Raw genomic sequence first — 288,358 nt, forward strand, 5'->3', positions numbered from 1 at the left:
CACTCATTTATTTGAGTTCAAGCTATTTCAGCTTTATGCTAAAACATTGAAGGTCATATGTTTTATCACCTTGATACTTAAATTTGAAGAGAATATTGAATGAAATATTATAAATAACTGGATAATTGAACTGCAGATGAAGTCTGACTTTTGCATTTACTACTCGCCTCACATCCTTGCAGTAAGGGTTCCCCCTTTGTAGGGTGAAGCTCTCTTTAGAGGAGAGCTTTAGCTCTGGAGGCAACCACATACATTCATGTGACTGTGACCCCTTTCAGCAACAAGCATCCAGAGCAGGTTACCTACTTGCAGTACCTACTGCAGCACCCTGAAAAGACTGTACAACACTCCTCAACCGCTCTTTGAGAAGTTGTTTGCATTCCTTAGGCTTAATTGAGTAGATCACACTAGAGCTAGGTCTTATCACCCTTCCACAAAGGAGTTAGCAGAATCTGTCATACAAATAAGTAAAAGACATTTAAAAATTAAAGCAGAATTTTGCAAAATTGTGTTAACGCTTGGACTAGATCCATGTTCAAACACAGAAGAAATGCCAGGGATAGTCCTAAAATGTTGCCAGCACACTAGGTTTTATTCAGGTACAGAAGGATTTTAAAAAAAATAAACTGAAAGACAAAGAAAAGCATTAGGACCAATGATTTAAACAGTAACAGTAAAGAAATAATATATGCTGAGCAGCTATTACAATAGTTTCAGAAAAAGAAAAGGAAAATGACTGGAAAGCAAAGTAATTAGGCCTATTGAGAAAGCTGAAAGTGAAAACATTGCTCTAAAATTACAAACGAAGAACCAACGGAAAGCAGGGGCCAAATACTTTTTCTGGTAGACACCACTGATCACAACATACAGCATTTATAACATGAATAGCTCCAGATGTTTTCTTGCATCTTTTATTTTCAGAATTAGTATTTTGTGTGTGTATCTGAGAGGAGAGTCTGTTCTCTATTCATTTCTCCTTTGAATGCAGATGTATTCCTTGTGTGAGTTGTTGCTGCAACCATGACTGCCATTTCAGATTTCAGTTTAATTGCATAAATATTAGAGGAAAAACAGTGATATTTCCTGTTTGAACAGTGTAAAATGAGTTCTCTGTTTGCTATTTTCTCAAATCCAGAAGTAAAAGTTATTGTAGATGAAAAATGGCTCTATTCTTTGGGTATAATTCTGTTTTGTACAGGTATCTGGTCCAAGACCTTGGAGAAACTTTGGTGTTATTTAAGTAGTACCTGAAACTTGTGCTAGTTCTCAACAGACTGAGAAGACAGAGATTTCTGCTGAGGAAGAGCAACATTCTCTGTCTTGCAGAAATACAAACAGTAGATTTCTCACGTGAAAGACAAGTATTTAAGACCGTGAAAGAGAGATTTGATCTGCCCTGTTTTAAAGATCCAAGTCCTGCAAGAAGCTGACTCGCCTAACTTTTGATAATGTTCAACAACAGTAAAAAAATACCATCATCAAAATGAGAATCAGGATTCTGTGCGAGTCTGTCCATATGTTTCTGAAAGCTCTTGTGCAAACACACAATTGTTTATACACACACTGTGGCACATTAATATTTTAGCTTGATTTGTATTGTTTATCATCTATAGTCAAGTATCAGTGATCTTATACTGGATACAGCAGACAAACTTTGCTTTTGAAACAAATCACACTAAGAGAGAAATCCAGGAATATGATGTCATCAACAGGGGGATGAGTCTCTTCTCTTCAGGGAGTGGCAGAAAACCAGGAGTTACACTCACTCATACAACAGAAACGGCTTGGCTGTTCACTAGGAAGTATTGCCCTTCGCTCATTTGTACCTGCTCAGTGGTGTATTTGCTGTCAAGGTATGTGTTTCTGCATCTCTTTAATATGAAAAGTTGTCATTATTTAATCAAGTACAACTTGCTGCTTTTAGGAAAAAAGTTCTTGAATTCTTAATATGTTCCTTATTCAATTACAAAAGAGCCCATGTTACTAATGTTCCAGGAATAAGAAGAAATAGAATAATTGCTGCTAATGTAGTTTTGTAACTTGGCAGATTTTACAGAGGTGCAGCATCTTCAGAAAAATGCTTTAATTGAAGGTATCCAATATGCCAAAGACACAAGGCTTTTCACCTGCTGCAATGACTATTCAGTGTAGGGGCTATGAAGGGCAATGATTTGTTCTGTCAGGAAGCCATTTAATGTCTTCAATCACATCCTGGGCATACTTTGCTTTATCTCACAAAAGAACTGAAAGCGCAAACAGCTAACTTCATTTTCAGTTCAGAAATTACCTATCAAGTAGTAGAGAAAAAACAGAGGCAATTCTTTCCTGTACTTCTGAGTAGGTCTCATTTTCCTTGTGTTTATTATTTTGATTGTAAACTTTGTGAGGCAGGAAGTGTATTTATATGTATACCTTACACTGCTAACCTGTCTTGTCTATACTGAGTGAATGACAAAGACAAAGCCTTTAAAGTTATGTCTTATGTAGCAAAGAAAAGTTTAGGATGATGACCTTTCAACATAACCAGTTCCCTTCTAACATCCGTATCCAAATGAAAAAGTACAGTAGGAACATGATTTATAAGATGCTTATAAAAATAAATAAGAGCTGAGAACTGGAACTGTAATTAGGATGATATAACTGAAAGGCTGACCAAAGACTGAAATATATGCTGTACAATTTTAGCCTCCCATTTTCCGTTACTCAGTATACCAAGCAGCACTCTTACCATAATAATAAAAAGTTATATAGCAGCATGACATGAAAAGTATTCAAATAGTTGGTCGTTAGAATCCTTGTTTTTAATATACAGACACCACCTCTTAAGATTATATTTTTATCTTGAACAGTAGGCACATATTCTCTTAAAGAAGCTAGAAGACAGCTGGCTAGAAAGATATCTGTTTCTAGAGCAGAATCTCTAAGATGGAAATATCCGGATGTTGAGTAATGTCAGTCATATGATTTTTATTTTTTCTGATGTTCTCTGAAAGTGTGCACGAGTTGCAAATGTTCAAGAGTAGAGAGAGAGGAATTTGAAGAGAACCATTTTTAAACCTAAGAATCATTCATAGACTTCCAAATATATTTTTCTTCATAGTTGTTAGGTGTGAATAGCACAAACACAAAGAGAAGAGATGAATGTACCTAACCATGTCTTTGAAATATTCAAAACAGAGGCACCTCCACAAGATCTTTGTCAGGTTTTCCACTGCGCCCTGTACGTGCCAGAACAGGACTGAGGGAGTTAGTCAGAGTTACCTGAACATTTTGTACCGACAAGCCAACTAATAAACTGCCTTTCTTACTGAGTTAGAGTTTCCTGAATTAAGGATCTCATCATTCCACTGAGACACAGCTTTAAAAAATTCTCAGAGCTATGTAATACTTGAAGTCTTTTTTCAGGCAAAAGACAGGAGGAATTTAGGAAAAGTTTTAGGACACTGACTATGAGGAGTCTAAATTTCACTGTTTAAGAACAGTCAGTCTCTGATGGTCTCTTTTAAATGGAAAGAGGGGGGCAAAAAGCATTTGGAAACCCAAATCCCACTGCTTTCAAAGTCACAGAAGGAATACAGATCTTACTGCAAGTCTAGTAAAATTGGTCAAAGAATAGAATTTTGCTTTTAAAACAAATGCCCTCCAAGTAACCAACTCAGCAACAAAAGTACACCCAAATCCATTAGTAACATGAATCAACATAAAGTTTTTTAAAAAAAGAAAATAAATATTTTCTATCAAAGTATCATTTAGCTAAAAACTCAGTTTCTCATTAAAAATTACATATAAGCCAGCCTTGTTCCACTGTCACTCATGTTTTTTTTAAAGCATTGTCTCAACCCTCCAAACGTTTGAAAGTTTTCCTCAGTTTTCTAAAGGCCGATCTTTCTTCCTCCTTGCATTTAGCATACTTCAAACTTTACATACGTAAGAGATGAAAAGTTTTATCTGTTCCTAGCTGATACATAACTGTAAACAAATACAGCACTAAACCTTTTCCTAGCCAAATTTTTATAACCGGAATAACTCTAGGTTAACAGAAAGTTACTGAAGAATCAAATCCTACTGTAAAGTCTTTGGGTGCTGACTTACAAACACAGCTAATTCCAATTAGATGGCTGAATCTGCTTTTGCCCTCAGCAAGGTGCCCCTATCTCAGAATTTGCGGATCCCCCCTTATAGCCTGGTATACTCAGTTAAACCACATCTGATTTTAGAGTACCTTGATATACAAGAGAAGCAAAGAAGACTGCTGGGAGATAGTAACCGTTTCAGCCATTCCCGGTTAGACGTCCGCACGATGATTTCCCAGTGCAAAGTCTTTGGTGACAATAGGAATTTTTAATATTATTGCTCTTTCTCTGCTTCCCGCTTCTCCCTCTGCTCACTTGCTGACATTGCTTGTGCCACAGTGATCTGCACTGCTTTGCAGATCAGGAAAAGGTTAAATGTAATGTGGAAAGAAACTTTGCTTAAAGTGGACCTATTTCTTGAGTTCATGAATAGGGTGGCCATACAAATAGGTGCTGTGGCACCAGGAAAGGAGTAGCTACGGTACAAAAATAGTAACACAAGGCAGCGGCAGACTGAGCAGACATGAGACAGTAACACTTTAAACTGGTGTTGCCACATATGACTTCACCTTGTGAGGCCAAAAGACACATAGCACAGCTATGAGAACATCCATCGCTTGGTGAACCTTGCACAGAGAAGTGACATAGTTTGTCCATGGGGGTAGAGCAAAGCAGGAGACCAGCTTATGATCTCAGCTGCACTCAGCTCCCAAGGAGCCATGCTGCTCTATGCAGATGTAGGTACGCTGTTCCTCCTTTCCCTAGGTGAAGAATTTTTAATAAGATAGCACCACAAAGCTGCAGGTGGGCCAGCAGAGCGCTTAAGAGTGTGTGCAGCTGCTTGGTTAATTGAGCTGCACAGGCTGCCTGCACTTAGTCTGTCAGTGCAGACTAAGCAAAGGAGAGAGGAACATTTAACAACTAACTGCCCTTGGGTTGTTCAGAAGGGAGCAAGACATCTTGCTTAGACTGTTGTGGAACCACACTAACACTGGCTACTCTCTGTCTCTTACCGGCTCTGCCGTTTTTCAGGTCTAAGCCTGAAATCACACCAACCTGGCAAAAAAGTGAATACCATGCAGCATAAGGGTACACTTTCTCACCAAATTCTGGCCAATCTAAGCCTAAGTGCTTCCCAAGTGAACCATCCCACACCTCACCAATCCTTGACTGCATGTTTCCTTCTCCCTCACTGACTTTGACACTTGTGCAAGATCCAGTTCAGAAACCTAAACTGCCTGGTCCAGCTTTCTGTGAGGTCAGATGAGAACCCATATAAAGGAAAACACAAAAACTGATGGCCAGGGATGGAGGGAAAAGAGAGCAACCCTGTACTGTGACAGCCCTCAGATAGGTAGGCATAACTGCAATGGGAAAACAAGGAGGACGAGAGCAACCCAGAAAGAATACTGTAAACTCAGCCTCTACCTGCTGCTGTCTTCACATAGATGAAGATAAAATTTCCTTACACCCATAGTGACCATCACAGTGGTAATACATCATTTGCTTAGCAGTAATAGTAGTACACTGGGGCTGAGGAACCCAAGCCATGGTTGAATACTCCACTCTAAGCCCCAAACAACTGAGAAGTTAAAGACTGGAGAACAGATACCACCACTAGGATACAGACCAGACAAACACAGGGGCAATGTTGCCTGCTGAAAGCACACTATCTTCAGTCTGATGATAAGCAAACTCCAAAGCATTCAGACATTGGGGCAGAGTTGCTACATCAGAAACAGCTAAAACGCGTTAGGTCTCTCAGCAGAGGTGTTTCCTAAAAGCATGCATTCCCCCAGAGTGATAGATTTGACTTACTTCCCCTGCTGTGCTACTTACTCCCTTACCCGCCATGTGTTAACTCCTCAGCTGGATTCTACAGGGTTGGGCTTGTTTTTGTGATCTCTCCAAACAAATCTGATCATTGAGGTTTGCAGACCCACCAGTGATGAGCTTTGCACAGTAAAGCATGGCAATATGGTGAGAGTGTTACAAATAAAGGTAGGCTTCAGGTTATGGTTAATTCTAGAGAATGGAGCTGTTAAAGCACAGAAAACAGCTTTTCCTAGTCATGTTATCAGAGACTACAGGTAAACTCTGCAAAAGAGAGAGCAAGCTATGGTTAGACATCAAGGTCCCTCTGATATTAACACAATTGTGCCTGTGTTTGCAGAGGCAGAACTAGCCATAGGTGTTTTTCCTCCTGCAGTTTTTCTGCTTTGGCAGAAGGGAGTACACTGGGGACGTGTTCTTTGGGACCTGCTATCTCCGGAGGTGCTCTGTTTCTTTGCTGTGGCTGTGTGATTTCCTATTAGCTAACTGACTCACTGAAAGGCTGCTGCTCTGAAGTGCCATGGGGCACAAAACAAGGGCAGCAGGTTCCTCTCTAGAAGGCTGATTTAAGCCCTTTTCCCACACACTTGCAGTCCAAGTGGCAAAGCAACAGCCCAAGCCACTTCCAGATGCAAACGGTAAACTACCCATAGATAAGGGGCAGGCCAGTAAACTGGAAGTGTTTCATTAGGTCTTATGAGCATTTTTATGAAAAAGCAGCTGTGAAGTCTTCACAGTTCAAAGGTAGGACCTGATCCTTAAATAAGAAGTGGGAAGACAGAAATATAGCTGTACGTTATTGTTTTAGATCAGCTCCATAAGCACCTCTCATCTCCTTCTCCGGTAGTCTTTCCCTATCTCAGGCTATAGTCTACATTTCCTGTATTATACTTGGCTTCTCCTTAGATTATAAGCTCCCTGAGGCAAAGGCTTTCTTTATGCTTCCACAACTCTCGCACATTGAGCCTCACTGAAGCCTCTCGTCATCAGTGTAAACTCAGACAGTACAGTAATACTTGCAGAGCTCTAACCCAGTTCCTAGCTGGTAGACTGGGACAAAGAGCAAGAAAACAGCTAGCTGAAGGGAAGTAAAAAGTGATAACAATAACCACACAGGCTAGTTTCTCAGCTGAAGTGAATGGTCCGATGCCATCAACATCAGCAGAGTAATAACTTATAGCAGATGAGGTCTTACAGATGTCTTAGTAGAGATGAATGATTTGATTACCGGTAACCCGCTTACTGATCATGACAGGGTAGCCACATCTTTTTTCTAGCTTGAATCCTGGTCCAGGAACCAGAAGGTGTGAACCAGAACCTGTGAAATGCTTGTTTTCCTAGCTGGGAAATCAGGATACAGAGTGCTATACCACTGAAACACTTTTTTTCACTCTGTTCCTAGCCAGAAGGTCAGAAATCTATGCAGTGGGTGTGCCCTTAACTATCATAACAGGTAAACTTTGCTATGGGGTACACAATATTAGCCATGACAGATTTAAATTCTATAACCGTACAGCTTGAGCTTGATGCTGAATTTCATCCAGTAATTCTTACAACCAGTACAACAAATGTCATCACGCTATTTATTATAATGGTCTGATCTCCTTAAAAATCTGTGATAGCTGAGCCCAAGGATAAAAGCTTATTCCTTTAGATTGAGGCATATAAATCAAAGATAGACACCATATTTGTACTCTGGAGAGGCCTGCCGTATGTTCCTTGTGCAGTATCATGCTTTACCCTGCTCCAGTTAGCTCACAGATGGCTGTTCTCCTTGGCATCACTCAGAAAGTTGTGCTGCACAGTGCTGCCTGCTGCTTCCAGGGCTGGGCACTGGAAACACACAAACCACTTTCCCCCAAAGTAAACAGTAAAATGGCAGGCACACAGTTTGTGGCACTAAAAGTGACCAGGAAATGTTGGCTTTGTAGAAATTCTCTCTTCTCTCTCTCAATATACCCATATACAGATATACGCAAAGATACAAATTTATTAGCATCTTGTCAGAGAAGTAAACTACATGTTCATCTGCATAATCATGCTATATGTGCAGCCCTGTCCTACCCATCATCATATCATCCCCTGAGATGGGACGATCCAATAAGAGCCCTGCACTTTCTCCACTACCTACCACTTACTTCCTGGTCCTCACATTTTTACTTGTATAAAGAGATCAAAAATAATTTTCATCAGACATTTTTGATGTCTCCATCTATTAGGATCAAGGCTGCTTTGTTTGCTTATTTCTTCTCCTTTGCTCAGGCAAAGAAGGAATTTTATTTATTTTTTTATTCTAGTCAATGCTGAAATTTCCAAGCCATGAGGATCTGGGGCACGAGGACATAAGGATTTGCCTCATGGGCACATAAACAAGCAAAAGCAGTTATCTTCTCACAAGCCTTCATTCCTCGTAGAGATTTATAGTAAGTAACAGAGTCAAGTAATTAAGCCAGACTAGCAGTGGTTTAAAACTTAAGCGCTTTCCAAACAGCTCTATTCCTGGTTTGTCTGAGTGAGCTGCAAGTTAATTTTCAAAGTGATACTACTCCAACCTGGTTAAAACAGTCATAATGAATCAGACATAAGGGTGGTTCCTGAACGGCTAGCATATTGTTCTCAGAAGATTTTAATTTATAACATATGCACTAAAAAGAATTGAGCCTATCCAGGCATGTTGCATAAGACAATTGTGTGTTCTTACTTCTACTTACTTCATTGCTTTGGGGAGACTTTTTTTTCATTAAAAGAGTCACCTTTTAGGCAAGAAATCCCAGCCAACTGGCTTAGCAAAAGAAACATTTCCCAGAAGTAAAAGGAAGGAAAAGTAACAAAGCGGAGCCAGACTTCTGTAGGTGTTTCCTGTAACGTTTTAGAAATATTAGTCTTTTTCGGAAAGACAAGAAGACAGCAATCCACAACAGTCCAGAACAGACTTAGTCTGTAAACTGCCATTTGAACCATGAGCTCATAACAGTACAGTTAAAGACATTTGAGATTTCATTGTGTTATATTTGCATCATGTTTCCACCACGTGTTTCTACCTGTTTTAAAAAAGAATTAAACATATTCATAAGTTTTGGGTTAGGATGAATGAATTCTGGTTAGATAACTAAAAAAATTAAAGAAAGGCTTGACTTTAAATACCAGATTCAAACATTTAAAATTTTGGACTGCTTTGAAGCTAAGTAAAATAAAGATCAAAACTGTGTTACTGATCTAGTTTTTATAACAGTTTGAATGAAAATCCCAGATAAAATTCTCATAACTTTGGTGTATTCCTGACTCACACTGACATCCTTATTTATTCTTTGTTTTGTATCCTTTTTGAGAAATTAAAACCTTCTTCATTCCTTCTTTCCTTCCTTCCTTTCTCCCCTCCTTCCTTTATTCCTTCCTAGTAGCAGCATTTATCTTCTATTTGTTTTCCTTAGCAGCGCTGTGTTCTGTTCCAGAACTCTCATCTGTTCATCTTCTCCTCACTTGTTACTGTCCTGACACTCTGCCACAGGTCTTTCTGCCTCCTACAGAAAACTGTCGCATGCAATACCATACAGTGCTTTATGTTCTGCCATCATTATAAAAGCCATGGTACACAAGTTCAAAGGTGACATGATTAACTTATATCGGAACATTTTTCAAAATTATTAAGGCTGGTCAAAAGACAGTGTTTCTGTTTCACAGAAAATTTGGAAGGGCAGAAGGAAGCAGTGAAATGTATAATTTAATTCCTATCTGGAATTAAAGAATCTTGAAAACTTTTATGAAAACAAGAAACCAAAACATAGAACACGTGCACAAAAGAAATCTGTCTGGGAACGGGTATCACAGAATAGGGACTTTGAACCAGGCATCTTCCTCCTTAAGCAAGTGAATCCTTAAGCGAGTGATTGAGGGATAAGCTGCAGAGAGTTGGTGTCTTTCATTCTCTCCTTTTTGGAGCTGCTCCACTTTGTAAAGATAGTTATTATTTAGTTGGCCGGACGGAGTAAGAATGAATCAAGGACTTGAATCTGTGTTTCATGCTAAGCTGAAGGCTCTATGTCTCCTCCTTTGTTCAGGATCAGAAATTACATCTTTAAAATCTTTCCTATTAAATTGCTCAAATCTTTTTTGAAAAATCTTTCCTGTTAAAAAGATGTTTTCCAGAAAGTTTCTGTTTCAACAGTCATTTTAATAGGGAAAGAAAATTCCCCCTCCTCCACCATTTACTAAAAAAGTTTCCTACATGGCTACAATAATACTTGGATGCGAAAATGTGATCCATTAACTGTTATCACTGTACAGTAAACAGGCAGCAAAGCCACCCAGCAGCAAATCAACACTATTCAGTGACTGCTCAGTCTTTGAAGTGTCCTTGGTTTTTGTTAGCTTTGGGTACAATCGTTCTTGGAAGGAGCTGTGGCATATACTGAGCGAGTCTATCTCTTCAACTAAATTGTCACCTTGCTTTTGTGTTGGCATGTTGGCACTGAGATTCTGGAAAGAGCAAACTGCTATACATTACTAGTGACCACCAATGCTCAAAACCCATGGATACAGAGTGAAAAACAAATTGTCTGCAGAACACACTCCAGATTCCAGCAAGGCTCTGACATCTGTTGCCAGCAAAGGGCTGGTCATAAATTAACACAGAGTTTAATTTCAGAACATTGGCAAAGCATGAATGGGGAAAAATAAAATCATAATCCAATCACTGAAGGTTGTAAATCAAATTCCTTTCATCACACCACTCCCCAGCTGGAGAGGTATCCTGAATCTTCCAGACCATTCAGTGTTGAATCCACATGAATATTTGCACAATTTAGTTAATCACCAAATCCCCACCAGCATAAATTCAAATTCTTTACTCAATTCTGCCAATAGAAATACCATTAAATTGCACTTAAAAGCCATTGTCCTTGGTGTTGTCCTAGGTTTTCACAGGAAAAAACGTCTACATTTGGATAAATATCCATTACCTGCTGTGGCTATCAAGGTAATTGCAATACAGTATGACGTTTACTATAATTACTCATACACACATGATTTCAAATACATATGTATATCTGTTTTTTGACAGTAAAAAGCCTTCCTCTCTGATGTACAGACTGTAGTAATTTTTAATCCTGATTTCTGAAAACCGACCTCCTTCCCATTGCAAATGCTTACTATGTTGGCAAAGTCAGGAGTAAAGACATGAAAATCATTAATATGAAATGACTGTCCCAGCTGCTCAAGGAACAGTGCAACAGGCTGTTATGGTTATTAGCCTAAGTTATTAACCTAGGAAAGGCAAGGAAAATGGTTTTCTGAAGTTTATCATTGAAGAAGTCAAATAAGTTCCAGACTAGGCTTCTTCCTGAGAAGGGAGTTCACCAGTGGTTGCACTGCTATACCCTGCATTTAGGAATACTCAAGAGGGTATGAAACTGAAAAATAAAAACATCAACTTTCTTAGTAAAGAACACTTGCTATTTAGGCAACAAGTATCTTATGCTTCTGTTGCCTTCCATGACACAAATCAGTGATGCTGGGGATCATTCAGTGGGGTATTCCACAAGAAAAATTAGGCTTTTCAGGAGGCTGAAATACGACTGAGTGTATAGGTTGAGGTAGATTTTGGGATGGGTATACAGCTGTTGTCTAAGACTCTCTTAAGAAGCCCATGTGGTAGAGATGCTAACCCAAATATCTTGGATAAATTCTAATGCCTCTAAATTCTACCTGCATGAAATGAATGCTGCAATTTGAATTGAACATTATATAATTAATCCTAATTTCTAGCTTATTCTGCTGTCAGAGCCCAATAATGTATTATTTGTGCCCAGTAATGCACAATTACTCAGTGAAGTTGTCCGTATACCCCTTTGGTGAAAGGCATTAAGGGAATGCAAGGCATTATTACTATTTTATAGAGAGGACCCACGCCTGTGATGCCCTCAGAAGCCTGCCTGCGCTAAGGAATCCTCTGCTTGCGCAGAGCCATCAGCGTTGGCTGAGTAATAGAAAAAGCAGCTGTGCCTGAAACATTTCCAGATGCTGATGGGGATGATTATTTGTAGCTGGGAACAAAGTATTACAGTTTAGAACATCCTTTATGTTGCTGTAATGCGCAACAAAGCCTGAATCAATTCCAGTGTGCAATAATCAGTTGCCTGTATGGTAAGAACTGATGAAAACAGTGGCTATCAAGGAAACAGCTACTAGCGTTTAGTCACAGCAACCAGCCAGTCGTACATACTATAGGCTTCCGATTTTTGCTGTCAGGGACAGTCAGGCTTTTGTCATAAAGCCACAGCTGTGAAAGCCACTAGTGAAAATGTGAAGTAAATGCTGTGTTATTTTAGCTGCTCTTGATAGCAGTATAAGCATGACAGTGGTTGGAGGCAACGGAGATGGCAAATCCCTACCCTTCCTCTAAATGGCTGCTACAATGTTCCCAAGGTGCTAGAAGCAAAGTGCTTTCAGGGCACAGAGCCAGTTCATCCGAGAGGCAAATCTCTCCATGCAGTATTTAAAACACAAAGAGAGCAACACTGGCAAATGCTATTCGGCCATTAGACCTTTACATTCTGTTTAGTCGTGAGAACTGTAAAGCTGCTACTGAGGGAAAAGGGCTGTATTTCAATAGCTAAGAGAAGGGAGTGCCTAAACTGAACTGAACAGGTCTAGAGTACTTAAGGAATAACGTGACAGACAGGAAGGCCGAAGAGGACTTCCATGTCCCTATCAGCGAGTGACTTTAAGTGAAGTTTTTTATACTGCTGAACAACTCTACTGTGCTTCCACTACAGCAAGGCAAATAAAGCAACATCAGTTGCTTCGTCTTCTTGGGGAACATAATTGCTTCAAAACTTACATTTTTTCTTCCTATTATGCTACATCTGTTGCTCTAATTATTAATATTTTCTAATGCTTTCTGCAGGCTATTCCTATTCTTCTCTGTAACGAAGATGTCAAGCTATTCATGTCACTGGCATGCTTCATCAATGCTCTCCTATTCTTCATACTGAAATCAGCTATGTAAACATTTAATTAGATGAACCCCAAGACCAGTTCTGAGAAAATCCCCTAGTAACTGTTCCTCCAGCCCAACTCTCAAGAACTGCCTTTAGTCAATTGAAAATTCATATATTTCTTTTCCAGCTTAGGTGTTTTCAACATGGCACTTGAAATAGTTCTGATCTATCTGGTTTTCAGGAAAGGCTTTTTTCTAAAGCAAGAAATGCTTACTTTAATAAAGAAATATACTCTAGCTGCACAAGCTACACTTGATAAAATCACTGGCATTTTATTTCTTTATCTCATTCATTTTATTTCTTATCACTGGGCTTAAGGTATTGTCTTGCCATTGTCTACATTGATAGATGTATTGCACTGTTCCTTATCATCAGGTCTGCCATTTCAAATGACAGCAAATTTCTGCAAAGGATATTACCCTTTCTCACAACATTAGGTGCATTAAGGTCTCACAACATTAGTGCATTAAGCTTTTTGAATTTTGCAGCTCTGATAGGCTACAGCAAGTCCATTGACATACCACAGAGCATTCCTGCAGGTGCTGTAGTGCTTAGGGAAGGGGCTGCAGCCTCCTTTGTCTCTATTTTAACCTGCTAAATCTACATGTTACTTCACAAAAATCAGAATTTTATATTCTGTCATTTGTCTTCCTAGTTCAATTAAACTGTGCAAGTTTTGGTCATTCCACTCAAGCTTATTTTCAGTTCTCAAACCTACAATATCCGCATCATGTCCTGAAGATAAAATAATACCATCCTTTGTTTTCTCTCTGATGCTTTCACAAAAAATTAGTTGCCTGTGCTTTCTGGGACTATCTGGGTGTTTCTTCATACACCCCTGAGCATATTGCATATACATATAGCAAATATCTAAGAAATATCTCACACAGCAGTACAATTCCTAGCAGTATTTATCCATCTAATTACATAAGTGATCTCTTTCTCAGCCAGTCTAGCAGAACGGTTTTCATTGACAGTCTTCCTAAACACAAGGTGAATTCTTTTTATTTTCACATTCCTCCTTAGTTCATATCTGATGATAAAAAGACAAATGTTTGGCTTGTCTCTATTTTCTAAGCAATATACACCATTTAATGTGTTTCACTCCTTACTACAACCTGGTGTTATGCCTGTAGTATGTGACAATCTCCCATCCATCACCAGAAACGTTACTTCCTCCATTTTGTTAGGCTTGTGCAGTTGTATAAAACATTTGTTTCTTTCCAAGAATTAGACTCCAGGTAGATGGCAATTTGATTCTGCTTTAGTAATATGTTTCCCAGGAATGCTCTGTGGATGGACACTGTGCTGAAGCAGGGATAAGGAAGATGAAAGATTTCAGCCTTGGGATGAGACTTAGACTTTCCCAGCAGCCACTGTCACATGAAAGGGAGCCCTGTGTTGTTCCTGGTGGCAAAGCACATTGGTCTCACTCCAAGTAATGTTTCTGTTTCTTCTCTCCCTGTACAAAGGGACAGTTGCATCACTATTTCCAAGACAATGCAACAGGGGAGATAGCAGATTAAGGAGCAAAAGCTAGCTAGGTTTAGGAATAAATTATGTTAAAAATCCACTTGAACATAAGAAAACAATTCTTTACTGTGATGGTGGTTGAACACTGGAACAGACTGCCCAGAGAGGCTGCGGAGTCTCCATCCTTGGAGATATTCAAAACCCAACTGGATGTGATCCTGGGCAACCTGCTCTAGGTGACCCTGCTTGAGCAGGGGGCTTAGACCAGATCATCTCCAGAGGTCCCTTCCAACCCCAACTATTCTTTGCTTCTGTGACTTGAGTATTGCAACAAGTAATTAAGTATGCACTAGGAAAAGGGAAGAAGAAGCTAAAAGATTGACATTGTAAGCCTAGCAACCCTTGATATTTTCACAAGATGGAAGAATCAGATTCATGCTCCTGCTTCAACAATTATTTAAGTATTTACACTCATCTGAAGAACCTTTATCAAGACAAGTAGTCTTGATCCACATTATTCTATGACCTTCTGGTTCTTAAAATCCCGGCACATGAATCACCTGAGTTCCAGACCTTGCTCTAAGTTAGACAGAACACAGACTTAGAAAGAGGTCTCTCACCTGCCCAGTGACTACAAAGAGATGAACAAATCTGGCTCGTGCCTGATTAACACTTAGAGTTAAGAGCTTCATATACTTCATTCCTTCATAAGCATATACCATGTTGAAAAAGCTGTGGACGGAGAAAAAGCAACTCAGTAAGACAGAACAGCATAAACCATTTCAAAAGGCATTTGAACTTGGCTGCAGCAGATCTTGAAATGTGTGATGGGAGAGGAAGGATGGAATTGATCGTTTCTGTTCTCAGACTAGTTTGGTAGTTCTTGAATTTATCTTCCTTCTGTGGTCACAAAATACAATGTAAATGTTGCTGAAGAAGTATAGAATGTTTTTCTACTGTGTTTGCTAATCCATCACATACGAAAGAAAAGTGAAAAGCTGCATAGCATTAACAAAAAGGAAATCTCCAGGAAAACAAAACATAAGAACAGTTATTTACATCTAAATTTAAATACAGAGAAATGTTGCTGTAAACACATCACGACATACACGATATCTATGTATATTTTTAGTTCTTGATGGCTCCACAGTTGCAGACCTCATGTAGTTTTGTTGCCAAACACTTTTAGATTTTAGCAGCAGGTTTATTGTGGAAAAAAAAAAAAAGATGGATTTATTTTAATATTTCATTCCTTTGTCCAAACTGCATCTTGCCATGACGTGCCTCAAAACAGCCCTAAAAGTGCATTCAAAGGATTCTTGACTATTAACTTGCTTATCCTCTCCCTTGTGGTTTAGGTCCCTTTTTATTTTAATGAAACCCTGATGCAGCCTCTCACTGCAAGAGGAATGTTCTCCCATTGCACCAATTGCAGTGCTTTTTTGGAATACTTTCTGAGACCCAGGATTCCCATACAAGAAGGGTTACACTGCTCCAAAGAACAATTCTGTTGTATATGTTAGCTTATAGGATCATGACTAAAACTTTACAGTACCTTGCTAGTCATCGGCATGCCCCAGCTTTACATCTAGCTCTTGTGCTCATCACCAACTGGGAATAAATCATGCAGACTCATGACAGCTCATGTGAGAAATTTTCACAGGAACAAGAGACCACTCGCATTTGTAAATTACTCCCAGTGAAATTACTGCTAGTGAACAATACTATAATGCATCACATTTATAAATATTACAGTAGGAATGATAGCTCATCAGAGCTGTGTGGCAGTACATTTCTAACTAAATATATATTTTCTCTCCTCCATACTTCAGAGAAGTGGAGGAAAAATGAGAAAAAAGATTATTTCAACGAGGAAAGATTAATTTTAAAAGTTATTTCTCACTGAACATTTCCAGCTTACATTGCTTTTGAGATAGTTGTGAAAGGCTAAAATAAAGATGGGCTTTGAGTCAACCCTGAGGAACAGAGCGTTCTCTGGAAAGAGAAGGAAGGTACTATGAACATGCAGATTTTTAAAAGGAGAGAAAGTCAGCAAAAATGAGTGTATAGAGGCAGCAATTTTTTCCTGTTATTTTGCCTATAGGTAATACCTTTTGTCAGAAGAATCACAAAACAGGAAAACCAAAAACCTTTGCCTTTAGCTCACCTGCTTTAGCTGTTGCCAAGATACCAGAGCTTTACAAAGCATTCCCATCCTCTCAAGAGGCAAGAAAGGAATTTTCCTTAAAAACAGCACTAAGCCTACTAGGCTCCAAAATATTGAGAACTGCATCAGTTAATTTCAAATACTGACCCAAACCTTTTCTATTTTTCAAACACTTAAAAAGCAGAAGCTTTTTCCTCTGAAACAAAGCAGTAGCTTCTCTTTTTAAGCTCTTAAAACCTGGACTGTTTTAATAGTCTGTCATTCACAGGAGAATCTTTTACATATCTTCTTTTGCTATAATTCTGCATTGCATTTTACAGCTATAATACTCTCTTTTATAGCCCCCATTATGCTCTATTAAACCCAAAGATTTGCTAGTTTCATAGCAGAGTTATGCCGTCTACCTTCCAGTCTTAATTCCCTCTATTCTCCAATCTTAATGCTAACATCAAGGGACAGAGGTGCCCCAGCAGTGTCTGGGGGTGTTTCAGACACTTCAGAGTCTCTTGCTTGACTCCAGAAGATGGCACCTCTCAGAGGTCCTGCATCATATACTAGCCCCATGCAGATATCTCGGATACCCTGCAGTTTCCAGAATGCCCATATTCAAGCCTCCCAAACTCCTGGCTGTTGCTCTCTTTCAAAATCATGGATTTTTTCTCTTCTTTTTATATATGCACTAAATATCAGTCTGTCAGGATTTCTAGTGAGAAGAGAGGTGAAACTCCCCATTGCTACACCTGACCAAGTTGTCAATTAACCTCTTAGATTTCTAATTAATATTCTGTATGTCCCTCCTGCTTCACTGAATTAATCTCTGTGCTTAAGCCTTTCAGAGCATTCTCTCTCTGGGCTTTGTTTTCTTTTCTAGCTGCTTAACAGATAACTGAAGTAAAGGTTGGAAAGGTAAATGGAACAGCACGTTCCATTTATTGGATACATGCATGTTCAATGCATGTATCCAATAAATCCTGAACTAACTTCATCCAGGAAAAAAAGGGAAATCAGATGTAACCTATAAAAACACAAAGATGATTGTAACTGTAGTGGTTTCAGTATAATGACTCTAGAGGCCTTAGTGAGGTGCTGGCAGCAAAACCCTCTCCTGGCATGTCTGCATTTTAAACAGTCAGAAGGAACAAATTGATGAGTCAGTCTCAACCTCTTTTTATGTTTAATAAAGTTCTCCTGCAGACATGTCTCTTCCATTACCTACCTCAAAGCTAAGAAGCAGAAATTTATGTACAAGATCATTTAGATGTTGTTTCATTAAGCAAACAAAGCTAGAATAGTAGTAATAATATTTATATCTCAGCTTTTTCCATTAAAATATTGTTCTCTACTACTTAGGTCGATGCAGCTAAACAAAACCTAGAACAACTAAGAGCTCCCAAACTCAACTTGCTGCTGAACAAAACAGTCTTTGAGCTGGGCGTCAAGGTTTCTGATGACAGGAAAGCTTATTTTATTTTCTTGGGGCAGGGGAGGGGTCAACATTTTTCTCGAATAAAATGGAAATAAATCTTTCTTCATCCTGCCAAAAGTTTTCTGGTGGATGAGAAGAATGCTTGCACTGCTCAGAAAAGTATGCATTTCTAAAGATGCAGAACATACAAGTCTGTGATAGAGCAGGATAGTGGTTCCCTGCACTAGCTCCAAGGACAAAGCATGACACTGGCTAGTTAACCCTGCCAGAAGAAAATGTGTATAAATGTACATAACTCTTAACTATACCCAAGACACGTGTTTTTCTCTGCACAGTGCTGCTATACATGATCACACTAAGTGGATGCCCAGAGGTCCTTGCACTGCACTCTATGTTTCTGTGGGGGCAGACACAATTTTGAATTCCTCTGAGCAGCTTCAGCAGCACTCCCATGCTCTGGGGAGAGATCTGGCAACAGATTGCACCAGCTGCTGAACTCTGGAGACCCAGCATGCAGGAAGAGGTGTTAAGGACCACAGGCTGAATTACCTCCACTTTCTGTAAATGTGTTAGGGTTTTGTTACAATGGATGGGTTTTTTCCTAATTCAGCTTTCCTAGTCAGAAAGATATGAACATGTACCCAGTAGCACTTACATGGTAACTAACATAATAGGTACATGGTAGCTTGAACTTGTGTACAAACCAGTACACCGAGACCTGTAAAACATGGGCTCACTACATCAGATGCACACCAGCCACATCACACACTCTGCATAGGTGCTGGAGTAAGAAGATGAATGGTTGCCTGGACTTCCACAGTCCAGAGAAATCCTGAGGGAATATTCAAATTCTTCCCAAATAGAACTTTAGGTCTAAAAATAGAGAAACACAAACATGGAGGCCTCAGATCTGTCGGCTTAACTGCGTAGGGATAGGGGGACACTTACAAAAGACTCGCTGCTGGATTGTGATCCCAAAAAGTAAAGGAAACTGTGAAGTGTTTATGACTGTATGAAATGCTGATTAACTAGGCAGGCTCATGAAACTAGCAGCAGCTGGCAAGCGCTCACACGCAGGACACATGACAGAATGGTAACTGCATGGCTCCTCTGCCTGTCATGTAGATTTGAGCTGTGTCTACCCCAGCTGATGGCATAAGAAGGGCTATTTATTGCAGGAGAGGGTAATTTAGACCCGGAGTCATGGAGGCCTGCAGTGACTCACTTCAGCCCTAAGATCCCAGCTGATATCATCAGCGGTAATTCAACCACGCATATCAGGATGTGGCTATAATTTACAAAGTAGGAGAGAATGTAACTAGTAAACTCTGAAATACTACATCATGCTTGTAATTCTGGTACTTTTGCAGTCTGAAGCACTGTTGCAGGCATAGTCTTGGCTCAGGGCATTTTTATGCAATTTATTGCCAACTAACACACACTTCTGATCACTGATTTGGGTACAGAGAAAAGAAATAGCATAAACAATCAAACAGTTAAGTAAACACTTTTTCCCCTTTCCCCAGGCTTAGTTTAAGCCAAACACCTCTCCTTTCCCCTTTCTAATCTCAAATACCCTTGTTTTTGCCACAGCTAACACAGACTATCCTGATTCTTTGGTGAGATGACAGGTTCAGCAGGAGGCTGGGGTCATGTGATAATGATTTCTGTGCATATTGGTTTCTTTCTGCCACTTGATGCTTCCGACCGGTTGTCCTCTGCCTGTCTGGGCTTCTTGGTGTCCCTGTTCTGGCATGGGTCCCCCACAAGCCACAATCCCCTCACAGTTTACGTGCTCCAGCGTGGGTCCTTCACAGGTGGCACTCCCTACAGGTGTGTGCTTGCCCCAGTGTGAGTCATCCACAGGCCACAGTGCCTTCAGGGGTGTCCCTCCCTTGGCACAGAGAGCTTCCTTCCAAAAGCATGTCTCCAGCTGTTTTTCCAATGGTGTGCCTTCAGCAGTGCATTTCCATGAGCATCTCCAGTCCCTCACGGCTGCTGCTCTTTCTTAAATCTGCCTGCGCCAAGGCACCACGCACCCACCAGGCTGCAGTGTTGGTGGGTGATGGGCTGCTCGCACCGATCAGAGCCAGCCGGAAATGGTTGTGACTGGTTCCCTCAAAGGTCTCCACTGCATCTCCCTGCTACTTAAACCCTGCAATTTATGCCCAGCATATTCCACCCCTCACCACAGCGATATACATATTTCAGAACTGTTTGACTATAAATCTATTATAAACTCTACTTTCAACACCTTCACAGTCTTAATGTACGTTCATTATAAACTCTATCTGTAATTCCTGAAGACCAGACTTTAGGGGTTAACGTCATAACAATGTCTGCCTACAATTACTAAAATTCTACTCTTTGACCCTGCAAACCACATCACAGGTGTTAACATAGTAATAATTTGAACATACAGCTATTACAGCCTCCTTGCCCTGCCCCAAGGACTAAATTATCAGGGTTAATATTACAGTATTCTCAGCATATACTTTTACAAACTTCACACCTTGTTCCTGCAAAACACATAGCCAAGAAACACGCAACAGATTGAATATATTCACTACAAACCCCATCTTTTGCACCACAGACTAGATTATCAGAGTTAATGTCATAGTAATCTAAATACTTATTACATAGTTCAGGCCTTGTCCCTGCAAAATACATAACCAAGACCATTATAACAGCTTACATTATTCACTATACCTTAGCATATGAGCAAAAGATTAGCACAGGACAAGCAAAGGCCACTATTGGAGGTCCCAATAAGTTCATGAGTCCAGTAGCTGCTGGGCTTCAGCCATACTCAAAATGGGTTGTGAACAACGGTCACTCGATGCAGCCTGGGCATTTCCCCAGGGCATTTGGGGAGTAAAACAAGGTACCAAAAGAATTAGCTTTCCTTGAGCTTGCTCTATATCCTGCTAACTATTCCCTGACATTTCCTTTGTGCTTGCATTCCTTAACTCACAACCCTAGATCTCTTTTGGGCTTTCTGTCCCACTTTCTCACATCCTCCCCCTTTTCCTTCAAGAACATCCGGAAGTCCCAGCGTGTAAGGCTATAGCATGGAGACTTTTCATCTCTTCTGACGCTTCCTGAAGTGGCATTTTTCTTGGCCACACTGCTAACCTCATGCCTGTCTTTCAGCATGCTCTATGCTCAGTATGATGCATAGAGGTCACTCCTGGATCAACAGGACATCCCACCAGCTTATCAGGAGATACCAGCAGGGTGTGAGCAACTGTGCCTAGCCATCAGAGCTTTCGGGACAAGGCATCAGTGATCATCACCTTGTTAGGGGCCCTCTCCCTGCACTTACAAACCCAATCCATCAGTCCAAACAACTGCAGTCAATTATCCCCTTCTTCCCAGTCCCTCCAAGGGGTATCTTTTTTGCTGCCTTGGCAAGATCAGGCCATTGCTCCACATATCCCTCCATCAGCCGACCCCAAAGACCTCCTCCGTTGCGTAGGGCAGTGTTTATAAGTGGCATGGGCCCCGAACTCCCCAGAGCTTGGCTCTCCCAAGCCACAGACGTGAACTCGCTTGCTCTGGCCTCTCAGCACTTCCAAAGCCACTGCAGGGCCATCTCCCGGGGGCAGCAGCTCTAAGTGTCCCACGTTTCTATAATTTGCTCTAAGCAAAAGCCTGCTGAGTAGTCACACTGAGGAGCGGCAGGTCTGCTTAGCCACTGTCACCGGGGCTGCCTGAAAGGACTATTTTATTTCACCATCAGAGCCCTGAGTTTCCGGTCCCCCAGGTGCCAGGGAACTCCTCCAAGGCGGCCAACCTTGGCTCCCTGGCTGTCCCCACAGCAGCCCCAGCGGCTCAGCACGCTACTTGCAATTTGACCACTTCAGTGCTACTAGCTGCTGACCTGGAGCCTCCCTTTTACCCTGAGCACTTGTGCACACCTCTTTTAGCAGGCCGTTGCTCTGACACAGACCATCAGCCCAACTCCCCAGCTGCCTGAGCAGTCCACCTCTCTGCACCCGCCTAGCGAAGCAGCTCGTTTTTCTCCAGCCGCCGCCCCGCTCGGCGTGCTTTCAGCGTCTCCAGCCCCTTGTGGCTGCCCCTTTTTCTTAACTCTGCCTGCCTGGGGGGCCACAGGCTCCCTGCAAGGCTGCAGCGCTGGCCGGCGACGGGCTGCTCGCACTGCTCGGAGCTGGCTGGAACCGGCTGCGACTGGCGCAGCACAGGTCATGGCGGCCTCCCACAGAGGGCAGCGGGCAGCCCCTGCCGCCCAAAGTCTGCCGTTTACGCCCAATATTAGTACCTAGAAAATATTTTGGAACAATGGAAAAAACAATGACTGCCAAAGTTGTCGTGCCCTAGTGAAGGAGGCGGTAACTAGTAGCAGGGGAGGTGAATGCCTGCGGGAGCAATTCGGTCTGCGATGGGAGTCGCCTCTCCTTCTTCGCGTTCAGTAATGATGGATTGCTTCAGCTGCGCAGTATCTAAATCCAAAATGTCACACAGACTCTTTTTAAGAGCCTGGTTTTACATGTTAGGCCTGCCTTGCATTGCACAGAAAGTATTTATAGAGCATGTGTAAACAGGTCACATTTAGTTTCACTGAATTTTGATGATAAGCTACCGGCAGTGAGACATCACTCCCTTTTCTATATCACGTCTGTGTAAACCGTAATTTATTCTGTAAGCATATGGCTTAAATGAGCATCCTGTGCCACTGAGAGGAGCACCAAACACCGCATTTAATATATTGTGTAAATTGATCAGGAAATACCCCTTAGCGCATTTTACCTTATTCACTGCCACACTTCTGTCAACGCTTTACAGAAGAGCTTGAGCTAAGGAGCAAGGAGGCAGGTCACGGGGACACCACCGCACGGGGCTGGCTCACATCCTGACTGCATCCCTGCGTGCTGCTCTTACAACATAGTAATGTAATAGAAAAAAAAATTAAAGCATTGTCTTTCTAGGGCTTTCCGTTCTAAAACAATAATCTAAAATAGATGACTTGTAGGAAAAATATCATAAATCACTGGCCATTTTCTGAGCTATTTTCGGTAAAATTAATGTCTGGCTATTGTTTTTCTATTAGTCATTATTATGAGGGGAAGGCATAGAAATTGTCAACTATGTCATAACCTTTATGACTACTCTTTGAATTACTAATGAATGACTTGTTAAATAGGTACGTATGTCCAACCCCAAAGCATAAAGTAAAGTCATAATTAAGTCTTGCTGCTAGTTCACAGCCTGCTATGAACAGAAGAATCACCTTCTGTTAATTGCATCTCCCTACAGAACTTTTATTTTCAAATGTCCTTTTTTGATTATCCATCAGTATTTTGCTTCCTCTGTGTATTTACAGCACAAAGGGCCACCAGACACAGAAAGAGAGAATTTATACTGCTGTTTGCAATTTGATCCACATCTGGAGGATAATAAAGGATAACAAATTGATAAAGAACTGCCAACATGAGCTCATCAAGAATAAAATTGTGTCAACTTAATACAATCTGACCTAATGGATAAAGCAGAAGCAATAGATCAGGCATATCTGGGTACCAATGAAGCTTTTGATATTGTTCTATATTGCAATATGCTGAAATACGAACAAAAAAAATCACAGAAAAATGCACTAGCTGTAGCTGCTATTCCTGAAAGAGTACAAAGATAAGATCTCTATCCAAGGCACTGACAACCTACAGTAGATACTCACAACGGGAAGATGAAAAGAGGATGTACATTAGATTATTGCCAGTGTTAAACTGCACACGCTGAAGGTGGTGTTTTCTTCCCACATTGACCAAATAAATCCATGTGCACTAGACCTAAAAGCCTCAGATATCAGTGTCACCAAAATCATAGATCACTGGAGGAGTATCTACAGTGCATAATGCTGCTTAATACATAGGCTCTACCAATCCCTTCTCCAGATGCTTGTTGAAAGCTTTCAAAGATCAAAGGACACCAGTGTCTCAAAACTGAGGTGGTTCTAACAGTGATGAGATTAACAAAGAGGCAGGAAAGATGCTAGAGGATGGAGATCATTCCTGCTGTTAGAAATGGGTTTGAAAAGCTCTATTTTTGAAAGGATGAACTTGGAAAATGAGAACATTTTGGTTGCTGCCCAGCTTTTGCAAATCCTATCCTTTGGCTGCTCAAGTTATGAAGAACTAGAAATGCACATTGCTGACATTTTGTTTTGTGCTAATTAAATAAGTTGGCCTATCTTTCAAGATTTTCAGTGCCACTTGTCCATTTTATTGAGTTGACCTGTCCTACCTGACAAATAGGTTATGAATTCTGTGGAACAAAGAGATTCCCTTTTGTTATTGCCTTTACTGTACCTAGTGCAAAGTGGCCTTTGGTTCCCAAGCACTACAATGCTTAATGAATAATAAATACACCAAATATGAATCATCATTTTTCAGTAATTCTGTATCCAACAACTGAACATCTATGTACGCATCCAGCATTGACATGTCTCAAACAGCAAATGCAGCAACCAGAATACAAATGAAAACTGCATCCTTCCAAGAATAACAAATGTATCCTCTTTTACTGCCAATTTACCAGCTGGATCAGAAAAATGTCTTAATTAAAAATATATCTGAAAGGCTTCCAATCAAGCCGTATTGAAGCCACATTCCAGTCAAGTAATATTTTAAAGACTGAAAAAAGACAAACTGTCACTTACTCCAGACAGCTGTATACACAGATCTGGTAAGACAGGCTTGTACTCGAATAATGTCTCAGCATGCATCACCTCAGAAGTACAGCAACAACAACCTCAGTTAACATTTTAAAGACAATACCCTGAAGGTGGACCCTCAGCTTCTGTTTCATCTTAATAACGTTTAAGCACATATCTTAACATTTATGCCCAGCTATTCCTAACCTGTTCCGACTCATACAGTTATTTACAGCGTAGTGCAAGGTTTTCAGTTTGTGCTCTCGCAGCCAAATTAGCCCACAGCAACCTGACTGCAATACAGGTCCTTGCTTACATGATGGCCACCATCTTTACTAACCCACCCACTGTCGAGCTTATTAAAACTGAGTGTCCTTACCAAGGTTGTACCATTCATCTCCTCTGTGACTTGCCTGCAGAAAGAGATTGTAATACAGATGCACAAATACACAAGTGATTTCAATGAGAAGATGAGAAAGCCACACTGCTTGCAAATACAGGTTCTTGCTTCCGCAGCTTTCTCAGTACAAACTAGAGCTGTAAACTAAACGGCTGCTTTGATAGTTATAAATTTTGGAAAAAAAAAAAAAAAGTAGTGTTGTGCAAGGAGGAAGCAGCACTGAATTACACAGAATTCTTGCTTTACAAGACAGCGTGTGAAATGTTGAGTGACATGCCACAAACCTATCACCTTACAACTAGCAACAGAGAGATTCAAAAGATATAGCGGTCCTTTAGGAGACTATGACTGTTGATACATAAAGATAAGAAAAAACCCATCAGCCTCTTCAAAAAAAATCCTTGCTATAGTTTGGTTCTAGGGAATAAAGGCCTGTAAATGTTCTCTTCCAGTTTCAGTTCTGTTTAATACAGACAGCGTCTGCTGTTACTTCAACCCTCTGTTTCACTCCCTTGAAACAGTCTATACCAGTTCACTCTGTTAAACCCTCTGCAATCTTTCTGGTGTTTACAAGAGTGCAAACCATGGAATTGTAAACCTGTTCAAAGTCATGTTTTTTGGTGCAGCTTTTCTTATTGTATCTTCTGCAGCAATAAGCTAGATGCAGCAATCTCATTCAACCTTTTTTTTCTCTGCACAGAAATGGCTTCCATCGCAACAGAAAATGTTACTCAACTTTACAACATTATGAGCATCCAGGAGCTCAGAATCAATCCAGCAGATTTCCACAATACTTCAGGAGTGCATCAACTGAATAGATATAAATGCATTGATTCAGATGCATGGAACTGGCTATACACTTTTCAGCCTGGATTCCTCTGGCTTATATTTATTCTGGGAGCAATAGAAAATGGCTTTGTCCTCAGTGTCCTGTGTTTCCACAAGAGTCGCTGCACAGTGGCTGAAATTTACTTAGCAAATATGGCATTTGCTGACCTTATGTTAGTCTGTGTTTTGCCTTTCTGGGCCATTAATATTTCTAATAAATTTGGATGGCCTTTTGGCCTATTCCTCTGTAAAGCCATCAACACAATTAGTTACATGAACTTTTATTCTAGCATTTATTTTCTAACACTAGTAAGCATCGACCGCTATCTGGCCATGGTGAAAACCATGTCTCTTGGACGGATGCGACGAACCACCTGCGCCAAATGGAATAGCTTCATAGTTTGGATGTGTGCCTTGCTTATATGTTCACCTACAGTAATGTTCCGAAATTTACGATATTTCAAAGAATACAACATCACAGCCTGTTCTCTCGAGTATCCAGCCACCTACTGGCAGCCTGCAAACAACTGCTTGCTTAATATTGTGGGCTTTGTGATCCCACTCTGTGTAATTACCTATTGCACGATTCAAATAATCAAAGCCTTACGAAGCAGCGAGTTACAAAAACTCAAGTTAATCCAGACAGAGAGGAGAGCCACTATGCTGGTCCTTGCTGTGCTTTTGCTGTTTATCATTTGCTGGCTTCCGTTCCAGATCAGCACACTCATCGACACAGTCTCTTACCTAGCAGATACTTTCCAATGCCTTGAAGACATCAATGAGATAGTGACCCAGGTAGCAACATACTGTGCCTTTAGCAACAGCTGCTTGAACCCCGTCCTGTATGTTATTGTAGGAAAACACTTCCAGAGGAAAGCTGCGGAATTCTATAAGGACTTGCTCCCAAAGAGATGCAGAAAATCACAGTCTGTGCGGATGGAAAACTCCCTGGACACTTTAAGAACTTCCATTTCTAGTGAATGCCCAAGGAAAAAGTCTATTTTCCCATTACCACGATAGCACAGTTCGTTCGTTACAGAAAAAAACTTCTAACATTTGGGTCTCCGCTAATATGCATCTGCTATGGGTCCTCAGCATAAATGTGAGGTAGCATTCATCACGTGTGGGGAACCAATGGTTTGATCTTAATGCAAACTCCATGTAGACCCCTGCTTCTACCGCTGTTGGATGTTTGTCATGGTCACATCATACATGATGGCACATTTACATTTTCACAACCGACTTATATTAGCTGGCTTCATTGTTTGAAATGTGTGTATTTATGATGAACATAAGTGCCTGAATGCACATACAGTTCTCTGAATAGAGTCCCAGGATAGGAGCTATTGTCAGGATTATGTGACTACTTATGGTACCCATAGTTTGTTAGACTACATTTTTGATAGGACGGACTCATATTTAAGTAAGTTTCTGATAACTGAGAATCCTACAAGAATATTATTCAAACTGATTTTTAGGAGTTGCCATCTTCCATGCTGTTTCCTTTCTCTACTCAGTCATCCAGAACAAATTTATTTGATTGACAGACTGGGCCTTATTGCAACTGCTCTGCCTCTGCTAAACTGAGGTTCATATTAGCTTTTACTTATGGAATGTAACTTAATAAAGGTAGTGGAAGGAAGGCTGCAGCCAGCTTCATGAAACTAGCTGAGTTTTCTTTGTAGCAGGAGAGTGCTTACCCCTTCTGCAAAAGGTGCAGTTGCTGCATTTACTATGAAGAGCTCCCTTTGGGTGAGTGAATGTTGCTTACATTCATGCATACACTTCAGCTCAGAGACTTGTTTTTTTACAAAAAACATAATTCATGTTTGTAATCTTATTTAATGGAAGCATAAATGCTCAGCACAACTGGTATAATTTCACAAGAAGAAACTGAGATTATGAAGGAAAGCATCTTCTCTCTGCGTTAGAAATCTAATTGAAGCTAATAGGAGTATGTAAGCATAGCCTCTTCAGACTCTCGCATTGGCTGTTTTCTCTGTTGAATTAATTTGAGTGATATTACTATAAAATACCTCTTCCCAAATTAGACTGGATGTATAATCTAAATTAATCATATATGGAAGATAAATGAATAGTGTACCAAATTGTCAATATGCATTTTTACCTCTAGGAACCTTATTCTAAACCTGACTTGGAGATGATCTAACAACTACTGAAATTAACAGAGCCTTTCCTTTCTTTTCAAGGCACTGAAGGCTAGTGGCTTAAAATTCCCAAAAGAAATAGAGTCTGGTGACATAATTAAACGATGACTGCTACTATGAGTGGTCTTTATCAGTAAATCTGTGAGTAAATTATGTTAAATCTTAAAAAATTTAAACCAAGAAAATACTCTACTAGTGTGGGAATTTGTGTGAGAATCTGCTATGAAAACCATGGGATTTAGATGATCGTAGATGATTTAAAGACAATTTCTGTAGGTTTTCTTTAATCATCCAATATAATTGTGTCAAAAATACTTCTTTGTTCATTCTATGTATTGTCCAAGACACTTATAATAAAATACATCAAGACTTTCTGTTATCTCCAGTGTTATCAGTATTGTCTTGTATATGAGCATACTGTTTGCTCAACCGTTAAATGAAAGGAACTCCATACAGTAGGTATTCAGCCAAGAGAAGAGAATTTTGAGTGCTTGGTACTCAGAAATAAAATATTTAAGTGTTATGACATATCAAGACTATGACCTTAATTTAAAGTATGTAAATATATATAGACACATTATTTTGCTATATGGTAAGTATTTACAATAGAAAATAAACAACTTAAACAAATGAAATCTGTTACCATTTTTTTCTTTAGCCTATATCCTTTTACTCTGGAATGACTAAGCGGAAGCGTGACTGATGTGGATAACTTTCATTTCCTGTTGTACTATAGGAAAGTGAGCTGAAGCAACACAATTCTAACTATTTTTAAAGCTTTTGGTCAGCTTTCTTTCCAAGACCATTTCTGTGAGGTGCTAAGCAGCCTCAGTTCCTTTGGAAATTTAAATCTGAATTAAGGCAGCTGAGGAAACCGAAATCTTTTCAGTTGGTTTTCTTTGTACTTCAGTAGATACCCTCCCTGCTGTTTGCAAGAGGGACCATCTGCCTAAATCCTTTGCTCCAACCTCAAAGCAGGCAGATACTGACACCAGTACAAAATCCCTACATCAGCCCTCCACAGACTGCAATGTCAGCTTCTAGAGAGTGTAATTCACATTCTTTCTCACTTGGAGACATCACACGCTGTGCATTATTGGCACATACCATTTATGCAAGTAACAAAAACCAAGAAGTAAGGTGTAATGTCCAAGCTACATCTTACTTACTGCTAGTTTCTGGTCACATTCAGACACTTGGTGTAATCCTGCTCACATGAAAACTAGGACAGTATTTGAGTTGAGTTGCCTGGGGAAAATGAGGGTAAACTTTGTCCTGAAGATCTCACAGCTGGAGATATTAAATTGTAATCAATTTACCTTTTTACTCTTCTTTTTCCTGCCTCCTTCCCACAGCTGTTCCTACCTTCCCTCTTACCTGAGACTGCCACCTCTTTATTTAAACTTTGGCCACTGAAACAGCTGACTCCACATTCAGTTTGATGGAGGTGGCTGGGGTTTGGGAACAGGGACCCTTTACCAGAGGAATAGAAACAAACAGTGGTTGATACTTCTGGCCTGCAGTAGGTATAGGCAGGAATGATTCTTATCTTTTTACAGTCTATTTTTTCAAGCTGAATAACAGTTTTGGTCAAAATGCAAAATTAACAGTCTTAAAACCTGTTAGCACAAAGAGCTGGTGTTTGTTTTGGACAAGAGAATGTTGCTTTTTTTTTTTAATCAGGAGGTCTGCGGAAAAGTCAGAAACTCAGTTCAAGTCTTCCAAATCCCCAAGGAGTACTATAGCTGTTGGATCATTCTTTCTCTCCATTCTTTCTTCCATCAGCACATTGTGGGTTTCTGGGCTATTCTGGCACCTTCCATATTTTTCTGTTTCTGCCTCCATAACATGTACTTAATATGGCTTGATTATTGCTGTACTGTGATGCTACCGGGATCAGTTCACTAGGAATTGTAAATCACTTCACTAGAGTTTAAGCTCTCCTTAGCAAACTCTGTCTACAGCAGATATAAAGAAATCTAGCCAAGCTAAACAAAGAATTTTATAACCCAAGGTTGCATCAAAAAACTTTTTTTCAAGCTTCTAGAACAAATGATCGGTCATAGCAAATAAGTGGGTTGATTTGGAGACCATCTCAATAAAGAAAATCAGTCTGTTAAATTCATGCTGTCCCAAAAAGATAATTTGTTCAGCTCACTAAAGGTTCCAATTTATGCTAAGAGGAATAGGATTTTTAATGGTTGGACTGTCAGACTGAGAACCAGAACTCCTGTGATATTTTTGATTTCTGCAATTTGCCTACTATGTAATGTATTACCTCTGCCTTGATCAATCTGTTTGGTTAATCTTTCTTATCAGAGAGCCCAGTTAACATTTGTAAATCCCTATGACCCCTTGGAGAATGTGTATTTTTTTTACCAGAAAGTCAACACAGACAGGAAGACTGAAGATCATATAAGCTTAAAACATAAACTCATGTGCTGTGAGTATCCCAGGTGGAAGGCAGGAATAAAAAGATGCATTTTAACCACATATAGACAGGAAAACCCTTTTAACTATTGACTGTAATACAGATACTTTTAAACCTGATCCTTCACTTTCCTTTCATCTGTGCAAAGAGTGAAACATTACCAAATCATTCTATGCTTTTCACAGTTTTAAATGAAGAGCTGAGTTGATAGAAGCAAAGAATAGTTGGGGTTGGAAGGGACTTCTGGAGATGATCTGGTCCAACCCCCCGCTCAAGCAGGGTCACCTAGAGCACGTTGCCCAGGATCACGTCCATTTGGGTTTTGAATATCTCCAAGGATGGACCCTCCACGACCTCTCTGAGCAAGCTGTTCCAGTCTTCAGCAACTGTCACAGTGAAGAAGCGTTCTTGTGTTCAAGTGGAGTTTCCTTTATCTCAGTTTGCACCTACTGCCTCTTGTCCTGCTACTGGGCACCACTGAGAACAGTCTGACCCCATCCTTTTTACACCCTCTGATCAGATATTTATAAAAATTGATAAGTTGTAAAGAAATAGTAAATTAAACTCACTCTTTTATGAAGTTAGACCTCATTATATGGATTTGTTCTAAGATCTTTATGAGTCAGGAGCTATAACTGAACCTATTCATTTCATGGTTTCCTCCAAATGAATAGATTCCCCATTTTGAATATCTCTTCTCCTCTGAAAAAAGTTCCAAAGAGGAGAATAAAAAAATGGAAAAGGAGAGATTATATTTACAGAGAGGAGGAGGGAAGGGATTTACAGACCAACACTTTAATCCCATTTTGGAAGGATGAGCTTCATAAGACTATTTTTCATCAGTTAGATTTCAGACACGGCTGCAGTCTGCAGTTCAGAAAATGTGAGTGAATGTGGATGTTGGCTGCTCTTAGAGATTCATGTCTAAGCAAGGCTGAATTCCAGACGTCTTGTTATTGCTCAAATGTCCTTCTTTATGAAAAAACAACTTAAACACAGAAAGGCACTAGCGTAAGCAAAGAGGAAGTTAGGGAAAGTCTGTGACGAAGATCTGTTGCACTGCATTTACCTTAGTGAGTCAAAGTGTGGGCTATGATGTTTAGAGATTGATCCTGTCTGGGATGTTAGGATCCCTCAGGTCACATGTGATTCAAAAAACACAGTGTTTCAGGTCATCTCCACAAAAAATAGTTTTGTAACATTTTTCAGAAATCAGGAGGTCAAAAATACTCATTTGTAACTGCATTTGAGAGATATTTTCAACAGTGATCTGGTTATTTAATAAATGAATAAATGTTGAAATAAGGTGTCATTTAAATTTTAAAAAAGCATATATGCATTTTAAATCTTCAACTTGTTTGGGTTTTTTAGAGTTTTTCCAAAACTGATGGTGTTCAGTCATAACAGTTTTGTGTCAATTTTGCCAGTATTTGCATTGACCTAACTTAGAATCTTTTCAAACTAAAAATAAGGCTTGGATAAAAGCATTTATCATGGTGAAAATGAGGTTCATGATAAGATATCACAGTGAAGCCATGCATGGTCTTTCATTTCAACTCACTTGCCAAACAAGAATGGATACTGTGAAATGAGAATTGGGAGAGAGAGTGCATTCTTTGGCTAAGTAGCTAATGGGAAGAAAGCTTTAATACAAGTAAATTACATTCCAATCCCTTGATAATTTCCTATTATTCTTTAATAAGCAGCTGAAAAATCCTATAGTTTACACATATGTACTTAAGAGAGATTTGGATTTCAAAAACTGAGAGACGTGAGACATGTTATTTTTTGTATATATTGCTCTAATCAGAGGACAGTCAGAATGGACAAAGATAAAACTAAGTTTGGAAACAACTAGTCTCAAACTATAAGGTCCAAGAAGGTAATCAGACAAAACCAGGATCAATTATGGCTCCAGGCCTGAGAAAATGCAGCAGTTATTGTGCACTACCGAGGAGTAATGTACACAGAGATTCATACACAGGATAGCAACAGCAGAGTGCAAAGGACATCAGTTTTCAATGCTGGTGGGTCCAAGTTTCAGCAACCCTTTCCAAATATCTGTTTTGAGATTGCAGGACTACTATTTCTGTAATAAATAAGTACAGATATCCATTTTGCTCTGGTGAGCCTCCAGCACAAGCTTTGACAAGAGCACTACTCCTTGCACATCCCTGACTTCTCCCAGAGCTGCCTCATGTGCTCTCTTCTTGCTGTGGTAGCTGAAGTGATCTATATAGTCTTCTTTAACCCCAGTTCCTCAGCACGGGACACCAGGTACACACCCACCTTCCCTTCAAAACTGTGACTGGCCCAGACTGGTAGAGAGAAGAGCTTCCACCACCACAGAAAGCTAGGATAAAGTTTGACTTTGCGTGCATTGGCGCTGAGAGGGTGATTCAGAGCTGTATGAAGCTGTCATTGTTGCAGATAACCGCACAAAGGAACTTAGAATTGCTAAGGACCTGTACTGGAAACCTTTAATTAATAGCTGTGTGAAGGGAAATGTTTATGGCATATGGTTTATGTAACTTCACTACAAAAAAGAAATATTTCATATGCGGAAATTACTACAGCTGACGTTTGGAAAAGTAAGGAAAAAAAAAAAACCCACTGTTCTGGGGCTTTCTTCCAAAATATAACATCATACATGACCAAGAAAACACTCAGACAGCACTCAGAAAGTTGTGCCTCAGGATGCGTCTTTGAATGCCATTACTAACCACTGTCTTGCTATTTACTAACTGTTTCTGAATTTGAAGTTTCGCCTGAACTACCAGGAAGGACAAGGAATAGGTATGTCTGTCTGTTTTTAATATCTTACCTTTAATAAAAGTATTTCACATACTTTTTATATTAAAAAAATCTTTTGTGTTCTCAGCTCTCATATGCACAGTTTTGCAGAGTTTCTCTTTCTCTTTCACTGCGCAACTGACTGAAGTTCGGGATTAATTTTCTTAGTATGCAAAAATATCACTGTATTATATCACCATATTGTGGTTCATTTTATGAAATTTCTGTATAGTTGAACATGCTGGTCTAATTACAAAATTTTCTCTTTGAAAGTAATCTTTGCTTTAAAGATTGTTCCCAAAGCTCAGACTCTATTTACTTAGTGTTTCCAAAACACGTGATCCTAACAGGGAGCTATGCATTAATAGTAATAATCGTAATAGACTCGTTGTACATGCAAATTTATTAGAACTGAGTTCAAAGTAGGTAAAAGAAGCATTATTATTTGCTAAGTACATCAGCTGAAAACCATTCAAGCAGCTAATTGTCCATTAGCATGAAATACTTAAAAATACTTACAGAAGAAAATGGCCTTTGAAGAAGAAAGGAACTAAGCTACTGAATATGCATTGCATTCTCTGTCAACAAGGCATCTGGAGCACTAAGTTTAAAAAAGTGTTGTGGCTTGTGGTAGTGCCAGGACATTGGCCAATACACTTCGGAAAGGATTTCCTGATAAAACATGCTCTACAGAAACTGCATGCACCTTACAACGACTAATTGAGTGGGAAATCAGAATTACCATTGGTTAAAATCGAAATTGTACTGGAAAGGAAATGTTCCTGAAGGTTTTAGATTAGCCCATGGTCAACGAAATTGTGGCTCCAGCCCACAGACCACATAATGTGCACAAAACGACTGGCGCAAAATGATACCAAGAAGTGATCTGAAAATGGGCAAGCAAGGACAATAAGCACTTCTTTTTCCTCTATATTTAATAAAATAAAAATTTTGTTTACAGAAAGAAATGTTTCACTGGTACCTTTCTTCTATGTTATTTCTAACATGTAATATTGTTAGAAATTTTCTTACACTACTGTCACACCTTAACTGGCCTCCTGCTGTATGACAAGGGTTAGATTCCTGCCATCTCATAAATAGCCTCTCTGATGCTAATCAGTCATTTACTTTTTCTCATCTGTCTGCTCTGCAGTTTTAGATCCTCCAAAGTTATCTTAGGTTGCATGAGACCATCTGTAAAGTAGGTAACATTCAGACTGTTGACAGGTAAAAGCCACAGAGCTGTGTTAACTTGAACTGTAGCCCAGTTCCTGACAAGGCAGGCAGCCTGAGTTTATGAGCTCAGTTAAAACTTTTCTGCTCACTTCATTCTACAATGATGAAAAATGTTCTGTGATTAGGTACCAAATTGCATGAAGTGGAGTATTCCTACTTCTCTAATTCCTAGATGCCCTCACAAAGATAAGTACATTAGGGATTGCAAGCTGCTCAGACACGGATATCACTGAGGTAGTACATCTATGTTAAAGAGGGGGAGAACAGCCCTAAAAGCTCTCTTCAGAAACTCTGTCCTTAGCTATCTCCATAGTGCAAAAATACAGAAGCTGACAGAGCAGATTTAAATAGCTGCAGCAGAAAGTTTACATCCAGGTTGACTGATTGCAACATACAAGTTGTTTTAAGTGTGTTCTTTTATTTGATCAACATTCTCCGCTTGCATATGAAACACTGAAATGCTAAATGTCGTTACAGGATCAGTAATATCTTGCCTACCATAACAGGTCCAAGACTAGATGCCTGTAAGACCCAGGTACTATGGTTGTGCATGACAGCCCCAGGAGATTAAAGTCACAGTAGAAGGCAACTCTCTGGTAACTGAATGGAGTTTCATGGTGGAATAACATTTTACCAATGCTTTCACTACTGCACAAGCTCACACTTAGCTATCAGATAGAAATAAAGGTATTACCACTGCTATGAAGGTCTAAATGCTGCAGAGCCTGGGGCTGCCTCTCTCCAGCTGAACTCAGATGAAGTTTTTGAATGGGAGCTCCCTCCGTACAAACAGGAATTCTGTGAATTTAGAGCTTCAGAGGCCTTTCTTCCAGGCTCAGTTTTGTGCTGAATTTTAGGAGGAGTCACAGGCAAAAGAGGATGTTTTATTACTGCAGCAACTGACATCTGAGGGCAATGAGCTGCCTAATCTAACAGTAATTTTGAACCTAAAGTTTGGCAAGGAGAGGAACTGACAGAGAACAATGAAATGTGAAGTTAACCAAACAAATGATGCATACAAAAAATGAGCAGCATTCCCATCCCTAGGGAAGCTGGCATCACACTGCTAAAGTTATACTCAGTCCAGAAATAAGAGTAAAAGAAAGGGCAGGGAAGGGCACAGAGCTGGCTTCGTGTGATCAGCATCACTCCCACTATTCTCAGGGAGCTGGAATTCTGCTCTATTTATTTCTGTTGTTAGTCTGGGAGAGAAGTACAGACCAACTTACATTAAACTGGCGCTTACCTTCCTCTGTGCCACTTTAAACAATGTCATCAAAGAGAGGAAATTTCATAGGGTGTAGAGGAGGTTTCCTTTTTGTCAATATAGGGAATAGTTCTGACCTTTGTATGCATGCATCATGCATACAGCCAGCCTATAAAAATCAGCGAGCACTAAAATAGAATTTCCAGCAGTTAAATGTTTGCAGCACTGATAGGAGACAGTTTTTAGAATTTTATGCCTCTTTTGTGCAGTCCCTTTTTCTTGTTTCAAAAAGGTCTTATGTTCATTTCAGAATAAAGAAAATGGCTGAAAGTCCTTTACTGAACGTTCCCTCCTCAAACTGGAGTGAAAATGAGAGCAACTCGACTATTTGCCCAGAATTAGATGACTGGTGGAAAATCATTTACTCTATACTACCCACGTACATAGACACCATCTGTGTTATTGGTATGCTTGGAAATGTACTTGTTCTCTTCATTTATTCATTATACAAGGGCTCCCTAAAGATAGCTGAAATCTACCTTATTAACTTAGCTGCTGCTGACCTTATCTTCCTCATGTGCCTCCCTTTCTGGGCAGAGAACATCAGGAATGAATTTAACTGGCCATACGGCAATTTCCTTTGTCGTAGCACCAGCGCAGCCACCAGCCTAAACATGTACACCAGCATCTACTTGCTTGTGGCAGTCAGCTTGGATCGCTATTTGACTTTTGTTCATACCTTGAGCAACAGAGGGATACGAAACAAAACTCTGGCCAAAGGGATCTGCTTGCTCATCTGGGTCTTTGGAATCCTTGTCAGCATCCCAACCTTTACATTTCGGACTGTGAAACATCTTCCTCGGTGGAATATCTCAGCATGCACTTTAGACTTCCCCACCCCATCATGGGCAACAGCCGAGCGTCTGGTCTTCAACATAGTGGGTTTTGCACTGCCGTCTACCGCAATGGTCTTCCTTAATTTTTGTATCATTCACTCCCTGCGAGAAAACATAAGAGAACAAAGAACGCTCAGGACAAAGAGTTGCAAGGACCACAGAGACACTAAGGCTACCAGACTGATCTTCATAGTGGTGCTGATGTTTCTTTTGTGCTGGACTCCTTACCATCTTTTTACATTCCTTGATGTATTACTCCAGATGGAAGTGGTCAAAGGCTGTTTCTGGGAAGAACTGCTCAACTTTGGTCAGCAAATTACTTCTACCCTGGCTATCACCAATAGTTGCATTAACCCTGTGATTTATGTCTTTGTTGGCAAATATTTCAGGCAAAAGGTTTTGCAGGTTTTTTCACAGTTAATTCCTTGTGGGTTTTCTCTGAGCTCGGTATCATTAAAAGAAAAGTCATCATATTTCAACTTGTTCCCAGTCAGGAGTAGCTTAACCTAATGATACTCTGTTCCATCTTAATTTTGATATTACAGCTTACTTTAAATGACATCAAAATTATGAATATGAATTGCACTGATATGGCATTCAGACTAATTATTTATTAAAATATATCACTTGACAGTTTATTTGCCCTCTGATTTACTTTACTTTTTCTGTGCTACCCATCCTAATGTGTAACGTGATATCAGAATTTCCTAGCAAATGATCTAACCTGTCTCATCAATTATCAGTGACTTGAAAGAAAAGCTCTTCGACAAGGTATCAGAAGTGCGATTTATTTACAGAAAGCTGTAAAGCAATTAAACATTCTACTGCATCATGTCTATGATGACAACTACTGTAACACGGATAACACTATACATAAAAGTCTAATGTGTGTATTTTAGGGCATATATGAGATTAATCACCACATTTGAGCAATTGTAGAACAGCTCCAGCTCCAGTTACTTTTAACAGTATTTTTGTATTATTACAACTGTAATTGTTTTAACTGTAATTTTGTATTATTACTGTAGCATATGGAATATTTGAAGAATTATTTCTGCATTTTAAATATATTTGGAGCAAAAATATTGTACAAGATAATGTAATACAAAGAAAGTGTGCACAGCCTGTAAAAAAAGCAAAATAACCCAATATCCTCCTCAAAATCTGACTAGAAAAATGTTACTCAACATCTCGTCTCCACATCTCACCAAGTAGGAAAGGACTCATTTTCTATACATGAAAACACCAGTGATAGCCATTGATACAGCCTTATTTTGGTATATTCTTCATTTGAGGCAAATCGCACATTTATACACATTTATATTCTTAAGAATCAAAATGAATAAACTGCATAACATTTCATTTTACCATAGACTTGTTCTTTTTTCATGCATTGACTCTGCTGTCTTTTTCACTTTGGTTTTCTGTTCCTTTGGGCAAGAGCCCACATCTTCTAAACATATAGTTCTGTGATTAGAAACCCTTACTGCTTCCAGAATATAAACTCTGTTATTATTACTGGTAATAATAATGGAGATACAATAATAATATACTAGACAGGAGATGAAGAAAAAGAAAACTTCTTTTCCATCACAGTCATAGAATAGACTTAAGATAACTGAAATATCTCTTTCTATAACTGTAAAAGTATGTGCATGTAAACGCAATAAAAGATTAAAAAGGGATGTATTCATAGTATCAATTCAAAAGAAAAAAGGTCTATTTGCCCAGAAAGATACTGGCTGCACATCATTTTTATGACAATTTATTTAATTAGTTATTATAAAGCCCATTCAGTCTTGTACACTGTATGTAAGTGTACTGTGACACTGTACACTGTACTATAATCACTGTAACAGTGCTGCATTTTCAGTGATTCTTTTTATTACCATGTTCATTATGGAATTAATCTTTATTTAATTACAAATATTTAATTACAAATATTACAATTCCCATTTCAATAAGCTTGGTGTTCATCTTTAATGATTCCCGTGACATTTTTGAATCTAAACAATGGAAACCTTTTGAAGAGTTAAAAGTCTATCTTCCTACTGTGCCGGGTTAAAAAAGAAGGATAGGTTAAGGGATTAGGGAGGAAGATTCACTCATAAGTTTATTATTTTTCTCCTTCTGTGAGACGCTTTTTTCAAAGAAATGTCAGAGTGTTAGCAATCACAACGGTATGTGAAGTCTAGTGAGTCATCTGAGATCAAGAACTTGATTCCAGCCTATTTTAGTTAGCATGTTGCGCACTGCACTTATTCAATACATCCCCAACTAAAACCATAATTCAAAAAACTCTCAAACATAGATATTTTCTGAAAAGTAGCAAAAGCTGAAATCATGAAAAAGAATTATATGGATAGAACTGCCATTTTCTCACCATGCATGGGGACCTTAAAAGGGAAAAGCATCTTGTCTTCTCTAACTCTTGTCCATATTAACTGAACGGAGAAACGCTTCTTGAATGCTGTGATGTATTTAGGCCATAAGCTAATAGCCAATAAAATCAATAGAAAGCCTCCCATTTACCTCAGTGGGAAAGTGACACAGGCTTTCATGAAAGTGTTATTTATATTTCATAAATATGCAACCATCAGAAAAAGTGTTTGTAGTTTCAGCATTTAGAATTCGCTGAAATATATAACAAGAAATTATAGCCTGGACCTGTATTCAGAGTATCAAAACTTTTTGATAAGTTGCTTCAACTTCATCAAACTTTAACTGTAGAGGTAGCTATCATACAACATTCTGCCTCAAAAAAAAAAATTAAAAAAAAAAAAGACAAAGCCAGCTGATCCATTAAGAAAGCTATAGCCATATGGGCTCACAGCTTGCCAGGAGTCATCTTCATGGGAGGAGAGTTGTCACCCCTTTGAAAAACATACCAAATCAAGTCCAGCTGGAAACTCTTCGTTGGAAGAAAACAGCCGGCACTCAGTACAGACCTGCTGGAGCTTTCAGCAGCCTTTTGGTCCCAACCTCACACAGTTGCTCAAACCCCTCACAGTTGCCTGGGACAGGGCTGCACAAGCAACCTGGTCACAGAGCAGCAGGATGTGCTTTGCTGCCCATGGGTGGCTTTGGGCTGAGGGCAGTGAATGTCAGTGAACCTACTTGGTCATGGTCTTAGGGGACTTATTGGTGCCACACTGGCAGCAGGAAAAGGACACAGCTTTATCTGAACGGAGCAAGAGACAGAAGCTGTGAGGACCTCAGGACAAGAAATAGACCGGGGAAAGGAGCTGTGGCTGGAATTTAACAGTGAAGAGAAAAACACCAGTGTGGTGACTGGGAGTCAAAAAACAGAGCAAGAGCAGGACCTGGAGGGAAAGGAGAAAGTAGCTGCCAGTGTTTCTGCTCAGCCAGTTCCCAATGCAGGAGTAGGTGGAGGTGATCAAAAGAAAGAGCTGAGGGAGGACAGGAGGCAGGGACTGACTCTACCTGGAGACAGAGTAGGAACCAGTGTGCATAACAGGGGAAAACGGCTTTAACAAGGAACGGGGGAACAGCTGGGACCTCCTGGGTGAGGAGGCCAGAGCAGATTGTGAAAGAGTGAAAAAGAGACAGATGTCTCAGGATGGGACTTGGGAGTATTTTACTCTCTTTAAAAAAAAAAAAAAGCTCACACAGAAATCAGACACTGACTTCATTAAAAGGATCTTGATGTTGCCAAATTAAGCATTCAAGCCAAAAAATATTTGACCTAAGGCTGTCACTGCAATCTCAGTGTGGCCTCCTCCAGTATATGAGTTATAATACAGCTTTAGATGACTAAGCTTTGAATTTCCAACATTGCAGCTTAATCACTTTTGAGGTAGCTTTGTGTGACTCTGTCTCATGCAGAAGAGAGACTCACTTACATAAACCAAATAGTACCCTCAAGAAACTAAATCATTTTGTCTTGTATATTATTAAATGCAAACAATAGTATTGATAAGAGCAGAGCCATATATCACGTCACGAATTCTTCAGAAAGAAATCTTTGAAACAATATATAATTAAACTGAAGAACTTCCTGCAGTGAGATGGCATGGAGACAAATGAGTCTAATAAGAAGAGCATGCCAGCTTAGCTTATTTACTCTGCTGTTTTAGCTGGTCTGTTCTTGTGTTTTTCAGTAGCTGCTGCTCATTGCTGAGCCTGTTACTTCACATATGCCTGGGAGTCAAATCCTGAGTACAGTTCCCAGCCTACTGGGCTTGATGAGGTACTTCCCTCCTCTTTCTGTAGCCCCAGTACAAAAGAGAGCTCTTACAACTAGCATGTTTACGCATGGTGGAGAATGGTCATGTATCCACGTAGTCACAGGGTGACATGCCCTACTTTATTTGCCTCCAGAACATACTGCATTGCAAATACACCTTCATACTGAGCAAGAGAAAATGTTGGCAAAGTTCTGCTCCAGGGCAGGAGTGACCATCTCCCCTTCCCTTCCCATCCCTTTCTTTCCCTTCCCTGTCCTGTCCTGTCCTGTCCTGTCCTGTAAAAAAGGGACGTAGTCATGCTGGATGAGTTCACTCCGTAGCTGCTCCAAAAAAGGCAGGATTTAACCCTTCCATGACTTTCACGTTGGTTACTAAGCATGTCTGGAGCTGTTGTCACCAATACAAAAACTGCCTTGTGCCATCATGTGGTGTTAAATGATAATAATTAAACTCCGTAAAAAGGAATTGGTGAATTCAAAATTCCCTGCTTTTAAAGCATATAAGTGGCTGGTTGCAGTGAATGCTACAGGCAGAACATCCTATTAAACCATAGCTAAAGAAAGCCCTCTTCTATCATCTTGATCTCATGCGTTGTAAGTTTGCTCCAACAAAATCTTCACTGTCTTTTAGCTATATTTTCTTCCTGAAACTGAGGTTTATTCTCAGTTTTCACCCTAATTTACTGCTATAGCTGGCAGAGAAGTTCTCTTCTAGGAAGCAATTGAGACATGGAAAGGTTCACGTTTGGTTTCATGCCTTGCTATTTAGCTCTTTATCTCTTTCAACTCTCGCATAGCAAACCCAGCAAACCAGCCATCATACTTTCCCTCAGGAGGAGATGGGACCAGTTTCACATCCATCCTGAAAGAACGCTTCCAATCGTCACAGTGCCATTTTGATGTACCGACAAATGGACATGTCAAATGACTATGTAGTGACAAGAGCTCATCATTCAGCACTTACAGAAGGATAAGCAGAAGCATTTAATCCATACCTCTAAGCACTCATCTGAGTGGCAGATTTTTTCTGTGAATAAGAAGTTAGAGGCCAAAATCTCAGCTAATATAAATCAAAGTACATTGAAGTTAGTGGAGCTATACCTATTTGTACCAGCCAAAGGATCAGCCCTGGGCAGAGACAGCAACTTTGAGTCACTGTATCATCACCTCTTTTTAAAGCTGCTACAATTCTTCCAAAGTCAAAGAAGCTACTTTAGTGTAAAGGCAATGTAATAGAGGTGAGACCTCTGTCTCTGTAATTTTTTTTCTGCTATGCTTCTTTTAGTTATACAGATTCTGATAAAAATCCCTTTCATGTTGCAAAACTGCTGGTGCACACTGTAGAAGTTATGGGGAGCAGTGGGGATTTGCCTTCTTGAGGGACGAATCATGAAGAGACAGAACCTAGGATCAATCTCTGATGGTAAACGCAGAAGCTCATTAATCTCTTTGGAGAAAGGGAGGTGACTTGCAATAAGAAGCCAAGATTTGATATTAAATTTTAAAAATAGAATATCATCTGAGACTTTCTTATTAAAAAAAAAAAGTATGAACATTTTAAAGATCAGGCTATCTAGTCTACCAAACGTTAGTCAGTCCTCCAAGAAGCACAAGAAGCACTGAGCCTCTGAGTAAGGCCTGTTGCCAACTTTGCTTAACTCTTATCTGCTGGCTGGATGCCAGCTTCCAGGCATGGATGCCAGTAATTCATAATGCAAATCGCACACAGCAAGAACATAAAATCTCTCTGACATCGTAAATGCTAGTCAGACAATGCATTTGATGGGAATTAACACTCTACAAATATTCTCATGTTTTAGGCACTGCTGCAGAAAAACAGAAATGCACTGGAAGAGCCAAAATTGTTTGTGAGATGAAGTTATGAGGTTCAACACAGTTTTGTCTCCTTCCTTCTTGCCTCAGACATTTGGATGTAAAGGGCTGCAAAGGATTGACGCTGGGCTGGCTAAATACAGAGATCTGTGACTGTAAGAAAACTGTTTTGTGTGTCATCATCTAATATATACCCAGGCAAACTTTCTTCTTCACAGGGATATGGGAGAAAAGGAATACACTGTTTTATTTGGCAGCTATTTCCAAGCTGTTAACAGCTGGGACAGTGCCTGACCCAGCACTGTCAGGCAACCACCTATAATGGCAGAGGCTGCCTTTGCCACATTAGCGGAAGATAAAGTTAACAATGGCAGAAAATTATTAACATGACAAACTGAATAAAAATTGTACATAAACATATGTAGGGTGCCATTTCCCAATGGTAGCAAAATTGCTACAGCCAGTCCTGGGGATCCTCCTCATAACTTGACAATAAAGGAGTGAGAGAAGTAAATTCGAGCAAATGAGAAAATACCTAACTAGAAGCAAGCTTCAGCAAATAAGAGGTCACTCTTTTTATTAAGGGACTTCTAGCTGTGTGTCCTACAACTGAAGTTTTCAGCTTCTAAACTTCAGGACAATTCTGTGCTGAATTGGCACTGCAGGTCAAGAGCAACATTACAGGTGCTCAGTGATGCAACAGAGATATGCACTTTCTTTGCACACCAAGGCTTAGAATCTTTTCTTAGGCCTCTGCAGTACATTCACTTCAGTAGCCCAAGGAGACACATTAGTGGCCTAACTACCAATCGTGCAAACAGTATCTCAGCTTCCCAGAACCACAGAGCAGCAGCTCAGATCCCAGTTGTACCGACATAGCCCTTTGGCCTTCAGCAGCAGCTATATTACTTCCATCCAGCTCACAATGAAGGCTTCCTTTCAGTGATATGGTCAAAGGTATTCAGGCGACTAGGGCACAGATGTGGCATTTTTTGAGAGACAGTTTCAGTTCTCACTTCTGCTACAGACTTTGTTTAATCTTGGAGAAACCCTTAGTTTCCACAATTATTTCTAAAATAGCCTTGCTAAACTGGGCATCTGAGTACTCTGATTTCTGGGGGCCTCTCAGGAACTGGCACTTCTCAGGTGCCAATAATTCCTGTAACCTGCTCAAGGCACACTGCATTCAGGTTACTTAGCAAACGCATTTGCCCTGGGAATCAGCAGTGTCAGAAAGACTCCAAGGAGCCTGAAAGAAATAATATCAAGCAGAAAAGGGGGCCACGCCCTCACTATAAGGACAGATGGGGTGGATGGAAACCTAGGATCTAAGTGCAGATGTGTGCCTTGCACACTGCTGTAAGCTCTGAGTACAGCCTCAGTTAGCCCCTAAGGGTATAAGCAAGGTGACCCCAGAGGTGACTCCTAAACCAGTCAGTATAGCCAGAAAGGTACTTTGGTTTTGAGGCTGAGGTGAGCAGCACCATACACAACAGTGTCAATGCAGCTAGTTTCTTTCAGCTCACCATCAAAAAAATGAGGCTTACAAACTTCACAGGCATCTTGTGACACCTAAAAATAAAATAGACGTATGATATTCAGATACGACAACAACAGAGTTATCAAATACTTCATAAAAACCACAAAAGCCAAGATCCTACCTATTGTGTATGGGCATATAGGACTTACTTTTACTGTGGAGTCCTTGGCCAAGGCTTCCGCACAACACACATTTTGCTGGTTTGCTGATGCCTCTTCAGAGGTGGCTGTCTTTCTGTTGTTTTCCTTCCCCTGCACTGGATGTAAAGCATTTATAGGTTTGCATTTATTAGTAAAATATTAACCAAATAATAGAAGCATTCATAGATTTTATTGTGAAAACAATTATTTACTTAGAGCAGCAGGTCACAAAACTAGTTACTTTAAAATCTTATCTCTAACCTTCCTGTCTTTCACTCTATAGCAAAAATCAAATATCCTTCAAGTATGCTGCACATTATCGAAATAATAACAAGTATGCTGAAGAGCACGTGATTTCCCTGAAAAACAATACAGAAGTATCACTAATCACTTCTAAAAGGGTAATCCACATAGCAAGCATGTAAACTAAAGGCCTGGGGCCTGGTATCAGTAGAATAAAATTAGATGTGTGATTTTGGATCTGCACTGTTCTTCTCGCCTTGCTCTGCTTCCTCCCACCTCTATTTCACTTCCAGGCATTCTACACAGCGCATCCTGTTTATTCTAATGAGGCGTGAAGGGTCTGGAAGAGTTATTTTCAGATACTGTCCCAGGCTTTTGGGATATTGATGTGAAATGTAGCTCCTTCATGCATTGGGTTCTTTGTCTATTCTTTTTCCAATTTTAACTATTCAGTTTCATATCAGTAGACTGACCGTGTCCCCTCATTTTAGTGAATCACTTCCTTTTCCAGTTCAATATATTCTGCTCTCATGCAGGGGACAACACTTGCATCAGGTCATGTTGTGGAAGACTTACCTGGTCACAGGTGGAGGCAGCTGGCAGTGGTAGATGATGGCAGGGCTCCATGTCTTTCAGCAGGGCTCCTTGATCAAGCTCCATAACCTTTCTTCTAGCCCTTAACTGGGAGCATCATGCACAGTTAGCTGTGTTTGGCACATGACGGCCCAGAGCAGGAGAGACCCTGCAGCTTTGCAGTAAGGTGCCAGTCTAATGGCAGAGAGCTGGGAGCCAAGAGCCACCTGTACAACACAACTGTCACAGACTAAACAAGCCATCTTCCTTTTAGAAAACATGAGAAGTATCTCTCAGGACATCCAAAATGTCCTCTTTTTGTCACAAAAGTCAACTGGGAAATATCTTTGTTTGCCCAAGGCTATTGGTATGTGAAGTGATATTTTCTGTACATCTATCAGGAACAAACAATGCTATTAGTACCACTTACAGTAAGGTTAATAACATTTTCTAAACGTTAGTGACAAACTTACTCCAGAACAGCAGGTTACTGTCATCTGTGTCACGAAACAGGAATATGTGTTGTTAGAAGCTGCCAGCAAAAACAACAGTTCATCTCAGAAAAAGAGCAACAGAAGTATTCAGTAGTTAGAATGTCTTAGTCACTCTAACTGCAGTAATTTTTGTACTTTCATGAAAGGTTTTGGTGTAACAATTTGTAAATATAGACACATCTTCCAAGTGCTTTAGAAATTCTCATTTCAAGGAAAATCAGATTGCATATAGGAAAAACTGAACAATAAACAGCTATTCTAATTAATATTCAGACACTTCTGGGTCCACCACATAGGTATGTGTGGCATGACTATAAACATAAATAAGGTAATAGATCCTCCTCCTTGGTCCGGAAAGCAGAATCATCATTTGTTAACTGTTTTATTTTAACCTATTACTCAGTTGCATGCTATACCTTAATAATGCATGCTATGAAGAGCCACATAATTGCTTTCCTTTTCCTTGACTAATATCTTATTTGTACAATTTTAAATACTATTAATGTGAAAGGTTGTTTTTGAGAGATACTTTTCATATTCAGCTCATCCAAATAAATTATTCAGTTGTACACTTCTTTAGGAGATAGAACAAGTTATGGCATAAGGAAAACTCCTCTGGCACAGCAAGGAAATCAGATGATCAGCTATATCCACAAATAAAGCAGTGATAAAGACATAGAATTAATGAAAATAGATAAAGACGAAGAATTAATGAAATTCTTCGTCATATACTCCTAATTTTATTTACATATGTAATCCAAAAGTTGCGTATGCTGTAAGCAATGCCTAGTTATTGCTGGCAACAAAGGTGACAGAGACCAAAATTATGCAGCTTAGTGTTTGAGAAACTATGTGTATATCATGGAAAGGGAGGCTGTGCCAACTAATGACTCTTAGTTTGGTTGTTTGTGATGGGAAAATCACTCATGTCAACATGGGCTGCTCCATCTAACACTAGGCCGATGACTGTGTCTTCTTCATGAAAGAAGCTAAGAAAATAAATGACAAGAGTTAGAAAACTAGAGATGTCTTCTCTTTTCAATCTAGGCACTGAGGGAGAAGGAAGGAAAAAGACTATGTGGCTGTATTTATATACTGTTATGTAATTGAAAGTGACCATCACATCACAAACACATTAAGGGAGGTGAACAAAGGTTGCGCAGACAATGCAGGTTGTTGCACTTGCTTACTTTCCACCATCCAATTTTGCAATGTTAATTGCATTTTTTTACTGTATATAGTTTCTGTAAGTATGTATATATAAACATGGAGCCAAAAATGTGATACCTTTTAGTGAGTCTTTAATCATCCATTTCTTCTTCTAAAAGAATATGGAGCAAAACTGTAGTGCTATTTTAAGATACATTTTGTAATTCATGAGATTTTAAATATATCAAATTACTGTCTGTAGTCATCTAGCACATTAATTCTTCCTCTCTCCGCATATACGTTACAATAAAGATTAAATTTCTCTACTAGCAGATTTGTTTGCAGTAATTTCTAGCATTACTGACTGCAATTACTGGCTGATACTGAATTGTACAAAGATTTATTGGTTTGATTAGTGTTGTATGAACTGTTTCTAGAGAGGCATTTTATTTGAAAAAAGCAGCTGCTTTTTTACGCATCAAGTAGCTGACTGATGTGTCAATGATGACACGTTAAGTCCTCTGTATGCAAAGTACATCAAAGCTTCTGTGCACATGCAGCTCAGTGGCATACCACATATTTTTGTGGAGGGGATTGAGAGCTGAAATATAAAAGCCAGAATTTTTTGGATTCTCAGTATGGCAGGTAGATCAGTGAGATCAAAGTGCATGTACTGTGCATCACAGCCAAGATCCTCTTCTCACTTGTTGGGAATATACAGTTGTCACTCCTTGGGAAAGGGTTAATTCTGAATCACACAGTGCTGATCCAGGGTGAGTAAATTGTGCTAGCATTTATCAGAAAATGTGTGACTACCTTTTCTTATGCAATTCTGGAAAGGTGATGGTGTTTCACGTCCATTTCTGGCAGTCAATGTGGCAGTCGATGTGATATTGCTCTGTGGCAGCAAGGTGTTGCTCGACGTTGTGCTGAAATTCAAGCAACTGGTGCAAGATGACTTGAATGAACTCCAAATGACTAGGGATATTATTGCCTTCCCAAGGGTGAAGTGAGAATGTTGTCAACTCCTTGGAAAAGGAGGAATACACATCATTCATCAGCAACATTTGAGCTGCTTTAGGGATAAATAACATCAGTGTATCACAAATGAATCTCAGTGGAAAGCCTATATTATATATATAATATAGGAAAGCCTATATTATATATATGAGATGAGCATCTGAGGCCTCAAGAGATGGGACAGAGAGAAGCAGAAAAAGTGAATGCATGAGCGTACATGAGAGAGGAGCCAAGAGGATTGAAAACTACTAAGGATATACATAAGCTCGCAAGGTAACACAAAAGGATCATTGTCCTTCCTGCAGATACACATGCAGAAACGCTATTGCCAAGAGAGAGAGAAGTAAGGTCTATCAACAGCTAAACAGGCTCCTAAGGATATGCAGAATTCTACGGTAACCTGAACTGTTTAGTATGACTATTGCAAAGTGCATATTTTGTATAAGGCAAACGCTTCAAATTGTTCAGTTTAAACATTTCAAAGCATTTCCTCCCTGTTCATAGCTAAAAGATGAAGGAAATAAATACACTTCAAAATACAGTGTTAGTAATCTGAGATTTCAGCATCCCGTTTTATAGCAGCTCTGTAGCTGCATGGAGATTGCTTCCAAACAGGGTGCACCTATAGGTAAAGTCTGTATTTAACCAATTCTTATATATGCAGCAGGTCACAAACAGAGAGGAAAAAGTTAAAAATTAACTACAAATGGGCATGCATATGAGGAGAGTTTTGAAGCCAACACTCCTTAGAGTTTTTAGTTATACAAAAAAGAACAATTTCAATTGACAAAAGCTGAGAAAGGCACACTGCCAAAATAGAGTATAGGTATTTTGTTAGTGTACTGCCCTAGGACATGGAGAACTATGTTTCTGCTCTGTCTCAGGTGGAGGAAGAGAGATGTGAATGTCTGCCACATCCTAGGCTTCTATTCTAACCAGTGAGCTAGCTCTTTCCCTGGGCTCTCTCTTCTTGCTTTCTCCGGGTCTTTCTTATGAGCGACACTTTGTGATCCAGCTACACAAGTAAGATAGGTGGGGGACACCTGGCCTGTGATTCCCAGTAGAATTTAAGATTGATCTCTCCACCCAAAAATTTGGCTCTGCCAAGGGTTGAGTGATTCTGTCAGTCCAGTGACAGAGCTGCAATGTCTGTGCGATTTTAAAAACAGAGGTTTAAGGACCTGTAAAATTGGATAGTAAAGCAATGACAATAAATGACAATGGTGCGTAAATGTTGCTGTTAGGAACCCAACTGCTTAACTGACAATTTATTCTTGTTGTTAATCTGTTCTCTAGCCAATACAATTACTTTAATTTCGCTCACGTCAATAGTAGGTAACACGTACTCCATTCAAGACAATTGGACCAGATCCTCAGATGGTGGCAAACAGCTTTGCTCAAGTCTCTTATCTGGAATGTGTTTTGCACCATTTCAGGAGCTTTTGCTCTGTTACAGGATGAGCCTGGGGCTGAACGTCAAATCATTTTTAAAACATTCTTGGCAGAAGCACAAATTCACCAAAAAGCAAGGTAACAGCACAATAACATTTCTTCACAAGCACTATTTTCCATTAAATGCCTTCTCCAGGGACAGCCTCCCATAGACTCATCTCTAACTACAGACACTGTAAGATGTGAGCATAGGTGACTACTAGGCTACAGAGGCAGTCTTCAACATTATGAATTCCTATCTGCAATGAGGCTATTCTAGATTTACACTTGTATGAGTGAGGAAAAGATGAAGCACATCATAGCTTGGATATTGAAGAATTCTTGCTGCCTTCTCCTTTTGTGTATTACATTTTTAATGTGTATCACCTTTATTGCTTGGTTACTCTCAAACCTTCCAGCGCAATTTTTAAAAACACATTTATTGCCTTGTCTGCGGAGTCTCTACACAAAAAAATCAGTCAAAGAACCAGTGCTAGGCAATGCAGAGCTGGATGATGGCTGTTTCAAGCACCAGGCGGAACTCACTGACCTGCTCATCACTCCCCAAGCTCTTAGCTACCCTGTCTCCTGGGTAAGAACAACAGACAGGCTTGCAACAAACCTGACTCCCTTCTATCTAAAACCACCTCAGAATGATTTCAGACTGTGTTTGATGATGAAAGATCAGCTGTGCCTTCAACATTGTTTATGTTTACATGAACAAATAAATAAAATAATGAGCGGGAGCTCTGGGATTAAACATCATGAATGGGTGACAACACAGTGCTAAGGGGTGGACTTTCTCTTCCATTTCCACTGTAAGCTGCGGACAAGCCCTCCAAAAGGTATTTTAGAAGTGGGTATGCAAGCATATGCAAATTATTTCAACATCATAACCTCTTCAAAGCTCAAAGGTGCAAGGTTGATGCAAAAAATTGATTTATTTATTGTGAAACTGCTTTTGATAAGCATTTTTACTCTCTGCTGGATATAGGATGGTAGTAGTAATCTGATTAACTTCCATGTGAATCAAGTGTGCACAGGAGATGCTCCTGCATGGGAGTGCCAGCATGGCTACTTTTTATATCCACATGGCACTGTGTGGATTGCAAGCCCTGATCTAAACACTGACCGAGTACTCTTGGATGGCCAGAAGTCAAGCACTGACCTCACGTTTAAAAGAGCTGGAAGTTTTTATATGCGGTGTCAAGGTTAAGGTGCCTTTTGAAATTGGAGAGGTAAGCTGTTGTGTAGACAAAGCCTTTATGTCACCTCAGTAGCTGAAGGGAACTAGGAGAGTTCTCTTTGGCAGGTGCAGAATCTCATCCTTAAAATACTTACAAAACATGGGCTCATAAGCAAAAGGATTGATTTACCATCTGAAATATTGGAGAATAAAAAATGAAAGCTTGAGGCTTCTGTACTGTATGCTTAGTCTTGGCTGAAGTGGGAGTGATCAAGGAGAGCAATAAAAAGATTTATAAATAAAGAGCAATTTGGCCAGAAAAGGTCCATGATGTAGAACAAAAAAAAAAAAAAAAAGAAAAAAGGAGCATAAAAGGATGGATGCTACATCATTTTTCTGTTAAGTCAAAGAGTGACACACATTGTATGCCATATAATTTTGAATCTAGCCAGGACCACATTCCAGGGGGCACAAGTAGAAGGATTTTTTTTTTTTTAAACTAGTGTGTTGTTCTACTTTGCACTCATTAAAGATAGTGAATGAACAGAACTGTCTCCGTTATTACTTACGGCATGTGGACAGCCAGGACTCCTCTACCTTATACGCTTTGTCAGTGTAAATCAAAATCATCTCCTTTCAGAAGTGCATTCAAAAGGTTAATAGTTCGGGCAGCCAAAACTCACTCATGCTGGGTGTGGAAGAACAGCAACCGCTAAACCAACACATATTCAGAGCCTGGGGTTATTACTGTTATTTTTTTCTAATGTTTAGCATCTCTGACACAGGCAAGCAGGATTCAACTCCTTGCTCAGTCACAAGTGTTGTCCGTGGCCTTGGCAAGACAGTTATCCTCAGAAATGGCTGGCATTCTCTCTTCCGGATTCAGCCTGCTTGGCAGAAGGTGTCTCCTCTACTGGGCTCCAGAGCCTGGGCCCTGACCCTCTCCATGAGGTCCTGTCTCTGTTACATGATGAAGGGCCTCCCTCAGAGGGAGCCAATGGGCCCCAGCACAGAGCCACAGGCCTGAGGATCGTCCAGGGACACAGCAGAGGTGACTGCCTCAGGTAACTGAAGAGTTATTTGTGTTGTGGGGTATAACTGCACCAAGGTAAGGTACAAAGAACAAGAGAGCCCTGCTCTGAACTACAAGTTAAGATATATGTCATCAAGTGACATGTGCTTGTTCAGCAAGTGCCAAAAATCACTACTGATATTCAACCCCTCCTCCCTTGCTCCTCCACCCTCGCCCAGACCATAAGAAGAGACTAGACCCCCACAGCCTGCCCCAAGAACAGCTTTCCTAGTCTCCTTTAGTCCCCCAGAAGCTGTGTTTCCTGGCCTATTGACCAGACACCTCAAAGAGAGCCATATCTGGCTGCCTGGACCATAAGACAAAGAGTACCTAGAAGACCTCATTCAAGACAATTATACCTGCACAGCAAAAATATTCTGCTCTAGAAACCGGCTAGAAAACCTTTGTCAAAGAAGGAGGAGTGCTCCAAAGGGTCACTCTCCTTCTGTCCCCACGAACACGTCTCAGTTAACACAGCAGGTGTAGGCAGGAAATTGGGCTAGAGGAGTCATGGCAGGAGAGTATACACAGAGTTTTTGTGCCCTAGACTGACTGACTTGTTTCTTTTTAAGGGATGATGAACCACTTCTGGTTCTGTAGCCTTGCAGTGGAGGTCATGTAAGACATGTAAAGTCCCAGGTGGAGTCAGGCACTCCTTACACCTGTCATTTGTCCTGTTTGGAGCAAAGTAGTAAGGACTGTTTCAAGGAATTCCAGTCTAGAACAAGTAGTACAGAAAAGAGGAAGAAAAAGGGGATTAGGGCATCAATCTGCAACTGGAGAGAGTAGGTAAATATATTGTACAAATTTCTATCATGATCTTGGCCAAACTGTTTAAAAACAGCTATAAAACTCCAGTTCAAGCATTGCCTGAAGAGAGTATTTGTTTAGGAATTTTTGTCTGTAGAAACATAGCTAAATATCTCTCTGTTTTCAGGTGCACCAAGAATTGCCTACAATCTGAACAGGTTGACAACTGGTTCACATCTGTTTCTACCATTTCCTACCATTTTCCCACCAGCCTCAGTGCAGATCATTACCTGGCATATGTCTGAATACATAGACCACAGAACATGCCTAAAGAGGCCTTCTTAGGCCTCTTCTTAGGCCTCTTCTTCAGTGCTCAGGGTAGCCACATTCTCTTGTCATCCCAAAATGGTAAGGCACTCATTACAGCAAGAGCAGCCATAGTGGTATGTGAGGAGTTTTATTACTGCCTTTTTTAACTTAAGGGAAGCTGAGGCAAAGAGAGGTGAAGAACTAAATCCTCAAAGCTTCTCAGGCCCACTACCACTAAGTGAAATACTCTGCCCCACAACCTGAGGTGTTTCAGAACCTCATAAAACACTTGGAGAGAGAGGGCACGCGCTCACGCACACAGACACACATGGAGATGCGCAAGAGGAAGAAACCTCTCAAACAAGCTGTCTGAACTTAAGGAGGTACATGTGAACATCGGTTTTGGTAGTGCTGAAGCCAAGCTAAATTTTATTGCTAGAAGGTAACTCCACAGAAGCAGCAAGGCTTTTGATATGGCTGTATGGCCAAGAAACAGTTGCTGAGCAGCCTCTCCTGGTAGAAGTGAATTACTGCTTTTCTGGAAGAACTAGAGTTCAAAGTGTTTAACTCCTGCTAAGATCACTGCAACAAAGTTTTGCGCTCTATCACCTTACCTTGCTGCCTGCGATAGTCTTAATAAATTTACAAACACACTGTTAACAACTCATCTATTCAGTAGATTGACAGATAAGATCTAAGAGTGTCTTTTCATAAAATCATGTCTGTAAGAAGATGCATCATCCCCTTGCTTTAAGCAGTCTATGACCTAGAACGTGTCATTAGCTGTCACACATACTTCTGTGAATTTTATCCGTTTGCATAGAATTTGAAGACCCTTTTCAATCAAGTACTCAAGCACTTAAGCATATTCTGCCTCATTAGGAAAAACACTTAAACATGCATTTCACTTCAGCTTCTGTTCAGTTGTTCTGCTGAGCCTAACCATCACGCAAGATTGCTCACAATCAAGCCTTGTGGACATTTAAAAGCTTGAAATTTTAACTATGTAGAAGTAATTATAGCATACTAAATGCACCTGCTGAGTTAAATCTGGTTTAGTAAAGCAAATTAAGGCCAGCTCAGCATATATTTTAATGATCCTGTATCTTTGCACGCATCCTCACCAACCTTTGAGCTACTAGTAAAATCTGAAATTTAGGCCGATTAACAACTGACATTAAAAACTGCACCAATACCATCTCACCAAAACAGTACAGTATTACTTCTCCCAGCACAAATGCAGACACAGCCAGAATAGAAAGCATTGTTTCAAGATGCTGAGCATCAAGGGCTTTTTTCTATTAGATTAGCTAATTTAACGTTACAAAGGAAAATAAGAAAATAGATCAGATCTTTTAATATTTTTTGTTAAAGCCAATTCACATACTGTATTACTGCATAGTACTTCTGCTATGCATTTCAGTCATAACTTAGGCAACAGTGCAGTTAGGGACTGGCAAGATAATCAGACCTCTTCCAGTGCTTAAAAGCAGAAGAAGAAGGAAAAGAAAAGTTAAGAGATTTCTTTCTTGTATTTCGGTTAGCAGAAATCACACCTTTGAGAGTGAGCTTGATATGGAAATATCATGCTGTATTTCCAAAAGGAGCAATAAGCCATGGAGACAGATGACATCATTCATATAGGTGCTCAGAAGCATTCGACTTAAGGGCAGACAAACTCTCAATCATTTGAGGTCTTTAGAGCAAGAGCGGAGTTTTTCTAAAGTCAAATATAGGCTCTGTGAATTACCACTTGAGTAGCAGGATGAAATGTAACAGCTACGATACATCTAAGACAAATTAGTTGATCTAGTGGACCTACCTGAATTCCAACTCTTAAAATGCATGAACATTTTTTTTCCAAGTCTTCAATGTTAATCTGGCAAACCTATGTCTCCTTTTTCCCATTTGTATGGCAAACTTAAATCCAAGCAACTGCCCCTGTGATAGCTGCATTGATACAGACAGAAGAGTAGTCATTTATCAGCAAAGCTCAGGGGTGGCAGAAATAAAAATACGGCTCATCTTTATTTATCATACTTACTGGCCTTTTCCGCATATTCCTAAGTATCTGTTAAAAATTATTCTTAAGGCTTCACACTTAATAGGAAGCAGCATTAGTAAGAATTCGGGCTGAGGACAGCAAACAAAGATGGTTATGATGAAAATGGCATTTGAAAACCTTCTCTCTTAACGTCAGTGTGGATCTTTGCATTAAGTGATACAAAAGGCTTAAGGCAATCATGCAGAGGCATTAACGGTTAATGTAGTGGGACGTGCTCCTTTGTAATTGACTTCTGTCATTTCTGCAGCGTTTGTGGGGTATTTCAAAGAGACAGGGCCCAGTTTATACTTCCATGTCAACGGATCTTCTCAAACTTAGAGGTTATTTTTTTGGAGAGAATTGTCAAACTATATTGGATTAATACAGAATTTACTTGGAGGGGCATCACGTCTGGTCTGAAAAAGAAAAAAGGAGCTACATGGTATTAAGTTACAGCTCTTAGGAAAGAGGAACAGTAAAAACACAAAGCAGTGCTCTGACACAATACGCCTGGCTGGTGTGAGTGAAATTCAGCTACCAAGTAAGAGGGTTTGTCTTCAATGAAAGCAGTATAATTGCCCTCTCCCATTTACATCCATTGAATTTGGCCTGTTGACTATTCTAACAGAGAAAAAAAGTACTCAGGGGCAGAAGCGACAGGAGGAGTCAACAGCATTACGAGGTACTAAACAGTTTTGAAAGGCCAGCAGAGAATTGAACTCAAGAGCATCATTGAAGGCCTTAACCTTAAAATAAATACTTTTAGCACTCCACGTTATTCTGGAACTGACTACACAGGGACATGCCGTAATAACGGCAAAGCACTTTATTTTATTGAATAATGCTAGGAAACATTCTAGATCTGTTAAACATTACTAAAGAGATAAATGATAGCAGGAACTGTATTTCCTAATAACTTAAATCTGTTTAAAGAATCTGTTTATACAGCTGAGCACTACTTTTCCCATCCTCTCACACTGCTGTTCTGCATTTCCGTTATCTTTCTATCCATAGCACTGAGTGTTTGCACACACATACCCCCACATATCAATCACTGTCAGTTCCACACTCCATCTGACTTTCCATCAGCTGAAACAGAGCCAGATCTGTAAAACACTGGTCATATCAAAACATAAACCTAGCGATAGACTTGCCTAGGCCATCTGTTTATAAACATTCTCATAGGATGCCCTGCAATGTGTCTCCTTTTATTGCTCAGCATCCTCTGTAGCACAGCATGCCTGCACCTTCCCAAGGCTCTGGTGGTCAGGCAGTAAGGTTGAGTGATGGAGCTGGCCAGGGACTGGACTGAAGTTTACAGTCCTACCTCAATTTACCCAACCATGCAATAAGGATAATGATACTGATGTCCAGAGGAAGACACTCTGAGATCAAGAATGTATCTGAAAGACGCATTTTTTAAACACCTATGAAGATTTGAACCTAAGTCACTTTTGAAAAACAAATTTCTGAAACTGCAAGCAGTTTTCCTGATACATTTAGGAAGTATATCTCCTAGAGTGCAGAACCAACCATACCATAGCATACTCCACACCTTCTCAGTGGTGCTTAGTTTCTAAAGGTGCTGTACAGAAACCACAGGTCAGCTCTTTGGGAAATCTTAGGAAAGCTTCTGAACTCACTATGTTCTGTTAGATAAGAGAGCATAGTGCGTTTTAAGAAGTTAATATAACTGCATGTTAATGGTAGTTTAGTGTGCAGCTGGTAATGCCTCAGTGCCTTCAGCAAACTAAACGGCCACTTGAAGCCCTGCATTTCTGCTATTTGTAGCAAAAGCTAATGAATTCAAGTGCAGCCCTATAGAAGGCACTGAAAATCACAGGGGTGGCTAGTGTGCCACCACAGAACATATTTGGCTTTTATTTCTCTGAAACAGACTGAACTACACATTATCTTCTCAGTTCATAGTAACTGCACCTTCCTATAGGATAAATAAAGAAAGACTAAGTTCTTCTAACTTCACCCCCGCACCTCCCTCCCTCCCCCCCCCCCCAAAAAAAAAAAAACAGAAAGCAAATAACTTTCGGCTAATTGTATAGTCCCTTGGTGCTTTCTTCTGCCTTCCAGTTTCTTTCTTTTCCTGTTTCTTTTACTTCATAGAAGCCTACTGCTTGGTTTTTTTAAATCCTTTATTGCTGGTGGAGCCCAATTTGATCTGCCATTTGGCCAAGGACTTCAAGCATTTGAATGAAGGGCATGGTACTAGTACTGGTACTGCCAAACTTCCTCAAAGTCACACCTCCTTTCGCTTACCAGTAGCTATAAACTTCTCTCAGACTGTGTCTTTGTACAAATAGTAGGAAGCATTTTCAATCTAAACAGAGAGAAGACATGAAAGGTAAGAAAGGAAGGAGATGCCGAGAGATGAATTGACCTGTGGCAAATTTTTAGTATCAAACAACTGCCAAGTGTGGAAGTCTAAAGGTTAAAGTAAAAATTAAAGCTTTCTTAGTCAGAGCGCTGAGAGCTGCTTTGTATTGTTACTTATTTTACCTTTGTGCCCGTAAGTTATAATAGATTAAGTCCTCTTATTTACTGCGTTCTGTGCAGGACAAAAGCCAGTTCCATATACCCAGAATAGAAGTAACATTTCCCCTTGCTTATATAGGTACACACATGTTTTCCTCTCTGAAGGCTTCAGCTCTTGGCCTGTAAGGGCCAAATCTGACATTCAAGCTCCTAGCAAAGAATGAAATCAACACCAGAGGAAATAATTTGATACATAAATAAAAATCTAAGAACAGAGTTACATTACATATAACTATCTCAGAAATACAGATTTAAGGAACTCAAACTATTTCCTGCCCCGTGGGGCAGCAAGTACTTCACTGTTGCCCTTCAGGAAATTCTGCTTTCATCTAATCACTCTGCTACAGAAAAAAATGGCTTTGAAATCTCAGTGCATCTGCCACTGAGGGCAGCATTTATGCACCTGCTTATAATCTATGACAATACTAGATTATTTAAAACACTTCTAGAAGTGTGAATTGGCAGTTAAACATCAGTTAATATCAAATTTGAAAAGCTATTGAAAAAAAGTAACAGGAAAGCAAGCACTAGAGGGAAGCATTAGAGGGAAAAGAAAGTAACACTTCAGCCAGGGTCATGCAGGAACGCAGCTCAGGGAACCAGCTAATGTTGCTCCCAGTTAGTATGTCATACTGGTGGCCTCGCATAAACCCTCAGTCACAGCGTCATCGGCTATGAAGTCTTAGTCTACTCTCCTCTTGGGACTAACCTGGAGGCATCAGGAACCTGCCTTGGTATCATGAAGGGAAATAGATCTCCTTTGATATTTACTCGGGTTGCAATTTCAGCTAGTATTGTCCTGTATGATCGCTCTAGAGCTTATTTGAGCAAAATGAGGCCTGGTGTTCAGACCATGTGGTAGAACTTGGGATAAGACATAAGCCTGAATTAGGGTAGACTATAAACAAATAAGTAAAAAAACGTCAGACACATTTACCAGTAGTTTTTACAGAATCAATTTCTTAAAATTGACAGATGAGACCTCAAAGCCTGTGAAATAGGCTGCAAAATCAGAGGAGCTTGTAAGTTCACTTTTAATCTGTGAAAGAAATAAACTTTTTCTAATTTTTCATACTTTCTTGTGATGATCAATGACTGATTCCTAGTTGTTCCCTATTTCTCCTCTGGTGTCCATATTTTACCCTCAATATTTGTTAAAATATTCTTGATCGCTTTTATGACTAACATTTAGAAAAGCTGAGAATGATCTTGTTTACCTCGCTGAAAACAAAACAAAACAAAACCTGCTGTCTTATTCTGCTAATAAAAATTTTCCTTAAACTAAGATAAATTTAGGAGTTTTCAAACCCAAACAATGAAATTGGAAGTTAATTCACATGAGGTCTTACTAAAAGAGGTCTTTCTCCAAAAAAAGCTACAGGGAAAGTCACCTTCCATCTTAAATAAAGGGCTGCTATTTGTCAGAATAGCTTTCTAAGCTTTATATAGCTTGTTTTATATAAGGGCAGGTTATTTTAAATAGTCGTACCTCATTTTTCAGAAGTAAAACACAATAGAAAATTATTTGCATCTGTCCTGCCTCTTTCATCATTTGGGGATCCGGCGCGGTCATCAGTATTTAACACCACCCAGTCTGGCTTTTTAAGATCTCTTTTCAGATTCTTGTAACTAAACACCTGTGTAGTGGGAACCATAAAAGTATCCTGACGGGAATTAACCATCCTGTATTCTCCACAGGGTTTAGAAGTTAATAAAGCTTTAAAGTCTCCACTGAATGTGAAGATAAAAAATAAATACTGAGTAACTAATTGTTTGCTAAAGGTGGCAAGGGCCGTAGGGGAGAACAGTATGCGACCATATGGCTAAAAGAGCATTTTGATAATGCACAATGGAAACAGATTAAAGTTATTAAGCAAAATTAATTTATTTCCTGGCTTGTGACCTCTGTACATCTTCAAAAATCTTTGGTTTGTTTGTTTCTGTTTCTTTTAACTATAAACCTTCTGTTTTAGTTTTGATGTTCGGCTGTATAGGCAGTCGGGCAACAAGCTTTAACAGCTTCTACTATTTTGAGAGGGTATTTTCTAATTATACTCCCAGGTAGAGAAAAACAACTCAAAGAACAGATTAAGATATTTATTCATGTATTGAAACAAATTTGCAGTTTTTCCATTAAACATATTTAGCAGGACAACCTGCTTGCATTGAGGCCTTTCAGCATTTTAAGAAGCTAGAATATACATGTTTGGTGCCACATAAATTATGGTCTAAAAATAATTCTCAGACACATATTGAGGGGACAAGAACTTTAAGCAAAATAACTCTGTTGAAGGGAATTGACTGTTTCAACTAGTCGTTTCTGTTATTTCATAAGATTATAGTCTTTACACTAGCAAACTATGTACAAACAATACCACAAAACTACTGGAACTGCAAAATGTAAAAAAATTTACACAAACATGTACACAAAGAGCTGTCCTTCCATTTGACCTACCCTACTTTTAAGAAATCCAGTATAAACACATGATTAGTATTTAGGTACTTAATTTTTAGTGTCTAATTTTTTAATGTAAACAAGATTCAGCATGTAGAGCAACTTAAAACAGTTGTCAAAAGCTTAAAATATGAGGCCTGGAGACTATGTGCAATATGGATCCAAGCTGAATTAAATGCTCACATCTTTTCTGAAAATGCTGATATTGCTGTGAGATTTTGGATATTTAAAAGTACTGAATTGTTCTACAATGATTGCTGGACTTCACTGTTTTACAAATACATACACTTCCAAGTAAAATTAATCACATTTGCAGGTATATGGATCATACGGGTCATGTTCACTAAAAATGGAATTTTGCTTCTTCATCACAAAACAAAAAGCTGTTAAATGGTTAGGAAACCCTTCTTGGCAACTAAACTGAACAACTGTAAAGGAAAGTTAACAATGGATAATCGCAACTAAACGTTTAGTGAGAAAATAAAACAAGAGACACACATCCATTAAGCATGTATGAACCCACTGGTGACTGATCTAACGCTAATCATCTGCGAATACAGAATATACTACATAGCACAACTTCTTAGCAATTTAGGAACTGTCAACTGCTATTTGAAAGAAAATGGAAGCTGCCTTTGAATGGAAGTGATGACTTGTTGCTCTGGGTCACTGGTGAGATTCTTCTGAAATGGGGCTTTCTTGTTGTTGTTTTAAAAGATAGCTATCTTCTTTCAGGTACTTCCAGGGCACTCATCGCTATAATATTTGAAGTGCCATGATGCTTGAGAAAATCCCAGATGACAGTTTGAGCCTGTCTGTCTGGAGAGTGTTAGGCTAAGAAGTAGTAGCAGTAGTAGTATTGGTCAGTTCAGCATTACAGAATTTGCATGTTAAACAGGGACTGTGCCTGTTTACACGCACTAAAAACATGAAAAGTGCTAATACCTGTAAGAGTCGATTTCAGTGGAAAATTCAAGTACGACAATTGTTTTGCAGATCTCCTCATGCTAAGAGAGACCTACAACAACGTATCCATAGGCTTCCACAACACAGATATCTGTACTCACAGCAAATACGTCCAGAGTCAAACCTCATCCTGTATATTTTGTTAAGTACCTCAAAACTCTCATAGCACTGAGCAGAGCATTTGATGAATCCCCTTTTCATACACAATATATACTTCTCAGTTTAAAATAACCTGTTCTATACAAGACACATTTTGAAAACAAGGTCCTAATGTAAAGTTAAGGGTTTTTTTTTTTTTTTCTTAAAAGCATTTCAAACACTGCAAGCTGATGTTACACCTGAAAAACAACACAGAATCTACACCCAAAAATTTAAGAAACTGATTGTAAAAATAAAATGTAGGGGAAAAATTAAAGTCAATGTCACTGAACAGCCTCAATACAGTGCAAGAAGTAAATGCAAGGATTTAAATAGTGAAAAGTTAAGTTTAATAATTTGTACGATTTGTACTGTTGACAGTGAGAGAGTCTATAAAAATGTTTTACTTTGACAACATGCCTTTGTATAAAAATATTTTCTAACAGCGTTGCTGTACAATCAGGTCATGACAAAACAGAAAATGAACACTGAACTGCCACTTCACCTTTTCAGCAACATCAAAAAGGGTTTATACAGGAAGTAAATATGCAGATTTATGCTATTACAGTATACTCCAATTAACTGGACAAACTGGATCAGCCGAAATGATGCAGCATGGTAAGAGCAAATAAAAAGGATGCATTACTACTTACTTGCGTTGGCTCGTCACCACTTCTTGAGAGGGCATTCAGGAGGTACCAGGTTACAAACCTGGAACTCACTCCTTTGTGAAATGCTCATCTTTTATCTCTTAATGTTAAGAAAAGATTACTGGAAAGAAGTGTGAGCTGCAGAAAATATTCTTAAATCAGAAAACATTTCATGTCATTAAATCTGCAGGTGTTTGTTCTCTCAATGGCATCTCCCTCTGCTGAAAACACGATGTTTAACTGAGATAACCAATTCTTCAGTGTACCACATCTAAGAAGATTCCAGTGAATGAAAATAAACCTTGTAGTACCACGTGCCACCTAAGGCAAGAACCTGTTTGTAAAATTGGAATTTTGTTGTATGAAAAACAAAACAAAACAAAAAAAAAAAAAACCAAGCCACAGTAGTCTTTCCAGTAGAGGGAATACTTTCAAATCGTTTGGCTATCCTCCAGCTAGATTCTTTGGTGTCCAGGAATAGCTATTATGATATCAGGATGAGCAGGCAGTAACCATTTGATGCCATGTGCTCCTGTTTGTCCTGTAATACCAGTCAGTGAAGTTTCTGCTGCTAGCAGGTATTTAAATTTTAAAAAAGAAAAAAAAACCCCACTACCTCCTTATCACCCCTAGAGATTCAAGTCAGATTAAAAGCATCTGATGTCCCTCTTTGCAGTACAGATCCGGATATAGCGTATTTGAAGGACTTTGTTCCAGTTTGAAGAACTGATGTTCCAGCTAGGCACCAAAACTCTTAAGGTCTTGTAATTGGAAACGATTAGAAAACTAGAGAACAGCCCTTACTTTTTGTCCTCCAGATTTTGCTAGTACAAGGAAAGTTTAAGAATAAACTAACTATTGGCATAGCTAGGGCCTATTCTTTCATTGCCCAGAAATTGTGCAATGTGATTTGCTTAATAAAGCTGTATGGAGATCCTGGTCACAAATTAAACTGAAAATAATGTTAGTAGCAACTTTGATTTTTGCATTTTTTTTTTTCCTTTTTACACCCTCTCACCCATCACCAACCCAAATTAAGTGACCCCAAACACTCATGGTCAAATAGCTGACAATTCACAATTTAAATTACAAATATTTTGTGTTGTGAGAGCAGCATGAACTACGTTTTGCCACAATGTGATCTTTAAATAAGATTATTAAAACATAGTCTTTATAGACTGTGAAATTATGAAATAATTATTTTTCCTTTACTTAGGATTCCTCATTCTTAGAAAGAGCTTTTGGCTAGAGTAATATGTAAGTGGTATTTTTCTGAGGAATAGTTATTTTTAGCATAGTAATCAGTGCAACTGAAAACAAAAGTGTTCTTACATATAATGAATAGTTTAAACAAATTTAAGATACACTTCTCCCTTCTGTAGGGCCTTCAATAATTTGTGTAAGCTTCTAAACCACATAAAGGATAATGCACATTACTTTTTATTCACACTATAAAAAAGCACAATATACAGGCCATATCCTTTAAAGTGCAACACAACAGAACATTTCTGCAACATTCAGGTTCTTCTGAGAACCCACAAAAGTAGGAATTTGATATTTAGGAACAAATTCTGTTCATAGCTGTATCAACACTGAATCTAAATTCTGAATGGTTATCAAGCTTGCCCTTGTTGTAAATGCCACGCTAAAAGCGATGCTTATGACCACTAAACAATATTTTCTGCTTTCAAATTACATAGCCTTCATATCCGATGTCCAAAATGAAAGCTTTTATTGTTTTGTCAGTGAAGAGCATCTCTAGAGCCCTTTAGTAAAGACAGTTCTTTGACTATGCTGAAAAAAATCTTTAAATTATACTTAGCTTCACCATACAGGCTACTGCTTCAGATGTTAGATCTACCAAGAAAAATATGGTAAATGGAACAGAGCAAGCATGTCTCTGAGTTGGCAGCGTGTGCTTTGCTATGTTTGGCACTATCTACCAAATGTATTGGTAACACACAGCATAAGCAAGTACCAATTTGCTTTTCACTTCATAAATATTTTTGGTTGGATGTTTTGCTATTAAATAGTTGAAAATCTTGTTTGTTCCTGAGATGAGCATAACAAAACAAAGTGAGCTCCATCAAAAGCTGCCAACAGGACACGACCTTCTGCATTTCCAGCCTTGCTACCTGGCTGATGAACCACATCTACGATCTCAGTCTTCCCCGAGGCGCCATTTCTGAGACTCTTCTTGACGTGCATCTGGCCTGATCTGGTTTCTCATTCCACCTAAAACATTTGAGGTTGCCTCTGTTGCAACAATAAAAGGTTTCACCACAGTTGGTGGAATTTGGCGAAGGACTCCTCCTACTGCTCCAGTTACTCCTCTGTTTTCATGCTCACGAGCAGCAGTTTCATAAATGGTTTGGGCTGTGTCTGTAATCCCCTTTGAAAAATTAACAAAAATTAGCCACATAGAAAAAGCAAAACCAATCTCTCCTTTAAGGAGAGGCAACATCTCCTTTTAATGGCAACTTAAACTGCTCAGCAATAATCACTTTTGTGACTTGTATCAGAAACGTACAACTACAATTGGATAACTCCAAACTCAGTACTTCTAATGAAGCCTAAAATAACGCTTTTATGTACCTAAAGAAAAAAATTATTTCATGTAACTTCTGGTGGCACTTCTTGTGAAGAAGGGAAAAGGCTGTAGTGTACTGTGGGCTGTTCCAAAAATGATAGAGTTCACTAAAGACGCTCCCCCTGAGATCTAACTTCCTAGTACCAGGTGCAGCTAACTAAAAATACAATATTAACAGTACAATACATACAGGGGTTAGCATTCCAACTTTTAATACACTGTCATGATAAAGACACAGAGCTTTCACTTGTTTTACATCACCATTATGCTTAAGCTCTAACAACCTAACAAAATATAGCAGTAACTATAGTAAAGAATCAGTTTCACACATTTCAAAATAACAGTAAAGCCACATACTGCTAAACTTGTGGATACCTGGTAGCACAACACACAACTAAAGAACACTGAAGTCCTATTCACCTGCATAACATTTTGGCTTATTTCTGCTTCTTGGATTTTTCCATACAAATTTTCTGTTGTTTTAAGATTACTGACATTTGATTTGCTGCCTTATGAGGTGTAACTTAAGTCTGTTTAAGAACAATGACATATACACTCACCTCTTTTACTACACTATACGCTTTGGCCACACCTTCCCGTAGGTCTACTGGTTGATGAGCTAAACGATGGCGAGGGAATCGTTTGATCTTTTTTGTTTCAATAAAGCTTGGCCCTGGAGATACCATGTCATATGCAGTTTCTGCAGCTGCCTGAAGATAGAGAGCAGATGCAAAATAATGGTAGCTTTACTGCAGCATCGGATCACATTTCTAAACTATTCATTGGGTAACGTAATTGAAATAAAAGTATTGTTAGTTCTACAAATAATATTGATTTACATCAGGTTGAGCCTTTGCACAAGAACTTCTGGAATGAGTGCAACTGCAACTATACGTTAAATTCCATAATGAAACAAACTATGAATGCCATAGGTCTTGGTAGGTTTTTTCCCCCCTTCCCTCTAATTACTATTACTTCAAAGGTGTCCTCTGATCCGTATAAAAAGCTCAAGATAAAAATCAAAGTATTTAAACAACAGTATTTCTTACAAACAACAGTTTTTCTTACAAATACATGAGCAACTACATAACTCCACTCATGTGAATACCACCACTGTTTTTCACTGTATTTGTTCAAACTTAAGCATATATACAGCATTTGAAAAATTAGTATTTTACTTTAAAGAATATAAAGCTCTTATCTCTTTAAATAAAGACTGCTTCAGGATTAAAATCAGAAAGCTTTATAGACTCTACTGTATTATCATGATTACTACTGCTTTTAAGCATAGATACGCCAACATTATCAGAAAATTTTCAGAACCTATTTCTGGAAAATATAAATGAGCTAAGAACTCATCTTCATATCGGTGACTTTTTTCAGTGCAGCTGAGTATTTTAATGTTAAACTGTACAGAAAAATATCACTAATGATAAAAACTTATTTTAACCAAAGCAGTGATAATAAAATGGAAAAAACACAAACAAAGACATTATAAAAAAAAAAATTAACAGTCTGGATGTTGGGCAAGATTTTAAAACAATTTTCTAGGTATTGCATTTGATACCCCAGTTCTCACCTCACAGACTGCCTGAAATTTTGCCAATTCTCTGCTTTCCTACTTGTACAGCATTCTTTACACAGGATCCCAAGTTTAAACACAGCATTAAGATACTACCTTTATATTAAAGAACCTTACTGTTAAAAGTTCTCATTTTATGTCTAATTCTAGAAGCAATATACTACACCTGTATAGTTTGAACCATTCTGTTGGTTAACTCCAATGCTGCCATTGCAGTGGAAGTACCAAAAGAAGCTGCTCCTCTTTGAAAGCCCCTTACAATACGGCCATCCTTTCGGTACTGCTCTATTGGTAACCACACCAAGTCTTTCAGACCTTGAACTGCAAACGAACACAGAATGCCACATTTAGTAAGTTCTTTTGGATAAACAGTATGCCTTCCAAAGAAGTAAAAATAAGAGTCAACACTGTCAACTTTTTTTAAACCAGTGCCACACGTATCTGTATAGAAATAAGAATTAACTTACCTAACTGCACTAGTGAATGCATTGGCCCTACTCCTCCCAAAATTCCTGGTAGCTGATTTTTTTTAATATCATTAATCCATTCACTGATGGCGTAAGAGAACAATTTATCCACACCTAACAATCTGAAATAAAGCAATTGATATTTAAAAAAAGAAAGAATTCATTATTCACTGAAATTTTAAAAAGCCATTTAAACAAAGGGGAAGCTATTTTTGAGTGCCACAGTCTGTTGCTCTTGGCTAATCCAACTGTTTCATGCGTATGGCCTCATAAAAAAAAAGTTCAAGACTGTACAATGGCATACAGCTTCATAGGAAGCCACCGTACAACTAAAATTAAGAGTTTAGCATCAATATCAGCACAGATATTACATACAGAACACAGATGATTTTTTGAACTCTGTACGTTCACAGACATTTCTCGATTCTAGTTTTTGCCAAAGAACAAATGCCCGTACCAAAGGCCTATTCAAAAGAAAATACTAGTTGCAAAAATTATTACAAAGTGTCTTAAATTTTGCAAGTGTATCCAATGAGAGATTTTGTGTTTTGCTCACTATATTCAGTTATTCACCATTAACATGACCAATTTGCAATACTGATGTTATTCTACAGTTTGATGAACTTACCCATGTCTGTAACAAAGTCTCTTCAACTTTAATTCTGAACAGTTTAACTGAGCAAGCCCAATGAGAATCCCTGCTAACGTCCCCTGTAAATGAAATATTTTCTTATCGTAAGAGTTTACTCACCCTGGACCACTTGTAATTGTAAATAATTTCATCATCTCAAATCTTTTTGCATGCATTTTTATTTATCTAAACTGATTCCCTCCCAGTCTCTTAAATGCCACTAATTACAGTGCTATGAATTATGTTACTTGAAAACTTGTAAAAGACAATATCTGGCTTATTCAGCTACTCTGAGAAAAATCTTTTGGTATAAGAAGGCTTCTTCAAAAGTATGAAGACGTAACAAGCCATGTAAACATAGCTCCGGCATTACTGCGTTCCAGGTATCATAAAGCCGCTATTTCATGTCACTATTTCTTTGGTGGCAATGCCAGTTCAAGGGGTTCCCACCTCTACTTGTCCATATTTTCTTACTCTTACGCCATAATAGGTTACAAACATGGTTCTGCAAACAGAATTTTTGATATCTGCCCTGCAAACTGGATTTAGTAACTAATCCATATTAAAAATAAATAGGAGACATTTTTTAATCTGCACCAGATTCTGACATTGCTACTGAAGCCCCTACATTGCTGGACTGCAGGAGAAGGAAACAGAAAGAGAAAAAAGGAAATACTTTATCCTAGCATTAATGACAAGGAAAATGATCACATAATTCAGGCATTAGGCAGTTGTATCATCCTTTGAGAGACATCACCATTGTGTGAAAAGACTTCCAGCCAGTCACTGAGTTGATAAATATGACTTTCAAGTCTCATTTTGAGTACAAATTAATCATACCTGGAGAATCTGTCCCCAGGTTTCAAATTAAGACTGAAATAAGACTAAGCTCTGTTGGAATTTTAAGAAAGAAATGCTCTGCATTTCTCAAGGGTACATCAGTAATGAGTAAGGAACATAAAATATATCCTAACCCATGGGGAAAACAAACAAACAAATATTTTTTTTTTCTACAGCATCAGCATTATAAACAAACCTGATCCATTGATACATGTTTGCCATGGTAATCAAGCCGTATTGGAACTTCTGATGTAAATCGAAATTCTCTGGAATATACAAAATAAATTTTATGGTGAAGAACATAAACAGGAAATAACTGATCTTTTCAAAAATAAATCCACAGTTTCCTATCCTCCTGTACCCTTTTCTATAAACCATAAGTCCTCTAGATACCAAGCAAGCGCTTAAGTACTTTAGAGTAAGCGTAAAAAACAAAATGGCAAACTGAGCTTTTCGTGGTTTATTAATTTCAAATAAGGGCTAGCATTTATAATAAATTTAGCTATCCTGCAAAAGTAGTACTATACCTGCAGGGGAACATCTTCCTTCAATTTTTTTAAAATGAAATTCAAATTGGGTTGAGGAGGGCAGAAGAGAAAAGAAAAAGGCTGAAGAATTTCTGTGGACAAAGTTTAGCCCTGCAACTGGAACTTATTAAAAAATTCTCCTAGTGATCTATGTGACTTAAAAAAAAAAAAAAAAATCACAGTCATTCTCTCACAGTTTGGTTCTGCACTGCTTACAAAAGGATCTGTTGTTGTAATTATCTATCATCTGAATACATGAGAAAAAACTTATGCATAACAAGATGCAATCTCTGATGATCACTTTTTGGTCAGGACTATATTCAGAACTTTTCTTACTGTATTTTAATCTCATAACTCTTCCGTGATATCATTTTTGTTCATATACTTTCAACTCTGTTTATATTAGACCTAATTTACATTTTCAGATCTGCTGTACAAATACTAGTCTTTTTATTTATTTGCAAATCATCATACTTATTCTGTAAATAGCAAAACTTTAACTGCCTTTTATTTTCTTGGGCACAGTAGTGCATAAAAGTTAATAAATTCATTAGTTACCTTCCAGTGACACAAACAAGTATATTTGATTTCCAGAATGAGTAAATAAAAAGACACATCTCATCCATAAGTTCTGAATGGCTTATCATTACATGTCAAAGGATTCAGCAGAATAGCTGCGCTTCTCTGGAAATCTGGTAACTATAATTTACCTGAAAAATACTGGCTGATCACTGTACGATGTCACTTCTTGTAAGAAATGATGATCATCTCCATTAATCATATCCATAGAATCAATGTTACCATTTTCATTTGTTTGCTTGTGTAATGAGAAAGAAATGACTGGACTTGGGTCCTTAAGGCTGCTGACATGCCTGGGCAAACTACAGGTAACTTCAGCACCAGGAGACTTCTTAACTAAGATAAAAAGAAGTTGCACACCGTAAACAGCCTGTTATCTTTCATAGATAACAAAGATTACTGTGGTTACAAAAAAACTGGATTTATAAAATTATCTTAGCATTATTTTTAATGCTAATTAATAGGAATTACTACCAGGGCTACTAACAATATTCTCTTAGCGTGGCAATATTTTAATTATCATTAGATATTATTACAAGAAGTTTAATTTGAGGCTTATGGTAAAAAGCCAGTGCTTTTTACTTAAAAGCCTGCACGAAATGTTTTAAAGTTCAAGAAAAATTTTGCCAGCTCTCATTATGCATCGGCATAAACAATCCATTTTATTTTAACAGGAGAATTGGTAAAGCACTTCATAGCCTACGCATTTCAGGATGCTGTCTCAACAGAAGTAGGTAATGTAAAGCTGCTAACACACTCACAAATATAATTAATAGAGAAGTACACTTTTCAATACAAATATATCTCTATTTTTTATAGCAGACAGAGTAGTTGAATAGAAGTACTGCTTTAACAAATTACACACGTACTGCTTATTTATAAACTTGAGTTGCATTTCATCTCTAGGCATTACACTTTAATTTAAGCGATTAGACAAACATACCCCTTTATGAAAAAGGCAGCAAGTGTTTTTGCTCCATCTAATTATAGCTCCTAGTATTATATATACACCCACATTCTGCAAAATTTTCAAAAGTCCTCATTAAATAAGCTTCAATTTTAGTGAAACTAGACTTGCCACACTGTGTACCTGAATTACAGGTGCCGAAAATCTTTGCCACTATTAATGAAACACAAAATCATGAAACAAAACACTTCCAAAGTTTCTGTTTTCTCACAAATGAATTATTCATGTTGAAATTTGGTCATTAACTGTTTTTATAAATACACATAGAATTCACGTATGTGCATTTATACACATGCACACACATTAAAGGGGAAAGAGAAACTCTTTTCACATTATCTTATCATACCTTCAGGATCTGGAGTCACTAAAAGTTCAACTTCAGTAGAGAGGCTAGTGAAAAAATCCTTCAGGAAAAACAAGGCATCCTAATGTCAAAAAATACAATACAATCAGCTTAAAAAAAAGAAGTATCACCAATTGTCTAAAAAATATTACTCACAATTGCAGGTCTTATATTTCTATACGGATATGAGTCAAAACGCATTTCTTCATTTTAATCCTTTTTGATCCTTTAATGAATGCAGAAGTCCTCTAGGAATCGAGGACAGAAACTGGAAAGAATCTACTGGTCATTGCTTCCCGCTACATATGATCTGATTCATCAGCTATTGAGCTGTTTTAAAACTTCAGCTTGTTTTTCATCACCTCTACTCCTATTTGGCTCAGTGTTTTAGTAGCTATAAACTCACTCCTACTTTCCAACCAAAAGATATTCAAAGGCTAGTTTATACTCATTTGTACTAATACTGCCAATGCAGACAAATCATTCCAGATCAGATCGCACCAGTACTTCATTAAAAGTCATTAACGCTTTTCTGCCATTACTTAATGTCGTCTGCTATGTCCCATTTTCTTTTTGGGCAGATACATCACACTGGTGCCTTACTCGTCCTATGACTAATAATGTCTGGGTTTCTTTCTCCCTTTTTTTTTTTTTTTTTTGATCTCCAGCTGATAACCTGACTGCTTAAGAAGTAATAACAAGAATTTCTAACATAAGTGCAAGCAGCCCTGTGCTTCCAAAGAAAGTGTGGTTAACTTTGCAGAAGTTACAAAGGTTACTTTTGTTTATAATTCAAAATTCAAAGGATTTAGAAAAGTTATAAAGAGGGAACATACTTTGTCACAAGATGGCAGTATTTCCATGCTACTATTCTATATGAAATTATTACAAACCATACAGAAAAAGATTTTCTAACAGTACAGTGAAAACCTGGTATCTAATATCTGTTGGGGAAAACAGGATGTAGGTATAGAATTCCTAATTGTGCTTCTGAAAAAATACATCTCTGCAGAAGATAAATGAAGCAAGAAACGTCTCTACAAAGAGCAATAATTGCACTTTAAATTCGAATGTGCAGGGATACCTAGTTTCCTTACTGGTAAACAGAAAAAACCAACAACAAAACCCTGTTACTTGAGAATACAAAAAATACTTTGCACAAAGTGCTTGCTAAAGAAATAAAGTAAAACAATTTCTCCCATTTCTGTTCTTCATGTCACTGCAGTCACAAGATCAAAAGCTTCCCAGCATAGAATCAATCCTGAAGTATTAAGTGCCCTTGACTAAAATATTGTCAACAGCTTCCAGGTTAACGATTAACTTTTTTCAATTAACACCACCAAAACCAATTCACTAACAAATCAACCAAGACTGTTCAAGTATAACCATACGCTTTTAAGAAGTCACCATTTGAAGGGTACAGAGGTCATCAGAAATCTCAGAAGATGAACTGGCATTTTTGAGAGAACAACCAGCTCTATAAATATTCTTAGTTTTTAAATTAAAAAAAAAGGTCTAATCACTGTAATAGCTGGAGCACAAGGTAAGTTCTAACATCGACAAAAACAAACAGAAGCAAACAGATCCAAAGATATGGTGTGGTTGCTCATAAATCAAAAATATCAAACCTAGAAAAATTCCATAAAAGCAATGTGACTGTTACACATATCAGAGTTTAAAACAAACAAACAAAACCAACAAACAAAACACATAGTGTCAATATTAAATAAATGAGAAAAATAGTTTTTTGCCTTGGTACAACTAACCTGGTCAATATTGAGGCGAAGTGGCATTAGTGAAACACGTAAACAACATTCCTGCGGTGATCTGCCAGACTCTGGACGGACATGCAATACTTTAACTGTTAACTGAAGAACATCAACAAGTTAAAAAGGTGTAACATTCACAATTATTAAATCTCAGAACACTAGCTAGAACAAAGATTTACTGCAAACCCTCTGTTTTTCTAATAGGATTCCTCTTGCCAATTACAAAGCTAGTGATGAATTCAAATAATCTATTATAGATGTTTTAAAAAGACCGTTGAAACCAAGAAAACTCTAAGAAGTAAAATTACTGACTTCTTTATAGAGCCAGTTTGATTATACTACACGGTAAGACTACATCTCTATGTAGGTATGGAAAAGTTTGAGCATACAAACAGATGTGTATACACATACATGTATAAACAAAAACCAGAATAATACCAAAGTAGTTCTGCACATCTACTTTTTTAAATTGACAGAATCTCAAAAACACTAATACTTGACATACTAATACTTAAATTGCTTTTTAAATTAATTTTAATATCTACCAGAAGTCCAGAAAATAATTAGCAATGAGTAACACCACACCAATATTCTATGTTCTCATGTTCTTTCTTCTGCAAGAAGAAAAGCATACAACTCTCACAACAATAATGTCCAACTACAATAAATACAGTAAATTAACATATTTCATTACCATGTTTGAATGTGCTTTTCTGGGCATCTCCTTACTACAGTAGAGATAAAGAAATTTATTCATTTGTGATGTAGCTAAGCGATCTCTAATCTCCAGGTCTTGAACAATAAAAACCTGCCGCGACACTGGCTGCTCCAACAGATCGGATTCACTTTCTGGCCCGCTTGAGGGGTATACCTCATGCTGGAATTTCACCTTTTTAGAAGAAAAGAAAAACAGTGTGGGCAGCTTTAGCGATAAAGAAGTCTTAATAACAGAAGATTACTAAAAAAAAAAAAAATAGGGACTTTAAATTTTATTCCATGATTTTAACTTTAGATGAATAATAAGGCTTCTGAAAATGAATCAGAATTTTGCACACCTAGCAGTAGAAATCTTCCAACTCCTGTTTGTGAGCACACTCATATCGTGGGATGGAAATTCAAGCCAGAACAAAGAGTCAGTGTGAAACAAAAAACAGGTTTGCTTTTCATTCTAATGTGGACTCAATTTGGTGGCAACCTCTCTTCTTACTCACATCATGTTGGAGCCTGTACCAGGGAATCTAGCAGTTCTTGAATCCTGCACCTTCTGTTCTTAGGAAGGTAATGTTTCTGCTCTCTACCAAATAGCCTTCTCATGCTGCTACTTGCAATCTTACTTTTCTTTTTCTTTATTCGCATTAGCCCATAGGAATTCTAATCCTCTACTTTAATTATAAATAATACTAAATTCTGTTTTCCCCCATCTCTTGATGTAGTTCTTAGTTCCAGTCAGAGAGCTGGGGTTACCTACATATAATTATTCCCTGACTTAACTCCCATAGCATTCTTGTCTGCAGTGTAATGAAGTAGAGCACACATAGCAAACAGAACAGTGGCTTCCACTGGACAGCTACTAAGATCTTAAGAAATGCGGCATTACTGTATTTCCAAATATGGAATTTTCAAATGGAATTTTAAACTCTTCTTCTTTACTCTTGTTATCATAGTGCCATTTGTGTCTAGAAAAAGCTAAAAAATTATCAAATATTTCTGGCAAAATTTAACTGTTAATGGGCTGAATTTTAAGCTTTAAAAATATGTAGAGAATATAAAAGGTATTTAGTTTTATATAATCCCTTTCATGTTTATAGAAATGATTGAGAAAATTTTATTTTAAAAAGGTTCTGTTATTGATCCATTTAACATGAAGATTGCCTATCTCCTTATGTCTCTGTGGAGGATATTGATAACCAACCTTCTATAGCTTCTATGCTAGATCTAAGCACAGGATGAAAAACCATCAGCAATATAATCACACCCAAAGGACAGTAAATAATGTTACTGGAAACCATAAAAATGATGATATTGTAAAATAACTGGGTATTATTTAATATCCAGTTATCAAGTGGTACCCTGAATATCTCAACAGATATATATCCCAGTTATTTTCCTAAAACATTTTCTTTCATAATAGCTGTATCGATTCAAAGTAGAAATACAGAGTCACAAGGAAATAGAATAGCAGTTGTAAAAAATGATCAAACCAAAAATACCTTTAAGAATGTTATAATAAACATTCTTTCTCTTTAGAAATATCTTTGTTCATCAAGTAAGCAATACCGTTCTAGGAGAACAAGTAAGTTACTTGTCAAATCAATTCTAAATTCACCATCTTCAACATGATCGCTTAGATGTGCATACTAATGAAAGAAAGCCTACTCAATTCTAAAGGAAAGCTGATATCAAAGTGATACATAAAACTATTCACAAACGCAGAGTCATGGCTGAAGATTTTTCTATCATTCACCTTGCTTAACTGAATTTCCATTAGGAAGTCCGGGTTTCTTCCTCTTCCTCCACATGCTGCACTCCGTCCATGCCTTGTTGGCGTATGAGAAGGAGAACTATGGGGACTACTGAGGGGGTAAAAAAAACAAAACAGGCACATTTTCCTAGTTTAAACTTAAAGCCAGATCATTATAATTCTAACTATAAAAGTATGTATGTTTCACTGGAATTTGCTTAATAGTATAATGGTTAAAAGAGAAAAATATTGGAAAATACCAGAAAATACTGAAAGTTGTGTTACTGTTGGCCAAAAAAAAAAAAAAAACAACTTTTTTTCTGCTCAAATCACACATATCTGAGTAGAATTCTAGGTTTATGTTTCCCACTAAATTAACTTTCATAAAATATTTCCTTAATTTTGACCACGATAACATTAAATTCCTCTTTAGCCTACATAACATCTCAAAACCAGACTCCAGCTATTACAGTGATAGTCTTTTATGTCCTGTAAGCCCCAGTCTGCTAAGGAAAATTCTCAAGAGAATACACTTCATTTTCAATATAACCTTAACAAGCAGAAATATCCTTTCATCCCCCCCAAAACACCAAAACCACTTCTGTTCATTCAGGTTAGGAGACAGGAGAAATATAGTATGATATCTGGAACTAAATTGAATGGAACATTCCTTGAGAGGGAGGGACGAGAAGAATTGTGAGGTTAACGTCACCATTCAAGCTCAAATCCAAATAAGATTACGTATCTTACATGTTCTGATCTACAGAACTATCTCAAATACTTACATGAAACTTTTAGCTGGAGATGTTGGTGGCGCAGTTCCAAAATCCTTTCCACCATAAAGATGCCAAATAAGAGAGATTTCCTTCACAACATACCGTACCAAAGGAACAGGAAAATGAAGTGGAGCTTTGCTTGTATCTGTTTTTTTAATAGGTTGGCTGAAATGATTTTCCTTTATGATAATTGCATCATCAACCATTACTTTTACTATTGGCTCTTCCTCTTTCTTCTAGTGGGGAAAAAAAAAAGGACATAACATTGAGAAGTTAAAAGGTATTTTCTTTGTTCAGATGTGTATTTCAAAAAGAAAAAAAAAAGACAAAAATCCTTCTGAAATTGATATAATATAGGCACAATACCTGTTCTCAGTTTAGGAATAATTCTTCTAAGGTAAGCTAAAGATAAATGCATATAAACTAGAAACTCAAAAGAGGTTAAAACATATACATAAATATATATTTATTTATTTACTTATCTCACATACACACGTCTGTGTGTGTATGTGCATATATATATATATACATACACACACACACATGTATATGTATATATTCATCTCAACTGTAAAAGAGAACTAGAAAATAATATAGCAGAGCTAGAGCTACTGTATTAGTGTTTCTGGAAACAAAAAAGCTCGAAGACAACCAGGCAAATATGGTTTCTCATCAGGAATCCAGAACTACCTGTGTCTATTAAGAAGAAGGCAACTAGAGATATTATGAAGAACATGAACATTAGCTATATTCAAAAAGTTTCCATACAGTTCTCTAAATTTTTTCATGCAGAGGAGATATGGTGGTGTAGAGTGACACAAAAGCTTTTCTCTGAGCTTTGGTAAGGACCTCAGGCCGATAAATGCAATAAATGCTTAGGCTCTATGAGAAATGAATAAAAGACTGAAATAGATGCAAAGCTATTACTTTGATAAAAACACTATTTCCTCTTGCAACCTTTTCTAATTGTGCCATTATTACAGGTCAAAATGACAATACTAAACCATGAATAAGATGCAAAAAAACCTGTAAATATACTCTAAACTAACAGTCATATCAGACAGCAACTGCATAGTGCAGAGATAGAGAAATTATATATGTTCTAAAATATCTGCATTCATGCCTAATGATAACAATACATGAAGTTCTCAAAACAGAAAGATTACTTTCCTGTTACTTTGCCCACGGATAAAAATATCACTAAGCAATCAAAGAAAATCTATGAAATCTAATTTGTGCACATCTTGCATAAGCTTTTCTCTAATTCAGTTCACATATGGGTATCATAGTAATTCTCAAGCTTCTTACCGCGACAGAAAGTTTGGGTGCAAAAAGAATGCAGAAGTCATCACTTTCAGTGGGAACATCTCCCACTGCCTCACTTATCAGGTGATGAGTGAATGAAGTGTAAGTGGGACTTGAATCTTGTGAGACATTTCCACTTTCATCTGGAAACAGGAAGAGATCTGAGCAAGATGGCTCTTGAGTTTGAGAGCTGTCATCCAAAACTCCTGGGAGATGAGGCAGCAGGGGAATAACAAATAGTTTTAGTGGAAAAATCTTTACAAAATATGAAAATAAGAAAAATACAACAGAATATGTAGTAAAAATATACGTTATTTAAAATTAATTACATCATAAAGAGAATATGCTTATATTTTGAATCAATTCCTACTATGAAGTACAGTTTTCAAAAATTAATCTACTGTATGATTGAAAGCAATTATAATATTCATAACTTATAGAGATGAGCTGACAAAAATCAAGAAAAACTATTAGTAAAAAAACCCTACAGATCTAAAACAGCTTTTTGGGTCCAAGTTTCTCATTCAGGTAGTAAGCCCACAATACCTATAACTTTCAATACGACAGTGATTACTCACCTTCCACCACCAGAAAGAGACTAGATTGCCTCACAGCTCTAAATTCTTTCTATACCATCGTCCTGAATCGCCTTCATACGCAGAACAGAGGTCTTTGATTCTTCCACACTGCAGTATGCCCTATCAATTTATACCTGGTGGTGACTCATTCTTAGAGAATTTTGGGTATTGACAGAGACCCACAAAGTTAAAATCCTTCCCTATTGTTCTCAACGTTTTAGTTATGTACATCTGACCAGAATCTTAAATTACTTTTGTAATACTATTACTACAGATAAGAATCTTGTCCTTGTTAGTCCAAAGATCTCAAGACGTTAAAATTGTTCTCCCATTGTTGCTACAGCACCTGTAGCTGTTGCTGCAGCAAAACTTTCAATACCACTCTCCTTTCTTAAAAGGTTGTATTAGTATTCATCCAATGTACGAAAGAAGTTAAGATAGCAGTGTAGGTGTAGTCTTAATATTTTGAATGTTCTCATTTTTCGAGTGCTTTGTTTCCCATCAATAGTATTAACATTATTAACAGATACTAATACTTTGTACTTAACTTTAAAAAATTAAAGTACCCTTTTTTTAAGGGTACTTATGTCTCCAGAGGAGCCTTACCATTAGACTCTGGTTTCATGGGAGAAGCAGTCTGATGAGGCTCAATTTCCTCCATAGCATCACTCATCAAATCCCGTAAAATTTGTTGCTCTGATTCAGCAAGGACTGGTCCTTGGGAAGATGGCTGGCTAAAGGTATCTACCTATAAGATAAAGATTATACATAGTTACATCTTAAATACAACTGTTAATATCACGTTGAATGTGATTTTGCTACAATGGCTTCATACGCAATCGGTAAAGCACAAGAGTAAGACCCTAACTTCATAAATAACGAACTGAACTAACTATGTGCTGGGTGATCCATAAAATAGCTTAGAACATTGTAGTTCAGGGTATTAGATCATCAGAATGTTTAATTAAGAGCACATGGACAGCTCAGGTATGTCTTAGAATTTCTTCTTTCAGATAAGAATGAAGTACAACAAGTAAATAGCACAAAATATTTTAAACATCAAGTACTGACCACAGCAGAAAATAGGCAATATTTTGCTCTCAAATATATTTTCAGTTATACACAGCCAGTTCACTTCTTTGCAGAAGTTCTCATTTTATTTGGAAATAGAAATGTGGACGTCAGAGCTAAAATATATTACTAGGAAACGTGCAGTTAAGATGATGGTATTTTGCCATTTTATACCTTCATTTTTGGCTTGCTGACTCCAGATTTTATCTCTGTCTTAGCAGGTGGATGTAAATCACCATAACTTGCAATATATTGTATAAGATTCATTAGCGCAGCACATGAATCAGAGCAGGTACGAATATGGATTACATCACTGGAACAGTGCAGCTCAAAACGTGGTTTAGTCTAGATAGCAACAATAACAAGACAGGAATACGTCTAAAACCAATCTGAGGTTCTAAAATAGCAATAGATACACAGACACTTTTAAATTAATGTATTATACTAGTCAAAAGAGACTTCAAAAAAATAGTACAGGTAAACTGAAAAAACCCCAGACCTCTTGATTCTAAGCACAAAAAAATCATTTTCAAATCACAATTCTGTCATGAAGATTTTGCATTTTATTTTAATTGTGATTATGGATACTTACTCTTTCCCCATCAGAACCAGATTTTACTGCTGTAATGGTTAATTCCAGCAGTCCCATATCCATAACACGAACATAATCTGAAAGTCAATGAGTAATTAAAAAAAGAAAGATAAAGACTTCAGAACAAACACCATCCTCACTACGTATTTTTGGTCATGAAACCATTAGAAATAATACGAGCAAAAAAGGTGGGGTTTTTTTCTTGGTCCATCACTTCTTGCATTTCTGCATTTTCTTCTATTACCAGAATTACTCTCAGAGTTCAAGTCTCAGCTACTCAAAATAAGTACAGAAATCTTCAGTCCGATGCATCACTCTCATGGGCCACCGTTTGGGCACAGTGCAATCTTTAATGCACTTACCTCATTCTGTCCATACGAATTAGAGAAACATAGGAACACAGAAGTTAACTGACTAAGCATCCCAGGAATGTTTTAGTTGAAGTGGATTAGAGGCCACTTGGACCCTTTCACATTGTACTAATCCTTCAGTACCATGAGTAACTTATTTCCCCGCTTTCATATTTTAAAAAAGCGGGCACATCTTTACTCTCTCCTTCGCTAGGGGTCTCTTCTCTAAGCTAAATACACACGTTTGTCACCACAGGATTTAATTATTTCTACAATATAACTGTTAAATATTGATTCAAGTAATAACTTTTAAGACTAAGGAACTATGTGAATGAAAGCAAAATAGTTGATATCTTTCTGAAAAGGGTACCCAGAATTCCATGCCATGTAACCCTCTCCAAGTTAAACCATTTAGAACTCATTTTATGAGATCTCTGTTCTATTAAGATTTCTTTCTGTCTCAAGATTTTCAAAAACGCACTTTTTTCAGTTGCCCAACATACAGCTGTAGTAATAACAGGAAAGACTGTCAAGTTTCTGTTTTCTGACGTGCTGCTGCATCTACGAATCGAAACTACAACACTCACATTTTCACCAACACTACATTACTCCTTCATATTCAATTTGCTGCTTACTATTTCTTCAGTAAGCTTCAAATATACACTGAGTATTCTGGCAATTTTGTTTCTTCTGGCTCTATCAGACAATCAATAATGGATTACAGTTATATCTAAAACAGCCTTACCTCTATGGAGGTTCACCATAACAGTGTTGCACTTGTCAGATAGATGCAAAGCAGCTTCATCTAAAATTATCCTTAAAAATAATTAAATAAATAAATAAGAAAGTAAGGAAATACTGTGCAACTTACCAGGCAAAACAGACAATATGTAACTAATTTAGAAAAAAAAAAAATTAAATACATTTATAGGCATTTACTATTTTAAAATCTATTAGGATTATATATATTTGGTATATATATATAAACATATTTTAAATTCAAATTCTTCATTTTAACCTTTCATAGTTCCCAAATCCGTAACATAATTGTAGAGTATGGATCTAACTATCTTAACTACAATCACTAAATACATTCTATTTGTATTTTAATTTATCCATTTGATCCTTATTTGAGTAACAAGTAACGTTTTTGGTATATAGAAACATGAGACTAACACTTTTTTTTTTTTTAAATAAAATAGCAGAGACATTTGTTTCCAATATACAATGTCATTTATAAGGTTTTAGCAATAGAAACAAGCTGTTTGGAAAATGCTTCAAATCCGTACAGGTATAAAACTGTTTTATATATATATATATATATATATATATATGTGTGTGTGTGTGTGTGTGTGTGTGTGTGTATAAAGTTTTATATATATATAAAATATATATATAATATATATAAGTTATATATGTTATGTATAAAACAGTTAAATATTCATTGTTAAGAAAAATTACATTAAATATTCCCTTATCTAATATACTATCTCCATATAGTATAGATGTCCTATACTGTAGGACATCTTACAACTGTATAAAAGGTTGCAGAGTTGCTAGATGTTACTAAAAGCAATTCAACTAATAATGACGTATGTAACCTAATAAAACAGGAAGATTACACGTAAACAAAGTACATTTCAAAGGGTCAAACAAATTTGATCATTTACACATTGTGCTTGCTTTCTAAATTAAAAAAGCAGACAGGCATTACAAGTCTTACAGGAGCTTCCATGTTTCACAAGCACTTAAAATTGTACCTGAGCGTAGAAGAGGATTTATCTACTGCAACACTGCTGGAAATGCTGAAAGTTTCAACAGTAAGTAGAGATCTGACTGGCAAAAACAAGGGCCTAACAACAAGTGGGGTCAGGAAAGGAAAAAACAAAAAAACAAAAAAACAAAAAAACATGTATCAGTACTTTGTGCATATTTTGGAAGTGCAAAATAAGTCTTAGAGGTTGCCGACTTAGAACTCCCCAACCCTAGTCTAGTCACTTATCTTTAAATAACGTAAGTTCTTTACACTTTAAGGTAAGTACTTTTTCCAAATAAGCCCAAATGAAAATTCTTTACAATATGCAAACTGGAACATTCCTAAAAATAAATATCTGGCTGTAGTATCAATGATATATGCTTGGATTTTATTTACCTGTAATCAAGAGCACAGCTCCACAGATGTACGTGAAAAGTTGTAATTGTAGCTGGAGGATTATATCCCAAAACAGGCTCATCAGAAATATTCAAAAAATATAAAATCTAAAAAACAAACATATTATTACAATCTTTCAATAGGTATTAATTTAATAAGCAATTATAAATTATAAAAAAAGAAATTCCTTAACATTAAAATGCTTGATTGGTAGATGGAAAAAGGAGTGAAGAAACCCAGATATTTAAAAGTGCTTCCAAGTATCTGAATCCAGGAAAGCACCGAATGTAAACAGGGCAAAAAATACAAGACCCAAACAGCGCACTAAGAAACCTATGGAAAGGACCTAGCCACAGAACCTTAAATGGCTTATTATCCAACTCCTCTCAATCCATTTCTAAAGTGTTTCACAAATGCTTTAGTCTCATTCATCATTCTTTGCAGTTGTTATGGTGGTGTTAGGAATATTTTCTTTGTCTATCAGTAGTCTACTTTGTATAAAATAAATTCCTATTCCCCTTTGTGTTTTCTTGGAGACCCATTATCTTTAAATCTCTCTCAACCCAGTCACAGTACAAAAGATAAAAGTTTGTCTTTCACAATTATCCCGAGCATGGTGCATACCAACACTGCCAGTCTTTTCAATACTTTCCTCTATCTAATCCTCTCACCAATAACTTTTTTTCCAAAGAGATACCCAAGCACATTTCAGGCAAGGTTCTCAACTCAGTTAGAGAAAATTCACTCTGCAATAGCAATATAGTATGTAAAGTAGGCTATGAGAAGACATAAGAATACTATGCAGAGGAGAAAGGAGTGACACTGCTGAGCCCAAATCATTAGGTTCCCACAATACAGCTCCACAAAGACATACTATAAAAATGTATGTAAAAATATGCATACCATATATATTGCAGTAGGACAGCTTGAATGACAGGGTTTACTGTCTGTAATTCAGCATGGTGTACATACAAATACACACAACTAGATTGTTAACTCTGCTAATAGCATGTCCTAACTCATACACCTCTACCCACCGCTTCCAGTTCTAACTTCTCCAGTCTCACCCACTATGTTACACCTCTGAATCCACATCTATCAATATAACCCTTTTAAGTCAGAGATTTGCAGCACAAACTTTTAGTGAATTAATAAGCAGCTGATTACATAAAGTCTTTTCCATTAATATTATACAAAAAAATCTAAAAAAGGAAACTGATAGGGAGAAACCAGGAATGAGGTAAGCAAATGGGAGAAATGCAGAAATAGAGAAACCCTATCAAAGCCACAAGTAGCTGGTTTAAGTCAACGGTTATTTAAGTACGTGGATAAAGAGAAGCGCAAGAAAATAATAAGCATCACGTTACGGAGTTTTCCTATTTGAACTCAACTTTTTAAACTTCTTCAAGTGGCCCTGGCAGAGATTAAGGATGATGAGACAAACTGCAGCAAATGAATACACAAATTAAAATTTGGTAACAAATTTATAGTCTATCAGTGCTGTCCAAGAGAGAAAAGAAAAAAAAGTAAACATTAACACTTGCAAGAACAGAGTAGAATAATGAGACAAAGCCTACCACCAAGATTTTTCATTATGGTAAGTCTAATATTTAAAGCAAATGTTAAAGCAACAACACTGAAATTAAAGATGTAGTTGAGAAAACTGTAGCAACCTGACCTGTTCATGCCAGCTTAAACCCGAAGGCAGTACTCTGTGCTGAAGGGTAGCTCCTCTTAGTCCAACAGCAACTAGAAATTCCTGTACAAGAAATTTGCACAAGTTGATTTACGTTAAATACATATAACTATTTGAGATCTAGAATATGAAACAGTCTCGCTTCTGTTCTATAATCTTCCAGCTGTCTAGAAATGAAGAAAGGACTGGGCCAGGTTTAGAAACTCAGAAGATATCCTTTCCTAAAGGAAAATCCTGGCTAATACAGCCATTACTTGTTGTAACAGAAGAGTTTAGAAATGATGACCAATTTTGTGGTGGTAGGAAGATGATCTGTTCACTCATGCTGCGATTCTCCAGGAATTACCAAGAGTACAAACCTAACATAGTCCTTTATTAAGCTGTTCAAACCCGAGTCCATTGAACCACTAAGATGCTGTGTTAGTTTGCAGATTCCTCCTCTGGATAACTCCACTAATCCATTTGTCACCACTAAACCAGCTAACAGCTCATCTTTACACTAACGAATGCTACTGTCAAAGCCAAATGAACCACTCTTACTGCCAGAGTGCAGCTCCAAGTAAGAAAACAAAGGCTGAGCATTTACGACACTGCCAGTGAGCTGAATAAAAAGCTTTTAAGTCTTTATATTTATTCCTGCCTGATTTGGCACTAGATTAAAACTCAATCACACAAAAACAACTCTGAGTGAGAAAAAGGCCAACTGGACAACATGTACATTCATTAAAGAAATATAACGTGGCCAATATAGCGAAGCATTGAAAGAATTAGTAAATTATACTGATACTTAAGTTTTACAATCCATCTAAAAAATTTTCATTTTAATAGAAAATTATAGTTTAAGAAAGAGTGGCTTTGAATTCATGGTCTCTTTACCTATGATCTTTGTAACCCCGTACGTAGTGCTTCCAGATAAACTGAGATAAGTCGAATAACTCATAAAAGCAAAAATTTGAAAACACAAACCTTTGTATTGCTCTCCAATTTATCTGACTGGATTTTAACTGCAACGGTCAGCATACTCAAACAGTCCACTCCCACACCATCTGAAGTAGTCCTACTAAGACCATCTTCTTCAGAAAAACAAATGGTTGGTTCTAACCAATGGGGACGTATTGTGCTGGGCAGTCGTACTTCAGACGAAGGGACAATTCCATCTACCAAACCTGTAGAGAGATTTTAGCATGAATTACCTAGTGCTTCAAAGCTGTTAACGATTTAAGAGCTAGGGAAAACCCTTTTCATTCTTATTGCCTCTAAAACGATTGTCATTACCACCACTTAATACTAGTCATGCACACCTACAACTACAAATTGGGAAGGGGGGTTTACAGATGATCCAATATTTAGAACCACAGTTCTACATAATATGTTGAATGTAACTTCAGTTTTTTACTTTTCTAACAAAAGTTGAAACCAAGGACAAGGGTCTTCTGTAGTTTACGTAGAGAGTTAGTAGCATGTCTCTTTTTTCATTTTATGAGACGGTGCCAGATTAACGTCTAAACACACAATAACTAAGCCTCACATTGACAGTCCACTGACTACTACTGATTCAGAGACAGTTGAAGGGAAAAGTTTTGAAGTTTAACTTTGGTGGAGTTATCAGCCATATAGACCACATAGTCAACTTAAAAGTCTTCACCTGCTGACTACAACTAGCAGCCTGAATGCCACTGCTGCAGACTCTGCTGCACCATTTTAAAAATCAAATAACCACTGAAACATAGGAAGTGAATACTTTTGCAATAGAAAATAGACCGTAGCTAAATTGTCAGAGGATCACAAAATCTGTAAAGACCAGCAGTTGCCAGGGTTGCAGACCTGCAAATTTAAGTTGAATAGTTAACTAAGAAAACATAGTTATCATTAAATTGTACTACTGTAGCAAATAGGAGCATTAGCCATGAACTCCAGCTCTGTTGTGCCAAAGGATGTACTATCAGAACAAAAAGACAGCGTTTCTCCTAAAGAACTGCAGACTCATCTCACCTCAAAATTATACCGAAAGCCACCTTAATCCTGTCCATACCTTGATGATATAAATTGAGGCTGCTAGAATGAAGACAAATGTAGTGTCTATCTTCAAAGCCTTCATATCTAGTCACACTGAAAAGTGAACCACTGTTGAATTCTAACCAGAATTCACCATATTTTCCTTCCAGTATATTTCCATCATCTTTCTGAAGGAAGAACAGGAAAGACAAAATGATTGTTTGCTGAGTTTGCTGCAACTAAAGATAGTCTAAAATAACATGACGTTCACTACCAAACACATATTTTCCTCCTTGTGTTTATTCTCATGTTAAATGTAAAGTAAGCAGAATTGCTAAAATATTAATTATGTAGCGTTATAGTCTAATTACATTACACTACAGTACTATCAAGATTACAGAATTATTCTAACGTTGTAAACACTTGCTCCTTCCAAAACACAGCATATACGTCATGAAGGGGTCCCACAGCCAAAACAACTTTTACACACAATGCTTGACTTCGCATATTATTTTCAGCTCGTGTCTCACCTTTACATCTGTGAATACTGAAACTAATCCATGAGTTACATTTAACAGAACAGAGAGAAAGCTTTGCGAGTTCTTATTCTGAGAGTCAAGCTTTTTCCTTCTGCGTGATCGATAGTTCGGATCAACTGTGGAATAATACTGTAGTGTTTCCTCCTCAGATCCACTCTCATCATCTATTAGATAAAATGGCAAACACATAACTTTGTTATCAGCACACATATTATGCCAATAGCTCATTGTTTTTCCATCTGTAATATGATTTAATTTCACACTTATACTTTATTTAATACAACGCTAATCTGTATTTTTCTTTCTTGGGATATGTAAATCTTTTCTTATAAATTTGTAAATTCTTTCCACTATCGGGTTAATCACTTCAGTCAACTATGCTTTGTACTATTATAATTATAAATGATTTATTAAATGTATTACCATAATGAATTGCAGATTTAAACTGACTAAAGCTGTCTTTACTGAAAGTATTGATGAGCTGGCTGGCCACAGATAGTCCAACACCATAAGAAAGGTTTTCAAACGTTTCTACAGGAGATGGAGCTGTGGGTTCCCACAACAACAAATCATTGCTGATCCTAGAAAGAAATACATTATTATTATTATTACTACTATATAAAATATATGATTATATTCCCATTTAATATATGGTCAGTTAAGCAGAATTTCCTTCACAGTTTTCATAAATTACAGGTAAACAAGGAAGAGAAAAGGTTCAAGAGTACGAGAAAGAATAACGTATTAATGAATAAAAGCATTAAATAATGAACAAAAATTTTATCCATAATTACGGTATGCACATATCAAAGCCCACCATTAGACAGTGTCATAAAACTCATCTATTAGTAGGTACATACAACCTCAGTAGGTTGGAGAGGAAAAAACCTTTATCTGTTGCATCAGTTTTCAAGCAAAAAGGCAGAAAACATTTTAGCTTTTTTTTTTTTTTTTTCTCAAGTGAGTCTGTGTCTCTTGGGGTAAAGATGCATATGACATCCAATTCAGATGTGCACTAACAGAACCTGTATGTTCAATAACCGGAATGTTCAAAGAAAGGCTCAGCTTTGCCATCTTTTTCAACTGTATCTCTTTATATATGTGTATGAAAGACATATATATATTTACACACACATATATATATGCCTCTCTTTCTGCCTGTATATATGTATGATTTGATATGAAATAGAAGGTATCTCTCTATATATATCATATACAGAAAGATATGTAGACAGCTTTGCGCATAAATAAATATATATCTATATATCTTTCATGTAGCTACTGTATAACTTATAGAGTCTTACTTTTTTAGATAAAGAATCAATGAATAAAAAGGGGGGAAAAAATGCATCCAACCTTTTTGAAGTATGATGACCTATTTATAAAGGAAAATTCACACAGATTTGAGTAAACTATACATTGTATACAAAGGTGCTTTCTGAATAGGTGCTTTCTTGAAAGCAATGGTCTATTTAACTTTCTCCTCTGTTCATGAAATCAGTCAAGCTGTCTTTTGCAGCTGGCAGCTAAGGCACGGATCAGATATAAGGCTCAGTAATACCTCTCCTATTAACTTAGAATTTATACAGCGCTTTACATCCTCAGAAAACTACACTAATGAGTTCCTGCTATAACTACTCATTCAATAGCTTTTATCAACAATAAACACAAGTAGAAGTACATACAGGTCATAATACCAAGTAAAGCATCATACTTGCCTATTGTAAAGTTTTTCATAAAAGCTTTTGTTTGGTAGAGTTAAGTGAACGTTTGGTAACATGAGTTCCAGTACATAATGAGAATTGCTAATTGTTTTGTCCTGAAACTCAGTCATTTCAACTACGTCTCCTGGCATCACCATCTGAAAGGAAAAAAAAAAAAAATGTTACTCTTAAGTAAGAATTATTTTGGGGACAGAAGATGCACATAAGGTAGAGAGAATATATCAATTCAATCTACAATGAGCCCAAAAGCAAGAACAGAACTTTATAGTACCTCTTCATTTTCAAACATGACCCTACGAGAAGAAAAAGGAGAAGGCTCTGGTCTTCTAAAATCACAGACATCCTTCAAAGAATGAGACCCTCCTTCCTCTTCTTCTTGAAAGTTGCTATCTCCTTCTTCTTCTTCTGCTGCTATCCTTTCCAGAATAGAGTGCACAGCTAGAGGGTTTATTTTCAACACAATCCTGACATTGGAGAAATTATGCAGAATAAGCCATTAGAGAATTTTTATACTGGTACGCAGCTACATCTCCTCTAGCTTTACTAGCTAGCCAGTAAACCCATGCAAAAAGCCAGCCAAAGACCTAGGAGACATAACATCTTTTAGTAAACAAATCCCTACTATCATGAACACAAACAAACAAATACTTTTAGGCACAAAGGGACACAGGAACAAAAAAAATGCAAGGCAAGGAAGTTTAGTCTCCAAAGGCAGACTAAGCAAAGTTTCCAGTCTATAATCACCTGCCTGCCTTTCACAAAAATTTCCTCAAACCCACCCAAAAACTATTACCCATTAAAACTGTTTTGCATTATTACAAATGGGGAGGTATCAACAGTTCTTGGGTTCTTTTAATAAAAGTACACATTCTTTCCTCGCAATTGATTTTTAAGAACATTTATGTCACAAGTTCCTTTTAAGTTAGAAAACAGTATTATACACACACACACACACACACACACACACACACAAAGAACCCCCACAACCTATGATGAAAAATGAAACACTACTTTACCGTGGCCAGTCAAAGTTGTCTGATGTTGTCATATCTCCATCTATGCCACCAGATACTTGAAAAAACTTTATTGGTGCCTCTGCTTTATCTTCTTCAAATGAACCTGAGCAAAAATAGATAATAGAAAAAATTAACCGATGAAAGACCTGCTAACTTCAGGTTTCCCATTCCTCAGGGTGGAGTCCAACAAGCTAATTGTGAACACTGCTAGCAAGATACTTACAGTGTGAATTCTGTCTTCTTTTGCAATGAGAATTGATATTTAATTTTTAGAAAGTAAAATGTTTTCACGTTCTCTTGTAGCTATCAGGAGTTAGAATACCAGATAGTTCTAATGCATAGGTATCTGCATTTACATTTATAGCATTACTACATTATGTCACATCCTCGAAAGCTACAAGGAATGGCAAACAAATCAATGAAGAAGGTCTCAAATACAGACCAGTCTGACAGATGTATTACTTTTAATATTTTTATGCCTCTAATATATTTCAAATTTTCTACATGACAGTCATGTAGGACATCATTATTCACTTTATTTCTAGACTAGAATTGGGATTGCTAATTTGCATAATTGCAGTCTCTCCCTATAAGCAATAAAATATATATCATAACACTGTGACAGAAATTGCAGAGACATCTTAAATCCAAACAAACTGATATAACAATATGACAGAAAATAACAGAAATATTAACTCAGGTTTCAAAAACAAGAAAATAAGCACTACACCTACATACATTAACCTCATTTTCTTGTAGCATTTCTTTGACTTAGAGTACAAATCACTAAACTGCAGCAAGAGATCTATGCTCCAAAATGCAAACGGAAAGAGATTCTCTGAAGAGAAAAGAAGTTAAAATAAATTCATAGGACAAGACTTTTGTCTCAACTAAGTAATCACTGGGAAAAATCAAAAAAAAAATATTTGAATATAACTTTAATATTCTTACCAGTTAGCTCTTTAAAGGTGAGTTCTAATTTAACTTGTTCAGGAGTTGACCCTCCTATAAACTCCGTCTTAAATTCCAAATCTGTAAATTCGAGATGAAGAATCTCCTTCTGAAGTGATTTCTTAAACCACGGTCCTCTTTCCTGATCTGATCGTAAGTCAGGTATTGGGAAGCGAACAGAGAGATTTAATGCTGGGGCAGTGACTTGAACTGAAACTCTACAGTTTGCAGGAGTATGTGAATCATCCAGAAAAACTTCAGCAAATGCTTTATGCTAAAAACAAAACAAAGTAAAAGAAAAACAATCCCGTAAATTAGAGAAAATAGCACTAAAAAACACTATAGGGAAAGCTTTTGATAACGTCATATCTAAAATAGGTTCATTTTCCTTATGTCAAAACACAGATATTAGGACCAGTTATTATTACTTTTTAGGATACACTTCTATTATTGGTACCGTTAAGATTTTGTTTAGTTAAAAGTATTTAAAAGAAATGCTAGAAATCTTTCAAAAGTGGCTCTCTGATTCTGTGTTTCTTTCACAAATTAGAGAGTAGGAGAACCAAACAGTACTGAGGAGCAGTTAGGAGTTACCATCTGTTAAATAAAACAATCCTATTGCTGAGAAGTGAGGAACTACTACCATGCATATTTTCCCCTCTCAGTAAGTCATGGCTTCCAGCTCCTGTCACTGACACGCGTCACTCCAAACCTCCGAGAGCGCAGCTTATTGCTGACTGTCATTCAAAAGAATCAAACTTCCAAGATACGACCATATTGATAAAAATTTTTCATGTTTTATAAAATTTTTAAATAAAGAACATTCACTGATGTCTGGACTCTATCTAGATAAAGTAAGTTTAGAGACTAGTTTTTCTGTCATCAATCAAAGATACCTCCTTCCTACAAAAATTCAGCATACAAATTAATCAATTTCATTTCTAACTTACCAGACTAATGTGTTTGTTGTAAGAAGTGTACATATGAGACGCCATCATCTCCACTGTAGTTAGTTTCTGAGGCTGAAGTAAAGAATTTAATCTGTCTACAATGCTAATATCCAGTTCACAAAACACTGGGCTTAACTTTATCTGTAACTCTGCTTTTTGTGGAACAGAACTTAGCCTCCCTTGACTACCCTGAAAAAAAAGTGGGGGGGGGGGGGGGGGGGGGGGAGAAAAAAAGCTGTGAAATCCTCAAAAACAATATAGTGAAATAAATTTTAAGAACAATTACTAAGGCCTCTCAGTTTTACAAAAGATATTTCTTCTGTTAACTTCAACAAAATTTAAGGATACTACATAGGAACTTGGTGTTTTTATCTCCCACTTTACCTGAGGTCCTCTATTATCTGAGTGCTTATAATGAAGCTGAAGGCATGGCATAGCATGGGAATCATTTTCTTCTTCAGAATGAAATGTCAGCAGCTATAGCATAAAATAGAGTTTAAAAGAATTAATGGGTAAGGAGGAAAAAGTAGCCACTGGAAAAGACATTTTACCTAGACAAGACAGAAGGTAATTGCACAGTCAAGTTAGAAAACGGAGCCCTAGCCCAACTGCTAGTCAATCCAATTGGTCAGCCGTTTTACTGGACCCCTCCGATCATCAAAAGAGTTGGAACTGAAATCATCACCTAAAGAAATTCTTCCATTGTTTTACTCCATAGGTTTGTTTTGGAAAATTTTTAGTCTAATACCAGTCTGTGTTAACTGTAAATTTAAACTGTAATTTAAAATAGAAGTACACTATTGAAGTTTGACTACTTAACGCTATTCGCGTCAGGTATGATACCAGCCTGGTTCACTATTTGAGCCTGCAATTAAAATATTAAGCTGCATCTTAAAGCCACATAGCTACTGAAACTTATAACTACTTAAAAGTCTTAGCATTTTCAATTACATAATTAAATTTTCTTTTCTGTAAAACTCTCCTGTATTGTTCACCTACCTCTGTATAGTGGGGCTGAATGGAATTAGAGTCAGTAGAGAAAAGGCATTCCAGGAACTCCATCTCCCCAATGGATAAATCAGTACTAAAACTTCGAGAGGCAGACCTTTGTCTTTGTTCGTAAGAGAATTTGATGCCAGTACCTATAAATCTATCACAAAAAGTAAAGATTTAAATATGTACAAAATTGCTACAATTTCTTCAAAAATTAAAAAATAAAAAGGATTTTCTAATTATTATATTCTAGCACTGACAAGAGAGATAAACGAACTCACTTACGATGCATATTCAAAACAATGGGCAGTGTAGAGAAACTTATATTCTACCTTATACATCTAACTTTAGGTGCAATTCACCTAAAGCTGAGCATCTAACATCCTTATGTGGACCATGAAAGAGTTAAATGCCTCAGAAAATCTAGATTACATGCAAAAAGTAAAAAAGATATATGGTCCCATAAATATGCTATAGCATGCAAAGTACTGAGAGAGTACAAACTCCTGGAAAAACTGTTTCCTGACTAACTTTATTATCTTGCTCACACTTGCTTCATATTCCTACTGATAACCTATTTTGCATTAAATAAAAAACTAAGCTCCTCCAAAAAGAAACCCTTTTGTTGTCATAAAAATGGCCCTGTAAAATATATATATTTATGAAGAAATCCTTTACGTCATTGTCCTGAATCTGTAGATTTGTGTAGTCAAAACTGCCCCTAATTTGATCCAAACATCCTAGAAAAGACTTAGGTTGAGTTTTATGCTTATCCTTCCCCCCCCCCCCCCGCCCCCGCCCAAAACAGTCTAGGATAGCAGGTTTCAAAATTCAATACTTTTTTGAAATTAACAAAAAAGTCTAACGCAGTTCAAGTATTAAGTGACAAAATCCCAATGGACATGAACTTAATTTATTCAAGCCTATTTAAAAGATATTTTTTCTTTGTGAGATTTATTAAGAAGCAAAGTTATACCTAAGGTGATCATGAGAACAAGCTTCTGCAAATACTTCTCGGAAGGACAGAAAATCTGCTGATGAAAACTTAACCGGCTCAATCTTTTCTATTCGGGTAAAGAAATCCCGAGCCATTGGTGTCAACGGGTTAAGATTCAGTGAACTTTCAGGTGGGGGTAAAGGGTCAATATGAAGTACAGACACTGAGAAAGTTCCCACTGCCAGTCTAAAAAGAAGCTCAGGTCTGGATTCATCCACTGAAACAGATCTGGATGGAACAGCTGAAATACAAAATTAAGTTCAAGTAATTTTTCAGTAATAACATATACATAACATCATCTCACTTGTGATTTTTATTTCTTTTCACTAAGTTGATGAATAACAATTTATTTCAGGAATTATCTAGGGATCAGAATGCAAAACTGCATTTTAACTTACATGTCCTTCTTAAGGAAGCCTGGTGAACCATGTTGGCTGTATGCGAAGAACCTCTTGGTGGTTGTAGTTCTTGTTTACTACGATCAAGAAAATCACCCCAAGTTGGCTGAAGCTAAAAGAGAAATACGTATGATCTTAAATTTGCGAAACAGATTTTTACAAACATTAGATCTAACATAAAAATAAGGTAAAGGAAGAAAACAAGACGACAGCGTGAACAATCAACAGCATGCCATTTCAGGGCATGTTAACACTAAATTATAAAACCTACACATGCTTTACTTTGGGCTACACTCTTTAATTCTGTGATAACCTTACACAAATATTTTTAAAGCAAAATAAAGTTGCTCCCTCAGTGAGTATATGCTCTCTTCTTTCTCTGTAGAAAGCACAACTGTTGTCTACAGTTCTCATTAAGCAAAACACCTGGTACATAATTGATTTGAGAAAGATGGACACATTAATAGAATACTTCATTACAAAATCATTGTATTAACGTATTGAGGACTTTCCATTGTCACTGACCTTGCAGTCTATATTAAGAAAATCCCAGATATCTAACTTTCAAGGCATTTGAAAACATTATTTCCTGTCTTGGTAGCCAAACAGTTAAGAAACTTTCTAGCGCAGTATTCCCTTGCAACTACGGAAATAACGTACACACACCTGTACACTCGCAGGGCAGTTATAGAATGATTTTAGGCCTATAAATACACACAGAAAGATACTAGACAACACAACTGTCCTAGAATTTTGCAATACTTCTTCATATTGCAAAGCATATTTATGCAACAGTTTCAGAGAAAAATACTTATTCCAAAAAGTTTTTAAATGTACTTAAGACTATACCACTGTAGTGCTCAGTGGAGATCCTGCTGGTGTAGTTGTATATGTACTGGTTAGAGACAAGTCTAGATCCATAGTTGGAGGGTCTCCAAGAGGTGGAAGGGAGGAAAGGCTGTGAGACATGTCCATTTCAGCCATTGAGAAGAAAACTTCTTCTTCTAATGAGAACCATAGATATCAAAATGTGAGTTGTTTTCTAATGAAAAATATTAACTATAGTTTTAACAGAAATGTATTTGTAACTTCAGAAATCCAATTGCTGGACAGAACATTAACCAGCTAAATTTATTATTTTCAGTAGTTTCAAGTTCTCTCACACCGAAGCTGGCAGTAGATAAGAATAGGAATATAAAAACACTAAAAAGCTATTAAATACTAAAAACCTTATCAAATGCTCCCCTTTTCAGGTTCATGTTGGCATAAATTTATATACTGTCCATTTTCATGTAAAGATCAGTAAAGAAATTATGTAAACAAGAATATAAATATCAGAGTAATAAAGTTATTACTCTATATTTATTTTTCTTAATCATACATTCAAAAGTATGTCACTGCATGTGTATTTACCCTGCTGTACATTAACGTACAGACTATTGAACAGTTTGAATGAAACACTGAATCTAGTCTAAGCCGATATCTAGGTTAGGCCTTATTTAAAAGTATTATTCACGTCAGATAACGAATTGTTCTTTGTCAAACTTCTTTTCATAATTTATTAAGAAAGATTAAAAGCTAGGCAACCAATTTGTACAGTCTTAACAACAGGTTGTTTGCTATGCTGCATCATCTTTGATACTTGCCACGACTAGAAGGTGTTCTGGCAGTCTCCGTCTCATAGAAGCTTTGCTCAGACGATGCTCCTGCAGATAAAGACTCTTTTCTTAAATAACGTTTCAACTCCATCTGAATCCGATATTCATCTTCCTGTTGCATTGGCCGGTTCTTCCTATCTTTATTTGACAAGTCTATCCTGCTTAGGCTCTCTGAATTCAATAAAAAGGATACAAAGCTCACTGTTATTTCCTTACCAATATCTCATGCAAATTCAACAATGAATCTAAAATATAACCAACTATAAAAAATATACATGAATATTGTATATATCCATATCCTTTGTTGTTCTGGAGACTACTCTCTCTGCAACATTACTTCTAAGTCTCAAGAGAATCTTTTAAGGTCATCTGTGCAGATGTGTTTACAAATGATATCAGCATATATTTCTCTTCTAGGCTGGCTTTAGAGACTAGCAGATGCAATTTCGAGAAAACGTTTCTAATAAGAAATCATGAAATTGCAGGCTCTAACATGACACAAAATGGGAAAGTGTTTTAACACTTTCAATTATATAAAAACAACAAACAAAACTGGTAAAACAAACAGATTAGCATCATTAGCAGAATATCAAGCATCTACCTTAGGACATGACAAATATGCTCAAAAAATATTAATTATCTATCCAAACAATGAATGTTGTTGCACCTATATATATATATAATACATATACCTCATCCTGCTGTAGTGCAACTACAGTGTCGATTATTTAGAAAATATCGACAAAATAACTCAATCACTATTTTGTGTGTTTTCTATACCTTTCTCTATAGCATAATTTAGAGAAGGAAGTAGACTGCTAGGCCTTTCTGGTCAAATGGAAGCTACAAGAACCAAAACTGTTTTGACCTCCTGACCTTCTCCAACTTCCCTTTCCTCATTTTCCCGATCTCTTGTCCTAGTCTATGTTCACTTGTCAAGCCTTTTTTATTACCTAGATTTTCCTCGCAAACATGTACAGTGCGCAAGTGAAACCAGTAACTGGGTCTAGCCCTAGTCAGAGCAGCTGCAACATATTTTGCTAAAAACAGATATAAATTAATAGCAATCTACCATAACAATTATTTTTTTCTATTCAAATAACTTGTTTATCTGCAAATTTCCTTTGCTGTCCACCTAAATACTTATTTAACATTTACAGAACATGCACTTGCCTGGTCCAGCGATAGCTGCTACCATGTCCAACAGAAGATGTACCTGCCGTGGTGACAGAAATAGATGCACAGAGTCTATGTGTCCATCTAAATCCAGCTTAAAAAAAAAAAGGTAGATAGATCTGATTTTCATGAACACTGAACACTTAAAGAAAATTTCTTTAAAACTCTCCAATCAACTATGAGCCACTGGTGTACAGCTCCACTCCACGGTATAAAACAGCTGAATCCCTAATCTTTCCTCTTTCACTGTTTCTATTATCTGTTCTATGCCTCTTTTACACGAACTACAGATTTTGTTGTTGTAAAGGATACAGCCATTCCTGCAATATCTTCACCTTCCTTTAAACATCAACAGCTTGAAATTTAACTGTATATTGCTTCCAACTTGGAGATCTTGGTAGCTTGGCAGGATAATTGCAGATGTGCCACTGACAGTTTATTTGCTTATAATAAATACACAATTGCCTAAAAGTAAAATCGAAGGTGACCACTATGCTGCCAGCAGTTTTGCTTCTTTAACAATTCCAGAAGTAAGCAACAGTATAAAGTCAGTATTATGCACTAAAAACAAAATACTGAAATCAGCACCCTCTGAAGGAGACCTTAAAATTTGCAAAGATTCTCTTCAGAACTTCTCTTTACTGCTCAATTAATATATTTATAAACCTTCTTCTTAAACAGTGAAATGTTTCCAGAAGTCTAATCATTTTGATATGGTATACACAAAAGCAAACTACTTTTCATCCTTTAAGAGCAGTTTAAGCTAAATTTATCTTCAGGACTTAAATAGATTTATTTTTCAAGAGCAGAGTCCTGTATGCCCAGATGCTCATCCACTCATCATTATTAATCACGAAAAAATAGGCACACTGGATGATGCATTTATATGAAAGTTAGCTTTGCCTACATAGACCATAAGGGAATGTTTATCTAAAAAGTGAAAAGAAAAATGCCCGATTAGTTAGGTGCACACAGTCTCCTACCATCTTTTCCTTTCTTTAGGAAAAGCGGGAGAAGAATCAAATTATTTAAGTGTGCATCATACTTGACATGAATTGATACACTGTTTTGCATAATTTACATGCTTGAAAAAATATTCTGATCAAAGGTGTTCCAACCTAGTTTAGTTTCCATATTTAAAAAAGGTAAACTTAGACAAAGCAATATAGTATCTGTTGCCAAAAAGGCATTATTTCAAGGATTTCTTAACTACGTAAACAGAAGTTATAAAGACTGACTAGCAATTGTCGGACCTAACATAAAACTCTCTACTGCAGTGGAAACTTTCTGCTTTCTGTAGAACATACTGCACTATAAAAGACAGATCAATAACCAATTTTAAGACTGGAGACAAGGGGAATATATTTATACAACATTAGTTACGTATTCAAACATTTATAAAATCATTTTCCCCCTCCTTTGTTTCCTTCAGCTTTACGTAAAAGTGCAATAAAATATTAGTAGCTTCTAAATATATATTATTTGATTTGCTATAAATTTGAATGTAATCATTCAAAAGTAAAAATGCTCAAACTAGTTTTATAATGCTGCAACCTAATTAATCATTTAAGAATTATATTTCATTGTTGAATAAATTATATCCATTTAAAACAAAAATGATTTTAATCAACCATTTAAACATTGCAGACCTACTGACAGAGTCAGTAATTCACAATGCTACAAAAGAAAAAGATGGATGAATAGCAGTAGGAGTTTCATTAGAAGAAAGCAATTCTCTCAGGAGTTACTACAATGCATAAATTCAGTCCATCTCCAAGATATAGATTCTCCTTTAACAGATTTCAGTATATCACTTGTACTTTTGAAAGTAGTTTCAATTAACTGTCCAAATATCTCCCCACATTCCTTTTGCTGTTCACTTTGCATGGTATAGCAACAGAGCAAACATACCTGCCTACTAAAAAAAATTAGACCCATAAACTCACATTTGACTGATCCTTCATTAATTTTTAAGTACGCAAATCCCCTGCCCATGATGTACTTGTTAACAGAGGAAATGTGTATACTTTTCCTACATTTTGTGCTATAACCTTATACCGCCAATGTAAAGATGTCTTAAGACGTATATACTGGTTTTGAATGCAGAGATTCTTCAGCTTTCCCAGAGAACTAGGACATTTAATAATAAAATAACTCTGTCCCCTTAAGAATCTTCTAGCCTTTTTTACGCAGTTAAAAAAAAAAAATCCTACATGACTATATTAATTTAGTTAAAGACCATGAGAGCATGACTAACCTTAGCTCCAGGAAGTACTTCATTTTGCTTTAGCGTTAGGCTCAGCTCCATTCTACCAATCAGCTTACTGATCTGTACAGGGTCAGAAGGAGTAATTTCTGGCAAGTTTCGTGTTAACTGTGGGTGTGGCTCATAAGTGATTTTTGGGTTCCAGCTAGGTGAAAGCTTTGGTTCAGTTGCCTTAAAATGTTAAGGAGAAAGGAATAAGAACGTATCCCAATTCTTGTCAAGAAGCCTAAAACACACATTTCAAATAAATTTATCACAGAAGTGATAGTTTTACTCAAATATAAATTTGTCAGGAGTACTAAGAAACATATTATTCACCACGAAAGAAACAAGGCACGCAATCTGAAACATCAGACCTTTGAAAAGAAGTAATGCATGTTTCCACAGAACACTGAATTTTAGTCGACTTTCACGCATTACAGTTGCGACCAGATTCCACTGCAATACATCTTAAGTTTAGCTCTGTCCTAAAGTCACCATTTCTTTCCCCCTCCTCAAAAATCAACAGGAATCAATCATGAAAAGTTATCTAACACAGCTCTAAGTATAAGTTCAATTCCTGTATCTTTCACAATGAGTCTAATACGTGTGTGTAACAACATATTCTATCGCTGATCACTTTACATCCTTACATAACCTATTTAATTTTACCAGCTGTGTAGCTGAACACACTGGGGAGGACTTTGCTGAAGCAGGAAACTCATCCCAGAAGAAAGAGACACCTGAGAGCTGAAGTAACTTGTGAGCAAATGCTGTAGGCTGATGCACATTAATTCCAGAGCATTCATCAGCAGTTTCATCACAGTACATAGTTCTGGGAGACAAAAGCAAGCAAACAAAGACGGTATGAACAGCATGCAAATTTTTACCTTTATGGTGATATTTCGCTTCTGATCTAAGTTTTTACATACTCTTTTTCTTCAGACTATTTATAATGCCGTTGAACTGTCCTGAAATCAGAAACCACTACTCTCTGTGAATGGGTGGAAAACTTGAATTTCTACAGGACGCCACACGACAACTGCAACATGCCTCCAGTGTAAATACACTCTAGCACTCATGTCTAATTTGATCAGGAAGTAAAGAGTCTGACGTACACTACTACATATGTTTCCATTAGGATATACACAATTCTTGCTTCAGAATGTAAGCTTTTGCAAAATCTGCCATCTAATATTTTTATGATGCTTAAAAGTACCACTTCAAGGTAACACTGTGCCAGAATGAAAGATTTTTACATTAGAATACTGAGGAACAGCATAAACAGTTAACTCTGAAAAAGATTCAAGTCTCCACATAACAGGATTTACAGCGGAAAAATACATCTACTTTCCCATAAATAAAACATATCAAACGTGAAAAATAACATGCCATTTAACAGTTTGTTTCAGTCTAGTTTTAAAGTGCAGAAAGGGAGAAAGGTTTTGGGAAGGGATTTCTGTAAGAAAATTAATTAAGAAGTGTTACTGAACACACAGCTTGAAATTTATAAATGTTTGCTTAAAAACAAATATAGTGCATTAGTATTTCTCAGTAAGAATCTGTTTTATTTATGCAAAGCATATTGAAAACAAAAGTATGTTTACACTATCCCATTGGTCAAAGGAATACTTTAAGAACACGTACAGCGTTGAAGTTCAGAGCATTTACAGAATATATGTGGGTTCTTCTGGTAGCTCACAGAAGACCTACATTTCTACAGTTTTTAATTTTGTTCAGGACTGTTCAAGTATGTTCAAATACAAGAGAAATTTCTAAGATATTAAATGCCCTTTGAATAATATCCACTGGCTTTTGAATATTTGAGAATTGTGTTCATTAACCATCTTTGGAAAAATCTGGAACTCTTCTAAAGAATCTGATGATTCTTCAAGTTAAACATTTTAAGTGGAAGTTGAAGGGAGATTGTGTTCACTGGCACGATAAGAAAAGGGGGGGGCGCTCAAGAGCTAGTGGCTAATCATATATTAAGAATATGCACACATGTGTATCATATGTATTGTACATAAAGGTGTTAAAAAAATTTTTAAAGAAACATTTACCTTTCAATTCGGATTTCAAGTGCAGTTCCACTTTTTGAGTTTTCCGGCACATGTTCAATTCGCAAAACAGTATCTAAAAACGTAACTTTCACTCTTCTTAGAACTTAAATGAGAAAACAGAAAGATAACACATAGGCAGTTAAGTCAAGTTACTGAGTGATGACTTTTATAAACCAAATGAAAAACTGTTTTCAATTAGGGGAGATCTCAATATTTATTTCAGTGGAAACTTCAGGGAAAATTTTTATTCAGTGGAAACAGTTAAGTTTAACAGCATAACAAGATTTCAAGTGACAATGTAAGTTCCTATTAAATGTCTACTATGCATATCCATAGGATTCAATGGAGCTTTAATGCATAGACATTTGAGCAAGTCAAAGCTCAGGTTAAGTTGTTTATATGGCTCAGTGTGAACAATCCTCAGAGAAAGTATCTGCTTCATTGCATCAACATGTCTGAGTTCATAAACTTTGGTGTAGCACCACATTGCTTTGGCTGGCTGCTTCTTATTTCTAGATCCCATTTTAAATGTTTACCTTAGTTCAGATATTTCAGCACTGTGCTCTCCACCACATCATGTGGTATTGAGCCTTTAGTTTATTCCACTTAAAGTAAACAAAACCAATAAAGCAAGATGAATCATTAAGTTGCTAAAGTGCACCTAATAACATGGTGAGAATATTATGAAGCATATGTTGTTACAGGGCAGCTTTGTGTAAAAACAGCCCAAAGAACTGTTCTGTTTTCCTCTCAAGAGCCTCAACAATAAAAACAGTCTAAGTTTATATGAAGAACACATCCAAAGCACAGCCAAAACTACGGCATCTTGCCAGCCATTCAAACACAGATGTATCTGGATTTCTTCTGGTGTAAACCTATTTCAGTCTGGCTTCAAAGAAGGGTTCATTCTGTCCACTGAGTAAAGAATATATCTATTTTTATATATGTGAGCTTTTTTCCCCCTTTGAAAATAGGAACAATTATCCTGCCCTCCTGTTTAAATTTTACAAGGCATGGTAGCGAATGAGAATTTGTGAGAGAAGTTATACCAAATGAGATCCAATTTTGTAAGACTAAGGCACACTATAAGCTGATTTAATTCAAGATGTTCATTCAAATCTGCACAATAAACTCATACCTGTTTCAATAGTTTCTGCAAACTTCTCGAGTCCTTCAAAAGGCTGGGACCCTTCTCCTTGTTCATCTGTCAATTTTTGACTAAGACATTCTTTTGCAAGTTGCATACTACTGGTCATAAAACTTGACCAATACATAGGCTCAGATCCAGATGCTGTAGAGCAAGAGAAGTCTTAATATATTTGACTGTGAGCATTTTAAAAAAAACAAAGACAAAATCAAATAAATAATATCTTTGGCACGTTTAGAAAAGAGTTGACAGCTAAATAAGAAATCATACTTAAAAATGAATTTAGTTACACTGCCTCTTTATGGATTTTACTATTACAAAATGGCTTTAATCTTATTAGATTGTATTGATAAGATTCTGGTATTTGAAAATGTAGTACAAACAAAATAAAACCAGAGTTCAGCAGAACAAACCTTCAGCACTTAAATGAAGTGCTTAAAGGTTTAAATACATCAATTTCTAACAGATACTTTAATTACACCAGCATGCTTTTGCATGTAAAACCAGCACAATGAAATCAAAGAAATAATTTTGGTTTTTAAGAGTTATTTTAAGGTGTCTACTTCCATTTGAAATAAATTGTAGACTGGGAAAGAATAAGCAAGGTGTAAGATGACATCTTACCCGAGAGCACAACTTAACTAAACCTAAGTTAGATCTCAAGTAAAACATGTTTGAAATGTCTAACACAGACCTGAGATAATAGCTTTAAAACAATTTATTAGCAATATGAGAGCACAACACATATTAAGACGGACATGCTTTATTTCTGCATGACTTTTAAAGCAGTCTACCTTTAAATTCTAACTTTAAATTTAAATTCTAGAACTTTAAATTCTAGTCTAGATTAACATATGCTTTTATATCTTTACAAATGAATTAAATATTAGGAGGTCAGGTTTACATTTATTAGCCATCAGACTAACTTAATTGAAAGTATACTCCTACATAAAGCCTATTGTGAGCCCATACTATAAATCTAGAATGGAAAAGGTAATCGGCTTCAAATATAACTCTAGTACAGACAAATGAAAGCAAGACTAGCACAAATACAAAAGTTTTAAATAGACTAAGTGTTCCAATTTATAATTTAGGTCTAGAAACATCTATGTGGCTATAAAAGCTTGATAAAATCAGCATTGTATTTTTTCTACTGTATTACAAAGCACTTTGATGCAAAGATAACTGCATGGATGCAAGTGAATACATAAAGCTTTCTCCTAACGGACGGGGGCAGGGGAAAGCACAATCAGTGAAAAATACTACCTGAAACTCTAAGAAATGGTGGTAACGTTTACAAGTGGAATAAGTGGCATGACAAGCTAATAAACAAACATGCAGATTTCCAGCTCCTTTTTGCTTCAATAGCAAACTGAAGGTCACTCTTCCAATGTAAGATTATTGCTCTCAAAGAGTGGTAGTAACAATGAGCAGGTAAGCAAGTTTGCTCACAACTTAGTTCCAGTTAAACAAATAAGAATGAAATGCAGTGCAAGTGTAAGTAACTGACTTTATTACAACTACTTAAAAGTTACTTGGAAAAGGAAGAAAAATAGAATTTAGGCAGTTTTTCACATCTTTATAACGTACTAAAAGCAAAATATTTTCTTCCATTACCTCTATACCAGAAAAAAAGAAAACAAATCCAATTCCTTCAGACATCCATCCAAACATTTCCACCCATTAGGAATAACTAACAGCTCCCTGTGTGATATAATACATTTTAACAGAATATCTAGAGGTTTGATAGTGAAAATTTACCACCAGGACAGTCTAGTCTAGATCAGCATTATATGACACAAACAAGCTCAAAGAGCTCAGACAGTCCTCTCAACATTATTATCAAAGATATTAAGTCTTTACAGTAGTTAAAAGCCATCATTTTAGAACATGGTAGCAATTAAAACGTATTAGGTGTCGCCCAAATATACAAAAAGATGCACCTTCCACCCTAAAGTTGCTGAAGAAAGCCAAAACCCCGCTGTAACTCCCCTCATAGTCTCACGCTATTGTGTTATACTACTGTCACGTAACAGCCAAGGTCCACAGACACTAACATTGACTAACAGCATTTGACATACGACACCCACAAAACCTGGCTAACAAAAACTTCCTTCTACACAAAATTTTAAAGTATTATTTTCACTTCAACGCGTCTGAAACAGTTTGGAAGAAGGGATACAGTAGTAGGAATTTTATAAACTTTTAGTTATTTAATAGAATAACAACCAACTGATGAACACTTGAGAATGGGTTTTTTTTGTTTGGTTGGCTGGTTTTTTTAATATTCTCTGCTGCTAATGTACCTAAGTTAAAGGATGCTTTAAATAAGGCAGAAGAACTGTCTAAAGCAAGCATAACTTTTGCCTTTGAAAAACTATAAAGAATTTCCTTAGGAAAAATGAAAAAACAAGCATACTAAGCCTTGGTCTTGGCCTGAAGACCATCTCCAATCCTTTTACTTCTAACGCACAGTTATCCTGCAGCAATGACCCCCATGGAACAGATAAAGAAATCGACTGGATAAAACCATCCGTGACTTCCAGAGGTGCATCTGCAGACTCCAGGATTTCATTCAGACACTAAAAGAAGAGAATCGAAAAAGTCACTCCCATAATCTGAGTATTATAATAACAAATGGAACATACGGAAGATATCAGAAAAGGAATTACACTCAAACAATCAGTAAAATGGTCATTTCTCAGTATTTTATTCTATCATAATTTGTTTCATGCTAATTACTGATCTTTCAATGTAATACAGATTCATCTGTGGATGGCTGTATAATCTGTGCTTTTGCAATACATCAATTTCTACTATCTTGCTGTAATAAATAGCACAGCAGTGGCACAAACCCGTCTATTCTTTTCCTGATATTTCTTGAAGAAAGCTGAAAAACAGCTGACAGTAAAAATGCAAGAAGTATCTAGTTTCTGTGGCAGTAAAAATGCAAGAAGAAACTAGTTTCTGTGGCAAGAGCATTTCCTTGGACTACAATTTCAATGTAATACCCATTTGACATTTCTCTGTGACAATGGAACCAAATAATCCCTTTTCACTGTATTTCATACATGCCATTTCTAAATCAAAGTATAATGACTTCAAAGTAATGCTCAGCACTAATAAGAAAAAGTAAAAATCAGAACTCAACTGCCAGACAAGTATTCTATAGACACTGTTCCTTTATCAGAGCCCTTTACAGTAACATTATAAATAAAGCTACAAACAATCAAGTTGCTCTAAGAAATACAGCATGAAGTGAAATGAATGAGAAAAATGGAATATTTGTTCTGAAGAAGTAATGCAGGGTTTGTTTGTTTGTTTGTTTTTTAAATTAACATTTTCAACAACCTTTTCAGTTCTGGAAAACCCTCTCAGAAAAGATTCTATTTTTGCACTGTATAGTTTTCACAACAACTTCACAGAGGTAAAAAGGCCTGTTTGCCAAGTAAACACATATACTTAGAGGAAAAAAAAAAATCCCTGTAATTTGTGTTCCTAATGAAAAGTTCAGTAATCTCCATTTTAACTAAGTAAGCACTTTGTATGCTGTTCAAACAGCATAAAAATCAATCTAAATCACACATCAAGCTTTGTGAGTGAAACTTTCTAATGTTGACAGAGAAAATGAAATTCTTCTGTCCCCAGTTATAATTCCGCATCATGCTAATTTGTAGCTCTTGCTTAGAGTCCTAATAACTTTGCTTTTAGTATGTTTAGGTTTTCTAGTTTCTGTTCCACAGTCCATACAAGCAATTAAAAAAATGACACCATCCTTAAAGAAACATAATCTGAAAGAGCTTCATGATAAAGTTATTTGAGAATCAAATAATAGACTAAGATTCAGTGACATTAAAACTGTATTTGGATTTACATGTAATAATTACAGAAATGGCAATAGCATCTGATAAGGCAAAAAATTAATGATACAGCAAGAAAATTGTGATATTTGAAAATATCACATATTTATTTAAATTACTTTAGCCTTTACAAATTATTTTTTCTTTAAAAGCAAGTAAGTTAATTCTCAAAACTATTTTTGAATAAATCTGAGTAAATCAGACCTCTTTTTGCCACCAATATGCATAGCAATAGAAATTCAACTATTTTACTATGTTTCTTATTATTTTGAAATAAAAATTTATTGTCTAAAAGCAAAAAATTCAAATACTTTATAGCTAGAGTCACAAACAACCCTACTGTTCCTGTAAAGTAATGATTACAGCATCCTAAGTGAAATTTTAAAACTGAGGCACTATCTTCACATCAGGACTTGTTCTCACTTTGACTGAAAGCCTTCAGTTGGAATCAAAGTAACACTGTAAAGAGTACCTACAGCACTATTTGATGTGCGCTGAAACTCAACCACAAACACCATGGATTACATTCTGATTTTTACTGAATAGTTCAGGTCCCAGGAGCCAAAGAGGTTACATGAGAATACCTGAGGCCACTAAGGTATCTCTATGATTGGTAAACACAAGTACAGCACTGGCTAAAATATCTACAACGTTAGGATGAACAAAGTATCCACAGAACGGATAAGATAATGTGCAAAACTACCGCCATCATGGTGATTCATAGAAAACAAGCTTACAATGACTAGGGGGAAAAAAGGAGCTGTAATACTTCCGCAACATCTGCTTTTGCAATCTGTCATACGTTAAAAAGTCACGTGCAAAGAGCCACTAACATGTAGTGCTTTCTTTGCAAGACAGAGCAAAAAACGCTGATCTCCAAATCGAGAAGGTAACCTAAGCAGTACTGTATATACATTTACTTACTGAGGATGTATATTTAACTTCATTTAGTACTATTCACAACTGCTACTGCTTCAGAGTACTTATATTTGAAATAATGTTTGACTACTGAAAATGGCTCTGAGATCCACTAGAGGGCATTGCAGTTCTATTAAAGCATGACAGCCTTCCTTGCTTCCTACAGAAAACAAGCTGCAGAGCCAGGAAAACAAAAACACGCGCACGCACAAACACACAATGGTGAGCATTTCTGCAAGTATCTTTCTACTGCCACTCCCAGGTATTTTTTCAAACAAACGACTGGTAAAACATTATATATAGTAAGAAATGTGTTTTGAAAATAGTTTGTAAAGCAGTAAGCTTGTATAGCTAGTTCATCATCTCTGCTATCCTGGAAGTCAATGACTGACACACACAAGTACATAAGGCTCCTTATGACTGCAGCTTGCCCAGCAGGTAGAATTCAATAATATCGGTAATTCAGCCAAGAAATTTTACAAAGCACTTACAAACATGGTCACAGCTCCTTGGATTACTCAAACAGACAACCTGTATATGTAGTATATATATATATACATGCATACATACATATACACATATATGAGCATACAGATTGGGTTGGAAAAAAGCTTCAATTCATTCAAAAGGTGACAGCCTATGCTATGCAAATTCCAACTAAGCTGCAGCTTTCCACTTCTCCTTGCCAATAAGTACTTTCACCACTTTAAGACTGGGGAAAACATTTAGAATTCTGTGTGAACCAAGTTCAGCATAACATTATCCATAAGAGTCAAGATGCCTCTAGGCTGAAGCCTAAACACGGTTAGGCCAGGGATAACTTTATGCTTTTACCATCTGGTAGCCATCAGTAAACATGCTTCCCAGTTGCTACAGCAGCAACTTCTAGCTGTCTCAGCAATATCAACTCTTTTTTTCTCCTTGAAACGTCCGTAGCTCTTACCTTTTGGTTAAACAGTAATATACATTTTTGCTTCCTTTCCTTGTATTTCTCAAAATTAAAAATAACAGCAAAACCAAAACGTGGCTAGCAAAACAACTTATCTGCAACAAATGCCCAGTGTTAATTTTTTACTGTGCTCACACAACAGAGAAGAGTTCCCTGGACAAAACGCTAATTACAGCTTTAACGTTTTACATAAAGGAGGCTGGGTAATGAAAATAAAGTGGGTGTCAGCCGGTGGCAGGGAATCAGCTGGTCCCTCAGACGCAGCAGGAGCCGAGAGGGTGAAGCGCCAGCATCTCTTACCCACTTATCCAGCGGGACCTGCGTCAAGGAGCCGGTGCCCTGGTACAGATCCAGGCTGAGCTGCTCCAGGCTGAGCTTCTCCTGCAAGAAGTGGCCCAGGTACCTCTGCAGCAGGTACCTGCAGGCCCTCTTCTTGATGGACTCCGAGAACGGCCACGGCATGGCGGCGGCGGGCCGGGGCCGGGGCCCGGGCTGGCCCCGGCGCCGGGCGAAGCGGGGGAGGTGAGCGGCAGCCGCCGGGCCCAGCGCAAGGCCGGCTACCGCAGGGGCTTCCCGGCAGCCAGGCGGCGCCCCCGCTGCCGCCGCCGCTGCCCCTCACAGCCCGCCTCCCCTCAGGGCGAAGAGCCGGTGACAGGTAGCGCCATCCTCACTCGGCCACCGTCGCCGCCATCTTCTCGGCGCCCCGCGAGGGCGGAGGGGCCGCCGCGGCCGCGCTGCGCTGCGCTGCGCTGGGGCGGAGAAGGGCGGGGGGGAGAGGGCGCGCGCGGGGGCCCCGCTGCGCTGGCCGTCGGCGCGCGCGCACCGGCAGCCTGTTTGTCTCCTTCCTCCCCCCCGGGCGAGCGCCGTCACCGGCACCCGTGACGTCCGAGCGGAAGTGGCGTCCGAGCGGAGGAGGCGGGGGCGGAAGTGGCCTCAGTGGGTGGGCGGAGGAGGGTGCGGGGCGGAGGGGGGAGGGGGGCGGGAGAGGTGGTGCCGCGGACGGGGGAGGTTGGAGTGCCGGGCGGCGCCGCGCTGAAGGGCGGGGGCAGCGGTGGGGGTTGTTGGGGGGCCCCGGGGCTCGCCGGGGGAGTGAGACTGTCCCCGGCTGGGCCGAGTGGAGGGGCAGGCGCCTTCGTGTCCGGAGCTGGTGGGGGTCGAGCGGCGGGCAGGCGGGCGGGCGGGCGGCCGCCGCGGCGCTGCCCTCCCCCTCGGCAGGCGGGTGGCGCACGCCCGCGCTGCCCGGCGGGGAGCGGGGAGCGGGGCCGGTGTGAGCCGTGCCTCTTCTGGCTGCGATTGAATCGAGGTGATTCACTTTGAGTTGGAGGCTAAACAGCTCTGCAGCCAGCCTTCCTGTTGTATTCGGTTTCTCTGGCCTTTGTTGTGTAAGCCCGGGGTGGATTTGTTAGGAAGTGATGAATTTCATGCTGCGAATGACTTGCGCGCTGCAGGTCGTTTGCGTTGGCTCCTGGAGCTGCCTTGGCGCTGAGGGCAGCGTTGTAAGTGGCGGTTACCTCGGGCCTCAGGCAGCGCTGGTACCTGAGAGGCGTCTGTTGGGACCGCTGTGGTAACTCTTACGCAGTCTGTCCCTTTTTATTAACATTTGCATACCGAAGGTAGCTATATATGTTAATCATTTCAGAAACAATTATGTTTAAATAGTTGTTTTTAGTGAGGGTAAACAAAAGGCTGATGTTCCTAATGGGTCCCTATAACGTGTGATAGCCCAGTAGTTCACAAACTTATGTCTACAGTCTTTCTTAAGTTCACCAGTAGTAGCTTTTTGTTTTCAACAGCTATTGATTCAGGCTTTTTTCGGGCATCGCTTGCCTTCCTAATGTATTCTGGATCTGCAAAGTGCAGAATTAATTACTGCTGAATCATAACAGATTGTTATGCAACAGGATGCGAGTTGCTTGTGTATGAAGAACATGCCAAACTTCTGTGATTCTGCTTTTCTGTGCTGACATCATCTTCTTAAACTGTTGTGGTGAACATTCTGGTATAGACTTCTCAGGACTGTCATTCTATGAGTCTCGGAGGTCACTGGGTCCCACATTTTCCTTTGTTTTGGGCAATGATAAATATGTCTATTTAAGATCTCGTCTTTTGTAGCGTTAACGTTGTATGTAGCGTGTAGTGGTATTATAACATCTAAAAAGGACGTTTCTATATGCAGATTGGAGACTGATTGCAATGCTATGGAGATGGCCAATAATATGGGCTTTGAAGAGGATTCTGATTATAGAGACTTCGAAGGAACGGATGTGAAAGATATGAGACTAGAAGCAGAAGCTGTTGTGAATGATGTTCTGTTTGCTGTCAGCAACATGTTTGTCTCAAAAACCCTTCCATGTGCAGAGGATGTGGCGTATATCAATGTGGAGACGAGGGAAAGGAACAGATACTGCCTGGAGCTCACAGAAGCAGGACTTAGGGTAAAATAATTTGTGTACAATTTGTAAAGTCTCTTTGTTTTACAATAATCATTATTCAAAAGGTATTTAGAAAAATAGTTAAGTGGCAGCAAAGCAGCTTACATATTTCTCTTGTACTTTTATGAAAACCTGTTCCACATATATTCTCCTAGAAAATGGAACTTTAACTGCTTACTTCAAGCAAAGCAAGAGGGGAAGATGCTGGAAAAACAGGTATTTATTTGAGGTATTCACAAGATGATGAAGACTGAAGCTGCTAGCAGACAAATATGTTGCAGGCAGCTTCACCATTTGGGTTTCTCAACTACTCAAATAAGTCAGTGATGCTATATATATGCAACTCCTTTGCTGCACCATTTATATCGCTTGTGCAGATGCCTAGGTGTTAGATTTCTTTTCGAAGGTCACAATGATAGATTTTACTAATATCTGAGTTTTGGACAAAAACTATTTGAAAGTGCCTAAATACTATATTATTATTATTATTAACCCCCATAGCAGAAAGCACAGCTTGCAGTTTAAATCAAGTATCTGTCCTGACATTACTGTACTGCCCTGACTGGCAAAGTTAAACTCTGTGATTTCTCTGTTTCCCCATGACAAGGTGGTCTTAATCACAACGATGTAACATTGGTTTCTTTGTTGCAGGTAGTAGCTTATGCTTTTGATCAGACCGATGACAGTTTGCAGACTCCATACCATGAAACTGTCTATTCCTTATTGGACTCTCTCAGCCCTGCATATCGAGAGCTTTTTGGAAATGCATTACTGCAAAGACTAGAAGCTTTGAAGAAGGATAGTTAGTCATGATTCATCCTGCAGTGAGGAAGGCTTAATGCTAAAAGGAATCTTTAGTATAAGATACCGAAATCTTTCTTACAAGCATAGTTGCAAACATATTTTAAGCTTTGTTTCTTGCATTACTACCTAATCCATTGTAGTACTGATAAGTAACATTTTGAACGTTTCCTTCATTAGGTTTGTGTAGCTCAAAAGGCTGTAAAAGTAGCTCAAATTGTAAAACTAAAACTTTCTTGTTTTCTTTTTTGTGTAAGTAAACAAATAACTTACTTCCTACAACATTCAAAAAACGTGGTCTCTTCAAAGTGTTGTTATCAGCAATACTAGAAAATGTCTTAGTGAGAACTGTTTAGGGACTGAATGTTATGTATGCAAGCAGTCACCTTTCTTCTTGTGCTTGCTGATTATTTTCAAATCTGCTTTTTAGAATAAAAGTTAACTACTTGCTTTACCTGATTAATGGGAACTGTTTTGCACAGAATAGAATTTCAGCTTGTTTTGCTGTGCATTAATCTGAAAATTGTTTGCTTCAGTAACAAGAAAGATGGGTCTTGAATGCCCAAGTATTGCTTATATAGTGACAGTGAGTTAAAAGCAAGTCTCAGCATTACTTGATCTGTCCTTCTCTGTGACAACCAGCAAACTCCAAATAATAAACGAGATGTACTGTTAATTTATGAATGTATGGTCTGAATTGCAAATGAGCTAAGCACAGAAGTAAGTTAGGGTGTAAGGGTCTACATTTTCTTAAAGATTATGATATATATGCTATGTGTATGTATATATGCTATATTGTAACTGTTGGGAGGCCTGGAAGACACTTTAGCTTGTTCACTGTTCTGAATGTGTGTTTACATGATGTACAGGATATACCCAAGAGTATTTTTGCTTCAGCCTTTACTTTCTATAATACAGTACTTCAGTACTCCTATGCTTTCCCCTTTTCTCCCTCAAATGTACAGCATTCTCTCCTAAGTAAACACTGTAATGTTATTGCATTGTATTGGTTTGCAACCAAAGGCTGTATGAAGTTTACTATGACTAATACCAAACTGGAAGATGTAACTTGTATTTTCTACTTAAAAATTGTTACAAAGCTCTTTATAAATCTGTTGTCCTGCTTTAGCTTTTCAGGTGTGTATTGAACGGTAGGCGTTTTAAAAATTACAGTTGGCTAGAAATACCAGTACTATTGAACTAACGTTCTGTGATGATCATACTTTTTGTATTCTTGTGCTATTCAGTATTTGTGCATCTTTATTTAAATAATCCTGCCTTTATTTTGTGCTCTTAGCTCTTGTGCTAAGTACTTGCAGTCGCTGCCAGGATTTATGCTTAGGGATAGATCATCAGCTCTTGTAAACTCACGAGTGCCACTGACTTCAGTGGAGCTATGTTGATTTATACAGCCTGAGGATTAGTCATATTCATTGGAGAAGCCTGGTAGAGCATTTATGATAGCTTTGGGAGAGTGATGCTATAACTATGCCTGACAAGACAGCTTGTAGTAGGAGCTTCTGTTTTCTACAGCTTAATTTAATGGTTATTTCATTATCTTTTTAGGTTGAAATTCCTGATGTTAATCCTCTGCCCTACAGTATGCTTTTATTCTCTAAAAATTGTTCATAGGCTCTCTTTTGCACACAGGTCTGTGGCACGTGGTTAGTCCTCTGTGAGGAGAATGTACTTTAATGAATTTGTATTTGAATATTTTCCCTTGCAACTAACTTACTTGTTCAATTTCAGTTATTAAAGCATTAAATAAATGCGCCAGTGTGTTGTAGTTTTCTTGGGGGGGAGGGGAACGAACAAACCAAGGTCTGTATCTCCATAAACACATCTTAAATACCAGCTAATTACAAGTATTTGAAAAGCATCTTTGGCTGTAAACTCACATCTACTGAAGCTTTATGGTGAAAAACAAGGGAAGGAATTAGAGTGGAAATGTTAGATACCTAGGTGGAAAAATGTCAGAGGTAATGATAGATTGCTGGCATTTTTCTGAGACACTTTGAAAATGCTGCGTCATTTCAAGTGCTTATTATGCACCTTAGCTGAGAAATAATTTCAAAACATGTGTTTTGTAGGTGTTACCAGAAGAAACTCCTGTTGTCTGTTACACTACACTGCTGTGTAACTAGCTCAGAAGTGGGAAAAGCCATGTCATCCCCTACTTTCTCCTTCTGGGTTTACAAGTACGAAGAAAACGCAGTCCTTATACCTAGGACTTGCTGCCTCCGTGGAGCTTCGTGCAAGTGCTGAGGCCGGGTGTATTGGCTAGGTCTCCTTAGACCGTCACTCCTTTTCGTGATCTGAAACACCTGCTCGGCCCAATTCAGCTGTTAATCCATGAATCGCACCTTTCTAACGATAAGATTATAGATAAGATAGTTGTATCTCGGCGGGGTGGGGCGGGTGCCGGTGCTGCCGCCGCCGCCATGACCCGCGCCGGGGACGCGGCCGTCGCTTAGCGACGGCCGCGTCCCCGGCGCGGGTCATGGCGGCGGCGGTGCCCGTGAGGAGCCAGCGGGTCTTCCTCAACCACCTGGACTCGTACTGCGGCCGCAGCGTGGGCGAGGTGACGGCAGGCGGGGAGGGGGCCGAGGGCAGCAGCCGGCCGATCTCTGTAGGGAAGGGGGCCGCGCAAGGTGCCGAGAAGCGGGGGTCCCCAAGGCCTCCGGGGTTTGGGGCGCAAACCCAGGTAAAACAGGGGAGCGGAGGCCCGAGGGGCTTCCTCGTGCGGCCGACAGCACCGGCAGCGGGCTCGGGGGTGAACCGGTGGCCTGTCCGTGTCTTCCCAAGGCCGAGGGAGGCCACGCCTGACTCAAAATGTAGCCGTACACGAAGCGTGTCTTGTGTGTTGCAGTATTTATCTAGATGTGTTGTTGGGGCATCGCTGGAAGACGTAGGAGAAGGTGAGGAGGAAGATGAAAATACGTCAGATGCTGAAGTTCCTCACTTGAAAGGAGGCCAAAGGCCAAAGGAGGGAGTCTACCAGATAGTGGGAACTCTTTCTAAAGCAGAGAGTAAAAAACCATCTTTTGCAGAGGAAACCTATGCAGTAAGTAATAGTCTTATTCTTTCAGGTCACCATCAGACAATATCAGAAATATTGCAAGACATTTAAAATGACCTATGTTAATAGTCTCTTGTTGCTGCTGGAAGCTTTATACGTGTATTTTATTACCTCTGCTTCTTGCACGCTGTCATCTTCTCCCTGTTGGGTCTGATCCAGCAAATCTTAAAATTAAGGGACTCCAGGGACTTAAAATAAAAAATTAACCGATTTGGCCAGGACATCATTTACCCGGTGAGGCACAACCCTGCTTTCTTTTTTTCCTCAAAACACACACCTCAAGTATTTCTCTCATCTCCCCTGTGTATTTTAGCACCATTTTGGCCATAGTGGTGCTGGGACCAAGGTCAGTATCTTCCTCTCCTAACTATCTGCTGAATCTCACTAGTGACTAATTGTTCTTAACACCTATGTCTTTGTATAAAGTTATGTTCAAAGTTTAGTTAACTAAAGGGGGCTCGCTTTTGAGAATGTGGTTGCTTAATGTTTTCTGACAGTAAGATTGCCTTTAAGTGTCTCAAGTTGGTTATCCAGAATCTCTTCCAACTTCTGAAAATTTTGATAGGAACTTCTATATAGCTGAGTTGTTCAATCAGAAAATTATGGCTAGTAGTATGTAATCTTGAGTGTTGCTCTCATACAGAGTGTTTGCTGGAGTGATGTTTCAGTATTTAATTTATATATCAGCCTTACTTTTATTGGACTGGCAGAGTCTGATATCAGTCTTACAAATTATTCTAACGTCCTCTCCAGAAATGATGTGATAAAACTACATTCTGTCAGGAGGTTAAACTTAAAAAGAAAAGGAATTTTGCATACTTTTTTTTTTTTTTAATGAAGGATTCTAACTTTTTTTTTCCACAGGTCTCTTCTCGAGAAGAACTTTTAAGTTACTTGCTTGAGTGTGAGGTCATTTTATATAATATCACTGAGGATGCAAATCAAATTGAGGAGGCAACATGGGCTGCCTCTGGTTAGTAAAGCCATCAGCTGAACGGAAAATTGGTTGCTATACAGCCATCAGAGTTTACCATAGATCTATAGATGTATAATGAAGTAATGTGGTATTTATAGTTTACTGTAATGTAAAACTAGGTTCCTCGATGGAGATATGCTGCATAAATTTTTTTTTTTTACTTAGCAGGGGAGCTGGGAATGCACTCTAGAATGCATAAGCTTGAGAAGCTGTCATAGAATAGTCCAATACTGTTAAGTGACATATCTGTGTAAGCTGTTATTTCCCTAAATAACTATCCACTGTGATGTTGTCTATATGAATTAGAAAGTGGGTAGAAATTTTGCTCCTGTGATATTCAAATAATGTTTCAATATTTTATATAATTATTTAAACTATATTTTGACGGAAAACTGCAGTGAAAACCACTGTTAATAATCTTTTTACAACTTTCTCTTGATTATTAAATCCAATTATAATCAGTGTGACAGCACAATGTTATTCTTTATATGATAGTTAACCTAAATTATGCTCTTATATTCACAGTGTAAATACTGTGATAGCATCATAAGTTTTAGAGGAGTCAACAAAATATGACCTACATTTAATTATTTTACTGTAAATTAGAATAAGGAGACTTTTCTTTAGAGTTCTGTGGATTATTCTATTTCAATGAAAAGAAAACACTTATTTTCTTTCAGTATCTCAGCAGTCAATAAAGATGAATCATTTCCTGGTATAAATTGTTTTATTTTTTCCCCCTCATGTTAATGTAATTCTTTTTTGGCATATCATTATTTATTTATTTTCTTTCTTTAATTATCGTGTTTATTTTATACCAAGCCAAGTAAAGAGTATTTGCTAAAAATAGGTATCATGTAGAATATTATAATATAGCTGCTTATATGGGACCTTTATAAGAGCAAAAATACTGTTTGAGTAATACAGTTTCCAGTAAAAATATCCTTTGCTTTTATTAAACAGCACTGCGTACAGAGATGCAACGTTTTGAGATACCAAAGATATTCATCCTCATTTCAACAATAATGAGCTGGGCAAAAAGTAAACCCCTTGACCCAGTAAGCAATTAAAAAACACTTCTTCACTGAATGTTTTCTATTAAATGTATGCAATTAAACTATTTCAGTATGCATCTCAATGCTAGCAAATAAGGTTTGCGTCAGTAAATCTGTTTTCTTGTGGTCCTTGCACCTGAACCACTGCTTACTGCCAAAATTGTTAAATTTACTCCACTAGGTAGATAACTTCAGGCATCCCGCTACAAAGAGCAGGGAGACCTATGTGCAAATATCAGAGACTGTTTGGCAAGAGGCAAGACCTCTGCTAAGCACAATATATGCTGATCTTCAGTCATACAAAATCCTGAATATACTATATATTTAGTGAAATATTTAAACCAGTGGATGTATGGATAAATGCATGTATCTGTATATATAGATATGGGATTATCATCAGGAATCACGTGGGAAACTTTTTGGTATGTTATTGCAATTCCTGAATTTAGTCTTACATAAATTGTGCACATAAATGTTATCTGTAGCCATTTTCAATGTTTTTTCGTGTTTATGTAATGCTATATATAATATTAACCTCCGTATCTTTTAAAATATAGCAAGTACTTTACAAAGTTTGCTGTGAAAATATCAAAGTATTGATGTTTTTAAAATGCTGAAGTATTAAGAATTTCAAATTTAAAAAATTAAAATTAATTTTTGTTTAACTTTTTAACCATTTTGGCCTATAAAAATTGATGTTTAAGGGATGTATAACATTCATATTTTTCCTTCCCAGGAGGATTCAGAAATTGCTTTTACTGATGAAGATTATCGCAGAAGAAAATCTCATCCTAACTTTGTGGATCACATAAATGCTGAAAAACTTGTTCTCAAACTTGGGAAAACTGTATGTAAAGAATTTGCTTAAGTATAGGTTGTTGGGTCTTTTTACTTAGAGCATTTTCTTAATAACAGAAGTTATCACCAATTTTAAGGGTATATTATTTTCCTGATGAATGCAAATAACACCCATTATTAATATCAGGTACAGAGAAGGCAATAATCTCTTCCGAAACATAAATGTCTACATAATACAAATCTCTACCTTCCAAATTCTGTCTTTTTTTTCTTAGGTAGTGATTAAATGATGCTTACCTCATTTGAAAAAAAAAAAAAAAAACAACTTGTTTCAGTAGGTATATCAGGGAGAATTGAAGCTGGGGCCTGTTTGGGGAAAGAAGGCTCAAGGATGAAAGGAATATTAGCATAATTTTAAAGAAAAGCAGCATCTATCTTGAAATATTGGTATGTTATGTTGTCTCATTTAAATATTTAGAAGAAGTTCTGGTAAATACTTTAGTAATTTGGGACGCACCTAGCATGTTCCTGGGTAGACCAAGTGCATGGAGCAGGAGCTTGTTGATTTTAGTCCACCCTCATAATTCATTTTAAAATCGTGGCCAAAGAGCTGACCCAGAATAACTAGAGGGTATATTATCACTTTATATGTATTTTATATTCATTTCCTTCACCTTCATTTGTCTCTGCCTGATTAGACTATTAATCTTCTTGGAGAACAGATGTCTTTGTGCACTTAGGAGATATTATTAAATAAATCGCAACAGTGGCTCAGATCCTGCTTCATGGCTTGAGAAAATTGGCACTGTTGTCTATAGAGCCCGTGGAGGTTAGGAAGGAGAACTGGAAGACAAGGAAATACACTGTCACTGACGAAGGCGTTTGGTCACTCTCTTTGTATGCTAGCAGTCTCCCATAGTGAGGTGAAGGTGAAAATGAGATAATTTAGCATCCATAACAGAAATTTATCTGACTAATTATACAGAAAAATAAAATATAATTTTTGCTCTGCATTGAGTATACCAGTCGTTGTCTTATGCCTTGCTGAGAAAATAGCACTAGAAATTGTATTCTATTCTTACACGGGTTTAACAGCACAGAACACCGGCAAAATTTGTTTTACAGCTTGAAAAAAAGCAATGGTAAATTGCTATTACTTTTCCTGTGCTAATAAGGAGGTCTAAGGTTATGGAATTACTCTTATACTTGTGATACTAGAAACATGAAAATTGTGACAATGCCCACTGAACCTGGTAATGAGTTCTGCCACCAATAGCGCATAAATGAACCATTGGCTCAATTTGTTTGAGTATTCTTACATGCTGAATCACTACATAACCAAGGTAATAAACTTATTCATATACAATTAGCTTTTAAATGTTTGCAGTGCTGAACGTCTATTAAGACGACAGTGGAACAATCTGTAGCAGTACACGAAGTACTTGAGTATTTTGACGGTATGCCTCTTGTAGGCCTTCCAAAAAGAGACCTTTTTCCTCCAGGGCCAGCATCAACAGGTATCATTGCCCCGGTTAGTGTCTGGAAGTACTTTGGAACAGGAAGGCTCTTAAGCATCTGTTCTCAGTAGATCAGCTGTCAACAGAGCAAGATAATTCTGAACATTTGTGGATTACGCTTCTTACTGATACCTAAATTCAGTGGCATCTGGAGAACGTGACAGTTATGAAAGAAAGGTCCTTGACAGTGTAAGCACTGTCCTGCTCAGCAGGAAATGCTGATTCAGTAGCCATGTTAGTCATATAGACAAGATCTTGCCCCTAGGAGTAGAGGGGTTTCCTAGCCCTTTCCTTACCTCCATTTGAGGTGTAAGCCAACGGCTCTTGTTGCTTAGGCAAGATTTCACCCCTCTGAGTTAGGATATCTCCCACCTATATTCTTCTTAAGATTCAGCAGGAGTTGTGAGCTGAAAGTCTTCCCTTTTTACCACCAGCAAGTTTTAACCTTTACCTGTGTGACAGGTGATCCAGGCTGTGTAGCTTTTCTCTGGGAGAAGCCACTGTTTCTAAGGTCCTGCTGAATTTAAAACTCTGCAGGAACATCTACCACAGATAGAAGATCTCTTCATTTCCTAGTTGTGTGTTCAGTGGCACCCCAGTTCCTGAGTCCATGAGTTTAGACCTATTTCCCACTGCAATCATTTTGCTAGAAAAACAAACATTCCCCCCCCCCCCCAACTGATTATAATGGCTGGAATGTGACATCTAGTGGCTTTAATGAATATTACACTGCTAAAGACCTTTAAGTTCCTATGACCTGAACCTATTTTAAAAGTTTGTATTTCAGTGAGCTATAGCAGAGGGGGCCTAGCTGGTTTGTGTTCCACAAATGGCACATAAGCTATTGCAAAGACATTTGCTGGGAAAATCCTACTTGTTACCTTCTCTTTAGAGGAGAAGGCAAATGGTTTCTCCTGTGCTTTCACAAGAGGCAGGAGATAGAACTTAGGAGACAGTTTTCCTGCCAGGAGACAAAACTTAGAGCATGCTTCCTACTGGGGCATGTGTACAGTCCAGAATAAAACTGGGAGATGCTGCTCTTGGGGTACAAACAGTTATTTTCTGTCACAGTATTACCCAAGCAAACTAAGTTTAGGAATTCTTTTGCCACCCATGATCTCTTGTGATTTTAATCTATTTCTCAAAATTACTAAAAAGCTGTTGCATTCAACTGAGTTCAGATAGTTTTTATTACAAAGTTTAACTTTATAGATAGATGCAGAAAAACACATATGCAGATACAAATAAATTACTATGTGACATGGCATCCCTTTATATGATGCTTTGCTTCTATAATCAAAGAATTGCTGACAGATGTCTTAGTTTTATGTTTCTGAAATACTTTAAAGATGATATCAAAAGATGCAAAAAAACTAGATATCAAATCTGGGCATTTACTGCCTCTGGTGGTAAATGCAGGTTGATTAGTCTCATGTAGGTAAGATAATATCTAGGATCTTTACAACCTGAAAATTACTTAATGGTTTTGTTTCAGTTTTAAATATTTCAGAATGACGGGTCCTCATTGAAAAGATTCACTTGAAAGTTTTCACCATTAAGCTGATTTTAAAAGCGTTTCTATTCTGTGTATAGCCATCCTCAACACTGATCCAAGCCGTAACATTTTACATAAGCATAAGAGAAAAAAATATGACAGGGTTTACATAATGATTAGCAAAAAATGTGGAGGTGGACCATGATCTATATTTAGGAAGACACTGATTTGTTTAAAATTGTGTATCAAAACAAATGTAAAGTGGTTATAAAAGTATTGAAACAGAATTTGCCACTTCTTCAGGAAGTTGAATACAAATGTAATGCAATAAAGAATTCAAGGGTTTTGAGAATTATTTCCCCTGAAGCCAGAATGGTGAAGCACAAGTTATCCTGTTCACTTCATTGAATTACGTAACTTATTTCCAACTTCTCAACTCTTAAGAATTTTTTAGAACCTCAGTTCAAAGGTAGACAGATCAGTTCTGTTAGCAACATTCTTTCTGAGGAAATATTAGCAATATGACTTATATAACTAAAAGTTATATAAAAATTGATCTGGCTCCAATCTTTAAGTGATATGATTTAAGTACTTCATATATAGTACTTAAGTTTCAAGGTAAGCTACTGTCCCGTTTACAATATCATATTTTTATAAAAACTCTCTTATTGATTTTACTTCACAGAGCAAACATAAATTTTCAACTTATGTTGTTGCTTCAGGACTTCAGTATGGAGCTGGAGAAGGAATCTTGCATTACTTTTTTAAGGTAGACATCCAAGATAATTTTGAAGGTTAATTTAATTTCTGAGGATAAACTGCAGTGGAATGGAATGCATTTCTAATAGCTTTGGTATCGTAAATGTAATACTTCTATGAACAAAACTGATAATTTAATCCCTTTGAAATATGTTCTAGCTACAACGGAAGTTATTTCCACTTTTTTTTATCTCTAAACCTTTCTATAATTTTTCCCTAGTTTTCGAATAGTATCCCAGTATGCACTGTATAGTTAGAATATTTCTGCCATGTCAATGGGCTGCAGGAATTGGAAAAAATGTCTTTCTTTTCAATATTATATTCTTTTTTTTCCAGGTATTTTTTTATTTAGGATACAGAGTTCTAAAAATAACCTTTTTTTCAAGACCAAGGAGTATTGTGTAAAAAAAAGTTTCCTGTTTTTTATCCGCTGTTGGTCAGGATTTCTTAGAATTTTTTTCTTTGCTACAGCTTCTATTAATCATTCAAGAAACTGAACATTAAGTTCCTGAATACATAGGTTTGCCAAGCACACAAATATTCCTTTTTTCAGCTCTAGTTAAAGTAACCTTTTCCTTCTCACTTCACTCCCCATTTGTATTTCCAGATGGCTTGGCTTAGTGAGACTCCTGCAATACCTGTATTTGGGGATGGAAACAATTTTATTCCAACCATTCATGTTCATGATTTAGCAGCGTAAGTAGATAAAGTTTCACCTGGAAAGTAATTGATTCCTAGCAAGGTAACAAAACTAAATCTGCTAGGAGAGTACTGAGACTTTCAGATTTGGGGTTTTTAAGAACACTATTTGGCTCTTCTGCTTGAGTCGAACAGAGATTTCAGTTTCTTAAGTACTCGGTAGGCTTTCTGGAAGCCTCATCTCACTCACACTGGTGCTGTGCTTTTAAGAAATTACTAGCAATGCTGGAGCTAGAGCATAGTTTCATTTAACTGGCACAGAACTGGATCATGAGCTCTGCAGTGGCTTGCTTAATATTTTCTAGAGATACTGATTTTTATCCTTGAGACTCTTGGCCAAGTAGAAAATCTAGCTGTTCCTCTTATGAAGGAAAAAAAATGAAGATATCATGTTCTGAAAAGTTCTGCAATATGCTACATATCCTTTGTCTTTGGACTGTTTCTGAAACATGTTTAATGATAAAAGCCCAATCTGCTTCCCTAACTACTGTTACTTTGACTGTACTTGCTATGTTTTAGGGTGATACAAAACATAGCAGACCATAGGCCAAAGACTCACTACATAGTTGCAGTAGATGAATCTATGCACACTCTTAAAGAATTAATAAAGGTAAGAGATTTAATTCTTCTTTCAGATATTTGTAAGGTTTTGAAAGCTATACATTTTACTGAAGTAGACGTCTCTGGGTCTTCCTGAATTATCCTGTGTAACAAATGATATAAAAATTATTTTGAAATCCTGTAAGACTTCTATCCTTTAAGCAAAATGCATTACTTGGACCTGATTCTGCAGTGCTGACTTTAGCAAAAGTCTCGGTAACTTCAGTAGTAGTGTTACCTAAGAAAGCTCTGCTGAATTAGATTTTCTTATGGGATTCACAGTTCTGAACATTAGATGTTTAAAGTCTTTTTAAATGTTTTTCCCTTCATTTGGTTGGAAGATATTTTATTTTTCCAGGCATCTTGCAATAAAGTCCAGAAATAATCTGTATGACACTGTTGAACTATACACTGATAGTGAGTCTCAGAGAGATCAGAGAGGCAGATAACATGACAGTAATGGAGACTTGCCCATATAGATTGAGCAAATGTTCCATAAGGATCAACACACAGGCCCAATTTTTTGACACTGTCAGTGACTCTTGCATGGAACAGTCTGTTAGGGAGCCCACAGGAAGATGCAACCTTTGTCTTGGTTCAGGTAAATGTACAGGGTCTCATTGAAAAGCTTAATACTTGAAAAGCCAATTTGTTTAAGTGACCATAATGCAATTAGTCAACATTCCTTTGGAAGAAACAAAGGTCAAAATATCCAGTGCAGTTATGGTCAACCATAAGAACACAAAAAATGCACCTGTTACAGAGAAAAAAGGATAAAAAAGGCTGAAAAGATTAAATTCTTTGAGGAGGCTAGAGGCTATTGAAAGTTATGTTATTAGAAGCACAGGACCATTGCATGCTACCCGTAAAGAAAAGCTTGAGAAAGATAAAATGAAAATTACCGTGGTTGAACTGTAGGCTGGGGAAACAAGGTAGCAGCCTTCAAAAAGTTGTAGTTATGTCCAGATGAAGAAAATAGAAAAGATCATAAAATCTGGCAGAATACGTGTAAGAACCACAATAAAGTAGGCCCAAAAAAATAAAAAAAGTTGAAGATTAACTATCAAAATGAATAGTCTGTCTTCAAACACTTAAAGAACAAAAAGCCTGCCAGAAAATCTATAAGGCCAATTGATGGCTGTAGTATAAAAAGAGCACTTAGAGAAGACAAGACCGTAGCAGAGATGCTTTGCATTAGTGTGAATGGATAAGAATTTGGAAACATCTTAATGTTGCAGGACCTCTTTCTGGATGACTCACTAGAGGATCTGTATAAAACTGAAGTGACTGTCAAAAAAGCTATAGAATGAATTAACAAAGTGAACACTAACAAATCACTAGAATCTCATAGTATTCACCAGAGTTATGAAATAACTCAAGGCTGAAATAACTTAATTGCTAATTCACACATACAACCTCCTGCTTGGCATTATCCCGGCACTTGAAGACTGTTGCATGATAAATGTGATGTCAATATAAAAAGAAAGGTTCCTGAAAGGTTTAGGGAATTACAGGCCAGTACGCCTAATACCATTGGCCAATAACTAGGTATGTTGTTAGCTTTCAAAACAGTGCTTCACCAAAAGCAGTTGAGAAGCTGCTTGGCACCCTAGGAAAAGAGAGTGGGTTTTTTCTTGGGAATGTGATTGTTTAAAGGATATGAAATAGAGGGCAGGAATAAATGGACAGTTCTTGTGGTGACAGGAAGTTACCAGTAGAGTTCTGCGGAGAGTTACCTTGGCTGGGAGCTATACCAGCCTGGGGGAAGACTGGAGAAGTGTATGGGGGAGAAATACCTTGAGCGTTACTAAATACACAGAATCTGGAATTTTTAGACATGAAAATAGCTAAAGGCTAGGAGAGTATTAGGAGGGAATATCATATGTGCTTTGCTTTTTGTGTTCTTGCTTTCATTTAGGCATCCGCTAATGGCCACTATTGGAGACAGATGTAGATTTGATCTGGTCCTTTAAAGCCATTCTTATGTTTTTATGAAATCTAGTCATTTTTTTAAAGCTATTGCTAAAGGGCTATAGGAATAACTAACAACTTATCTATCTACTGATGCAATGAAAATACTAATGTAGAGAGTTATCGGTATTGTTCCATTGACCTCCAAAACTTTTCTGATTCTCAACAGAATTAAATACTTCAAGAATCTGATATGGAAGTGCTGGGAAATAAAATAGGTCTCCAATTAGATCTTGGCAGTAGGAAGTCAAACATATATTTAAGAGCTTTGGAACAGTTGAGGTTTTTAGTACAGAGGGCTTGATGTATAGCGAAACAGAGGTATTTAATACTAATATTAAAGTTAATATCGTAATGTTGGTATTTCAGATCAGTATACTGACTTTTCAGGTATAGTGTAACATAACATTTAAAAGACAGATACTATCCCCAGAAATTCCTTTCCCTTTTTCCAAAGAATCTGAATTTATGTATGTATTATGTATTTTTTTTTCTTGATAGTGTGTTAGCAAAAATGTTGGACCTGGAAAAATTGAGATGATTCCAAGAGAAAATGCATTCTTGAGCAAAGAGTTAACAGTTAGTATTTTTTTTCTTCTATTACTTATGGAAGGGATATACACTTAAAGTATAGTATCGTGAAATGTATTCTTTCCTTATTTATTTCAGTACAAAAGTATAAACCTAAAACATAGCTTAAAAAGTATCAACAGTATGTTTAAACTTACGAAATAAATGAACTGAAAGTTTAACTATCCTTGAACAGAGAATTTTGTGGAGTTGCAGCCTGATCTAGAAAAAAAGAGAAACACTGATGTCACTGCTGCATTGAGCATAGAGGAGCACTCTTAAAAAACCTATACAAAATCTTAAAAACAAACAAAAAATGTTTAAAATGAGGTGCTACTAAGGCTGATGAACACAGCACATGTGAATTATGTTATATTCATATATTTATCTGGAATACACTGTTCATAGGAGAAAAAAAAAAGATCTCTGCTAGTTTTAAGATAATACTTGATAGATTTATGAACAAGATTGTTTCCTGCAATAATATGGAACATCTGTATAGTGCAGAATAACTGCTCAATGGTTACTATTCCAATAATTGATGAGACTACTTAAATATAAATGTACATTGAAAAATCGTTAAATTTAAGAAACCTTAAAATTTCTGTTCTGTTTTGTGCAAAAGCCTTCTTCTTCTATGCTTTTATTCTTTATGATCTCTCCAGTCCATCCCAGTCTTCAGTTTAAGATAATCAACATTGCCCTTTTAATATTGCCCTTTTTTCAATATAGTTGTATAATTTTTGTATGCCTAAGTCTGTAAAACAAATTGTACTTTGCTCCTCCAGCAATCACATTTGGATATGTTGCTTGTGAACCTACGAATAGAGGCTATGTTTCTAAAAGAGAATTTCAACATTAAGTGGATTGCTCAGACAGGATTGGTGGAGAACATTGAAGAAATCCTCAAAGAATACAAGGAAAGTCGAGGATTACTGGTAATGGTTTGGCATATGCTATTCTAAAATATTCTCTTCTTTTTCAAATAGAAGTGTTTATATGAAAACATACTTCTTTAAGTAAAAACATTTGGAAGACTGACAGAGAAGCAAAATAAGGGGGTATATAAACTGAAAATTAAATCACAGTGTAAAGGGAATACTAGTTAAAACAATCAGCTGCCCTTTTTTTTCTGTTTTGCCTAAAACTGAAACCTTTTAAATGAAAATAAGCTTCCTGATGGAGAAGCTGCTGCTCTCTGGAACTAGTTTCTGTATGCAAAATATATGACATGCCTGGTATATTTTGCTTTTAAAATGCAATAGGTTTATCTCTTTATTGAAGCTTTTTTAATAATAGATTCAGTAGTTAGGAGAGTATTGTGTGTCCTTTGTTATACTTAGTGAATCACAATATTCAACTGCATACAGCGATCATTTTACCCACCTCCATTGTGTAATGAACTGAATAACTTTGCTGTTTTCTGGTACCTGAATACAGAACTTCTAACTATTTAGCTATATAGGGAAGTAGTTATATAAAGGTACAGGAAAATGCTTGCATTCATACAATTTTTGCTTGTCTTTGGTGTGATAAAGCTGTTAGTATCTAAATCTAAACTTTGATGGGTTCAGGAGGTGTAAAACAAAATACAGCTTACATTGTTTGTTGAAAGTTGTTCACTGAAAGTACCTGCATACATCAAAAAGGATTTTCAGGTCTGAGTTTGGGTTAAAGTGCTGCATCTATTTGTATATGTATGTATATAATTCAAAAAATTCAGCACAAAATACAGGCATGGCAAGTAGGAGACAAAAGGCTGGGTGGATCTCTGCTAGGCCACTACCCCATTGAAGTTTCAGTTTGCACTGTCGGGCTTTCTGAATCAGGACAGCAAGTTTATCATGTATGCTTTTGAGTTATGTTGTTGCATAGTATATTTACTAAATGTATGAATACTGGTTACAGTTTTTCAATCTCTAGCAGGACAGTAAAGTGAAGAGATCGTTAGTAAATTGGAATTATGATGGGGCTGAAATTTTTAAAGTTAATATGATAACTGGAATTCTATCTGAGTTGGGAAATGGAGATGCTGTATTTGGATAGTAAAATATCTGCCATCTCATTCCAAAATCCACTGTGTCCTGAGGTTTAAGACATCTTATTTTTTTCTGTTTATGGAGTCATGTGTTGTCCCTCTTGATCATTCAAACCCTAATAGTGCTACTGTAAGTCGGTCTGTGAGTTTAGTAAATAGAACTATACTATTTCTTCAAAGGTTAAATTGTACCATTAAATTAAATAACTATGTAGTTGAAAGTCAGTGGAAGCTATAGGAGATATGCAAGGAGATGATAAATACTTAGTGTAAAATAAATTAAAATATATTTTCAGCTTTAATTATTTAACAATAATTATTCCTATTAGTTTCAGGGAAAGGAATGTTCTTTTGAAGTAAAATTATCCATTTTGTTTGACCAATGTTAAATTTTTATCTTTCTTTTCCAGCCTCTCAAAATTTACATTCATGGTCCTCCTGGAGTTGGGAAATCTACCATTGCTGAAAACCTCTGCAAGCACTACAAGCTACATCACATCAAAATAAAAGATGTGATTTCTGAAACAATAGCAAATCTGGTATGCTACTAACTATTCTCTAGTATTGTTATTATTTTAGTCTCTGTGATTTTAAAATGTTGGGTACCATTTTAAAATTAATTAGAATTCCATGATTTAGCAGCTTAAGAGTCACCATAGGAAACAACCATATCCAACACAAGGTATTGAGAAATGAGAATATACTAATTGGTTTGTAAGTTTGGGTATGGCTGTTGACATTACTCACTTTCTCACTTTTCTGAACTTAAAAAACCTAAATGGATTTAGTAATCTATTTTAAAATGGAAAGATCTTTTGACATGCTATCACCTCTGGGGGATGCACTCAGGTCTTTTTAGTGGTTGCAAGTTGTTCACTACCTTACTGTACAGGAACATATTAAATTAAGATATAGACTGGAGTGGACTGGGGGGGTAGGGAGCAGTCCTTTTATTATATCTGTATATAAAATGAAATTTAGCCTTAGTATTTCTGAGTCTGTTCATATTGTTGTCTTCAGGAGAAAATTGTGGCTCTCAAAGAAATAGAAGCAGACGATGTAGGAGAAGAGGGAGAAGATGACGAAGAGGAGAGTGAAAATGTAGAAGCAGCACAAGAGATATTAGATGGAATAAAAGAAAGCATGGAGCAGAATGGGAGCAGAAAACACCAAGTATTAAAATGGGATTTAGGTAACTAGTGCAACACTGTACAAGTAGCAAGTCATGCAATAAATTTGTCCCTTGGAACTTGTAGATCCTTTTAAAAGCAAGAATCCTGCCTTCTCCATTTGTGTTTACCTTATTAAAAATTCAAATACAATTGTGAAATTATACAACTATATTGAAAATGGTGTGTAGCTGAATATGTATAAGAGATATCTTAATCAATTCAGCTATTAAAAGCTATATGTATTTAAATACTCTGGTGATCTGTTTTTTATACATTTTATATAATTCTTTTTACACTAGAAATTGATAAATAAGTAACGACTGAATATTCAGAATCTTTAGATTCTTGGCCAGTTCTTTTTATTACATCATGTTTACTTCTCAGAACTGAAAACACAATTAATGTAATGTGAAGTAAAATGGTAGTGAAATATTTATCATAATTGCAAAGCAGAAAGCGTATTCCAGTGAGAAAAGCAGTTACTATGCAGTCATATAAGATTGTTTTTAAGTTCTTTGTACCTCATTTTGGCCATCTCCAAAGAGTAAATAACAGTTATTCAAGCCTGTAAAGAGTTGTAAAGTCTGCAGATTGAAAAACTGCCATAAAAATTGCTGTTACTCAAAAGTACTAGTTATTGTTCATGTATCAACCAAAGTCATGTGGTTTTTGACTTCATCTTAACATTTTCCTTGAGCGATAGCCCTTAAAAAGCATTCTGTCACTGCAATTTTACCTGAATAGCATCAAATGTATCTGCAAGGCAATGTACTTGTAACTCACCTGTAAGTTTTGGTAATGAGACCTATGGCAGTATCTCTTCTGCATGCTTTGCTTTACTGTTTAAAATAATAACGCCTTTTAAAATTGTAAATTACTTTTATGGTTACAACGGTTTATAAATATTTAGTTAAGCCTTTCAAAAGCTGAAGAATAGGAACCTGGGGTCAATAGTTACAAGAGAAGGAAAAATCAAGCTTTTTTTGTCACATGTTTGCTCAGCAATGTAGACCAAATTAATAAACCACCTCATACCTCAGTCTATTCATCTGAAAGTGAAACCTGTAAATCTTATTTCACATTTGTATTGCAAGGCTATTTTTAAGTCTTATTGTTTATTGTAGATATAAAACATGCTTGCTTTCTCACTTGTGCGGGGTTTTTTTTTCTTATAAAAACCTCCTTTATTTTTCTATTCAAATGTGAAGAAAGTTTAAAAATGCTTGGTACCCTATTGCATTATTCTAAAATACTAGTTCTTTTTTTTAGTATCCTTAGAGTTCTAATATTTATATATTTGTAAACACAATATTAAGTTTAATTTATAGCTACACACTATGTAGATCTCTAACAACATGAAACATACAAATAGTTACTCAAAACGTGTAATTATTTTTAGAGCCTGAATAAACGCTTCTCTGATTAATTAATAAAAATGTTAGTGAAATAATTTCGGATATCTCTTTTCTATAAATCAGGTACATATTAACTGTTTTTGTGTTTTAGGTCATCTAGATGATCAGTATGTTATTAAATTCACAAAGGATAAGCTTAAAACTATGCCTTGTAGGAATCAGGGATATGTTTTGGATGGGTTCCCAGAAACCTATGACCAAGCGAAAGATCTTTTTAATTGTAAGTACTGCTGGTCTTGTTTTTACTCTTGTTAATATTGTCATTATCATTATATTCCTCATTGCCATATTAGTTGAAATGTGTCAACACTGCAATGATTGCTGTGCAGGACACACAAAATACTTGTTCTCACAGGCTACTTGAAATTTAAAAAGGATTGCAACGTACCCTGTTTAATTTAAGCAAGATATTTTTCAGACTATCTTTGCTGGCAAAGTCATAAGTATATGTATGAATATGGAGGACACTGTCTTTTTTTGTGTTGGACTACTCCATCTAAGCAAGCTCTAAGGCAGAATTTCTTCATAATGTTCAAGGGCCTCTTAACAAGGGGATCTAGCCAGTATGCCAATACACGTTCTATGGGCTAGATTAGGGTGGGTATCTCACCTTCAGTGGATATGACTTCAGAGGAACTCTGCGACACACACAATCAGTAATTTATTGTTCAGACTCTGTGCAAGCAGAGACTCTGTGCATTGGTACCAAGCATTATCTACATATGTAAAGTACAGCATGAGGTATTAAAGGAAACAAAAATCAGTTTTGTTTATTTTAACATGCTGGATTGTAAATTACCATGTTCAGCTTATGCTCTTCAGGCACCAGAGCTGGCTCTTCAGCTGGAGAAGAGCAGACTACTTGGAGGCAGACACCGTTTTAACCATACTTCTGTAAACGGTTTCTACTCTCTACTCAGAGCCTGACTCTATTCTTAGCAGGAGAATTTATGGGACAGGAGGAGAGAACAGGGTCAGGACAGTGGTATGGACACATTTTAAAATTGCATATGTGTATACTTCTGCTGTATAGGAGAATAACTATTAGTGTCCCATAGTAGAATTTTGTGGCAACTGGCAGCATTAATGACCTCTTTAAACCAGGGCCCAGTTTAGATTAATTATCAAACATTAGCATAATTTGAATATATACAAATCTGTATTTGTACTGGGCACCTTTTTAGCAAATACAATTACATTATTGCTTCAAATGACAATGTTAATTTGTTCTTACTTTTGTTTTAGTGGAAGACGAAGATGAGGAAGAGGAAATTAAAGGCAAAATACCTAAATATGATAAATTAATCACACCTGGTAAGTTTGACAGATTTTTATAAACAGGAGTTTTCAAGTTATTGCTACCAGCAACAAGAAAGCCGAAATACCACTCCATCTGTCCACATTTCACTTAACATAAAAGAAATATCTAATGCATGTTATGCTACTGCCCATTTATTTGAAAGTGAACAATTAGTCAAAAGGAAGGTTTTGATTTGCTTTGCGGGTGGCTTTTTTTTCTTGCTTTCTTTTTGTGAAAATGCCATCAAATGCTGGCTTATACTAATAGTAGTTGCTGCCTTTGTTGTGATTACAGCAGCTACTAATGGAATAAACATGGGGCCCTGAACTTGGCATATTAAAAAACCATAAGTTTATCTTTAGCCTTTTATACAGTTCTTTGTACTGCTTACTATGATATCTTGAAAGATGTTACCAAATTGACTTTAATGCACCAATTAAACTGGGAAATAAAAAAGAGTGGTTTTGATCTATGCAGAAATGGCTGTTTCCTAGTGTTTTTACTCTTTTTGATTTCTTTGTAATTTTTGATTACATCTGAACAACACATTAGGCATATTTTGTGTTATAAGAGGCATACACTTAAACATTGTAAAGGTTGAATTTCTGAAATGCTTAGTCTTTTTTGCAGCATAGCAATTTAACGGCTTCAGTGAAAGTGAAGAAAATCCAGAACTTTCTGAAAAATTCCTTAGTCCTTGCACTTATGTGAATGGGACAAAGGTTTGATTCAAAAAGTAGACTTCTAATAAGATTTTGACCACTTATGAGTTGCTGAAGTAAATATTTTATTCATAAACAGTGATACTTTTAGCCAACATTTTGAAAGAGAAAATGTGAATTATTATGATGGGCTGCAGAAATACCACTTTCTCTCCTGTAACAAAGACTTCAGATATGGGATCTGTTTTAAGAAGGCACCTTCTCAACCCTGGAGAAGAATTGTTTTAGAAAACGGAATGATTTGGAAATATTTTTTTCTTTTTCTTCTTTCTTTTTGGGGGGGTGGTTTTGGGAATGAGGGCTATCTGTGCTTAAGTCTGTAAATTTCTCACTGATGTCAGAAGAATGATTTCCTAATTTTCGTTTTTCCCCATTATCAAGTTTCACTAATATTAATGATATTAGACAGAAATATAAGGAAAATATTGTTACAAAATTATATGAATTCATGTTTAATAAAGCACAAATTCTTTTGATTTTTGAGTTGATAAAATAGAACAAGATTAAACCTAATGACACTATAAATATGAGACTTTTGAAGTGTAGTAGGGAGACTGATCCTAAATTTTATGGCATGTGGCATAGTGTGTTTAAGGCACTTTTTGAATTTATTTGAATTTACTTCAATTCAGCAGAGATACCTTTGTTTATGAGATTAAAAATCACAGTATAGGGTAATCAAATTTGACAAATGAATTGTTAAATTTTCCAGTGTCACTTGCTCCTTTGGCTGCACTATTCATTCGCATGATATTTTTTTCATCTCCCATACTAATTATTTTGGCTATTCTCTACAATAGTTTCTCTGAGACTTTGGACCACATTGCATTTTTGTTCCTCAGATTCTTATGCTTCTTATTTCAAGAATTGTCTTGTTCATAGTGCTGAGAAAGAATCTGGTGAAACTGGGACGTGCAGCTTCTTTCCAGACATGTCTCCTCTTAATAAATACTGGTCGATTGTCTAAATGGAGATGTTGAATATAAGGCATTTCATAATGAACTTCTGTATAAAGACAGGCACAATTTACGTCTGCTTAGGTTAATTTATGGTTTAAAATAGTTAATAAGGAGGAAAAATAATAATAAATGGCACCGTAATTAATTCTCAGAAAATTTGTTCTTCTTCACAGAATTTGTTATTTCTTTGACTGCATCTGATGAATTCCTTAAAAACAGAATAATAAATCTCCCAGAGAGTGTTGTTGCTGGAACTCATTATACTCAGGACGAGTTCCTGAGATCTCTTAATCTCTTCAGAGAGTTAAACACAGAAGATGAGACTGTTCTCAACTATTTTGATGAACTTGAAATACATCCTCAGATTATTGGTATGAAATAATAAAAAAAATTACATACGCTGTTTAGAAATATAACATTTTTCTCTTCTGTCAGGATAATATAGTAAGTGTACATATATAAACAATATTTCTAATTAACATTACTGAATAGATATACAATAAGCATTTAAGAATATCTCCAGATATATTTGTATGCCCTTAAGAATTCTGAGTGGTGGTTCTCATTGCTTCAAACAATTGATCTGTTTTAAATATTTGCATTTGTTCATTTTTATAGGTTAAATAACCAAAATAATTTTCTGACATAGGTTGCAGGCCTCTACACTGGCATATTTCTGTATTGGTGTGATAGTATATTTCATGGAATTTCAATGCTGAAATTGCTTTTTTTTTTTTTTTTGATTTAGATTTATCCTCAGATGCTATGACAATATATGGGTAATTTGTAATAGATGAAGTATGAGAGAAAATGATTAGTGACTTAAGGCAAAAGTCTTGTACTGCATCTCTTTTGTACTATACCTGTATGTAGGAAAAATTTTCTTACTTACACACTATACAAAAAATCCTGATCTGTCTGATCATTCAAAATAGTCTGTACATTCAAAACAATAAGAACAGGATGGCAGCACTCTTAAGAAAATTCGTTTTAGGCTATGGAGAGGAGGAAAAAAAAGAAAGAAGGGAAGAACAGGGGGAAAACTGTGGAGCTAGAATCAAACTGCCAATATTAAGAATGGCCCTGTTTGAGATAGGCTATGAGAAGTTAATAGTGGAACAGCCTTAATGACAGAGTTCCTCTTTTTTTTTTTTTTTATGCAATGTCAATCATTACAGATATTATCTTGAGAATAATACCTTACTTGTGTTGTTAGGAAATATAGCTGTAGACAAAAATGGTGTGTTAATATGATGATTTTAGATTTAGAATTCTTCCTGAATTACACTTCCATCTTTCCCCTTCCAAGTATCCAGGTGGATATTATAGATCTGTCAAGTGATTTTTGTATTCCGTCCCGCTTATTCTCTCATGCAGTTTTCCACTAAAATCTATTTTACCCTTTTCCAACTCATAGAAGGGAGGAGATAAGATGTAAATATTTCTTTGGCTCTGCTCTCTCCAGCTGATGCTGTTGTTTTTCATATCAGATTTAGTATCAGATTTAAACAGACTTAACTGTTTTCTCAGTCATATCCTGAAGGAAGTTGGCTGGTTTTACTGACTTTAGTGGGGATTGGTTGAAGAATTGTGCTTGATTCTTTAAATATTGATTTGAATTAATCAGAATTTACTTCCCTACTAATTTTAGAAAATCATAACATATGGCCTTATGAATCGCTTTTTTATTATTTTTTCTAAATCTGAAATACAATTAGTACAAAGGAGTGGGCTTGAAGATTCTAGAAACACTTATTTTCTATAGTGACTCATGAATTCTACAAGTCAGTTATCTTTGTGTCTTGTTTTTCTTATTTGGAAATTGCGAGTGGTGACACAAGCATTGTTAGATCTACAAAAAGGAATGTTAAAATTATTGCAGTACTTTACTTTGAAAATTTAATTTATGTCCTCCTTTTTTTGGTGGTGGTTCCTCTCGATCAGGGTCAGTGCTAACCTTATTTTTTATTTAAAGAAATTTGTCTTTATAGATATGCAATTAATTATGATTACTGTAACGTTTGCATTGAAATCTTGCTTGGCCACCTGAGAAAACATTGCCGTCTTTGAGAGCTTAAATTCAACGCCGAGTTCTTAGTGCTTTAAATGACTAGAAAATATTAATTTAAAGTATTTCTAACAACTCAGTGCAAAATAGTTTGCACTGTAATTCACATATCCAGGTGCAGCTAAAATTACAGAAATAATGCACCGCTTGACATAGAAAATTTAATATTATTTAATATTATTTTAATTTGGAATACTTCAGGAATGAAATTCCTGATTTTTGGAAAGAAGAAACTAAAAAAGAAATTTTATCTTGTAGAGCTATGTTATCTTCCTGCCTTGGGCAGTTAGCAGAGTTTGGACCTCAGGTCCAAATCACAACTGCATCATCTCTTGGAACAATGGCATTAGTAATGGACTCCTGTCTTCTGTCAGAATTAGTGCTTAGAAAGAGATGAGAAGCATACTTTGCCAATGGCTTTCAAAATAGCTTCATAAAGCAGAGAAATGTATACTAAGGACTACTGAATTCTAATCTAAACTATATAATCGACTTCTGCTTTTTCCTGTTCTTCTGCTTGCTCTCCTAACCCATTTCTGTGCCTTGGCAATCCCAGTCCTTTACCGCCAAGCCCTTTACCTCTATTTTTTTTAATCTCTGTGTGCCTGAAATCTCCTCTTTTCTTCTTTTCCATGTATATTTCTATACCCCTTCTGCCAGATGTCTCCATACTGAATACATGCAGAGCCCAGAAAGCCTTGGAGACAGTCTCCATTTTTCTGAATAATTTTGCAAGTCTGGTGCCCAAATAGCCTCCATCAGTTAAAAAAGAGAAGGAATAAAATGAAAGAGATCTTGCTAAGTCCTTATGCTGCTGGGTGAAGCTATAGATTGGCTTTGTAGGTATAACATAGTAAGAGTTAAACTAGAGATAGGTCTACGTAGCTCTAAAACAGTGCATGAATGAACTGGGAGAGTTTGTTGCCAAATTCTATTAATCTATTGTGTAGCCTTTGGGCCAGGGCAGGTCGGATTCGGAAGCTTCCATTTTCGTAAGTTTGGATGAGCTGCCATAAGACTGGCTAAAGGAACATCTCTGATGCTTTGATGACCTCATTTTCAAGTTTCAAAACGTAGGCAAGCTACAACTGCTGAACAAAACAGTTTTAAAAATTATTTTAATAAATTTCTTCCTAATATCATCTTAAAAAGACAAATTATTTTATCTGAAACTATTAAAGAAACTCAGGCACAGAAAATTTCATGTTATATAGCAGAAAACGGACAGTTACAGACACCTGAAAACAGCACCTTATAATGGAAAAATCAATGTGGACATCATATATTGTTTGTTAGGTCTTGTAGTCATTTGCTAGTGATCACTGATGATTGACAAAAGCCCTAAAAAGTTATCTCTTGTATTGTTTAAAAGATGTAGCCAAATTTGAAGATCCTGAGAATAGAATTATTGTAAAAGAGATCATCAGAGAAATTGGAGAACCTCGGAATTATGGTTTGACAGATGAAGAAAAGGAAAAATTAGAACGCAAAGCAGCTGAGGAACGTCTTGCCAAAGAAGCTGAAGAAGCAGCTGAGCGAGAGCGTAAAGAAGCTGAGGAAACAGCTGAAAGGAAGGCAAAATGGGAAGAGTGGGTAGGTTATTACACGTTTCAGGGAAGCTATTGTTATTTTTGGGATTTAAAAAGTAGAAGTAATGGGGCTTCCAGCAATCTGTTATGCTTGGAAATGTGGCATATGCTGTTATACTTGGAAAGTATGGCATATACTCTCTAGTTCCTTACATCGTACTTTAGATTTGGCTCAGAATACTTTTATGGTGAGGCCCTAATTAAAGAACGTAGTCCTTCTTCAATTACAGACGTAGTATCGTTTGCATGTTTGTATCAGCATATGTTTAAACTAACTTTTATGATCCACCTCTTGTTGCTGTGTCACAGCTCTTTTATTTTACTGTTCATAATGATCTGCTATAATCTGCTGTTAATTTTTTACAGTGATGACTTTCCTTAACCAATCTTCTAGGAATTTTATACTTAGTCCACTTTATTTCTATGGAACTGACAGTCTAAATTATCATCCTTATGACTTCAGTGAGAAGTATTGAGGATGTTAGGTATGTACAGTGCTTAAACCCTAGTCTATGAAAGTGGGATAGATCAGTGAGACATCTGGCTTAGTCTTGTGTTTCTGACAAAGGCAGTATCATCTATTAAGAGGAATGATAGGCAAAAAAGGAGTTTAAAAGTTTCCTTATAAATTCCACCAGTTAGAAACTGGAAGATTCCCTGATGCATGTGAACTGGTATTTCTTCAGGTATTCCTGGGTGGATGGTTTTTCAGTCTTTAAGTATTTACTATTATAATTTGCTATACTAGTATTTTCTATATAATTATCAAATAATTTATAGAAAGTCTAAATTCAAGTAAGAGGTGCTTTTGCTCAGATTTCCTTGACATACTCCATCCTCTGTCATAGCAAAATTGTGTTTAGCCTTTGAAGAAGTCTTTCAAACAAGATTTAACTCAGCATAGTCTAATCAATGTTCCAGTTTGCACTGGAGCTCTCTGCACTCCCAGTCTACAGGAGAAACACCTTTAAGAGCTAAGCGGCTTTTTGGTGAGGAATATCTGATGCGGTCTGAAGGATGCTTTTTTTTTCCTAATACTTTAATAAACACTTAAGTCAGGTATTTAGGGGACCTGACTTCACAAGATTTGCACCTGATGTTTTCCCTATTTACTTTGCCATACTTAAGGGCATTTTAGGTAAATAACCTGAAATGCACACTATGATAATTTCTTTGCTCTTACCCAAAGTCAGGCTGCTTCACCAGAAGGCAGCTCTTCTGTCGTTTTCTTTTAGGGATATTTAAAATAAACTGATCATTCTATTGAGGAATTCTTTTCTTTCATTTGAATGTGCACACACATCTATGGGGAAATAAAACCCTGGAACTGCTCACTTTTAAACAAGCTTCTATGTTGTTCTGATGCTGGCTTGTAAATACAAGAGTTTTCTTTGTTATCTCTATGCTTATTTTCAGCTTCATTCAAGATTAAATAGCATTTTGTCTTCTCCATAAAGATTGTCTGAAAGGTTAGCAAGGGTAGTTAACACATTTTTATCTACATTCCATTCAAAGCCATCTGACTTTAAGAAAAACAAACTACACGTTATTTGAAGATAACATAGGTATTTAAATAAAACCTGTTCTTAAATAGGCAGGCACTTAAGAAATCTAAGCAACTATTCATTTACCCTTGAGATTGTAGAATAGCTGCAGTGTCTGGGTAGAGTGACCAAAAACCAGATGGTTTATTGAATATCACTCCGAGATTGAATGAATCCAGCAAATCTCTTTTCAGACATTCATCTATCAGTGTTATTGGAACAGGGCTTTTGTCATCCTTGAGTATAGAAGAACAGTCTTCAGATTTTTCTCTGGAGTCTCTTCTGCTTGCTGTATCTATGACTCAGGCTGCTGTTGAATACAATTAGAGAAGAGAGGACAATAAATATTTGAGTAATCTTCTGGCTAAAACTATTGCAAGTACACATGCTATTAAGTGCTATTAAATAGAAGAAAGGCTAACTCAAGGATTTTTTTTTTTTTACCTTCTACTTTCTGAGTGTAATAATTGTATTGAATTGGATGGGAATAGAAGAATTTGATGTATTAGCTGATGTAGACAGATGTAATTCACTGGCTTTTTAGTATATTGAGCTCTCTTCCTTTCTCTCTCCCCCCAAAAATGAAAGCTTTAAAAAATATAAAAAAAGAAAGAATTTTGAGATGTTTTGCAGTTATTTAGAGAGTCAAGGCTTTCCTCAGGGTTAAAACACTCTCCTGCCCCAAGTTCAAAGACCCCTCAAGAAATTATCTGCATTTACAATAACAATAATTTTGAAATGACACATACTAGTGTTTTCCAGCCATTTTGCCAAATATGTAATGGAAATAGGAGCATATAAAACAGAATAATCCTCTCCTTAGGTGTTAAAGAAGAGAGAAACAAAATATTTTTACTGGGTACATTTTTTCAGTTTTCATCATGCTCAGTTCACTTTCCTCAGTGTGCCCTATGCTCCAAATTTAATAAATTGTTCATAATTGTGCAGTTAAGTGTGAGTTTTAAAGATTTGTCCATGGCTTCTAACTCCTATTATTTCTCTAGGCTACCACTATTATTTAGTCAAGTGCTATTTGGTAAATGTTACAAATTTTCTTCTTTATTCTTTTGTTCATTATTTGTAGAAGAATCGTCTGGAGGAAGTAAAGAGACAAGAAGAAGAGTTACTGGAGGCCCAGTCCGTTCCATTACGAAACTATTTAATGAAGCATGTCATGCCAACACTTATGCAAGGGTTAAATGAATGCTGTAAGATTAGGCCAGATGATCCAGTCGATTTTCTGGTAAGGCGATTACATTTATTTTTCTTAAACATGTTTGAAGAAGCTTAATGAAAATATTCACTTAGACCCAAAGAATCTCTGATAACATAAATAATTAAATTATCTTCCCATTTTCATAATTACAATTCATTAATGGTTAGTACCTGCAATTCAGGAGAACAATCATTAGTGTTAAAAAGAATACAGCAGCTACTCTTTATGGGATGATTTGACACTTTGTAACAACTAAGCGGGTCATCTTGTTTTACTACACAGTAACAGGAGAAGAATCACTATTAGAATCTGCCCTGGTGTGCGCTCTCTCCCTGCCTTTCTTATGTACAATGCCAATTCTGCAGTGACAAAGAGGCCTGCAGAGAGAGGGACATCAGTTTCCACTCTGCTTATACAGGTCTAGGCACAACAGAACACATAGTTGTAATGATGAAAGAAGGTTCTTTGATAATCCTCTTCACAATACATAGATAAGCTCAAGAATAAATCCTGCAAGACATCCATAGAATTCAGGTACCTTGCAACCTGAATTACTCAGCAAATTTAGTTCAACCTTCTGCTTAAAGCAGGATCTACAGTGAATTCAGATGAGAACTTGCACACCACTGTACTGTACTGCTAGTCTTACTCCATTTCCTAGGAAATATATTAACGAGCAATATTTGTTTTAATGAAAAGAAACATTTTTAGTAGCTAAGCAAAAGCTTAAATTGAATGCATCAGTGTAATGTGCCATTTTAGACAGGAAGAAATGTTTAATTGTTTTAACATTGTTGATGATTGATATCTACCTGTAGTGGTAGAGGCGGGAGATCTTCCCTATTAATTGCATAACTTGTAAGAACTATATTATCTACTCTTTTAGGTCCAGAAGTGAGGCCCCAGGATACTCCCATGTAGGGGTTTCCATGGAGTGCAAATGCTGTCCTATTATGCCATGACAGAGATGGGGTCACTATTACCAAGGGGGAGAATGTGGTGGGTAGTAATTGTGGGGACAAGGTTTCTCTAACATCTCTGTCAGAGATTACATCTTAGAGCCATTTAATACTTTATGTGATTTTATTTAAAGCGATGTTATCCACTGTTTTTGTTAGTTTGCATAAATTTTAAAATGGAGCACTTGAAAATATATATAACTTTGAAAATCTTCTGTTCGTAGGCAGAATATCTCTTCAAGAACAATCCTGAAATCGAATCAGATAAACATTAAATCCTGACAGCTGTAGACGTCATGAAATAGAAAGGCAGAACATTCCTAATGCATTTTACCATAAAAATACTTAGTTTTGGGAAATGTTTTTGTTTAGGCTTATTATATAATCTTCATTTTTATTTCTCATACTGTACGATTATGTTGTATTTGGTCTCCAATGTTCCTTCTACAAGAGCAGAGTTTACTACACATCTTAATACACTTGTGCATCCATATGTCATTTATTTATTTTAAACTGTGAACCGTAAGAATCCGTTATGTCTCCAAAACTTTCTTCCTGGTTTATTTCAGTTACACAGTCTAACTAAGCAGGATATTCTTGCCCTCACCCATAGTAGAAATAGACAACTTGCCTGAGAAAAACTTTTCTTCACAAAGAGAGAGGTTATTTTTACTGAAAATGGAAATAAATAGAAGCAGCAAGTTCTCCTACTTCCTCTGCTCATTAAAACAGAGGCTTACAACACTAAGAACACATTTGGTCCTGCAGCAGTTTCAAGAAAAATAACCAAACGAGAATTTTTGCCTATCAGTTATCTTCTCTTTGCCTATCAGCTAACAACAGACAAAAGGCACGCAACACAGTCTCTTGTGTTGTACTGACTGCCTGGATCAATGTTTTGCCAGTAAAGATCTACCACAAATCTTGGGGCTTTTTTTTGGTACCATACAAATTGCTGTAATTCTCATGACATTTACTATTTCTTCTTCATTCAAGTTTAATATGTGTTTTTCATAGATTCTTCAAGAAGCATCTGGAGTTTCTAGCATGGTCACAGGCACTTTTCCCACTACAGTTTGGCTGCCATTCCCTTATTGATTTCATACACCTTTCAGAGAAAACTGCTGATAAAAACTATGCTGACTGAGCAGAAACTGATATTATATTTAGTGTGAAACAAATATGTAAATATAGTATTTTGCCAAAACAGAAAACAAGGACAGTTGGGAGGAGGAGGGAAAAAAAAAACCTAAAATGGTGATATAAAAACATTTTAGCTATTACTTTTAATATAAGAATTATTAATGCTCTATGTGCTTACCCAGACATTTCACTATTTTTACAGAAAACTAGTCTTAATTGGGCTGTCTTTACCGTCACACAAAGCGATGTCATTGATGAGAGGGCCAGGAACAGAACTCTGAACCATCACCTCTTATTGTGGGGAAAAAAAAAAAAGTAATAGGGAAGTACACTTCGTGTATGGCACCAGTTCAAGTTACCGTTTATCTTGTGAGCCCTTTGGAGACGAATTTGTAATTTGAGAGTCTTATGTTTCAGGACAAAGATTAAAAAATTGGACATTAAAACAAAAAGAGAGACAAAATAGGTTTTTGCTATAATACGTTTACTTTCCTAAGAAGAGATTTTTCTGGTAGAAACGTGTAAAGAGCTGGTGATTTTTCCCTTCAGTTTTGCTGAACGCTATGCCATCGCGCTTCCCGAAACAGTTACCAGAAAAGCGTGTCTCTGCTCCGTGCCGCCCGCGAAGGAGAAGTACACGCCTGACGGAGGTGACTACGCACGGCGGCAGGCAAAGCCTCGTTTTCCGCTCTGAAGCGCCGTGCGGACCAGCGCGGGGACGCCAGCCTGCCCAGGCCGGTCTGCCGCAGCCGGCGGCTCCCGGCCGCGGGCGCTCCGCGGCGCTTGTGGCCGCTTCTTCCAGTAACGAGCAGTTCCCCCGGCTTTACTTTCCGCGGCAATTACAGGCCGCGCTCAGGCCCGCCTGGAAACCCCCCGGTGCTCACGCACGTGCTGAGCTGGGCCCAGCCCCCTCCGGAGCCCTCCCCGGCCGTGCGGTGCAGCCACCTCTGGCATCGCCCGGCGTGAACCCGGCAGCGCCACGGCCGGTCGCCGCCTCGCCCCGCCAGGCGCATGCGCCGCCCCGCAGCCGTTAGCGCTTTGTTTTCAAACGCCGGCTGGCTGCCCTAGCCGGAACTACATCTCCCAGGCTGCTCGCCGGCCCCGCGGCCGCTGGGCATGCGCGGGCGAGCTAGCGTGCGCGGCGTGCGGGGGTGGCCGCGACGCTGCGTAAGGCCCCCCCCCGTTCTAGAACGTTGCTGTGGTAGCGCCCGGGCGCCATGTTAGAAGGCCGGAGGGGAAGAGGAAAGTGAAGCAGCGGTGGCCGGGCCTAGCGAACGGCTCTTTCTTCCCTCTAAGGCCCGACCCCGGCCCGTACCATGATCACGATCCCTGCTTCCCAGCGGGAGGAGTGACCGATCCGGAAGCAGCAGCGGTGGGGGAGGACGAGGAAGAAGAGGAGGAGGAGGGAGAAGAGGAAGACGCGGCGGCGGCGGTGGTGGTGGTGGCGGCGGCGGCGGCGGAGGAGGAGGAGCCGGAGAGACGATGCCGTTGTAAGTTGGAAACCTCGTGGAGTGTCTTAAAAGCCTCAGCCTTGTTAATCCTCAGCGCTCCCCTCGTAGCGCCCTGTGCTCTCTGTTCACTGGGGCCTTTTCTCCTCGCTCTCGCCCTTCCCCCTCTCTCGTGCTCCCCCCCCCCCCCGGTCTTGGGCTCTTCCGGTGCCGCAGTGTGAGGGGCTGTGAGGCCGCTGCTCGCCGGCCAGTCCGCGAGGAGCGACTTGCTTTCTTCTCCCCGTCATCGCTACGACCTCAGAAAGAGATGCTGAGGTGGCTTGTACGTTATTGCTGTTATCGTTTTCTCCTTCGCGGTCTTTCAGCAGCGAGCATGAGGGGCCGCGCGGCCACGGCGCGGATATCCGTGTTGGTGAAGGGGGGGGGGAAGACTTAGACTCAGCGTGAACTCAAGCCAGATCAAGCGGGAAGGTGCAGCAGGTTTATCCTCTTCTTGCGTTCTACTTGGCCGCAAAAGATGAAGCTTTTTTTTTCCCTCTCAAAGATGCTACCAGACCCACTCCCTCAGTTGCTGTGTGAACAGCTTTTCCTCGTTCCGTGGGGGGAGAGGCGCGGGGGCTGGTTCTAACATGTGATCCGAGCTGAGCTCGCTGTCCTTGCAAAACTCATCCAGCGCTCGGTGGCTCCGAAATGCCAAGCCGCTTAGTGGACCTCGTTTCCAGCCCGTGCCAGGAGCGCCCCCTGGCCGGTAGTAACGGATGGGTGTTCATCGTTCCTCCCACCGCCGTTCGCCGCGGGGAAACTGGGGGGCTTTTCCCCTGAAAAAGTAGGCCTTGTCCGTTTGACCTGCCGTGTTGTAATCGTTCCCGTAGTCTTGAGTGACGAAGCGGGACGTAACTTAATCTCTGTTTCTTCGCTGGTCGTTTTTTTTTGTTCTTGATGTTTTGAAGGTCCAGAGTGAGACAACAGATCTTCCTAATCCCTCGGTTTCATAAATCGTAATGTTTGTACTTTATCTTAAATTAAGTGGAGAAAACCAGTGATGGACAGGTGGTTAAGTGGCTTTTAGGAATAAGATGTATTGTTATTCTAGGCCTTTTTGGGTATTGAAGGAGACATACAAAAACAAAAGTTACTGCCTTAGCTATAGATTTAAGCATGAAGGGTTTATGTAAAGAACAGCCCTGTTTTACTGTTATAGAAAACAGGTTTTTTTTATAGAGTCTAAAAGCGCTTCTATATTAGTCATGGTGCAGATAAGACAAACTTAGCTGAGCAAGTTTATGGTGGGAAAAATACAGAGTGGATGAACGCAGAAGGGAAAATGGTTATGCTGAGTGTTTTCTAAGGCTCGTGTAACCAGATTGCAGTGTCTTTATAGATAAGTTTTGCTGCTGTTCGTTATAACAATGAAAAGTTCCCAGAACCTTAACTATGAAGTTGGCTAAGCTTTTTTGCTCCAGGAAAATGGGAGGGTGTTTACTTTTTCTGCTTTCATTCTTGTTTATTTTGTTGTGACTACATAAATACCAAATGCTTAATAATAATGTTTCAGACTTGGGCTACTTTTAATGATTGAATTGGGCCACTGGTTGCCTTCAGCTTTGAAGAGATTAACAATGATTTGTAATTTTTCTTACTACAGGAAATCACGATAAACTTTAAAAATACTTAAGTAATATTATTAGAGTATTTGCACTATTCTAAAATGTTAATGTTTGTGCTGAAAAAAAGCAGTTGGCAGCCATTCTTATACAAAAGGTTATCTTAATGAGGAAGAGGGTAAAGTTTTCTCAAATTCTGCATTTATTCTATTGTTTACGCATTTTTGGAGTAGTTAATTTCTTATTACTCAGTCAAGGCTTCAAAGTAAGCGTTGCAGTGCTAGTAACGTTTTTATTCCTTATCTGGGTAGTGGTAGCTCTAATTTTAAGTTTAGTGAGTATTTAATGTTTAGAATATTTAAAAACTTAGGAAGTTCTCTTCTGGCTTCTTTCCATTCACTGCTTTTTGATGTTACCCTTTGGCTGACGGGTAGAACAACCCTATTCGTGTTGTCACTGCCACGCTTTCAGGGTGACAAGCAAAATACATCTGTACTTTTTCCCCCCTTATTTTGGAGGAGGAGCCTTTAAACTTCAATTTTTAGGGTGCTGTCTACAATCGACAGGCCTAGTCAGAGCTCATCTCCCGCCCAACCAGAGATGAGAATCGTCACTCTTGCACTTCAGAAGTGTTATTTCAGAGTTCTCAAGAAACATGTAGCAGTTCTGATGCTGCGGGGCGTGTGTGTTTGTGTGAGCGTGTTGTACCATACGGCTAAAAAAAATAAAACTATAAAAACAGGGATGCTATTTACTTACAAGGCACTTAAATAGCAAGAGAATAAACTCAGGTTCTGGTGATGCTGATAGCTGGTATTTGCATAAGCCTTTTAATGTTTAGTAAAAATAATAGAATCATAAACACTTAAATTCCTAGAAATCTCATTAATATCTTGTGAAGAGTTAGCAGCTGCTTAAAGGAAAAGTCTTAACTTTTAATTGTTTAAAAGACTTATTAGAAATGGATGTAGATATTCCCTCTCTTAAAACATATATTCCCGTGAACCGTTAGGCAAAGAATATTTGTTCCTCTGCATTGTCTGAAACATAACAGTAAAATGCCAGGGAGATATGAGGCTTACTGAGCTGTTAATATGTTTCAGTTAGAGTTACATTGTATGCAGTACGGCTGCTAAGTCAGTGAAGCAGCAGCCATGTCTCTGTGAATTGATGATACACTCTTTTTATGTAACTTGGGCCTTCTGACCCTCCATGTAGCAGAATAACAGCAATAATCTGTTTCTTGTTAAACTGCTAATATTATTTATTACATAGCTTGTCAGCTGAACTTCTGTATCTGCTGAAATCACAGCAAAAGACATTTCATTACCGAAAGTGGAAGAATGCATGGAGTTATATATTTGAAACATTAAAACTGCTATTAAGTGCTATGAAAGTTTAAGTATTGTCAGTATTGATAACTTCCCCGTTAGAATTAGGGAGTGTTGTTAATGAAGTTTCTCGAGCTTCACTGTAGGCAGTCAATCTTATTCTCACTTCCGTTTGGAAGTAAGACTTTGTTTTATTTCACTGAGCTTTGTTTTAGACAAATATAAAAACCATCATTTTATTGGCTTTTAATTAGTCATTGTTAATTTCTATTTCAGAAGAAAGATGAGACTAAACATGGGACTGGGAGTGAATTAAACGGCATGTTTCTGAACAAACTGAGCTCAGATGTTTATAGACTACACTTTAGAAGGAATTAAATATATTGAAGGAATTGAATATAACTGCAAAAGGGATCGAACCTGCTTCAGAAGAACTTAATTTAAAGGGCAAAGCCTTAATTTAAAGGGATAACTTTATTAAGATGAACATAAAATAAAACTTGTACTGAGGATTAATTTTTGAAATGTAGTACAGAGGAACTGTGGTGCAAGTATGTGGTTTCTGCAGTAGTTCTCTTATCTTCTAATGTCACTCCAAAACACGGAGTTGATACTTATTAACATGGAGGTGCTGCAAAGAACTTGTAAAACCCAAATATTTACTGAGCAAATTTCACCTCTGAGGCAAATTAATCTCTTCGCAATGAAATGCTTTGTCTGATTTCTAGTTCTCCATTCAGTACTTCTAATAGCTTTTGAAATCTCTCCTTTTCTTAAATTGCTACCTATGAAATGTTTTTTCTCCAAAATAGTAAGAGACGTTATTTTTGTTCAAGTGCTGCAGAGTTCAGTAGAAGTTTCTGTTATTCAAACTTGAGCAACTTCTTTTGAAACTGTTATGAAGTGTTGTGAATGGTGTGTGTCTCTAGACAGGTTATTTTCACTTTTCTAATGTGCAAAAACTGTCCCAAACTGAAGAGCCAGAGAGAACTCAAGAATGAATCAGGGGTTAATGGAATGTGTTTGAATGTTCTTCCTTCTGCTATAGTTCAACAGCTCTTCTATATTTCTGTTGCCTGTCATTGCTTCAATGCCCATGTTCAGATGTCTTTAACACCTCATACTGACAACTGAAAGCGTCTTTATGGATGATCTAAATGATCCAGCAGTTTTCTGCTAGATTCAAACTTTTTGTTTAGGAAAGTGTCTTAACCACTTAAAATGATGTTTCCCCCTTAATTTGCCCAGACCTCACTCAGTTTTCCTGTCTATTTCTTTTGTGTACGGTGAGGGCATCAGCATTAAGCCAGAAACTTGAAACAATTGCCAAACTCGACCCTTGCCGGAAGAGACTTAAAAATGTGGACAAGACAATTCTGAAATCTGAATTTAGCTCCAATTGACTAGATGATATGATTACCAGTTTTGCCTCAGGGATCTATCTTAGATGTCTTGCACTAGTAAGTAAGAAAGACTGGATTTATTGATGTAGTCAGTTGAGGCAACGGTACATGCCTGGAAACTATAAAGCCTCTTATGTGTGTTTAATTTTATTCTTCCCTTTTTGCACTGTGTTGTGAAATAGCTTTACCAATGGCTACATTACCATAGTTTATTCCTAATTCAATATGTATTGATAACCATATTAGAAGCAACGATCTACCAAAACTAGGGTTTCTAAAGGAAAAAAATCTTTTAGCTATGCTACTGTTAACATGGTACAGACTAGAATTTCATATGCAGTGCTTATATGAAAAGTTGCATTATAGGGGCATTTCATTAAGAATTGAGATTAATTCATGTTTGAAGATGAAATTTTGGATCATAGCATTTCAAAATTAAGCACTGAAGGTGTCACCCAGTTTGCAGATGGCTTAATCTATCAGCCTGTGCTCATCAGTCATTGAGGATAAGTCTGAACAACAACAGTAACGTATTAATTTTAACCATACATCTTTTTCTGCAGCTTCTGTTTTATCCTGTGTTATTGATAGATAGCTCATATTCACAGGAGAGCAAGTTCAAGATCTTAATGCATATGTTTGGATAACTATAACTAGAACCAAATGGGGGAAAAAGCCCGAAACTATATCTTATTCTTTTTTCTGATGAGTTTTAAAAAAAAAAAAAAAAAGCCTAGTCTTAAAAAAAAAAAAAAAAAAAAAAAAAAAGGTTTAGACATGCTTTGAGTTGCCCGTCAGACCCTGACAAGGCCTACCAAACCTAGCGCTGCTGCTGCTAGGATTGACTAATTGGTATGGGACTTTCTGTTGATGTTTAATATTCTTTACTTTTTGTTAATGCTTAACTACAATGACTAACAAATTTTACTAATCACCTCCCCTTTTAGGGATTTGACTTACCTATCTTTTAAAGCTGTAAAGCTAGCATTGACACTTACCTGTTGGTTCCCTCTGAATAAATTTGATAGTTTAAACTAAGGTATTCCAAAGGTAGTATCATGATGTGTTTCAGGTAAAAACTAAAATTTTCATGTGCCCTTTCAAGGAGAGAGATTTTTTTGGGGGGTTAGAGGGTGATCTTTATGGTTTTGTAAACAAGTGAAACATCAGTTGTTCATGATTATCAGTGTTTTTTGGCTAAAATGCAAGATGTAAATGCAACATTAAAGGTGGGAGGTGGAACACAATGGTAAAGTTAGTTTTCAATGACAGTTTATTGTTTCATTTAAAAAGCAGGTAGCAAATGCTCTACTTGAAATTTCTTGTCTTCATGGGTAACTAGGTCGGGGAGAAGATATACCTGTAAATACTTGTTTGCTGAGCAGTAATTTTAAAGATTTACTGCCATTTAAATGGATTAATATTGGTTACTTAGCGCTAGTTAATTTATTGACTCCTTAAATGACTTTATATTAAACTTTCTATGCCTAGTACTGTTTGTTTCTATGATTTAACAAAGACATTCTTCAAGTAGCTTTCAACGTGCTAAATAAAACTTAGAGTAGGCTAAACTTCAGTGGGTGTAAATATTTGAGCTTCAATTTTTTTAGCATAAATATTTTTAGCCTTAAAATATATTAATATTGAAAAGCATTTAGGTAATGTTGAAATGTAAGCTGCTTTGCATCTACTGGACTTCTGAACCCTTCTAGAAGGCAGCTGAGAATGTTACATACTGTTCTGCTAGAAATGTCCATATTCAGTGTTTCTTAGAGATAGAAACATTAATGGTTAAAGGAAAATGCTACATAGTATGTTCTGTGGAGGGTAGATTCACAGCCATAACAGCTGTGGAAAGTGAGGGTTTTTTATTGCCTTTTAGAGGAGTGTGTATGAATACTAGAGTTTGTTCTTGTGAGTTTGGTAAGAATATAACACTTCTCGCACAAGCCCTTTTAAACAGATTTAATCTGGGCAGTGTTTAGACACAAAGTAAGTAATTTATCCAACTTGAGAACAAAGAAGTAGATAGCACTGTCTAGATTTGTATGTGTACCTATGATTTATATTTTTGCTCTGTGCAGGTGATGAAACCGTTTTCTGGGTATTTAGATTGACGCGTTATACTGTCTCTGCCTCTAAGCCTTGAAAAAGGCTAGTAGTACCTATTGTCCAAAAGACTTGATTTTATCAGCAGCCAGAGCGCACAAACTTTTCAGACTTCATGCCTTGTATTGGTTGAGCGTTACTTGCATGAAGAATACACTCCTGTGGGGTTGCTCCATTAGACATGCACACAAAGTCACTTAATGATATTTATAGTTCTGTTACATATCATTATCAATCAGTTAATGGTAAATGTAGGGTGGGGATGTTTGAACCTGCTGCCCAACTGTCTGCTAGAATAGGGGCCTTAAGATGGATTAGCCTTTTGAAGTTTAAGAAGGGATGCTCTCCTTAGTCTAGAAACTTGTAGTATTGAATCTTCAACCTTCATATGCAGGTGAAACTTTGTTTAGGGTGGTTCTTTGTTGCTGAGAACGTTCTGTTTTTGTTTTTATAAAATACATGAACATAAAAGCAGAAACTAAATATATATATATGTGTGTGTGTGTAACAGTACCCAAAGAGGTATGTTCAATAGTTTTTTTGAATCTGTCCTTTCTGTGAGTGGTTTCGAAACTTGTTACATGGCACACGACTGGTCTGTTGTTGTAAAGGGCTTGAAGATACTGCTAACTTAAAACAACATGTGGATACGATTTCCTTACTAAGACAGACCTGCACATTGTGTTTCCAGGGTTTTGCTGTGAACCTGATCAGGGAAGCGATCTAATGTTGGCTGTTCTTTGTCTTGTAATTTGAGGGGCAAGGAAAAGGGATTTTTTTTTTTTTTAAAGTTATTAGTTCTCTAAAATGTTAAGTGTTGAGCCTACAAGCAGGTGTCAGTAAAACTGAAGAGAACTAAGTAGGAAGAAACAGGTAAAAGACAAAGGGCTTGCTCAGCAATACTGACCTCCAGTGTCTGCTTCACTGGATTAGTGCTTGAGTGACATTTTGGTTGAGTCTTTTTTAGAAAACTAGAAATAACTTCTGTCAAACTGAATTTTGCCTACTACTTCAAGGAAGTGTAATATCTATGTGAAATTTGATATAGTTTCTAGTTACGGATGTGTAAAAGTTATAGTGAAACGGTTAGGGAATTTTTACAGAAATAAAGCTAAAATAATGATTGTTTTAGCGTATTACTTTAAAAATATGTAACCTGGAAAATCTTAATTTGAAAAAAAAAAAAAGACCTAATTAACAGTAGGTAGAAGAGGGGAGAAACTGTAAATTTAACTATCTAATTATACTATAAAATAAAATATTTATAATGTCTAAGGGATGTTTAAATATATATTGTTTTATGACTGCTTTTTTTGTGGCAGCTAAGTAGCTAAAGTTCACTGCTTAAGCTATTGTTTGCGTTGTTATTCCTAAAAATAATTCTGAAAAAAGAAAAGTTATATTTAATGGTTTTCTTTGCCATTAGTTAGAATCTATTCTATGTAACCCATCTGAACAATTCTTTAAAATGCCTTCATTCACACATCAAGTCCTAAGGTCTATACGATATATTCAGTTCTTGTCAACTTCTTCATTAGTTGACAAAAGCTCTCCTTAAGCTGAAGGAAGCTATGTCAAATCCTGTTCTCAGAAATGATTAGCTAGGTTTTGATTTTCTGTACAATGTGGTGTGTTTTTTTTGTTGTTGTTTTTGTTGGATTTCTTTCCTGCTTTGATTTTTTTTTTTTTCACTTTCGTTAGTGGGTGGTTGCCCATGGACAAATAGGCTTGAACTTTCTTGGTAAGAAGCTTGCATTGCCACTGAGGTCTTGATTGCAAACAAATTATATATGTGCATTTTTAGATTCAATCCTCAAGGAAATGAAGAATGAAATCCTGAGGAGGAAAATTTTACAAAAAATTCTGCTATGGAAGTCAAAATAAAGCTGTGCTGTAGCTGTGCTTCCCCTCCTTCCCCCAAATATGTAGTCAAACTGAAAAAATGATTCCTTTTTAGTATGTTAGAAATGGACTTATGTATAAATGTGAAGAATTAATAACAATCGTAGTGTTTTGTTTGCAAGGAATGAAACCTTCACGTAAGCTGTGAGCTTGAATTTTTCGCATGTGAGAATCTTTATTTGCCCTAGTTCTGTGAAAATTAAAGGAGACCAAACTGATGGTTTGCCCTAGGGAAATGAATAATCATGTTCAGATAGAGACATTAACACCACTTTTTCTGGATTGAAAATATTAAAGATATTAATTACTTTTGGTTTTAAACATAATGATTACTTTATGTTGTTGAATGAAAACAATCTTACATAGCAAGAATAAGTACTGAAGATTAAAACTTTTACATAAATGTTACTTTAACTTTCATGTAATATTTGTTTCTGTTATCACAAAGGCTTTTTGAATAGCTGTTGCTATAATAGCCACATTTTTTGAGCTGCTTATTTTGATGAGAGGTCGTGAATGTTGATGTTGGTATCTTAAGAGTTGGTTAACTTATCTAAGTTGCTTTCATATTTTTTTATGAAAATTTTTTCAAGTGCTTTAGAACAGTGGCTTGTCTCTTAATTAGGAATGCTACGTTTGATTTTTTTCAGAGAAAAATTGTCAAAACAGATTAGCAAAACTTGTACTTAATGCTGAAAGTAACCCTTAGAACTATTTTAATGCAGATTTGAGTAGTGTGTTTTTCTACATCTGTGAAATATCATGAGCAAGACTGAATGTTCTTAAGGGTAAAAATTTGTTTAGTTTACCTGTTTAAAATTAAGTATATTTGTTCTAAAATGCTGGATATAGTTACAAATGATTTTAATAGCTAACTGCATTTGCTATTGTAAATTCACAAGAGCTCTAACTATAGAGATACAGCATGCTGAATACAGACACTTTATTGTACAGGAGTGTGTTCAGTTTTGAAATATTCAACCTTACTGGGCTTAAAGCTCAACCGGTTCTGAAAATAAGGCTGTATTCAAATATGAATATCATAAACAGATGTATACCCATTATGAAAAAACATAAGACTGTTCATATACCCAAGATGCCAAAGTAGGAAACCCATCATTAGATTCGTAGTATGATGCTACCTTCACTTCTGTGTTTCTGCTAAATTTCTCTTGCTTGCTTTCCTGCCCCTCTCACCACCTTCAAATGTGGGAGAAATGACCTACTAGCTAGAGAACCACTTCTCTAGCTTGAAGTGCAAGATAAGGATGCTGTGAGGTCTAATAGTTGGATTGTTTAACTTTGCAACTTTAGTGAGCTATGTCCTTGCAATGAGTTAACTTTACTCTAGGTTTATTTTCCTTTTTAGAAAAATACTCTATGTATGAGTTAAAATGTGACGTTAAGGAAAAAATGTGATTTATGAAATTGTTTCCAGATGCAGTAAGCCTACCTGAGATAGGCTAAAGACACCTAATGTTGCTGGTTGCATCTGTTGTGCAAGGCAAAGTCTAAGAAATAAACCTCTTAAATCTTCTCTCCCCCACCATTCCCCGTATAGCAAGACTATATCTAATGATGGCATCAAGATGAGTCACTAAAGCAGGTTTGCAACTTGGATTTAGCTGATGTTGTTCCTCCACTGTTCTATTACGCAAGCCTGCAAGGAAGTTAGCTTAAAGTGAACTGTGTGATGCTGTTGAGGTCAAAATGTCAAGCCTCCTGACATCTGTGAATGTTTTGAGTTTGTTAAGTCAGCTGATGTAAAAGATCATGCATCATAGTGACTTCTCACCTTGCAACCAATTTTAGAGATGGAGAAAAGTAATTCTATTGCTGTCATTAACATGAAGAGCTAACACAAATTGGTCTGGGATGTGGCTGCTAACAATAGGGTTTTTTTCCCTATTGTATGTGTCTCTATCTGCTAATCTGATGGGAATAAATTTAAAAAAAAAAAATCATTTCGTTGTTGGTAACTCTATCTACCTTTGTTAGTCCTGTTACAACCCAGGGATCACAAACACAGCAGCTACAGAAGCATTATGGCATTACCTCACCGATCAGTTTAGCTGCCCCCAAGGAGTTTGACTGCATGCTTACCCAGAAATTAATTGAAACCCTAAAACCCTATGGTGTATTTGAAGAGGAAGAGGAACTGCAACGCAGGTGAGTAAACATTCTAGTAGTTGTTTTCTCATATCTTGAGGTTCATGTAGTTGATTGCTGAACCCCAAGCATGTTTGTTCTTTCAAATGTGTGTTTTGTTTTGTTTTTTAAATGGCTAGTAAAATACAAAGCTTGAACTTTATCCTCTGGACAGGACTATCTCAGAACATAAAATGGATCAAGTCTTTAGATTTAGGAGGCTGGCTTGCATGTGTGTGTAGCTCTTTTTTTTTTTTTTTTTTCCTTGTTTTTTCTTCTTCACAACTACTTAGTTGTAGTGACCCTTGCTTTTAGGGATTTTTTTCCCCTCTTCTTAAGCCTTCTAGAATTTCTTGCTTTCAGTACTGCTTCTCAGTTTTCTTTCAGGTCCATGTATTTCGTAAATACAGATTTTATTTTGAAAATGAGTAGAATTCATATACCTAATGTGTGAAGTCTTTACATGCCTGTATTTATTCTGAGCTTAAAGGACTTGAATGTCTTTAGATAAAGAGGAAAGTAGAGGGAGTGTTATAAGAACGACTTTAAGTGTGTATATGTATTCATATATATATATATATGCATATAGAAACGAGCTATAATTATATCTGTAATGTTATTCTAGTTGACTCTCATAATGCTGATCAACATTTTAGTAAATAGCACTAGTTTGCTGTAACTTCATTTATATGTGATTCTGATGTTTTATCAATAGGATTCTAATTTTGGGGAAATTAAATAACCTGGTAAAGGAATGGATACGGGAAATCAGTGAAAGCAAGGTATGATTTTTATATAAAAATGCTCATGTTAAGATTTTTGTAGAAAAATAACTATCTTCCCAGTTTAAACATGAAGCATCTTAAATTTGGGAAGACTTGATCAAACTGGGGGAAAAAAATGCAACTGTTACGTGACTTCTTTTATTTCTAGGCAACGTTGCCCATTTAGAGTTGTTATGCAGGTAAACTAACAAATACTGGGAAAATATGTGGCAATTTTAATGCTTACTTTCAGTATTTCCCTCTCCTCCCCAGCTAGAAATACCACTTTTTGTCAGTGTACTTGTGTATGATTCTGCAATACTTATATGCTTAAATTGGCTAGACCTAACCAGTGCTAGATCTAAAAATGGATTTCTTGTAGCTTTAAGATATGTATGATCATCTTCACTTGAATATTCAGTTTTCGAATTTCTTATCCTGTAATGTTGCTTCATTAAACTGTAATAATAATAGTAATATATTGAGTTGAGTTGAAACAAAACTTTTCCTTGAAATCAAGCCATGTTGTATAGGTCTCTCTTCCTCCCTCCCTCTGCCTTTATTTTTATTTTTTTCCTATCCCTGGAGGAATACAAACTTGTAAAAGTTAAGGTGGAAGTGGCTTTTTTAGCCAAAAACAAAACCCAAAAACAAAACAAAAAGTATTTTACTTACAGTGTGTTCAGGTTTGTTTCTTCTGTATACTTCTCTTATGAAATGGGCATTTATACGTTTTTCAAGGCTTTTTGTTGTTGTTATTTTTTTTTAAAAAAAAGCTATATACAGTTAGGTTCCTGAAAATAAAATAGCAAGAGGAGCTTGCCTGGTATAAGATCTGAAGCCACTTAAGTTCATACATGGAATAACAGATTCTCAATTTAGTTGCATTTTTCCACTGGATGACTGTTAATGTAGAGCTTCAAACTGTGATGTATTGCATACTGTTTTAAAGGGGTAACTGTCTTTGGCCCACTGCTGTGTGGGTTCAGAAGTTCTTTAAAGATACATATAGGAATTTTAGTGACCTTAAATTAGTAAAGGTACCCAGACAATTCTATAATAAAATAAACGCTTCTATGAAAACCAAACTTTTGCTTAAAGGAGCACAGTATCTTGTTAAGTGTCTTTGATTCGGAGTAGTTTAATAAATATTGATATGGTAAATAGTATTTTTCTGTTGATCTAAAATGGAATCCATTATTAATTTCTAAGTCAATCTAAAAGCCTGAGTATTAAGCAAAATGGTTAATGTCCATAATATCTCTAAAGTGTTGCTCCTGAATAGTAGAACCATTAGAACAAATACCAAATTTGAGGGAGTAATGCATAATGTAGCCATAATACTACAAATAGATCCCAAGTGGCAAACGTACTTCTCTTTCCTTTAAATGATAAATACTTTATATCAGTAGTAATTAAACCTTAGAAAGCTGTTCATCAAAGACAGTGCATTTATATAGAGAGCAGACTACTACTCAGAATGGTGTTAATCTTTGTAAATTAACATAATTTTCTAAAATATTTTTGGTTTTCATTTTCTGAAGTGATGTGTTTCATTACGCTTTGCAAAGGTAAAATAACCAGCTTTATTTGCTCTATTTAGAATCTTCCACAGTCTGTAATAGAAAATGTTGGAGGAAAAATTTTTACCTTTGGATCCTATAGATTAGGGGTTCATACAAAAGGTAAATTTTACTTTTACTATAAAAATTCTAATATTATATAACCTGTAAATGCCATGCTTAAGTAACAAAATCTTTCTTTGATTTCTGAGGTGGTGTTAGATTTTTTTTTTATGTGAGCTATCTTTGTTCTTCCTTCATTCTAAGTAAAACTTCTTGTATCGTGTTATGGTTTGGGGATTAGATAACAGATGCAAATTAATTTTAAATAGAGAAAGGTTTATACTCGGCTTCTCAAAGTTTATTGTTAAAAATTGCTATAAATGTTCAACATCTGAAGGAAGAATGTATATATGTACAATATACTTAAGGGCTATGAAAATATTTTTCATTCAGTTTGTCTTGGAATTACTTTTCATTGGAAATAGCTGTAAGAAGAGCAACTAATTTTTTTGTTTGGTTGCAAAAATGTTTTTGGCTGTTGCTGGTGTTTTATGTCTGTGTAACCTAATTGTGCTAATAAACACTTTCAGGTGCTGATATTGATGCCCTGTGTGTTGCACCAAGACATGTTGAAAGAAGCGATTTTTTCACGTCATTTTATGAAAAACTGAAACAACAAGAAGAAGTAAAAGATCTGAGGGTATGTGAATTGTCTGATATAGCTAAAGTAAAGATACTGAAAAGTTAACAGTGGGAAAAATGATACATTAAAATAAGCAAAAATAAGTTCTACTGCTAAGGCTCGCACTAGGTTTTTAATTAACCTAGAAGGAGGCCTATCACTGTATTTGAAATAGATTGAGATCTTCCTAAGTCTTTTCTTAGTTACTAGATAACACCAGTTTCAAAATCTGGATAGCAGAATAACCTCTTAGTATGTGTTAGCACCGGTGGATTTCGGTTCACTGTCTGTAGCAGAAAGCAGATGTAAATGCAAGTGTGTGGTCCTGATTCCTTTCAGGATAACTTGTGTGTTTTTAATGAAGGTTTTTTAAAAAAAAAAAAAGAAAGAGTAAGAAAAAAATACTGCATAATTTTATGGTTATATAAACCATTACTGTGATGCTAACAAAACCTATTTTGGCTGTCAACTGTGCATCTGAAAATGAAGGTAACTTTTTTTTTTTGCAAGTATCTTGCTTATACAAGCAATTTAACAAGTAAAGATGAAATTTTCCCTCTTGAGAGTGTAAGAGATACTGGTATACAGTATTTTATTTCCATTATACCTGAATGACAAGCCTTTCTAGGTCACCTTATGGGAAGTTTAGTCTCAGCATTAGCTCAGGATAAAGTTCCTCCTCTTTTCATTCTTTTTAGATAAAGGTTATAACTGGCAAGTATTAAACTCTGATTTGGTTTAGTCCTGCTCTGTCCTAAAATAAAAAACCAAAACATTTAGATTCTCTCTGCAGCATTTTCTCACTGTTACCACTAGAGAATATACAGAGTAAGAGTGCAGTGCAAGCATCTAGTGGTGATACTGCACGCATTGAAACAATTGTATTGAATGCATCAGAACCTTTTTATAATGTAATTTTCAATTTTCTAATTAATCTTACCATAACCTTTTATTTGGTGATGGTTCAAGCTTATGTGGTTGATGTAGCACAAAAGTAAATTAGAACATGCACACTGTCGAATCTGCGATGATGCCAATAACCTTTAGGTCAGCGTGTTATAATATTTTAAATCATTCCAGCTAGGTCTAAGGAAGTGTGTCTACCCCTATCTTTGGAGAACCTGGACTTGAAAAATGGGATGCTCTAGTGGGTGATTTTGGGAGACTTGCTAGCTTCATATCTTCATATCCATCCTGCCAACCAGTAGGCTAAGATTAAGTGTGCAGGGTAGCATTGTGTTCTCCTCCTTCTATGAACTGGAAGACTCTTAGAACTATGCTTAACGTCTTGCAATTCCTAGATTTTCTTACTGGGAAAGCATATAAGGCGGTCATAATGCTTGCTGCTCTTACAGAAGCATGCAGATCTGGCATGTTCACATGCTCAGTTCGGAAAGGTTACAGAATTGACATCAATTAATGAGCATGTTTAGAAAAGATGCTTGAACTTTGGGGATTGGTGACTTGCAGCTGGATTAGGTGAAGTCAGACTGCGTAGTCATACAGCTGTTGTCTTATCAGTTGTCCAAAAAAGATACTGACTGTGGAAACAGTATAAATAAGAGGCCTTTAGAATACCCACAGGTTGGCCTCAGAGTATTTAGAGATGATATGGGGAGTAAAAGATGTCTTCTGAGGTCCTACAGTGACAGAGAAGGAGAATTGCACCTTGAGGTGCTATTGTCAGAGCTTGTTGGTATGAGTGTGGGCTATAATTAATATCTAGGCAGCTGTAACACATAGTACATAAGTGTAGGATTTCAGTCCTTACTGCATAGATCTTCAGTAGTGGAGAAACACATAGCTGAAAAAAGCTGAGCTCAATAAATAGGAAAGCATCAATATAAACAGTGTTTCACTGTGATTGTTTAGACCTGCTAGCTATTGCTTATAAGTGTTATTCTCTATGCTGAAAATAAAATGCAACTTTTTTTCCCCAGGCTGTTGAAGAAGCTTTTGTCCCAGTTATTAAACTTTGTTTTGATGGAATAGAGGTAAAGTTCTCTTTATTTTGTTTTGATTGAAACAAAGCTTTCAAGATCTCCCTGACTTATGTAATATTCACTAATATAAATGCCATTAAAGTTACTGTCCTAAGCTCATACTTTTAAGTATTTGACAGGAGTTGTATTTATCTGCAGTTGTGTAATTTAAAGTGAGACTTTAAGACTGAAGCAAGTCTATCTTAATGTACTTGAAGTTGTGTATAGACTATTTCCTTGTTGTTTTTTAGGCACTGCTACCCACTTGTACTGATTATTTATCATTTAATAGAAATTAATTCAGAAGTCCTGAAAAATGCATATATTGGAACTCTGTAGGGTAGGTCAGTTAACTAATGTGGCTTAAATCATTTTTTGGCTGTTAATGACTAACTGTCCAGACCTTAAATTCAGATTTGCTTCAAAACTTTGTTTTACAGGAAGTTCAGACCTTTGTTCAGGTCTCAAAAATCTACTGTTGAAGGGAAATTGGATAGTCCCTTCATCTTGATCTCTTCAGGCTTTGGTTAATATCTGACCGAAACCATTGTTTTGATCTGTTGATTTCTATCCAGCTTGTCTGTCACCTAATGGTCTAGCTGTCTTGGAGTGGATGTGTTCATGCTTCTTAGTGGAAAAAGCAGGAGAGGAGAGAATACCAAAATTTTGTGCTGTTAGCACATTTTCGCATAGAAAATTACAAGGTGCTTTGTTCTCTGGGTATCTGCGTACAGTTACCTATGCAACAGTGAATTTAATCAGGATTTTTCAATTTTCAAAATTACACAATTTTTTTTTTTTTTTACTTTTAAAGTATTTTCAGACTAGTGGTTAAGACAATACAAGTGCTGCTTTCAAAAGATACTCTGTTAATCTTCTTTTTCAGACCATTTTATAATCAACCTGTCAGCTTCTCTTGATGATAAGACAAAACATACTTGGTGTTCTCACACAGTTATCATTCTTTCCTAGATTATATTAACCACTGGCTGGTGGATTTAAGGAAGCTACTTCACAGTGGGAAAGAATTTCCATGTTAATCTTCTGACATGTGATAGCTTGCACAGTAGCCAGACTTAGCTGTAGTTTTTACTCAAGATTGGACAGTTTCTTCTCGCCCTATTTGAGTTGGATCTCTGCCTTCCAATTGGAACAGTTCTTAGTGAGGGCACTGTCAACTTTGTTTTGAGTCTTGGGAAGGAGATGATTTCCCCACTCTCCTCCTGCTTTTCTGGCTTTACTTATTTGTATTTTCTTTGATGTTTGATCCTTAAGCAGGAAGATATTTGCTCCGAATTGGAGAGATACAGTACTATACAGTAAGCTAGCCTGTGAATTTCCATATATATCAGCCACTTTATTACTGTCTGTGTACAGTTGGATATTAGGACTTCCAGTTATACTGAAGAAGTTATTGTTTACAGAGCTTAGATATCAGTTCTAAATACTGAAACTTGCTGTAGGTATGTTCTTTTTAAGTCATTTGCATTAAAGCCACAAGACTTTTTTTGGTTTGTTTTTTTGTTTAATGGAGTTTAAAACTCAAGCCTAAATAGGGAAATAAAAAGACTGCTATATGAGTATCTTATTCCAATATAGTAATTCGTAGTAATTTATCATGAGTCCTGATGGCTTAAGTTTAGGACTGGAGACTTAACCCATGCTGCTGACAAGACATGAAAGAATTCTAGTCTCTAACACAGACTTACCCTAACACTTACAGCTGTCTTTGGGTCACAGTTTCTGATGGTTGCATCTGTGCCCAGTTTATAAGTACTAGAAGATGGAGAGTGTGTGTATGCAGTTTCATTCTTTTTTTTTTTTTAATCCAGGCAAGAGGTGCCATATATTACTCTATAAAGAAAATGCTAACTGGAGGAAAAGGGCTTTAGTTTAGTGGTGGTTCTCTCAGATAAACTTGGAAGTTTCTGCCACTGCCCATTTTTCTATGTGTGTTTTGTGCTCTTGCTTAAAATAAATAAGAACTTTCTACAAAAACAACAAAATTCAAGAAAACTGGGCTTCAAAAAATGACAAAAATGGGCTGATTTAAAGTTTGTTGACAAAAACAGGTTTTTTCACATCTTCAGAGGTGCTTGTTTTTCTATAGGTCAGAATAAGGCTTCAAGCTGAGGCTCATTTTGAAATTCATTACTTCGTATACTAAAAGTAGAAGTTTCTAACTAGGCTGAAAATAGTGTTTTCAGTGTCCTTAGATAAGAGGAGCTATTACAAACTTTAAAATCAACAGTGCGCTAAATACTTTAGAGTACTTCTCCAAATAGTTTTTCCAATCATGTTAATAGATGGGTATAATCTTTTAAGTATCTGTTTAAAAACTCTTAATTTTAAAATTTTAGCTTCGTTTTTATATATGTATATTTTATGTCACTAAAACTTTGGGTTTTAGTGCAGTAGCACTAGGTATTTCATCTTGTAGGTGAAGCAGTATTGGTCTATGATGATTAAAAGCCTAATATGACTAAGGTGGCTTGCTGCCCAATAGACCAAAGGCTGATTTGCTCTTTACATGCTCATCTTATTGACTGACGCCTCATCTGAGACTATCAGCTGGGTTTTCAGAAATTTTTCTTTATTTAAATATCTAAAATTTTCATTTATACGGTTTATAATAGAGAACTAGTTGCATGTGTGCGTTACGATGCTAGATGGAAAAGGTCTCTAGCACTATGTTTCAGTGACAGTTTTGAGAATACTTAAACTAGCTTATGCATTCATTTCTTGTTCTGACAACATAGTAGGCTTTTGCATCCTGAACCTGGAAGTGGTGCTTGTCAATAAAGATTTTTATTACACTAATAAAAATGGGCATAGTTCTTATATATGATGTGGTTCCTTACCGATCATAAGCAAGTATATATTTCATCCTCTCGGAAAAGGCATCATAAGATAGATGAAGCATCTGAAAGCCTTCCTTTTAATGGGAAGGGAGGCAGGGTATTTTGCTTAAAAAGAGACTAATTGAACTAGAAATAGTATTGGTTTTACAGTTGGTAAACTTGATTAAAATCGGTTACAGAACTGTAACTTGACAGAAAAAAAAACACCTTTCTAATACATGTATATATTTTTTTTAGATTGATATTTTGTTCGCAAGATTAGCGCTGCAAACTATTCCTGAGGACTTAGACCTCCGAGATGATAGTCTACTTAAAAATTTAGACATTAGATGCATACGAAGTCTTAACGGTATGTATATGCAGTTTTGCATATAAACTTCTGTGTGAAATCTTTCAATAAGTACCATAGATATAGGAGTTTAGTTGTGCACTTTACTGAAAATATAGTGACTCAGTATCTGGAACTGAAGTTATAGCCAGCTATAAAGCTTTTTCTTTTAATTGGGTAAATTCAGCAAATTGGATAATTCAGTGCCCTCTAGAAACTAATGGGACTGTGGGACTTTTGTAAGGAGCACTACCTGCTTTAAAGGTAAGGGTGTGTGTGTGTTAAATATGTGTAAACAGATATGGAATTACTTCAGTGATAAATTAGGGGTATCGAAACACTGCCAGGTTGAGGTCAAATCTTTAATAGCTTATGAGCTTGTATAATTGTTAACTTTTCTATAATACTGCAGCTAAAAAAAAGTTACTGATGTGGGGGAGGGCAGGGGCTTCAAAGTATATGCAACTTGAGGTTTTTATATATATAAAAATTATTCTTAGACTTTTTTTTACAAATTAAAACAAAACTTTGATTTACGACTTCCAAGTTTTCTGTAGGTCCATGAAAGATCATAAGCTCTAATGTGGCTACATGTTCAGTGATGAACTGCATTGAGTTCCATAGCAGTAGAATTAAAATTCTGTCCCTTTCTAAAACAGCTTGTGCTATATCTCAGTAGTTCATTAATTGCTACCTAATTTCCTGTAATGTGAAGTCATAGCTGTAAATACATAAATTGTCCTCCTGAGTGCTTCTGTAAAACGATTAGGGGGTGGGGGAGAACAACAACAAAAATGTAAATATTTTCCAAGTTCAAAACAGCAGTCATCAATGAGTTTTCAGGATGCTGACCAAAAGTTTGATAGCTTTGAAGGTGGGGGGGGAGGGCAAGAGAGTGAAAAACTTGAGGTGGTAAGGATAATGGATTCTTTCTTTTGGCAGGTTGCCGGGTAACCGATGAAATTCTGCATCTAGTACCAAACATTGACAACTTCAGGTTAACACTGAGAGCTATCAAACTGTGGGCAAAACGTAAGCAGTTTTATTCCAGAATTTTTCAAGCTTTCATTAACCCTTACGGTTACTGATAACTCTTTCCTTTTTGTCTTTTTTCCTTCTCAATCCACAGGCCACAACATCTATTCCAATATACTAGGTTTCCTTGGTGGTGTTTCCTGGGCTATGCTAGTAGCAAGAACTTGCCAGCTTTATCCAAATGCAATAGCATCAACTCTTGTACATAAATTTTTCTTGGTATTTTCTAAATGGTATGTTTTTTTTTTTAATTTAGATTACTAAAATAAAATTGTTTTGTAGACACTAAATTTTAGTCCTGTTTTTATGGTATTTTTTCAGCTGTTATCAGGTTAAGTTGATAGTTAAGTATTGTCTACTCTTGGTGCCAGGGCTTGGGGCTTTTCAAAAAAATCATTCAATATGCCTGGTTCTTGAAGTATCTAAAACAACAATATTCAATTTTTAATTAGAATGTTCTTAAATATTTGTTGAAACTCAAGATTATGTTTCAGATAAGATCCTTATACAGTGCTAAATAAGAGAATATGCCCCAAAAGTTCAAGTCATTTAGCGCTCGGATATTTGGATGATTGGGAAGAGGAGGTGTGTCAGTTTCTGTTTTAGACATGTAGCTTAAATGCAGTTCAGGAGGACCGGAGGCAGCTGTCTGACTTCTTGACTCTCTCAACGTAGAGAGGGGTGTTTCTGGATCAAATGTGGCTTCATACTCATGAGCTAGTTAACTCAGATTGTTTGAATAGCTCTGGAAGCAATGGGAGCGTTCCAGGTAAATGTAGAGTGAATTGGACAAAAGTGTACTTTGCAGAGTACCACTGAAAACTTTTTCTTAGAAGGTTGTCTCTGGAGACCTATGTTCTTCATGAGTTGTTGACGGATTTTTAGAATCCTTGCACCAAGTTGTTGCTTTACTTAAGAGTACAGTGTCCTTCTTGCAATGAAGATAACTACTGCAGTTTCATTGCACCTTAAGTCCATTTACTTTATAGCCTCTTTGAGGGCCACAGTGTTTAGTAATATCTTGCTAAACAAAGCTGTTATAGGAAAACTGGTTGCAAATGCTGTTTAATGTGTTCCTTATACTGTTGTCAGTTTTATGAGGTTTCTACAAATTCTTATTGTGCGTACCATATGAACATTAATATACAAATACCAAAAGATCTAACATATAGGAATATAATCTTTTGCTCACGGGAGTGGAGGCATCTTGAAGAACAGAAGTGTTGCTTTTTTGTTTCATTCAGCATGGTTTCTTTTTTATGATCTGCATTGGAAAAAATTTTTGGTTTAGTGCATGTGCTATGTAATGATACTGTAATGCTGTAATGACACTGGCTGTTGCTTCTGTAGTTTGACCGTGAAACAGCTAGCATGAAGATAAACTCCTTTACGAAGATTAATATTAGGTCTGTGTTCATTGTTCAGTGTATAACTTAGGCGTTTCTAGGAGTTTGCTTTAGTTACCTAAACCACTGGTGATAAAGCTACAACTCAAAGACAAAGAGAATTCATTGCTCTGATGCCTTGGAGAAGTTAATTATAGCCACATTATAGTTCTGGACTATAGATGATTTGAAGGACTACAGCTAGAGCAGCTTAGTCTTGAGGAAGCTATACTTTACCATGAGTGCACAGTGAAGAAGGGTCACGTTCAAAAAGTATTGTTTGTTTGAACATAAATGATTGTATCCAATAGTCTTATTCAGTGCTACAATCTTTTTAAACAGGGAATGGCCAAATCCAGTGCTATTGAAACAGCCAGAAGAATGCAATCTTAATTTGCCTGTATGGGACCCAAGGGTTAGTGTATTATTTTTTCCCCTATAAGTGACACTGTACAATAAATTCAGTTGCTTAGATTCCCAGGTGAACTTCATTTTGGGCTTATTAAACTTAATATTTTTATACTACGTTTTCTTTGTAGTAACTTCTAATTCCCGAGTGTGGAACACAGTTAGCTTAATTCTGTAAACTGGCCGCTTAAAGCACACTTACTGAAAAATGTACTTTTTACTCCATCTTTTGCAGTAAGTGATCTTAATAGATAACCCGTGTAATTAGATATATGCCTTAAAGCAGTGCTCTTTCGAAAAATTGCTTGTTCATAGCAGTTCACTTACTGTCTGACTTGCAACCTGTTATTTTGTAAGTGTATTGAATTGACTGCAGTGCAACAATCTCAGCTGAATATGGCTCAATTCTGTATGGTTATTTGTATAGTAATGTGTTTTCTCGTCTTGGACCAAAGAAGATCGTAACTTACTATACCAAACAATTTGATTTCTATTTATAATATTGACATCACTGTCTTTATAGCACTTCCTTGGATGTGAATGCCATTCAGGCAGACAAAGCTTTCAGCAGACACATGGCTCATATCCTGAGGCCTCAATAGGGCATAGTGTCAATGGCTCTGTTTTGTCAATTTTAAAATACTTAATGTTCAGCTAATCCTTTTTTGAGGGATGAGTGCAAGCACCAGAGGTTGAGTTGCACGATCTTTGTTTTTTAGATCTACTTTTCTGGTTGACAGAAGTCTACATTTAAATAATGTGAGACAAAGATGAAAACAATGTTCTTAAGTCATGCTGTTATTCCAGGGACAGGGGTTTGAAGTCAGTGTGTCATGTGAACTGTCTGTGCTCTAGTAGCTAAACAAAATGTGGTAAGTTAAGGACAGAGTTTCATCCTTAACTTTCACTTACAGCCTATGAAAGACAAAATTATTACCCTAATGTTGTTAAATGTAGGTTTTTTTCCCCTGTGCTGTTACCTCATTATTGTTTCCCATATGCTATTTTAATAAAGGATATGTTAATTCAAGTGCTGCTTCCCTCAGGTTGCCTAGAGCCTCTCATGTTAGACTGGCTCTTCCTTCTCAGTAGCGTTACAGAACTAAAGCAAAAACATGTTTCACAGGGTCTCCTGTGGACAGTTGTTTTTTTCTGAAGGTGCTCATGTGGTGAAAAGTATCCTTGTTTTGATGTGCTTGGAAGCTAATTGCTGTTAAAGAGAGAAGTTGTCCTATTCAGTTGGTACGTCCGGATTTAGAAATGCCTGTATCTTGAGCTTGATAGGCTGACTGGTTACAGTCCTCCCACACCACTGTGGTTCAGAATTAACATCCTTCATGAAAGTATTATCCTTGCATTCTAAACTTTCTCTGAATTATTGCTAAATTTACTTGGCCTTCGAACTAAGGTGCATTAGAACTTGAGACTCACTTTAGCAAAGGGAGATATCCAAATTTATTAACTCATGTGTATGCTTGAAGAAAACTGATTGGCTGTTGTTATATATAGGTAAATCCCAGTGATAGGTACCATCTTATGCCTATAATTACACCAGCATACCCACAGCAGAACTCTACCTACAATGTGTCCGTTTCCACACGGATGGTCATGGTTGAGGAATTTAAACAAGGTAAGTATTATCTTATGCTCTCTATATAAATGTATACAAAAGGATTTAAAATATAATATTGTGGGTACCCTTGTTTTGGGGGAGGGGAGGTGGGAGGATGTTAATAACTTCTTGACATGAGAATATCAGCAGGTACGATTTAGCTGGTCTGTTATGCTTCTTATGGCTGTAAGTACCAAATTCTGTAGGGAACTGCTCTAAATCTGTCCTTTACTCCTATAAATTAAGAAGAAGTAATTAGAATATAAGAGCTACAATCTGAAAACTTTTTTTTAGGTTTCTTCTAGTGACTTTAGTTTCTGTTTTGCCACGTAGAGGGCTCATTAGTTCCGTTTGATGGCAGATACTAACCATAATATATGACAATTGACTTGCTCAGGGATAAGCACTCCAGACTCGTTCAAGTAATCTACTTGAATAAGTACAGTAGATGTGAGAAGACCTTGTCAAAGCAAGGAGAGGACTTGATACAGAGAGCAACTACCAGAAGCTCTCGGAGACAACGTGGTAGCTTATTGTCTCATTTCTTTGTCCTGTCATACAACGCCTTACACCAGAGACGGTTCAAGTACTGTAAGGAAAATCTCTACCTTCTTTGGACCGAGCAGGTTTACTCTGTGGCATACCCAAAAGATTAAACTGAGTTCTGCTACGCTACAAAGCAAAACTGTATTAAATCATCAATCTGATCAATTAACTTAAATTTCTAAACAAATGTATCTTATTGAGGTTCTCTTTAATAATGAATAATATCACCTAAGTAACTAATGACCACATTGGGGGGTTGGGGGGGAAGGTAAGACTGGAACATAAAGCTTATTGATAAAATCTTCTGAGGAAGGGGGAGAATAATGTATAACAATCTTATAAGCTGTTTTACTCTGGATATTAAGCTGTATTTAAAAAAAAAAAAGTTTAAATGTTTTTTTATAATTTAGGTCTTGCTATCACAGATGAGATTTTGCTGAGTAAGGCAGAGTGGTCCAAACTTTTTGAAGCTCCAAACTTCTTTCAAAAGTACAAGTATGTATTTTATGGCATGGCAGAATGTTTAAGTTTTGTCCAGTTAAAATATCTAACGATGCTCTGTGGCACAGTAATTTATTCACCTACATAAGACTTCCAAAAAGTATTGTAAGGATTTTTTTTTATATAGAGAAAGAGTGAACAAACTATTGTCCTTTTCTCTTAGACAATTAGTAGTTTCATCAGATAGTTGTCTTCAGTGTGTAATTCCGAAACCTGTTAATCTATAACTAGATATCTAGAATGTCACTAGTTAACTGTAGAATCGGTGTGTTCCCAATATAATTGAAGGCTCATCGGCTGGTTTGACTAACAGAAATGTTCTTTAGTGGTGTCAGTAGGCATTCTAAAAATGGGTCTTACCTCCCAGGAAACAAGATATTAAAAGAACTAACTCTGCAGGTCAATATTTAAAATGAGTACCTACTTGAAACTGTGCTTTCTTCTGTCAATATAGTCAACAGTTCACTCTGATAATAAAAGATACTTTTTTTACAGTTGTGTTGACTAACTGCCAGATGTACTAGTTATTACTAGATTTTTTTCATTAAAGCTTAAGGCTTTTGGCTCTTCATTAATACTCTACATCTAGCTTCTCTAATTTTGTAATGTCTCTGCATTAAGGTAAATACTCAAGTTCATACTCTACGTATTTTAGGGTTTCTAGTATTATGCTTGTGGGGCAGAAGCTTGTTAAATGTATATTGCTGAAAGTTGTATTTCTATAATAAATATGCATTATTAAAATATGGACTACATCTTCTTTGCCCTCAGTTGAAATTTTGGAGACCCATTTTTCTTGAATCAAGATCAAGTATATTTTACACTTGTTTCTATGTTGGGTGGTTGGTTGGTTATGTACTAATCTAAACAAGATTGAAATACACAGTTCCCCCATTAAAAAAGACTGATGACCTTCATAATGTGTCTGTGTTTTGTTTCTATACCTTTTGCATGATAAGAGCTTTAAAACATCTGGATGGCTTATGTTGTACCTTGGAGATCAAATTTGAAAACTCTTAAAAGGGCACTGTAAAGTTATTTTCTTTTTTTTTGAAGTTAAAAATGGGCTGCAGACAAATCAATTTCTGCTCGACAGGCTGCTAATACCTTCCCTACTACATTTTCTTAGTTTCTTTCAAAACTAAAAAAAGAAAGGAAGCATTAAATGTCACTTGAAATAATCTCCCTTTTCCTATAGTTTTATGTGCATCAGTTTTAGCCATTTCACCAGTACAGCAATAAAAGCTTCTTTTGCTAGCATTGACTATCCAGGTTTTATACATTTTTCACGAAATGTCTTTTTTTTCAACTGTGGAATGGTATTATGGAGCCTGCTAATTATTTAAAATAAACAAGATTTCCTCTGTTACACCTTAGTTAGTTAATTTAAAAATTTGGATAGTAACTTTCCACATAATAAAATAACTATATGCAGTCATCAATATGGAATAAATGTGACTCTTCCTGTTCAAATATCTATCTGAAAGCTAGGTATTTTTCTCTTTTTTGTCTTCTTCCTTCTCCCTGTCCACCCTGGTGTTTAAATCCTAGGTATCATGAACTTATTCGTGCTGAAATACAAAGCAGTGTGTAGTGCCCTACCAGATAAGAGAAGATCTGATCCTTGCTCTAAGACATTTACCTTTTTAAAACATTTCTCCCCTGAATGCATTGCTTTAGTATTCTGTATCACTGTTCATGGCAATTAATTTCACTAAACATCCATGATGATCATAAATGCTTTTGCTTTGTTAGCCCCGTTTTAAAATACGCAGACTTTAAAGATGTGTGACTAAAGAAATCTGGAGGCTACTGCATACCTGCATGGCTGGAACAGATTAAAAGAGGGAAATCTGTGTGGTTTTTGTTTTTGTTTATTTTCTTCTTTGAATGTCAACAATTATTTGATATTAGGGAGTTGCAGTGTGTGCCATCTGCGCTTCTTGTGGTTTTAAATTTTCAGATGGGGAAAAACAGGCAACAAAGAACATACGCTCATTTGCTTGCTGGGTATAATGTTTTTACAAGGGAATGTGAATAATTTCAGACTGATGTAACATCAGCATGCAGTGTTACATGAGACTGAAATGGTTAGAATTTCTTAAAACCAAGTGAAAAGTGATGATCAGGAAAAATAGCATTCCATTAAATTAATGGTCACTTATCATTTCTTCTTTGAAGAGATAAATATCCTACTGAATAGATGTAAATAGAATCTAAACATGCCTTTTACAGGGGTATTTTAAACAGTTGCCTGGATATGACTTTAACTAAAGCAGTGGTTAATTTGAAATAGAAAGCCTGGAAAGCCTTATGAAGAAAATCTGAATTAAACATGTCCAGGTTTTCTCAGTTTTGAATAGGATATTCTTTTATGCCCTCTTTAAAAGTATTTTTGATTTTTGTAGGTACAGATGTTAATAGTGTAAGCTAATTCCCACGTAGCTGCGTTCAGTTATTTTTATGAAAACTTAATGATGATAAGGAGGGAGTGTGAGGTGTGAGGGAAGAAGCGCTGGTTTCGAAAAAGAATACTGTATACCTCAGAACAATACCATGTATCTCAGAATAATGATAATCACAGTTAAGAGGTGGAACCTTAACTTTAGGGCTTTTCCCCTGTCTTTATAATAAAGTGACAGATAATACTGAATTGGACATATTCTATAAAATTGGAATTAAAGGATCAGTAATAAATCTTGTCTCTACAATTTAACAGTGGGATGTTGGACCCTAAGTATGTCTTAACAGCTTGTGCAATTTAACGATCTTGCTGAAAATGCAGTAGACTTCCAGTGACTAATTTCCCCGCAGCACTGTTGAACAAAATTTTGTGTGTGGTGGGGTGTCATCATACATTTTCCTTTTCTTTTTTGATTTATATGCCATAACCAGCAGTACCCAAGCAAAAATGGGAAATCAGTTAAATTCACTTTCATAAATATGACTTATTTTCTTTGTCTAGGTGTTGATAAAGCATTGAAAGATTTTTTTCACCAACTAGTTGAGGCTTAGACTTTAGATCTCTAGAAGTATTTGCTTGAAAGAGCTGCTTTTAATATGTAACTGGAAAATGATTTTCTTCAAATACTCGCAGGTCTGTCTGTTTTCAGTTTATGCATTATTTAAAAACAAAAGCGAACTTGCGTCCCTTTCAGTGGGAAAGGCAACTTATTTTGTGTGTGTACGTGTGGTACATATGATGTAGGAATCTTGCGGCTAATGGTTGCATATCTATTGCTTATTAGAAGTTGATACTAGAAATGAGTGACTTCTTGCACAGATAGTTTGAGGAAAAGGGCCTTTTCTGTCTTTCAAGGTTCCTGCATCATTGCTGAATTCCGGTTGAGTTGGCAGAATAAGTGTGTCTTTCCAGAGAGATTTAATATTTTGAAAAAATCTATTCTACTTTATCTCATTTTTCTGAGCAAGACTTCTGAGATTTTAGGATTATAAATAATTCAGTGATCATGTCTTAGAGGTGACTAAAAGGAGCATATTTTAAATAAGATGATAGGAAAAACGTAACACTTTGTATTAAGCAGTTAATACTGTCAAAATGCAAAAATCAGTGGATAATACGTGCCTTTTAAAAAGGGGGAGAAAAAGTCTCTTTAGCTATCTTTCCCCTCCTCGTAGTTCCTTGACTTTAGCTGCCTTAATTCAAATGACTATACCATTTGTAAGTTCTTTCTTCCACCCTACTTCTACCTAAAAAAGATAAATGTAGAAATTTGTAGTTATCAATTTGATCAGCTGATTTTTGACTTATTCTTATGATTTGAAGGCCTGTAGCTTCAGAAGACCCTTTTTTCATCATAGTATTTCACCATCATTGGCCTTACTTTCCTTTCCCTGCAATCAATGTACTAAGGTATAATCCCTGGTATTATCAGTAGTATTAATTAAATTCTGTTGTGAAAAGATCTAAATATACCATTATTTTTAAGTATAGTTCATAGTGCCAAGTTGGATTAATTAAGATATTAAAATAGACTTCCCAGCTAAACTTCTGAAAATACTGGCTGTAGGCATGTAGTACCTTTCTTTAAGATTATGAACTCAAGTTTAAAACAAACCATGCACACGCACACACCTACTGATCACTGTAGTCATCTCCCATTCCGCCATCCTTGGACTCCTTTGTTTAAAATACCATTCTAGCTTTGTATACCATTTGTTTGGGATTTATTTACAGTGGATAATAAGCTAATTTTCATAGAATATAATTGAAAGGTTAAGGATTATCATCAGAGGAAACATTCCTTGTGAAGTTTCAGATAAATGTCTAAAGACTGTTTTAAAATGTAGGTATTCAATTTTTGTAAACAACACTTGATATTCATTTAAAGTCAAAAATGCTATACGCTCATCCACTCATCTAACTCTTCAGAAATAATGTGAAATGACATCTCTACAGATGCTTGTGAACAATTTTTTTGCTTACAGTGAATCTCTGCTGTAGGCAGCTAAAGCCCTGTTCTTTCTTGTTAGGTTTTGAAATTTCTGTACTGTTATTGAACTGCTGTTGCATTCCTAATCCCTCCTCCCCACTGGTATTAGTGTAGTTGCAAGTGTCCCTCAAATATGAAACATCTTGAAATCTGTTAGTCACATGCTTGGGGATTGTTTAATAGCCCCTCTGTCTACTTAATCTACTTAATTTTATTATAGGGTGTGTACTTAAGCTAATAATCTGTGCTTTGCAATGTAGAAGTTATTGAGAAGTTTAATATTAAACTTTGAATGTCTAGTTTTAGAAGAATAAATAGAATAGCATATTGTCTTTATCTCCAAAGGCATTATATTGTACTTCTAGCAAGCGCACCGACAGAAAAACAGCGACTAGAATGGTGAGTATAATGCTTGCTACTTTAAAAGAAAATACAAATTAAAATAAATCCTGTCCACCTTGGAGGCAAGGGGCTATCTAATATACCCTTAACAAAACAAAGTGGAGAGCTTCAGTGTATCAAAATTAAGTGACTGAAGATGATACTTTCCTGAAAGACAGTAAAAATGAAGAACCAGGGAGAGAAAGCTGTTGCTTACATTTTGTTCCTCACAACACTATCAGGTTCCCTTTAAACTTTTTATTTCCTTAAGTCTTAGGCACTTTTTTGGTAAGAAAGGCAACGTGAGTAAGTGTGCGTTCAACCTCTGGAAACATTGTTTCTCAAAAAAAAAAAAAAAAAGCCTTGTTTTCACTCTCCTTGTTTTTAAGGAAGTTCTAAGACTGTCAAGTATTGGAAACTTTAGCTTTTAATGTTCATCACTTAAAGCCAGAAGAATACTGGAGAAATAGGTGGGAGTTTCTTTTTTTTTTTTTTTTTGGCTGGCTGGTCAGGAAGTTGATGGAAGAGATTTTTCTCCTTCATACTGATACATGATCTCTTGCTATTGAATTTCATTTGTAAAACCAGACTGCTAAGACTTAGGGCACTTTTAAGCTTACTTTGCGTTAGTTTTTGTAACAGGTTCACTTGGTTTATTGATTTGAATTAATCTATCTTGTATAGTGTACTAGTTGGTTTGTGTTCTCAAGAATTATTGTAAGCAGAACACTGAGAATTTTATCCTCCTTGATACATGGGGTTAGATACTTCTGTTATTTCATATTAATGAAAACTTGCTAATAAATGACGTTTACGCAGGGTGGGCTTGGTGGAATCAAAAATTCGTATTCTAGTTGGAAACTTGGAGAAGAATGAATTCATTACACTGGCTCATGTGAATCCACAGTCATTCCCAGCACCCAAGGAGAATCCTGACAAGTAAGCAAAGCTACTGTTTTCTCTTGTAGTAGTTGAAGGACTTAGCTAAAATCAAAATTAATTAATCAATAAAACATATGGTCATTAAAATTAGAGTTTTATAAAAAAATAATCTAAAGATGTATGGTTTTAAGCTGTTCCAAAGTACTCTTTGTAAAATCGAGCATTCTTTGTTGTGTGTAAAAATGTTTCTAAGCCCCCCAAAATTCTAGTGAAATGATATATTTTTGCCAATAACTGTATTAATGGCATAACTTTCTGCCAATAATACTAACTCTCTTCTAGCTACTGGTACTTGACTGCTGTTGTTTGAGCACCTAATGGTAACATTTTAATTAAAAGGCAATACTGAGAATCAAGCAGAACATAAGGCACAGTGTTGAACTAAATTTAATATTATTAAATGTGGTGGTTGGGATGCGTATCACTTGAACTTGGTAAGGACTAGTGGTGGAATTCCTGGGGATCTGGAAGCAGTGGAGAGAACACCAGGCACCTCAAATTGTGTGGAATACTATTGGTTCCTGGACTCTTCTAAAAATTTTCCAGACTGTTTGGAGGTGTGTATCCTAAAAATTTTCCCTTCAAGACTTCATTCTATCTAAAAAGATAAAATATTTTAATGAACTTGTGAGAAATCACATTTCTGTGTAAGATGTGAGAAAGAAGAAGAAATTTTTGTTTTTATTGGGAATATGCAAAAAGCCTTATTCATGTTCCACATAGCAGCTGGTGTCTGGAACGGGCTTGGACGTGACAGTATGCTGTGCTTTTCTTTTAGTTAAATTGCATGCATGTTCCAAGTAAAAGTGGACAAAGCAGGCAATACATCTTCAGTACCATTTTATGGGTAGACAGCTAGGAAGTTAAAATCATGTTGATGTCGCTCTGTTTGCATGATCAAGGACTCTGATCAGTACTTCCTTTCAGTTGTAATGGCTAGTTGTACTCCTAAAAGGGAGAGAATCTGCATAGAAGCACATTTGAATGAAGTCACTAGTCGGTTGTTGTAGTTGTAGTTCTTTGGAGATGATTTATTTGTCAGTGCTTCATAACTTTTCTGTATTCCAAATAAAAAGCAAATGTCATTAAGCTTTACCTTCTGCTCTTCTGTGCCTAGCTACCTACTGCTAGTGAAACTAGAATGTAAAACCTTTGTCTATTGCAGCAAATAGCTTACTGGATTATTCAGTTCTTTGGTCAGAATTACATGACTGTCTTATATAAAACTTTGCAGGGAAGAATACCGTACTATGTGGGTGATTGGACTGGTGTTCAAGAAAACTGAAAATTCTGAGAACTTAAGTGTTGATCTTACTTACGACATTCAGTCTTTTACAGACACAGGTGAGTTTTAGTTTTTAGATGTTAGATGTTTAACTGTTAATAAACTTATTGAATGATGTTACTTGTCTGTTTCATAATCTAGTCTCTGTCTGAGCAGTAGAACTGTACCTGGACAAAGACTGGCGAGATTCAGCAAAGGAATTTAGGGTGTTACTTACTTGAAATACAGTTTTCTTGACCTTTAATGCTTCTAGACACTTCAAGTTAAACAATTTTAATGAAAACAAACTGAAAATGATTAAAGTGATGCACACAAGTCTTTCAAATATCACTCAAAATGGTAAATTGTAGAGTGATCTTTACTATTAAGCAGATAATTTTGTCATGCAATCTACCTAGCCTAACCTCCTTTTGTGACAATATGCTTCAGTTTAATTATTTTCATATTTGATAAAATTTTAAATTTACCAGTTGGTAAAAGTTGGATATCTAATAGACTCTAGAATGAAATGCTTATTAGTATATGGCAGTTAATTCAGTAAAGGATTTTTATGTTAGCTTGTAAGTTAATTCAGTAGCTTGCACTCGCTGTTGTCAGATGTGAAAGTAAAAGAAACCTCGTTGATTTTTTTTTTCCAATTTGTTTCCTTTTTGATTTGCCGAAATCATTTAGAACATCAATAAAAAATTTGGAAGCAAAGAATTGACTACAACTGGAGGCTAAGACTAAGAAAGGGGCAGTGCCCTTGATGGATTAATAAATCTGCAATTTTTTTTTAAACAATAGGCCGTTAATGCAAATCATGCTACAACTTTCACTTACAATTATGAACCTGATTTACTTGTATTAGTTTCAAATCAGAAATTTTTCTAAATATGCACAATTTTAAATGGAGTAGCATTTCACCAAAATCCTCTTAAACTGATAACAACGATTTCAGTTTAATTTGTAATGCCAAGCAACCAACTGACAAACAATTTCTAATTTTTTTTTTGTCATCTCAGATTGAAATAGTCCATCTATTATGTAACCAGTTGAAGAACTCTAAAATCAATGACCTGAGTATTTCCCTTTTTCACACGTTGTGACTGTTTTAAGAGACTCATTCTGAAAACGAGATCTGATATGCTGGCAGCAACTGCAGGGGTTCTAGACGATTACTTTTGCAGCTCTGATAAGAAATTCCTAATGTTAACTTCACTCTTCCAAGAGCTTAAAATTGCCTTGTATTTTCAGCAAATGTATTGTGTTGCTTTGATGTGAATCATTCACCTGTGGTTAGTTAACCTATGCAATGATGCTGGACCTTGGGAACTTGAACAGATTAACACAATTACTTTTGGGGAGAGATCTGTCATAATTGTAGTGATTAAATAAAACTGCATTTATTCAGCTTTCCTCTAAAAAGGAAGAGTGAGAAATTGAGCGTTTGTTTACTCATGACACATTATCTTGAAACTTCAAGGTTTGTAGACACTTTCGAAGACTCTTCCCTTTGATGAATCGAAAACATTTCCTAGGAAATGTTTTCCAACAGTTAATGGAAGTATCCAGTGAAGAAGTTTCTGAAGCCATTTTCAGAAGCTTCTTGACATTTTGTTTGTTTGCTTTTCTGTGAAGAACATAAATCTTAATCTTGCGGTGGAACTTAACTTAATATCCAGTTCTCCAAATTCTAGTGGGTGTGAATTCAGAATAATTTAGATTGTGATATCTTGTTACTAAATTCCTCCTCTTAGTTGGGAAGGAAAGAAAAAGACTTTCAAGAGCAGACAAATCAGAATTTTGCTTTGCATCTGGTTTAATATAACTTAAAATATCTTTCACATCCCTATACAGAGAAGTAGGCTTCCGACCAAGTCCATCACTTTCTCCAAGACTAGAAACTTAGTCTGTTTAGGCTTTACCTCTTGCCACTGAACGTACTTAGAGTACTAAATATTTGTATATTCAGATCACGTTTGTTCTCCTTTTTATTAGAAAAAGGAGGTTAAGTAGAAATTCTTTTAATATGTATAATACTGGTTTCCAAATGATATAGTCTATAACCTTATGATAGAGTAACTTCATTACCTTATATTAAGGAAATCTAACTTTTTAGAGCATGTTTACTCAGTAACTAAATTCTCCCTTGGTAAGCTCACAGTAGGGTTCATGCTTATTTTAGGCAACTTTGTCGTGCTAAATAAATTGGAACATTCATCTAGTAAACAGAACTTCTTTAACTTCTCTTTCTCATTTTTGCTTTGGCACTATTTACCTGAGCTGCAACCAGAAATTTGTAATGTTATGGACGTTGGGGGGAGGGGGGGTGGATCCGGGGGAGGCGGGAATGATTTCCTCTCCCCCTCCATTCACCAGCTCAGTTTTGCAGTATGACTGCTTAAGCTGAAAACGTGTGTTTGCTCTGTCTTTGAAGTAGATCCTAAGATCCTATCAAAACTAGCGGAAGCATTTTCAAGAATGAAATTAGACGGGAAAGGGCATGCTTTATTAGGAGGAGAAGGGAAGTAAAGAGTTTTTAGTCCCCTAAAAAAACCTCTTCCTGTGTTTACAGAGTAGACAATGAATAAGGGAGGTAGCTCTAAGTTTTTGTTTAAGATCTACAGAACACTTCTTTTATTCATACATCTGTCACAGCTTTGTTCAATGTTGTATAGGAAGTCAGTGCAAAAGACCAAATAACTTTTCTTATTTAAATGGCTTTACTTTTAACCCAAAATATCAGCTTTTCAGCGCTAACCATGTTGACTTGCTAGAAGTGCTTTGAACCAACGAAGAGAGATAGCTCAATACAGTAGACGTGATCAAAAAAATCTTACATCTCTTTTATGTAGAGACTTAATGGTATCTAAGTTGCCAGAATCACTTATAATATATTAGCTAGCATATTCAACTTCTGAATTAGAACCCATTTGTTGTAGGAGCTGCGTAAATAAAAATTGGGTCTGCAGAGAAGAAAATAGTTTTATGTAAATACTGTATTTTTTATGAGGAAATCTTATTTTGATCTCTAGTCTGCTCAAGATGAAATGAGGAACTAGCTTCAGCTCTGATACCGTTAAAACCTTTTAACAATATAGTTGACAGAAAACTGAACGTTTTCATGAAGTTTTCTTGGAAAAGAAACTAAGTGTTTCCAAAGTAATGTAGTGGTGGTTGTGCTATCAGTGCTTGGAGAGTAGGCAATTCCCTCTTTTCCTCCAGAATGAGGGAAAAACTGTGCTTGTTCCTGAGGGTGATAAATATTCTGAAATGCAAATCACTTCTTCCTGGACAAGTAAGTGCACTTCGCAAAGTGTTTCGGTGATGTCTTAACGTTCTCCTAATTGTGTAGTTTATAGGCAAGCAATAAACAGCAAGATGTTTGAGATGGATATGAAGATTGCTGCAAGACATGTGAAACGTAAGCAACTTCACCAACTGCTACCTAATCATGTGCTTCAGAAAAAGAAAAAGGTAAACTTGAATAATATTTGAGAGCAATAAAAATGCTACTGAGTAATGACTTTTTTTTTTGGATTTACTACTCAAAAGACTAAAAAGCTTTGAAAGGATAGTTTTATGTGTAAGCAGTATGATCTCATGGACTATGGTGTGTGTGTGTGTGTGTGTGTGTGTATATGTGTGTGTATGTGTGTACATATATATGTGTGTATGTGTATATATATGTACACACGTGTGTGCGCACACACACACCCCAGATGTACTAAGTGTAATCCTGAATTTTCCAGAGCATCAGCACCATGAAGTATAATAGTATCTTTGGTCCTATTTTTTTTCATTCTGAGATCACTGGCTGAAATTTATCGTCTTCTGTAGGCCTTTCTAAACTAAACGGATTTAAAGCAGTTTACGAATGAGATTTTAAATCTGTCTTGTTATTTTATCATGGAAGTCACCCGAAGGGACCATCTCTAACAATACCGATGTAATTATCAGTCAAGCAAGTCTTGTTATCTCCAACTTTTTCCTCTGAAGTTACTATTGTTCAAATTTTTCTGTGGGTTTCCTAAAGATAAAATTGCATGTCATTGAATAGAAGCGAAGCAAGTTGTTGGACTTGTTGCTACGTTCTGCATCTAAGATGATGGTCTGTTGCTGTAAGTGAAGTTGAGGATAACTTGACTGAAAGTGTTCTGTAACCTGCAGCTTGGCAGTTTTCAGAATGATATGTCCTTTTAGTTCAAAAAAAAAAAGTAAAAGATTTAAGTGGAAGTTGACATCTGAAAATTGCTTATTGCCTATCCAGAGTCTTTTCCCTCAACGTATGGCATACGTGTGCAACTATACATGAGAAGGACAGAAGGAAATTTTAATAAAGCTATTTGACTGGATGTGATTTACTATCAGTGGGGACAGGAGAAAGGGGGAAGTGTGTTTGATTTAACAATTTGATCTTTATTTAGAAATTCCTACCTGTTTGTATAAACTGAAAGCTACACCACCATTGTATATTCTATTTTAGGTGTATCTGAACAGCATGCTTTATTATTAAAGCTGTTTTAAAGAGTATGTTGAAAACTTTTTTTAAAGATTAGAAAATCTTCTGTTGAAACCAACTGTAAATTTATTCAGCATGTTACAGAGGATAATGCAAATAATAAATATCACATCTCATAAAGCAGTACTATGCCATAGGAGAGTTTTTCTCCTCCACTGATGCTCTGATTATTCAACTGAGTATATTCAAATGGACCTGAATTCTTTGTATTAACTGTGATTTTTTCAAAGTCTAACCTTTGGTGTGTTTCAGTGTTACTTTGAAGTTAATGACAGCAGTATCTATCAGCTCAGAAAAGCAAAGAAACGTCAATAAAGTTGAAAAGGCAGTTACTAAATACAAGAAAAAATGAGCTTATGTTTTTGAGCATCTTTGATGGTTCAGATACATTTTGATCTTAACTGCAAACACAAAAATGTAAATGCTTGTACCTTTGACAGGATATTGGATTATTTGTATAAAAAAATTTGAAAATTACCCATTCCTATTTTACATTCTTGTACATTTTTAAATGTACCTATTTTCAAGTTTCTTCTAAAAATGCACTTACATGAGCACGTTTAAGGCACCATTACATGCTTAGTTGTGGTGGAAGCTCATCATGGTTAAATCTTGGGTGTTCCTCTCCCCCATAAATCCCATAAATGAAACTACTAACACTTAGTGTAATTGAAATATTCTTTCATTTGAGTCTCAGTTGATTTCTTTTCTTTTTCTTTCTTTTTTTTTTTTTTAAGTCCTTAATGAGATTAACAAACGCTTTTTTTTTTTTTTTCCTCTTGGATTGCAGCATTCAACAGAAGGAGTCAGGTTGACAGCTCTGAATGACAGCAGCCTAGACTTGTCTATGGACAGTGATAACAGCACGTCTGTGCCTTCGCCTACTAGTGCTATGAAGACGAGTCCATTGAACAGTTCTGGAAGTTCTCAGGGGTAATGATGACTTTCAGTCTTAATTTTGACATTACCTTCTGTTCCTGAATTACTTATGTGAAAAGCATAGCAAGTACTGTGTGCGTGAGATACTGCTGTTACATCAAGGTGTAAATGCACCACTCTGAAGCTTGCAGATGTTTGTATTTTCGGTATGAACGCTAGAGCAGGGCAAATGGGGGGTAGGGTAGGGAGCATGGATCCTCCTTTGGATGAGGAGTTACGAGGTTGGGTAAAGACAGGAGCTTTAAAAAAAATAAGGCAAAATAAAATCTTTGTGGGAACAGTAGGAAATAGAGGTAGTGAGCAGGAAACTGAGGTGTGAGACACGGAAGTGCGCAAGTTTTGGATCAAAATGCAGGACAGAAGTATAGGCTTTCTGCCTCAGAAAGCAATAGTGCTGCTGCTATTACTGATGGTATCTGTGTGAATTAAGCTTAGGAACATAATTTTCCAGTATATTTTCAAAGTGTGCATATTTATCTTAATCCAAACTTTCTGGATTTTAAGTCTCTGTCAGAACTTCAGTTTGCTCATGTATATTGTATTTCTAAGCTGTCTTCCTTTAAGATTCTCAGTCATCTGTTTGATACACAAAAGTCAATAACATCAATTTCCTACAGCTGTTCAGTATTAGATGTATTTTATCCTACATGACATCTAGTAATATACTTAAGTAGTGAACTTACCTTACTCCTCTTGACACATGTTCTTTCAGTTAGTCTTTCTTGGTAAACAATCTCAAACACTTGAATGCTACTAACCATGCTAGTAAAACAAGTCTATATAATTATTAGGCATGATATCCAAGATATCACATCTGAAGTGGAACTTGCCCTGTATTGTTTTTTTTAAAGTGTTTTTGCTCTATTCTTTGGGAAAAATAATTGCTGTATTTTCCCCTGCGCCTGATTTTGTGCAGGCATTACCTTAATTTTTGCCTTTCTTAATGCAACTTCATGCTGGTTTTAAAAGCTTTCTCTGAAGTGATTCAGACTAAATATGTGGAGTATTTTTCGTAGTGCAAGTTTGGTAAACTGCCAAATGCCCTTTTATGTTTCCACAACTCAAAATACTGTCGTAATAGTGCACACTGTAATTTAAGTGGACTAAAACTCAAGTAACTGGCCAAGCATGTGTTGTGGTGAAAGGCAGGTAGTATAATACTGTAGGCACGCTTACATTCAGCATTTTGTCATCTTTCTCTTTTTAGCAGAAGCAGTCCTGCGCCAGCTGTAACAGCAGCATCTGTGACCAACACACAGGCTTCTGAAGTCACTGTGCCACAAACAAATTCCAGTGAAAGCTCAGGGGGTAAGGAAAAGAGCATAGGATGTTGTTTTTATCATGGTTTGGTGTTTTTTTTGGTAGAGTTTACAGAGAAGCAGTTTTTCTTTCAGTTTGAGGCTTTCACTTACGTATGCTGTATAACATTTGTTCCTTGATTTACAGATTAACTACTTTAGAACTCAAAATGGTAGAAACCTAAAAATAATTACTTTGCAAAGCAATGTTTGTTTATTCTGTGTTCTCCTATTTGTGATTCACAACAGTAGTAAAGTTTTCTTATGATGTGAGATAGATGATATCTGTAGCTCTGTTGGTCTAGTGAGGAAAATATGTCAGCTCTCTAAAGCTGGAGGAGCTATTTTTTGATTAGTTATACTCCATTTGTAGTTAAACCCAAGAGGCAGTTCTGCACTGTCTATAATCCATGGTCCCATGTTGCTGCTGTTCCTATTTCACTAAAACTATTTTAGGAATGAGGAAGATTCAGATGGAAGCAGAACACGTGCTTCTTGATGATATCTTTTCAGATATGTCCAACTGCAGTTGCTGCCTTATCTTCCATATTTTCTGTTTGAAAAAGTAAAGCTCGGTTAACATTGCTGACTTTTTAATTGACTTTTTAATGAAAGAACAAAGGTACCTGATGCAAGTGTTCACTTAGTGCTATGGCGTTAACTATTCCTTTTCTTTTTTCTTTTTTTCTTTTTTTTTTTTTTTTGATGGAACTTCAGCTGTAAAGAAGGAGTAAGTCAGAAATTGATTGCAGAGACAGTTTGGATAACCTTTATAGATGAAAGCTCTCTTATGTTCCTGTTTAAGACATGTAGGATGGTGCAGTCTTACCGTTTTCGCTGTGTGTGTGTGTGGGGGGGGTTGTTTTGTTTTTTATCATAAATCACAGTGTATCAATGTGAATAATTTTTGAGTGCTAAATGAAACTTAAATGGCATAACTGTTATTGGATTTGGAAGTGTATCTTTTGTTCATTTTTGCATTTTGATGATTCAGAAGCAGTCACCTGGTAGTTATTAATGAAAAACTTCTGCAATATAATTTTTTGTTATTCTGAGGGTCCCTCTGTGTGCAGGGTCCCCCTGTGTGCACTTGTTGAGGTAGGCAGCTGATGAGGTAAAGCTTTGTCATATGGAGCATTTTTCAAATGGATGTATGGAACATCACATCTTAATATCTGGTGCTCTGTGATGACTTCATATCTGTAGGGGCTTTCTCCGAGGCTGATGAACAGTAAAATTCAGGTTTAAAGTTGATGAAGAGAATGTCAGGTTCCTCTTGAGTTTGATTAAGGTGCTATATGGCAACACATATGACTTAGTACATAGATAATAAAACTTCTTTGCACAGAGCTCCATCTGGGCTACTGTACCCTGCTGTTTAGCAAGGCTAATTAGACCAACTGAAGTGTCACTGACATGGTTACCCTGCTTCTAGTACATGAATTCTCTCTCACAATGAGCTTGAAACTGAACTGTGCTGTGAACGCATACCTTCTGTTCCAGTGATGCTTGTATTGTTAACTTGCCCATTATGCCTACTTGGTAACAGCGTTTCCAAATGGAGACAAAATGGAGTGGTTGAACTGAAATGTCCAAGTTCAAAACTAATCTTGCTGAAACTTTTTAAATTATCTTGTCTGTAGGTACTTCAAATGAAAGCATTCCTCAAACTGCCACACAACCAGCCATTTCTCCACCACCAAAGCCTACCATCTCTAGAGTTCTTTCCTCAACGCATCTATTAAATCCGTCACCAAGAACTTCAGGAAATGCTGCAACAAAAACACCTAGCCCTGTCACAGCAGTGAAAAGGACATCATCTCCTCATAAAGAAGAGTCTCCCAAGAAAATAAAAATGGAAGAGGTATTTAAGACTTTGAGATCATAACATACCAATGTCCAAAATATTGACTATTTATTTCTCCTGCAGAGAGCTGATTCTCACATTCTAGGATTCAGGTGTCTGGTTTATATTCCCTACTTTAAGACTGTATAGATTTGCTATGTATTCAATTTGCTTAGGTGTTGGTGTTGTTTTTGTTACGCTGATATTTGTCATGTGTGACACATTACATTAGCACAAATATTTAGATTTTAAGTTCTTATGTTCTTAAAAGCAGATTTTTTTTGTGCTATAAGGCCATAATCCCTTCAGCTGATCCTGTCTTTAAAAACACTTTGACCTCTTATTTTCATGTTTTTTCTTTTTTTAATGCAATGTTTTTATAAGAAGTTTCTGGGTTTGCTTGCATTTCAGCAGGATGAAATAAGTGAAGACGCTAGCTGTATAGATGTGAATGAGCATGACAAAATGGAAACTAAGGTATGTGTGACTAGATCATATAATCTTGTTTAGATTAATTAGGACTTTTCCTTTTGAAAATCACTGTGCGTTTCCCTTGGCAGTGGAACAGACAGCATTTGTAGACACAGTATAGGCTGTCCATTAAACATGTCAAAAGCATACGTTGTTTTTCAAAGCAGCTGTTAATATTAATGAGTTGCACTACATTGCCCGCTGCCAGGCTAAGCAGAGCCTGAATATGCTGTCATACAGGACAATTTCCTTGGTCATTCACACAGCGTTGTGCATAGCGGAATAGTAATAATTTTTTTCATCCAGGTTTAATTGGAGTAGGGATGTGTCTGTGTGCCTTGCTTTAGCTGCAGCCCATACCTGATGAGCTTTACTCATTTAAATAACACTTCTGTCCTATGCGTTTGATTGGGTTTTTTTGAATGTTCAGCTCAGAATCCTAAAACCAGGTGTGAACTTGTTCACTGTTTATCTATAAAGCTCTCAAATCATGATGATGGTATTTTGAAGTCCTCTCTGATAGAGGAATTATTTTATGCAATTCAATAAACTCTTGGTGACCTTCAAGATTCAAGCGTGTTCCTCTGGTATCTTGTAAACAGGTGACAGACTTTGTTTGTTTAGCCTTATAGCAGCTCTGCACTTGGGCTGACACTGTTTTCTGGGGTGCATTTTGCTCTCCTTGGACCACTCTGGAAAATGCACTGAGAAACTGAGATATCTATTAAAACACACAGGTGCTTTGACTTGTAGTTTCCACATTCTTGAGTGAAGAATTATATTTTATGATACAGTCACCTTCATATCTCTTGGAACTCAGGACAGGTGAAAGCAGAAATGCATTTAATCCTAATATCCAAAATAGATCCTCTGGTTACATATCTTTATTATAAAAGATACAGGTAAACCTGTTAAGATTTAGAGAGGAGACTGACTATAAAAGCTATCTCGTTGATATTTATGGAAGGAAACAGAGGAAGGACCAGCCTAATTAACATAAATATATTCTGTCTCCATTGAAGTGCAAGCCTTTTATTACAGTATGGTCTTACTGTATGGTACCAGACACACTAACGGGTTGTTGTCGTTAGAAGGAGAATGTCCCACTCTTTTACTTAAGAGCTGACTGACACACATCTGGTCATCCAGAAAGCTCATTCAACTCATTAAAGTGGCAGGAAAACTGTTCCAGCAAAAAGGTGAAGAGGTTCCCCCCCCCCCCCCCCCACCTGCCCCAGATTAATGAGTTGAGTGAGTTATAGTAAGTATGTGATCAGACAACTGCCAGCGCTGGCACAAGGGGAACAAGCAGGACTGGGACCTCCTTTCTGGTGATAATGAACTAACTGCTTGCCTCAGACAAGCAGTGAAACCCTACCCTTGGTACAGGTGTGATCTTGTGCACTTGACTGTTTAAACATCCCCTTATGTTAGGGAGGAGGAAGTCTACTTCTCTGCAGCCCTTTGGTACTTTACCCACTGATAATCCCACTGCTGCTAGATTATTGACCAAGGTGCTTCAGCTCACTAATTGCTATAAAATCAAAGAAGCAAAACTTTTTTTTCCCCTGCTGGTTATGACCTGAATTTGCTCTCTTGTTTGTGTACACTAGGGCTGGCACAGAAGGGGATGGGAGCAGAGGACTGGGAAAAGAATGAAGTAGATAGGACTCTTGCACTTTTTCAGGTGGCGAATGTTAGATTGGCTCATTTCCTGTGAAACCTCATCCTCTCTATGCGTGTCCCTGAAATGAGGTGTTTTCTGCTTAAGCTTATATTCTATATCAATTCATACATTAACAAATGCATGTAATGTAAACTTCAAAAAGACTATCTACTTGTTCACTCTCTAGAAAGGAAGGTAATTTGTGACTTTTTGGGTAAGAGTGGACTTGAATGATTAAATTCTCCTCGTATTCCCTCTTCTTCAAACAATTTTTTATAATATTGTAACAAATCTGCAATGCTTCTGATCTTTGAAGACTGCATCAGAGATACGAAGATGAGGTTGTGCGTAGGGTCTTAGGATATCCTATTTCAGCACCTCTTTGGTCTTGAAGTTTGGAGCGGTTCCAAAATTACTTACTGAGTGATGAAGATGATGTTCTGGGAGTAACTGTCCCACTGTGGTCACAAAGACAGTTGTCTCAGTCTTCATCTTCAGCTGTTCGTGAACTTGAACCAGTGACTTAAGCTTAGTTCCTTAGCATTCAGGTAGTTTGCTTAGTACAGGAGAATAGAAAAGCAGTTAAATTTATAATAATTACAGTAACGTTTCATGTGATCTTCCTTGATTCTACACTTCTTGCCTTTTATGAGTACAACCACATATAATGTTTTCCGCATGTATTCTGCATAGTAAACATAAATGCTTAAACAAGTGACAATTAAAGTGATGTTGCTTGTGTTGATGTCAAATTCCTGATTTGCAAAACATCCCTAGTATGGTGATTTCTGTGTTGTATAAGAATGGTTACTGATGCAGCCAGCAGTAATGCTTGCCTTTTTTGATATGCTTTATCTGTGCAACTTAAGGTATTCTGGTTGATGGAGTTCTGCATAAATACCTTCATAATTAGAAACTGCAATGCTGTATAACCTTTCAGAAGGATAGAAGCAAGTCATTTAGTTGAGGCTTTTGGTTTTCTAGGAGCAACTTGAGACAGAGGTGAATGTTACTTCTCAACCAGAAACTCTTCAGACGACAGCTTCTCTGCAAGCTCCTCAGGTACTGGCTTTAAAAACAACACATCTGTGTGTGTGCTAGTTGGCGGTGATAACATTGAAATTAAAATGATCCAAGTGTTAAAAATGTACAATTTTTAATATCCATTGTATGGAAAGTTGCTTGTTGTTACTGTCAACAATTTTTGTGTTTTAGATGGTCATTGATCTTATTGAATGTGCATTGTAGCTAAACATGTATGGCTTGCCATACAAACTGACCGAAGCCGGATTCGCTCTTCTGAATTGTGCCTTCAAAGTAAGGGGCTCAGTTTATTCCTTTGTGCCTTGCACATCACAGAATAATCCTTTCTAACAAGGAAACAAATGCTTTAAATAGCTGCTGTTCAAAGACCTCCTGGTAGTAGAGGTTAAGAATGTCTGAAGTGTAACTCCAGATTCAGATATTTGGTTTGAGAAAGACAAAAGTTCTAATTTGATAGTTTTAACTGCATTGCTTGACTGTAGGTATTATGAGTAGAAGCAGCACTGGAAAAAAACTTAAGAATTCCGTGACAGTCACTGTATTTTTGTTTCTAATGTTGTAACAACTTTTCTAGAATGTCTTTTGTCTTTGCTAGCATTTCTAAGCTTCTCTTGTTGCTCTTGTGATTGAGGTTTGATTTTGATCAGAAAACATTTTATGCACATTTTGCTCATTTAGTGATGTTTAGCAAATATATTGATTGAAAAAGGAGATATATTACAGTAGTACTAATCATATTTGTTATCAAGCATTTTGAACTATGTGAGCGGTTCTGAATGCAGCTATTAAAATTGTTTGGCTGAATCTCTAAATGTTACACAGGCACTCTAAACTGCTTCAGGGAAATTAGTTTCTTTGTCGATCACTTAGTGTACCAAGTTTATTTCCTCTAATTGTTGAGGGATGATTATATAAAGTTTTATAGTTTTTACAAATTAAGTGATCTAATGATCACTTAGCAAAGGTAATCTGGAAACCAGTATGGTGGGCCTCTTCTGGCACTTTTCAGTGTTTTCATTGGCTTTATTTACAACACATTTCTGCTCATTTCTGCTGCAGTAAATAGAAGTAACTTTAAACAGTAGGTCAGTATGAACCAGAAAATGGGATACTGGCAGGAAGAGAGTGGTAGAGAAAAGCAGGGGAAGGATGAAGAATGTCAAGGCTGTTTTGCAGTGATTCCTTGTTTCATTGGGCTTTGCTACTGTATCAGTGAGTGTTAATGCAGTTGACTTTTAAATGAAAACTTATAGCTTTATCATTTCAATGCAGTTTTTCCCATGTATCAAATATCCTTAATATAAAATGGAACATCTATAAGATAAGGAAATAATTCCTAATAAATCATGGGAAGCAATGCCTAATAATTGGACTATTGTGATGTAGCGGATACTCAAAATAGTATACTGAAGTGGAGTAGAAGTAGTTAAGAACAAAAAGAGAGAAGGGAAAAAAGAGAGACCAACCAGTGTAGAAATACAGGCTTATTAAACATATGAAAAATGAATCATACAATCTGGAGTGTTCCTTTTTTTTTTTTTTTTCACTTCAGTTATAGCTTTACTGAATGAGTTCCAATTCTATTAAGTGGGACAAAGCTGTTCAGATTGTTGTCAAGGTAAAATTCTTATTGCAGTCGTCTAGTACTGTCTTAGTTCTCCATGCTTCCTCTTTATAAAGCATTATGAAAGATTGGAATTATGACTGTAAAGAGCTTTTAAGTCATCTGAAATATGAACGTATGAAAATGCATCCTTTCATGATGGTGACAGGTTTTTTTTGTCCACAAGAGGCATGAGGCTTAACACTGAATTATTCAAAGCAATCTTTAAATACCGAAGGTATGGGTCAGATAATAGATGTCAGCTATCAAGCACCCCTGTTTTGTGGATGTTATGCTTTATTTACAATACAGGTTATGAGCTTAATTTCTTGCACTTGTGGAATAGAGAAATACATGCTATGAGAAAGACAGTTGCACGGATTTTCGTTAATAATAACTATGTAGGCAAAGGAAATGTCTACACCTATACTTAAAATTTGTAATTATCCTAATTTTGGTATATTCCTAAATATTTTCTTGACTTTTTTGTCATTGTTGAAACTGAGTGCCAGTTACTGAAATAGTTTTATTTTTATTGTTGTGAGGTTAAAATACAGCTAAACTTCTTTTATTTTCAGAAAACATCCAGTACAGACCTTTCAGATATCCCTGCTCTCCCTGCAAATCCTATTCCTGTTATCAAGAATTCAATAAAATTGAGATTGAATCGATAAAAACAACCTCAGGGGTCCATAAACAGTATCTGCCAACTCAACCTGTTGTCTTCTAATGCTAGAAAAAAAGGAGAACGAAGGATACAAGACTAGAACATGATCGCAATGGATTTAGGTATATTTTGTGCACTTCCCTTCCTGGGCTAAAATCACCACTTGATTGGAAGTCCAGGTTAGTATGTGAAGCCAGGAGTACTATTAATGTGTTAGCAACAGTTGCATTAAATATTTCGAAGGATTACTGCCTTTAAAAACATGAACACTATTTGTAGCCATATTTGACATTCTGATTGAATTTATGTTCGATGCATTGTTTCAAAAATTGAGATAAAACTGGCATAAGAATCCCTTAAATGCACTTTTATGTATTTTTTTATTGGAGTATGACTAATTTTAGATCTTCAGCTGATATACTTTCATTTTATTGAAGAATCTCTTCAATACTAATAATCTGCAAATTGGATGATATTCTATGAAATACTATACATTGAAAACAGTGTATAGCATATATATTTCAACTGCCATCAAGCAGCAGTAAGCCTTTAAAATGAAATGTCAAATCTTGAGGTTATAAGACACATGTTGAGAAAATAATTGGGAAGGTTTTGGTATTGGTGGGACACGATTAAGATGTGGTCTACTTTTATTTATAGGATTATTTTAAGGTGCATACAGATCAGCAATCAAACAGTAAATAAACTTTCCTTTGAGCTAATCAAACTCCTTATACCCTTTTTGATCCCTTTACTATATTTCTTGGGAAAAGCTTTTGCGTTTAGTGTTGGGTTTTTTTGCAGCTTGTATGCACAATATAGGACAATGTTATATAAAAGAAAAACAAGCCAGACCCTTAATTCTGAGTTTTTTCCGCTTACCTTGTTGCAATACCTTGCGGCTTGTAGGCCCAAATTCAAAATTTTGTCCCGTGACTAAAATGTAAGTAAACATTGTGTGCCTGTGAAAAATAACACCCATCTTGATGGCCTTTGAATCACTAAATATAAGAATTTGTATACTCTAAAAGTCCTGTATTGCATTAAAAAGCTTCAAATTTTAAATAAAGGCAAAAAGATTTTTCCCCAAGAATTTTAACCTTTTTATTTTAGATGGCTCATCAGAAATAGTTTTACATACTGAACAGCATTGAACTTTTAAAAATCATATTTCTTGTAAGCACTTGACATCTAGTAAGCTCTCTTACTCCTATCTTTTGTTCTGTAGTCCTATCAAAAAGATTAGTAACAACTTTTTCTTTTAAAAGAACTGAATCTCTCGTGGCAAAGAATATCAGTATTTTGAGGAATGAGAGGGATATCAGCGGTAATACCAGATGTAGATAACAAACTTCATGTTACTGTTACTTAGTCTCAAATAAGTGGGATGTCAAATCATACTTCCCATATTTTGATTAGCATGTTTTATGAACTCCCTTCTCACATTGTGCTCCATTCTATTACACGTGCATCTTTCATGTTAAAATTAAATTACTTACACTCTTCCCCTTATCCTTCTAAATTAATTTTTCCAAAGTCAGAGTGTAGCTTATCTTTTACTTAGGCTGTGCAGTAACTGAAGGGTTTTTTTGCCATTTGTCGAAGATGTCTAGTAAACAATACTTCTCTTTTCCTTGGCCTGTGCAGCCTGCTGTTGTCCACCCCCAAAGAAGGTTATATTAACAGTTGAAGTGTACAAGGTGTCTGTGTATTTTGTGTAGCTATGGAGTTTAGATCGAAATTGCCAGGCACAAATTTAGTCTTGTCATTTTGTTTACACATCGGAAAATCTTTTTCATTTTATTAAACGTTTCATGTAACTGCACCCAAGTTTTGCCAAGCTGGAAACTTGGAATCTTTCTGTATAGTGACTTTTTAATTCTAGTTTTCATAACCTGGAAATCAGACTGTTGCTTTCGCATGATGTACGTAGTGTCTCATGACTGGAGTTTGCTTTGTTTTATAGTATCTGTACTCCTTGTATTTTTCAAGAGCTATTTTGTAAACAGATGATGTATTTCTCCATTGAAAACACAATAAAAAACAGCACAATCCCATAGTTGTCTGATTTTTCTGAATGTACAAAAACTTCTTTTACTCTAAATTTAAACTTGTCTATTTTCTGCTAATATAAAATACAATACCACCTAAAGAAATGCTTCACAAAGGAATATTCTATAAATAAACATGATGTTGGATTTGGGAGGCAACAGCAGGATGTTAAGTTTTAGTCTGTTAAAGGGGAAGATTGTGGGTTGTATAGTGGGTTTGGGTTTTTGGGTCTGGGAGTGGAGTTTATTAACAAACACATTTTAAGAGCATCCTTTGCCTGTCTTCTGATTAGGACTCCATTTCAGAATCTTAAATTCTTTAAAAACTGACAAAACTAGAAGAAACACATGCATAAACAATCTGGGGGTGTACTGTTGTCTCTAAAAGTTTGAATTAAACTTTATTTATAGCACTAACTGTAGTAGTCTTGGCATCTTACACTTGCTTTCCTTGCAAGTGACTATATGTTCCTTATGTCAGCAGATGGCACTATTTCTCTTCTTGTCAAGCTTGCCCTGAAATAAAAGTAAAAATTACAAATAGCTGTGCATCATTTGATTGATCTTTGTATCAGCAGGAGCCCAATCCTGCCAATTGCTTGATGTGAGTATCTTTAATAAGTAGACCCATTTTGACTACAGTTTCTTTAACTGCTAGAACCACTGATGATAGTGGTCTTCGTGTTATAACCCTGCCTAAAACACCCTGCCTGAACCTTTGTGTTGTGTATATTTTTTCAGTGTGCAATCGCTTGTCTTGTTTAAAATAAATGCATCGTCTTTATATCTTGCCCACCCCTTCTCCCTTTCCTCACAGCTGATGTTATTTATGACTTTAATTCCTCTTATTTTTTCAGACCAATAAAAATTACTAGCAGAAATAGCTTCCTGGTCAATGTATCTAAATCTACTAGCAATAGGGTTGTGTTTCTGAGTTGCCCATCCTAGACATCTAGAAGTTCGTTTATGGACTCAAAGATCTGCAAAGAAGAAGCTGAAAACTGCAGTTGCAGAGAAAATCAACGTTAATAATCTGTGACTCTAATAATTTTAGATATACTGGGTATCCTGATTTGAATCTGACTTTTGAGTTGATGACTTTAAACTTGTATTTCTCTGCTGTGGGCGGTGTCGTGTGCAATTTCTTAGTGTTGGGGGGGTTGAGAGGGAGTTGTTCCTGGTTTTTGTTGTTTTAGAAACTGTAAAACTTGTAGCTAAGTAGTGAGGGAAAAAAAAATCAATTAGTAAATGTACCTTAATGCAAATATCAATTTTATTTAACAATACAAAGTTAAGACTGAATACTTCAGCTTATAGAATAACCAAAAATAATTCAGTATAGCAAGACTATATTACACTTTACTGAAGCCAGAATCTGTGCTTAAATATCAAAAAAACCTATGCGGTAAAGAGGAAGCAGAGTGTGATTATTTGATCATAATACATATTTTTTAAGAAGTTCTGTAAATTCCTACAGAAGACATTCCACATGTTAAAGTGGTCCTGGCACCCATTGTATAACTTCAGAAACCCTAGACAAGTAGCTGCTTTGACCTCTGTTTGGCATCCTGGCAGCTGAATGAAACTTACTAGAATTTTGTCACATGCACAAGTCTTGAGGGTGCACTGCTTAACACTGTGCACGCACGCATTAGGTGTGTATACTCTAGGCTCACTTTTTAAAGATCTCAGTGTCCATATTGGGGAAGACATCAATAATAAAACATTTGTAGTTTGATCATCTTAGAATTAAGGATCTGTTCAGTAGAAACAAAGCATCTTGGATTTGTTGATAGAGGCAGATGCAGTTTGGTATGTTCGCAAAGTTCAGACTATGACTACTAGAAATATCTATGAACATCACACATCTTCCGTTATCATCACCAAAAGAATGCAAACTTGGATATCAAACTTCAGAGTGTTCTATGTTATTATGAAGAAAATAGAGTGAACCACTGTTGGATATCCCATATGTTTTTTGGATATTTAAACTTTTTTAAATGAAATTTAGGCATATTTGTATTGTTCTGACTAAATTCTGGAATGCTATCTTTAGGAAAGGTTTCCCACTCTTAAAAAGAATTAACCAGGTCACAGTTACTGTGCAGCTTTTTTTTTTTTTTTCCCCTTTAATGACCTCAATATTTCTATTATCTCTATATTCTAGTGGAATGGTTTAAATAAACCAAGAATGAGAACATCCCCCACGCTTTTTTTTTTTTTTTAAACCTGGTAAGCTGTAAAGATATTGCATTTAGAAAAGTCAAATTTAAGTTTCCTAATGGTTTGAAAAAGCTATGTTTTAATGGTATAATGCAGATATTGAGCTTTATTTTGCAGTAAATTACTGTTTTTTAAATAAGAATTTGAATTCAGACAAGTAATAGAAAAGGATAAAAAGGCGAATCACTATTGATAAATGGCTATAAAAATTCCAACTTGTCAGTTAAGTAAGCTGCATGTGAATCTTTTTCTTTTAACTTAAGAAAATAGCCAATGCATTTAAACTGCCCCATAATAACAGTAGCCCACAAAGATACTGGACAGCTTACTAGTGCAGATGTCTTTTTGTCTTTCGTATTTGCAAGCTAGCACATTTTGTTTTATGGAAGCATTTTGTTTGTCGTCGTAAAAAAAATTTTCCTCAATAAGGCTACTAAAATATTGTATATAGTCAGAAATCTGCACATCAATCAAAACTTTTCATTTCATGTAAGGTTATTTTGGTGATGTTTGCTCCACCAATAATGTGCTAACATAAAGCCTATAACATACTTTTTTGGCATAAATGATGAATTATTAAAGTTGAAAGGAATCTTAGATCACATACTCTTTATTGGTAGGGCTATTCAAATCGAGCTGGGCGGGGGGAACAAAGGAAAATTTTTTTTTTGGAGATGGTAAGGTGGGGAGTTGACATTTGAGGAATAATCCCTGCCCCCTGCAAAATAGAAAAATGTGATTCATCTTTATCACTTATATTTAGAAGGGTACTTCCTTGAAAAGTAGATACGAGTTTAGAGCTACGGCTTCTGCTTCAAATTTATTAAAATTTTGCCCGGTATGGTGTCTGATGCTGTGCGCCTTCCAGAAATCTGGCATGCGCGTTGCCCTTGTTTGCGTTCTCAGTCTGCAGTGGAGCTGTTAATAAAGAGATTGATGATAAAGTTGTTGAAAAGAGACAGTTGGACAGGACTGCTCGCCATGAGTGACAGAGGGCATGCTCTGCTTTCACAGCCAAGAACGCTGCCCCCAGCAGAGAGCTGGCCATGCCTGGACACTGTGCCAAGACTGTTCAGTGCGTGAGGAGAGTGGTCTGCAGCTTATGAGCTTATATCTGTGAAAGTGAGATTTTCTTAATTTAGGATCTTTGTGCAATTTTTAATTTAATAGCATCTGGAGATCAACTGCCGTTTCAGTGGTAATATAAAAGCTACTGTAATTAAGGAGCTTTAAAATGTTTTGTGAATGATCTTCTAGGTCTTTAAAAAATATTTCATCTTATTCTGGCTCAACAAAGTGAAATAGAGATCCCTTGTTCTTAAAAATTAACATTTTTGGCTTTTATGGGGAATAAATGCATTATTCATGTGTTCAATCTAGATATTAGCTTCTGTAGGATTCTCCCTGCCAAGATGTCATAAACTTGATTCAACTCAATCACATGGTTGGAATAAGAGAAGCCCAGCGTGATGGATGCAAGCATTCATTGTCTCAGCCACAGTTTATCATGTATGATTTTTATCCATCACAATGTACGAAACAGCAAGACTGATGCAATATGTGGTAGTTGCGGCTATCTGTTCGTGTAGTATACTAGAATTCTTGGCGATTATTCCTACTGTTCTTGATCCATAAAAGCACTTGGATTTTCTATACACTAATGATCAATTTGATCACTAAATGCAATACGTCATCCAGGAATACTTTTTTTCAGTAATACGTAGTCTTTATAGTTAGTGAGAAGACACAGAAAAGACTTTCACAACCTTTTTCAAGAGTAATAACTTTAAATGTGGGCTATTTGAACTGCTTTTTATGTTTCAATTTTAATGTATTTGCAGGAGGAAACATTTTTTCTAGTTTGAGCACATGCTTTATAAGTGGTAGTAGATCACTTTCTGTGGAAGAGCATAGAATTTTTTCCAGTGCTATTCCCCCAGGACATTGACTCCCAAATTTTTTGGGATGGTGCAAATGCAGTTGAGCTTTAACTTGGTCAAAATATGTAGTAATTTCCTAATGAATCCACAAGTAAATACTTTACTCTTTCTCAGTGTTAATAAATAGAAGTTCAAGGAAAGAGCTCTTGTTGCATGAGCTTTTAACTTATTAGGAGATGAGACTTTGTACAGGTGCTGTAAATAACCAAATAGTGAACTGATGTAGTTGAAGGGCTCATTTACAGTAGCTGACATAGGTACAAAAAGTTTATTTTTAAATTTTACATCTCGATTGAGGCTAATTAAAACACACACACATACATAAAGAGCACTAGCACTTTTCGGAAGTTGTTGTATGAAAACATTTTAATTCTGGAGAATATCAAGTCTCTCAATTTATTGTGATTATAGTAATCTAAGAAGATCTTTTTAATGTAGGTGTATAGGCTAGCTAACTTTTGCTTCTACAGTTGTTCTGAGGGTCTAGGAACTAGTTCCTATTTTCAGTAGCGTAGCTCTGAATAAGATCTATCTAGCCAGAAGCACACCAGATGTTCTGTCTTTGCAGATAAAGTCCAAATGGCAAGTTGTATCTAGTACGATTAGGACTTTTTAGCATTAAGAGTACTTTTCCGTTTGATTTACTGTAGGCTGGATTTTTAAAAAATGCATGGAAGTCACACTTTGAGTTATTATAATTACCACAAAGGGTTACTTTCCTTTCTGGCCCTTTATTTTTTGAAAAATGATAACCTGAGCATTTGTTATGAAAGCAAGCTTCTAGTTTTTGCTTAAAATCACTCTTTCATCTTTTAGTACTATTTAATGTTTTTATATACTAAATTTTTAGATTACCTCAAATTACTAACTTTTACTTTCAGCACCTTCTGTTAAGTGTAAAACTGAATCCAGAATGACTAGGCCTAAAAACAAACAAAAAAACCTTAGCAAAATTGTGGCTATGATTCATTGCTTCTTGGACATTCCACCGACAGCGCAAGTCAGTTTATTGCAAAATACAGGCATCAGTGCTGCCTTCTACTATAGCAGCTCGTTCTGGGCTACAGGATGTTTCCTGTTACAAAACAGTCCTAATGTTTTAGTGCTTTCAAAAGTAAAGGGGTCATATGGGTCACGTTGTATCAAAGATGCTTCAATGTGGATATATGACGACAAAAAATATATAATATGAAAACAAAGAAACCAACTATAACTCATCACTGTGATGTGAAGCAGTTTATTGTAATGACTGGCTTGCAGCAAAGTCAGGCTCTAATCTTGGCTTGCATGTGTGTGTATGACCTTGGCTGGATTATTGACTCTTCTTTGCTTCAATCTTCCTGTATGTGAAATGTGCTCAGTGATTGTGAGATGTTTCACAAATACTGGTTGAGAATTTGAGAACACTTTGGAATTTTTGTATAGAAGATACTTTAAAATTATTCTGTTTTTTACTGTAAACATGAATTACACACCGCTTGAGACTCAGGGTAGTTTTTGAATCTGTCTTATATTAGATAGTCATCTTTACATCTTGCTGTAAATTAGTTCTAAGGACATCATCTGAAAGGGGAAGGTACCTACAAATGCAATTCGAACAGTGTTCCAGTGGAAGGAAAACAAACTTGGTGCTGTTTTTATCTGGAGCCATAGATATTGTATGAGTCTGTTCATTGTTTGTGGGTTCTTCACGACAGAGAGAGTTAGGGTTTTAATTTTTAAGGGCAATTTATTTTGAAGAAAACTAACGTACCTCTCATTTCTGCTGCTTAAAAGAAGAAAGCTCTAATTTTCTTTTAGAATGCCTGAGAACTCTAGATGAAAAGCATGTTGGTTTTACAAAGCAGCAGAAAGTGCATTACTCCTGCACTGCTTACAGTATTGCATAGAAATGTTATCTTGGTTTATAGTAGTTAGTCTAAGCAAATAGCGGAAGCTCAAGTTTACCACCTTTTTGGCGGGCAGCCTGTGCAGTGCTGAAGAATAAAAACTAACAGTAACATGGACCCCTGTAATTGCCATTTTGACAGTGCTCTGAGATTGCCTTACTTAATACTCTTTTAGAAAAGTGTCTGTATTTATATTGGTGAATAGGGTATGCCCTATGGTCCTGTTTTCCTTCAGATCTTTTCAACAGCTTCCACTATTTCCTCGTTAACCTCCAACTCTGTTTTAAATAGTCCTGGTGTTTTAGTCCTCCTCCTTGAACTTCATTCTAGCAGGGATAGCTAAACTCAGGAAGCAAAAATTGAGCCTAAGCGGGAGAATATTATGTTAATACCTGCTGCATGCTTTGATATTCAAATCTATTATCTCTTGCTATCTCTTAAAATTAAGGGCCTGGTTCCCTCAGCATCTAAGGCTTGGCCTAATGTCTTCTGGTTTAGCTGTGTCTTTGTTGGCCCTGAGCATGTTGCTCTTATCCCTCCGCCTTCCCATGCCCTGAGAACACTTAGCTGTTGATTCTGTGAGATGGGTTGCAATTAAAATCCATGAAAACAAAAGAAGTTGTGCTGGGGTTGGGACTGTGGGGATGAGGTAGGGGGCGATATGGTATTAAGAAGCTTCAGCTTGCCTGATCCTATCAGAAGTAGGACACTTCACTTTTTAAAAGAAGTTGTGTTGTAGTATCTTTGGCACTTCCTCTTTTCTGTGAGCAACTGTAAGGCAAGACTGCTTATCAGGTTGGGAGAAAAAAATATGAGAACGGTGTCTTCTGGTGAGGATCCAGTCAGCCAAGGAATAGAATTTGCTCAGGATTTTGGAGTAGTTTCTAATTCCCTAGTGAAAAGGTTAATAGCAGTGACCTAGATGTTAAGGCACTAGGATCCTTGGGGAGAAAGGAGTATCTTATTTATTTAGGTGTTGGTTCTGTGCTTGCAGATATTAAATTCAAGCTCTTCCTCATAAAACAGTCAAGGGAAGATGCTTCCCAGTGCCCATTGATCAAAAAATTGCAGTATATAAAAATGTTAACTCGAATCCTATGTATATGTTATTAACTGCCACTGGGAATTTTTCTGTGGTGTGTAGAACCACCCTGGAGAATGGACTTTCTATGTTTTGGACTCAAAGCGTAATATATATCTTTCTAATAGTTCTTTTAAAGCTTTATAACTGTTTTCAGACCTATAAAATGTGGTGACTGGTCCTGTACACAGTGGAATATGTATGAGACCTTATTTAAACAGCTGTGTATATTTCCACTGATAAACTAAAAACTGAAATATGGATGATAGATAGAAGCTGTTTGTCCAATTGGCTCTTGGCACCTGTCCATTTTTTCTTGTTGGCATTATCATATTTTGAACTTATATAAGCACCTTTCAACTGATGATCTCAAAGCTTTTTGCGAACATTAATTAAGCCTCTTGATGCCCCTGTGAGCTAAGTAAATTCAATAGATGCACTAGATGGATGAATGAAGCCACAGAATAGTTGTCTTGCCCAAGGTCATTTAGTGATTCAGTGGTGGAGCTAAGAGTTAGAAAACTAGCTGCGTCCTGACTCGCCTTTCTAATTGCTAGGTCCAAATCAGATCCTTCCAGATAACTGCAAATGACAACCAGGCTTTTACATAGGGAACAACTGAAACGACAAGCAATTGTGGTTCGTATTCCAACAATGAACATAGCACTTCTGTAATCCTGAATCTTTACCAATCTTTGCAAAGATAATTTGGCTTAATGCAAACAACCCAGTAAAAGATTTAAAAAACAACAAACCCTAACACCATCCCACCCCACCCCTGCAGACCGTACAATCGAAAACTATAGTTTTATCCATTTCATTTTTCCTTTGTGTACCTGCTGTCATCTTTTCATGCTTAGCCTTTTCTTGGGTCCAACACAAATAAGTTATGCAATACTTTAATTATATTCCAAATCAGGAAAGGGATTAGCAGGAGTACGGAGTAGCGATGAGGAAATGAAAGAACGAACTTATCAGAACTTTATTGGCTGTATGTTGTGACCTGCTTACAGAAGGCACGTGTGCTTTTGCTGCCAGGTTGAAAAATGGAGAAAGCAGGCTTGCTGTTTGCAGTATAGGAAGCGTGTGTATGTATAAAACAGTACCTGTGGTAAGTGCCTTTCCTTTTTATGGTGCCTTCTTGCAGGATGTTGTTCTTGCCTTAAGAAAAAGAAAAAGGACTTTTTCTCTTCTAATTTATATAGTACATGAAATGTTTTGGAGTTTTTCTTAGAACGTGACAGTGTCAGACCCGTTGTCTCCTGTGTTGATTCTTCTTGCTACTAGTAAAATAGTTAACTCTGCTAGTTAGTTTAGTGGTAACCTAACTGATCAATATTCTGTTGCTTTCTACATCAGTGTCAAATACCTTTCTTAGATAAGGGCTGATTAACAATCTCCTTTTATTCTGTTGTGTTTCTAAGCAGGTGGTTGAAGATGCTCTGTTTCTAAACGCACTTCTTGCAGTGCAAACTGTATTTTTACAAAGGGTATCTCCAAGAAGTTACAAATTAACTTCTGCAGGAAGACTTGGACTTTATATGCATTGTACTGGTCCACGAATACACACCACCAAATTGTACTGAAATTTGTCCCAAATTGATGGGAAGTGGTAAAGATGTTTGTGGTAAGGAAAAGAAAGATTGGAGGCTGCTGTGGGGAGGATGGAGAGAGACTACAAGGGTGAGTGCGTGAAGTTAGCTCAACTTAACAGCCGTTTTATTTCCCAAACTGATGATTCTTCTGCTTATTTATTTTGCCTATCCTTGATGCAGGAAGAAGGACACAGCTTAACTCTGGAGGTGAGGAGCAGATTGAAGATGATTAGTGTGTCCAAGAGCTGATCACACACACAGTTCTGACTTCATATGCCTTTACTTCCATAAAAGTTTGGTTAGGGGATACTATATGCAGCTTTGTGGTTTTATATCATGCCCAATCTTTTTCATTTACTTTTTACATTTGGCAATATACACCTATATAGGTTGCTACCCAGGTAAATAGTTGTTTCTAGTCTGGCAATCAAATAGTACACAGAATGCTACCCACTAATGATAGAAAGCTCAATAACATCCTGAACAAACTCAGTCTGATTTGATCTTGTAATACCTTGCTTTTCTCAGAACGTGGTGACCTTGTTCAGTGGGGAGGAAAAAGAATTAATCCAAATCAGAAAGCACAATGAAGGAGCAATCTTGCAGAGATTCAAATTTCAAAATTTTAAATGTTTTAAATGTTTAAATTCAAAACGTTGAGTAAATTGAATGTAGGAAGGTTAAAATACGTTCCTGTTTGATTCAAGTTAACAGGCTAAAGCTGACTTTCTAATATTTTTAACATGCAAAGCTAATGAGTATACATACTAGTCTAACTTTAAAAATTCATATTTGAAGTTCTAAGTACGTGCACAGGCATCTATGAAATATATCTAATGTTTGTTGTCTGTATCTCAATTAGAAACATTTTTTTCTTAATTAACTGTTTAATCAAATCTACATAAAAGAAAAAGCTTTCTCCATCAAGCTCTCATATATATCAGTCTAATTTGTTGGGGAAAATCCTGAAAAAGAGATGTTTTGTGCCATACTCTGAAGCTCAGTGCACACAGATCCTGTCAGATTTGGCTGGCAGACAAGGGATGAGGGGTGGCTTGTATGAAAAACTGTACCATCAATAGTCTCTCTTCTAAATCATTGAGATATGATGCACTTTCCTTTTTTGATGAGAAATCCCACGACTTACAACTTGTCAGGGTGCCTTTAATTAGTTTGCCTCACTTCCTGCTGGCTGCACTGAACCTGAACTCGGAGAAGCACCAGGAATAGGAAGAAATTTCGCTGGTGTGTGAACAACGATGCTGCCCAGCCCTGATGACATACAGTGTACTGGGTTAGGTATTATCTTAGGGATAGGATCAGGCTGTTGGAATGCATCTGCGTGCACCATATACTTGGCTGTAACGGCTCTATACACAATTAGTATTGCTACACGCTCCCTCCTTCAGTGCATTGCATCTCATTAGCAGTCTTTCCATGGAGTGTAAGAAACTCCTTTTGACCAGGGCATGATGTTCACTTCCAAACTTGCGTACAGCTGGCATAAATCCCTCCAGGCTGTGGTCAGAGTTGGAAGTTGGCCATTAATACAGACTTCTTCTTTGTCATGATATAGACTTAGAGAAAAGAAGAAGCAGGTGCCCTCCTGGCATTTTATAAAGAGTCATTCATGAATACAAGATAGTGCATTTTGCATATTAGTGTGAGTGCCAATATAAACCCAGCTGTGTGCAAAATAAAGTGAAATATGTATTTCAAAAACTAGGCCACAGCTTTTCTATGGTGCAATCTGAAAGCATTTGAATCAACTTTGCATATGCATAACCATTTCTTTTAAAATGATATTTTTCTTAATTTTTTTCTTCAAATGTGATGATTTCGTAACAGTTTTCCCAAGGTGATAAAGCAATAACATGGGCAAGAGCTGAGGAAAGCATGGGCAGGTGCCACAAAATGCATCTTAAAAATGCACCTCTGCAGCAACTCTCCATCTTCTCCGGTCGTAAGCGGGAGTCTTCCTTTTGTGTGGAGCTGGGATGGTCGTGTTCCACATATGATTGTTTCCGAGAAAGCCATCAGTGCCTTTTCTTGGGACTTTGGTGCACTTTAGACCAAGCTCTGCAAAGCTAAAAGCTTTTGGCAATAAAGAGGTGCCCAGTTTTTATAGCCAGCTAATGATTAAATTCAAGATGTGTTTGATGACTGCAGTGAAAGCAATGCTTATTTTCCAGTAGCTGTAGGTGGTGTGCATTTGTGAGATGTTACAAGCTTTTCTTTGCACCAAATCTCAGTACTTCTATTTAAAAGAGAAAATAAATTGGCTTCTCATTGCCTGGTCCTGTGATCCCCTTCTCCAATGCAAGCAGAAAGAGGTGAAAGGAGGAATATGGAGAAGGAAAGTTTCTCCCTTGGTCTGCCAGGGTTAAAGTTTGCCCCTGCCTTACGTTGGAAAGCTGGAACGCACGCTGCTTACGGGGTCATTCGTGTAGTGAATTTGGGTCTCTGCTGCCCAGTCCCTGCTGTGGGACCTGCGCTTTCAGGACTGTAGTAACTTGCACGTGTGTCCACAGGCCGCCCTGACGGGCGGCTCCTGTCCCGCGCGAGCCCGTGGGAAGGTGACATGGCCTGCGCTTCAGCCTGCTGCCGGGAGCCCGCGCCGGCGCGAGCCCAAGGCCGAACGGGCCTTGCCCCTGTCGCCCCTCCGTCCGTAGCCTGCCTCTCGCGGGCGCTCTGGTGACAAGGCGGGTCGTCACGGAGGCCTGCCCTGAGAGTCCGCCTGCCCGTTAAAGCGAAAATACTCTCCTCTCATAAGCGAGGACGTTCAGGTGCCGTATTAAATGACGTAGCAGGGTCGCGGTGGGAGCTGGCGATGCAGCAGGAAGCTCGGCACCGCGAGCGAGGCTTCCGAGTTCTGTTATATAACCAGGAGACGACGCTACCTGCTTTTTTGGTGCCCTTCTCTTAAATCCCGTGATGGATCCATCTGCATCCATATGCGGTTAGAAAGTCTGGTCTGATGACAAATCGTTTTTCTGCAGCGAATTGTGAGGGACGGACTGTGGCGCTAGCACAACCAGAGGAGTTCGGCGCTGCATGTGTGCACTTGTGAGATGAATACGTGGGGGTTCGAGATGCACGGATAATAGAAATGAATCTATACAGAATTATGCCTGATTTGTTTTGAGCTTTGGTTAGCGGTGCTTTGTTTTAGTAGCAGTCTTTGGTTTTTGTTAACAGGTGCTTGGCTTTAATAATATTCATTCACCGTTTGGTTCTGGTAGATTTAATAGCGTAGTGGCTAAATTGAGTTTAGATAGCTTATCCCGTTCATGTTTAGAGATAAGAAGTTCATTTAGGGATTAGGGAATGCTTCTTGTATATGCACCATTAAGCATAGCACATCTGCTACTGAACTAGCAATCAGCAGAATATTGACAAAAGTTATAAAGAAATGTTTTTGTTCATTTGAACACACGTTTATACGCAAGCTTCTGGATGCTTACGTGATGAAAGAAGTAGCTACTAGAGCTGTGAAGTAAATTCAAATTCACACTGTGCCTGGGCAGAAGAAGAATACTGATCTTGGTTACAATTTGTTGCAGTGAAAGGGGGGCAAAAATATGTAGCAAAGGAACTCATTTACCTTTTAGCTGCAATTTCTGCTTTTAAGGGAGAAAGAGGAGTTTGTTTTCTATTCTAGTGGAAGGGAAGAAGCTGAATAACAATCAATTGTGAGAACAGTGAAACCAGAATACGGACTGTCATACATTATTTATTTTAACCCCAGAGTCAGGCCTCTAAAATCAACCTTTAGAACAGTAATCAAAACTCAACACTATTTTTTCTTAAGAAAACTAAGTGCTTTAAATAACGAGGAAATAGAATAACTGAGTGAAAATCCACTGTTCTGGGCCATCTGGAAGAGGGGGGAGTGGAGGGACCGCGTTACTGACGCTCGTCGGCTTGTAACCAAAACCAAGGAGGGAGCAGTGACAGGGAAAGGGGAGTCTTCAAAATTGTCAGGTTACCCAGTCCTCGTTCACACCAAATATTGCTTTATATTGCAATAAACTTGCAATATTGCAATACTGCTCTTTATTGCAATATTGCTTTAGATTGCAATAAGCAGAAAAGTGATTAGGTCTTTGTAATGTGGAGATGAGCCTTTCAGAGATGCAGGTGGTTCTTCTGAAATGCCTGCTGTGGAGGAGAGCTGCGTGCATGTGTGTGCATGGGCAGCTGTACTCCCACCAAGCAGCTCAGGGAAGCTTTTCTAGACTATTTATATACTTTATGGCAGGCTACTTCCCTTACAAGAGGAAAAGCTGATTCATGCTGGTGTGGAAGCTGCTTGTGCTGCCAATGGGAGAGGCAAATTTTAGGTACATGCGGATAATTAAGCAGAGGAGATATGTATGGCTGTAAAAACATGATGCAAAAATGTGGATTTTTTTTTTCTAAATGAGATGTTTGCATGCTAGTGTGCAGGGCTCAACTGCAGGTGTCACTGTTAGATCTAAAATAATGGTTTTCTCTTGGACTATTACTGTCACAATAGAATCTTTTTCCTACCAAAGTCACACTTGTGATAGTAATGTAAAATGTAGAAAATATTCAGAAAAATGTCATCAATTTATGCTGTGTGTGTGCGCGCCACATGTGTGCTTATACATGTACTGAGATACACTTTTAGGTATATATCTGTACATTATATGCCCCACCAGGAACTAACTCAGAATCTTTACAATAAGCGCAAATATCTCTGCAAATTACACTTACAATGTTTTGAAATCTTCCCATGCCTTGGGATGGGTATTTAACTTCCGTTGACCCTTAGCAAAGTGATGATGCAGTCTTTAATACAGCTGTAGAATATATAAGTGTTAACACGGGGATTTGATAGCGAGCGTCCGAAATTGTTTACAGTGATTTGCAATAGCCCAGTAATTCCATTCTCTGCAAATGATTTCGCTTTTTATTTATTATTATTATTTTTTTAATAGTCTCTGGCTCTTACTCTGGCAAATAGGCCTGATTTGTCTGTGATAGTTTATCAGATAATGAGTAAAGTGCTGCGTGTTTGCGCTCACACGCTCGCTCGCTCTCCTTATTTATTTATTTATTTATTTATCTGGAAAGAAGAGGGAATAAGAAAGAATTGAAAGGTGAATTTTAAAAATCCTTTCTTATGACTAAAAATTAGAGAAAGATCTTCCCCTGCGCCTAGTTTGAAACTACAACACATTGTTTTGAAAATGAACAAAAAAAGTGATTCTGGATATATTTTGGAATAGCACCCCAAAAGCTTTTAAACAGGAAATTTTACGAGAAATGCAATATTCTCATTAAGTACCAATCTTCACAGCCTGTTCTTTCCCACCTGGATACCATGCCTGCAAAGCTGGTAGTCTGGTATATGACAGTGATTAGCTCGCTATATTAACATTATGGTGCTCTGTGGATATTCTTTTGGTGGTAGCGTTTCATAAGTATTTATGCAATTTTATAAAGTGTGTCCCTAATCTAGATTGCTTTATTTCTATTATTTTATTCCCAGTTTTCACTTTTTTAAATGTGCTATTCACCTACGTAGGGTGTCTTCTTTGTTGCTTTTCTTTTTTTACTCAAATCCTTTCAAATGCCTTTGGTAGAACAAATCTATTCATGAGATTGAAAAATACTCTTTCCTCAAATCAGACAATAGAGTTTGTTTCACTTGTGTGTATAAATGTATCTGTTTCTCAGTAAGTTCACTCTAACTGAATCCTGAATTTTCTGGAGGGATTTATCCTTCCCTTTTTAATTTTTCTCAAAACCTAGAAATGAGAAAATATTTTGAGGTGGGAAGGAAAGGGAGGGGGAATAGAAAAATAAAGCAAATAAATTTTTGAATAAGAATGACCCATGTACTGTGACCGGAGGGCAAATGCAAATGTCTGTTTTCAAACACAGACTCGTGAATTCTTATTAGGGGTTCGTGACTGTGCCTCCAAGCACATCATTACATATTCATAAGTGTGAGGAAAATAGACTCCTTCCACATTCAGGTGTGTTCAACTAAATGCTGCCCCTTTAATCTTAAAGAACAGATCATTTGGTCTATTTTCTTCAGTTCACAAAGTGTTAAGGGAATATGAGATAAAAGATGCGCGCACACAAAAAGAAAAAGAAGCAGCAATATTCCACAAAGATCTTTTTAGTGTCAACTTAAATGCACACAAATAGCAGATGATGATCTCTTTTATTGGACTAACATTTATCCAGTAATATCCACACACTTTTAAAACCATTGAGACCTCCTCTTCAGGTGTTCATTTGAATAGAAATAGCTGAATGAGTGTTTTTATAATTGATCCCCTGAGTACTGAATGTCTAGTGCTGCATAACCAACATTTTCCCATTGCTGATTTTTTTTTTCCAAATTGCTACTCTGCAAAATTAGGATTTTGTATAGTTTTGATAAGAAAATTAACCTTCCAAATGCCAGATCCTCTTAATGTGTCTTAGGAAATAGCGTGAAGGTGCAAATGAAACTCTTGCTCTCAAAGGGGTTGTTATGTGGAAGAGAAAAAAAAAATCTTTTTTTTCATAAAATTACGCAGAAACAAGAACTCCCCCCCGCCACCAAAAGGTTGAAAGTTGTTGTCTTACACCTCGTTGCTTAGATAGGAAGCCAACATCTTTAGAGTGTGCTCGATGAAATGCCTTTGCTTTCAATAGCATCACTGAAACTTTGCAGTACTTGTTTCTTATTGTTTGATTTTTACACTGGAAGGAAAATCTCATATATTTTCAACTTTTTATCTTTAAAGTCACCTTTACATGACTTTTCTTGCAACATATATTGTGTGTCATAAGGACTAAATTTTCCAGAGACACATTCAGATACAGTGTATATTTCTTTCCAGAATGCTTTAGATTTTATTTTTATTTTTAAATAGGAAGAGACACCCAGATAATGCTTGCAATTTTGGACATAGAGTTTAAAAACTAATCTTGCTGTTGTTGTGAAGATATGGAGCAGCTGAAGTTTAACAGCATGCATTACAGGTGGCTGTTCCTTCAGTAGCCCCTTGAAGGAAATGGAACTCCTAATTGATATGAAATCATTTTGCAGCAGCAACACCTGAATAGTAGAGAGAAAGGGAAGAAGATATGATAATGACTGTGTGATAAAACCGGTTAGCATTTGTGTGCCATGGTAAACACTCATGAGTATAAAGAAAATACTAGCTAGCCACTAGAGATATCCACTTATGTTCATGATACAACCACTACAAACTCTAGTTCTATCAAACTAGCATCAAGCACAAGATCCATCTTTAATTAATTTAATCCTGTAGAGCTGAGACTCATTTTATTTGTGACTCTGCAGAGAGAAATTACACTTCCATACTTGCCTTGAACTTCAACCTTATCCTTCCCTATCAGTCATATTGAATAACACAAAAGCACATGCTCTGAAATTCATGTCCTGTTTTTTTTTTCCCCCAAAGATTATTCAGATCTTCCTACATGTGGCTCACTCGAGAAAAAAAGCACAGAAAATGCCTCCCCCCATTCCTCCTTCCTTAGGAGAAAGTGATTTCTTTTGCAGAGGGGAAACAGGTTATTAAATCAAAAGTCTTTCTGATGATGAGCAAGAGGCATATAAATTATATAATAAGGCAGAAAGATTTCTTTCCTGTCTTTGATACATGGGTACGTGGGTGTGCAAACCATGCCCTCCCTTACATCTATACCTAATGGATATAAGATAGAGTATTTTGCCTTTTTTTTTCTTTAAAAGTCTGCTTTGTGGAAATTACATGTTCTGCATGTGCTGATACAGTACGGCGACCTTTCCTTTCAGTAACGTGGTCCAGATGCGGTGGGTGTCACTGTGCAGCACCCAGCTGAGGAGGTCGTTGTGCCTGGCCAGCACCTACCGATAAGGGGGCCTCATGCTGAAGTGCTCCTCCTGGCGGATTCATTTCTTGAGGTTTAGCTCTTTCATATGAAGGAACAGCGCAAAAGTTATTTCAAACTTTTTTTAAAAATAGGAGCAGAACTGTGATCCATCCCAGAAGAAGTAGCCAGTGGTGAGCGCTTCACAAACCCTTAAAATAGCACAATTTCTAGGGCAGGAACGCTGCTTCTCACCCTGAATGATCAGACTTGGTGTGAAGTTGTGGTATCACTGCATAAGGCACATGTCAAACTTTGTAGCATCTTTGACCGTGGAAACATGTGGACTGGAGAAAACTGTGTGTGTGTTTTGGTGGAGTATCTTCAAAGTGAAAAAAACTTAAGCTTTCAAGCAAGCCTGTAACTCTAGGCTTTGCCATCGTGGTTCTCATATATGCAGATGTAGGGATGAAAGTTCCTCATCCCCCATTTGAAAACAAAACAGTATCTCTCAGTTTTTCCTTGTGAAAATCAGAAAAACCTAAAGTAGTGTAAGAGCTAAACTCCAAATTCTGAAGGAAAAAACAACTGGGTTTACCTTTATCAGCAGGCTTCTGGAAGGCCACGTGTGCCTTTGCTCCGAAAGAGACCTTTTGCTTTGGGACATGCCCTAGCGATAGGTTTGCTTTCTTCCAAGTTCCTGTGTGCAGGAGAAAGGGTGGCCAGAAATAATTTTTGCATGTCAATGACACATGCAAGATTATCTCTTCCTTTTTTTTTTTTTTTGTTAGCTACATGATCCAAAAAGTAGATATAAAGCTTTAGCTGAGTTTAAAATGTGAAACATATCAAGTGAAGGACATGGAAAATTCTAGTGCCAAGGTCAACATGGGGGAGAACCTGAAGCCTCTCCAGTCTCTCTGTCTCTAACTCTCTTTGTAATTAATTGTGCCACTGGCCTTCCTTACCACAGCCAGCCTCATTTCCTATTTTGGTAGATAAAACATAAGCGATATCAGAGCTAGTTTTGGTTTACAGGCTGAACTTTGAAAAACTCTGTAGAAAGCCTAGTCATCATCATACTTTAGATTTCCTCTTAATCTCATTGCTATCTGTTGATCCTAAAACACTCTAATTTGTTATTGTTGATAGTGATCCGGACCTAAGCAAACACTCATTTATAAATTTGAGAATCTTCACTTACAAACAAAAGAAAGTATTGGTAATTTGCATACATACAGTAATGTTGCAGTTACACTTGAAGTGTTTCCCACCCATTAAATTTCATGTTAAACCTGAAACTATCTCCAGTTTACTGACAGAAGTGCAGAGAATACAGGCAAACTCTTCCAATTGACCTAATAATTTTATGAATTGTGATTTTTTTTTTTGAACTGCCAAACTGGGATGAATCTGAGGCAAAATTTACATGCACTGTGCAGTTTTGTTACTTCCAGTTGCATCTGTGCATGCTCTGACTTCTGAAATACAAGACCCAGAATGTTTCAGTGCAAGACACACAAATCAAGATAACTCTCAAAGAGTTAGAGCCATGGCTCTTTCTCTTCCAGTCTTGCCCATGTGAGCTTCTCCCTTCCTCGTTCGGAAGATTACTGTCATGCTTGCTTCCTCTTTTTTCCTTTAAGTACTTGTTTTCTCTGACATGCAAGAGAGAATTGAATGTCAAGAATTTTCTAATTTTAGTATATGGGATTTCTGTGACCTGAGCCTCTTGCCAGCCCCTCGTTCAGCATAGCCAAGTTCCTGTGTTTTATCACCAACTTTATCAACAAGGCCTTTATTAATTCTTCAGCAAAATGTGGTCTTTATTGTTATTTTTTCCTATTTAAGGTCAGTGCAATAGTTCAGTTCACTAGAATGAAAGAGCGTTGCTTTGGCCCTCGATTTCAAAGTTTCAGCATCTTGTTGCCTTTTACTGTTTTTGGCTTGCATTAACTCATTCTGCTGCCTTTTGACTCCCTTTATTTTCCTTTAATAGTTTTTGCTGCACTGCTTGAGTTTCGCTCTCATCTTTTGGGCCTTTTACTCTGGTTTGGAAGAAAAGATGGGTCTTCCACATGAATATATTTCTGCACCTCTGAACTTCCCCTTACTGTGTGTGAACAAGGGAGTTATTTTTCACCCTTCTCCCTGTTATAAAATCACTTCTGGCTCTTGATTCCACCTTCCTTTGCTTCTGTCTTGGATTTATCTTTCTTATAGGCTAATAATAATAACACTTACCTGCTTCTCAGGGGTGTTGTGAAGATTAATTAGTTAATGAGCTCTGAAGATAAAAAGTGCTGCATCATTGCTAAATATTATTGTTGTTCTTATCCTGTATAAATTGAACTCATCAATATCAGTATTCTAATTAGAAATCTCATCCTACCATTTTTCAATTAGGCCCAGTAGATCGTATTATCCATCACTCACTCTACCTTCTTGTTCCTCTGGCTTATTTCCGTCTTTCTACTTTTGAGAATAGACACATAAGGCCTGTATGTTCTTGTAAATAAAAGATTCATTTTTTTTGTTTCAGTTCGTTCCTATCTTTCTCAATATTAATAATTAGAGTCCATAGAGGACTTTGAGCAAAATGAGAGTCTCCACTCCTTTATCTAAAGTACAAGCTCCTTTGAAATCTGTTGCGTTACCTACTCAAGAGTATCCTTAGCAGAAGGGCTGTAGGAAGTCGAATAACCAGCTGGTCTGCAGTTCCTCTGTTTTGTTAAGATCACTGATGTGAGCTCCATCTTTTGCATTCTTTTAGCAGTTATTAGTTTTCTTTGTTTTTTGAGAAACCTCCTTTTGCTCCTGTGGATTGCAGTGGATCTGCCAAGTAAAATGAGAAGCAGGAATTCCCCAGATTCCTCAGCTCCTCCAGAAACTTTTCTTGCAATGCTGCTACCATGGCAGTTAGGAAATAATGTGGCCTGTTATTTCCTTAAACTGAGCTGGAGATGTGCCCAGCTATACCCTTTGCAGCTGAATTATCAGGCAGCGCCACATTTTTTTTTTAAAGTTGTCCTTTTTCCCTCTTGCCCATGGTTCATTTTTTGTCTTTGGATGCTGCTTAGTCTTGTTATTCTCTAAAACATGCTAAAAAAAAATCTTCTGGAGTGTAGACACTCCAGGAAAAAATGATCCTCACCATTAACTTATACAAGTTTGCTTCTACAGATAGCAGAACCCTAAAGCTAGGGCCACCATGCTGTACACAGGATAGTGAGGCGAGAGGTGCTCTGGTTTGGGCACAGGGTTTCCTTTACCCATGGTATATGGTTTCTGGTACAGCAGGCAAAGACTGCGAGCAATTCCAAGATTTTAATTTCTGCATTAAAGCAAATCTAGATCTCTCTTGAAATTTATAAAAGCAAAGTAATTCCCACAAGCCTGAACACACTCATGGGAGGGGACACACATTTAGAGGAATCAGGTGCACACACGGTCAATTTACAACCCAGGCAAGCGCCCTCGGATCAGGACTACAGAGTCAGTCTCAGCCATTCTCTCTTGTTCTCATTGGAGCTGTTCTACTTTGTACAAATAATTCATTATTCATTGGGCATGAGAGCGGGAGATGTCTAAAACATTGCTTGCAGTAAGGGAAGGCCATGATTGAACCAAACTGCTTGCAAAAGAGGTTTTCTAAATTCAGCAAGCCCCCTCAGACATCTTAACTCTTCTATCTCATGTCTAGATCTTGGGGAACATAATCTTTCTTTGGAGAGGTGTTGTCAGATCAAGCAGAAATAATGCTGGCTGAGCTTAAACAACAACCATATTTGATTTTTTCTGCTGATTGAGCTGTCCAGTTGACTGGAAAGGGCTGACAGCAGAGAGAGCCCTGGTCTGAGCAGAGCAGCTCCCAGGCCAGCTGGTGAGGGAATGGGTCTGCGCCAGGTAATTATTGCCTAGTGCAGAGGTCGAAAGCCTCAGAGAGGCTGATGTACTAATGAAACACAAATGGGACATCTGTGTTCAGGAGTTCAGCAAAGCACGGAAAGCAGAGCTTTGCCAGGAATATATGTACTACTGAAAGCAAACTCATTTCCTTGAGCTAAGGGAAATCCACTAAAGAGTAAAGGCACAAGAAAGCTTTTTGCAAAAGACTTTTGGGCTGCATGATAACTTAAAGCCTTCTAGCAATTGCTGTAGCCACTGCAGTGTTAGAAAGGGGCAATGGGTGCACCTGAACAGCATGTTCCAAGGTAACAGGAGGATGCTGAGGAGATTTGAGAGAGGTAATAAAAGAAGAGTTGAGGTAAACAATAGGTTACTGGGAGACTGTTCCTTTTCCAGACATGCTTGGTGCTAGCTCTGAAAAAGCAATATGGTACTGGGGACAGCTGGGTGGGTTGCTACTTTTAAATTGCTGTAGTTATAGATACAAACATCAGTATAGTTAATGAATCCAGGGTCTAATCTTTTTGTCCCTAGCATAGCTGTGCCATCAGAGCTGGGTTGCATACATTTTCCTGTTTGCCACTTTGTTATTTTTTACTTTGGAGAGGCATTGTCAGATTAAAGTGGACATATAAATATGTATTTGTAAAAATATAAGAGAATACTCCCTCAAAATAACTATCAGGGAGGTTAGGGTACTGACAGTACTGAAATAGCACTATCATAGTCACATCTAAGCAGAGACTTAGGCCACATGTCATCTAAAGAGATTTAAACTTAGATTAGATTAGACATTTAGACTTAGAAATTTAGACTGTACCTCAAGAACAGCCTCTCAGGTTGGCCAGGAATTTCAGAGCAGACTTCAGCTGTTCCTTAAAGGTCTCCCAGTCACCCCAAGTTTGGTTGTGTTAGCCGACGTTAATTTACCCTTTCTGGATTTGCAGGATAGTTGGATGAAGTGGGAGAGGATGTGAGGCAGGGAGCTGAAATTCACCTTTTTGACTGGGAAACAAAGTTTAACTGTGATATCCTTCAGATCTCTGAGAACTTCACCAACGCAGGGTGCTGAGGAGGCGCTTTGAAGTCTGCAAAGATGCATCTGTGTCCTTGCTGCAGCCAAAGGCATATGTGTACCTGTCTTGTTACCAGCCACAGTAGCCGAGCGGGGAGGGAAGCACCGTGGCTCTGGGAAAGTTTGTGCTGGTCACAATAAGGCTTGTGGGATGCAAGGCTGCACGTGCTGCTCAGGGTTAAGAAGAGGTAGGTGAAGGGAGGCAGCTGGGCTTGAAACATTAGTTCTTGTGAGAGCAGCTGGTTAGCTGGAAAGAAAAGCTGGCCTTATCCCTGCCCTTTTTCAGCTTTCCCTTTGTCCAGTAAGTTAGTAGTGAGGAAGGAAAAAAATTAACTTATCTGGAGCTAATATATCTGGGTATCTGTTAGCCGCAGAGGGCCTTGCTATGTCTGCCTACACAAAGTTAGCAAGGTGTCTTCAGCAAGCAGCAGGCCTTGAAGTTAGGCGGCCTTTCATGGAGAGAAAAGGCTAATGTTTTTGATGTTCAGTGTGGGTTAGCGCGCTCTCAGATTGTCCCTGCCAATGCCAATGCAATGCTTCCCTAATATTTCATTGCAGTGTCAGCACTGGGTGTGAGCTCATGGTTTAGGACTTGAATCTAGGACCTTCTGGTTTGGAAGCAAGAGTGCAAATGATAGCACGGAGGTCTTGACTATAAAATGTCATAAGAGAACTTTGCTCAAAAGTGATCTGTAAAAAGAAATGACAGCAACAGTAGCATAAGGGATTTCTTTTACACCTTCAGGGTCACTGGCTCTGAATGTTATTACACCTAATGCCCATAAGTTATTTGGTGACTCGTTTTATATTTCATGCTTCTAAATATGGAGAATGCATGCATGTTTCCTGGATGATATAAAGGTTACAATTAACAATGGGAGGGCATAGGGTACAGGAAATCTAAAGTGTTGTTGGTGGTGCTGTGAGATTATGTCAGGCTGTGACCTGGTCACATCTCTGTAGTTGGCCAGGTGCTCTTGGAGAAGTCTCTCAGGGAAAATATCCAGTGAGTTTAGTGATTAGTAGGAGTCAGGTTTCCCTTCTAGGAGTTGACAATTTTTCCTCCTCACAGTAAAGGCTCTGTGGCTGAATTCTATATGAGACACAGTCACTGTCTTTAACACTGAGATCTGGTGGTTTTGCTTGTAAGAACAGTGTTTGCTGTGTCCTCCTGCTAACCAACATTTTAGGTAATCACATTCATATCTAAAATTTTTTCCTGTTTTTCTAATTGCACATAGTATTTTGTCTTCTGTGCTATGCTGACTGCCATGTCATGCTCATTTGCGTTATTTGAATGTTGCAGGTCTTCAGCCACATTAGTGACTTCACTTCAGTGATGGGTGAATTATATGTATTTAAAATTAATAATCAGTTTGCTGAACATGATTTAGGATCCTCAGCTAAAGGTGCAATTTTTATGTCATCCCTTATTGTAAAAAAAAAAAAAAAAAACACCCACCTACACTTGGACAAACTAAGAGGTCAAGTAACACTTGTTCTGCCATTGCTTTTAGATCCAGCTTTAATTCCTTTACCAGGATTCTTATACTACAAATTGTTGTAATTTAAAACTTTAAAATACGTCACTGAGCATAAGTGATTATTTCCTAACCTACAGTAGCCTGTTTTCTTGCACACAGTGAACAATGATCACTACAGCAAGCTTTTGGTTGCTACATTTATGTGTGTATGCACATAGCTGTGATTTTTTAAGAGAGGCCGTTGATAGGAATAAGTCAGTGGTTGTTGGACCAACTGGGAGCTTTTTCAAGTGAGCACTGGATTAATTACTAAATCTGAGAAAGAAGCATTAGGGGAAGGAGAAAATGAAGTAATTTTTACTTATGAGAAGCAGCTTCTTTGTTGCTTCTGAGTCCAGAAAAAACTCGACGCACTAAACACATAAAATATACTTGCCTATTCTTGTGCCTATGAAGTCTTAGCCCACTTGTTTGAATTAGCTGTGTGAAAAAGAAGCTGTCACTTTTTGGATTTGTCCTAGCTGTGGCCAAGGATGCCTGCTATTTGAGGTACTAGGAAAGAGAAATCTGGGCTGGGTTGCTCTGAGCGATAAGGCTCCTGGAGAAACAGAGAGCAGGGAGCGCAGCATTATGCAGCGGAGTATGCATGAAATATTAAGCCTAGTTGAGAAAGGAGGCCACGTGGTCTTTTCTGTCGTACTACTTTATTAATCAAATAAAAGGTGGCAAGCTGAAGTTCAGGTGGGTTTGAATTCCTAAGCATTATCTGGAAGAACTGCTGTCGTGTGGCACAAGGCATTACATTAGATTGTATGTTCATTCAAATACTGTTACTTGTGTCCTGCCTTCTAACTGATGATTTGACTTCTGGTTGCCTAATTCTAACACAAGTTCTAGACAATCTGTCCCTACACACATACAAACAGCTACTGTCTAAATATTAATTCCTCCCTCTTAAGCATTGAGGGACTCTGTGGACATGAGCAATGGGAGACTAAAGTGTGCTCTGTGGTGTTATACAATGAGGGACTATGCTTGGGGACTGTCTCTTGGCCGTGACAGGGACTAGTTGGACAGAGTGAGGTGAATTAACAAGGTGACACTGGACATATGGGTAGGAGCTCCAGGAAAAAGCCACGGGTGGCAGGTGTATGGATCCTGGGTGTGTACTGAGACACAGGTGGCTGCAGCTAGCATACGCCTGTAATAGGAGTCTTGCTGCTCTGAAGATTGCTCATGTTGTTTTACATGAGCTCCTGGCCATTAGAAACATGGGAATTTGAAGTTGGCTGCTAATGTGGAATGTGTTGCCCTGTTTGGTAGGGTTTAAACTGCTACCTGCTCTCTCAGCTAAGCCTAAATCTGATGTAGAGACCAACAGTTAGGAGAACAAATGGCTTTTTTATCTGCCTTATCTGTTACCCTTTCCTCTGGCTACTATATCTAGAGTTATCCTTTTCTTACATTTTCATTCTAATATTCTCTTTCATACCTGAAGACAAGAGGAAACCTCCCAGCTGGTCTTTGGGAGTCAGGTTATCTTAATTCTGTTAATCCAGATCTCAATGCAAATCCTTTTAAATTCTTCCTCAGAAGAAATGGTTAGCCTGAAATATCTGGAGTCCTGCACCACGTTTCCAGCTGGATGGCTTTGTTTAATCCACTCTGTGATTGTACAACGCACAAATTAGCTCAGTTAATACAAGGCAACGTAGATGAAGCCGGAATCATTTGCCCTAAAAGCTTTGGGTAAGATTATTGAAAGGAGCTGGAATTGGATCCCAGTCAGAATACAGTGAAAATCTGTCCAAGTTCTCTAGGTTGTAACCTTCGATAGAGACTGTAGTCATTAGTTACCAGATAAAAAGTATCCCCTTAGAAAAAAGGCTGAGAAGAAGCGTCCCTTCTTTGGACCGTGTGTCTAAGTACATAGTTGCTGCTGTGCCAGAAAAATGAAGATGTCTTTAAGATGAAAATCTAATGTCTAACAAGAGAAAGATGCCTGTAATGTCATTTGAAAAAAGGCAGTTTGGAGGTGTGAGAGCTCAGTTTGTAGGAAGGGGTGACACTTCCCAGATTTCAGACAGCAGTTCCACTGCCTGATGAGGAAGATTCAGTCTGATCTTATCCCGTCCTTATCACCCAACTGTTTAGTGTTACTCTGGTACCACCAAAATTCCCAATCGACATTACTGAAAAAGAGACAGCAGGTGAGCGTTGGAAGCCACCGAAGTCCCTTGTTGCTCGTATCCTTGGGCGGTTTTCAGAATGGCTCCTGGCTGGGGCTCGCTGATGTTACATCAAGAGGCTTGGTGTTATTTTCGCTGTGCTCTGCGGAGTACAAAGGCCTTGTCCACACTTTAGAGGGGAACGTGCAGGGAATAACCATGTTTTAGGGTCAGCTGTAAATTTTCAAAACGGCCTTCCAGCGGGCCTCTTCCTCCATTATCTCCACATGTTTATCAGAGATGTAATTGCCCAGCTGTCTCTGCAAAAGAGGTAGAGCCTCTCTGTAAAGAGGTGTTCGCCCTCCCCTCACGGCAATTCAGTTCCCTGGTGTTTTATTCAGAGCTGTTGCAGTCTCTCCCTCGCCAGCCAGCTCCGTGAGCCATCTGTGGTCTGCAGACCGTGGTCTGAGCAGCACCAAGTTAAAGAAGCATGTTTTTGTTATCTTTGAGGGTACAGAGATGCTTCTACCTCCTGCCCTTGCCTCTGGGAGCATGGATCCCAGGTTCCTGTGTAGCTGATGCTCAGGCAATGATGCAAGTGGTAGCATGCACGACTGACACCCCTGTAGTGCTGCTGTGCAGTGGGACCAGTCAAGGTTGACATGTTGTCTCAGTGCTTAGAAATATTGTGATTTGCCTCTGGGTGGCCATGTGAGGCTAGGCATGACTCCTTTCATAACCCATGAGGGATGAATCACTGAGAGTTTTGCTTCCCAGTATTCCCAGCATCTCCAGACACAGCAGAAAGGCTCTATAGAGCTTTAGAAAGTGAAAGAGCCTATTTAGTGTATCTGATTTTTCTTTTTTATTATTTTTGGTTAAGACTTTTTTTGTGGTGTTACCTGAAACATAGAGGCCTTGTCCACACTTCAGATGACATTCAGGAAATAACTAAGTCTGAGGAGGAAAGAGAGAACCTCAGAGGTTTAGACACAATGTTGATGCTCTGGTACTTGGGTCTGTGTCTTTGCCATTGGACTGATGAAGGGCTTGGAGTAAGTTGCAGCACGTTTCTACTCTGCCTGGTAAGCAGAGATAACAGCAGTCTTATTTATAAAACAGTTCAAAGTCTTTGGATGAGAAATGCTATAGTCAAGTATTAAATGAGGAGACAAACAAGGAAGGCCTCTTGTTTTTATTCATAAGTTTGCTGACAGTTTTGTGCTGCGGTCTTCAGCTTTCCTTCTAGCTCACATATACTATTGACAGACCAGAAAGGATATTATTGTCCTGCGTCCAAACTTCCTAAATACCTCTCTCAGCCTGTCCAGACCCCCTGTGATCTTTGGTAGCTGTGGAAATAAGTGCTGGACTGAAGAAAGGCCATTTTGGTGTTTGAGGCAATCTCTTGCCCCACATGTCATCTTTCCTCCTTTCTTCCCTTCACCCTTTCTCCATGGGGTGAGACACCCAGACAGGGTGTCAAGCACACAGGATGGGAAGAGAAAAGGCAGCAGCCCTTGGCCTTGGGGCGGGAGAGGGCAGCTGCTTTCCCCAGCTGTTACCATGAGGATCGTGTCTCTGTGGCTCCCTCCAGGGCTAGGCTGCTCTTCCACCGGCCTGGCTTCAGTGGACAAACAGACATGTACTGAAGCTCCGTTAAACTGATAGAGTTGAGGAGCTGTCAAGAATGGGGGTGGGAGACTTGGAGGCAGGCTGGAGGGTGCAAGAAGATGGTGTGCAGGTAAGCGGGGTTATGGCCAGAGAAAAGGATGCTATCTTTCTTAAGGAGAAGCCTTTTCCTCATGAGGACAGTCCAGCCTTGCAACAAGTTGGCCAAGGATGTTGTGTAGTCTCCCTCCTTGGAGGTTTTCAAGACCCAACTGGAGAAAGCCCTGGACAAGCTACTCTGACCTTGCACCTGACCCTGCTTTGAGCAGGCCTGCTGAGGCCCTTTCCGACCAGAATTACCCTGTGATCCAAAGTTATCTGACAAGCAGGTGTGTCATTGCTGCCCACTTGGCCTTTCCCTGGCTGGAGATAATGCTGGTGGCAGCTGGCAGATCATCAGTGTTTGTTTTGTGACTGCTCTGCAGCAGCGCCTTGCTCCCCTTGCCATGCTCTTGCTTATTACATGGTCAGGATGTGACTTACCTTGCAGTTTTGAGATGACTGAAGAACAGGACCTGTGGAAATAGCATATGCGTTAACAATAGAGGGCCTGTTTCACAAATTCATGTAGACTTGGACATGATCAGATTTTCCTAAATGCCCTGAGTCATCTAGGGAAAGGTTTCTTTTTTGTACTATATTGGGAGGTGCTGAGCTCTTTTGAAGCTGTGGCTGAAAATGTCACTGTGAGAACAGCAGGAAACCCCAAGCCTGAAGTGTCTAAGCAGGACATGAGTCCTCCTGAGAGTCTGATGTGGCTTTGGGTGCCGAGACCTTGAAAATATGACTCAGAGCTGTACTGGAGCCTTGGCTCTTACAGCTGTGAAAACGGTTATAAAAGGATGCTGTCCTGCCTGAGCTGTCTTTCACACACTCACTGCTGGCACGAGTGATCATTTAACAAGGACCACAAGGGAAAGCTGGGTGATACCACGTGAAAGCAGCCAGAGGCCAGGGTGAGAGCTGACAGAGATGTTGAGAGCACTGAGGATACAGGAAACAGCCTAAACCCGTTCTGTGTTCTGACTAGGTAGTATGATACAGAAGAGGCAAAAATCATGCTCTAGTCCTAGAATAAATTCTATGCTTTCACTTAAAAGAAAAACGGAAGCAAACAAACAAAAAAAAATCCCCAAATAGGCTTTTAATCTTCATAAGTGCAGATGATCTGTACATTCCACAAAAAAGAGATGTAGAAAACACACACACGCACACGCACACACACACACACACACCTTTTAACTAGTGAGCAATTTAAAGACTAATAGGATTCATCCATAATTACATAGTTAAGTAAAATTTATGTATGAAGGAATTAACTGATTTCCCTGAGGGCAATATAAACCATAGAGACAGTGCTCTCATTTAAAAGTACCATCTCAATGTTAAAATACTTTGTCATTCTTCTGTAGCGATGGTTAGGTGCTGTGAGAGCCACATGGAAGTTTATTTACTGATCTGCAGACAACTGATAACAGATCTCTGCTTTGTTTGGAATAGAAAACTTGAACAGCTTGTCTGCACCTCTCCACTCGGACATTAAATCAACATGGCTCTATTAGTGGCCCTAGGATGCCAGCTGAGCCATCTCTAAGCCTGTCACCGTGATGTCTTCATCTGTAACCAGAGCAGACGTGAGCTCCTGGCAGCTTCGGGAGGTGACAACAAATCCAATTAGCTCCTCTCCATGGCGCCACAATACTACTGTGAAACGGCCTGACAGGGAGGGTGGCTGCAATACCCCGCACAGTGGGCCATATCCTTCGTATTTAAAAAAAAAAAAAAAAAAAAAAACCTCTACTAACACTTAATTGCTGAAGTGACTTTCCGGCGACTGTTGGAACCTTGTGCACAATCTGGTCAGAAATGTGAGCTATCCTAAAGGGTAAAATACTCCAAGAAGATAATTCTGTACCAGCACTATTGTCCCCCTCCCTCACAGGGGAAATTTGATCTGGAAGTCATGCAAAAGCCTGCCCCTTCCTGCTCCAGTCCCGTGTTATGCAAAGACAGGGACTATGGTGCCTGGAGGTGGTGTGTGCTCTGTACCATCTCTCTTGGCTACTGTGTAAGCCAAAAGACGAAAGCAAACTCCTAGCTCCCGATTTAGTCTGTTGGAAGGAAAGGGGGAGGCTGCTCAGCAGATATAGGATCTAGAAGTAGACAATATAGCAAAAGTCTTCTAGAGTCGAATGGGATAATGCTACTCGGAAGCTGAGGCTGGACGGTTTGAAGTCGGACAATTGTATTTAAGCCCAGCTTTCTTCCTCCTGAACTAGCTAGCTAGCTGGAAGGAATATTTTGCATGCTGATTTCAAGTTGCTGATCTCCATGAGATATAAGACATTGTCATTTAATTCTTTTGGGCATCACTAATGTGATATTTCTGCATTTTCTGACCAATAATTGGTCAATAATTGTATTTAAATAATTATATTTAGCAGTGCAAGATGAAGTAGGCTGGGGAAAAACAGAGACTGAATTTAGGGTCCTGCTGAGTAAGAAACTAAATCCAGTTTCTTCTATTTTGTTCTCAAGGTCATAATTTAATAGAGGACTTCAAAGAAACCTGGGCATTTCTGCTGCTGAAATGTAGCATATTTGAGATGCAAAAATACTTCCCAGAGTTGGTGTTCAGGTGGTCTCCAACCTCATTTATATAGGCAAAATTCTGGCTAGGAGCAAATATAGGTTAGCAGCTCAGTCATCAGTCTCTTCCTTTGTTGGAGGCTTCTAGGAATCATAGCGACCACATGCTGCTCTTAGTAGAGCAGTGTATAGAAATTAGTAACTAGCTTGATTTCTCTGCTTTCAGTGGAGAGATCCTGGAGTTGCATTAGGGTAAGGACTGTTGTTACTCAGCTGAATCGGACATCTCTCTATATATTCTATTTTCCAAGTATAGAGTTTCTACCTTTCTGTACATTGCGAGTCATGTTAGGTGTAAATTAATGGAACTGGCTTACAGATGAATGTAGGGAGATGGTGTTTGTGAAGCTGAGGGAAGGAACCAGCAAAGCAGCAGTAAAATTATTGCATTGTTGCTTTTTTTGAAAACTTGTTTGAATGGAGGAGAATCTTCATTCCTCCAAGGAGAGTATGCATTAAGATGGAAAAAAGCATTACTTTGGATCCTAGATCTGCCTTCTCTGCACTAGAAAACGTTAATGGTCATGAGAGTTCAGTGCAGAGAAAAAAAAAAACCCTGCAGAAATGATGTGCGGAGATTCACAGTATTACTGTTTCCAGCAACTTAAATGCATAATTTTGAACTAGTTCCCCTGATGGCCAGCCTCTGTGCTTTAAAAAGTGCAGTGAGATCTGGGAACGTTTCAGCATCAGTCATGATTTCTAAGGTTGGATTTCTCTGGGGAGAGCATATTGCAGCAGTGTTTCCTCCCAGAGCCAAGCACACACTCCAGTCAATGGGTAGCAGTTGGCAGGCCACCTCTCCGCTGTCGAGAAGCCAGTTGTACTGTTGTCTCCTGCCATATCCCTGAGGAATACCTGTGGGCACTGGCAGCCCCGCAGGTGATGAGGAAGGGAAAAAGGTGTAACTGGGATAAAAGGAAAGATTAAAAAATCCTTTCTTTCTCTCTTCTTTTAAACAGAAGCAGCTTGTTGCAAATATACATTGTTATAATCACACTCATTCCAGATTAATTGGGCACAATATCTAGGCATGTGGCTGCTTTACAGAGGAACCAAACACTCAGTGAGCCTTGGAACTAATGGACTGGTTTTGGAAACCAATTCAGTGCTGCCAGGCCCAATTATTTTCAGCAACATCTTTCTGCTACCAAAATGTGGCACTGTGGACTTTGGCCTGCCTGGTAAATGCTACTCTGCTAGCTCACTGACTGGCACCATCGAAACCGAAAGTCTGCACAACTGGGAGGAAAGGATTCCTTAATCAGCAATTAGCAGTGGTAGTGGTTGGGTCTGAGTATTATTTTTAACTAATTTCCTAGAGGCTGTGTGTGATAGCTTCTGCCTGAAGGGAAGTCTTGTATCCTTTAGTCACTAGAATGCAAATAGGTAACAGGAGTTAAGGTCTCAGTTACCCCATCACAGTAACTGTGGATGCACGTGGACTTGCATCCATACAGCAGAGAGTAAAATTTCAGGGAGAAATTGTCTCAAAATTTTCAGCATCTGGGATAAGCATTGTTACTTATAGGACAGTGCAGAGGCTCAAAACAGGATGTGAGACTGTAGAGCTGATTTGCTGCGGAAATATTTACAGTATAGCTCACATCACACCCTGCTCATCTGGTCTTAGTTGACCACAAACTTTACAGTCAGACCAGCTCTGCAGAGACAGTGTGCTGGCTATTATGGATCTTTTGCAGTGGGTTAGGTTGATGCAGGTCATGAGACGGCTACAGCTGAGAACTTGCATTATTCTGTGGCTTTGATGCAACAATTTGTGTGGCTTTGCTGGTGACAGCTGAGTCTTGCTTCGCCATTTTAGGGAGACCAAAGGGCTGGCTATAAAATGAAACTTGAAGATTTCTACTTCTGTATCAGGCACCACAGCAGCTTGTGGTGAAACCTTGTCCCCCACCCCTTCCAGATTTACACAGTTCTGATGTACTTACGGACAACAGTGATCTGAGCGTGAAGACCTGCTGTGCTGGCGTGCAAGGAGAGCTTGCATTGGTACATGCTGGCAACGGGCAAAGGACATGCTTCTCTGCTGAGCTGTTAGTCTACCTTTGCCTAAAGCACAGCTTTGAAGATGGTTGCAAAGAAAAGACTGCACATACACGACTCTCACTCAGATGACTGGACGCTGAAAGAGGCACTGGGATTGCAGAGACTTGAAATACAGGAACAAGAGGAAGCCCAGATCTCTTCCATTAAGGAAGAGAGGAGGTTGGTAGACTGACAGCAGAAAGACTCAAAGAGCAGGAAAGATGTGAAGTTACTTTGAGTGGGCTAGGAATGGAGGAGATATCTAAACTTGCAACTGAAGGTGATGAAGGCACAAGAAGAAGGAGGAAGCAGGAAACGGTGTGCCTCTAAGGCAAATGTATCAGGGATTCACAATTTTTTTTTTCTTTTTCTAGATCTTCTGTGCCAGCTAATAACATTAGTTATATGTAGCCCTCCAGTGTACTTCCCTAGCAGACCAACCCAAACTGAATACAAACACTTAAAACTATAACTTCTTGCTATTCTCTAGTTAGCAGCAAATACTGGCTACAATTATGTTTCCTGCCAAATCTTTTAATTTGATAGAACCCATATCAAAGCAAAACATAAGGCCTCATTTATTGGGGAATTTGGGGAAATTAGCTGTCTGCATTATCATAGGAGCTGATAAACAATTATTGAGATGCATACTGCAGAAGGAAAGTTTTTGTGAGAAATGACGCCCTTAATTTGAGGACTGAAGGTTTCCTCTCCTCTGGAGGTCTCTTTGAACCTGTTTTAAAAAGATGTGATAGCAAAACTCTAGTTTTTTTCTTGGAAAACCTACATCAGCTCTTACCCGCTGAAGAGAAGATGTGCTCCATCTCAAAAGAGGAGTTCCTAAAGTCATTCTGTTCCTCTTAGTGGGATGCGGCCAGCTGTGACTGAAACTTGCTTACTGATATCACTGATAGACACACTGTGGATGACGACGTTTACATATTCAAGCTTCGGTTGTAATTGCAAAGCTGCTAATCAGAACAGTCTATCTGGCTGAGCATTCCCAACCCATTTAAAGGTTGGAGAGGCATCTCGCAAGGGCTGGCATTAGTCAAAAGCTCCCTTGGTAGACAGTGGATGGTCTGTTCTCATAGCGTCAGGGAGCATTTAGTTTAAACTAAATGGATTATGTTGACTTACTTTCTTTGCAATAAGTTTTTTTTAATGTGTCAGAAGTATCTGCCTCTGTTGGAAGCAGAGGGTGGTTTACACGGTCTTGTCACCTGACCTAAATCCCCCTATATGATTTCCTCTTTTTAACTTTGCATACAAGTCAGCAATTTTAGAAGTATACAGTTTTCAGGCTCTTGGACTCTTGTGCAACCTTGGCTCCTGCAAACATTGGAATCTAAGTTATTTTTAAAAAGATATTCTGAAATGGGGCTCTTGAAAAAGTATAATGTTGTTATGAAGAAAATAGCCAGCAAATATGGTGGCAGAGCCAAGACAATTTCCCCTTGGTTTTTGGCCAAACCCTCTCGTGCTTACGTAGCTGCCATCTGCCTCTTACCTCTATGGTATTGCAACTCCTTATAGGCTTTAGGGCTCCTCTAGGCAAAGAAATATAACTGCACCTAAAATCATTATTTGACTCACAACACCCAGTTTCACCCAGGACAGCTTCACAAAATTCTGACTTTTCCTGCTCTCCTCTCAAGCTTGTTGTCATCTTCCTACATGCCACCTTTCCCTGGCTTGTAATATCTCTATTGTTGAATAATTGCATTACTCTGGTGCCCAGGAGCCCTGGTCATGGACTTCACTCTGTTAAGGGCTAATCGCAATGTTAGGGTTAGCTTTCCTTGGCCAGCTAACAGGGTAGGGAGAATATTACCCACTAATCCATTTCTAAGTGTTAAGGCTTATCCAAACTGACATCCAAGACAGGCTCGCACTCTGAAAACTATCTGCCTGGCTCGTGATGCAGTTAGGATACTTATGCTACCGCTTACAGATTTTATCCAAAGATTATTTCAGTAAGATGTATGAGTGGAGCAGAGGGCTTCATCTTCTGTTGAGACCCTTGGCACTGGTTTGGATGGTTTGTTCTTGCTTCCTTTCTCACATTGGCTCAAAGAAACTAGAAATCTCCTTCTTCAGAAGAGGGAAAGTGCCCCTGCCTGGAGCCTCAGGCCCCAGACCTCCTGCACTTTGACAAGTGCTCCAGCTACAAAGTTATTTGCATGAAGGGTGATGACAGCTCTGGACACTCTCTTTTGGCCCTGTTCCCTAAGGAACATACTGATGGAATCAGTGCAAATCCCTCCCAAAAGCTGGAAGGGGGCTGGTGCTGCTGGGCAATGCAGCTCATGAGCGATATCAGCCGCCGTCACCCAGGCAGAGTGTCACGTTCATCTGGCATCATCGCATGTGTGTAGACAAGCTCTGTCCCTTTGCCAGACTAATGGGACCCTTTGCATATTCTAAAACCAGGGAGTATTCACTAGCTGGGGAAGCAGTACCTGCTCTCACTCTTGCATGTTTCCTAGAAGAAGTTGAGTGTCAACGCCCAGGGAGTTGGGTTTAGAGAGCCTCTCCTCCCACCCCAGGGGCTTTGCAGCTCCTGGAAGCTTTGGAAACATGCTCAGTCAGGATTCATACGCAGGTCTCTCACCTGGGGGTATGTAGAATTGCTTCCAGGCCAGTGAGCCATTTTGTAGATGACTTTTAAACATGCAAAGAAAATTAAGTGATTCCTTCAAATATCCTGAGCCAGAAGAACAGCTCGCAGGGTTATTGACTTCTTTTTTTTGAGTGCACAGTTCTTGTTTATTTGAATGCTGCATCAAAGCTGAGAGAAAAGGCCACTGTGCCTTTGATTGGATTGGCATTTTCTGCACCAGCATCGGCCAAAGGCGGTCTGTCCTCTTGCAGGCTCCCGCATGTGATGCAGCAGGGAATGGGGGAGGGGGGAGAACTGACAGACAAGCAGACAGATCAAACACGACACTTCAAAGAGAAGAAAAAATGCAAGAATGGAGCAATCCGGCATTACAGTCCCTCAATGCTACGAAACAAAGCAGACAACCCTCTACACATGGCCATTGCTGCCATCCAGAGACTGAGGCTGTATACATGAGATCTTACCAAAAGCACTAGGGAGTGGTCTCTAGCGACTACATGACCAGTTATTGCACTATCCGTGCTCAGACACTCTGAGGGGCTAATTAGTGCTTTTAATATGTAAATCAGGCCTGAACAGATTAAATCTAGGGAAAAAAAATAACCCAGCTGGTGAATATGTTGTTTTAATTATTGCTGTAAAGAAAATATGGGCATGACTTAAGATGATGACAGAGAAGTTCCTCTAATACTCACACTTAAAGAAGTTGTCCTTGCTGGTAGAAAACTAGTAGGATAAACTTGGCATTGGTGGGGAGCAGAAGAGGTGCAGCGGGAGCATACGCTGGACCGACGGAGCCCTGCCGCCTGCGCGCTCGGTCCCAAGCTCAGATCCTCCAGGCCGAACAATGGTGTTTTCAAAATTGTCTTAATATTACTTCTACGTGTGCCCAAAGGCTCAGTCAGGATTTCATTTTGCTGGGCATTGTTTAAACACAGAAAAAGAGTTATTCCCTGCCCCAGAGAGATTTTTAGTTTTTTTGGAACAATATGATCCCCAGTACACTGTAGAGATGAAAGCCTGTAATCTGTTCACCTCCAGACAAGCTCAAAACCTTTGTCACCCTATGGGGTGAGCTTGAACCTCCCCCCTTCCCGTCCCCAAGCAGACAGGGCTTGGCAAGGAATAAATGTTGCATTTTCCTAGGCTGGGTTTGTCTGAAGGCAGTGGAGAAAGAGAGAAACTTAGCTAGACTGGGTAGGAAAGAGAGATTAAGAACAGCTGAAAGAGAGAATGAGGCAGACTGCGTGGAAAGGGACAGGCTAGATGATTACCTGGGCTCGGTATGAAAAGCTGAGCACAGGAAAGAGGCTGTTAACTTTTGCTGAGCAGTGTCCACCGATACTGAAAAGAGATAATTTGCACAGCAAGGCTGGATTCCAGTCCTCGCTGCCAAGCACGAGCTGAGAGGAGGAAGTTTGCTTTCCAAGAAAAACTTTTCAGAAAGGAGGGCATCTGTATGCCTCAAAGGCCTCTTGCGTTATTCAAGTCAGAGCTGCCTTCCAACCTGCCTGAAGGAATTCAGAACAACTTTCCTCTGTGTCCGTTGCTGAGGCTCTTTCGCAGCCTCTAGTGAAGTGAACGTTTTTCTATGGATCAATTTTTAGCTTCTGTTGGTATTGAAACTCTGAACTTTTTTCCATTGAGCAAGGGAATAGCAGGTAATTATGTTTTCTTTGAACATACATGCCCTTTTATCTGTGCCCTTCTGCCTGCCTGCCTGTCTATCTCCCTATTTATCTGTGTATTGTAATTAAGGAATGGGGGTTACAAGTTCCTTTCCATGTTCTTTTTCTCTCTCCCCCTTTATTTTGCTAGTGTCTAGTATAAAGTCATCACTTGAAACAGGTGATCAAAAATGTCTTGTGTTGTTCTCCTAAAATATGTACAGAGATACACACATACACACCCATATGTCTCTGTATATTTAGCCATAAGATTGTGCATAAGACTTCCGTAATAGAGGAACTCATCAAGTGCTCTTGCTCAACTTGGAATTAGGTTGCCAGCTTGGATTGCCTGTGACGCAGATATTCCTTCACTGTAATTTTTCTAATGCTGTTTTAACAGAGCACAATTTACCCTTTTGATCTAATTTTACTCTTTCCTGCTGGTCTTTCCTTCCCCTCTCCCTGCTGCTGCACTGTGATGCCCTCGTCGGCAAAAGTCTGTCTCCAAGAACTCACTTCCTCCCTGAGAGTTTAACCCATATAACACCGTGCTTGTGGGATGGGATCTTCCCAGTGCTACTTCCTCCCTTGCCACTCAGGAATGCCTTGAACAGAGCAAATCTCAGGGCACATTACCCCATAACTGCACTGGTTAAATTTTGAACTCCTTGGAGGGATGGAGGGATGAAACACAGGACGAGGAGTCCTTTTTATCACTAGCTTACTGCTTAAAGAGCCAGAGTCACTGCTGGTGGTTTTAAGACCTGACGACACCTTAGCATGGAGACTCTTATTTGTCTTGAGCTGAAAAAGGGAACTGTATGCCCGTCCATGCAGTCCAGGAGTATAGAATTATCATCAAATGCCTTCATTTCTTCAGGAAGACCTAGAAATACTGGTAGAAATACTGAAATAGGCTCCTTGGTTTGAACTGAACTCTCTGGGACTTTGGAGTGAGAGCCACCATGTCATGAGGCTAAGATGTAGCTTTTGGAGGGTCACTGGAGTATAACTGCTCTAGTTGAAGCTCTAGCCTCATGGATCCCATCTCTGCAGTGCTAGTATTAGTAACTGATTATCACCACACGAGCCTACTTCAAACCTTGGGTAGTGTCTTCCTTCCAGCATTTTTCTTCTACTCAAATCAGAAGTCCAAATCACAGCCCGGTTCACAGAGATGCAATGATTCCTCTATGGTAAAATCAATATTCCTATTTGGTCAGACTATTTTTTTCTAGCTAGGTCTTGCAGATTGGGAGAGTTCTTCATTTTTCGAACCGTTAAGGAAGACTTAAGTGCTTCCCCATTAGCCTGTTATTCTGTGTCCTCCTGCCAAAACAGAACAGGCCAGGACTCTGCAAATGCATCCGTTGCTGCTTATTTCTGTCCGATTTCTTATGGACTAGGTCCAAGTAGGAAATTAATGGTCAGTTCCACGGGAGATTGTCCTGAGATTTACAACACCACAAAAGAAATCTCAATTATTTTTGTCAAGTTTTTGCATTCTTATAAATAAACAGATGCAAGCCACTGAAGCAGCCAGTCCTCAGTCATTTACCTGTGACTAAAAATAATTGCTAGAAATGATATTTTGCTGATATTTCAAATCCACAGATGCAACAGAATTAATTTGCTGTAGACATTTTCCATTTTAGGGTCTGTATACACATATATAAAATATAACCACATCCATATTTATAAGTATGAACATGAATACATTTTGTACCTAGAAATATTCTGTTGTACCTCTTGAGTTGTCATTGGGAAATACATCCAGGACTCAACACTAAGCAATAAAAGCAGCAAAGGTGCTGTCTTAAGGTTTGCTATCCCCACAGATCCATTACGAGGTGGAGGAGAGCCCTGAATAGCAACTCCCTCCTGCTGCAAGGGACTGTCTATGAGCTTCACAGCTAGGTTTTGCTGGCAGCGCTGCAGGGTGCTCCCGCTCCATCTCCTGAACGCGTGCTGGCTTGGGCACATGAGGCTGCTGGTCCCATCGTCCATGAGCAAGGCTGAGCCCTACCCGTCACCGGACTTTAGCGTTCAGTCCGATAAGTGCTTGACTCTCAGTATCTGATTGTCTAAAATAATTAAGCCCATGTGTGGCTTTAAGCACAAGATTAGTGTGATAGTCTCAGGGCCACGTTGCCCAGCATCTGGCCAAGCAGAGCGGGCAAGCCTGCACACGGAGTGATTTATGGTGGCCCTCTTCTTCTCCTTTAGGAGAAAGGCGCATCTCTGTTCTCCTGCTAGAATGATGCCCTAGATCATTAAAAGTGTGGTCAGTTAAAAGTTAGGGACATTCTGGTGGGTAATCCTAGGGCAGAAAAATTGCTTCTGGGTGTTTGCTTTTTCCTTTATATAAAAATAACTTTAATGAATGAGCAGATGCATTCAGCTGTCTAGGGCAAAGTGATGGATATCTGTATGTTTGGATAAATCTACATGCACATGCACACTCGCTGATAAGACGTCTTTTCTTTTACTCTGAGGGATGTATAATATTTCCTGGAAATTGTAATTTTTTTTTCTTGTATTACAAAACTATAGAAAGCATAACTGTATCTCTAACTGAGAACTATTTCCTGCTGTAGCATAGCTAAGTGTCTGCAGACAGAGATAAGCTGTGATTTCCCATTTTCCTCTACAAAATTAGTGATCTAAAAGCACAATAAAACCATCACCTCATGTCACCAGTGGGGATGGTGCAAAGCATTTAGTTAAAAAAGTAATAAAATAACAAATCTTAATGGGGGAAAAATGAATAATCTGTGTGGAGGTGTGTCTCCACAGCTTTTTTTTTAACTTGGAAATAGTTTTGAGAGAAAGAGAAATGTCTGAAATTAAGCAGAAGGATATGCAAAAACTAATTCTGAGAAATGGGATAGTCAGTAGCCAACAACAATTTGTAGCTGATATTTGCAAAAAAACGGAAAAAAATTTAGTTAAGGGACCTCTCTGGTCCTTTCCATTCAATATTTTTAGATCAGTGTATACAGTCCTCAGAAAATGTCCTTGGTAACGTGACTCTTTTGCAGGTAATGATTTACAGAGGGTCTGTCTCCTAGTGCTATTTTTCTGTTAAACTGATTTTAAGGCAAAAGCATCCCCAGTTAAATAGTTTTCTTTTTTATACATTTTAAAAACTGGGGTTTTTTTAAGCCAAGAACAAAACTGCTTTTCTTCCCTGCTGGTGAGTTTTGCAGAATAATTAGGGGAAAATCTTACACCGGCATGAGAACATTTGCTCTTAGGAGGTAAACGTGTGGCTCCCCCGGCTTTTTCTTAGCCTTTTACAGGCTCAACACGCTCCTAACTTTGCACAAAGCCCAGTCCGACGAACAAAGCCGGCAGACCGGCGCCGTGACGTGGGATTAGCCCTTTCCACAGCCTTCCCACTGTGGATCCATGCACAGTTCCTGCATAAATGCCCCTTTTAAACTGTATTAACGTAAAAGTTTTATTTGAAAGATGCCAGCTGTGGTCCTAGCCCAGGTTTATTCATGTGGGACATTTACTGGGTCAACTTAATACTTGACTACTGCTTATTATCCCATCAGTCTTCAGGGACAACCCATGATCTAATTGCCCAGCATTTATGTTGCCTGGCAACTATAAATACGGAGTAATAATCCTTAAAGGGGCAGTGTAGAATTTCATGCCCCTGCAGTGAAGTACACTTCATTTCCCAGAGCACCCTGTGTTTTTTAATTCAGTGAATAAAAATGTGTAATGAATAATTAATTATGTGCTTGGAGGCACAATAGCTGCCTACTTTTGAATATTCATCAGTGACATTATTAATTCACTAGAAATCCCAAGGAGCAGTAGGATAGGCTTTTAGCCTAGCTGGAGGACTTACAGATAATACTGTGCAACACGAGCAAACTTTCTAAAGCAGACTTTTCTTTTGGAGAGTTTTTAAAATTTAATTTACATCTTAATAAAATAGTAGGAAAAAAAAAAAAAAAAGTTCAGTGCTGGATCTAGCAGCGCAGCAGCGAGCAATAGCTGACCACAGCGAGAGCTCCCGCAGGCTGGAGGCTGCTCCGCTGCGAACCGCTGTCTTGCCACAGCCCCTGCTTCGGGTCCTGGCGGGTCTCGACCACGCTCGAGAAAATCAACTTCAGGAGTTGTCTGACGGTAAAGAAAATGTCGCTGGCCAGTCATCATTTCTAATAATCTGTCAGGTGCTCTGATGATAAACCCTCTCATTTGCCTGTTGAAAAATCTTACCTGGGATAAAGAGTTTGCTGTCAGGCTATAAAGAGGATTATTCTGCTGTTGAATAAACCTGTGTGAGTCCTTTCCGGAGAAAGGAGTGTGACTTTCCACGTCATGACGTTATGTTAAAGATGCCGCCAAATGAAAGCTGATGCTGCAGTGCCGAAACAAACCCCATCAATGACCTGGCAGAGAAGAAATGGAACAATTAGAAAGAAATCTAAGGCTTTTTTGTGAAGTTTTCCTTCTTTCCCCACCTGATTTGCAATGCCAATGCAGTTGCAGTGCAGTCTCTTCTCACCACTGATACCTAAGGCCAGATTCTGTGCTGACACAATTTTCTTTGACTTGAGAGAGGATTTGATCTTTAGCGCTTTGGGCCAAGCCTTGCCGAACCCTCCTCCCACAAACAGTCCGCCTTAGGGTCTTGTTGGGAGTTTTTCTTCTGAGGAATTTTTAGATGAAAATATTTTTTCTGCAGAGATCAAAATCTGTAGTTACAGTCGCCTAAACTCCTATAAGGCAATGCACTCAGAAGAAAATATAATTTAATCCTTGGAACAGTCCAAAAAACCTAAAATAGCTGTCCAAAATCTTTATTTTCCTCTAAGGGTTGTCACTCAGCTACAGTTCCTGCTGGAATATTTGCAGGCCTGGCCCTTTGTTTGTAATGGAATAAAATTTCAAAATCCTTTGAAAAGCAATTGGACTCGGGCTGCTCAATTACAGAGACATTTTTAAAAATGAGACCTGTAATCTGCTGAGATTCTTAATGGGAAGAAATCATTATGCTTAATTAAATTGAAAGTAGCTCCATATGTGTAAACCTGGCAAAAATTGAGTTTACCTGGAGTGTATACTTGTAATAAGTTATATTTAGACCAACTGCAGTCTATCGGGTCTTCTCTATGTAGGAACGAAACCAGACATTTCATTGTTTTCAAAGTCTCATTCTTTTCCTTCCTTTATTTTTGTCCTTCTCATGCCATGTGATGAGCTGTGCTTGCTCTGCAATCCTGAAATTCAGTAGCTTCCTCTTATTTATATTTCTTTTATTCCAACAGAGATCTCCAGCAGTAGCCAAAATGATGCACCCAGTTTTGATTAATCTTGATTCTCCTCTGCAGAACTTGTTAATCTCGTAATAATGGGAAACACCAATTATTCATTTGGGCTACTGTAATGCAAAACTGACCAGCAATTTTAGCTGCGTGCTTTCCTGTGGGCAATTTTAGCTGCTTGCTTTCCTGTGGGCGATTTTTTTTTTTTTTTAACATGCTAACACTGGTTAGCAATAATTTTAGATGCGTGGAATATTTGGATTTTTTGCCCCATGGTGCATACACCTTTAACAACAGAACTGACACTATCCAGCTTGGTCACAGGTTAAACAACAGCCATTTTACCCAGCAATTCAAACTTTCATTACAATTTGTAATGCAGTAGAGCACTTGGGCTATGTAGTCATTTATTGCAGTGATTTGCATTAAAGAGGGTGTCATTGTATTACCTCTTAGCTTTGGTTGAGATTAGAAGTAATATCTACATTTATCTTTCACTCCTAGGAGTATAAAATTGTGCTAATAATAACAATAATAAAGCTAGTTCCTAAAAGCAAGTGAACTCTACACAGCTTTTTTCCCTCTTTTTTTCATCTGCTGAAGTGGGGGAGTAGAAGAATCATGAATAATAAATATGGAGATAAGAGAACTGAAACTGGGAAATCAATTTACTGCAAAATATTTGCATATTTTATTAAAAGAAACTGTGCATAAACCCCACAACAGGGTGGAATGATTTATATTTTGATTTGATTTGTATACATTATACCTCTGGGAGAACTGATGCAACTTAGTCATCCCTGCAGGACTTTTTCGGGTAGGGTTTTTTGTTGTTGTTGTTGTTGTTGTTGTTGTTGTTGTTTGTTACAAATATCTTAGACAAGGGAGCAGAAGGTCCGCAATGGAAATTATAAGTCAGTTTGATGCTATGTGATATTTCTGGAATCTCTCACATTTATGTATCCAGGAGCGCTCTTAGCAGAGTCCCAGTTCCCCTGAGGGGCTGTCTGCATCCAGCCTCACCCCAGGATTTCTCCAAAACTGTAGTTTGGGTCAGAAGACTTCCAGCTCTCACTCTGAAACAAAGATACCTCAGTTGGCCTAGACAGTGCTTATAGAGCCTGGACTCATATGTGTAAATCAATAACATATAGTACAGTGTTTATGTTCCGGTTAGCAAAATTTGAGTTGCCTGGTAACCTGTCTAATATCATGACACTTAACTGCTGAATGTGAGTTCCAGATGTCCTGTTAAGGATATGTTGGGTGCAAAAAGCAAGTTATGGGCTAGCAGAAGAGCTGAATGGCTGGGGCGTTGTGACTTCTGCTAGGCAGCAGGTCAGGCATGTTAGCTGTGACTTCCGGCTTTAAAATCAGCAAGCCCACAAGTCAGGATCAATTATATTGGGTTTTATCAATAAGCAGAATGTTAGAGTCACAAAAGGCAGTTGTGAAAATTACTCTTCTTTTCTAGCAAGAAAATATTGCCTGAATTCTTTTACATGTCAGGTACATGTTTCAGACATAATAGTGCCCATCTGGCTGTTTGGATGTCTGACTATTAAACTTTTGGGATTAGACAGCATAAAACTTTTCGACTAAGCATGGAAATCCTTTTACAGCTGTCCTTCCAACAATAAAGTTGTCAGTGCAGCATACTTTCAGGGACTGAAATTTGACCTAAGGGGTAGTGAAGAATCGGGAATGCTGCTATTCCATCCCATTTTCTGTCCAGGGAAAACACCTGTATAATTTCTTCAGAAATGCCACTCGCTATACATACTGGCATATTCTGGTATATTTTATGCAGACATGTTAACATTTGGCGAAGGAGACAGAAAGGTCTCACCATGTTGAACTTTGGCCACAACAGCAAATTCTTCCCTTACTGATTGGGATATGGACTTATACATGCATATGCATACATATATATGTTTTTTTTTCAAGCATGTCTCATTTTTATAAATTTCAAAAAGTAGCTTAAACACACTCAGCCAAATTCCATTCATATCCATGGAGTCAGGGAGCTCACATCAGGAAATGAGTGGTAATATTTCAAGAGCAGCTTGAGGTCTTCTCATCTTTCTGTACTGGCAATGACAATATTTCTAGTAGCTTCCAGGGGGTCGGAATTGAGACCAGTGAGAACATGAAAATAATTCCAGGCTAATTTTTACACTTTCTTGCTCAGCCTCTGCTGTTCATGGGGCTGCCTAAAGCTGGTGAATGTGCTCTTAGAAGTTTCTTGCTGAATATTGGATGTTTCACTGTTGGATATCAGAGCAGTTTCTGTGTGCTTGCTGTATCAGTGAAAAGTGATGTGGTCTTTGTCAAACATGAAAATTTGTTATGTCAGACATCTCATGTCGTATATGAGCAGTGAGAATTCATAATAGCACCATAATTAATCCTTGCCGTATATGCAGTTTGTTCAGCTTACTTCACTTGACTCTTGATTGTAATTTGTTTTGTCTGAAAGTTGTCGTTGAAGTACTTATGCAAACAGGCACAGATGATTTGGTGAGGGGCATTTCTTAGGTACATAATATAATCATCATCATCATTATATATCTGAAAAATAAACTATATGTATGTATGTTTGATAAGCTATGTAATTCATCATTTTCCCTAACCTTGATACATTTTCTGGCACTTCTTGTTTCAGCGGGACCTTTAAAGGGTAATATAGTCCTTCCCCTTGTGTTAGGATTAATTTCATGATTTACTAATCCAGTCATCCAAATAACTATTCTAATCTATAGTTGCCTCTGCTTTTTTCAGATCTTTTCAGCTTTACGTGCTCCATCCATGTACAAATAACATGTATATTTCCATGTATAAATTACAGAGAAGTATCTAACTCCTGGGCCATAACAGGGGGCTACTTTAGTGAGATCAGATCACCTAACCTGAGACTAGAGTGTGTTAATGAATCCCACATGGCACCACAGAATAATCCAAACCAACAGGGGAAGCCATTCATGCCTACGTGGGAATAGAAAGCTTCTGTCCTTTCGTGGAGGTATATCCTGTTATGTCCTACCAGGGGATACAAGGGGCGGGCCTGCGACTGTAGGGAGAGTGAACAAGGGATCAGCTAGAAAAATGTTAGGCGCAACCAAGCTTGGGACAAAAGTTTCACCTTCATTTCAGTGTTTTTTGCTTGTGCTATTTTTTAAGCTGCTAGTAAAGCGTGACACAGAGAGCATGACACACATAAATCTATGCAGAGTATGATTATGCTCTGTTCAAAGTAGGGTATCATTTGCTTGTATTAGTTATTTTTTCTTATGATTTCATTGATTAATGGTCTTTTTAATATCTATTCACATGTCTATAAACTGCTCTTCCATCTCCCTTCCATTGGCTGAGCAAGGTCTGTTTTTCTAACTTTTCATCACAAAAGCTGGTTGCCAGATCTTGTTTTATTTTTTCATTTTTATTTTCTCCATGCTTGCTTTCCTCAGTTTGTTTCAGTGTTTTAAAAGGTAGGATATAGTCCTGTTCTCATGTCAAAGTCTAGACACATATTTTTACTTGTGTTTCATTTATGTCACATAAAATACATTCCTCCTAGGATCTACATGCATTAATCTTGCATAGGATGACTGAGCAAAAGAAGTCAATCTTGGTGTGATATTTCTTCCTCAGTCTGTGAGGAACAGTAGCTCCTAGCTTCCCTTGTATGCAAGTCCTGGATAGTCAGTGCTACAAACTATGCTGAGGAAATCCTGATTGCTTCTTAAGCTTCCTTTGTATCAAGGAAGTGTTGAGCACCTCTCTGGATTTCGTCTAAAGTACTGAGCCAAATAGATTTTTGCTTTCCCAAACTGTGTTGGGTTGAACTTTGCTTTCCTTTTACCTTTCACATAGGATAGAATTACATATTCAGCTGCTTATCTCTAAACCTCTAGATATATGTACCTCTTCTCACTTCATATGAATGAAAAGATCTGTGCTGTTGGCCCTAACTGAGAGAAGAATTTAGGTCAGTGTTTCAAATCTGGGCAAAACAGGGAGCCCAGGAAATTCAACAAAATGTCTATATCTGTCTTTGTAGCTTTTTATGGAGAGTAGCCAGCTTTATGTGTTCAAAAATAACATCAGCCTACCCAAATTTGTATATTTCCTTACAAACAACAGATTTTAAAAAAATCCTAAGCATTTGCCAATCATCTCTGGTGACTCTTCATAATTTTGAAAAATTTCCCTTAAACTCAAGAAGCCTAGAAATTCTGGCTGACAAATGCCAAGCAGTTCAGAGAGCAGCTGAGCTCGAGGTTGCTCTCCTGGCCTTGGTTTGGGATGTCCCAGGATAATAAGCTGTGAGCTTTAACCAAAGCTTCCCCACTGATAACCATTTGTGATGTCTCTCATCTATACGGATTTGCTTTAATCTAATGTTGTAGAAGAGATCAGTTAGCAGCATTTTCCATAATGAGGCACTAATTTGAGTCTTTCTCCTCCATCTGATCAACTATTTCCACAAAACTCATTGGAGGTTAATATTATTGATAGGATTTCTCAGGTAATTTTGCTTGAAACTGGCCAACAAGTCTGAACTTTACAAGAAGGAACTAGCCCACACCCTTATTTAGAGAACATGGTAACTCTCACTTCTTTGGGAAATCAGACTCAGGTAAAACCTATAATACCATTACCCCAGAAGCTGAGGCTAAACTGGGGTTTAACAAAAGAACTTAATGCATCAAAACAGTCATGAAATAGATGTAGTCTTACCAGGTGCTCCAGGAAATTTCCTGCTTAGAGTCATCTGAGGCAGTTATATGATGATTTTCTTAAATTATGTAATCATTTCTAATTCTATTCTGAAAGCAAAGAATAGGGAAAGTGAGCAGGAACTAAAAATAGTTTAGTTTAAACCAAGCATTTTCTCTTTTGAGTTGATTCATTTAAAGGTATCTGAGGGTGGGAAGGCAAAATTCTTTAATCTGTTACCTCTGCCTTCAATGTAATGCAGGAAAGGAAGCAGCATAGTCAACATTTCCTAGTCTTGAATGGTGTAGGATCCATGTCTACACAGTTGTGCTTTGCTGTGTGTCCCAAGGTGTCTGGATGCAAACAACCTGTGCTCCAGAAATTATATAACTCTTTTACCATGTCAGCATACCTGGAGGAAAAATACATTGTTCATCGCAGCTAATGCTCAGCTGAATTTACCAGCTTGAACACTGTGTCATAGTATGTAGATTATAACACCATGGACTTTGGCTTATGTCTGACAACTTTAACTGGGCAGGATGAAGTCTGGTCTGTCTACACACCTCTGGATGAACCAGGTTGGAGAATCCTAAGCCCTCTTTTAGAACAAACTCAGATGTATGTGAACCAAGATTTAAACAAAGCCAGCATTTTCTGCATGCAGAACAAAAAGTGCACTTTTACTCTGAGTTTATGGTTTTATGAGAAACAGCCCGCATCAGCAGGGACTGTTGTTTACGTACAAGAGGAAAGAAGATACCGTTACAACTGTCCTGGACATCCAGATGAGGTCTACTGCAAACTTGTGACAGAACGCACTTCAAATGGGTTTTTGTATAGAGCTGGTGAAACATTAATATGAAACTTGTGGTGAGCAGGGACAGACTCTTGCTACGTGTCTGCACAACGAAATCCAGATGCTGATGGGTTGATTGCGTTTACGTTTTGTTGCTGTTAGGACAGAAGTTCCACAGGGCCACGGCGACCTTTACAGACTTAACGTGGAAATGGTGGTTTGAATTCTCACTAACTACAGAAACTTAAGGCAAAATTGCCTTTCCTTTGTTCCTGTACAGCTCCTCTCCCCTGCAGAAAGCGTCAGGCTGTAACCAACTCTGTTGGTTAAAGCACATTTTGCTGCCTCTGCAATCTGCTCCTTTCATAAGCCATTGTGGACTGAACCCTCAACAACTTGCACAGAGAAGTCATGAAGCTAGTGTATATCGTTGCCAGAGCAGCATGGGTAACAGAGGTGAGTTTCTTTCTTATGGCCTGAGTTTGGCCAACATGACATTATTCCAGTGACACTTATTTCTGATACATCCAGCACATTGCAGAAAGTGAATAACTTGAGAAATGCCAGTGAAACTGACAGAGAAATTGACGTCTGGAAAATGATCCCGAGAAATCAGGATAGCTCTGTTGCCAGAAGAGATCTGAGCCCTATAAATCCAACCAACAGCTGTTTAATATGCCCCAAAAGCCAACAATTTTGGATATATTGGCTTCTGAGTTTCAGCTCTGAGGATGATTTCAAAGCATAGTAATGGCAGCTTGGAAATATCCTAACATTTAGAATTTGTTCTGGAAGTCACAGTAGCAAATTCCATATTTTTACTTTGAATTTGGTGCCTTGCAGCAGCACATCTATTTTTTGCTACTAATGAGTTGATGGCTTGAAAACTTACTCTCAGTTATAGCTCAGTTTTTGATTTCTCAAAACTCCTCCAAATGCCTCCAGCTAATTATGTTTTTAATAAGAAATTGTTGAAAAAATTTTAGCTTGGCTAAACTTGCTCTGATTTGATTTAATTAATGTGTTTTAAAAGCACTGTCCTGGGCAACTTGGACTACTGGATCTCTTAGGCTGTTTGCAGGACCCTGCAGAGAGGATTGACCTAGAATTTACAGCCTGCTTTCACGCCATCTATCACATCGCAATGCCATCATTTAAAATAATGGCATCTTTTTGTCTTCACGTAAAATGATTTTTGCAGCTGTGAAGATTCCGACTAATAGGGACTTTTTAATCACATATAAAGCAGAACCGAACACTGACGCAAGCCTGACTGATTTACGGAGGCTAGCTTCTCCTACAGGTGGATTACAAAGCTGGGGAGCTGGCTCTCCCTTGCAGCCACAGAAATCTTTAAAACGATTTGTACCAAGATTTTCTATTCATTTTAGGGTTTCATGTTCTGCTTTGTCTCAGGTTTAGACTCCTGGAACTCTTATACATTCTTCTTTCTGCTACTGATGAACCTGATGCCATTAAAACTTATCTTTTCTTCCCTTTCCAAACTACTTACCCAGCTCTCCACAATAAGTAATTCTGGTATGAGCTAAAATAGCATTTTTTTATAATTAGTAGTGTATGGTCTGTAAATCTGCACTAGAGCTGCAAGGCACATAGATGTCATAATGTGGAATTCACAGATTAGCATTATCTGATAATGTATGTGATCTGCTGGACAGTGTGGTATCACACTTTAGGGACATAAAATTTGCTTGCTAGAGGTAAAAAAGCCTTCAATCTGGGGCATAGAGCTATTATTTATAGCCTAATTTTAAACTAGGAAGCACTGTGTTAGTTTTCTGAATTACCAACAGTTGCAGAAATCTTAGCACAACAGTCTTCCTAAGACTACCCAGATGTTTGATATTAAACAAACATCTGTTTTGAATAGAAGTTATTTCACTCCCCTCTGCACCTCCTCTTTAATATACAAGAGAAACGGCTGGAAAGAACTGCCACGGCTATAGTTTTATTTAGTTCTCTGAACACTGCTGTCCATAGTGTCAAAAATGCACCAAAAAATAACCCTTGGAAAGGTTAATAGTGGCCTTTCCAGTGTCATATTCTACACTTTATGTGTTGTGGTAATTATTATCATTATAGCTGTAAGGATGTCTAGTTATCTTTCTTAATCACATACTATAAAAAGTGCTTCTGAACACATATCTATTATTTAATCAAGATTTCACAGTTATTGGCATTTACGCTCTGGAAGGGCTGTGTTTATTTTCTGTTTGCAAAGGGGAACATTGCCTCCCAGAAGAAACGGAGACCTCCATCCATGCCCACTTTAATCACTGTCATATCATGTGACAATCTCTACTATTAATATCAGAGACTGCTAATACATGTTATTATGTCCTATTGCCTTGTACTTTTTGCACCCTAGGAAAGCACTTTTATTAACGGACTAAAAAAAATAGTGTGAGAACTGAACTGCCTTCCCAAGGCAGAGCCAAATATAAGAGCTGTGCTTCCTGGGACAGCCTGAGATGGTTTCAGGAAGAACAGTACCTAATAGAGTCAGTCATATACATCAGACGGCATCTATTTTCCCACCACTATATTTTTTCTCTGGTTCTCTGGAAGAGAGTGCTAGTACAGTTCTCCTGGAGAACATATCCTGGAGGCTGTGACCTGTTTAGGACCAGTAGCAGCTGCACCTCTGTTGCTTTTCACTGTCCAAGAACATGTCCAGGGTGCTGGAAGCTGCTACCACTAAGCTCGGATTAGCTGTTCTTCAACAGGTTCTGGCGATACGCAGTCAGCACCAATTGGTAAGATGTCATGACTCCTTTCAGTTGTGGAATTATCAGCAATGAACTGTGGATTTCCATATGAATTTGTCCATGATCTTATTCATGAAGCTAGCCCCAGTCTAACTATCACATGCTCCACTCACAGCCAAAAGCAGGTAAACATCTCCTTCTGGAAAGTGGCAACACCAGATTCCTGCAGAGCTGTGGAGCTGAGCATGGCAGTTTGGCACTGGCAAATCCACATGACTGTCATGGCAATAGAGATCTGGGACACCATCTTTCTCCTCCATCACACTACCCCAAATGTCATCTCAGAATTTCAAAAGAACATCAAGCCCAATTACGCCCAGCTGTGCAATGGCACTGATGGGACATACAGCTTCATATGATGTTCCCCTATAGGAGCTTTGAGGTTCTCAGGCTAAATGATACTATTCATATTCCTTGCTTTCCCAGGTCACTGTGCATAATTTTGGCACTGTTATGTCAGCCATGATACACATGTACATGATACTTCTGTCTTCCGGAATATTTCTGTTTCTTGATACGCATGATACCCTCCACCCGCTCAGTGGCACTGACATCCATGGCATCAGACATACTGCACATATTATTGGCGGTAGTGCTTGCCTCCTGCTGCCATCATGTACGCAGCATTATCTTGGTAACCACAGTGACCATGAGGAGTTAGTCACATCTCCAGCTCCCTCATGGTGTCCTTTGAATGGTCTCAGTCAGTTCAAGGACTTTTTATGATACCCAGCAGATCAGCTTGGCACCAGTGTAGAATAAGTAATGATAAACATTATATGCTGCTGAGAAGCAGAATCCTTCCAGCTGAAGTGACTACAGCCCTGCTGGACAAGGTGCAGATGATATCATCTGTCCCTACATCAGTGAATCAATGTCCCCTTGAGTTATATGATCATAGACCTAGAGTCATATTCCATGAGATGGGCTCTTATTACGCTAGGTGATGTACAAACATAGAATAAAAATTGATTCAATCTGAACATCAGAGTAGCCTTAGATTAGGCACATGTCTCACACATATCAAAGAGACATTGCTTATCAAGCCCATACAGAAACCTCCTGACTTCATACAAAAATGTATCAAGGAGTTCTTTTAGGATATGTCCCTGGGCTAATAGCTCAAAGAGACAAGATAGGCTATGTTCTTGCCTGGCCTCCAAGACAAATTAGACAGAAAGAAGCTCTGTGGCCAGGCATTCACAGAATCACAGAATGGTTGAGGTTGGAAGGGACCTCTGGAGATCATCTATTCCAACCTCCTTGCTCAAGCAGGGTCATCTAGAGCACATTGCACAGGATCGCGTCCAGGCAGGTTTTGAATATCTCCAGAGGAGACTCCACAACCTCTCTGGGCAACCTGTTAAAATTTGAAGTCATAGATCCATAGGCCCAACGTCTGGAGACCCACTTTGTAAGGGGTCCATGAGGTGTTGTACCTCATGTGCCTGTGCAGTGGGCTTAATGTGTCCAGATGAAGGACAACTTTCAAACTGATCATTGGATATGGGTGCTGTGAACCACGTCTTATGACAGTGCTGACGTGTGTCACTCCATCCAGTTCCTGGACATGAGAGCCTTAGAGATCTCACAGAGACATGCTGATAGAGGACATGATTCTAAGCTCCTATATTCTTACCAGGATTAAGAATAGAGAAGTTTCTTTATTGTTAGGATTGTTTCATTGTCTAGCCTTTAATCTTAATTTCATCTAAATCCTTAGTTATTAAAGTGAACTCACACATTTGTGCCTATGATTGAGTTGAAATACATGTTTGTTTGGTAGATATAGCATGGAATTCCTGATTTTCTGATTCAGTTGTGTACAGTTTACAGCCTCACTGAAGTAAAGAATTACTTATGATTGGGGGAGATTTTTTGTTGTATCAGGACTTACAGAAATACATATGCTTGTGAGCCAATTTAGTGTGTTTAGAAAAAAAAACAAACAAAGAAATATACTCTCTAAAGAAAAACCCAAGAGCAGTGCATGTAACACATCAGTGTTACTATCAATTGCATTTTACTCAATATATCTTACCGTGTCATTATTCTTAATTTGAGAATAGCCATTCACTACATTTTTCTGTAATAAAAACGCACTTGCATCTTGTATATATGCTAATAAATTTAAGATAGAGGTGCAGCCATTGATTATTCAACAATAAGATGAACATATCTGTTGTAAAATATATTTTTAAAGGTAATCTTGAATAGCCATTTCATAGCAGCTAGGCTTTGCACTAATATGCTTGTCTAATGTCCCATTTAGATTCTTATTTCCAAATTAGTGATAAATCATAGGTGGAAATTTGTATCTTATGTTCCTAAAGTATCAAAATAAAATGTGACTTCAGCTGTATAGGACTAGAAATGACTAGTGTCAGTTACAGAAAACACTTGTGCAGGCATCTCAGGAGAGGTCTTTTGCCATAAACCTTTTACCATACGCTGTATAGATCCTCGTCTGTGTTAGCAAAAGTGTCCAGTTTCTACATGAGCAGGTAACAGGATGTGAGCACTGTTTAACTCATGCCAAGACCAAAGCATGTTTAATACTGGTTCTAAATTCATGGACTAGATCCTGCTGTGAGCAAGTTTAAAAAACTGAAGAAAACTTCCTGAAGGCACCTACCCAGAAAGGGAGTCCTGCCTCTACCCTAAGCTGGGAACAGGACATGGGAGTCTGACGCCTGTACCTGAATGAGCTGTTCCTGACATGGTACATGTCATCCTCTGATACAAGATAGGGCTGCATCAGGAAGCATTATGGAAGACAGTTGATTGACATATTTTGAGTGCTAGGCATTTCATCATAGCCACGGTAGCTGTGAAGCCTGGGACTTTAAAGTAGTTGATGTTGCTGTCTGCTGTCCCTTCCTTGTCATGTTGAGAGTTTTACAGGTAGGTTGGGTGGGTTGTTCTGGTTCACCAGGATGCAGTATAGCCAGTTATTTGGAACAAGGATAGAAAGAAAGATGCTTCATGGCAATATCAAATAACAAAAGGAAAAGAAAGAAAGTGGGTTCTACATGACATTTGCTGGGGAACTATGGGACCTGCTCACATTTCATTCAGAACTTAGACTTGGAACTTGAATTTTCCTTCATGTGTTTATAGCATTCAAATATAAATGTATTTATGCTTGTAAAAGCAGAACCAAAAACTTGGAACTTTCCCGCCACATTTGATTTTCTTCAGGGGGTTTCCAGAGTAGTTTCCTAGATAAATATTCAAGTTCTAATGTCCTGTTCCAAAGCCAACCTGGTAGCAACAACTTCATGTTCTGAGGCCAAAAAGCCAGGAGGGACTGGGTAGCGTAAGGGGCTGAAAACTGCAACATGAGCCTCTAATTCAGCTCCCCCTGGCTCTGCTGTTGTCATTCCACTGTTTTCGGCATGTGTACACTGGGAAATGTGGGGTTGTGGAAGGAGGGATCAAATGGGAGCACGTCTTACGGAGCAGAAAACACTCATTCCAGAACAGAAGCTGAGTTCAATTTATATTAAGTGGAAACTATTTCTGAAAGGTATATTACTTATGTGAATATTTTATTCAAGTTAGTAGCTAAATAGGGATTTAACAGAGTCATGGGATACTCTCAGCACTTACAAGGCTACTCTGTGCTGTAGCATGGGTAATGGAATAAATGCCCAGGTTAATTGAGAGCATACTGGATTAGTAATCAGAAACAGCACAGCAACATCAGTGCTGCAGTGCAAACAAACGAGGGAGTCCTGATTTGGAATAACCAAGGTCCTAGAAATACCAACATTTTTCAAGAAGCAAGACTCAGTTCCCCAGCCAGTCACATGCATTTCCAACTTGTCTAAAAAGCACAATGCAAAAGGAGATAATTAGCAATCAGTTTCAAATGGGCACGTTGCCCTCCTTTCTGACCAGAAAAAGGGAGAAATAAGAAGGCTGGAGAACGGTTTTCCCCCCTCTGGTTCTATGATCCAGCAGAGAAAACAGAAAAACCACTTAATATATCTATGCCATCCTTTCCCACCATTGTTTCCCTAACCAGTCTTTGGCACAACAGAAAGCACTCAGCCCTTCGATTGCTTTGTGCACTTCTCTCAAGCCGTCCTCCTTCTTGCTCTTCTCCCAGTGTTTCAAGCTATGCTTCCCAACTGTCAACATTTAAAATTCTTAATGGTGCAACCTGAGGTTACTATGGTAACTAATGTCATTGCCTAGGTGGCTGTGATCATATAATCTGTATTGCCATTGAAATTTAAAATTATTTTCCGTAGACCTAAGTAGGCCATGAAGAGAGTTCTACTGCATCCCATCCAATCCTCTGGAAAAAAAAACCAAAACACTAGCGAGCATTAGAGTAGGTGGTTATCGCGATCTTTCAGAATATGGCTTTGTACCTCATTAATGGAAGGAATTGAACTTTTGCCTGTGAAAAAGGGAATATTTTAGATATTTACTTAGTGTCATCAATACACTTTTGACCAGCATGAAATTTTTTATGTCTGATGTAACCACAAGCTACTGCTACATTCAGTGCAGCTAAGGTGTATTATTTTCAAAAGCAAAATATTCTCTCTTAATGCAAAAATACAGCTTTATTTTCTATGTTAATCATTAGGTCAGTCACCAAATTCTGATGACCTCACTCAGTTTTTACTCAGGCAAACCTCCTAGCAAACTGGTGGTACTCTTTAGAGTGAGGGATGAAAGTCAGTGTTTTTGATAGTGACTTTTAGCTTGCAACTCAGTTACAAAAGTGTTCAGATACCGTTGGGATGGGCATGTTATTTAAAGCTGCTACACAGGGATTGAATTAGTTATGTTACTTAAATTTCAGTCTGTGCTACAAGAATATGGAGCCAAACCCAAGGAAATTCTAGGAGTGGACTTGACCAGCAGAGAAAACAAATAAAACAGTAGTGAAAACACAGTGGTCTTTTTCTTCTTGTTAAGGGGATTTCCTTCTGGCTCACATCTCAGTAACAGCAAACATCGCTTGATAAAGGAAAGCTGACCAGAACCAGCCAACTTTTCGAGCTTTGGGTTGCTTCTGCTGTCTGAGCAAAAGCAAAACTAGCTGAAAGTTAGGAAACAGTACTGGCAGGGACCCTGCAGGCCATCAGCGGGCCCCCAGTCACAGGCAGTGAAGGGGCATAATCCCTTCTGAAATGTATCAAGCTTCCTTAGAAAACTAATTTCCTTGGAGGCTTTGCCCATGATTCTTCTGCTGGCAAGTTATTCTAGAGCAGGTAGCTAGAAGTCACTCTAAGCAATTTCTTTCTTTCTCTCTATCTTTTAATTGTTGCTGGTTGTACATCTAGCCTTTTCTTGATGTAGCGAGGAGGATAGTTTTATATATTAAATTAAAATGGTTATTTCTCTTACTTCTAACGTTTCGTCTCTTGTAATTTACAGTTCTTTTCTCTGTCAATGACTGGTTTATATTGAAGCTGTGAGCATAGGGATGGTTATTGCAAGCTAGAGAAAATCAGCCATTACTGGCAAGAGCTAGAGAGACATTTTGGTGAAAGAAATAGGTACGATGATTTTGTGCCACCTTGTAGATATGTCTGATTTTTTGGTGGCTGGAAAATAATTCCAGTATAATTTACAGATTATTATAGAATGTCTTGTAAAAAATCAGAGTCTACATCCAACTGAACTCACTACATGTGTTTACATGTGACTTCCTTGTTGCTGGAAATGGCACAAACTCTCTTTCTAAGGATTTTATAGTGTCGCTGTTCTCCCCCATATCTGAGTGATTTGCAAACAATATGCAAGCAAATAAAGGCACTTAAAAGCTTCATCAGATCTCTAGCTGCAGGTCTGTGAATAGGTGAAAGTTTCAGTGCTAGGAATAGGCTCTTTGGCCAAGGAGGAAGCCTTTCCAAAAGGCAATGGGGCTGTGGATTTGTCTGTTCACTAGCCAAATACCCATGACTATGAGCGTTCTGTCAGTTTTTTTCTTGCCAGAATTACAGACATTCAACTAACAGATTAAAATTAGGTCTTTAATGCATCTTGGCAATTTACCCTTTGTTGGATGGATTTTTTTTCCTTATATTTGTGATTTTTGTTTGTTTTATCTGATATTCAATATTGAAATACTAAATCACTGTGATATTTCAAGCTCTTTTTGCAGGCTGCTTTGGCCAACTCAAGATAGCGGCTACCAGAAATCTTAGGAGTATCTAGTATGAGATTAGTGCTCAGCAAGTTTCATGCAAGCTGATAATTAAGCATCCACCCTATACCTAAGAAGCTGTTAAGGTTCAGCCATTGCTGCCTCCATAACGCTTTACTTCTCTCTTCATTTATTGAAGGGTAGTGAAGAAAAATAAGCTCTGAGAGAGTCAGTGTATAAAGTATTTTTCCCTTTCAGCCTTTTCAGTCCCAAAGCCCAAGATGATGTATCAAACATTCCCTGAGGCAGAGAATCAGCTTGAATAGAAAGAGAATGTATCTCCATTCATTTTGAGTGTGAGCTCTCCAGTTCTTTCATATTAGGCATCCATAATGCCTGCAGACAATAAACACAATTGCAGTAGTCTATGTAGTATCAAAGCGAGAGGCAAAGTTATTTACAGCATGTCAAGGTCTTTCTGTGATGGTGTAAGAACACTTCGGTAATAATAATATAGCCCTTAGAAGTAATGATGTACTTATAAGTATAGATGAAGCACCTTTAATTTATTTGATAAAGTGAAAACTGAAGAGGGCAGCTTCATAGAAGCGTACACCTCTGGTCCTGACTTGCAGTGAGTGTTTACTCTGAGAGTATGTGAACCCCCGCTGAAGCTTTGTCATTAACAAAAGAACTTTATAAATGCAGAAAACACTGAAATATAAAAGATTTCTTTTCCAAATAGGGAAAACCTGTTTGTGGGCAAATACAATATGCATGTTATCTGTGGGCGAAGTTTCTAGCATCCAGAGGTCAGCTCTCACCTTCCAGCACAAAGAGTGAGCCTTATCTTAGAAAAATGTCTCAAAAGCTTCTTTCCTTTAATAGACAATCAGGATATGAAACTTTTAGACTGGCATTATTACAGGATTGTGTGAATATTTAGATTAAAAGTCACTATGGTGTAGGAGGCAAATACTATCCATGACCAGGTCAGTCTGTCCTACCTTCTGAGAAATTCCTTGTGCATTACATGGATACTCCTACATCAACACAGGTTTTGAATTTGCCACTGCAATGTCCTAGGAGCTTAGACTGGAAAAGAGTTACTGTTTCCATATCCAGACTCTAACTTGCACGAGGTGTTGGATCCCAAGGAGGGATCCTTCTCTGTTTCAAAATTGTCTCTGTACAATTGTTCTTCTCTAAACTCCTAGGTCTTCTAAAGTCAGCTAGAGTGGTTCTGATTTTAATGGTATATCAGTCTGTAAGAAGCAGTAAAAAGGACATATTTTTATTTCTACAATCCTATATGAAAAAAAAAAAAAAACCTTTCAAATATTCTATCAAATTCAATATCAACTCAAATGCATCATTACATTTGTCATGTCATATATAGAAGAAGAGACCTGGAGGAAACCTCCTGTTTGTGGAAATGTGTATTTTCATAGCCAATGAAGGTATCTCCAAGAATGATGATATTAAAAGCATGATGAGAGAAAATGAAACACACTAATGCTTTGAAAGCCCTTCTGAAATCTGTAGAGGATGGCAATTGGCAAGGTCTGAGCTCTCAGGCAGCTGCTCAAACAGTCCATTTAGTTCTAGAGATCCCCATTTATAATCTCTGGGGTGTCTGTCCAGGTACTGGCCATTGCAACAGTAGAAAAATCATAAAATAAATGCAATTTTTTAGCCATCCAGTACAGCGGGGAAGAAAGTAGGTAAGGATGGAAGCCAAGGCGTTGTTGGAAGGATCCCAGGTTGTCTAGAAGTCTGAAGTACATGGATGTAGTAAAAATCTATTTCATATGAGAAAGCAGAAGAGGAAAGGCTATGAATGGTATAGAATACTAGGTCTGCTTTAAATATACGATTATCTATCCAGAGAACAAAAAAAACTAGCCTTGATAACCCAATTTAGAGCTGTAGATATGACGTTCTCCCTCATTGCAGGCATTCTAATAAAGCAAAATGAAGGTTGAAATATACTTGCAAGAAAGGGAAGCTTAGCAGTAATTAATATGAAGAGAAATGGCTTATTTTGGGTCATTCATCAAAAGAACTAAAGGATACATTTAATCAAAACATACTGAGAATAAACAGTTAGTCTGATTCCAACTTGTATATTATAAAGCGTAGCTTCAAAGAGAAACCATTTAAAGACGCAACATTTTCTTTTCAGAGAGGTTTTTCCAAACCAATCCCATCTGCTGCATATGAGTCAACCTTATAAAATGGACAAACTGTGGAGAAATTTACAAATCACAATGATTTTTTTTCATACATCTAGCTTATTCAAACCAAATCAAAGCATGCAATCTGCTGATAACTTGCTGTATTCCAGTAGCTGCACTTCTTCAGTGACCTACTAATTTTCACAATGTTTCTCTTTTCCTTTTTACAAAGAAGTAACATTCTAATCCTGGTAGCTGCAATAAAAACCTTCCAAAAGTAACTCAATATAAACCTATCTGTCTATGCTTCCCAGTGTACAAATCAAAGCCTAGAACTGAGTCCAAGTGAAGCCAAAAACCATCTAAGTTTCATGGAAAGTTCATTTCTCCCTTCCCTGATTCACTCTCGTATTTAATCCAATTTTGTTTCCTTTGAACTCATGCTGATAAAGTCATACTGGTATCATCCCACTTCTCCTCCCTTTCCCATACACCCCACATTCTCCCTTACACAGCCTCTCTGAACAAGGAGATAGGCAGGTATATATACCATATGTGTTTCTATAGACAATTTTCTCAAGGGAAGTTAGGAGGGGTAACTTGGGCCCCAAGCAACGCTGCAAGATTGCAGTCCTTGCCAGCCAATGTGCAGTTACTGAGCAGGAACTGGCTGGCCTATTGCTCACAAAGGTGAGGAAGGGAAGCAGGCTGGTAACTAAGGTATGTGAAGTATAGGTCTTAATCTGGCAGCACTGAGTGGAGCTGAAATGTCTACATACCCTTCTGACCCCAAATACAGCTCCACTTTCACATGCACACAGGTATAGCTGCACTGGAGCAAAAGCTGATGGAAATGTTACTGTTATAGCCATGTCCTTTCGTCCCTCCCCCCCGAACATGCGCACATGGGCACAGGTAGCACTGCCCCGCCAGCGCTACAGGGCAGGGCAGCGGCAGTCCACACTCACCTTGGTCAGGAAATCCCACTTGGGACAGCCTCAATTTATCTTATTTTGTCAGCCCATCTTAGGTTTCTTGCAGTGAATTGCACTGTGTGTTTCTCTAGACTGCAGGAGACACTCAACATCTGGCTTCATAGGGCAGGCAGGACAAACTCCCTTCCTCACCTTTCCCTGTGCCACCTGCTAAGGTCAGACCAGTGCAGAGCTCTGATATAGGAAGAAAAGAAAGAGGCAAAGAGAAGAGAGACATCATTTGAGAGGGAAGAAAGCCAGGAAAACAGCAGGATGCTGAGGGGGCAGGATAAGATGGGCTATCTGGTAAGTCCCAGAGCCCTGGGGTTTTCCATCAATATCCTTTCAAGCTGTCCTAGGATTTTTCTTACACATTGTGCTCTTCTCATTGTTTTTCATTAATATTATGTCCGCCACTGACTGCCTTAGTGTCCTGGATGTCCCAGCCTGACATTTTCTACAGCTAATTGATGCAGAGAACAGGTATCCATTGCCCCATACTTCCTGCTACAGTTTTAGGCAGCTAAAGATCTTCCTTGGTGAAAAAAATTTACATACTGAGCTGTGCTAAAATTGTGAATTTTGATAAATTTTCTCTGGGAGAAACCTTGCTGTTTATTAAATTAGAACTATTAAGCAGCGTTCCAGATTATTCCACAGTTCTCTCTCTAAAGCCTTGCATGCTTCACGTGCTGCTTATATATGTATTTCCTTCTTTTTCCATCCCAATGTGTACAAAGTCTTGGTAGAGATTTTTAAGGCCTGTTTCAAGTCCAGAAGTTGATAGTAACATTTTATTTCAAATTCTTTGATTGAGTCAACTAGGTCATCACAAGTCATCCGGACCATCGCCCACATATACACGAACATGCTGAGTCAATGGCAGAAGGTTGCACCTCACAACACGACTCCATTGTTATTTTAATTTTCTCTTTCCACAAGTGCTCTCCCACCATTTCCCTCCCACTGCAAGAAGCTTTGCTACAAAATGAGCACAACTAACTGCACCCAGGGCTGCTATACAAAGGAAAAGAAAAGCTGGGGGAAATTGCTACAACCTCTCATGTCTGCGGCAACTTTGCTATGCCACTTGACACAGCTTGAGGGAAAACTAGAGATTTCACAAAAGGCAACATTTAAAAATAACTTCTTTTTTGTCAGTTAAACCTAAGTGTTTTTAAAAGCTCAGCACTGATGATGTTTGTTTGTTTTCTTTTCTCTCCCACCCCCCTGTAGAAGGGAACTCTGCAAACAATGCACTTTATTCTGTCATATACATTTCATGCATGCTTGCTCAGAAAAACAAAACATACAGAAAGTGACTTGGTCCAGCCGTGTCCAAAATTTTCAGTTTGCTCTCAAAACCAGACAACCACAGCAGTATGAAATATTTCTGAGTAGAGGAGTCTGAGGGATTAGGATATGACTGGATATAATTCCAGAGGTTCATTCTATGCAAGTAACTCTAATGCAAATGACACCTTACACCAAATACTTGCTTGGTGTGACTTTCAGTGCCTTTGTTCTCTCTTCTTCCAAGCTGATGTAATAATACTACTCAACCAAAAGTCTCATAAAATCTCAGTATTATGCAAGACTCTGGTATCTTCAAAAGCAATGCACTGAACAAACAAAACAGTATTAAACCTGCAAACATAAAGGCTCTAAACTCCTGGGGATACCTAATACTGAACTGGTGTCATTTTGTTTGGCTTGCTCCAAATAATAATCTGCCAGATCACAGATCTAGATTCTCTCCTGCTTCATGTTACATCGAGGACAGCCAAAGTGTTTTCACATCCTGCTCTCCTTCAGTTACTGTCTTGGCTGAAGCTGTTACCAATACCTCATCTTTTAGGTTTCAAAATTTGAGTCCACATAGTCATTTGTAATAGCTGAAAAAGTAATTTGGAAGCTTAAAAGAAGCCTTTGGAGTCATGATCCAAAATGATCTAGATAGCCCAATAGACAGGAATATAAGTATATGATATAAGATAAGACAGATATAAGTATCTGAAGGGGGAGCCTCAAGAGGATGAGGCCAGCCTCTTCTCTGTGGTGCCCAGCAACAGGACAAGAGGCAACGGGCACAAACTGAACCACAGGAAGTTCCACCTAAACCTGAGAAAAAACTTCTTCACTCTGAGGGTGACAGAGCATTGGAACAGGTTGCCCAGAGAGGTGGTGTAGTCTCCTTCGCTGGAGATATTCAAAACCCGTCTGGATGTGATCCTGGGCAATATGCTCTAGAGGTCCCTGCTTGAGCAGGGAGGTTGGACTAGATGATCTCCAGAGGTCCCTTCCAACCTAAACGTTTCTGTGATTCTGTGATTCTGTAATAGAAGAAGCAGAACTGATGGCTCCAAGTCAATCTGGGATCCTGGAGAATCCCTTTCTGGAAGAACAAACACAGGATATGGGCTTGATTCGCAAATGGTATTTCCACTTCACAACTAAGGAAGATAGCCAGAAAGTCCTTCTCCAAACACGATGGGAGAGGATGTGCTACAGACATGGCTTTCCACATCCTGGTAGTTCAAGATGTCCCCTCTGCTGGATCGTGGGAATATCAGATAACACAAACTATGCAGATAGTTACTACAAATCAAATTCATGCATGATTGTGACATGTTATCTTTGTTCACTCCAAGTTGAGAGAGTAGCTACATCTGAAGTATGAAAGGGCTTCCTGGGCAGAAGCCTAGTCACTGCAGGCACTGGTCTGAAACATCTGCAAATGAAGCATCTTGGATGGAGGGGTCTTCATATACCTACTGATTTCTAAGTTTTGTGTTTGAGGCTGATTTAGCCACTATCCTAATAGCAGTCACACAGTCCAGGCAACTTCATGCATGCACTAAAAGCTCTATTGATTGGAATGCACCCTGGATTTGTAAAGCGAAGGTACGACCCTTGTATATGGTAAGCTAAATGGCTGGTGTAGAGAGATGCAGGGTAGGAAGGGATTGTGGCTGACTGCAAGAATGAACTCCGTGAATTCTAAAAATTTGAATTCAGCATTAACAGGGAATTTCCATGCATGCCAGTGTTTTTTTTTTTTCAGAACTACAGTGGGTTTTTTTTAGCTTAATTGAGGTATATGTATGAACTTAACTTCGCTTTAACAAAGCTTTTTTTTTTCTGAGGAAGTACTTAGTAAATTATCTGATGCGTCTACGGGTATATATCATTCAGATTATAAAAAAAAATTATGGCATGCTGCAAGCTTGAATAAAGATAGATTTTTCATTTCTCTTTGCAATAGAATACTTTTGGAATGATTTTTTCATGCAATATATTATTTGCTTTAAATAAGAGACTTGCAGAGAGTTGTTAATTTGTGCAGAGCTTTTCTATAGTGATGACCTTTTCTGATCCTTTATGAAAGTTAAGTGTTCAATAATAACCAATACAGATGATCTCTAAAAATAAACATTTGCATACAAAGAAGTTTAATGCTGGATACACAGATGAGTAAAAAAGACATTTTTCAAGAGATACTTCATAACAGCCTAAGATTAATCCTATGGATGTAAATGACAGATTTCTGTTGTTGTAACGCTCCATAGATTGTTTGCAATAAATGGATTATTCATCACAAATGACAATGAGGTCATTGGGATTATTTGAGAAAGTAGGAAATTTAGCATCAGAAAGACTTGAATTTTGTTTGCAGCTCTCTGCTGCGGGCCTCAAGGGTGAATTGGGGCAAGTCAGCTTGGTCTTTTGTGCCTCTGTTTCTCCATCTGTAAAGCTATGAAAAGGATACTGATGTCCTTTGTAAAGCATTCAGAGATCTGATGAAATGTGCTGTCTAGGAGTCAGGTGTTATTGTTTTTAATGTTAAAAGGATCAAAACTTGTGTATGCAAGTATGTGCCTGTATTTAGTTGCAGGATTACTGTTGTCCTATGTTTTAATTGGGTCACTACGGAAGCGGCTCAGTCCATCATTTTGAACTGCTTGGTTACCTGAACAAATCATGGTGACTGCTTCTAGATACGTGTATGTGCTAAGGCCTCCATATTCCCCTTGAAGATTTTTCTGGAAGAAAAAAATGTCCATGCCACATCACGAAGCTAAGTGTTTCTGAGACGTGTTGTACTTACAGACCTGACTGATAGCCAGCCCACAAGAATCCTTGGATAAATTGGAAAAAATTCATTTAACTCAATGATTGTGTCCACAGAGGTCTGAACAAAAAATAAAAGCCCTCCACAGTGTGCATGCACATCTCTGCAAATCCAAACATTCACAAAGATAGAGAATTTCATGTGTTTTGTAGTTCTTTGTTCTCCCCTGCCCTGCACAGCAGCCAGGTGGAGAACACTGCACGTCCTGGTGGGACCAGAGCGCAGAAACTCTGCAGCACCATCTGACTGTAGCTCAGCAACCTCCCTCCCCCCTTCCTTCAGTGGCAATGTTGCTTTATGGGGGGTCTGATTACAGGTGCTTGTTCCCATCCTGGTGAATCACCTCAGCTGACTGAACAAATGAGTATTTTCAACTCAGATCAGTTCATTAAATAGCTGAGGGTGACAGCTGGCAAGAACTCTAATGTTGTCACCTAGAAAAAGGGCTGTGGACCTGTACTGCTGGATGTCTGGACTGAAAAACAAGAGTAAATAGCAAATAGTAAGAGTAAAAAGCCTCTCTCCTGTCATCCAAGTGGGCTATCAAGATCAGAAACCAGATATGCAAACAGATTGTAGGGGAAGCTTCTTAGAGCTGCTTGGAAATCTTTCATTTGAAGAAAAAGTGTTTTGAAAAAGTTATTTTGTCCATTTTTGGTGTTATCTCTGACAAAGTTTTGCATCTAAACTAAGATTTTTATTTCTTTTTTCTTCTCGCAGAACTTAAGTGTTGGAGAAAATTCAAAATGTAATGTCACTTTCTTAAGTCAAATTTGTTTGCTGCTTCTCATACTAACATTAACTTAATGATAGCAGATATCTTCTATCACTTTATTTTATTATATTTGTTTTTTTTTTAAATCTTTTAAGGCAGCTGCTACACAATACAGATCTAAATATTTGTTTTCGATATCAAAATGTCTCCACTTTGTGTTGAAACAAAAGTTTGACATTCTCTTATTTCCGTGCTGAAAGTGCCAAACTGTTCAATCTCAATGCATACAGGAGATACATTCAAAACAAAATATAAGCAGATTGTTAGACTATTTCATTACAACCCAAAGAAGGGACATATTCATCTGGAAAATACAATATTTTAAACAGCACTATATAGTGGTTAAGTTTAATTATTTTTACACTAACCTAAAAACAATAAACCATACAATACATTATGTTAATATTTTAACAATAATTTTGTGTCATGACAGACCATAGCATAATGCAGCTTTGAACTGTGTAAATCATATTATGCATTTCCACTACTGGCATTTCCTGGAGTAATATAAAAATAATCTAAAAATGTAATGAATTATTACAATATTCTAAGCAGATACCTTGCAGAATTTTTTGAAACATCCTCAAATTATTTCTTTTCACAATAAGAACAAATTAAGAACATAGAAAATGAGGATTTCAAACAGCTCTGTGACTAACCACACCTTTCTCTTACACGTTGGGGATGGAAAAAAACAGAGGCTGGGGTCTACTCCCCACTATGCAGGTCAGCACAGATGAGATATAGATTGTCAATAGCTGCTCTAACTTGCTGCTAGCATGTGTCAGCAGCAAATAGCTGTATCCTGCTTTGTCCCAAGGACCCAGGACAAGAGAGGCAGTGTGTGAGCATACCACAGACATAGACACGTATGCAACTTGCCTGGTAGGTGGCTGGACCTTAAAGACATAATCAGAGAAAATGGATGAGAAGGAAGAATTTGACTCCTAATCGGAATGTATCTTATCAAGATTTATGTTTACAGGGAGGTGTCTCAGGTAGCTGATTTAATCTAATGACAGTGAATGGTAATGACTGCTGTTTATTAGTGTAAATTTGGCTTAATGGGGAGGCATTCAGCAGGTGCCAACTAACTGCATGGTCAGTTGACTCTGTCAGGTCAAATTAGGCTCAAATTATAGATTGTAAAAAACAAGTGTTTTCTGATGCTAAGGCCAGCAGATTTATTTTTTCTTTTTAAATTCAAAAGTAAATAAATATATAAACAAACAGCTCTGAGTAGCATTTGCAGTCACAACATTGGCTTACGCTAAGACTAAAGTTAACACTGATTTTTATTGAAAAAGTCAGTGGGGCAGTATCAATGTTCTTGTAGTCTCTGCCAAGGTGGCACAAGCTCATTTCTATGCTTACAGTTAATGTGATATCATGACTTCCACTCCTGTTCCGCCTACTATGAATGGGTCTAGCAGGGGCTGAAAGGTGGGCAGCAAGGACATGATTACAGTGACTGGTCTCTGCTGTTTTATACCAGTTGCAGACTCTGCAGATACTTAGAGCAGCCTAGAGCTGCTCTAAGGTCCAAGCTCTTGTAATGGTCATTATTTGCAAAAAGCCAAATGCTTTACGCAGTGCACATATAAGAGTAGAACTAGGAACAATTCTTCTGGTTCTGAGCACAGGTTTGGTTCAGCCTCAGATCCTGTGATTCTAGGCCCACCTGTGTGTTGCTTAGACATGCTAACTATTGCATTAAGAAAGTAACTGTCCTCTGGTGGTCACATGTATTGTTAGGCACTTTCAAATTAATGCGGAGGCTGTTTAAGAGCTTAGGTAAGTAAATAGCTCAACCCTTCTTAAAAAGCGTTTGGGTTTTTTTTGTGAGGATGGTGGGGAGAGACGGGTTAGTAGCTGAAGAGCACTCTGAGTATTCTGTGAGCACTATACCTTAAGAGACGACACAGAGTTTGGAAGACAGTTTCACCTGGGAATTTTCCCAAAGCTAGTTAAAACATGCAAAGGGAATCTCCTCATGCACATCTTAAGGTGACTGGACAAAGGGAAAAGGTTGTTCCTTCTGAAACAATTCCAAAGCAGGGTTGGTGCAAGCTCAAAGCTGGTATCAACTCCACTGCCACTTCTGGTATTTCAGCAGCCAGGTACATACTGACAGAACAGAAGAGGGTCCCTGGATTTAGTAATTCAGCAATTAAAATTGAAGCAGATTAGAGCTGAGAGAGTGTCTTATCAAGAGTATGAATGTTATCCTTGACCAGTATTGCAAAGATTTAAACCATTTCTGCTCATAGATAGTGATATAAAAACTGTGAAGCTAATGGAGTGTGTGCACAAACTGGGGCAGGAGAGAATCTAAGAGGCAGAAAAGGAAAGATGAAGGAATAGGGGAAGAGAGAGGAGCAGGAAAAGGACAAAAAAAAATAATTTATTAAAGTTTTGTGTAAGGAAATAAGCCTTCTTTCCAGGCATGGAACAGTTTTAACCCTCATTTGCTGAAGTATACTTCATCAAGAAGTAGGGGAACTTCAATTTAATCTCTTTCATTATAAATCGAAACACTTATTAGTAAAGGCACCAACATAAATGGCTGTTTTACAGTAGCTCTAAAATCTGTGGATCAAATTTTACGCTTACCTACCCCACATAGATTGAGTCCACCTGCTGGGATAAATTCTTCGTGAAAAGATACTTGAAGGATAATAAATCCTCTTTCTTCTTCAGTGATGCATTAGGTGTAAGATGACTATAATTTCTCTTTGTAAGGATTCTTGCTCAAAGAAGAATTCCTACTTCCAGAAAGGTATAAACAAAAACGTAAGAAAAATTAGACCAAAGCATGAAGAAAGATGTAATCATAACAGCATTGTATATTTTTCTATTATTCTGATTGTTCTTGGGATAGAGAGTGAGAGAGCAAAAGAGAAGCAAACATCACTGCTAGTGTCCAAAACTTACAGGAAATTAATAAAAACATCTGTGTTTTTCTTATAATAGTGAAATTTTCCCTGCTGTTCTGAAAATAAGAAAAGAAGAACATAAAGGGACAGCACATCAGTTGGTGTAAATCATCATTGCTCCATTAAAAAGATGAATTTGTCCCAGTAAGTTTACTAAGAAAAAAACATATTTACATTGAACTAGTTCTGGGCAATATTTGGAATGTAATTACGATACACATTTTGATGTTTTGTTTTTATTATGATTTCTGCAGCATTAATCACTGAGATGTTTGCAGAGCGCAGAAATCTTTCCAGTCTGAGCAGATGCTCAGAATGATTAGGGTAATGTTTTCCAGTTTTCGGTGCCTATCAGACACCCACTAAGGAAGAGGGAGCTGAGCACTCCGCAGGGTTTTGAAGGTTTTGTGGGTCTGTGCCCACTTTTGTGGGTGGCATGAGAGACAGTGACAAGGGTATCATCTGAAGGCTAAAAGCTAAAACTCGTTTTCAGAGGCTTAGTTATGGTTAAGGACTTCTCTAGTTACTCAGGTCTCCATTGTATACACTGCTGAGTATAAACCCAAACCAGATAATTTGGGTCTTTGACTGAAGAACTGAAAATTAAAGTATAGGATCAGAGACCCCTATGGCTAGAGATAGCTTAGCCGGGGAGAGGAAGGAAACAACAAAGCAGTATGGCTGAGTGTATTTGGCAGGGGTCTCTGGCTCCTGAGAGCAGGACCATGGAAAATCATTAGGCAACAGATAGTTTGAAGAAGTGCAGACTTCCCCAACACTGAGTCCAAAACAAACACTTGACAGATCTTCCCTTCTCCCCTTCCATCCCTTTCCTACATGTATTTTGGACAAATGGGAAAAGAATTAGCAGTAGAGAAAATAAAAAAGAGGAAAGTCTTACTTAGGTCACAAAGGATGAGTACAGAGGAGGCAGAGAGAAGAGACAGCAGGGCAAATGAGGAATTTAAGCAGGCAGCAAGATTTGGGCAGAGACCTAGGAGGACAGGATGACGCCGAAGGCGCCAAAACTGACGGCTGACTACTGTTGGGCTGCTTATACTGAGGCAGGCAAAAGAAAAAAACATCAGGCAAAAAAAGCAAAGGCTTAAAAGAAAAGGTGATTAGCTTTCCTGACAGGGTCTCTAAGCTCCCAGCCTCTTGGAAAGGCAGAATATGGCAATGCAGCCCCTTGCCTTAAATCAGCCCGTAGCTCTGTAGCGATACGAAGAGGGAGAAGGGCCATGCCTGTGCCTGTCTGAATGATGCTCGTTAGCCTTGTCAGACCCTCCGTGCTACTTAGGTTAGCGGCTGCTGCCTTGTTGAGCCAAAGGGACTTCCAGTTGCCGATGCCTATCGGGACTCATAACCAAATAAGCTCCTACAAATATATGTGCAATAATTAGTTTTTCTGCTTGCCTAACACAAATTCCCAAAAGGCAAGGCAAGGGAATCAATTAATTGCACTTAGTTCATAGCCCACCTTTTGCTATTAGGAGAATTACTGACCACAGCAATCTGAACTCCAGTCCCATCTGTGCCGGCCCAAGTTAGTCTGTCTCTCCTGCTCTGTGCTTCTGACGTGTGCTTCTGAGATGGTTCTTCCCGCAACTTCAGTGTCACGATACTTAGTTTTCCCTAGTTTTTTTGGCTATTGAGATAACTCCACAGGAAAGATGCAAGGAAAGAATGAGTAACCATTGCTGAAGGCTTAACAGAAAATCGTAACGAGAAAGGCCAGCAATTCTCTACTTACAGCACCAGCCACTCACAGTAAGGCTCTATTTAATCCTTGTACGTTGTGCCTTTAAAGCCCACAGACTTCTGGAAGGACACTATTTGTATGAATCACGGGTTTCGGTATGAGCTGGTTGGTACCGATTGCACTTGCAGTTGTGTTTTCACAGTGTGAAATGCAGGAAAATTAATCAGCCAACCTCCAAATGTTCATCTGACCTTAAGAAAGCAGTGTGTGTGTTTTCTGAGGGTTTTCTTTCCCAGTACCAAGAGAAGAGGGAGTGTGTCCAGTTATACTGGCTGGGTAGGAACTTCGCACTGGGAATGAAGTCTGAAGTCAGCACTGTGCTGGACGAGAGTGACTGTGGACACGGATTTGCTAGGAAATGAGACAGAGAATAAGGGACCTTTTTGAGGGAATGAAAGGAGCTTCAGTGAGAGGTGAGTTCCAAGGGTGAACAATCCTTCCTCCTTTGTAATTCTCCTCTTTTAAGGCGGGTTGTTCCTTTTAGCTATTTGGGTTTTCCTGGATTATTTTCACAGATGCAGAAGAACTTTTGTGTGATATGGTGTATAAAATTGAAATATTTCTTAAGGAGGAGGAAAAGGCAGATGTGCTTCTTAAGATAGCTGTTCCTGTCATTATGTCAGATATTTAAAAACATTGCATTTGGATGCAAAGTTTTGCATTCTTGGGGGACATCTGCAAACCACTGAATTTAACTGTGATATGTCTCACGTTTCTGGGCTCTTTCCTTTAATCTCTGCACCATTTTCCCAATGCAGCTGTTATTTTATTGAATGCCTAAAATATTTTAGAGAATGCTAAATAGAAGTGGATTTTTTGTTAAAATCATAATTTTCCTGACATAAATTCATTATATGAGTTGGGGAGGAAACATACAATGGCTATACAGTGGCTGTTAGCTACCTGATCACCCAGGAAATTGTGAAGCATGAAGAGGGAATGGAAGTTGCTGGGTTTCATGATGGCCCTAATCTGAGAAAAAACATTGCATGCTTCAGCTATTAGGTCTTTAGGGAAGCTCTGTGTAGATTAAGGAGCCTGCTTAAGTGGTTGCAGGATCAGGGTTACTGCTTGGAAGGAGGCACAGGGTTCACTTCTATCTAAAGACACTGCACCAAGTGGTTCTCTCAGTCACTCCTCTATCACCTACTTGAATTCAATGGGATCTAAATATTGTAGGCTATAGGTTTACAGTCTATAGTCAAGGAGATCAGTCTTTCAGCCATGACTGAGAAAGACAATTGTCAGTGCAACACAGAACAATTTTATTTTCAGACTCCAGCTCCAAAAATTAAATATCTCTGTTTACTTTCAGTGCCATATGAAGAGATTGAGAATGTTTTATTAGATTTTTAAAAGACTATATCCTTCATTACTTATTTATCTAGAATAGCCTAAGTTATTTCAAATTTACTCAGGGTCAGGAATAGATAGCGAAGTTCTGGCAAGAAATAAAAAGCAATGGAAAATGTATAAGATCAGGAATTGTACCGAACAGAGCGAGCTGTCACTGAGGGCAGTGAATCAAGAGTGATAACATTCGCAAAGGGAGGAAATGCTGAGTAGAGAGATAAAAATTGAAAATAGTGTCACAGGGTCAGGGTTATGCAACAAAATCAGAAAGCTTCTGTATGCAGTAATAGCACAAATGCATATATATCTATACTCAAGCAGTGTTAAAATTCCTGGAACTGTAATTCAAGTCCCCAGTAAAACCTTAGTTTACTTAAATTTAAGATTGCCCAAATGAAAATTCTGCCAATACAGTGACAAAACACCAGGGGTCTGGTAGTTCAAATAAATCTCACTTGCATGCATTAAACTCCCCCCATCCCCAACTTCCCCAAGGCATAAACACTTGAATTTGTCCCTGCATTTACACACATACATGCATTAAGAGCTTAATGGTTGTAGGCACCCTAAGTAGCCAAGTGGATAAAGTTACACACTTCTAGAGAGTGACTCAGATCTCAGATCTCATCTGGCCGCTTTATGCTCTGGGGTGGCCTTTCCCTCTCCATTGTTTGCCCAGGGTAAGCCTAGGCAGCCTTTGCTTAGGCACCTCAGTTAAAGTTAAATGGGTTGAATATGGCTCTTAGTATCTCCCCTCCCCTGAAACCTCTCCTTCATCGTATAACCAGCCTCAACGCACATGGCTGGTCTAAATAATACCTCAGGAAGAGTCACAAGCCTTAGGGCCTCTTCTGAGAGGAATCACGTTCAAGGGAGAGAAAACCTACATATTTCATTTAAACTACATTATGTATTTCTTCACCATCTTGGATTAATGCTTTTAGATCGGACTTAATCAGAGAGTGGTTAGAATTGTAAAATTCTCATTCAGGCAGAAATTCCTTAAAGTTTGTGTGGCTTTCTGTGCCTGTATCCTGACCTTACCACCACAGTGTTATTAGCCTTATTGAGAAAGGGGGGAAGGGAGGTGATGGGTTCGTATCAGCATCAGCCACTCCCTTGTTTCGTGGTATGGCCGTGTGGTTTTCTCCCAGTATGAACTGGGACCACATCTGCTCCTGACTATTGCTGCATTGTTATTACTGATCATCTAAACGAAGAGCTGGAGCACAAGAAGCCTGCCTTGTGGCACAGTGGTGGAGCATTTTGAAAGATAATTCACACCTACTACAAGAGGAAGTACACACAGGAAGAGCATTTGGCTAGGGATGCATATTCAGCCTGGTGCGATAGAGTGAGTGGCACAAGCACGCAGCGAGGCTGCTGCAGGCCTTTAGCAAACCAGGAGCCAAATACATTTTTATGTGAGCAAACCTACAGAAGAAAAGACTGCCGTTCAGTTTAAGAATAAATAAGGATTCAAACAGAGAATGCTAGATGGGCTGCAGGAATGTGAAGAGAAACTTGTAGATCTTCTGGAGAATGCTTTGTTAGTTAAGGCTTTTAGCACAAGTCCAGAAGAGATGATAAAGCAGAAGAATCAAAGGAAACAGGTATAGGAAAGAGATGGTGGAAGAACAAGATGTTTCATCTACAAAGCTAGAACTGACCACAGGACAAGGTCAGGCTGATTTAAGCAACCACACAGTAAAAACAGGGAGAAGATTCAATCCAGTCTGACTAGGTCCTTTCACCTAGAAACAGGGTGACAAAGTAAGCACATCCCTTTCCCATATTTATAACAATGCAGGTATATGCTAATGATTAGACAGTAGAAGAAGGGCTCTGCCTGGATCAGTGTTCTCTGAGCTTCAAACTCTCATTTTTGCTGAGATTCCCACCTGCAAGTGTAATGATTCTCATGATTTTGCATCTGAAACTTGGGTAATACTTAGCCCTTTAGGCTGTTCACTTATTACAACATTTTAAGACACACCAGAATTTCAAAATCAAGATTTCTTTTTTTACTCTGATAAGATTGCACTACGTTTATTTATTTCACATCTTACTTGAATGACATTATTTTGATTCATTTGCTACCTTTCAGTGTTAGTATTTTCAATGTATTTCTTTTCTTTGGAATACTTTCTTTTCTGTGTCCTTGAATTTTCTTGGTTCCCAGATCAAGTTTATTCACTGAAAGCTACTGTTAGCACGGGCCAGTCTCCTTTGACTACAGTCAGTGAGGAGACATAGGATCTTCTAGAGAACCATTCAGAGCCAAAGCCAAAAATGAGATCCTACAAATCACCCCCTGGAGGAACCCATCTTCACTGACAATAAACGGAATCGAAAGGAGATAATCATCCATAGTCTAAACTTCGCCATACTGTGTGCCTCTGCTCTGCACTCACTATTACTAACATTTGCCTGGAGGCCTGTGTAATACAAGTTTCTGATCTAAGTCAGTGGTCTAATGCAGGCATATTGACAAACCCAAATGGCCACAACCGTGGAAACCTTGGCTTGCAGAACACTAAGAAACAATCCTCTTGCAATGAGGAATCACCAGGTAGGCTACCAGTGGGAAAACAAGAGCCTGGTTCAAACACACGAGAAGACTTTCACTGACTTTAGAGTGCTCTGAGTATGCTGGGTAAATGGTGCTGTCAGTCAGGTAGTTCTCAGATGTATGTGTGATGAGCAGAGTTTCTGCCAAGTGGATTCTTTTAGAAAGGAGGCAAACAGCTTACTTCTCCCCACTATGTCTGAGAAGTGGCAGGGAGAAGAAATAAATTTATTTCAGAGAGGCAGTGCCATTGCTTTTTAAAGGAATGGTGTTGAGCCAAAGGCCCTATTGCCTTATTCTATTCAATAGTATCTAATCCCTCAATGATTTTTCTCCTTATCCCATTTCTACAGAAAATCTTCCAGTAGGATTTTATGTTTAAATTTGAAATTAACAAAAATTTGTTCTTCTCTAATGCAATGAATAATGTGCTGCAACTTAATACTTTTTGTCTACAAGACACTCCCACAATGCCTGAGGCTTATACTATAATATCAAACTATACAGCTGACGGAGATTTTAGTCCAATTTCTCTGGAGATTGTATTCCACAGGTCAGCAGATGCAGGCATGTTATCTCTTTCATGGCTTGTGAATCAGTTCCAGGCCTACTTTTCTAGGACATGATAGAACAACTTATCATTACCATCAAGAAATTTTCAGAAGTCTCTGTAACCTCATGAGAAAGGTTTAATATAAATAAATTTATTACACTCACTTGCCCTAAGACAGGGATTATGCTCAAGTAGATTTCTGTGGTTTTGAGGGAACACTGAGTGAACTATCCTAAAGTTCCCTTTTGCTAAGTAATGTGCACCGGCAGAAGACTAATATGCTAAGCTCCCTCTTTCACTCTCAGCAGACTCCGTATAACTGATAAAACCCACTCGTTCCTGGCAAAACCAATTCTACACGACACGATGTGAGAGAGAAGAGTGGTCTTCCAAACTCTGAGAGGCTCTTTGGAGGGCTAGCAGAAAGCTGCTGGAAGTGAGACATGTCCTTCCTTACCTTTAGAGCTGATTCCAGATGTTACATGTGGCCTTCCTTGCCTGTTGCATTCAGTTCTGCAGCGGAACCAGCTTCCAGGTGAATGTTAGACCACAGATACTGCACTGACACGTTAGGAAGGACATCTCATGACCGATAGGGGTCATCCTTTATTTTCTCAGTCCTGAGCAAACGTGCTTTCTGGATGGTGCCGAGTTTAAATGCAGAGCCTGAATTAAGAAGGCTTCCAAGGCAAGTCTTCACAACTGTAGTTGCACATGCTGTAACCTCGGTATTCCCTGGTTCCCATTTTACTGGGTATGTCAGAGATTTCTATCTGGAATATTTAGTACGAATATTCTTTTTTTTTTTTTTAACTAATAATGTGAATCACAGCAAGGGCTTATAATAGGGCATGATAACTAAAAAGTTTCATATTGAGAATAAATAAATCATCTGGACAGGAAAAGCATTCTACCTAGCCATATATAGAGACCTTATATTTGCAACTTTGTGGTTTTAGGGTTAAATCTTATTTGAAGACTTGGAGTCACCTTCTTTTTATGTGTTTTTAAGTCTGGGCTATTTAAGCCCTGAGTGATTTCCCCTAACAATTCCTCTCCCCTCCCCCTCCTTTTTTCTTTATACAACAAAAACAAGGTCTTTGCATTAAGAATAAGATTGACCACAGGCTATTTTAACATGCCTCAGCAGCCACTGTCTCTCCCCTTTACTTTCTGTCACGTATCCGTTTCTGCTCCTGCAAATCAATCATACCTCTCATTTATAAAACATGGCAGCATTATCTCTTAAATTAATATAATAATTAAAAGAAATATTATTGAAAGATCTAAAGAAATATAATTCACACATTTCAAATGTTCAGTCCAGTTAAAAAATGACATAAAGCGTTGTGCATGTTCCTTGGAGAGAGTCTTCAGTACTATGTATCTCATGGGTGTCATTGGATGTAATTGTTGCCATGCTAAATATTCATGTATGAATAGTCTGGAATAAATTCTCTTGTAAATTGACAGAGGGCAAGTTAGAACTGTCCTTGAATCTCTCATCTGCATCCTCATTTTTGAAAAACTGTCTAGTTTGTGTGTGTATGTGTACTTGGTTAATTTAAGCAGAGAAGGCTTCTGTCTCTGAAACAGTCCGGCTGCTTGTTATCCCTGTTACTAGCACATATATCAACTCAGTTGTATGAGATAAAAAAGTAGTTTAATACAATTTATTCCTGGCAATAGTTCTTTTAGTTGTTGTACTTACTAGCCCCACCTGATAGTAAGGTCCATTCCCTAAGCTGTGCTGTAAAAACCGGGTAATGACAATCTCTTCTATATGGTGCCTGGCATCTGAGCAAGGGGGATAGCAAGGTAGAGACAGAAAGCTTGACAGAGGTCACATAGAAGGTTACAGGAGAAACAGAAACTGAACCTGTGTCTCCTGTCCAGTGGTTTCATGACAAAGTTATCCAGTTCTCTTTTCAGCTCAGCGATACTCTGATGACGTAAATACTTGGACAGCAAATGCTGATAGTCAAGGCAGAGTCTTATCCCTTCCGGTGTTTAACCCTGTCTCCTAAGTGTTGGCAGTCCTTGTCAAGAGTGTTTGGAGTTCTGGATTAATTTGTCTTTTTCTGATTTGGTGACACATAACCTGAAGCTTTCCTCACCCTATCTCATTTCTGTCTTCCAAAGATCTGCATAGTTGGGTGTAGTTTTATTACTTCTGCATCAGTTTGGCTAACTTTGGTAGTTTTGTCCAATGGAGAAAAAAGTGTTTTGGATGTCTTTGTACACAGAACACTAACACAGGTAGCGTTTCTCTATTTCAGTCTTTACTAGGTAATACCAGTTGTCCACAGACCTTCCTCTGGCTTGCACCATGCTTTGCACACCTCTGGTCCCTCCTCTGGTTGCTGATCCCTGACTTTCCATGCTTAGGGCTGTGTTAGCTACTTTCATTGGGGTGAGGTGGCCTCCAGTGACTTGGCTATGTGCAAGGACCTGTACCAGACTGCCTGGTTGTTCTAATTACATGGGATGAAACAACAGAGCAGACCGCACTCTGTTTTTTGCCAAATCTTGTCTTTGCTACTGACATCTACCAAGCAAACATTTTCACTGTTTTCCTCTTCAGTACCTTCTTTTCATTTCTCTTACCCTCACCTGTGCACTCTCCTGTTTCTCTGCCTCCTGTCACATAGCTGGGAAGATGAAAGCTGCCTCTGGCAGGCGATGCCGTCCTATTGCTCCCAGCTCCCTGCAGCAGTAAGAGACTATCCTCTGTAGGCATTAAACTACTAGTGTCTTTCCAGCCAAAAACAACAAGCGCTCATGCTGCTGCAGAGAGCGGGAAGGCCAAAAATGAAAACCAAATGAACCACAGTCAAAGAGCTCTCAACATTATCTTCCTGGCCAGCAGATGAGCTGGTTTAAGGGCAGGACCTCCTTCAGCCAAAAAACTGGTAGAGCCTCTTTGCGGTGGTGGTATGGCCTTTTGCAGATGCGGAATTGAAACCAAATGGCTTCCATGTAGGTGTCATGTGGTTTGGCTGGCATCCACGAGGAGGAAGAGAGAAAGTAATACTGTATTAAGCTTTCTCATGCTTCTGAATTTGGGTACTGTGCAGATCATAGTTTTAGTATAAATGTTTGATCCAGCCAAAAAGCACTAAATCCAATCCAAGAAGGCAGCCACACAGCCAGAGCATCATACCTGTAAGGGTATAACAGTGAATTTGCTGCAAGCGAACTTCCAAAAAATGTGGAGGAGCGCCAAGCCCCCTTGGTAACCCAGCTAGAGGATCAGCAGCGCAGCCGGGCCCGACCTGACGGAGCCGGACGTAGGAAATAGCCCAGCCAGATTTCTGTGGCCAGAGAGAAAGTGCTGCCGCCGCCGCCGAACACGAAAACCCTCCTGCCCCCGGCAGGCTGGGGGCCTGTGAGGAAACCGCCATCTTCGTGTTGGGGGGGCCTCCGTGCCCGAAACGAGGGGGGCCCTTCCTCCCGCCCTCACACCCCCGGTCTGGAAGCCTGCTCCGTTAGGAGCTTTCCTTGCTGAGGAAGAGAGGCGCGTTTGACGTAAAAGCACAGGAGGAACTGCAGGAAGAACTATCCTGGTCGGGGACCGGGACGGGTGCTGCCCGCGCACCCGCCGCGGGGGCCTCCATGATGGGAGCCGCCTCCTTACTGGGTTTTTAGGGCAAAAGTGGGAAAGTAGAAGCAGCCCTGCGTTTCTCGGGGTGCGGGTGGAGGCCCGTGTCCTTGGAAACGGGAGCGGCGAGGCGGGCAGAAGGCTGGGGATCGGCGCGGGGCCTCCGCCTGCCGTTAGCCGCACAAACAAACTTGGCTCTGGAGGTGAGGCGGGAAGATATATTTTTTTAATTATTGAGCTGTGTACACATTATGAAACCATTACAGAACCAAAGTATATAAAATTCCAAATTACAAATACCAGCTTATACAAAGGGGTAATAAAATAAATAATACATTAACTAGCTGCAGTACTCTGTATTCATAGACAGTAATGGAACCATATACATCAGAGGCCATAAAAATGCATACATTAAACAGGGTGCACAGTGGTAACTGAGGGTTCATCTTGATGCTTCCTGACTGCATGAAGGTCTATTAGTGCTGGGGGATGGGAACTATATTTGCCACTTAAGCCGGTATTGATTGAGAGAGGGAAACACAAACCTCATAGACCAGGCTGGCAGGAAAAAGGGTGAGAACTTAGCTTGACATAACACATTAACACTGTAAACAAAGTGGGCCTGAAGGTTATTACATATGACCGCTACGTCCTACACTGCAGGGTGTGCCCATGGTGTGGGACACCAGCAGGGAGGATCGCATTTTCTGTAGGTGCAATGGCAATACATCATGTATGGAGAAGGTGTCTTGATCCACGTTCACCCTACAGATTTGGGTGGAAAGCAGGGGATTTGCTCTAGGGATAAACGTCCTCCGACCTGGTGAAAAAATGGGGCGAGATTCTTTTCTGCTACTCCAGCAGGGTGCAGTAACGCAGGTATAGCTCTGAGGGTAGACCGAGGGCAAAGAGGGCGGTACGCTGCCCCTGCACGTGCCAGGCTCTGGGCTGGCTGGGTTTAAACTGCCATGCTGTTCTCCTGTGCCTATGGAGGAGTTTATTCATCTCGCTGCATTACACAAGATTTCCTTGGGTTCTGCACAACAGTTCACAAACATTAGAAAGCATATAGATCTGGGCATCTAAAGAGAAGGAAAGGACTCCTCGCCTGAGCATCTAAAAGCCAACCACGCCTCATTCCATTAAACAGTCCCTTCGGCTCACTCTTGTTCTGCCTCCTGAAACCTCCTGTGTTTGCATTTCTGAGCATATGCTGCTGTGACCACAAGAAGCAGTAGTGCAAGTTGCTCTCCAAGCAGTCTCTCAATTGGTCGGTTTGGTGTTGTAGGGTCTATGCATCAGAGAATTGGCCTGTTATTTGGAAAATTTGGGGGATCCTCTGAAGGGAGGATCAGTTCTGATCAGTTTGTTTAGGTGAATAAAAAGCATATATGTTTTTAATATTGTTATGATAACCACCTGACACCATAAGAGTACGTCTGATAAAAAGTAACCATATTGCTTAAAAGAGTTCAGTTCCTGGTTTATTTCCCACATGGCATACAGAGTCATACCCAGAAGAGTGTTTTCTCTAGGTTGAGGGACCATCCTGAAGGACGTCCCTTTGTCTATTTGACTTGAGTGATATGAATGTCGTTATACATTTGCTGGCAAATCCATCGGAGGCTGTATCAAGTTTCCTAATCTTTTATTTTTAAATTTCTAAACTACTGACGGAAGACAAGGAAAGGGAAAGGGAAAGGGGAGGAAGGCTTGGATACCTCCCTATGTACCTCTTGATTTCTCTTTGGCAAGATTTTCAGCTGATGTGAATAAACATTATTCCATTGATTTTACTGACTTATAACGAGATAGAGCATTGTAACTGAGTAATACCATGCAAGCAAAGCTTATATCTTAACTTCTGTTCTGTGTACATATAGAGCATGGGCTTGATTCCTAAATGTCCGTAAATGAAATTATTCTTCTCTTCCTTGCTCTGTTTCTGGGTCAGACTCTGAGCTCAGCTACCCTGGTACACACCTAACAGGTTTATGTTAACTGCTGTGGACTTATGCTCCATTTACACTGGTGGAGCAGAGATCAGAATTTATAGCTCCCCGTTTTTCACTCACACAAACTCTGATACAATCATATGAGAATCTGTTGTGTTTTACTCATTAATTTAATGAAGAATGTTCCAGGAACAATTTTTTTTCAAAATGTATGTCCTGGGCAGACGATCAACTGATCAGAAGGGTATAGAAAGTATTTTACCCTTGACAATGACCTGTATTACAATTAAAGCTCATGATGTAGGTTTCTTATTTGCCCAAGGAGACATCAAGACTTGCTGTGTAATTTGAGAAGCGCTTACAGTACTGCTATCCATGTTGTAAGCTGATTATAAATAAAGTTTCAGCACAATTGCTTCCATCAGAAAATCAGAATTCACAGTCAAATAAAGTGTACAACCCTGATGTGTAGTTGCTTCTAACTGCTACTGTACATAAATCAGATTCTGCTTAGCAACTGCTGCATATCATGTTTATTAAACACCTTCTGCGTATTACAGCAGAGGGTACTAAAAATTCTTCAAGAAAATTTCTCAAAATTTTTTTCACATCTTAGATATTTTTAGAGGTCTCGTTTCAGTGAACAGAATCCGTCTGCGGAAGTGGTACTTGGGGGCTCTCAACATGTGCTTCCTGTTCGAATAAGTCACATGGAAAATGTTCTCAGTTTACAAACCAGACCAATTGTTTTGTGTTGCTGCTTTAGTCCTCAGGCTCAACCCAGCATAAGGAGAATTAAGCTTCCTATTTTAGATAGCATTGGATATTGTATTTGAAGTAATGCTTTTTAGGAGTCCTGGGAACTGTTTTCAAACAATTTCTCAGGGCTAGTTTACCATTCCATAAGTGACACACATACATTACATTTAGCGTCTCACATTTACACACTACAGTGGGCCTTTTAGAATAGTCTCAGATGCTACTGAGGTCTGATAGATTGAAAGCAGTCTGCTGAATACCCTGGCAACCATTCGTGTCCCAGCATGAGGAATGTATTCTAAAACATCAGGCTCTATTTCACTGAATATCCCACAAAAATAAAATAGCAATAGAAATAATCAGCTTTGGAGTGACTTTCAGTCTGTCTCTTGCATGTCTGTCTCTGCTCTGCTCCTGTCCCAAGCTTTTCTCACCTGTTGCCTGTCTCTCACTCCTTGATCTTTATTCCCATCTTCTAATTGTGGTCCAGTCTCAGTCTTCACACTACTCCACCTCTCTGCAACCTCTGACAAGCTGGCCACACAGCGCTGGTGACCTGAGTATGCAGCTAGCTAAGGTACAAGAGTGCTCCAGGGGTTGGCGAGCCCCTTCAAGCAGGGAGTCAGGGACTGTGAAGGCCGGCTGTCTGCGTAGACAACGGACATTACAGCTCTGAGCTCTTCCTGGACCACTAGACCACTTTTTTTTGCTGTACTTCATTAGCTCACATGCAGCACTATGCTGCTTCTAGTACCTACTCAGTTTGTTCACAGCGCAGATGCACCACAGACATATACCCAGAACGTCTTTTTCCATCCAGGGCTTGCCAAAAGGCTGCACCTCTTCCAGAATGGATGAGGACGCAGTCACTGAAACTTTGTCGCATCTCAAGCAGCTTACTGTGAATCGCCTTTGCGGAACACGGTGGCTCAACTCTTTACCAGTACACACCGGCATGTCGTGGGGCTCTATACTACCACTCACGCCAAGGCCCCTGTCGGTGCCAGCTCAGGCTCTGGCTTTGATCTGTAAATCCTCCAGCTGATTAATTTTTCTCTATATGAAGGACTACCTCTTCAGGACTGACAGCTCTATACCTCTTTTATCGTATAGCTAACTGTGCTCTGGATGAATTGCACCGGAAACAGAGATCAGTGTTCTTGGTTATGAGTAAGAACCTCTGTCCCAGGGATACAAAGGTCTTCCGCAGTGGAAAGGCTCCACCTAACCAACTTCCAACCTACCTTGTGACGTTCTTACAGAACAATTATTGCTTAATAGACTATTCAGCTAGCTGGAATCTGAGACACATGCTAGCCTTCTTTTTTGGGACATGGTAAATTTTAGAAGCTCTTTATCATCATTTATAAACCTTTTTACATTGTGCATGTTTCTTAGCTGCACAGCTCCTATCTGCAATACAAGCAAAGAAAAAACATTACCCAGGATAAGAATATATTTACATAACCACAAGCTAATTACTGTTTGTCATAACTAAAATCAAGGAACTCTTACCATGCACAACTTGTTTAGTTGTATTTTGATGATGTTGAACTTCTGCCTTATTCTACCCCAGAACTGGTTGCATTTGCATTCACTGATGTATAAAGATCATTCAGCTAAGAAACAGCCAGATGCACTTTCTGTTTCAAGATGTGTTGTTCCTTCTCTGCACTATGCTCTTTTCGGTAGCATTCCTCCTGATTTACTCTAGTGCTCCTGTGGGTGGAATCTGGCACAAAAATCCGTACAGCGCATTTTACCCATCTGCATTAAAGGTGTTGTATAGACATCAATTAATAATAACTACATTCACATACTTCAGGTGTATTTGAAAATAGCTGGCAGTGCTTCATGCTAGGAATAAAAAAAGGACCATATCCTCAGCTAGGTGAACTGGCATAGTCCCATTAACGCTAACAGAGCTTTGGCAGTTTACCTCAGCTGAGGATCTATCTGACCCCTAAACTGAAGTCTCCCCCTGACAGTTAGTCAAGACCCAGCCAAGTGCATCTTGTTCCTTGTCTTAATTACAGAAGTAGAATTCTTTTCTATCCTTGTAAAGTTTTTGGGAGTGACGTATGGATAACCACTTGAGAATTCAAATTATACTGCAGATTAGCGTGACCTGCAAAAAGGAAAAATATTTTGACTCGTACTCTAAGCAAAAGCAGGATGGATGTCATAGATTATCTTTGCATGTACAAATCTGTAGCTACATGATATATACTGCTTTTAAGTAGCTTTAGTAACTAAAGTTGACTGCTAAATTTCAGTGCTCGTATAGGAAAACTTTAAAAGTAAATAGTGCTAAAGTCCTCTTTGTTATTTTTCTACAGTTACATTTTTGCACATTTTGGTGGACTTCAGGATTTTATTTTCACCTGTAATCAGATACAAAGAACAAATCTAAATGAATAACAGTTAATCCTTGATTTTCAGAAGCATTGTTATATACAGTGCACTGAAGCATCAAACTTGATAGCATGTTTAGGACAAGACTGATATAAAAGATGTTATAGTCTGAGCTTTTCCTAAGTCACAGTGCTTCTAACTTCACTACATCCTACATGTACAACATTATGAAAACTCAGTATCAGCTGTATCCAAGTAACTGATGTGCGTTAACCCAATTCTCTCTCTTTTCTTCTTTTTCTTCCTTTCTTTTCTTCCTTTTCCCCCCCTCCTCATAACGGGCAATTTCTTTTCAGTCTTCTTTAATTTGGTATTAGAATGTTTTTTAGTACATTATGATTGCTAGAAGCTGATGTATTTTGATGGTCTTGGTTGTTTTCACAAAATGTTAGTGTAGTTTGAAATAAAAAAATATTGAGACTGCTTTATATTTATCCTGATTGCTCTAAATAGACAAATTGCTAATGCTTTTCTTATGCTAGTGAGGATGTAAAGAAACAGAGATCCACAAAATCAAGAATTGTACTCATACAGTTGAAAATCTGATTATGCAGCTGACACATCTAGAGGGAATAATACTCCACTGCTGTTATTTCTCCCACCGTTCTGTATGCGGTATAGCTAAGGAGATTTTTTTATCCTTGTCAGGTAACCAAAACTACAAGTTCATGTTTAAAATTTTCTAATGTAGTTGATATGCTACCGGAAATCAAATCAAAGCCCCTTTATTGAATATGGTTAGTAGACTTTTTAATTGAGGAAGGAAAAGGGATTTAGGTTAGGGTGTTAGGGGGAAACAGGTATTTTCCAACTCTGCTGTGAATTTTGTGTTCTTAAAATAGGTTGCATTTCCTGTTGCTGTGTAGGCCACAACTTTGTCTCACACATACACTGGTCACAGTATCAATCTTTTTTAATAATGATAGCTAAGAAAGGACTACACACAACTTCTTTTCAGGATTGTTTCTTGCATTGAAGATCTTACAATGTGAAGGCTATACATCTCAGTTTCCTGCTAAGTATAAAGGTTATTTCTCACACTAAGTATATATATTGTTTCTGTGGCATTATAGGAGCCACAGTGTTCTTTTGTACTCCTAGAACAATTATGACAACAAAAGCCTCACTAAAAACAACCCTCTTCAGAGTGAACGTGCTGTAGCAAACCAAAGAAAACAAAATAAGCTATGTATGTAATCAGTGGTAATATATGAACAGATCTGCGCTTCCACCTTTTTAAGCTTATATTTGACACTTATAGAACAGTGGGATCACTTGTAATAACCTCTTTGCCGAGCCGAATTTGTACTGATATGTACAGAACAGCGTGCTGAAACTCCCCTCTACGAAGATCCTTGAGGTCACATCAAACAAACAAACCGGCAGACTTTCCTTCCTTAAGCTTATCTTGCCACGATCGGGGAAGGGGGGGTCATCCTTTTCCTCTTTGATTATCCTTGTTGACTGTTAAAATCAAAAGCCCAGTGTGCAAGTACACACGGACATTTAAAAACATTTTTTTCCCCCCTTTTCTGATGAGCAAGATGCTTTTGGCAAATTATCCCTTTACTGTATAAGGTTTTCATTTACTTGGAAAATTTATTGGGGTGAGGGATAAGAGGAGGGGAGGGAGACACAGAACCTTTTGTGTTAATCCTCTGCAGGAAACAACAACAATCAATTCCCTTCGGCAGCTGTTTTGTTCTTCAAATATACTATCACTTTTTAAACTGATGGTGAAGGAAAGAATGCATTAATTTTCGGCCAGATCGGGCTTCAGGAAAAAAGCAAGTTCTAATGCTGAGGAACAACATGGCATAATGTTGTTTTTCCAAACACCCCCAGATTTGTCTTTCTTTTTAATGTTCTTCACTTTGCTTCTTAGAAAAGGGGTTAAAATTAGTAGGCACATTTCATATTAGCGTATTTCATGCAATAAAGCATAAATTATTTAAAATAACACGACCTTTTATCTTGCACCTTTTGAAGGAAGCAAATTAAAAATGTAAATTGGGAGCTAATTAATATGCAAATGTATTCATTCGCAGTTAACAATTAGCAATTAAACCTGCAGTGTCTACAAAGAGCACGGACAAAATTAGTAACTTAATTTATCATTAAAAAATGAAAACGTACACAAAATTTTAATTGACTTTCAAAATATTTCCCCTGCTTTTTCCCTTTATTTTTAATACAAAAAAATCATATCGAGCTTTAGATATACAGATGAAACTTGCTACCTACAGCTTTCTGGTGAAGTTCATTACACAAGACTAAGAAAGAATCATGTTAGAAAAAGTTTGTCTTTTATATGAGATGAATTAAAAAAGACTATTGATTTGTGTTAATTATTCTACACAAAATGGAGATATTTCAAGGTATATAAACACATGCCCATAGCATCCAGCTATCTACGTAGGCATATAGAAAGTGTGTATGTGTATATATTTATTAAATATGCAGAGCCAGTTTGAATGTTTGTGCTTTGGTGTTTGATGCTTCAATAGAAAAACAGGAACACAGGAAATTAACAGACAATAAATAGCTGAAAAATCTAAATAAGATACTCTAGCTAGATAGTCACGCATGTTTATATTTAATGCTTGGTTTATTCCCTTTCTACCAGTGTTTCATTCCTTTTACTTTTAGAGGAGTTAAAAAAACCCTCTGCATATATTACTGCATTTTATGTCCATTTTCTCTGTTTTCTCATAATTAGCGCTGCTCTTTCTGCAGATGTGAGCCTGTATTTTTACATATTCTCTTTCTAATGTCATTCAGTATACTACAAACAAGATGTGGTTAGTTTTACAAAAATATTCACAAACATTTGTTTGAGTAACAGCCACACTGCTGAGCTTTCGCATTTTTGCCCCCTTCCACGCATTCTTCACCGACATTTTCTCACCAACGTTTTGTTTGAAAAATATTACTCAAAAAAATGCATTGCGATACCTCTGGAGAGATAGATATGTGGCTCTTCAGTTCCAATAAGTCAAAGCGCATACATCTTTGTGTGGCCATTTTTAAAGTGCTTTGTGGTCCAGGACGTTATCCAACTGAGGAGCAGAAATCACAGCATCTGGCCCACGTGGCCAGTCGCGGAGCATAGCAGGGCGTGCTGCAACCCCAGGCACTGTGTGCAAGGGCCTTGGCTCAGGCTTTTGGTGACGTACAACTATCACATAATCAAATCAGCGATGGTAATAACCAGTTTGCAAGCAAGTCAAGAACTAAAATATGTACGTGTAAATTAATCATCGTATCGTTTTAAATATCAATCAAAGCAGAACTTTGAGTTTGTCATTTGACAGTCCAAATACAACAAAGGAAGTAAAATAAGGAAATAAATTAACTGGAAATTTGTAACTTTTCATTTCCCCTTAATCCCTTCAAAATCTGTGCTTGCTCCTCGCTTGCAACCTTTTTTAAAGTTATTTAAATGGCATCTGCTAAATTCCATTTGCAATTATTCTCTTTCTGTTTTAATCAATTTAGAGTTAAGTTTTTGCTAAACTCTCTCTTTTATCAACAAAGGTCTTTGGTTGTTCCCTTTTTGCTGTTTTGTTGTTCCTTATTGTTGTTTCTTTTCTAAAAATTCAGATTGCTGTTAGGACTTTGTTTGCATTTGTATTTGGAATATGCTGTTGTTTGATGAAGCCAGAATTTATGGCCAACAGGACATCTTTGTGTGCCAGTGTAAAGCTGAGAAAGATTTTTGTTACTGGAATTTGTTCTGAGGCTTCTTGGCTAACTTCTGCCTCCAAAGCTGGCGCGAGTAGGGAACACAGAAACTGCGTAAGCTTTTGCAAGAACTACCTAGTAATAATCATGATGACAAATGCACCATTTCCTCTTGTTCTCTATAGCCGAACGTACTCAGGTGGCCCAAATGTCTAAAATGCTGCTTAAGCAAGGTAATAACAAAATAGTTAATTTGGTTCACTGGACGAAGAGACGTCTAATTCCATGTAGATTTCAGCAGTTCAACGTGCTGAATGGTGTCACAGCTGACTTGAATTTTGAGATTGTTATTTTAACCCTTCACTCATTTTTGTGCCAGGATTATACACATTAGAAATTAACCTAAGAAAAAAGGATGCATCTTATCTAACAATTTATGTGTGTTGTACACGCACACACACACACACACACACACACACACACACACACACAAACGCGCAATATATATATATTTATAAAATGAAAGAGTATCTTGAACCTGTGTAGGAGAACTTTTTGCAGAAGGTCTGTTTAACTGACTCCAGCCCTTTCTCATTAAAGTGAACAGTAGGATGCGTTTTGGAGATACAAAAAAATTGCTTGTAATGAAAAACCATTTCAAGAAAAACACTTTTTAGCTTGGCTTATAATTGCTGGTTTTTTAAATTTGCAAAACAAATATATGTAGATATTTAAGTTCGGAATATTCTTAAAATGAGAAACTGAAATTTAGTTATTAAGTGAGATGCATAGTTCAGTTAGCTAGCAAGATTTCCTGGTTATAGGCACTCCAGAAATATATTTGTGCACATATCTATCTGCTCATCAGAAATATTACATTTGATTTTCATGTGATTTTTATTGTCTTCTGAAATTTTTATATTTCTGTGCTAGAAAAATATGAACAGAATGGCATTCTGCTCCCATTTAAAAACATTTAAACATGCCTATGGACCTCTCCAGTGTCTTCACTTTGCTGCTTCTCTCTCTGCTAAATTAACAGGGATTTTTTTTAGGATGCACTTGCAGGACTTAACACATTTCTCCACTGGAAAAGTTATTTCATGGAAATAAAATCTGAAGGTAGCTGCACCTTTTTATCCAGTGCTGTGTTTTAAAGAACTTAATAGCCTCTCAGTATTTTTAATGCCTGAGATATTACACAGCTAACAAACAATTTCAAAATTCAGTTACCACAATTAGGAATTTGAAGCAGGTGGCACAATAATGGGGCTTTTTCATTTCATTTATTAGAAGGGGGAGGAAAAAGCCCAGCAACGCAGAGCTTCATTTATTTTCATCAGCTCCACAGTAAGAGCATGGCAATTTGCAACACCAGAATCATTTCAAGTACAGCTTTGCATACATCATTCATTTCTTTAGTTTTAAAAGCTTCTTATCGTTCAACCAAAATTTGAAAAGATAATTTCCTGTCTAAAGTCCAATATGGTCTGTGCATCCTGCTCGCTTTTTAACACTATGTTGGCTTTCTTGGTAAGCAGATGGCGTGTTGATGTTACTGCTGCCTGACCCCCAGGTGAGTGTGACTTTGCCTACGTGTGCCTGTGCCTGTGTGTAAAACGCTCGCAAGCAAAGGCTTCACTTGACCGCCAATTTCCAGTTCAAAGTTTGCCTCGCTTTCCTGATCACTAGGAAGAGAGCTCTAATTTAATTTAATTTTGCTTCTGGTCCCAAGCCTCTCCGCAAAAGCAGCGCACGCCCGACAGGAGCATGCAGGGTTTGCGGTAACGCAGCCACTGATATCCGCCCGGCCTCCCCTTGCGCGCCCCGGGGCGCGCGGGCAGCACGCCGGCTCTGCGCCGCCTCCCCCGGCTGCCCCCGCACGCTGCCCTCCGACGCTGCACGGCCGGCAATGGCCCTCCAGCGCAGCCCTCCTCCCCGCACGACACCAGCGAGGAGCAGGGCGCTGGAGGCAGAGCCGAGGTGCGTGTCACTCCTCTTCACGTGGCTTTTTAAATGCGTTTTCTGTTGTGCATGTGAATACGACCGCTTTGGGCCTTGCGGGGAGCCACGCTGCTTCCCCCAGAGACTCAGGCTCCCGCTGCCAGTGCAGGGAGCTCCGTAAGCAGCGTCGGCCGCCGGACCCAAAGCCCAGGAGTCACTTTGTTGGCATCTCTACTAATGTGATGCTTTTATGCTGCTGTGAGAACAGCAAAGCTTTGTTGTTCTTGTGCCAAAATAAAGGTGTTTTACAATGTGTGAACTTGTCTAAACTTCTGCATATCTGGAGAGTAACTGGGTAATCATGAAGGAAAACATCAAGGAAAAATGTAATAATGGTATGGAGCCAGGAGATACGTTTTACTGTGCGTTAACAGGATGCACAGCTCTAAATATAACAAGCAGACAGACACATAGGCCTCAAAATTGAGGCCTGGTACTGCTGCTGGTAGTCGTCTTTGCACCCGTAGTCACCTCACAATTTAGAAATCAGCTCAGTGCCTCAGCAGCAATTGCTGTCATAAAACTTAACTCAGGTAAACTGCCACTTCCCACTATCCATTTGCAAATGTGCTGCCCCTTCTATCCACTGGAAAGCCTTGTTAGAAATTTTCTTTGGTTCATAAAACAGCCAACAACTTAGTTTGGAAGCGTCCTCTCACTGCGCTTCAAAGCTGTTCTGCATGGTGGGTTCTGTGAAGCTAAACTAACTTGTATTTGCCAAAAAATAGATAGCCTCTTACCAGAGCAGAGATGAGGTATCAAATATGATGCCATATTAATTACCTAATACAGTGGCAAGATTGTAGATCGAGCCTAATGTCTATCTCTTACCGTTTAACTGTTTCTCTCTTGCAAGGTTCCTTGCGGATAAGAAAGCTACGTTCCTTGCCTTAGCAAGTCAACAGTGTCTATGGGAAAGAAAGAAAAGCAACAAATGCTGTAGGGCTACTCAGAAAAAGGATCATATGAGACCTTACTAATTCAAGGCGATAGGGCTTTTTAGTTGGCTGTTACTGTTCTGATTGCACAATCAGCTGCATGCAGACATGATACCTTCCCACTAAGAGCTTGTACAATCATGCACAGCTCCATGCACAAATTTTGTAATTCTTTGTATGCATATGCACTTGCCATTAGCTGTTACTGAAAAGATTCTCCTTTTGCCCAGACCTTAATGCTTCTGAAACAGATAGGGAATATTGGTGATTATATAAAAAACCAAACCACACAGTTCTCACCTCAGCCCTTAGGAGCCTGCTCATTCGGAGGCACAGGACAGTAGCCGCTCTGCACAGCTGTACCAGCAGCCCTACTGCTGCTCTGCGAGCCCTTGCAGAAGGAGGCTGTGCCTCAGCCCAGACCTCCAGTTCTGCAGCCCCTGATAACGGCTGCCCACACTCGAATCTCCCCCATGCAGCCACCTCTCTCGCTGCTGGCACTAGTTGCCACTCTTTGACTTAAGCAAATACTCGACAACCTTATGCTAAATTGGCCTTTCCTCTGCTGGAGGGAAAACGCTCTGATGTTGCACTTTAGATTGGCACAGTCCACAGGTAACACCACCATCCTGTATACTATTTCAGTGTAGTTCACTACACTGCTATGGGGAGCAACTACACTAAAATGTGAAGGGCAGCTATGAAATTTAAGAGACTGGATCAGTCTATCTACATTAAAGTATTTTTGAATACTTAATATGCTGAATAACCTCAATAAGCTGAATGATCATGAAGGCAGTGAAGCACACTGTTCTCTTTCTTTGTAAACTGTCTTGCTCTGTGTTCACCCAGCACAAAGGGATCTCGAATGGAGTATACAAGCACTACTGTACTGCAATACAAGTTAGTAACGCCACCCCCACCACCATTTCTGAATTGGCAAGTAGCTTAAGCGACTTTTTTACCTTTTTGTTGTGGCTTTTTGGGGTTATGATGAGATTCTGAAGACTCAAATGGATTTTTCCCGCTCTGGATACGGTGCTGTGCAATTGATCAAAGGTGTTAAGGAGAGCTGTTGCCTTCCTGCAACATATCAGCTCCAGATACCAGCCCCAGGAAGGGACAGATCCTGTAGCAGATGAAGAAAAACTGTCCAGTAAGTGAGGCATTATCATAGAAGGCACAGATACTGCAGACTTCAGCCACAACCTAAGGGAGAACCCTAGGCCCTGCTCAGTTCCCCACCTACAAAATGGAGATGATTTTACCAGCTACCTAATGATATGATTTCTGTGTATTATTGCAATAGGAGGGGTATGTTTCAGACATAGAGAAACGGGCAGATGGTCTATAGTGTCATCCTGCCTACCTCTTGCAGAACTCAGCTAAGCCTGCTACAACCATCTTAAACTATTTGCAAAGTATAGACACCTCTGGTCTAAAAATCTCCCAGTGAAAATGTACCGACATCAGTAATGAAGGTAGCTCACACGCTCACACAATATTTCACATTTCTGAGTAGCTAGCAATTTCAAAAGGCTGTAGATATATTTATTTTCTGGAGGATGAAAACTCAGTCTTAGTGACTCTTGAAACCCGGACATGCTCCACGCCACTGCTCTCCTCCAAACCCTGGTTGCCATGGAAAGAAAACTCAGACATCAGGACTGTATGTTGTGACATGGAGTACATCTGCTCCATCATCTGGACATTAAATTGACTTAACTACTATTACTTTAGGAAGGGAAACTGATTAGAGTTTAACTAGTTCCCAGAACACAAATATTTGCTTTTCTTTTGACTTTTCATTCTTTATGGCATCCTGAATTAACCATTTATGCCCAGATTCTGCAACAATCTGTTTGACAACGCTGCATCAGAAAGAAGTTCCGTGAAATCTATGGCAATTCCTGCTGACTTATATATTTAGGGTTCATAGTGCTATAAACGAAACTTAGGTCTCAATAGCTTCACTAGAACCGAGATTACGTCTTTACCCACTTTGACAGATTTATAAAATATGAAAATTAGACACATATTGTGCTGGAAAGCAAAGTTTAGTAAAGCTACGTCATTGCATTGCACTCAGTGTTTTCCTAGATTAGCTACAAAGTTCGGTCAGACTAAGTAAATCCTAATGTTATTCAAAGCTATTTTTTTAAGTTAGAAGTTTTCCCTAGAATTTGTGATTACTGTCTTTTACTAGAGAACAGCTCCTTTCATTACCTTAGAATTAAGTTTACCTTTAATTTATGGAGAAAGAGAAGAATGTTTGTTAGAAAGACAGTGCTTTTACCTTCCTTTTAACAGTATCTCTTCAGAAAAAAGAAGTATACATGTGTTTTGGGTAAAGCTACCTGTGCTTTGATACTCCCTTTTATAAATGGGTAGATGAGGAACACCTGTCTTTAACAGTGGGCAAGCTATTCTATACGAATAGCTTTACCTTCTTTAAAATAAATTTTACTGGAACAATAGGAGACTTTCATTGTTTTTGTGGGCGGTGAAGCATTCCCTTATTAAACAGGGATACCAGAGACTTCCAGCCCTGTCCTTTCCTAGGTTAATGCAAAATATTATTGTTTCATATATACTTTTTACAAAGGCTTACTATTGCTCTTGTGCATCAGTAATGAATTAAATATTGGTATTAGCATAATTTACTTTTGTGAGAGATTACGCTGGCTTGCTGGAGCCAGGAATTTCATTTCTGGCCATTCTTCAGTTATTCTTTTCCCCTAAAAAAGTTAGGAAGAGGAACATTGTTACTGCTTTAAGTTTATCTGTGGAAGCTGATGCGTGTTGATACTGTGCAAAGTGGCCAGTTTTATTTAGATATTCAGAAACGGATATCTAATTAAATTTTGAAATGAAATGTTAAAACCAGTGGGTGACAGACTGTCTGTAGGCGTGTCCCCTGAGGTGCTCCCCATTTTATTTGTTAATGATCTTCTTTGCCCATGCTAAGCCAAGCTCCACCCGCTACTGCTAAAGCATCATTATTCAGCATTTAATTTGCTCAGTTTTCTAAAATGGAAAACCCACTCATGCTTTACTTAATGTTTGGCTCATTTAAGCCCTCAGTGGATGGATCTCTGCTTCTGTGTACAGTTACGTATCTCTTGCTATTTAAAATACAAAACTTTTGTTTTGCAGTCACAAGACTGTGGTGCTGACAAAAGTGAGGTGATCTGGGATGAAATATCTTAATTAAGAGTGTTATGACAGGAATTTGCAGGTGATCAAAGACTGAAATCTGATGTTAACGACTGTTAGTAGAGAAGTATGTATATTTAAAGAGGACAGTCCAAACACTACATTTGAAACTCTGACTTCTTGAAATTTTCAATTGAAAATTTTCTTTATACTGACTATTGTGGAGGAGATGTCACATCAGAAATACTTACAGAGCGATAGGTGGCTGGGAATTCATACAGCTTGTAATATCTCTGAGACTCTCTTCTATCTGTCGGTAGGACTCTGTGACTACCTATGGACAGGGCCCCTGCTAATGGAGATCTGGGTGGAGTAAAGAAGCCTGACTGCTCGGCTTAAAGTCATTTACTGAGCTTGTTTGTGCAAAGCAAAATTGCCTTAGAGATTCACTTGATTGGAATTAAATTATGTGCAGACACCAGCAATGACTTCTTGAACTATCCCTTGATCATATTATACTAGTGCTATTTCTACTTGCTTGTTATTTTGTTTTAAATTATACTTAATGTTGCCATGATGAAAAAAGTAAGGCAAATAGGGACTGCTTTGTGGAGAAGAATAAATGGGTGACCACAAGAACTCCTTTGATATCAGGGCAGAAGATTGCAAAATGAAGCTGAGGTGTGCTCTCCTAATGTTAGAGAGATGAAGAAAGCACCTTTAATTCCAGCAGAGGTGAACCTCTGAGGCATTAAGAAGCGTGACAAACTAAGTGAGAGAAATTCAGAATATTAATTAAAACCTAAATAAATTTCCTTCTCTTCAAAGGTAACAGGACGGACCAGGATCCTGCTTGCTATCATTACCATAAGTTAAAAGCCTATTTTCTTTCTTTTTTCCCACCTCTCCCCTCAATGTCAGGAGACCACTTTTTTTTGACACTGAATGATCAGAAATGTTCATCCCCTTCAGTTCTATTTCTGATCAAACCAACAGATATCACTGATCAGTAAAGAGATATTTTATTGTTTTTATTTGTAGTCACTAATACATATCTCGTAAAAGGTACAGAACTGGAGAAATGTATCAACAAGTACATGAAGTTGCCAGTTTGTTCACTCTGTACCACTGAATGGCTCAATGATGTATCGTAAATAAAATCTCCATTAACAGTATTAGTTACAGGTTGTGAGGAAGCTGTTCCTCAAAGAGGCTTTGAATCTATTTTGCTACAGGTATGAAGATCAGAGTGGCCATGATGGTCATGTCATTGACAGCTGTGAAATTTTCTCTGGCTACAAATCTGTAACACTGTATTTACAGACTTGTGTGAAAGATGGAAATAAATCCCTCTCTGTGGAGCGTAGAAATGACTGGGTAGCATTGCTTGCTCTTTGATACTGAGGAATCAAGGCCCATTGGGAAACACTGATTTGGTCATTGCCGGCTCAAAATTTCCCTGCTCACTGAGCTGATGAGGAACAGCTATGTGCTGTGGCTACTCCCTACCGCTGGCTTAAACAAATCCGGACCGGTAGATGTATACTGGAACAGGTGTCCCCGCATGAACCAGAAAACAGGTAGATGTTTTAGATAGCTCCTTGCTTAGAAGAGCTCTAAGCCTTTGCTGCCATTCAGTTTGCAATGATGACGTGAAAACTGATAGGGTTCTTGTCTGTACACTTTTTTTCAGTAGGGGCTGAGACAAACAAGCTATTCATAGTCACTTACATAAGTATGTCGGTCACTTGGAAACCATCAGATGTTTTCCTACCAGTTTTGATATAAGTCAATAGTTCAAATCTAGCCTACAATTGGAAAGGAAAGCTGTCCATGCTCCAGGTCCCTGAGCTACTGAGTCCTGTGTGTTTTGGACAGTAATGATGACAGTAAAAAAGAAACCAAGCTTCTCCCTCTCCTATTCTCCACCATGGACCTTGAAAAACATGATGTAGCTTGTTAATAATGTGGCCCTTCATTCAAGATGCAATATAGTTATTGTGTACCAGCCTGAAATTTCTACTTGAGGTAAGTCATTGAATGATGATCTCACAAATTATCTGCATTACAAATATGTTTTTGGAGCTGCTCTATTTTGTGCTGATTATTGTGTTGGATTCTGAGTCATTAAGGTTATAAAACTGATACAGTAGATTGTATTCTGCCACAGAGGTGGCATAGTTCAGCATGACTGAGTCACTGCTCTGAAGAGAGATGGCATTGAAATTTTATATAGGGTATTATAAGTCATGCTTGAAGTGCATTGGCAGAGTTGCATGGTAGCAGGCAAAAAGCTGGTCTTCATTACATGCCTATTTTTACTTGTACAATTCATTTTTTTGCAGATACTACAGCTTCATTATATAACCTTCTAAACTATACATTGGGTATACGTGTCTCAAGACCATTTAATGCAGTGGAAAGCGGGCAATTAAAATTCAGGACCATTGCAAATGGTCAACTTAGCATTTAATGCTGTGGAAAGGGAACAAGTAAAATTCTGAACCATTGCAAATGGTCAGCTTAGCGGGTGCCAAGTGTAGCATGTGTGGCCGTGCTAAACAAACTTGGCTGGGAAGTTGAAGCTGGCAAATATCTTCTACCTGCTGCCTTGCCTGCTTCAGATTCCCTCCTTCCTCGGCTGGAAAATGCTTACTTACTAGAGTGTAGTGGAAGACCTTGGGGACAGATATGTCTTCTTTTCTTCCTCCTCTTCCCTCCTTGTCCTTTTCTTTTCTAATCAGTGACGATTTTAAAAAGGTTTTCCAGTTGGCCAGGCCTTCTCTCTAGCTTGGTTTTCCTTGCCTTGTTCTATCTGTATTCTCCACCCTTTTTCTGCTTTACCTGCTTCCTGACAACTTTTGTGCCCAGAAACACCAGGTGCAATTCTTTTCTGCCTGCCACCAGACCAAACCCCTCAGCTGCCCATTCTTACCTGCTGTCATTTCTGTCACTCATCTGTTAAATCCCCAGGCTTCCTTTATTTCTAGGCAAATGTCCCTTCTGGTTCATTCTTGGAATGTCTTTTATGGGTTTTGTGAATACTTCTGTGCATACATTTTTCAGGGTGGTTTTGATTTTTCTGTGTTATTTCCTCCATTGTTTGTATACAGTAGGAAGTCAAAATATACTAATGTTCTGTGGTGTTTATTTTTATCCTGAAAATTTTTGCAGCTGATTATTTATGTGAGATAGAAATTCACAGTGAATCAAAGGGGAATTAAACTTTATTAGATCACACCTTCAGTGATTCATATTTACTCTGTACTCACATTGCCTTGGTAAAAATGACCACATTAAGGGCAGACAAATTGAGTTTCATTATACTCTGTTGTTAATTTTAAAAAGCTTTCCATAAAAACGGTGTTTTGCAAGGAACTTTTCGGATCCTATATAATAAATTGCATCTTTTATCTTGCATGTGGCTTTTCACTTGGCAAGGGGAAACAACCCTGAAGCTATGAGTAAAATATGTCATTTTACTAATGAAATTTTCCATGCCTCCTTGCAGTCTTTTATGCTTTCCATATTTTGAGGTTTTGGTAACTATTACACTTAATAAATCAGGATCTTGGTAAGAAATAAAGCTTCAAATATTTGTATCCATAGTACAGCCTACCTGCTGGGTGAATTAGTTGTTCACAACCTCTAGCTTGCTTGAAAGACCACTTAGAAATGTTGTTCAACATATCACTGTAAAGTTACACACCTACGCATATCTGCTTCCTCCTTCCATGCACTTTTATCACTTTAGGATGATATAAATGATTTAATTTTTCTAATAAAGCTCTGGCAAGCTAAAGATGTGAGAAATAACATTTGCAGGGAAAGGTTAGGTATCTTATTTCACCAATTGCAAGCTTGCAAACAAGGGTAAACTTTCACACATGCAAATTTCTCTTTAGGTTCTTTTTACAAGGGACAATTCTCTTATATCTCATTCTGAGCATTCTGAAAAACAGTCTTTTCCTCTTTCATTTGACACTTAAAGCAGTCAATTGCATTTTGAGCTAGTGCTTAGTCCATGCAACAACACAAAGACATCGGTACTGAAGGGGAGGGACGTGTATCTTTAGCCAGTTGTATAGGATATTTTTTCGTACTATGTTTTTGTTGCAAGCTTTCTGGAGCAGGTTTTCTCTGTTTCTGGGCTGGAGGAGGTGTTGGTGCTTTCTTTATACTGTCTGTGAGTACCATGCCAGAGGAATAGGGGGTCTTGATTAAGAACTAGATGTAATGCAACATCTTTTTTAAATAGGCACTCAGTTATTATTGACTGTAGGAAGGAAGCTTTTCATCTCAAAATGAACGTTTCAGTAACATTCTATAGGGGAGGGAGAGAGATTTGGAGTGTGTGCTTTGCACTAAGTCCGCTCACATTGCACGCAGAGCCGAGCAAACGGGAGGGCGACTCTGTGCCTGCAGCAGCTGCAGACCGAGGCCCTCTCCTAAGAAGACTGTCATGCAAAAGCAATGTAAATCCAAGTAAACAGCAAATGCTTAAGAAACATCTTCAGCTTTAAACAAATACTTTTTAAAAAGTGTAAAACACCTGATGACGTAATGTAATCCTTTCAGAAGTAGTTGCCTTCTCTTGAGTTTTCTGAACTAGAAACATAGGCATGGCAGGCTCTATTTTGGGGCTCTGCTGATAAATTATACATCACAAATATGCTATTACTTTAATGATCATTCTCAAAAGACTCTTCAAAAATGAAGCAAAAGCAAAGTTTGCGCTGGTCAAGGACACAGGACACAATTCTAAGAAATATTCAAGAATAAGCTGTACAAAATTCATGAAACTGGAAAACTTGCTCTTTTAACCATCAATTTTGGCCCGGCACAGTTTCTTTCATCAGGAGAGATGGAATACTTTATACTTACATCCTTTTTAGCAGTCAATATGGTATTGACTGTATTGCAGCCAATGCAGCCAGTGTGGTGATGAGATACTGTAGTTTTCACAGGCTTTCATTAGGTTTGCTCTGAAATGCCATATTCTCGTATTAGTCATCCTCTCTGCTTTATATCTCAGAAGATGCATTTCAAACTGTTTTTAAAGTACATTATTATTCAGCCGTTCACCAAAATAGACCAATATACATTGTAATATGTTTACAGGGTGGCAGTCTTGCAATTCAACAATTTAAAACTTACATTCCATTCTAAGATAGCTACAAAATTGTTTCAAATGCCTGTGCTTACTTTTTGGAGCAAGTAGTTCTAAATGAAAAGGTTGATGGCTGCAATTTGATTATTAGCAAATAAAAGAACATAGATAGAAATATTGCGCTCAGTATTTTGATATTCCATAGAGAATGAAAAATGTTTAGTGGACAGTTTAGAATATTGTCAGTATATGGTATCATAAAAACTGCTGAACTCACTTCTTTATTTATATCACTGAGGTAAGTTTAATACCATTTAAATATCTTCAGAGGCATGTCTTTACCAAAAATATTAGCTGTTCCAACAATAGATGGCAAACACTTTCCTTCTAACATTCTTCAGTTGACTATAAGCTGTTGGTATCTGAAGGACAAAAATTGGCATCTCCTGTCAAAAACCAGACAATTAGCAGTGACTGCAGCGTGCTTTGGATGTAGAACTCACCTCCACCATGTGATATGCAAGGTCGTCTTTCTTATGTGTGGATGGAGCAGGTTTTAAACGGGTGAAGGGAAAGAAAGAGGTGGGTGGGACAAAAGGAAAAGTAAATTTAACCTTCTCTCAAGAACAAATCATAAAACAGAGAGCCCATCAGATTCTATATGTCTTCTCTCAGTGACCTGGTAAGTTCATTGTGGCAGAGAGCAAAGCTGATTAATCATGTTTTCTTGGTTGCTGCTAATATATTAATTAATTCTGTGCTTCCAACAGATGTCTGCATGAAAGTATGGAAACTTGACTAGAAAAGACAGATCTTACAAATAGAGCTCTTAGGGGCTGAAATAGTACCCAAGTAAAATAGTAGTTATCTGAATAACAGGGCCAACGCCTGTTAAATGGAAAGTAAGCAAATAAGACCCTGAGGACAGACTGAACATGGTGAGGAGCAGCACAGTTATAGTGCATTTCCTCAGGTAAAGCGCGAAATAGCGCTGGGAAAGTGTGAGGTTACATGTGCATTTCTGTAACTTCCTGTAAGTCTTGCACATCTCCCCAGTGAAAAATTTGCTTAGAGTTTTCCCCATCCGTCATTGGAAAGGAAGAAATGAATTAGTAATTTGCTATTGGACAAAAGATTGTCTTAAGTTATCCAGATACATTTAGATCAAATTATTCTGTTGGAATACCTAGAGAGAAATATCCAAGCAAGTGGCTTTTAAAGCAAAGAACACTGCTCATGTGAAAGATGACTGAATTAGAGGAACTGCACACCAAAAATGTAGCACTTTCAGGGTGCTGTGAACATCCACATCTTTATTTTCTTCCTGAAAGCGAGGAAACACTCTCCTGCTTACAGTCCATTCGTTCAGAAGCCTTTCGGCTGCCAACACATGTGACAACTATTGCCAATTGTGACAGTTGTTTTTGTGAAGGGGGACATCTGTCTACATAAAATCAGGCTGGGGACTGCAAACTCATTCACAGAGGCCATGAAATAGTCATCAGATGGTAAAAATTACCTTCTTGGTTAAAAGACAAACTACTGTCCCAAAAGTGAGAGAGATAGTATCTGACTAATACCTGAGCCAGGCAGAAGCCTGCTATACGTGTTCAAGGGAGCCCTTCTAATTGCTGAACAGATTGGTATCCATCCAAAGAGTCTTCTACTTCTATATGCATTTCATATGTTTTGAAGCGTTAACATAAAAAATATGCTCCCCACCATGCACCAAAAAGAAGGAATATGAAATTTTTGAGAAAGATTATCAGTATGTATTATGGATGTCTCATCATGAACAGGAGCTGTTTGCAAACTCTAATCAAATGTCCCAGTAGTTTCGTGGATTTCCATAGACAGGATTGTCTTAGATGAGTTCCAGCATGAACCCAACTCTTCTTCTTGGCATCCCACTTCTCTGCTGTTTTTTTCTCTAAATCTTTTGTTTACCTTTTAGGCTGTAAGCCTGAAAGCGAAAGAGTCCCCCATACAGTTTGTGCCAATTAAGCAAATTAAAGCTATAGATTTTTAAACAAAAATAAAAATGATATGGACAACATTTAAGCATTTAAAGAATGACAAGAATGAGCATATTATTCATTGAATGGGTAGGCATTTATATTAACCCTTGACATTCTACCTGATGCAGCACATTTGCGGCATAAATACATTAGCAGTTCAGTGTTTCTTTAATTTCTGCACAGAAGCATCAATTTTTTTTTGTCAGATCACATTTTGTAACACAATATCAATCTTGCCATATCCATGTTCTAGACGGGCTGTAGGGATTCTGCTGTAATTATGTCAAAAAATGAAATATTTCAAAATCTGATTGACAGTCTGATTACAATAATGCATATGATTAAATTCAGGGTGTGCTGGTGTAACGAAGGAGGGAATGTCAGTGGTAATTAACTGTATTTTTGTTAAATTTTGTTGAGCATTTCTTGCTCTTAGGTTGGAATATATTGAACCCAATGAGACACCTAGTGGTAGGATTTTTGTTGCAGTTTGTTAGCGCTCTTTTGGACTTGGAGAAAACCAGTTCTTATGCAAATCATATATTTTGTTACATGTCATGTAAATTTTATGTAGATTAGCATGGTCCTGAACACCAAAAGTATGCTGTAGAGCAGCATGACAGGAAGGAGTCCATGTTAGGCTTGAGTACAGACGGAGAGCAGTGAATATTTTTCTTCTGCAGACAGCTAGCTCCTGATAAAGCTTGCCAGGAAACAGAAAAGCCTGAGTTATAATTAAATTCAGTGTTTTATTTTTAACTTTCCTTATACAATATCTTCTTGTAAGCAAACATTCGATGACTTCTGACCCTTCTACCTCCTCAAAGAAAGTTTGTATGAGGTGGTCAATCCACCAAATATCTATTTATACAAATATGTGTCAGCTTTTGATATGAAAAAGGATGCAATGTGCATTGTTTTTCATTATTTGTTTTTCCTCTTTGACCAATAAGATCCTTGGATAAAAACTGCTGTGTCCAATCTTATAAAAGATTGTAGGCATTTTAGGGTGCTGCTAAGAAATAAAAAGAAAAATGTTACCCATATGATAAATCTTCAGTGCTCTCTCTCTGTAGTTCTGCTCTTCCTCCCAGTGTTGGTCAAACTGCTGGATAAAAGCAGAGATGGGACTCTGTTAAATCCTAGATCCACAGCACTGCAGGAGGTATGTGATAGAATCAAAACTACTCTGTTCCCTCACTGGTCTGCCAAGAATTGCTGCCCTTGATATTCCATCTGCCCAGCTCTTCCACAAGTTTTACTGTGCTTTTAAATGTCTTCCTTACAACTGGAACACCCATTCCAGGCCAGTACTCCCTTTACCCTCTGCCCCTGATTTTACTCCTTTTGTAAGGCCCGTAACAGCTGAGTTGTCAGAAACTGGGCTACCTATATTTGTTCTGTTTTAGGGAGTAAGGGGACAGGGTAGAACAACTAACAAAAAGCTTTGGAATTTATTTGGTATTTATTGACTGTAAACTCTTTCAAAAAATATTGTTTTCCTCTGTATTTGGATAACATTCAGCAAATTTTGCTTGCTAGCATGACATAAGTAGTAAAAATACATAAAAAAATGGAGTGCAATATAATATAGTGAAATATAAATATATACAGCTGACATCCTCATTTATTTTCTTCTAAAGGAAACCCCCAAAGAGATTGCTAGAGAAAGTAACAAAAATATGGTAAATGATTCTTTATTTTTCCCACCACACAAATACATTTTCAAAAACTAGAAAAAAGATGCTATTTTCAGGCAACAGAATTAACGTTGCATGGTTTAAAAATCCACCGTGGCAAACCCACAGTAGCCTGGTGACCTTGGAAGCAATGGTGATGTCTTTAACCAGTGGGAAATATGGAACTGCAGATAGGGAGTAATTATACAAGGTCTTGCAAAGCATGAAGCTCTGCCTGTTTATATCAAGCGAAGGATTAAAAATATATAACCTTATTCTTCCTGCATTTTGCTGGAGCCTAATTACCTTAAGAAATCGCTGTTTGATCAGTAAGTCTATTGCTAAGAGTAAGCTCGCCTCACCCAAGAGATCTGTATCCTC

At 38.0% G+C, this 288,358-nt stretch overlaps 6 protein-coding genes and 1 long non-coding RNA gene across 24 annotated transcripts; 5 read left to right on the forward strand and 2 right to left on the reverse strand.

The window, feature by feature from the left end:
* Positions 1 to 1,743: 1,743 nt before the first annotated feature.
* Positions 1,744 to 28,533, forward strand: BDKRB2 (bradykinin receptor B2). 6 transcript variants are annotated; one of them, XM_068946978.1, is made up of 4 exons: positions 1,744 to 1,853; positions 8,204 to 8,329; positions 10,820 to 10,881; positions 25,741 to 28,533. In XM_068946978.1, the coding sequence occupies exon 4, from the start codon at positions 25,743 to 25,745 to the stop codon at positions 26,886 to 26,888; it is 1,146 nt and encodes a 381-aa protein (XP_068803079.1). In that variant the 5' UTR covers positions 1,744 to 1,853; positions 8,204 to 8,329; positions 10,820 to 10,881; positions 25,741 to 25,742; the 3' UTR covers positions 26,889 to 28,533. The 6 variants fall into 6 exon arrangements, 5 of the variants coding, with proteins under 5 accessions (XP_068803079.1, XP_068803077.1, XP_068803078.1 ...); XM_068946976.1 differs by lacking the exon at positions 10,820 to 10,881 and adding an exon at positions 23,315 to 23,507; XR_011141637.1 differs by lacking the exons at positions 10,820 to 10,881; positions 25,741 to 28,533 and adding an exon at positions 17,895 to 18,015.
* A 7,117-nt stretch (positions 28,534 to 35,650) lies between these two features.
* On the forward strand, positions 35,651 to 37,109 carry BDKRB1 (bradykinin receptor B1). The gene has a single exon (XM_009675601.2). The coding sequence runs from the start codon at positions 36,024 to 36,026 to the stop codon at positions 37,107 to 37,109; it is 1,086 nt and encodes a 361-aa protein (XP_009673896.2). The 5' UTR covers positions 35,651 to 36,023.
* Positions 37,110 to 61,719: 24,610 nt separating this feature from the next.
* On the reverse strand, positions 61,720 to 106,681 carry ATG2B (autophagy related 2B). 5 transcript variants are annotated; one of them, XM_009675458.2, is made up of 42 exons: positions 106,505 to 106,681; positions 102,897 to 103,059; positions 100,469 to 100,621; positions 99,331 to 99,433; positions 97,961 to 98,102; positions 97,280 to 97,459; positions 95,020 to 95,116; positions 93,835 to 94,017; positions 93,038 to 93,192; positions 92,189 to 92,300; positions 91,770 to 92,031; positions 90,800 to 90,950; positions 90,185 to 90,277; positions 89,801 to 89,989; positions 88,851 to 89,124; positions 87,900 to 88,002; positions 87,155 to 87,347; positions 86,878 to 87,020; positions 85,583 to 85,740; positions 85,151 to 85,323; positions 84,658 to 84,808; positions 83,592 to 83,791; positions 82,608 to 82,688; positions 80,930 to 81,036; positions 80,538 to 80,630; positions 79,523 to 79,593; positions 78,428 to 78,504; positions 78,010 to 78,180; positions 77,371 to 77,512; positions 76,190 to 76,392; positions 74,891 to 75,117; positions 74,109 to 74,217; positions 72,339 to 72,533; positions 71,642 to 71,743; positions 69,879 to 69,957; positions 68,697 to 68,901; positions 67,656 to 67,725; positions 66,617 to 66,699; positions 65,989 to 66,110; positions 65,688 to 65,842; positions 64,500 to 64,649; positions 61,720 to 63,741 (listed from the first exon to the last, which is right to left on the reverse strand). In XM_009675458.2, exons 1-42 carry the CDS (start codon positions 106,664 to 106,666, stop codon positions 63,511 to 63,513), a joined length of 6,213 nt encoding a protein of 2,070 aa, XP_009673753.2. In that variant the 5' UTR covers positions 106,667 to 106,681; the 3' UTR covers positions 61,720 to 63,510. The 5 variants fall into 5 exon arrangements, 4 of the variants coding, with proteins under 4 accessions (XP_009673753.2, XP_068803082.1, XP_009673752.2 ...); XM_068946981.1 differs by having other exon boundaries at positions 74,891 to 75,114; positions 97,940 to 98,102; XM_009675457.2 differs by having other exon boundaries at positions 74,109 to 74,214; positions 97,940 to 98,102.
* GSKIP (GSK3B interacting protein) lies at positions 106,672 to 111,210 on the forward strand (the record flags this gene model as incomplete). The annotated part of the gene is made up of 3 exons (XM_068944117.1): positions 106,672 to 106,859; positions 108,381 to 108,639; positions 109,288 to 111,210. Coding segments are annotated over 3 exons (603 nt in total), but the record flags the coding sequence as incomplete, so codon positions are not given.
* Positions 111,211 to 111,911: 701 nt separating this feature from the next.
* On the forward strand, positions 111,912 to 139,530 carry AK7 (adenylate kinase 7). Of its 3 annotated transcripts, none has more exons than XM_068946982.1 (18): positions 111,912 to 112,018; positions 112,307 to 112,501; positions 113,381 to 113,489; positions 114,456 to 114,550; positions 115,284 to 115,394; positions 119,043 to 119,126; positions 119,724 to 119,812; positions 120,335 to 120,425; positions 122,888 to 122,965; positions 123,745 to 123,894; positions 125,405 to 125,533; positions 126,015 to 126,186; positions 127,673 to 127,801; positions 128,827 to 128,895; positions 130,736 to 130,933; positions 134,003 to 134,223; positions 136,848 to 137,006; positions 139,284 to 139,530. In XM_068946982.1, the coding sequence occupies exons 1-18, from the start codon at positions 111,938 to 111,940 to the stop codon at positions 139,398 to 139,400; spliced, it is 2,277 nt and encodes a 758-aa protein (XP_068803083.1). In that variant the 5' UTR covers positions 111,912 to 111,937; the 3' UTR covers positions 139,401 to 139,530. The 3 variants fall into 3 exon arrangements, with proteins under 3 accessions (XP_068803083.1, XP_009673899.2, XP_068803084.1); XM_009675604.2 differs by lacking the exon at positions 139,284 to 139,530 and adding an exon at positions 138,163 to 138,481 and having other exon boundaries at positions 111,912 to 112,141; XM_068946983.1 differs by lacking the exon at positions 139,284 to 139,530 and adding an exon at positions 138,163 to 138,481 and having other exon boundaries at positions 111,928 to 112,018.
* Positions 133,732 to 140,094, reverse strand: LOC138067518 (uncharacterized). Its single transcript, XR_011141639.1, has 2 exons — positions 139,673 to 140,094; positions 133,732 to 136,073 (listed from the first exon to the last, which is right to left on the reverse strand). It is a non-coding gene; the product is annotated as an uncharacterized lncRNA (long non-coding RNA).
* Positions 140,095 to 140,181: 87 nt separating this feature from the next.
* Positions 140,182 to 187,852, forward strand: PAPOLA (poly(A) polymerase alpha). Of its 7 annotated transcripts, none has more exons than XM_068946984.1 (22): positions 140,182 to 140,571; positions 150,877 to 151,047; positions 151,742 to 151,808; positions 153,394 to 153,475; positions 153,946 to 154,055; positions 155,978 to 156,031; positions 159,118 to 159,229; positions 160,151 to 160,240; positions 160,338 to 160,476; positions 161,971 to 162,043; positions 163,546 to 163,666; positions 164,605 to 164,689; positions 169,495 to 169,548; positions 170,350 to 170,469; positions 171,707 to 171,816; positions 175,095 to 175,216; positions 177,052 to 177,194; positions 178,408 to 178,508; positions 180,142 to 180,362; positions 180,756 to 180,821; positions 183,466 to 183,543; positions 185,707 to 187,852. In XM_068946984.1, exons 1-22 carry the CDS (start codon positions 140,564 to 140,566, stop codon positions 185,800 to 185,802), a joined length of 2,223 nt encoding a protein of 740 aa, XP_068803085.1. In that variant the 5' UTR covers positions 140,182 to 140,563; the 3' UTR covers positions 185,803 to 187,852. The 7 variants fall into 7 exon arrangements, with proteins under 7 accessions (XP_068803085.1, XP_068803087.1, XP_068803086.1 ...); XM_068946986.1 differs by having other exon boundaries at positions 140,194 to 140,571; positions 180,759 to 180,821; XM_068946985.1 differs by having other exon boundaries at positions 140,194 to 140,571; positions 178,411 to 178,508.
* Positions 187,853 to 288,358: the final 100,506 nt, after the last annotated feature.

The sequence above is a fragment of the Struthio camelus genome, chromosome 5, assembly GCF_040807025.1.
Source record: "Struthio camelus isolate bStrCam1 chromosome 5, bStrCam1.hap1, whole genome shotgun sequence".
Classification (NCBI taxonomy): domain Eukaryota; kingdom Metazoa; phylum Chordata; class Aves; order Struthioniformes; family Struthionidae; genus Struthio; species Struthio camelus.

What these genes read in the sequence shown, in the direction of transcription:
- BDKRB2 (XM_068946976.1), top strand. Translation starts at nt 23,471, where the DNA reads ATGGATAAAGCAGAAGCAATAGATCAGGCATATCTGG. An exon ending in AATAGATCAGGCATATCTGG is followed by an intron (nt 23,508 to 25,740) that starts GTACCAATGAAG and finishes TTCTCTGCACAG; the next exon opens with AAATGGCTTCCATCGCAACA.
- BDKRB1 (XM_009675601.2), top strand. Translation starts at nt 36,024, where the DNA reads ATGGCTGAAAGTCCTTTACTGAACGTTCCCTCCTCAAACTGGAGTGAA.
- ATG2B (XM_009675456.2), bottom strand. Translation starts at nt 106,666, where the DNA reads ATGCCGTGGCCGTTCTCGGAGTCCATCAAGAAGAGGGCCTGCAGGTAC. An exon ending in AAGTACTTCCTGGAGCTAAG is followed by an intron (nt 95,117 to 97,279) that starts GTTAGTCATGCT and finishes TTTTTTTTTAAG; the next exon opens with CTGGATTTAGATGGACACAT. An exon ending in CTCCACTGAGCACTACAGTG is followed by an intron (nt 92,301 to 93,037) that starts GTATAGTCTTAA and finishes TTTCTCTTTTAG; the next exon opens with CTTCAGCCAACTTGGGGTGA.
- AK7 (XM_009675604.2), top strand. Translation starts at nt 111,938, where the DNA reads ATGGCGGCGGCGGTGCCCGTGAGGAGCCAGCGGGTCTTCCTCAACCAC. An exon ending in AAAGTAAACCCCTTGACCCA is followed by an intron (nt 114,551 to 115,283) that starts GTAAGCAATTAA and finishes TTTCCTTCCCAG; the next exon opens with GAGGATTCAGAAATTGCTTT. An exon ending in CATGTTCATGATTTAGCAGC is followed by an intron (nt 119,813 to 120,334) that starts GTAAGTAGATAA and finishes GCTATGTTTTAG; the next exon opens with GGTGATACAAAACATAGCAG.
- PAPOLA (XM_068946984.1), top strand. An exon ending in GGTTGAGGAATTTAAACAAG is followed by an intron (nt 163,667 to 164,604) that starts GTAAGTATTATC and finishes TTTATAATTTAG; the next exon opens with GTCTTGCTATCACAGATGAG. An exon ending in TTCCAGTGAAAGCTCAGGGG is followed by an intron (nt 178,509 to 180,141) that starts GTAAGGAAAAGA and finishes TCTTGTCTGTAG; the next exon opens with GTACTTCAAATGAAAGCATT.